This window comes from Protomyctophum bolini (genome assembly GCF_963924005.1).
Source record: "Protomyctophum bolini genome assembly, chromosome: 8".
Lineage (NCBI taxonomy): Eukaryota > Metazoa > Chordata > Actinopteri > Myctophiformes > Myctophidae > Protomyctophum > Protomyctophum bolini.
The window spans coordinates 20,637,433-20,899,932 of NC_137869.1; the positions used below are offsets into that span (position 1 = coordinate 20,637,433).

The 262,500-nt window shown below is 43.5% G+C and overlaps 10 protein-coding genes across 31 annotated transcripts in view; 3 read left to right on the top strand and 7 right to left on the bottom strand.

Moving 5' to 3' along the window:
• Window positions 1–15,807: 15,807 nt before the first annotated feature.
• On the top strand, window positions 15,808–38,946 carry usp46 (ubiquitin specific peptidase 46). 4 transcript variants are annotated; one of them, XR_013964469.1, is made up of 11 exons: window positions 15,808–16,157; window positions 18,266–18,346; window positions 18,924–19,137; window positions 20,584–20,834; window positions 21,681–21,757; window positions 22,375–22,458; window positions 23,419–23,616; window positions 31,318–31,396; window positions 36,754–36,812; window positions 38,657–38,697; window positions 38,817–38,946. XR_013964469.1 is itself a non-coding variant. In XM_080769516.1 (9 exons), exons 1-9 carry the CDS (start codon window positions 16,122–16,124, stop codon window positions 31,618–31,620), a joined length of 1,089 nt encoding a protein of 362 aa, XP_080625642.1. In that variant the 5' UTR covers window positions 15,808–16,121; the 3' UTR covers window positions 31,621–36,704. The 4 variants fall into 4 exon arrangements, 2 of the variants coding, with proteins under 2 accessions (XP_080625642.1, XP_080625641.1); XR_013964470.1 differs by having other exon boundaries at window positions 38,657–38,938; XM_080769516.1 differs by lacking the exons at window positions 36,754–36,812; window positions 38,657–38,697; window positions 38,817–38,946 and adding an exon at window positions 31,552–36,704.
• Window positions 38,947–51,380: 12,434 nt separating this feature from the next.
• On the bottom strand, window positions 51,381–58,650 carry spata18 (spermatogenesis associated 18). Its single transcript, XM_080769842.1, has 12 exons — window positions 58,383–58,650; window positions 56,703–56,808; window positions 56,369–56,484; window positions 55,656–55,774; window positions 55,432–55,527; window positions 55,155–55,289; window positions 54,778–55,009; window positions 54,330–54,488; window positions 53,934–54,109; window positions 53,550–53,673; window positions 53,089–53,160; window positions 51,381–52,841 (listed from the first exon to the last, which is right to left on the bottom strand). Exons 1-12 carry the CDS (start codon window positions 58,467–58,469, stop codon window positions 52,785–52,787), a joined length of 1,479 nt encoding a protein of 492 aa, XP_080625968.1. The 5' UTR covers window positions 58,470–58,650; the 3' UTR covers window positions 51,381–52,784.
• Window positions 58,651–60,108: 1,458 nt separating this feature from the next.
• On the top strand, window positions 60,109–65,743 carry sgcb (sarcoglycan, beta (dystrophin-associated glycoprotein)). 3 transcript variants are annotated; one of them, XR_013964478.1, is made up of 7 exons: window positions 60,109–60,200; window positions 61,026–61,235; window positions 61,593–61,778; window positions 62,144–62,335; window positions 63,131–63,262; window positions 63,415–64,817; window positions 64,851–65,743. XR_013964478.1 is itself a non-coding variant. In XM_080769843.1 (6 exons), the coding sequence occupies exons 1-6, from the start codon at window positions 60,186–60,188 to the stop codon at window positions 63,616–63,618; spliced, it is 939 nt and encodes a 312-aa protein (XP_080625969.1). In that variant the 5' UTR covers window positions 60,109–60,185; the 3' UTR covers window positions 63,619–65,743. The 3 variants fall into 3 exon arrangements, 1 of the variants encoding a protein (XP_080625969.1); XR_013964479.1 differs by having other exon boundaries at window positions 63,415–64,614; window positions 64,652–65,743; XM_080769843.1 differs by having other exon boundaries at window positions 63,415–65,743.
• Window positions 65,744–82,925: 17,182 nt separating this feature from the next.
• On the bottom strand, window positions 82,926–91,636 carry dcun1d4 (DCN1, defective in cullin neddylation 1, domain containing 4). Of its 5 annotated transcripts, none has more exons than XM_080770712.1 (11): window positions 91,573–91,636; window positions 90,095–90,165; window positions 89,961–90,000; window positions 89,215–89,299; window positions 88,741–88,829; window positions 88,504–88,574; window positions 88,146–88,237; window positions 87,882–87,990; window positions 87,186–87,290; window positions 86,977–87,076; window positions 82,926–85,811 (listed from the first exon to the last, which is right to left on the bottom strand). In XM_080770712.1, the coding sequence occupies exons 1-11, from the start codon at window positions 91,589–91,591 to the stop codon at window positions 85,756–85,758; spliced, it is 837 nt and encodes a 278-aa protein (XP_080626838.1). In that variant the 5' UTR covers window positions 91,592–91,636; the 3' UTR covers window positions 82,926–85,755. The 5 variants fall into 5 exon arrangements, with proteins under 5 accessions (XP_080626838.1, XP_080626837.1, XP_080626841.1 ...); XM_080770711.1 differs by having other exon boundaries at window positions 86,977–87,079; XM_080770715.1 differs by lacking the exon at window positions 91,573–91,636 and adding an exon at window positions 91,020–91,213 and having other exon boundaries at window positions 86,977–87,079.
• A 4,421-nt stretch (window positions 91,637–96,057) lies between these two features.
• On the bottom strand, window positions 96,058–98,302 carry LOC308320520 (E3 ubiquitin-protein ligase TRIM39-like). The gene is made up of 2 exons (XM_080771001.1): window positions 98,216–98,302; window positions 96,058–97,971 (listed from the first exon to the last, which is right to left on the bottom strand). The coding sequence occupies exon 2, from the start codon at window positions 97,968–97,970 to the stop codon at window positions 96,324–96,326; it is 1,647 nt and encodes a 548-aa protein (XP_080627127.1). The 5' UTR covers window position 97,971; window positions 98,216–98,302; the 3' UTR covers window positions 96,058–96,323.
• Window positions 98,303–100,383: 2,081 nt separating this feature from the next.
• fryl (furry homolog, like) lies at window positions 100,384–207,648 on the top strand. Of its 13 annotated transcripts, XM_080769814.1 has the most exons (65): window positions 100,384–100,523; window positions 109,158–109,226; window positions 118,040–118,108; window positions 137,803–138,011; window positions 138,884–138,937; window positions 140,968–141,107; window positions 141,351–141,447; window positions 142,549–142,628; window positions 144,185–144,265; window positions 144,371–144,539; window positions 147,045–147,137; window positions 147,408–147,506; window positions 148,874–148,975; window positions 153,531–153,575; window positions 156,245–156,348; window positions 156,589–156,697; window positions 156,840–156,926; window positions 157,270–157,441; window positions 158,180–158,312; window positions 158,400–158,507; window positions 159,545–159,767; window positions 160,166–160,354; window positions 160,909–160,995; window positions 161,434–161,702; window positions 164,280–164,493; window positions 164,846–164,970; window positions 165,423–165,480; window positions 165,590–165,681; window positions 165,830–166,002; window positions 166,927–167,087; window positions 167,204–167,314; window positions 168,136–168,290; window positions 168,416–168,515; window positions 168,734–168,902; window positions 171,976–172,238; window positions 172,781–172,921; window positions 173,557–173,725; window positions 174,838–174,925; window positions 175,489–175,601; window positions 175,859–176,009; window positions 176,885–176,988; window positions 177,536–177,718; window positions 178,096–178,294; window positions 178,920–179,041; window positions 179,158–179,345; window positions 179,552–179,646; window positions 180,016–180,293; window positions 180,580–180,930; window positions 181,330–181,598; window positions 181,708–181,848; window positions 182,635–182,835; window positions 183,328–183,489; window positions 183,717–183,791; window positions 184,847–185,023; window positions 186,651–186,851; window positions 188,387–188,569; window positions 192,465–192,820; window positions 194,835–195,042; window positions 195,334–195,483; window positions 196,238–196,336; window positions 197,763–197,834; window positions 199,323–199,340; window positions 202,535–202,645; window positions 203,816–204,009; window positions 205,258–207,648. In XM_080769814.1, the coding sequence occupies exons 4-65, from the start codon at window positions 137,892–137,894 to the stop codon at window positions 205,505–205,507; spliced, it is 9,231 nt and encodes a 3,076-aa protein (XP_080625940.1). In that variant the 5' UTR covers window positions 100,384–100,523; window positions 109,158–109,226; window positions 118,040–118,108; window positions 137,803–137,891; the 3' UTR covers window positions 205,508–207,648. The 13 variants fall into 13 exon arrangements, with proteins under 13 accessions (XP_080625940.1, XP_080625939.1, XP_080625945.1 ...); XM_080769813.1 differs by lacking the exon at window positions 118,040–118,108; XM_080769819.1 differs by lacking the exons at window positions 100,384–100,523; window positions 109,158–109,226 and adding an exon at window positions 116,622–117,072 and having other exon boundaries at window positions 186,651–186,812.
• Window positions 207,649–209,381: 1,733 nt separating this feature from the next.
• zar1 (zygote arrest 1) lies at window positions 209,382–212,383 on the bottom strand (the record flags this gene model as incomplete). Its single annotated transcript, XM_080770460.1, has 5 exons — window positions 209,382–209,525; window positions 209,780–209,854; window positions 209,930–210,022; window positions 210,301–210,550; window positions 211,959–212,383. 5 exons carry the CDS (start codon window positions 212,381–212,383, stop codon window positions 209,382–209,384), a joined length of 987 nt encoding a protein of 328 aa, XP_080626586.1.
• Window positions 212,384–213,734: 1,351 nt separating this feature from the next.
• On the bottom strand, window positions 213,735–215,823 carry slc10a4 (solute carrier family 10 member 4; the record flags this gene model as incomplete). Its single annotated transcript, XM_080769469.1, has 3 exons — window positions 215,468–215,823; window positions 214,931–215,141; window positions 213,735–214,268 (listed from the first exon to the last, which is right to left on the bottom strand). The coding sequence occupies exons 1-3, from the start codon at window positions 215,815–215,817 to the stop codon at window positions 213,735–213,737; spliced, it is 1,095 nt and encodes a 364-aa protein (XP_080625595.1). The 5' UTR covers window positions 215,818–215,823.
• A 3,807-nt stretch (window positions 215,824–219,630) lies between these two features.
• LOC308320144 (myosin-7-like) lies at window positions 219,631–237,536 on the bottom strand (the record flags this gene model as incomplete). Its single annotated transcript, XM_080770462.1, has 38 exons — window positions 237,345–237,536; window positions 236,762–236,905; window positions 236,168–236,324; window positions 235,860–235,887; window positions 235,657–235,762; window positions 234,911–235,003; window positions 234,564–234,627; window positions 234,382–234,480; window positions 233,501–233,604; window positions 232,940–233,078; window positions 232,464–232,582; window positions 232,213–232,362; window positions 231,748–231,918; window positions 231,289–231,601; window positions 231,012–231,079; window positions 230,704–230,909; window positions 230,374–230,497; window positions 230,070–230,206; window positions 229,451–229,706; window positions 229,101–229,343; window positions 228,309–228,485; window positions 227,196–227,341; window positions 227,009–227,099; window positions 226,120–226,509; window positions 225,915–226,041; window positions 225,698–225,816; window positions 225,064–225,169; window positions 224,727–224,817; window positions 224,316–224,499; window positions 223,824–223,989; window positions 223,432–223,556; window positions 222,686–222,994; window positions 222,058–222,261; window positions 221,368–221,664; window positions 221,029–221,133; window positions 220,829–220,924; window positions 220,101–220,232; window positions 219,631–219,654 (listed from the first exon to the last, which is right to left on the bottom strand). Exons 1-38 carry the CDS (start codon window positions 237,528–237,530, stop codon window positions 219,631–219,633), a joined length of 5,796 nt encoding a protein of 1,931 aa, XP_080626588.1. The 5' UTR covers window positions 237,531–237,536.
• Window positions 237,537–244,508: 6,972 nt separating this feature from the next.
• Window positions 244,509–262,500, bottom strand: part of shc2 (SHC (Src homology 2 domain containing) transforming protein 2) — a 28,511-nt gene continuing 10,519 nt past the window's right edge. Inside the window, exons 2-13 of the mRNA XM_080769959.1 lie at window positions 262,452–262,500; window positions 253,283–253,343; window positions 252,485–252,604; window positions 252,241–252,294; window positions 251,993–252,044; window positions 250,357–250,483; window positions 249,032–249,200; window positions 247,627–247,714; window positions 247,310–247,495; window positions 246,409–246,761; window positions 245,899–246,077; window positions 244,509–245,810 (exon numbers count right to left, since the gene is read on the bottom strand). The exon at window positions 262,452–262,500 is cut by the window's right edge and continues 22 nt beyond it. Coding sequence (XP_080626085.1) covers window positions 245,949–246,077; window positions 246,409–246,761; window positions 247,310–247,495; window positions 247,627–247,714; window positions 249,032–249,200; window positions 250,357–250,483; window positions 251,993–252,044; window positions 252,241–252,294; window positions 252,485–252,604; window positions 253,283–253,343; window positions 262,452–262,500 — 1,388 coding nt within the window. The 3' untranslated portion in view covers window positions 244,509–245,810; window positions 245,899–245,948. The remainder of the gene's footprint in view (window positions 245,811–245,898; window positions 246,078–246,408; window positions 246,762–247,309; window positions 247,496–247,626; window positions 247,715–249,031; window positions 249,201–250,356; window positions 250,484–251,992; window positions 252,045–252,240; window positions 252,295–252,484; window positions 252,605–253,282; window positions 253,344–262,451) is intronic.

A 262,500-nucleotide genomic window follows, 5' to 3' on the forward strand; every position in this document is an offset into this window, starting at 1 on the left:
TCAAATAATAATAATAATTAAACTTTATTTGTATAGAACCTTTCATGACATGAAATGCAGCTCAAAGTGCTTTACAGAGCACTTGGAGAAAAAAAATATGTACTGTATAAGTAGGTCTTGAGCTGTGCTTTAAAAATGTCTACAGAGGCTGCCTGTCAAAGGTACAGTGGGAGTTTGTTCACACGCCGTCGGCCCGTAGAAGCAGAAAGCTGCTTCACCGTGTTTTTTTGTTTTTAGGCAGGCAGTCATGTAGGTAGGAAGGTGCGAGACCATTGCGAGCTTTATAAACAAGTAAAATATATTTAAAACAACCGGAAGCCCATGCAGTGAAGCTAAAACTGGAGTAGTATGTTCTCTCATCTTAGTTTTAGTTCAAACTCTGGCTGCCGCATTTTGTCAGTTGTTTTCTTTGCCAGTCCAGAAAAAAGTGCATTGAAGTAATCAAGCCGAGAAAAAACAAAGACATGGATCAGCGTTTTTGCATCGTCCAATGACAAATTGGCTCTGATTCGTGCAATACTTCTATGGTGAAAAAAGGCAACCTTGGTAACATGATTAATGTGTGAATTAAAATTCATTCTTTCAGACCCGGAATCTAAATAAATCTTATTTGATTGTATTATTTATTAATTTATAGTTTTATTTTTATTTTTATCTGTCTTGGTTTGGTTCTTAACTTAACTTAATTTAACTCCCTTGTTTCACCCTGTTGCTGCTACTACGACACCTGAATCCCCCCCAGGGATCAATAACGGTCTATTTTATCTTGTTTGCTTTGCGTGTTCCTCCCTTTGTAACCTTTTCATTATTAGAAATTGAAGTTACGCCTACTTGTTAGTGACCAGATTATCTTGCTACATCACCCACAAAGACTTTCTCAACATGGTAACTAGATGCCCAGCCGCTGGGCCACGTGTTTTAAATACTAAAGGTTTTCATAGAATCCGACAGACAGGACCTGTCACTGCCTGTCACTTGGACAATGCACTTGAAGTCACGAGGGATTAGGCACCTGAGAATACAAATCTTATCACATAAATATATGTTGACAGCAGCACCTAAGCAAATGCACAAATGCATTCAGAACCTCTGCCGCAAAAACGAGGTTCTCACACGGCTGTCTGCCTGTCTTTCTGTCTGCCTCCTCAGTTTGTGTCTAGCCAGTGCCTCAAGGACTGCACTTGAAAGTGCTCCTCCATCAGCACACTGAGACCCAGTGATGAGTGGGCCAGGTTTGAAGACACAACACCAAGGTGTGCTGTGATCTGAGTCATCTGACACTTTCTTTTTCAAGGCTAAACAAGGTGAGAACATGACACACAGAAACACCGTTGGTCAGATTATTCCACACCACAGACGAATAGCCATGAAGCCTGACATTGTGAGCTTATATATCAGCTATTTTCCATCTGTGACATTGAGCAAAACGTTAGGCATCACTACGACTACTGCTATCTTCTTGTATACAGCAGTGGTTCCCCAACGTTTTAGCTCATGACCCAAAAGAGAAGTTATACGTTTGTCTGGGGCCCAAACTAGTGAAAATGGCAGATCTTCAAGCTTTGCGTCACTACTTATAACATTATTTATGAACAACCATGTCGCAATTCATTAAATTCTTTTAATGGGAAGACAGATATTTACTCATGACCCATAAAAATTGGTCCCCGACCCAAACATGAGTCCCGAACTACTGTTTGGGAAACAGTGTTGCACAGAATGTACTGTAAGCCATTTGTCTTTTTTCGGCCCATGTCGTATGCATACATTTGGCATTACAGTAACTACAGGTGCCGTGTACAGAATGTGCACATGCAGAGATGTGACGGCACAGGGGCGAAAGCACAGCCTCTTTCGATGAATTACTCCTAGGTTGCAGAGCTCTCTGACACAGTGGGGCCTCTGAATTATAGCAATCACACCAGAGTGGCGGGCGCAGGGAGGCAATCACCTGTCCTGGTTTGAGAGCAGAGTGTCTTCTATCTGGGCAGCCCCTGTTCCTGAGGTTTACATTATATCACCCATGATACCGGTATAAGGTTGACACTGATTCACTGGTGAGAAAGGACAGTCTGTCACCCAATGTCCCAATGTGGCCACGACAATGGGGCTGATGATGTCATGTGGAGTGTAGCCTCGGAAACCCAGACGTTTTGACATGGGTTTATTTCAAGCCGTAGCCAGAGGCTTTATGTTCAGGTCGTCCGTCCGTCCATCCATCGTCTATCCTTCCGTCGGTGAATGCGATATCTCAGGATGGAACGCCTTAAGCGAACTTGTATTTCGACACAAATGTAGAAGTAGGTGACCAAAGGTCAAGGTCACTGTGTCCTCACAAAAACATGTCTCACACACACACACACACACACACACACACACACACACACACACAGCGGCCAGTGAGGCATCTATTGTTTTTCAATATCTATGGCTTTACTGAGTGCTTCCAAAGTCTGACACAAAAAAAGTCATCTGCAAGGAATGTCTTGACAGGAAGTAGCTCATAACATGTCTACGGTGGATTGGATTTTTATGAAACAAACACTTATACAAACACGATAATTCAAGCTTTCCGTACAGCTGCCGTTACGTTATTTAATACAATTATATAGGACTTTTCTGTTTGGATGAATGGGCTGTCTATGGGAAGTTGCACCTAGATAGCACCTTGCTGGCACGATGGCAGCTGTGTGCATATCGTCAATAGACCACCCACGCGTACCGTGCAGACTTGTGATTCATATCCGTAGTTTGGAATTGATGACGCAAGAGACTACACTAATACTAATCAAATCCACAGTGATCGATCAGACCTGGTGACGATGACGAAGCTCACCCACCCACCGTCCCTATAATCCTGTTGTATATTTAATTTACATACAATATACCAAAGGCTCAGTGAGAGCTCTGCTGCGTGCAGCATCATTCCAGTTTGAGGTCATTTCAGATTGAGCACATTAGCAGCAACTTTTCTGCTTTCCTGTAAGTGTGGGTGGACATAATTCTGCAGGCTTGTGTTTACAGTAATTTCACCACGCACACACGCACACTTACTTTGCATGCTTGCTTGCTTATGGCAGTCCATCGATGTCGATGATGACGTTGCTCCAAATATAGTTTATGAGATGATTATTGTTGTGCCTGTCGTCTGTGCATAGCCAGGTGGCTGTTCAGACCGATGCGTGATCCGCAGACTTTGTCACAGGAGGGGCAGAGGAAGGCAGCAGTGGTGGTCGGTGGACCTTTGGCACGTTGGTGCCTCTGTGCAAGCCGCTGTACTCTCCTCTCTGTGAGCTTCTCCTGAAGACGAGTGATTCCCTGGTGACAGGTAGAGCTCCAGGTGTGGCGATCAACAGCCAGAGACTCTAGTGCTGGTGGTTTGATGTCACACTTCTTCAAGAGGGTTTTGATGTGGTCCTTGTACCTTGTATACCTTTTGGACCCCCAGCAGCCCTTTGACCGGCTTGAAGCTGGCCATACAGGATCTGTCGGGGTAGGCGGTGGGCTGGCATACGGATCACATGCCCGACCCATCTGAGGTGTTTTTGGCCAAGGAGTGCTGTAATGCTGGGTGTGTTGGTCCGGTCGTATATTTCGATGTACGGCACCCTGACGGCCCAGGTCAGACCCAGGATCCTTAGGAGGCAGAAGATGTGGAAAGCCTCTATAGACAGTTTATGTGCCTCTGGGTGTCCAGGTTTCCGAGCTGTAGAGCAGTGTGGAGAGAGGCAGACTGCCTTGTACACAGCTGCCATAGTGGAGATGGCACACACGCAAACACACGCACACACATGCACACACACACACACACACACACACACACACACACACACACACACACACACACACACACACACACACACACACACTACTCTATACGCTCTACACGCTCAAAGTGCCGGAAATGGGTGCTTGCATTTCTGGGAAAGATGAAGGTCACTCTCTCTCTCTCTCTTTCTCTCTCTCTCTCTCTCTCTCTCTCTCTCTCGCTGTCTCACACCAATACTGTAAGTGTTGAAGAGGATGTATGGAGGAGTTAGAGACAGTGAGACACGTGTGTGTTTGAACTCATAAGAGTGTTTCGGCGGAAGTGCCAAGCTCGCACTGATGGCCTTTGTGTCCCTGTCTCATTTAATTCTCTCACTTTGCATGCAGCCACTTTGCCTGTCAAGATGCAACACTGAAGGCATTACATTCCTATAGTGGAGGAGTTAATGCAGGAATGTAATGACGTTTATGGACAAAGAATGAAATAGGTCTTGAATTGGCAATGAAATGAAGAAATATGTGTTTTGCCAAAGAGCGGTAACCGTGGGGCCTCTACAGCGGTGGGCTCTGGCCTACTTGGAACGATGCAAGTTGGAAATGCATGACCCACCCAGATATTATGTCTTTGTCCCTTTTATGCCCATATATAGAGTTCTTTGTCAGGCATGCCCAAATATGGAGTCTATGCAGACGTCAGCGTGTGTGTGTGTGTGTGTGTGTGTGTGTGTGTGTGTGTGTGTGTGTGTGTGTGTGTGTGTGTGTGTGTGTGTGCGTGTGCGTGATTAGGCTGCTCAACAGTGCCACTTTAGGTCACATATATTATTATATAATTATAGACATAGGGACATATAGAGACATACGCGGCCAGTCATTGGAGCGGTGTGCTCAAAAAGGCCACCTGTGTGACTCCCATATCCTCACACCTGATTTTCATTAGGGAGATATACTCTCGTTTAAAACTTAAAGAGTACATTAAAACACATAAACATTTGAGGTGAGAAATAAGCAATGCAGTACATAAACGTTGAGCCTGTGCAATGGTGCTCTTTCCTCGCTGTGAGTGAGGGCCGTCTGTGTTCCCTCATCAGCCTGTTGTTTAACCCCCCACACAGATGGTAAATGGACCATGGTGAGAAGCGGGCTACACACACAACAATCACCCACATTCTCATCAAGTAGCAATTACGTTCCGCTGCCGGAAAAGAGACACGACGCCGCCGCCGCTGCATCATGGTCCTATTAGAACACCATGGAGCTCGAAGGAGAGGAACAGCACATGCGGATAAGTGCCTCCAGGTAATGATGTTCTCTAAGGATACACACTGTACTCATGGGCGGAATATTGGCACGTATAAACGCCGGTGAAAACAGAAGACATTTGCCTCAGATGACTTGCAGGCAGGATTGATTGCAGTGCCATGTGAGGCATGTTGCTTGACCTGTGAAGGCACGGTTGACAATATACACATTTGGTCCTATAGTTTAATCATATGAACCTCATTTCTGCTGTTGTGAACATTGAGCGAAGGTATCCAATCTACAAGTTCATAACGCACGCGTGACAACATGACGTGTTGTGAGCGTGTACATTTTATAACTAGAGATTAGGGGCCATGTGGCCCTATCTTGGGCGTGCCTTACGCTTTATCCTTTATCCCTAAACTTCTTTGTCTTTTTTTACTATTTAAAAAAAACATTTTCAAATAGTTTAATTAGCCAATATACAAGCTCAAAGCTTAAATGAAATGACTAGTACACTTCATCTTGAGAGAATAAGGTATTTCCTGAGAAACAGGGAGAGACAGATTTGGCTGCCCTTTGTCCATTACCTGAGTAGAAATGTTTTCCATGAGCTTTCTATCATCTTATTATATAGTATGCAATGTCACTGAGCAGTATGGGTGGGAGGGTTAAGGGATTTCTTTATCTTTTTTGTCCTCCAATTCTGCACTATGAGTACTACTTTGGTACTTTAAGTACATTTTGATGCCAATACATTTGTACTTGAACTTGAATTCTGGACTTTTACTTGTAACAGGGTATTTCTGCATATCAGTATTGATACTTTTGCTTAAGTAAAAACAATTGAGTACTTTTCCCACCACTGCATTCACATGCAGCCCACGTCTCCGTGTATCTGTTGGAGCGAGGGCTAATGCACTCCACGCCATGGGACTGGAAGTGGGTCGCGCTTTAGTGCTCTCTGCTGCTCATACGCGACCATCACTTACAGTTGAAACCTCCCATTTTTCACGTGTTTATCTCCTTTTATGTTTTTGTGTTTCAATATTTTTATTAAACAGAAAAGGACATGGACAGTAGGCTACATGAACACGCAACACATTCTGTAACATGGTTTTTCTATTAAGCACTTCAGGTTCTCAGAAAACAGAAAGGCATTTCTAAGATCAACCAAGTGCCAAATGGGTTAACAGTAGTTAACAGTAGTAATGTTTACACCTATCAGTGATGAATCTGATATACAATCCCATATATTGTTATCGTCCATAATCAGGGATGGCCTCTCGTGAGTCAGCATTGATTTATAATAATAACCGCACGTCACAAAATTGGCCTAATAGAATTGCGTGCGACACAGTGACACAGTAACCTAATGGCAGCTCATTAAAAAAGGCTTCAATGCCACTGTCTCTGTCTGGGTTTCTGAGGCCACTGTCTCTGAGGAAATGGAACACAGTGACACAGTAACCTGATGGCAGCTCATTAAAAAAGGCTTCAATGCCACTGTCTCTGAGGAAATGGTCAGATCAAATAGGCCAGTCCTGCTGTTTAGTCTGACCTCCCAGTGCAACGTTCGTACAGGTATATAGCCTTGTTTTGACCCACTTCAGGACCCAACTGGTCTCCGGTTCCAACTCCAATGTTGCGGATTTTCCCCCTGGACCCCCCTGGGGTTAAGAGGTAACCTTATGTACTGGGGTACATAAGGGGGACAGATCTGGGGGACAGATCTGCCAAAAATATCTGCAAAATAGAAAACGAAATTACACGCACGTGCGTGAGTACACACACACACACACGAACACAGTCGCACACACACACACACACACACACACACACACACACACACACACACACACACACACACACACACCCTGCACAATCTCTGTGGAGATCCTTGTCATATGAACTCTTCACAGCGGTGTCATGAGCACAACAGTGTGTCTATTCTTCTGCTGTGTTGCCGCGGCAACAGCGTATATGCTGCCATGGTGTCTGAGTGGGATCATACAATGTGTGTCCTCATACATTGTGGCACTACAGGTGCATATCATGGGATGGAACTGAGTCAGTCCGACACCCGGGGCTTCTGTGAAGGTGGGCAGCGAGTGTGCTCCGCCCTCTAGGATGTGTGTGGGCGTACTATATATCTGGAATACATGTTGTGTTATCGTCCATGTTGCTGAAGTATGTTAGCCGCCCCGACCCCCATATCCGGACTAAAGCGAAAACAGAAACAGACACATTTCTCACAGCCCTTGCACTGGACTAGAGAGTTAGGCCCTTATTTATCAACGCGGTGTACACCCAAAATTGGGTGTACACCCGGTGTACACCATGTGTACACCCAATTTTGGGTGTACACCGCGTTGATAAATAAGGGCCTTAGCGTGCACTCCCTTCCCACAGACTCCACATGGCCATGCTCCTTGCATGCACTGGACTAGAGAGTTAGCGGGTACTTCCTTCCCACAGACTCCACATGGCCATGCTCCTTGCACTGGAATAGAGAGTTAGCGTGTAATTCCTTCCCACAGACTCCACATGGCCATGCTCCTTGCACTGGAATAGAGAGTTAGCGTGCACTCCCTTCCCACAGACTGGCATGTCTTCCAGGCCGCTATAGCCTCCTTGCTAGGTCTTCTCATGGTACTGTGAGTCATCACCAGGCTGAACTGTATTATATTATGAAAATTGTGTTGCAGACTTTTTCATAGATTTCATAGCTTCGTAAACTTATAACTTAACAGCACTATCATCAGCATTGTCTAAATTAATATTACTTAGTTGTTGTTTTTTCTTTTTTGTATTACATTATATTAGTATGTTGAATTCAGGTTATTTACCAATTTATATCTTCAACCCTCCTTTATACTTTTGGATCTGTTTTGGTCTGACTGCTCTTTTCCCCCAAATCTCTTCACCCAAAATAGGATTATAGTTATTCCAGGTGGAGCTGCTCTTCGGAACAGTGTGTACTGGTGGAAATATGTGTGTACAGACTAGAGTTAGTTTGGAACACATACCTACCGCCCCGCAGCCCCCCCCCCCCACTGTCTGTCTGTCTGTCTGTCTGTCTGTCTGTCTGTCTGTCTGTCTGTCTGTCTGTCTGTCTGTCTGTCTGTCTGTCTGTCTGTCTGTCTGTCTGTCTGTCTGTCTGTCTGTCTGTCTGCCTGCCTGCCTGCCTGCCTGCCTGCCTGCCTGCCTGCCTGCCTGCCTGCCTGCCTGCTTGCCTGCCTGCTTGCCTGCCTGCCCTTCTCTGGCCAGTATCCTCTGTCTCACTGCCAAGCATAATTGTTTTGCTCCTCAGCTTTCTAACAGACAAATAGCTTTTTCATTTAGTTATAACATTCCTGTAATGTGACCAAGACAATCAACTCTTAATAGGATGTCTCCTTTGGCTGGATAACTTAATGGCATCGGTTCAAGATACTCTTACAATACAATCTAATTTAATTAATGTGACTACCCATGTGCTTTAGGTATGTGCATGGGAATCTGGCTCCGCTGCTCTGATCCGAAGGTCAGAACTTCTCCGGGATAACTTTGACAGACGAGAGCCTCCGTGAGACATACGATGAAGACCAGGTGCAAGCTCTCGCTAGGAATTGGGCAGGGGTTCTCAAAGTGGGGTCCGGGGACCCCCAGGGGTCCTTGAGGGCGTTCCAGGGGGTCCTCCGGCACAAGTTCGGCATAATGAGTACTTTTACTTTTGGTACTGTACTGTAGTATATTTTCATGGCAATACTTTTGTACTTTTAATCAAGTTTAGTTTTTAATACTTTTAATAAGACTTTTACTTGTAACAGTATTATTGTAGTATTGCTACTTTCATATTGACTCAATTGTCCGTGAGTCATGGTATACATAGAGTTACCAGTGGTAGCTTTATGGGTGCTATCATACAATTTATTTTATAACACTCAGACACTGGTGTGTCTTGGTTGTTAAAGATTGGGGTGTATCCATTCCTCACCCACCCCACCCAAAGATCATCTCTATATTCCCCCACTCTGTTGTGAATACTGTAAATAATAATGTCCTTTACCCACATGAGGTCATCATGAAGACTTGAAGAGTAAGAACCTTAAGCAGAAGCTGTTGAACCTGTTGAAGGTCATGATGAGTCAGACGTCACCATATTATTTCCTATGTCCCTGATGAAGCCATCTCTGGAAACGTCAGAGATGGGATGTCGATACACCCCAATCTTTAACAACCAAGACACACCAGTGCTTCAACCCCCTCTACTGTTTCTGCACATTTTGGGGAAGTTTCAAGAGATGGCTGGAACTTTTCGGAAAAAACATTAGTCTGAGCTTTAGCCTTACCATATTTAAAAGACAGAGCGGCTGTCAATACTAAGAGAGAACCAGAGAATCAGAAGCTCTGGTGAAGGCTCATAGCCGAAACATGCAAGCGTTTAAGCGTTTAATTCCTATTTCTTGAACTATCTATTGCGTACTTTGGCCACTACTGAGCCATCATGAGGTGAGGTCTTTAACGTCAGCTGTGAGAACGAGGCGGTTTCCGGACGTGGGTTTCTGCAGGGATCACTCACAACAAGCACATGAGAATCTGTGCACGTCAGCACAGCTTACTGCACCCTGGGGCACTGAACAAAGACAGACCATTATCACTTCATAGACCGCAGAGACAGAGATAAAGTCATATAGATGAAGAGAGAAAGACCCCGAAGGCGATATGACTAAACAACGAGTCGCATCCATTTCTCTCAGCACAAGAAGTTTCTCTTTTTCCAGACATTGAGAGTCATAATGATCATTCTGATCAGTCCGTTAGTTCGTCCATCCATACACCCATCTGTCCGTGACACCGTCCATCCACATCCGTCTTTACTAACAGCCTGCAGGAAAGGACAGCTCACTAACAGTAAGATGGTTTCTCTGATGAGTTGTGCGTAGGAAGTGTAAACAGGCTGCAGTGGCTCACAGAGTATAAATTGGAGGTTTATTTTCTTTATTGTTGTGTGACACATTTCCTTTCCCCTTTGTAGCAGCTGAACAACAGGAAGATCCTCTGGCCTCTATATTGCAGGCCTCATTAATTAACTCTATTCGATTTATACAAGAAAATCATTCTATAACGTGTGTGTGTGTGTGTGTGTGTGTGTGTGTGTGTGTGTGTGTGTGTGTGTGTGTGTGTGTGTGTGTGTGTGTGTGTGTGTGTGTGTGTGTGTGTGTGTGTGTGTGTGTGTGTGTGTGTGTGTGTGTGTGTGTGTGTCAGTGCATGCATGCATTCATGTGTTCGTGCGTGCGCTTCCCCTCAGCACAAAAAGACGCAAACAGACAAGGTCCCATGAGGTCCACTGGTCAGAAGAGGGTTCCACGTATGCAAAAGGCAAGGTGAGGTGAGGTAAGGCAATAAGCAAGTTTATTTGTATAGCACATTTCTAGGAAAAATCTAGAAAATTCTAGAAAGATGCTTTACAAACACATCCAAACGCGAGAAAACATCTGAAAGAGATTACTGACGTGTGTCTTACCCCCCATCTCTATTCAGTTTCAGTTTCAGTTTATTTTTAGTGCAACATCACCCCAAGGGGTCTCTGTGCACTTCACAACAATACACAGCAAAAAACAGCAATAAAAAACCCAATAGCGAAGAAATACAGACAGTAAAGCATAATACAGTGTGTCAATACACATGGCTGACATACAGTAAGTACCACGATAGGACACATGCTATAGATCATCACAGATAGGTGTAAAAATGCGTTCAATGCTTTATTTATCTCTACTTTCAACCTATCAATAAAAAATAAAAAAGGCCCTACTAATATCAGATGCACAAGCTTGTAGTGTGGCACGAAGTGAGCTATAGCACTCTGCTTTTCTTAGTCTAAAGCATTAATTTGGCATAATTCATACATCATTTATAGATAATAATTCATATAGATATGATTCATACATAGCCTATTGTTAATGAGGGCCCAGACAGACTGAGCCAAGTTCAAGGGGCTATAAAAGTGCTTTATAGATGTGTTTTGTGTGGAAAAAAATACTTTGACGGGCATTATTGATCAAGCATTTATATTTCTCTGACCAAGTTTGGATGTGTGAAACTGTGAACTGCAACTTAAACTGATTGATGCTATATTAACACATTTTACTGGGGACCCACTGTAACCTCCCCAAGGACCCCTGGGGGTCTCCGGACCCCACGTTGAGAACCAATGCCTTAGTATGCCGCGATGTCATGGAGACCTAGACATCTGAGGAAAGGACTAAGGCAGCCGTGCGTACACTGGTCCTTGGTGCTATAGCAACTCTCACTGGACTGGAATAGATTCTGTGTACGCAGCTACCAGGCCAGCACTACGTTCCCCCTGTCAATCAGAGGCATTCATGAATAAACTTGGTATAGAATATGTCAATCACAAATATAAAGCATTGCTGCATTCCACTCAGACCTAGAACACCATCTCAGGTCAGATATATATACACTACTACGTACTGTAGTGACTACAGTACGTACAACTTAATTGAGGGCCTTGCACACCGTGTCCGATGCAATTCTTTATTTATTGGTCATTCAGTTATGGCAAAGTGTTGTAATGTAACAAGAGGCAGATGAAATGTACTTTGCAGATTTAGATTAAAATATGAATAACTCTGTGTGCCAGTAATATGATGGCATTGTGATCACTCCGCCCTCCGTACCACAAACTGACAACTCTCATCATGCTTTCTGTCATTTCCTTTATTTCTCTCTCCCCCATTTCCCTTGAAGTCTGTTAGTCATTGGTATTTGTTCTTTTTCCTTTCTGTTGTGTTCAGATGTAAATGCTAAGGAGATAATTATTGGCGGAGTGTTGTGAAAGCACACACAGACCCTATGCTGAATTCAGAGGGGCCTGGGGCCCCACAGGCCCCTGCTGGGCCCCTGAGAGAAACCTCAGTCTTTTCTCCCTTCCCTCTTCGTTGTGACCACCTAATTGGTTTTAGAATGTGAGGTTTATAGTGACAGTGACAGGGGGAGATTGACAATCTAGTCTTATTCACCCAGGCTTCAAAGTCCACTTTAGATTCTATCTCAGAGGATTTCTACGCAGGCCTGGACTCTGCCCCCCAGAGAGCATCCCTGTCATACCCGCTATGAATATTCCTTTCAGTGCGTCTCTGTCTTATCCTAAGATAAGAGTAAGACCTTTCAATAGTTCTCATCGTGCTCTAGCAAAAGGGATGACCATGACCATGTTAATACATGAGTGTCCAGGTGTGCTTATTAAAACAGTTTTGATTAAATAATAGTCACCAGTCCTCCACAACCTCCACTGGCTGCCAGAATCCATTTGAACATGCTCCTTACCACCTATAATAAGTCACTCCATAACCTGGCTCCCTCTACCTCTCTGCCCTCCTCGAGCCACATAGTCCCTCAGGTCGAGTGATGCTGGCCTTCTGGTGTCGAACCTGGGGCGACAGGGCCTTCTCTGTGGCTGCCCCCCCCTCCGGAATGCACTCCCCAAATGCATCAGAGATAATTCTCCCTCCTACCTTCAAAACTGTAGTGTAAACTTACTAATGGACTCCATGATTACACAAAAAAATATAATCTTGACATTTAGAATCTTGTCGTTCTAAATGTCAGATGTCCTTAGTATTGTTTTCATACTCTGTTCTTTGCTTGTTTTTACAATTTTTAATTTGTATTATCCTGCTATTCTTATTATCTCCACCAGGGCATGGGGAGAGAGAGTAGCCTATTGTTTTCAATATTATTACACTGTTGTACTATGCCTTTTGTAATCTTGGCATCATTGAAAATGATGGCTCTGCCCTCAATGTATTGCTAAACTAGAACTGCACTCTGCCGAGTGCATACTTGCTTGTTGCACACTAGTAGGCCATAAATGGCCTACTAGTGCGCAAGCAGAGCGCGCAAGTACTTTCGACCGCTGGAAAGTATCACATCTCAGTATCTCTGTGAAGGAACGTTTGAAATGTATAATCATTACGTGTAACTATTTGCTACCTAACTACTTTTTTACAGAAAAATGAATCATTGATATGTGATGAAAAAAAAAGGTATATAATAATAAAATATATTATACAGTATAATTATTTTATTACTTATTGTAAATTGTCAATTGTTTTAAATGTATTTCATTTTTGTAATTTATTTTTGTACTATAGTGATATTAATACTAAATCATGATCAGAGTAATATGTGTCTCTAACTTCAATTTCTGTAATAATACTTTCAAATTTGTTGAAATATACATGATCTAAAATACTTAAAGAGATATGGTCATCTGTGTAGTCTGGTCCCAGCAGACCAGGCACAGATTTACAAATTACAAATCACATTACAACTACATACAGAGTATGTAGTTGTAATTTGATTAGCAGTATACTGTGGTTACTTGGTTCCAAAAAGTGAAGCCAAGTTTTTTTCAACCGTAGGTTTGTGCCTGGTTTGCTGGGACCAGTTACAACATTACGTCATCGTTGTGAACTGGGACCAGAGTACATGGTGTGTATATGACGTAATGTTGTAACTTGTAACTTGTAACTAGTCCCAGCAAACCAGGCACAGACTGTATGTAGTTGTTCTAGTTACAACTACATACAGAGTATGTAGTTGTAATTTGATTAGCAGTATACTGTGGTTACTTGGTTCCAAAAAGTGAAGACAAGTTTTCTTCAACGGTAAATCTGTGCCTGGTTTGCTGGGACTAGTTACAACATTACGTCATCCTTGAGAGAGTACATGGTGTGTATATGACGTAATGTTGTAACTTGTAACTTGTAACTTGTAACATTACGTCATATACACACCATGTACTCTCTCAAGGATGACGTAATGTTGTAACTAGTCCCAGCAAACCAGGCACAGATTTACCGTTGAAGAAAACTTGGCTTCACTTCGAAGAGACCAAGCGAAACGATTACTTGCGCGCTCTGCTTGCGCAAGTAATAAGCGTTATATGGTCTATAAGGGCTATATACTGTGATATTGTGCCTCATTTTTTGTAATTATTTTGAGCATGCACTTTATAAATATTTGATATTGTTGTCCTTTATCTGACTTTTTGTTTTCTATTCTTATGACTATATTTCGTAACCGAAAGTTGTAGTTTGTACAGGGAATAATTTCACCCACTCTTTTACAGCCCTAAACGTGTGATGCAACAATGCCACAATTTTGGAGCCTTATGTTTTTCAGTCATCGGATCTTGTGCGGAGGTTTCACAGCTTTCATCCATACATCTAGATTATATACGTAGTAGTGGATTACGTATACATATCCCCACCCCTAGTGTGGAAGGCACACCCACACTTTTCACACAAGGACATTCTCCTGAGTCCTGCACCTATGGGTGCTTGCTTGGACTGACATGCACATGCACTATAGGACAGTGGTTCCAAAACCTTTCAGTTCGAAAAGAGAGATTAGAGACGTTTCCCTGGGATCAATCTTGTAGATCAGCTATTTTCACTATACTTCTTAATTATTATTTGTATTTATTTATGGGATTTCTTAGATTTGTTTGTTTGTTTCAAAATGTATATGTATATTTATTTATTCATTATATTGTTTAACTTTTAAATGGGATTTTTACTCGAGTCATTACGACCCATATAAATTTGTCCATGACCCACAGATGGGTCCCAACCCACTGTTTTGGCTCCTATGTTGCATGGACTTATTAATGCAATTACACACATGGACATTACATCATGCAACACCAACAACATAATCTGTACATACAGTACATATGATATGAAAGGACCCCAATGGCTTTTTTGTGTTTATCCTTTTGATAATGGTGTGACAATGTATTATGTTTTATCAATTTAGATTAAAGTCCTCAAGTAGCCTACAATTTTAAGGGCTTTTTTCTTTTTTCCATTTTATACTGGACATTTTAGTTCACTGCAAAAGTACAATTTCACAACTTTAGTTGCAGTACTTCTTCCACTACTCACATTGTACTAGGCCTGCTTCTCAAACTCAGGTCCATGCAGGGACCACAAGTTGTGCTTCAGATAGGTTTAATATTTAATTGACATTGGTACAGCGGCAGAAAGTAAGCTTTATATGACAGACAAATTAAGTTGCAATATATAGCCTACTAGGCATCAGCACCTACAGTATAGACAGAGTTCTATTAAAAATCATGTAAACAATTATGATTGTTCCCCAGAACAAAAATAGTTATTATAGCCTATTTGCAAATTGCAGAATTGTGGCAGAACTACAGGTAGGCCTATACACATTTTCACTTCCACTGAACCAGGGGAAACAAATCTTCACTGGATTAATTTCAGAAAGAGGGGACAAAACTAAATGTATTTGTGAATTCATAAATTGTGTAACAATAATGGTGTAACGTTTTTGATTGATTGCATTACACTCGTTTACTATAGGGACGTTAGCACATCTTGAGTCTTTTCCCCCTTCTTTTTGTCATGTCTTCTAGTAATAAATTCAAACCAACCCTATCCCACACTAGAATAGTAGAATGATTAACTTCACTAAACTGCCCACTGCTTACACCCGGAAAAACACATACTACCGGTAGATATGTCTGTGGGAAAAACCATTGGGGAAAACAAACCCAAACTCCCATAAACCACCACGTCATACAAATGTCGGTGATTGGTTGCGCCTCAACCGGGCATTAACTCTAAAGCTTCCGTATGGCCTTTTTATCTTGTCAATCAAATATGGAAGCAACTCGACCAATCAGTTATAGACGTTTCTTCAAGGTGGGCGGGACTATACCATATTCTCGCCCAGCATGTTTGTGTGCTCTAATTTCTGCAATCAACCTGCTGCAACTTCGTCTATTTACTCCTCAGCAGAATGCATTTATTGTGTTCTGTTTCGTTATATTTGATAATATGTCCAGTACAATGAAGACGTCTGGGTGCTGAGGGCTGTTTTATTTTAATTCATGGTCTCATATACTCCAGACATTGCTGTGTTTTAGCGTTGGAGGGCTTTCTTGCAGTCAGTGTGGCCTCCAGGCAGCCAGCCGCGGCTGCGAATTCACTCCATCTTCAAGCATTGTTGCCCTGCTCCGCTAAAAAGCATGTTTATTTCATAAAGATGACGGCGAGGTGGACACTGTAAACTAAATGACTGTCAGAAATATCGCCTCCATTTGTAATATGGTAAGTAAACTAGCCATTTCCCCCCTCTATCGATCGCCTGCAGGCTGCTGCTGCCACTGTCATGATGCACCTTAGCCTAGCCCTAGTACTCTATGTTTTGCCCCCTGAGAGTCCTTGCAGAGAGGATGCAAGAGGAGGCATGATATTTAAATCTAAGGGTCTACAAATGGAACCAAAAGGACACTTTTAATTTGTACACAGAGTTTAAATGCATTAGAACACAGAGGGTTTTGACAGTGTAGCTGTCCCTATAGTGACTGTCTTGGCAGGAGGTGACATGCCTGGGCTGGCTCTGATTGTATAATCTGTTTCTGTTGGTGTCACACATGTAATCCTAAAGGGATGATGGTGGTAATATCATTCTGATTGCTCTGCTTGGGCTCCAGCTGTTCTGTGTTGTTTACAGTTAACACCTGTAGTTGTGAAAAGCGCTGGTTGAAGGCAGCCCTGCCTTGCTGCTCTGGTTTATAATACCAAGTTATTATTTTTATTTTTTACTTGACGTGGTGTTATATTGCTAAAGTACCCATGTTTTACCATGATCATCATCATCAGTGTCATCACAGTGTCTCAGCCTTCTGGAAACCCAGGGCCACTTTTACACAGTGAAGACATACTCACATGTTTTACTTGAGTAAAGTATCAATACTGCAATGTAGATAATAATACTCTGTTATAATATAAGTAACGTATTTAAGAAAATAATAAAAATATACGAGTGCTCAAAAGTATCAGGATCAAAATATTCTTGTAAAGGTACTCATTGTACAGCATGTCCCATTTGACAATTCACAATCTTTTGAAAATAGCAGATGATGTGGCACATTGTGAGCTTGCATATACAGTGGTTACTGGTTAGTGTGTTTTGTAATAATAAACAACTACAAAGTAACTAACATTTTGCTTCTGAGATGTAGTGGGGTCAAAGTATTAAATACTGAAGAAAGTAAAAAGTTCCTAAACATTTTACTTAAGTATAGTACTTGAGTATTGTTACTTCCACCACACGTTTAAACCAGTGCTTTTATTTACATCACCTATAACAGTCTGGATTGATTGGAGTTTGAGCATCTCCCCTCAGACTATCAGTGGCCAGAGACTGGAAGTCAGAGACTTTAGGTTATTTCATGTGCCTTAAGCTGACTGACTGTTACTTACTCCTATCATGTCAACTCAATACTGTCATCATTGTCATGCATGTTTTTGTGTAGCGGCTCGAGTGGATAATGAAAGTAACTTTATTTTAAGTCTGTGGTTACTGGTTACCCAATTAAGTTTTTTTAAATCATGATCTTAACTACCGTAAGTTGAAATGATGTGTGTATTTGTGCATTTGTGTGTACTTGTGAATGTGATGTGTGCATGCCAGATCCAGACATAAGTGTACACGTGCAATGCATGCATGCATGCATGCATAACCTTGGGTTCAAAGTGTACTGTAAACGGAACAAAGAGGTATTCAGGGGTTTGTTTCGACTCAGAGAAATAACGGTCATTGGCTGTCAAAGCCGTCTAAGTGTCTCTTGTGTTCCTCAACAAAGCAGTGCCTCACAAGATTGACAAAGCTAAGAGGCTTTGAATTCTGAAATGTAAAAAGGGTCTGTCAAGAGATAAGTGGTGTGTGCCACATTCATGTTAAATACTCTTGAAATGTTGCAGTGTAATGACCCCTTTTCTAACTTGACAGACAGCCCCCGGACTCATTTAAACAAAGTATTCATGACTTTGTATGCTTTGTACTGGCACATTGAATGGTTCATGAAACCTGATAGACGGGAATGTAGTTGTCATAGGACAACACAGGAACTGTCACAGGAATAGAGTAATCAATGGCACTGAATGAGACGGGCTTATAAACTGTCTGGGTTCATCTCTTCAGCAGAGCTTTGAAGCCTCCGGTTCCAGTAATCTGTTGCCGATAGGTTGGACAATATTTCCATAATTATGCATTCGTTTTGCAGCTTCCTGGAAGCGGCGGAGGCCTTAGCGCCATCTTAGTAAACATTAACATAAGGCGTAGGCTGGAAGAGGATCTATATTTGCATACTGTACTTATTTAATATTCAACGCATAAGAGTTGATGTTTATTATTTTACCTTGTCTTTCAGGGCACCAATGCCTCTGCTCTGGAGAAAGACATTGGTCCGGAGCAGTTCCCAATCAATGAACACTACTTCGGATTGGTCAACGTAAGTGCCGCTAAAATAGCCCCATGATTCTCATCCATTATAACAGAGGTCATTGTCCAGAGCACCAGGCTGTTGTTTCAAAACAAATACCAGCACACAGAGTGTGAGTCACGTCCTCTATTGCTGTCTCTATTGAAGCAAACAGCTTGTGGTGGGTGGTGGTGATGTTGTGGATGTGCCAGTAAGTCTCTTAATCTGAAGCCTCCCAGGCACCTGCCAGATGCACTGAGAGCAAAGTATTGATGAGTAAGGATCATATTCACTTGCTTACCTGATGGATGAAGTTTTGCCTTCAGGCTACGACCACAAACACAGCAACATATGGAATGGAGGTCCTTTTTCATTCGTTAACTTTAGCCGGTACTATTTGAAGGCTTTTGTAGAACACTTGTATTCTGTTCCTCTAACGGGAAGATGTCCCCCCCCCCCTCTCTCTGTTTTTTGTTTGTGTCATTCCCTCCTAAACTATCCCCCCTCTCACACTCTCTCTCTCACACACACACACACGCACACACACACACACACACACACACACACACACACACACACACACACGCACACACATGCACACACACAGTTTGGAAACACATGTTACTGTAACTCGGTGCTGCAGGCCCTCTACTTCTGCCGACCCTTCCGGGAGAATGTGTTGGCCTACAAGGCTCAGCAGAAGAAGAAGGAGAACCTGCTCACGTGCCTGGCCGACCTCTTCCACAGCATCGCCACGCAGAAAAAGAAGGTGGGCGTCATCCCGCCCAAGAAGTTCATCTCGCGGCTACGCAAGGAGAACGGTGAGCGTGTATTTCCACTCTGTTGCGTGACACCGGCCTGCAACCATGTATACAATATGCTTATTCTGCTCCTACTGGGGTCAGTGCCACCAAACAGAGAGCAAAGTTGGAATCAAGAGCAAGGGCAGGAGTCAGTGGTGGTTGAATACAAGGATTCTTTTTTTCCACGTGAAGCTGTGTGAGCTTTGTTTCATCGGCAGATAGCCGAGTCGCGGTGCACCGGTAGCAGGTGAGTTTGTTGGGGTGAAGGTCAGGTTTGTGCTGGCGGTAAGGTCGTCCAGAGCGGAGAAGTGGAATAGAGGCAGATTGTTCTCCCGTCGTCCCAACTTAGAGGAAGCTCTTTCTGTGAATGAACAATGCCCATCTCTGTTCAGACTGGGCTTTGGTCAGCTCTCTCTCTCTCTCTCTCTCTCTCTCTCTCTCTCTCCCCCAACTCTCACATTTCACCCATATTTCTGGCACAGGAGTGGAGTGTGATTGGACCTCTGTATTATCATCCGAGGCTGATGATTTGATGTGCAGTCGGCATCTTACTTGAGTGTTAATCAACAAACAATAACATTAGACGATTGAGGGTAAAACGTACAAGTCTGAAACAGGAGTGTGATCAGACCTCTGTATTATTGATAAAACAACGGTTTGTTTCAATTTCTGCGATCACCGTAAATGGGCTGTCACGATTACACATTTAAGTTGACGATTGATTGTCACACAAATAATTGCGAGTTTATTGTGTTTTTGACATTGGAAATTTGAACATCATGAATAGAAATTACATTTCTGTTTGGCTTCGTAATAAAAAGGTGCACTGGGCAAATATGACAAATAACTAAAATCTACCTAGAAATTACTGGCATTTTTCTAAATTTTAGATCTGCTATTTCTGCATTATTTTTGTATGCATTTCTGCTTCTTTCAACATGGAAACGATTATGACAAAATAATTGTGATTATCTCAAATAATTGTGATTTAATTTTAGACGATTATGTAATAATTGTGACAACCCAAACCATCTACCGGTACCTTGGTGTAACAGTGGATCAGGGGTAGAGTGGCCGGTAGAGAGGCCAGCCTCTCCCATAGTTGGTGTCAAATTGTCCTTGAGCAAGACACTGAAAACCCTAATTGCTTCCGATGTGCAGTTTGGTACCTCTTGGTACCTCTTTTCTCTTATTGAATTTTTCAATAACAGAGTTCTCAAGAGACCTCTGGCATGCAAATAATGAAAAGACTTTGTTGCTGAGCAACAAATCTCCCCTTCACGTCCCAATTTTTGTAAATAAGTCAATTCCCCGGCCTCGCATGTTGATACCTTGCATGGTTTCCTCCGCCGTATGTCCTCCGGTGTATGAATGGGTGAATGTAATGCATAATAGTACTTTGGATAAAAGCGCTATATAAATGCACCATTTACCATCTTAACCGTGCGTTCAATCCCCCCCCAGACCTGTTCGACAACTACATGCAACAGGACGCCCACGAGTTCCTCAACTACCTCCTGAACACGGTGGCCGACATCCTGCAGGAGGAGAAGAAGCAGGAGAAGCAAAACGGACGCCTGAAGAACAACGGCGGCCCCGTCGCCGCCGACACGGAGCCGGAGAACAAGACCACGACGGCGACAGAACCCACCTGGGTGCACGACATCTTCCAAGGCACGCTGACCAACGAGACGCGCTGCCTCAACTGTGAGACGGTAAGCGAGCGTTGGGTTTGCCTCGTTCTGAATGCCGTGGAGTCGGGAGCCGAACAGTGGAGACGCCACAAAGAGTCTTTACAATTGAAGAACAGACTGATTTCCTGACAAATTCAAGCTCATGCTGTATTACTGACCATCCAGTAGTAGTTTAACGATTCGGCACTTCATGAGTTTGTCAAATAACACGGCTCAATTCCTTTCTACCAGTGTGCTTCTTGAACGTCATCTAGTTTCTGCATGGCCTTGAGCGAGACATGGGTCCTAAATACACTTACAAACTGCCGCCGTTCAGTGTCTGTGCTAAGAATCACTGCCGTGCAGGCATAACTGCATAGTGCATAGCACATGATTAGACACAATCAGTTGTTGATGGTTCTTGATCTCTGCACAAACCCTTCTGACGATGGTCACTCTGAACGCCGGACTCCACTGGACACGGCAGCGCTGTGTATCCGTCACCTTCAGGGATTGTTCCCTTTTTAATCAATGAAGGGTGGCTCCCCTGCCTGCGATGCGTTGCGTTCGGTGACTGCTTTAAAATTGCCCCGGTTCGTTTTTTGACACGCGTCACACGTGCCCGGTGGAGCCTCGCCGTAAACGTTCAATAGAGTAATTACTGTGCACTTAGAGTAGCTCTGACATAACGACAGTCCATTACAACACGGACAGTATCAGACATGGTTATTGAGGGTGTATATTGTTGTATATTTTGGCCATTATTGATGGTGTTTCTTTTGAGTGTGACATCTTTTACCCTGCTGTGTTTACAGTACCTTTCTTGCTCTCAGCTGCCTTAATTTCCCTCGCGGGATCAATAAAGGTCTCATCTTCTCCCTTCAACAGGTGAGCAGCAAAGATGAGGACTTTCTGGACCTGTCTGTGGATGTGGAGCAGAACACATCAATTACACACTGTCTCAGGTAGGCCATGACCCACTATTTATCCACACTGTCTCAGGTAGGCCATGACCCACTATTTATCCACACTGTCCTCCCTTTTTTCTATGATGCTGAAGCCTGAATTATACTTATTACACGTCTGTTCCGGGGGTAACACCCGGTGTCCAAATGGACCCTTATTGGGCTGTAACTCTGAGAGTGTAAAAATGGAACCTGGATTTAGGTAATTTTGATCAAAACGGCAATGTTCTGTCCTCAATTCTGACTTAATCAAGCATCTCGTTTGGAATATAAATGATAATATAAATGATAAATATAGAGAGATCAGATGTGACAGCGTGAGGTAGTAACGGAATAATATTATGCCTCCTGGTTTTGGGGGTAATGGAAGGTGGGGCTTTTCAGAGTAAACTGGGCACTCTAGCACCTTTTTTAATTATAATTATTATTTAATTGTGTAATATCCTAGATTTGTTTTAAAAGTTTGTAGAATTATATTTTTTTATTTAAAGAAAAACCTATTGATATATAAGTCACTGTTTGAGAAACACTGGCCTAACGTATATCAAACTTGGGGTTGAAATGAGGAAGGTTGAATCACTGCTCTATCCTAACCGAGGCTTTGTTCTCCTCCACAGGGACTTCAGCAACACAGAGACCTTGTGCAGCGAATACAAATACTACTGTGAGACGTGCTGCAGCAAGCAGGAAGCACAGAAACGGTCAGTCACACACACACCCACGCCGAGTCGGAATAATAGTTCTTGCCGATTTTTTGGAGAGTTCAAAATGCTTGTCATGACTAGGGATGGGTATCGTTTGGATTTTTGCGAATCCGGTTCCGGTTCTGCTTATCGATTCCGGTTCTTAACGGTTCCCTATTTCGGTTCCAAAATTGTATAAAATAACCTAAATAAGAGGTCAAACGTTTATTTAACAAAAAAGTTCAATGTCAATTTAAGACATGTATAATGAATAGTATATTATTGAGCCATTTGTGGATAATATAGTGATTATTTTAAATATAATATCTATATAATATCTATTCTGTATTTCCACAGGGCAATAGTGTTGTTGTAGGCTACTTCTCCTATTACCAATAACAAATAAAAGCATATCTGAGATCTGAGAGCAACACACACGATTGACTGGGCAAATTAGCATCGCTAAAGAAGGGGGGGGGGGGGGGGAGTCTCTAGACTCCTCGACAACTAAGAGAAGAAAGAGATAGCTCCGCCTCTGCAAGCCACAAGCCCACAACTCGTCGCTGATGCAACACGATGTAGGCTTGTAGATCAGCTCTGTTCCCTGCGCGTCTATTAAGAGAAGAAAATAAATAAATATTGTGTGACTGCGTGTCCGTGGGAACCAATAGAGAGAACCTAAATTGAATTATTGTAATGGGTACCCGGTACCCAGGCACGTTCCAAAGCGCCAGCGCTCGCCCAGCAGTCTACTGTCACCCAGACAGATATGTTGATCTGACCCCCCATTCCAAAGCGCCAGCAGTCTGCTGTCACCCAGACAGATATGTTGATCCGACCCCCCATTCCAAAGCGCCAGCAGTCTGCTGTCACCCAGGCGGATGCGTGCATGCGACCTCAGGCGTCTTACTGGTATAGTAGTACAAAGGTGTGTGTGTGTGTGTGTGTGTGTGTGTGTGCATGTGCGTGCATGTGTAGAATGCGTGTGAAGAAGCTGCCGATGATCCTGGCGCTGCACCTGAAGAGGTTTAAGTACATGGAGCAGCTGCATCGCTACACCAAGCTGTCGTACCGTGTGGTCTTCCCTCTGGAGCTGCGTCTGTTCAACACATCTGCTGACGCCGTCAACCTGGACCGCATGTACGACCTGGTGGCCGTGGTGGTCCACTGTGGCAGGTACGCTCACCACCAGACCCCTCAACGTGGGGGTGCTGTTTTTTGTTACCCCATCGTCATCCCCGATTCTGAATCGGTGGTTGTCTTGCCCATACCCATTTCATACCCATATATGAGTCAAACTGCTGGGCTCATTTGTTTGTTTTTGGAACACAGTTCTTATGTGCCGTGATACTAAACTTGTCTATGGGCGGAGGGGGGGAGGGGTGCCTGTACTATTGTGCTGGGACTGAGTGAAGAAGATATTCCAAAGATGTTACATAACTCGTCAATAGCGCAGAGGTATTCACAAGTTAATTGAACCACTCTCCTTTCATTGAAAGGAGAGTGGTTCATTGATAACTCTCGTCTTGTTGTCCCTGCACTCTGACATGTTGGTAGTGAGAATGTGTTGGTGAATGTGACGCACAGAGCTCCTGACTCACTGTTAAGCGTGCACTCTGACCACCAACAAAGCGTTCTTGCACTTGATGCGTTTGATTTTGTGCTCCTCTGACTTTCAGTCCGTCGGGGCCTTTCAACATCTCTTCATATAATTGGTCCTCACTAATGTTCTTCATAAAACACCACCATTTTTTCCTACTCAGTCTGTGTCTCATAGGAGGGCTTTGGGCAGTTCGGACACACCCGTCCACCAGTGACATCATTTGGCAGATTTGTTTTTAAACAAGATTTGTTTTAAAATATATTTTGATTTTCTATTATCGTGAGAACGATGGCTTCAACTTATGCATTGCAACTTTTCAGGAAAAGTTAGCTTGGATAGCTTGGATTCACCATCGATGATGTCACTGGTGGACAGGTTTCTGAACTGCCCACAGCCTTCCTATGAGACACAGACTGAATAGGAAAAAATTGTGGTATTTTATCATGAACATTAGTTGGGACCAATTATAGGAAGAGAAGTTGAAAAGTGGTGAAGTGGTCCTTTAAATCAGGCGCACTGACCATGCAGCCTCGAGGCTTGTGAGCTGCGCCCCAAGCGAGCTGCCAGGTGTGCGAGTGCCCGCGTTGAACAGTTGACAGTTGACAAGCTCGCGATCTCCGATGTCGAGGCCGTAATCGTTTTATCACGTGAAGCTAAACGTGGTCCTCTCTCAGCCAATCATAGCCGAGTCTTCCCCATCCATCCTGGAGGAAACGCTATCGCCAGGGGGAAGACGCTGGCCGTCTGATTTGTCCAGCTGTCAATAACAGGGTCTGTGTGTCTGTCTCTGTCTGACTGACTCTGGAGCTACTCTAGCAAACCGATGGCTGATCATTGCCAAATTCAATTTGCACTCTCCTATGTCCAGTTTTGAGTGTTTGTGTAAACGCAAACATAGTTTTGCTACCATTTCCTATGACTAGTTTTGACATTGATGACAGAAGTGAAGACGCAAATTGAAATTGGCCAGAGTGAGATGTTGATGTATGATGATATGAGCGCCCCTCACTTCACACAGGTGTGATTTTATAGTCCTTGATTGATTGATATTTTATAATGAAATATTTCACTTTAATCTTATAATGGATGGAAGTGTGAATGGGGTTCGGATCGGGCTGAAACCTTCTCCAAATGTTACATCATATAGATATGTCGTAGACAGTCTGGCCACATGGAGCTGGAGTGATTACATCACTGCTTCTGGCTGTACTGCTGCTTGGTGACGCCACACATGATGAATTCTTTGCGGTAGAGCATGTCTGTCATGTTTGTTGCTGTTGGGCAAAAACCTCTTATCTCTATATTCTAAGCTTTTGTGGGGTTTTTTTTTTGTGTGAACAGAATTATTGCATAATATGTGCACACACACACACACACACACACACACACACACACACACGCACTGTACCATATTGAATGGATCTCCCCTGCACTAATGCTGCACCAGCCATAGTTGACTGGTAATTATTGATTGTTATACATTAGTGCATTGGATCTGAAAGACCCCCAGGGGTCCTTAGCAAAATGTGTTAACTCCATCCCAACCAAGGGCGACATTGGACGAGATAAATAATATGCTCGTAGATCGCCCTAGGACGACATCGTCGCCGAGATAAGGTTTTATAGTGATTTTTACCGGCTCTTGGTGTCAACATCATCGATTCTTTTTCATTATCGGGTCCCGGGCTAGCGGCGATCCAAAAAACATGTATTGGAATTGAGCTCAGATTGAGGTGATCATACAAAACATCCATGTTGTTGGAGGTCGGTAAAAAAGCATCGCGACCTCACGGGACCGTTTCCGAACACTTATGATGAAAATAACAGTATCTGCCCTCTGCCCCGGAAATGATTCCATGTTCCCGGTGGTGGTGTTGCTTGTGTGGCCTGAAAACCGTGGCTCTCTGAGCCAATAGCGCCATCTAGTGGTCGGTGGGGAAAGTGGAAAGTGGTTATCATCACTATCATTTTTATCCCACGATTTTTGTAACTCATTTTACACCCCTGTGTCAATTATCTAATGCATCACTATCATTTTAACTACTTAGTGTTTATTGTCCATTTAGTGCGGCTGCTTAGCTCCTGAATACATAACAATCGTTCAGTTTGTGATAAAAGCATGAAATGTGGTACACTTATAGCCAAAGGCATTACCAAAAGATTTAGATGTGGAGGCATCTTGAATTTTCATCATGGCGCCCATGGCAGCCATTTTTCAAAATGGCCGCCAGCAACAACTGTTTTCTAATGGGTGATGGATATAAAATGATATTGCTGAAAAAAATAGTTGAATTTACTTACAATATGTACTTGGTAATGTGTTTTTTTGATAATTGAACATTTTCATTGAAAATTCAAAATGGCCGCCATTTTTTAGATATGGATGATCTCTGTGTTGAACTATGCATTATACTTGATGCAGAATCTGAATTAGAAACTTTAGAATTTCTAAGATGTTGCCTTCTATCTCACAAGACTCATTTAGTGAGGCCAAACATAGGGTATATAGCAGGGAACACTATTCACACTCGCCTTCACAGAAACAGAGGGCTGTGCACTGTAACTGAGCTTTTTTGCACTTGCACTTTCGAACACAACCCTTCTTACATTTGCAAGAGACAAGTTCAGGACAGGAGTGGACTGGCCTGCATCTGGTAGACATGTCCAGAAGGGTTCATAGTCCCCCTCAGATGTCTTTGACCAGCCCCATTTACATGGTGAAGGTAGTTCTGGTGTTGACACCAGCACTTGACCCCACACGTGGCCTCCTTGGTATACTGCTCTCTTGACATGCTCTTCTAGGGCAGCCTTGGTCGGAGGGATTGATTGTACATTGTGCCACTTTGCAAATAACTTCCTCCTTGCCGTATCTATTTCTGTATATGTGCTGGTTCGGTCATAGAGTAAGATAGTAAACCTCTCAATTGTGGTCATTACCTCCTGTGGTTTGTCATTTGGGGCTGAAGACAGTTTCAACAGGGCATGTGTAAGCTCAGGAAACACAGCCCATACAGCCCACGCAGTCTTTTTCCCGTGGCCAGCAAAGCTTGACACAGTGTCACAACCTGTCAATGCATGGAACACTGGTAGTGCAAGCGCTTTCTCAGGCCCTAGCCCTGCTGCAATTCCATGGGCTGATAAGTATCGGAAATTCTTTTCAGTTCCAAAAGCCAACCAAAGCTCATCTTCTGGCTGTAGGGTTTGAGCTACTGCCACAGCTAGCACCACAACATCAGTATCAACCGTTTGAATCATCATTTTATCACAGAGTCCTCTTTGCATTGTTCAGGAAAACCATTAAATGGTTTTGCCTCACCAAATATGTGACGGCGGACAATCTGTGCAGCACGTGCAATGTGCATAGCATCGTTGTTGATATCGTGCTCACAGGCTTTGGCAAGAGCAGTGCCAATGTCGTCTTTAAAGGCCATCAGGACATCTCTTCCCTTAGTGTAAGCTCGCAAATCAGGGAACTCGGCAAGAAGTCTCTCTTTCAGACGTGTAGAGTTAACTCTGTTATCAACCTCTACTCCGAGCTGCTCCATTCGTGACTTGTAGAGCTGGGAAAGTTCTGCTAGTTTGAATACAGGTGCTGACCCATCATGTTGTCTGGCCTCTTCTATGTAAAGCACCAACTCGGCAAACACAACACCAGAGTTTGATGCTGCATGTCCCTGGCCATGATCTTCAAGACCTTCTAAGTTAGCCTTTCTGGCACGATTATAGAGACCTACTAGGCATCTGGCATGATACTTGGCTTCAATGGCCATCATGTCCCCAGCGCTAAGTCGCCCAAGTAATTCTGTGTCTTGTAGTAGGGTTGCAGCAGCGCGCACCCGTTTGTCTACTCGAAACATTTCAGCACTATGAAGGCCTTCATTGCCAGCAGGCTGTCTGCAGAATAAACAGATGTCCTGTATCGTTTCAGGAGTCCGACTTGGTTGGGACCTTCTGAGTTTACATTCTGACTGTTGATCAGGACTTTCACTGTATGCTCGCTTGTCTGCCCTTTTCAACATGGTTTCATTGTACTTCAACCTGCATGTATGATGGAATTGAGCTTTGTTCGCCACCATGGCTGCTTCAATACCATGACCCTCATCCAGTCTTCCAATTGGAAATGTTGAAGGGAGCTGGCCAAGTTCATTAAACTGGATTAAATGCTCTGCAAGTGAAGTGTATCCACTCCCCTTGTCTGCTCGCGTGTTCTGCCTAGGACATCTCAATGCCTCTGACGTGTGTTCTTGGCATATAATACAGAGCTTCCAGTCAGTCTTGACTGTGCAAGAAGTTGATGGTCCTTGACCATCAAAATTCACACGTTGGAATTTCTTTGCTGTTTTCGAACGTTTGCAATAAAGGCCGAGGGGCTATCCTTTTACCACCTTTTACTACAGGAAAACACATTCAAGTATGGGATACAACTAGGTTCGGATAAGAACATTACCCTACACCTAGCCCGATCGTTCATCCAGTACCATTCAATTCCTGTGCGATCTGTACACCATCCGGGTAACTATATGAAAGTCATATAAAGCCCTGTTACCCTTGGCTCGGCTCTCCCGCGCTGGCACATCCTGTCCATTCAGGTGCGGCTATCTAACTACATCTAAATATATAAACTATTAAGTAGATGGGGCTAACATTAGATAGCATTTAGGAAACTAAACTACACTACCACTAAACTATCACCACAACCAGCACATTAATTACAGAAGAAATATGGCATAATTAAGTTTAGTGTATTTAGCTGGCTCTGAACCCCATGCTGAGTTTCACAGCAGTGGTGTCACCAGTGTGCCCTGGTTGTGCTTCAAGATCCACTCTATTAAGATTCCATTCATCAAATGGTTCAGTTGTTTATTTTCTTGTTTATTAGACCAACATTTTAAGTACAACAAAATAGATAATAGCTCTATTTTCTTTCAATTAAAATTAAGTTTTTGGCCATATGGCTGCCATCTTAAAATAAACAGTGGTCTTATTCAGTTGTGAGGTAGAAGCAAGCTTCTGGCCAATTCCAAAGTTCCAAATTTGAATTCTGCATCATAAAAAATGACTCGTATCAGACCGTCATATAAGTGACGGCTGCCATCATGAAAAACGGCGGCCATCTTGAATATTCAAAGACAATTAAAAAAAATCCTAAATACATTTACCAAGTACTAGGTATAGTAAATAAGTCTGAAATATCATATTATATCCATCACTCATGAGAAAACAGTTGTTGTTGGCGGCCATTTTGAAAAATGGCTGCCATGGGCGCCGTGATGAAAATTCAAGATGCCTCCACATCTAAATCTTTTTTAAATATCTTTAGCTACAAGTGTACCAAATTTCATGCTTTTATCACAAACTGAACGATTGTTATGGCTATTTGCTGCACTAATTATAAACCCTAACCCTATATCCATTTTTATGTTTGCCATTAAAAATATTGTTGAATAATTTTGATTATTTTCTTTTACATAAAACTTGTCCTCTCGCACAAAACATATTTTGTCCGCGGCAAAATATCTTATCAAATTTGGGGGTTTGATAACTATTGCATTAGTGAGTATTGCAGGGCTCAAGATTAACGGCGTCCCGACGTCCCGGGGACTGTAAAATATCTATTTGGGACGTAAATGTATCTCATCCGGGACGGTTTCGGGACGAGAGGAGTTTTTACACTGAAAATGCGCATTTCGTGTGCAGCCATGAGCAGCATGAGAATTTGCCGTGCCGTCAACCAATGCTCTGTCCTCCCGTTGACAACAACAACAACGCACACACTACATTCACCCAACGGAATCATAGGAATTATATTGCTTTTGCCCCGTGGATGAGACATTTAGATTGAAAAACTATCGGTTGGAAGCGTGGATAAGACCATGGTTGTGTGCCACAGAAAGGTCCCATGGGGACATGGGACCAACGTTTAACGTTAGCTTCCATGCTAGGCTTGCTAGCTGGCGTCGACATTAAATAATATGTTGGTATATATAATCATCTGAAGCAACAGATGTTTTCTAATGCTCAGATTGTTCTGGAATTGCTGCCCCAACACTGTGGAATGCACACCCCAAAACCAAAACGCTCTCATTCCACAGTTTTTATTGATTGTATTTATTATTATTATTTATTGATCCTTCGTCTTAGTATTCCCCCTAATAAAGTTGTTTTTATTTGTTTTCTCATGCCAACCATGTAATAGACATTTGAGTATTCATATACCTGCATTGCTGCACGTTATCTGTTGGTCTTGTTAAGTAGCCTACACCAAAATAACAAAATCCATTTGAAAATAAAAATCACTGTTCTCAGGTCGAATATTGATATGCGATTAAAATGTGATTAATTTAGATAATTAATTACAAAGCCTCTGATTCATTCGATTAACATTTTTAACCAAGCCCTATTTTTGACTAAATCAGTGTATCTACAGAAGAAACATGAAGCCAAACAATTAATGTACTGCATGTATTCAATACATGCAGTACATTATTTGTTTGGCTTAATTGTATTTCTATTACAATAGGAATACTGTAACTGCCGGGGACACTTGTTGGTTTTAACTTCAATTATTTAGTTTGAAGTTGATTTGTTTTATTTACTTTGCTTTGGTATATACTTATTTTTGACACTTGTATGTTTGGTTTACCTTTATTTTATTAATTTCACAATTTGAGTGGTGCTTTTTGTAAAAAAAATCCCGGGACGGTATACATTTACTTCGGGACGGTTCAAATTGCATTTTGGGACGGTTCCGGGACGGTGGTGAAAAAAGTTAGTCTTGAGCCCTGGAGTATTGTATTGACTGCAGCAAGCCCATGTGGTTATTTTGTCTGTGAAGCTAAGAGAAATCTGTCTGGATTTCTTAATGGCTCTTTTCAAGTTCCTAATGACTTTCGACATGAACTACCGGTAAGTGAACCGCGCAGTGCCATGTTGTTGTTTGTTGAACTGTGCGGTGCCATGTAACATATTCCACAGGTTCTGGATTTGTTTCCCTAATATGCTGTGGCTCGGTTTCAGATACGTTTCTCAGAGCTTATTGGGCTAATTTAAACCCTGTTCAGGAGGCCACAAACCCTGAGTTCTGACAGCTCAGAACTTGTGCTTTCACTATAATAATTTTACCCCAAAAGTGAAAATAACAAGACAAGCTCACAACATGTCATTTCCTTTGCCTTTTATAACGAGTTTAAAATTCAAAGTGCTACAATGAGCAAATGCAAAAAATAAATACATAAGAAGCATCACACCTTCACTTGTGTCTTGTGTTCCCTCAGCGGACCCAACAGGGGACATTACATCACTATCGTGAAGAGTCACGGCTTCTGGCTGCTGTTTGATGATGACATTGTAGAGGTATGTGTCTGTCTGTTTCTCTCTCTGTCTCTCTCTCTATCTCTGTGTTTCTCTCTCTGTCTGTCTGTCTGTCTGTCTCTCTCTCTGTCTCTCTCCCCCCTGTTGTGGTCTCTTCAGTAGAAGCCATGCTATTAGCTGGTTTCATTGACATTTAGCGCCTCTCCCTTGTCTCCTCCTGTTGCAGAAAATCGATGCCCAGGCTATCGAGGAGTTTTACGGTCTGACCTCGGACATCTCCAAGAACTCTGAGTCTGGATACATCCTCTTCTACCAGTCCAGGGAGTGACCTTTCTATCCCAAACCCACACCTCTCTGAGTCTGGATACATCCTCTTCTACCAGTCCAGGGAGTGACCTTTCTATCCCAAACCCACACCTCTCTGAGTCTGGATACATCCTCTTCTACCAGTCCAGGGAGTGACCTTTCTATCCCAAACCCACACCTCTTTGCCGCTGCCACGAGACACAGTGCCAATAACATTCTCCCCAAAGCCTGCCTCCCGGGTGTAACATGCACTTCATTTCCTCCATCCCCCCCTCCCCCTCTGTCTTTCCTCCCGGCGCCGCTCGGCTTGCTGGGAAGACCATAAAGTCACTCTTCTTGAAACCCCAACCCCCTTCCATCACCTGCATTTTGACTGCACTTTAGAAAAGCAAAAGCAACAAGTGCTCTCTCTCTCACCGACAACGGAGACGAGGAGCAGAAGGGAGCGGAGTATCCCTCCTTCTGTTTTCCCTCAACAGCCCACCAGGGGTCACTCTACCTGTGGCTATCGAGAGAGAGCCATGCTTGGGCTGAAGGAACTTGGCTGCTGTCAGGTGTCGGTTCTCGTCATCTCTTATGCCTAAAACTGCCGATTTACAAGCCCTCCGACGCGTTCCGAACTTGTATATCTGTTATTTTAGGTTTGTGACGCTGGCGTGCAACTAAGTCTAAATCGGGCTTTTATGTAGATAAAGATCTCACTTCCACACCTGCCACCTCTCCTCTCATTAGGGCTATCCTCGACCCCGTCTCGTGTCTCGTCTGTGCCCCGCTGTAGAACTACGCGCCAGGATATGAAAGGTTTGGCGCGTCTTGCCATTTCTGCGTGTTTTGTTTTTGTTTTTTTTAACATTAAGCCATCTCAAGTTTCAACCGGGCCTCGTTTCTTATTCGGAACTACTACGATAGCTGTCTGGTGAGCGGCGCGCGGGTGGGAAATGGTAGAAGACCCGGAGAGAATATCTTTGTTACATTGTCAAAGTTGTCGTCTGTCCTCTCAAATAGGTGTCGTTTTCCTTCTTAGCGTACAGACTGTGTTCATTTAACAATGAGAGTGTATAAAATGGTCCTGGACCAATCCAATTCCATCCAGGTATGAGGATAACATGCAGAATTCATCCTCCTTCCCATTTATAATGGGGTTGGTTGGTGCCACTTGTACACAGTTACAAATAGGTAAAGGTCCATTTGGTTACACTTAAATAAACTCTGGGGATTTTACTGTGTGTGTAGGAAGCCCTCACCAGTGTCCCCTGGAAACACCTTTTACCCCAAAGTTATAAATGCCCTATTTATTTATCTTATTTATTAACGTTTGGTAGATGTAATGTTGACTGCTTGTTAGTGTGTGTGTGTGTGTGTGTGTGTGTGTGTGTGTGTGTGTGTGTGTGAGAGAGATGAAAGACGAGGTGTATTTAATACACCCTTTTATAGGACAGATTTGTCTATGGCTGGACATGTTTGATGTGGATGGGTGGGTGTGAGAGAGTGGATGCTGTGGATCCATTTGTGTGTGTGCAGCAAAATAGTGATCAATAATGGAATCTTTTGGCGTATGGAATATATGCCGTAAGGACGCTTTTGAGGTGATTGTGTCAAGATAATGGAGAATTACACAGAAGTTAATGAGGTACTTTCCCCCACATTATAAGATCCCGCATCAGAACAATGGGATTTAGGTTAAACATTTACAAACATTCTCTTCAATTTAACCCTGGTGAGTGTTAAAAAGGGTCCATTCATTAGTGCATTAATAGAACATTAAGTGTCACTGTTCTAGTGTTTGTGGTAGAGGTAGATAATGTGGTGTCGTCCTCCCTAGTGCCAGCTGGTCTTATTCTGAAAGTAGCCAATCTACAAGCTTGTGTTCTTGTAGATCGTCTATTTCCGGCTCGCGAAATAAATGAAGTACTGTACATGCACAAGGAGACTGTCACCCTTCATGTGCAAACGAGCCCTACTGTAGTGTCAGCACCGCAGCATACGCTGGTCGCATGTCGCTCTTAACATTCCATTTCCTTTCCTCTCTTTTTTTTTAAATAATATTTTACGTCAATGTATGTCAATGCCACTGTTTTGACCATTGCAATTTAAAAAATTCCATTCCAATGTCCGAGTGCTTTGTATGCGGAAAAGATCTTCATCGCTTTGTAAGCCCTCATTAGACACCTGATTCTATGGGAAGACGCAAACCGTGTGTCCCAGTTTTTTAGTGTTCAGTGTTGCGTCAGTGTCTGTGTGAAATGTGCACAGTCTGTGAGTCTGCACACACAAACGACCTCCAGTTAGATTCTCCCGTGAAGCCGCAAGCATGTGTTACTGTCCCCCAATCCACCCTCCCTCTGCGGTGTAACTGGGCCACATTAAACAACTGCTTCTCGTTTTTTAGGGACATTCTGCTTGTCCCAGAAATAAACGTCCCATCTCAAACAGAGTAAGTTGTAGAGGTAGGATTTAGTTGTTTTGTGGTCGTGTCTCCACGTGTTTGTAGATGAGACAGAATTTGGGGTGGGGGCAAAATGTGAGTCATGGGGCGGGGTTGCACCACCTGTAAATGGCTTTTAAGTCAAGACTTGAACATTACTAAAAGTAAAAGTGCACCACAGAAAATGGCTATAACGTATCTCTAAAATGGACTACTAAGCAGTAAGCATGTATGTAAGCGTCTCCTTGCAATGGCAGACTGATTTGAATTCATCAATGAATTCATTTTAATATAATTTAATATTGTATAATGAACGACTTATCCTTATCAGTGCATCCATTGAATGTTTGTTTATATTTATGCTTACATTTAACATTAATTCAACATCGTCGATGTTTTGGTATAAAATGTTAACCTGATAAATTATAATTCAACATAAGTTAATAGCATGCCTGCCTTTGAAGAAGACAATGGGAATAATAATGCTGGGTTATTGTTGTCCATTGAGTGAGTTAATGTCTGACTTGTCTGTACAATTTAGGCATTTGGCAGTTGTTCTTAACAACGACCAGAGTGACGTACAGTAAGCAAGGACAACACAAGGTAATACATCTCTCTGTATCTGTGTTTACAGATGGAGTCACTGTTGACTGGATCAGATGATATGTCATTTTGACGATTTTTTTGTGGCTTTTATGCCAGATAGGACAATACGGATACAGATGCAATGATACGCAGCCTAGCTGCCTGGACAGCTACGCCAGCCGTCCGGGCCAGAAATGATCTACAGAATATAGATTCATATTAACTTAGGACTTAAGTTCTGTTCATTGGATGCAACCTTGCCCAGTCACTTGCCTACTTAATCCAGGGGTCTATACATGGTGGTCTCCTTTTTCCCCGTCCACACAAAATATTGTAGTAAAAAATAGCCCATCTAGGTTGCGAGCTTGTAGATCGGCTATCTGCAGAACATTTGCCTATAATGATATGATATTGATATGCCTGAATATGGGCGCTAGGGTTTATGTTCCTAAGGATATTCATGTATGCTGTCTTATCGCGTTGTCTCAGTCACTGGTTTAAGTCGAGAAGAATACGTGCCAAACTGGAGAAGCCGCTAATGACCTGGAGTTAACACAAACACTGTCTTTGTAAATTCACGCGCGTGTACATATATATACGTAGACGTAGAAAAGACTCCTGAAAATACAATGCTATTTTTCTAAAATCGGGAGCGTGAAATACTAAAGAGAGAAGGTGTTTGTCTACCAAGGTTTTAGCTTAAATCTTGACAAAAAATTATCCATGTAAAGAAGTACTGTGCTATTTTACAATCAGCTAAATACATAATCAATGGCATCATCATCATCAAGCAATTAACAATCCATGGCGTCAGGGATGCTGTTTGGTGTCGGGTTGAACCAAGCCATGGGAGAGAAGAGTAAACCGCAACAGAACTTTTTGTTTTTCTCGTCTTTTCTTCTTTGTTAACGGGGTGGGAACGGAGACATGCTGTCTGTGTCTACATAATATACGCTATGATCTTCCATTAACACTTATGCACACGCACTCACCGGGACCCCCAGTCATTGCACTTCTGAAGTGGTCTATATACACTAATAAATTAATGCCATACTTGATCATTCTATAGCATAACACAAAAGCTTCAAAAGTAGCTGATCTACAAGCTGGTAGATCTGATACTTTTGCTATATTTGAATTTTGGACATTTCCACCCGACAGACGATTTCGTTGCCTTGGGGCAGAAACCTTGTATGTCCAATACTGTTAAACTTTTCAGGAAATTTCATTTAGCCAAAAATAAAATATTGAAAATATGGCGATATAAGGTTACCGCCCGATGGCAATGATATGCTCTTTATATGTCTCAATATACAAAGACCTACATAACAGTGTATATCTCAATGTGATGTCGCTGTACCTAGGCTACCCAGTCTCACAGAAACATGGTAAAATAGCACAGAATTGCAATTTCGTACATACGCGCCTAGAAAACCCCAAAATCCGTCCATATGACACTGAAATCCTCCCCATAGACGATGACGGAGGGGCGCCGTCTCTACCAAACTTGAGCCACGGGAGACACTACGGAGCGGCCCTAAAAGGCAGAGAGTTTCCGTGTCGAGCGTTGTGAAGTTCGGTAGAGTTGAGACCCGATATGGACAGAATAGTAAATAATGTCAAAGGGATTCATCCCAGTCACGATGAAATAGCACTTCCATACTAGTGAAAGCCTTGTCTCCGTCGGGGTCAAAACGGTAGTCGTGCAATATGTATGGATTTTGGGGATTATTAGGGGTGTATGCACGGAATTGCAATTCTGTGCCATTTCGGCGTATTTCTGTGAGATGGGGTTGATCTAGGAGACCTCGGGTGCAATGCATTGTGGGGGACCGCAGCAGGTTGTGTTCTGCTGCGAGAGGTGAGGAGAGAATAGGAGGGGCGATGGAGAGCCCTTCCTTCTCCGCTGAGCCGGGTCAACTGAAAGTGCACTTTATCAGTTGAGCGTCAATGCTTTAACATGAAGAACCACATTCTAACACTACCTTTTGGGGGAATTTTCATTTTCATTCTGTTCAATAAAATGGACTTTATCAAAACAACTTGACGGATTTGGTTCTTCATTCTTTCTCTTGTCGTACAGATGTAGACTAAAGGCCGGTGGTGAGGTGACCACCGGAGCTGAAATAACATTGAGCGGTGGTGAGTAAAAACAGAGAGAAGGGCTGGGGCGGTGGTGGTGGTGGTGGTTTGCTCTTCACCGTGGCTCGTGACGTAATGTTGTAGTTCGGTGGTCACCTAACCACCGAAAATCCAGACTATGTATGAGCCTTTAGACGTAGTTGAATATATTTGATGTACTGTGCTGATTTATCAGGCCGCTGTTTCTGTTTTGTGCCATATTGTTACCAGATCAGTGGTTAAAAGACCACTTCACCCATTTCCAACCTATATCTTCATATAGTATACCAGTGACATCATCATTTAATAGGCAGGTTTTTTAAACTTTTCTTATTAACGTGAGAACCAATAGCTTTGTTATACAGTAGCATGCTAATTTGGTTTTCTGAACTGTCCACAGCCTGAACAGAAATGAATGGCACCATTATTATGGGCCAGTTTGACCCGATCAAGACTAAGCCTTTGCTCGAAACGTTGTCATTCAATTACATTGGAGCATATGAGTGTGCAGGTTTATTATTTTATTCGTATACTTTTCAAACCAGCACTTCAACCAAGTGATTTGCATATTTAATTTGTTTTCAAAGAGCTAGTTTGCTCACATTTCGGAAGCTCTGAGTTTAGTTGCTCTTGTTTTTTCTTCTCATTGTTACTTTGCCACAAAATTATCTGTCGAACTCAAAATCCTCTCCTTTTGTCATTTCAACAATTGCCTCCAAGGCTGTTCTCTTTTCACCCTTTCTGTGTTGCTTCACAGTATTCTTCTGAGAAGAGGAAATGAGTGCAAGAAGACATTAAATTAGCAGCAGCCCTAACGTAATCACACATTTCATTTGGCCTCAAACCACCTCGCATGTCGTCCGGTTCATACAAATTAGTAACAGTTTTAAGATGAGACCATCGAACCATGTCTTCGTCATCGCCTCAATGGGAAATTAGTTTTGAACATACAGGCTGCCACAAAGTGGAAACAAATTAAACAATGTATAGGTGTGGTACAATTCAAGTACCTAGGTGTGGTACAATTGAGGTATTTTTTAAAACTTATATTGTACTGAGTTAATAGTTACTTTTTAAATTATTATTTAAATATAGCCCCATTTAAACTTTGGCTATCTACAAGCACACATCTTGTAGATCTGCTATCTACTATTTTTAATAAATTTTAAATTTTGTGAAATGGGACATTCTGCATAATGAGTACTTTTGGTATTTTAAGTATATTTTGATGCCAATACTTTGTACTTTTACTCAAGTACATTTTGATTACAGGACTTGATACTTAAGTAAATAATGTGAGTACTTTTCCACCACTGGAAATGCAACATGCTGTAGTGTGCTCTGCATTGTTGTATACTAGACCTTACCCGTTCTGAATATATGAACACCAAATGATGTACAGTGTGTGTGATGCGATGTAATAGATCACATTACTGATTGGGAGGGAATTGTCCTGTGACTCCTGTCTCGCTATAGCGCATGTAGGCTACACTTATCGCAAACAGCGGATTTATCCCCCAAAAAGCATGGCCACACGCAACAAAAAGTAATATCCCGCATTTGCGGCACCTCCTATGGATGCAAATGGAATTGCTTTGGGCTCTCCATTGATTAAACCACCGACGTGAATAAAATTTGGGGTAGATTCGACATTCCGTTCGTTATTTGTGTCATTTGGTGTGAAACGGGCCCCTCCCACTAACTTTGGAACCCGATCAAAGTGCTGCCTGTGGTGTTTTAATGGGTAGGTTTTGTGAGATTTGCACAAAAGGTGGAAGAGCAAAAAGTGTGAATTATAGTATGATGATGATTTGCATAAGAAAACATACATAAGTAACATGACTTATTTTATTTTGCATAATAAGTCACAGTGAAGAGATGCTTCACACTTGAGCCCCGGCAGCAGGTAAGTTCTATTTTACCATTCTTTGTCATTGTAATTGTTATCATAAAATAGCATGCAGTGTTACCACAACCAACTCACATACTATACTACAAAACTATCTCTTATTGTGCAAACTACAGGTTTCACGGAAAAGAAACGGGTCTGACTGAGGAGCTGGTCTGTGGTTCGAGCCTCATCGGTGACGCCACCCATCACATCCTGAGCTAGATGAAGCTAAAGTCTGTAATCTGATCTCCAAGTCAACTACCGGTACACAGGTATTCATACAAGCCCACCTCACCCTCTATTGTCTTATCTTTGACCCATTATTAATCACTAGTTCTCGCACTTTCAAGATGTTTCACAAAATTAATGTTCAAATATAGCTGTACAAGTGTGTCACAAAGTGACACGCTGGGAGCTTGTAGATCTACTATTTTTGAATAGCCAACGCAGAAGAAAAGAAAATGACACTTTCCTAGTATCACTTTTTTCTCAACAAGAAATGGAACCCAATAACTTCTGGTTTATTCATTTTATATTGCACACATGGTTCAATTTCATGTGACCTAATTCTAAACGACCTGGTCAGTCCATGAAATAGTTAAATAGACCATGGAAAGTGAAAACTAATGTCTCATTAATTGCCGTCATACCTTTTGTTCACAAAGAGGAGCAGATGATATACAGAAATGTTAATACCCACTGAATTCATAATGGTGAGATTATGAAAAAATATTTTCTCAGTTTTATCCTCCATGCACGTTAACACCATCGGGGTCCATGACGTAAATCACCGTCAAGTTCAAGTGCACGGTAATGTTCAAGTGCACGGTCATGTTCAAGTGCACGGTCATGTTCAAGTGCTATGAAAACTGATCCATCGTCAGCAAGCCTAGAGGTGCCTGCTGACGATGGGCACATTGTATTAATGCATTAAATAGGCCCTCAAGGTGTTAACGGTGAGATTGTGATCGTCACTGCACAGAGTTGTCCATCTCTGACCAATCAGGCTCAAATATCCAGGAATAATTAAGAGCTATCGGACATATTAAATATCCAGGATTAATGAAGAGCTATCAGACATATTAAATATCAATGAATAATGACGAGTTATCAGACATCTCAGACTCCCTGCATGTTTCAGTGTGTGTGATGCATTTTATTTTTGTATTTTTACTTTCTTCAGTATTTACTTCTATTGCACTTTTACTTCTACCACACTACATTTCAGAGGAAAATATTGTACTTTTAGGACATCTATTTGTAACAGAGTATTTCTATGTATGTATGTATATGTATGTATTGATACTTTCACTTATGTAAAACATGAGTAGGCGTCTTCCATCACTGCTGGTAAGGGTCTGTTTTCATTGTTAGAAGTGCACATTTACAACTGACAGCTTCCCGAAACACAACTTGTGATTGGTAGCATCGTGTCCCACGTTAAGCAATTTATGGGTCAGTGTTCCATAATACTGTATCTGTCAGTGAGTGTGTATATTGAAAGTGTCATCTGGTGTGTCACAGAGCAGTGCAACACACTGGCTGTCAAAAGACTCATGCATTAGAGGAATTACTGTAATTACCCATAATGGTTATAATTACGGGCATAATTGCCTCTAGTCTAGAGCATTAACAGCATGCTGGTGGTGACTCTGTGCAGATTGTGTGCTATCGCTCACCCAATGACACAGATTTTAATTTGTGTGGACGAACAGTATCTCCATTTGGGTCAGACTTCCGTGGGCCATTAAACCAGAGTTATATACTTGGTTGTGCATCGTGTCGTGCACTGAAAATTATCTACAAGCTCCACAGCTAAGTGTAAATCTCCACGGCCAAGTGTCCCACCCCCACGTACAATTTTAGGGGAAGGGGACGAGTGGACCATGGTTTCTTGTGTTCTAACAGCTCCTTCCTGAGATACAGCAGGACTCCTGCTGTAAGGAGTATAGGGTTCATGACGGACAGACACTGGTCATCATGTGCCGTCACAATTAAGAGCATCCAACACGCTGTGGAATCCACAGGTGGTCTCGGAAATTACGCCCCCGGCTGTCTCTTTCCCTGAAAAGATCCCAATGCACACGCTGGACTTCTATCAGACACATTTTACCCCCCACAAAGAGCTTTATGAAACCAAATGTACACGCAGAGATGACACACACACACACACACACACACACACAAACAGTACACGCATGATGCATGCAGGCCATCCTGGAGAACCTTTACCAGCATCGACAGGCGTTGTGATGATAAATGTGATTGCAGTGAAAGCAGAAAAGGACAATAATGAAGCGATATGCGTCATTGTGATGAATGCCAGTCTCTCTGTTGTGGCAACGAACTAATGTTTTAGGGGCTCAGTGTCTTGCTCAAGGAAGGACACTAACCCAGGGGGAGCGGGGATTGAACCGATAACCTTCTGATTCCCAGGTGGCCAGCTCTACCACCTAATCGGTAATTGTCGGATAGATGAGTTTATGCTCATGTTTGAAATGTAGTGATTTTTTAAAAGAAGACATTTTCTCATTATTTGAGGTATTAAGTTGTTTTGAGAACGTCCATGATCTGTGCCAGTAAACAGAACTCATCTCTGTAGGCAGACTCATCATTGTTGATAAACCTATCTATCACTGTCGTGTACATCAGCATACTTCAGGATGATGTTGGAGTTGCGTGTGTGGCCGCACAGTCATGCGTGTACAGGGAGTAGAGGAGAGGGCTCAGCACACATCCTTGGGGTGCTCCAGTGCATCTGGGATGTTGTGTGTGTGTGCAGGAAGTGTGATGTAATGCGGTTGTGCAGTGGTTTAAATGCCGAAGCAGAGATGTGTGTTCATTCCACAGTCTCAACCAGGACACTTACCCGAGCCCATCACAACTGTTCCTCATGCCCTCCTTTTGTCTATACACACTCAAAGGCATGCCTGCATGGTGCCTGCGTGGTGCCTGCGTGGTGCCTGCGTGGTGCCTGTGTGGTGCCTGCGTGGCATATCAAACCATATGTGTGTCACAATGTTGGTAATGGTATCACACCGTGATCTGACTGCCATGTCTCTGTGTGACTGTGACACCCCAGCAGCGTGTGGAGCAGGTTGTGTAACAGGAGGTAATACTGGATGATTCACAGCATGCATTATTATCGGTGAGTCTCAATCCTTTGAATTGCCTTATGTAAATGGTAAATGGTGCATTTATATAGCACTTATATCCAAAGCGCTTTACCTAGATTGACACTGCATTACTATTCATGCATTCTTACACATATTCATACACCAATGGCGGTGGAAACCATGCAAGGCACCAACCTGCACATCGGCAGCAATCAGGGGTTCAGTGTCTTGACACTTCGATACTAACTTGGGGAGCCCGGGATCGAACTGCGAACCTTGGTCGCTGCTATTCCGGCTGCTCTACCGGCCACTCTACCCCTGATCCACTGCCCCTGGCCTGGCCCCTGAGCCAGGCCATGGACTCCTTTTGGTATGACCTTTTATAGATTGTGGGGACCACAATCTATACTGTAAAATCCTTGCAGTGTTAACTTAATGCTCTCTGTCCATTTGGGTGAATATGGTTATACTTGTACAATGTACACTCTCTGAGTTAAAGACCTGTAAGGTTAATTTGGTCCCTGTCAGTGCTTTAGCCAGTTACCCTCTGGACCCCTCTGAGCTGGGGTCCCCACACTAACAAATGTCCCCACCAAATCCAGCTTGTATCCATAGGTACTACAATATAGACCGCATTGATCAGCTGAACAGCACCATCCATTCGTCATACTGTGAGACATAAATTAACGCTCTGTTCGCGCTGCTAGCTTTTGTAAATGTTGCATTTGGCCACACGCAGTTTTCCTGAATTAAAAATGACAGCCATGTACAGTGCTGTGGATGTGTGGAGGACCACCAGGCTGTAGAATGATGCCAAGTCTTCCCATGAATCTTATTTTCTAGGATTGACTGCCCTCTGTAGGACAGATATATTCATGACACCCTGTCGGAGGGCTTCAGTCAAGCCTATTCTACTGAAGTTAGCCATTTACAGAGCCTCTGTCTGTATGCCAGGGATGGTGCTTTTAATAGAGATATAAAAGTCCATAAGACTCTCTGATGACCCCATTGGCCTGAAACCCCAAAAGGTTATATCCAACCATGCTTCTAATGGCATTTTAACTTCGAAATGATTCATTAGACATGGCGATGTTCACCATGCTAGATCTGACAGTATAAATTATTATTATTAATAGTTACACTGCAACAACACCGCGCGGCTGAGTCGGCCATCTTTCATCAGCAGGAAATGGATGTGGTCTCTGAGGTGGTGTCAGCACAATATATGAGCGGCAGTTAAATATTCTAAGGTGTTTTAAAGAGAGACTTGCATATTATGAATACAGTCGTCCATTACGTGGTGCTGTGACTGGAGAGTGTCCGAGAACGCCGATGTTTAAATCAAGCATTCCACAGTGATGTCTGGGGTGGGAAAGGATTTACTGGAACGTGAAGCGGAGTTTCATTGTCATATATGGGTCATTCTCAAACTTTTTCATTTCAAGGACCCCAGTTTGGTATACGATAGGATAGGGCCACGTACTCCCATAACTCTGAGAGTGTACAACAAATGGAACACACAGATTTCACATTAGTACACTCTGAGTTACAGACCGTTAAGGGTCCATTTGGTTTCTAACTATCAATTGTTTAGCATGGGGAACCCCTTCAAGGACCCCTGGGGGTTCCCGGACGGCCGGACCCCATTTTGATAACCACTGTCCTACATTCACATGCAGTTGAGCAGTGCAATCGTTTGCATCACTCTATCCATTGCAAGTTTGTTATAGTTTTGCTAAAAAATGGTAATAAAAACAGCATGCCACTTAAGAAGAATATTCATAGTTAAAACTGACATATCAAACTGAGATATATCCACCCCAGATGATGAATTATACGTTTTTGCAAAGCCAAATAAAAAATATAGCTGCAACCAGTGGTAACAATGACTAGATTTCTCATCATGACGTGTTTTCAGTGGTTTACGATAGAGGGCGCTCTACCGCAGCCTGTGAATGATCCCAGGATCAATGAAGAAGAGTACACCCAGAGATCACTTGATCAAAAGAATTCAGCTGGTTTAGGATCATTCTAAAAGATTTATATAAAAAAACTTTCTCTTACTAGGATCAAGTGCTATATTGACCCATTGTGTTGCATAGTCATACCATTTATATTTGAACAAATAAGCAGAAGTACAAAAACAGGCCCATGCTGTCACATATCTGCAAACACGATATTTCGCAGCTGGGAAAGTAGAGTCCATTCATCTTGTAGACACGCCTGCGGCAAAATGTCTCTTATAATGTCAGGCTTCATCTTAGGTGAAAGTTGATCAGTGTCTCAATCTAATGTTCTTTCTTGTGTCTCATCCTGCCAGGACCTTGTCTCCTGTCTCTCCAGACTCTCCACTACTGTGGGCGTCTCCCTCTCAGATTTCCTACTGTCTGAGTAGTCTCACGTAGCCAGATGATCGTAAATCTCCATCTGGGGAAATCTAAATTCAGTGTATGGGCTAGAACAGCATACCAGCTTTATTATTTTTGAGGTGCGCTAGCCCCTCCCATGCCCAACTTTGTGTGTACCACATAGTGATGATTTGATGGGCTGAGCACGGAATGTGTACCACATTTGAGATGATTTGATTGGCTGAGCACGGAATGTGATGTATGATGATAAGAGCGCACCTCACTTCACACGAGTGTGATTTTCTTTATTAAAAATGAATACCAAGGGACGTGACGTTTGATGCCAAACTATTATGTTTCCTCTTTCGGGCCACTCCCTAAACTGACTTCCTCACCCAGAGGAAGAAGGATGAAAACCCTCTAAATGTTTGCCTCCTCTACACGCCTCCTGCTCAGGTTGCCCCCAAGACCATGAGGCCAGCTCTCTCTCTGGTCAACAGAGCAGTTATTGATAGTCGTGACCAGTGACCATGACATTTTGACTGGGTCAGTGGAAGCCTCCCTCCCCTCTACCTCCCTCAGGTTTTATCCCTCCACCCCAGAAGAAATGTTTATCTTCCTGTCCCTACTGGGGACAGACTGAAGGGCAAGAGGTGAGGCTGACTGGCAGGACATTCGTCCTTGATGTTCCCTAGACAGTTGTGTGTTGACTCCAGGGCCCCCAGGGGCCCCCAGAACGTCCCCAGGCAAAGGATATGAGCTAGAATGCTCCAGTCACAGTAGCCTATTGCCGCAATCAAGTTGAAGTTCATTTGGGGGGGGGGGGTGGGGGGGACTAATTACATTGCTCTCGTTACTGTAAGTATAGGGTTTGTGTTCTTGTGTACACAAAGTCTGCCAGATTCAGGCTTAGTGGAGTTACATTACAGTTTTACATTTTGAAAGAGAAATGTCACAAAGACAACTAGAGAGCTGCACTTTGTGCACTTCCAGATAACCTCATGTCATCAATATGCTGTCATATTAATATACTGTATGTATGAGAGACTTATTGGATAAAAATGATCTGCACTGATCTGCCCAGTTGTAAGATTAGCAGGCACGCACCACTTCCCTCAAGTTGCCTTTGGCCTGGGAGATAAGGAGCTGAAAGGATGACAATATTGGGTTAGAGTGCCATCTGGTGGCTTATTGAGTAATGTAATGTTTTGTGGGGCAGGCAGGTCACAGCCACAGTCTCTCAGGGCTCATGTGGATTGTGTAATCATTTGTTTTTCCAATCACTCAAATTAGTTGCATGTTGCATGTTAAACTACTGGATTTTTAGTTTTCCCCCCCTTCATTTATTTTTATGTGTTTGTGTGTGTGAGAGAGAGAGAGAGGTAGGCACCAGGCAGGTAGACAGTATGGTAGTAGGTTACTATGTCTGAGTCAGTATAACAGATTTAGCAGCTGTTCGATAGAACCTAAAAGACTCAGGAGGTCAGGTTTTGAAAGAGTTATTCTATTTATTCAGTATGACATGGGCTGTTACACTTGCCCCCTCCTCCCAGCCCCCAGTGAACCCACTGTTACTACAACTTTCAGAACCACAAAGGCAGCCAATAGCAAACAGTTAGACCCCCCCCCCTCCCCGTTTATGTGCTTTCTCTCTATAAATCTGCCCCCTCTCACCCCTACCCTCCTTCTCCTCTACATCTCTTTTTTCATTCTTTCTATATATATATATATTCTCTGTAGGGTGGGAGGGTGTTTAGCACTGACTGGGGCCAATCGGACGCTGAAGCCTGGCGCCGGTCTCGATCGCCTGTTTCCGTGAGAGTATCGAATCATGCTAAGTGTAACAAGTCCCTGCGGTGCCGTAACCCTGGCCAAACTCACACCTGCATAAACGGCACATGCACGCATTAGGCCTACGCTGCCAGCCCTGCGCTGTAATGTAATGGATGGCCGCTATTCTCATTAAACAAATCACCCCAGATGTTGGTTTATATATATATATATATATATATATATATATATATATATTGAACCGACTGAAAAATGGACAGACTGCTCGGTTCTTTGCTGTAGGCCCACAGACAGAGCAAATTAGAGAGACATCAAAGTAGAGCACGCTTAAGTCGTTGTTCGTTAGATTTACGTTGCAGCTGTGCAGATACTTAAAGCTACAATCTATAGTTATGTCCGTTGTCTGCTTGACTCCCTCTCCTGATGGAGAGAGGTAAATGCAACCATGTCTCTGAAGTCTGAACTACAGTAAAGATGGTGGCACACCGTCTGATTCTGGTGCCCGCCTTGAGCGGACACCAGGGTGTGATGTGATTTTAGTGTCACTGACGAGAGAGTGTTTATGTAAACGAGCAATGGGCCCGGGTCCACTCCAGACAGCTCGCTGGGAACTGGCTACGCTGATTTCATTATGAAAATATTACTGTTCACAATGCTCTCTGTATGCGGTTCACATTCATAGCAACTGACATATACCACTGGTGTGCCCAGATGCTACTAACCAGTGATGCGTTAAAACTGATGATGACGTACTGCAGCACGGAATCTGACGTTTCTTAACCACTTAAGTGCACTTTTATATTTGCGATGCATTGTGAGCTTGTAGTACATTTCTGCCTAATGACAATGTAGGGATGCCAGGTTGAAGGTGGCAAAAAAGAAACGGCATACACCGATCTCTGCAAGTAACAACCTTCCTACAGAGGAAAGGTCAGGGTCAAATAATTTGACCTCTAAAAACACCTAACCGGCCTTTGGCCTGTGAGAATCCAGATGTGCAATCGATGTGAGAACAAGCGGGGAAATGACCTCCACAAATCGGCGTATTGGGAACCGGTTTGGCCAAAAGATGGAGTAGTATCTATGAGACGTGATGTGCATCAGAGAGCGAGGGAGGAAGGAAGTGTTTAGCCATGCTGTCTCTCTGGCAGAGCGGAGACACTTGCTCCCTGACCCTTGCTGGAATCGAGGTGATGTGCTGTTCCGCCTGTTTGGACTTTCCTCCATAGGGCCCACCGGGGCCCATCGGGGCCCTCTCAGGCAGGCCAACAGGGCCCCGCCCCTGCAATGACCTCACATGCTCAGCAGTGCCAACTTAAGGCAGGGCCCTTGGGCAGTGCACCACAGCGGATGGAGAGGGCGGGGTTGTCAGTGTGATGTACTGTACAGTATTCTTGTTTGGTGATATTCACAACGAATGAAGTCATGGTCTGCTGTTTTCTGTCTTTCTCCTGCTCTCTCTTCCTCTATCTCCTCCTCCCCGCGTGGTCCCTCCTGTCATAAACTGTTGCCTCCTGTGCGGCAGTCACTGTGCATCCTGCTCTGTTCCAGATGTGTTTAACGGCCCTTCAGGGCCACAAAAAAGCCTAGCTCTCTTAGAGGTGAAGGGAGCTGAAATGCAGCAACTGCATTCGACTATTCGACCCCCCCACACACACACACACACACACACATACACACACTCCGCCCCGAGAGAGTGGCTCCATCGGGAATAGAACGGAGCATCCTCAACAGCCACATCTCTTCCCTTGTTCGTTTGGCATAACCAGTTATCACCACAGCGCCAAACAACCCCATGCTTTCCCATGCAGCAAGATGGATGGAAGTGATTTATTGATAAATGGGTGTAACAACTCAAATTCACAAATCATTCTTCCTGGTTTTGTTTGCAAAAGAACAAGCTAGGCTATTCTGCTGTAACTCCTCTCTTGCACTTTCGTATCTCTCATCCCAGTGCATCCCTCCCCCTTCCCACTGTCCGTTATCATATTTTCTCTGATTTATGCACAGTGTCTTCCGCTCAACTGTAACTGTGTCATCATGTGGTGATATACAGCCCCATTACCCCGTTCCCCTGTTCTGGTGGTGCGGGGGTGGCGGGAGGTGGGTGGGTGGAGCCAAAGAACCTCAAGGCCAGTCGGAGCTGAGCGAGTCCAAGAAGTTTTCCAAGCGTTTAAGAGAAAACATCACACAGTCCAGCGGCGTGGAAGCATGTCCCCGATACTGAACCAGAGGCCTCTCTGGGCCAATCAAAGGGGCTCTGAAGGACCTACAGACCCAGCTGGAAAATTGCAGATCTACAAGCTCACAGCGCATAACTGTGAGGCTTGTAGATAGGCTATTCCCGGTATGCAACACCATCACGCAACTTAAGTATAAATCAGTCTTGAGTCAGTATGGGGGGAAAAGGCGCCAACTACAACAGAGGCTTTCCAAGTGAAGTCGGGTCATGGATTAATATCTCAATCGTTAGCAGCTGCTGAGTTGTTGTCACCTTTATACAGGAAACTGTTGTTTCTCCGTTTGCTACCAGAGCACGTCTCTATCCAGCTATATGGAACATTGAACTGATGGAAGGATCTGTCTGTCTCTCGCTGTGGTGTGTGTGTGCATACATTCATACATGTGTGATACATAACGCGTGCGTGTGCACTAACACATTCACACATAACAGGCCCATATGTGCAGGCACATATGGGAGTGCCTGTGCTTATTCATGTTGGCTTGTGGGATCGACCGTGTAATGAATGCTTGGACACATGGTCTGTGTCCCGCCGTTTCTTTTCGTGAGAAATATGGAGCCTTTAAAGTCAGCAGGTCTTTTCAGACTGTGATTTGAGGAGCCCGTAAAAAGGGAAAACGCGGATCTGAGGAATACTTTGATGGTTTTAATGCAGGCGGAGAGTCTGCAGGCTCCGATGGCTTTGTCACATGTGAGGGCAGCCTGGGGGCTAAGGTCCCCTCCTGGTTTGCTTTATACGTTGATAGTCCCCGTCTGCCCACAGGGTACTTCAACATGAACTCAGTCTTACCCCTGCCCTCTGTTGGCCTGTTCCCAAACACTACTTTACCACAACTTTAAGCAAACGGCCACAGTTTTCAGTTTTATGCCAGATTATACTTATACTTATATAAAAGAAGATCTGCTATTTTCAGCATGTGACCATCGTACGTAGTATAAATCAGCCTTTAAAGTGTGTGAGTGCTGAACTTGCACAGGCTTTTTTTATTTGAATGAGGAATGCTGGTGATAAGCGCAGCGGGTTCAGTTCTTCATTTGTTTTTAAAGGAGCTTTCGAACCACGTTTGTGCTTTGTCACTCTTACTTTGATATGTTTTTTTTTTAAATATGCTATACAGTTATTGAGATATCTCAAATTGCTCAAAATCCCACAAAATAGTATATGTCCATTATACCATAAGCAATGAGTAATGCTTTTTAACCTTAAACCCTACTTCGTTATCATGGGTACCTCAGGTGTCTGTACTTGGCCCCCTCCTTTTTTCCCTTCCACATCAAATGTATTTGAAATGGCTCATCTACAAGTTCACAAGCACTTAGTGACCTTGTACATCAGCTACAACAAATGTTTGTCATTTTCGGATGGTGGGGTTCATGTGGTCAGTTATTGTCCCCACTAGATGCCAAGCAAAGCCTCCTTTTAACCTATTAGTATTTGAAATATTTTTGAATAGACTATTCAGATGGGGGTCTGTCCCAACCACGTCTGTCCCTCCCAACCACAGTAAACATCCCGCCAGCTCCGGCTCAGAGAGGGACAACAGGGCCATGACAGGCCCAGTCCCATTAAGTTCGTAGTTTTAGACCAAGATCTGGTCCCCGGGACCTTCCTGAACCACAGTGGGGACCAGATGGGACACTCCTGGTGTGGAAATGTGGTGACAAAGGCATGGTGGAAGTTCCCATGACATGGATTTCTAAGCGTTCAGCTTCTTTTTTTTCAAGCATATTCCAGAAATATATCTCCTTGGCCCTTGCATTGACTGGTTTACATTATGTGTTACAGGGATATCCAAAATAATTATATTATATTTTTTCCAGCTTAGGATGTTTACATCGTAGTCACGATGCAAAAGAATACTTTTTTTGGGGGTTACCAACGTTTCGGCAAACAAAATGCCTTCTTCAACGTTCGGACACCAATAACAGTGTTTGCTCTGATCTGTGATTCTCGAGTCGGAATCCCGACCTAGCAGAACAAAGCCTCCATCTAATCTCAAATCTATCTTCGCTCTCTCAACAGGGAAAACCACCTGAATAATTATAATCACTGCTAGACGAAAGAGGCTTTCATCAACAAAACACAAAGAGGCTCTACTCTTCTAATCAACATATCCAGGATGCCGTCATATAATGAGATGATGGATGCCATCTCATCCACAAACAAACAGTGAGTTAGCCCATGTGTTGTTCATTAATTAATCACACAGTCATCCAGGGGGCCTGGCTGGAGGTTGTGAGGCATGTTTCTGCTCCGCCAAGCAGATTCTTCACTTGGGCCATTGGAGAGGGCTCAGGGGCCAACAGTTAGCAACAGTCATTAGCTGGCCTGCTGAGGAGAACTGACAATTAGACAGTGCTGCTACTTATTGACTGAGAATTCAACCTGGCTCCAGGGATGGTTACCAGCTCATTCATTCAAGCATCAAGCGACACTCAATCCAATTCCAAACATAGTACAGCATCACGCACACACTCACACATACACAAATGCATGTGTGTGCATGCCAGTATAGGCCAAGTTAAGACCTCCATACATATATATATTTTTTTAATTTAACTTCATGATAATAGATGATTTATTTAACTGTCATCAATATGATGACTTTGTTATGACGGAACAAAATATAAAGGCTCAAGTGTGGTTCCTTCAGTGTCTGTTATTTCAGCCATTTGGCCGTCGCTTTGTGACCAAAAATAAATAATCCCCAACTAAGGTCACTTAGGTCAGAACCCTCCACAGCAGAGCAGATTGGGACTTTGTTCTGGGAATACATTTCAGGTTGAGTTGTGCGATGGACCAACAGTGCCATCTACTGTTTAACACGGGGCCAAACGGTGCAGTCCATTAGCACACAACTCTCCCAGCTGACAGACACCTCCTCTTCTGACAGACATCTCGGGTCCACCACATGCTGTTTGTTAGGAAATCTAATTTGAAAGGGAATTGGGCCTTGCATTCAATCTTCAGAAACGATGTATTCAGCAGAGACCAAAGAATGCAATTCAGGACCCAAACATGCTATGCAGTGTTGTAGGAATATTCTAAATATGTCGATGCAATAACTGGAACTTGTCCAATCTTTTATTCTTAAAAAAAGGTATATAAGGCACAGTCAGAAATATATGTTCTGCGCTCAATAACACAAAATACAGTTCAGAACTATCTTCACTAAATTGAGTATAAAGTCATCCCTAAATTACACGCATAGACGTTATACCACAAAGTACATCATTAGGAACAAACATTTAAAATTACACAAATTTGACAAACTTGTGATAACATTGATAGCACCCATTCTGCAAAATCAGTAGATGTTGGTATTTATCGCCACTATTTTTGGGGAAAAATTATTAAGTAAAAGAATAATCACCTTGTCCAATATACCATTTCATGAACATCCTTGTTTTAGCAATACAATTTTAGATTTTTGAGCACTCGAGCAGTCGATTCTCAAAATTATTCTCAAAACATAACACAGCACCAAAGACTCAATAAACACACACACAGTGTAGTAACGTAACGGATCCCATGAAGAGCTTCTGTGATCAATATCATTAAGGCCCTATTGGCACGGGACTAGTATTACCTCAGGTAATATGGAATAATCACGGAGGACGTCTGTGTTTTTAATCCCGTGTGAATCGACCATGTCTGTGATTTGGTGTGATTTGGGCTGTAATAATTACAGGCCAAATTACCTACCATAATTCAGCAAACACCGGGGTCCCAGAGTAATACTGGGTCCCGGGGTAATACTAATCCCATGCGAATAGATCTTAAGTCAAGTATTGGTTGAGTTTATCACTCGTTAGCACCGTTCTTTTATTTCCACCTGACGGAAATCACACACACACGTGAAGTGTCATAGAGAAAAATAACTACAGTATATGGAATAGATGAGACATATCTGCAAATAACCAGCTACACTACAGTGAATCTTGACCAAGAAAGTGCAACTGTGCAGGTGTGACTTTCCCCACAATTGATATTTCTTCAATTTGTGAAATATTGTGTAGCTATCACTATCACCATCAAATCGATAGGGCTGGAATAATAATATGTTTCAGCCCTATCGGTTATAATCTAGGTTGAGATTGCAAATAGTAGCCTACTTGAATATTGATGTGAAACATAATTCTCGGTTTAGAAACCTCATTGACCTTCAACATAGTAAGCTCAGCTTGACAAGCCGAGATCCAATGTGAGATGTCAGACAACACTGCAACACAGGCAGGCCCGGGACGAAACACCTGGTTTTTAGGGAGTCCCAAAAACTCATGGATGAAATCTAAATACAGTAAACTACAGTAAAATAACTGTTTAAGTTTACTTAGCTGCCAGACAGCATCCCCAAAAGCAACCTTGTGTATAACAATCAATGTATTGTCACCTGGCTACTGCCCTGAAGCACCAAAATGATCCGTCTTATAATGTAAACTCTGTCGATGGGACCTTGCTACAAACTCCTTCACTTCAAGTTACGACCAACAGACAACAAAACACAAGGAGCCTTCAGATTAAAGCTGCAAGTCAATAAGAAATAGATGAGTATGGAGGCTGTTCTTTCGGTCTTTCGGTGCCCCGGTTGAAGAGCTCGTAGTTTACAACCAGCTGGCTGAGAGTCGGCCGGGTGAAGATATTTTGGGGCTGCTAAACGCCTGGAAACATCCAAGCAAGACAGGAGAGCAAAGAAAGAGAGAGTGTTATTACCCCACGTCATTTATTATTAAAGAATACGGAATTTGGGTGAAAAGCAAGTCGGGGTATTGCATTGTACTTACCCTAAAGACCAGCGGGTGTGGTTGCATGTAGTTTGAAAGAGGCATATGATCTTAAATCTACATTACATGAGTGTTACCGTAAATGTGAGGTTTGTTCACACCAAGAGCAGTTATGGAAACGTACCAGGTGGCGAGTGGGGCTGACAGAGCGAGAACGCACAGGGCTGGCACTCCTGCTCCGACTTCTGCTTCTCCACTGGAAGAACACACACATTCATCCTTTTACTGAACATCTGCAGTTTTCTGAAAAAGCTATGTTTCTATTTCAGTGGCTTTTCGATTTTTCAAAAATAGCAGACCTACAAGCTCGTGACGCGCGCTATGAGCTTGAAGATCTGCTATTTTTCAATAGCTAAAGTATAAAATAATGCCAACACCAAAAGGGGTTCCCGCCCAAAATGGGTTAGTCTAAAAAATGACTAGTGCTCTCTTCGACTAATAAAGAAATAGCTAGCTGACTAATATAGGAATTTATTATCGAGTTTTGTTCGACTGAGACTAAACTGATCGATTAATCAATTATTATTATTATTATCATCATTATAAGACAGCCGTAATAAATAACACGAGTGTTTGTGTTTGTACCAGAGCGCCTCTTCGGGTCAAAGCCTCTCCCTTCACGATCACCACATCCTCTTCCATGAGGACAGGCCACACATGGTACGCCACAAGAGGAGCGGAGAACTCTGAATCGTAGCTACGCCGATACCTGGAGCACAGAACAAATACAGGATGGAGAGGAGAGGAGAGGAGAGAACTGTAGATCTAGGTACTCAATGTGTGTTGAGAGAATGCAATACTGTACATGTGTTGAGGGAGACATCTAGAGGTGGAGACAGTAAATGAACAGTTAAAGCTGTTGGGGTGATTGTGTCTTATCGTTCAGCCCACTGTGTGTGGTGCTGAATGTTTGGTGGTGGCCCTAGCTAATCAATGTGTGTGTTCAGAACATGCCACAGAGTCACTGACTTAATGTCGCTGTACAGTTCTCCATCGCTGGCGAAGGCCAGGTCCAGAGCTGGCTCCAGTGTCTGCATGGCGAACGCCGCCCTGCAGGTCTCTCTGATCACGGTGCTGATGAGGACGAAGTCCACCTCCGGAGGGAAGGAGATGCGCGGGTTCACGTTCATGGCGTTGATCACATCCTGTGCATTAGGAAATATGCCTATGACCCAAAAACCAAACTGGACGCCTAATCTGGCCGTGTCATAATAGGTGAACATAATTGTGAACATCTCTGTTAAGAACTAGTAGTTCGACTATTCATGTTTAAGAGATTTGGGACCCTCTCTAATCTTACATTACCCCCTTCTTGTTTTTTGTGATGTCATGCAGCAGACATGGCAGAAAAGAAAGGTTTCCTACATTGACGCTGGACTGAACGTCATAGAGGTCCAGGTTTCGGACGATGTAGTCCACCGCTGCTTCCTCCAGGCTCTCAGGACCCAGGTGAGAGGGCGACAACGTCTTCCTCACGCGCAGCTTGAACTGACGGTAAGCTAGCTTGCCGACCTGGAAGGATTCCTGTGAAATGCAAACAAAAGAGCTTAAACTACAATCAGATACTCACCTACTGCTCGTTTTCTATTTGTCCAGCGAGATAAATGGCTCTGAACCATGATATAGGCCTATATATATATATATAGGCCCTGGGGTGTATCATCTTTTATGTAGGAAACAAAAAAGATATTTACTACTTGCGACCCATATAAATTGGTCCGTGACCCAAACATGGGTCCTACTCCCGAGTCCGACCCATACTGTTTGAGGCTCTATACGACTGTATAGTCGAGCGGTTCCCAGTGTTTCTCACCATGACAGCGATGAAAATGATCCTCTGGACCATCTCCAAGTCATCAATGTAGCGTCTCAGCAGGCTCTGGGCCTCCAGGCGCTCCACTGCGTACAGGTCGCTGAAGCGCGACACCAGGCGGGCGTGTCGTGACGAGTTGGTGAGCTGGGCCCTGGTGGGGGACTGACCCCTCAGTGGGCTGGAGGGACGACTGCGTCTGGGCAAGGGGCTGGGAGAGCGACTCCTCACCAACCTGAGAGAAAACGATTCAGTGCACTATTGATTATCTTCTTATACAGTAGATTCTTTCTTTTTATATTGTACTAGATCACCCCGCTATGCGAGTTGTTGTTGCAGCCTTAAGAGCAATATAAACCAAACTACGTGTGTGCGCTCACCTCTGCTGCAGTAAAGCCTTCTCTGTGGTCAGGTAAGACACTTCATCTCTGAGCAGGCGAATCTGACGCTCATAGTCATCCAGCGCGTCCAACTTCCTCTTATAAATCTCCACCTGCTCATGTGCAGCACGCAAGCTGATGCACACACACACACACACACACACACACACACACACACACACACACACACACACACACACAGATACATTATGAAATAGAGCATTAAATGCATGTCAATGGGAGTGTGTATTGTGTATGTATGTAGGCTATCTCTCACTCTGCTCTCAGTTGCAGTATCTCATCTTCTGTGGCCAGCAGAGTGGTTGCTGACTTATTCTTTGTGTCATCCAGTTCCAGATGAGTGTCTGATAGCCTGGTAGGACAAAATAAATGAATCGGGTGACATATTCTTTTCCACCTCTAACTGCTTAACCACTTAAGAACTGAGGCTAATTCTACAAAGTGCTCTATATTATTATTATTATTATTATTATGACTCACTCTGCTTTGACAGAGTCTAGCTGCAGACGGGTGGAGCAGAGCTGGGTCTCCATCATCTGGATGTCACTGTCGTGAGACTGATTCAGCTCCCTGATCTTCCTGTCCTTCTGCACTGAGTCCTGCAAAATCACAATAACACCATGTTGTCAGGAGAAGAGAATAGCAGCTGGATAACATTTTATTGAACAGGATTACATTTAACTGAACCTAATTGAAATTAATTTGGCTCATCATTTCATAATTAAATTGACTCTGTGTTCAACATCAGAGATGCTATATAAACCAAGGGTGCCTCAAACTGTTTGGGCACTTCAACATTTAGCCTGTTTCCAAGGCAGGCATGATCACCCAGTGCCAGACAGTGAAACCCACAATTGATTTTATGTTAGGCTGCTAATTAGAATTATGTAAGCATAGGTCAACCATTTTTAAATAAAATATAACAAAGAATCAATCATTGAATATGATTAATATCCTCTGACTATCTGAGGAGAAACGTTTTTTTTTTTTCATTAAATAATGGGTAATTGTTGTTTTCAATAGCCCAAACTGATCACCTGGTAGTTTTTTTTGTGTTTACCCATCCCCGCTTTTGCCTTTAATCAGAAGATATGATGTACAGTTTAGATACGTTTCTTTCCAGGACTTAACCATGTTCAAGACTAAAATGGGTTTCCAACGAGAAGAACATGAATTCAGACAGAGCAGGTCACCTGGATGAGACTCAGACTGGTGTCATTAGTCACTGAGGGGCTTGCCATGGAGAAGCAGGTCCCCAGCCATGGCAGCAAGCGGCTTTTGAGGGTGTCCACGCCAGCATAGTGACCACCTGGACCACAAAGGAGAGTTCACGTGAGTAATGTGTAAAAGAGCTCATTCTTCTAATGAATTGAAAATGGTGGACACTGTTGTAAACAAGTGTAATGCTTAATCATGGATTAACAGTTTTTCTATTGCTTTTATTTGAAATGTACCCATTCTGCATACTGTGAAATAGAAATTTCAATCAATCAATCAATTCTTTGCAGAGTGATGTGTGACCTGTACCTTCAGTAGCAGTGTGATTCAGAATGGTAAAGAGTTGGCCCTGGATCTTGGCAGTGAGTTCGATCAGCTCACAACATCTGCTCAGATTCTGGTCACAGGAAAACACCTGAAGAGGGTGAATGTGGGTGAGTGAATAAATAAACTTTTAACCACAAACATTTTCTAAATTATTTTTGAAAAGATTGCAACGCATTGCAGTGAAATACGTTGTGTGAGCTTGCTGTTTCGGAAGAAAAATTGTATTTTATTTTGCCCTATATTAATGACATTCTTAAAATTGTGATACCAGGGTTAAGTTGGTTGATGCCTTTAAATCAGTATTTCTCAAACTATTTTGTAATTCTAAATCTTTCAACCTTTTTCGAACACTAAGGATTTTTAAAAACTTTGAGATCTGAAGAAGAAAAGTTTGGTCAAAAAACATTTCTGAGGGTTTAGTTGTCTTGAACGGGTTAATGTCATGTTTATTGCCATGCAATGTTAACTAAACATTTTAATTCAGACAGCTATAAATGTGAGAATAGTTATGAACTAATTATAGCCTATACATGTAGGCCTATCTTGAGCCATGCAGTTTTTCTTGTCTCTCCACTCTCCATCTTGTGTGTGTTCTGAAGGGGTTCCAGTTTGTCCCCAGCAAAATCCATACGTTTAACCACTAAACCAAATTTATACTTCAGCTAGTTTTGAAACATTTGTAAAATATTGAATAATAGCCTATTGGACTGATTGTGGGGGTTAGCAGAGATGGAGTACTTGTAGAGAGGCTGGGGAATTGGGAATTGGCTATACTAAATTGGGACTTGAAGGGGAGAAAAAGTTTTTTTTTCTTTTTCTTTTGTCTTGAAGGGGCATGTTTTGCACAATAACATTAGTCTTTTCATTATGTCTGCCCACGATCTTTGTGATGCATACAGTACGTTTGTTTACCTCAGTCACTGATACTAAATTCTGATATTTATTTTTTATTTTTTCTATGAATCTGTGACCTGACACCCATACTGTTACAAAACGAAAATAAAAAGATTTTTAAAAGAAAGAATAATAGCCTATTGAAACATTTGGAATAATTTTGAAAGCATAGCCTATCTTCTCTACGTTCTCTTATGGGGGTCCCTGGCACTAAATATTTTATGGAGGTCCATAGCCAAATACAAATTTGGGGTCCTTGGCAATGGGCATGAAAAAGTTTGAGTAGTCTGCCCTAAAGAATACTCATGCTACACCACCACTGTCCAGTAGAGGCAGTAGTCTAGACGGGAGAAATGGTCTTACGGTAACCATAGCAACGGGCTTCCATAGCAACCAAACTTTGTCCAGAAATCAACGTCATTAAAACAAGCATACATTCCTTTACTGAAAACGTTACACTTGATTTAATTTGTTTAATTGTTTACATCGGTGTGTTGCAATGCATTACTCACATCACATGCATAGACTCCCGAATAACGTGTCTAATGATTCTGAAGAATGGCATGCATAACATTCTCCCCCTCACATTTTTTAAAGCAGACTGAAATGAACAATTGGGAGAAATGTCTGCAGAACCAAACTCGAATCCTTAAATTGCAGCGAAAATCTCATGCAGAGAATATAGCCCACAGTCTTGTAAAAGTACACCAGTAAAAGTGGTGTGGTCAGATTTAGGTCAATGATGGTTTATTAATGAGACAGACTTACATGATAATCTTTGTACCAGCTCTCAACCTTGTCCTGCAAAACGCTGAAGGAAGATGTATTCACCAGTCTCCTCAAAGTGTCGGCCATGTCCCTTTAATCTGTCAGTGCTTTAGAAAAAAGAAAAGAGAAATGCTCCCAGACAACCGTGGTGGGTGGGTTTTTAATCCGCACCACCGACAGTGCTGATGGGCGGGCACGCGCACCCGTTTTTATTGACAGTTGTAAAAAATGCCAAGCTGCTGCTCGATTCCTCCACCTTCGCTTTCAACACGCCCCATCAGCAGTGGCAACGACGTTGATGAACTGAGTGACAACCGAGGAGTCACGTTACTTTGAGATCAAAACAAACTAATGTATTTCTGTCCAGCTTGTCTTGTTGTCTGGTCAGGGTGCAGACTTCTCCTGGACTATGTAAAGAAGAGGACCATTGTAATGCACACTGTGTCAAGCTGTCAAACGACACCACGTGGCGCCATTGCGCCAAGATCGCGTTTACTTGTTGTTTCCGATAGTAAACAAACACCAAAGTGTGTGCGTGTGTGTGTGTGTGTGTGTGTGTGTGTGTGTGTGCGCGCGCGTGCGTGCGTAAAAACCTTGTATGCAGAAAATGGGTAACATAATTTACATTTGAGCAGCTGAATTGCTTTACATGTTGATCAGATTGACTGAAATGTATCCCTTTATTAGTTGCAATTCAAATAGACGTTGGTCATTAAAGCAAACCTACATACCAGGCATTACAAGAACCATGAAACAGAATAGGACCCCGCCTGTGAGTTTAACTATGGAACATATGAACGGACATGAACCGTATCCTATTTTGGGACGCTTCTGCTGCTTTCCATTGGATAGTCGAATCTGACTGGAACAGACCATCATAGTCGTCACACAGTCAGACATACACGTACAGAAAAACATCGTTTTTTAGTTAGCTCGCAGTCGAAAAAAATACAAACTTAACATGTAGACTATATCTTCTAATTCTACTGTGTGCTTTTAACAGGATGTTGTGTTGGCATAATGAGTACTGATTCACGCAGCTCACCAACACATAACGGCACTACAGTAAAGTGGTTTATCCCACTGCCTAACTGTAGTCCCATAGTCCAGAGGGACGTTCGCACTGCGATTGCCTCTTTGGTTACCAAGCAACCGCTGCGGCTGAACTGAGCTTGATATTTGAGTTTACAATTTACATAAACTTATTGAGCTAGAATAACGTTGTAGCCTACTGACCAAATAAGCACATTATCTCCCACAGAATTAAGACTATTTTTACACAAACAAACACAACTAGCTGTCACAACAGCTGCTGTGTCCAGTTGTCCACGATTATTATTAGGCCACATTGTTGGACAATGTCTCTTCGAATTTATCATTGCCAATTATTGGTGGACAAAGTAGGCTATGGTCCAAAAATAAGTACAATTAAAATGAAAGCAAATTGACATTTTGATTGCACATTTCACAAACCAAAGTTGCAAACATTGTGAAAACAGCACATATGCAAGTGCACAACACCATGCAGCGGCGCAACGTGCAACAAAAGACCAAATAAACAAAACAAAAAATGTATTCAACTAATTCAAGTAAATATACGCGTTCGGAAATAGCGCACTGTGCAATGCAAACTAATAGGCGAGTGCGCTCCCGGTGCGCATTTCGGAACGCACGCATTCTTGCTGTTTACCAGTTGCCTTACAACCGATTAGCCAATCACAGCGGAACAGTCCCTCCGGCTGATGGGATCAAGAGTACTGTAGTAGGCTACGTCGTTAAAGCAGAGACGGAGGGTCTGTCAACATGGCGTCTGAACAGGTCTGATTTTTGTTATTACATTATTATTAGAAGCTGCTCTGATACAACGTTGTCTTGTTCGTAAAACAACATAGTGTATTATCTAGTTTAAGAACTTAGTAAACGTAATAAAGTAAGGGTATGCGTATGTGTATGTATTATTATGGCATGGCAAATAACGGTATTCTGGCCTACGCTCTCTTCAGATTAAGATCATTGCAGTCTGATCTGTTGACTGTTGATCATCATAATAAACATTTATGAGCATACATTAATTTAAAAGGAAATACAACAATAGACGCCGTCTTTGTTTGCGTTAAATATAGGCCTGCCATAAACCCATTTAGCGGCCACTACCATAGCATGACAGAAATTTATTTTTAGTCATGATGGGATGGTCACACACAGACATGTAGACGCGCATACCTCTGCACACAAGCAGCGCAGCAAAGTGCGCTTTACAAGCTGCTGCAACCCGATTTATTTTGCTGATTGTACCAATCATGAGGTTATAGACAAGTCAAGATCATAATAGGTCTTTTTATGATCTTGTAGTCATACAGTATATCCTTATCATATGGATATGTAGGCCTACTGTATACTGTATCATGATCAATGTCTATCGACTGTTGAGTGATTTTAGACTATCTTGGAAGTACTCCACAGGTTTTTGAGGGGCGCCAGTCCCTCCTATATACAGGTTCACTGTGCATGAGAATGCTACGCATGCCAAAGTCCTTGTAGTGGTGCCGGTCCACATAAGAAATGAGAATAAACCAAATAGCAGTCTTCAAGGGACAAGAATGTGTATTTTCAGACATTTGATCTGTAAAATTTGCATTGCAGGAGAGCTCGAATGGGCCAATGAAGAGGTCCATGAGAGAGAAGGCCATAGAGCGACGCACCGTCAACAAGGAGCATAACAGTAACTTCAAAGCAGGTTATGTGCCCATAGAAGAGGAGCGTCTCCACAAGACAGGCCTGAGGGGACGCAAGGGGAACATCGCTGTGTGTGTCATCGTCCTGCTGTTCCTGCTCGCTCTAATCAACCTCATAGTGAGTACATGCTGTTAAATGTCACCTGTTGTTAACGATAAAATAGAATATGGCCGCACACTGGCGAACTGTACGGTACAGGAGCAGCTCCAGGAGCATTTGTTTATTATTCAAAGAAGCAACAATTCGGTCACTGGTGACCTTCTTCAGGCATGTCTGAAGAAGGTGACTGAAATGTTGCTGCTTTGAATAACGTGAGCTTGTATATCTGCTATTTTTGAATAACAAAGTATAATATCATGCTTTTTAGCTCAAATAAAAAACGACAGATACTTTCCCAGTTAGTGCCTACAGATTGTAACTTTAAAAGTTGTGAATTGGACTCAAATCGGCAACGCCATTCTTTACGTGTCCCAGATCACTTTAGTGATATGGACGGTGATCCGGATCGGTCCCAGCGGCTGTGACAGCATGGAGTTCCTTGAGAGCGGACTGCTGCGTTTCAAGCAGAAGGCAGACATGGGCATCGTCCACCCGCTGCATAAGAGCGCCGTAGGGGGTCGCAAGGACCAGGACCTGATCATCACTGGCAACAACCACCCGGTGAGAGTCTTTGTTGTGTGGCGAAAATAGAGTCCTCAACTTTTGCCCGAACCCTACCATACCCGAACCAACATTTTTAGACCATGTTTTATAGTGTTCCAGTTCAATCCAATTTTGTCCAATTGTGTTGTTTCATCACTTACAATTTCACTTTTACTATATGTAACTGTATCCTGATTGGATCAAATTGATAAAAACAAACAAACATATGTTCTGTTTTCTAAAGAGCTGAAGAGATGGCTATCAATGTCACTGAACAAACACTCTGAATATACACTGCTATAGTATAGCAATGATAATTATCGGAATACAGAGTAATGTCTGTTAAGTTAACCTTCTATTTGTTCATGTATGTGTCATCCCAGGTGGTGTTCCAGCAGGGTACCACTAAGCTGAGTGTGGAGAAAGACAAGACGTCCATCGTCAGTGATTTTGGCATATCTTTCACAGACCCTCGCACCCAGAAAACATATTTCAGCACAGACTTTGAAAACCATGAGTTCCACCTGCCCAAAGGAGTCAAAACACTTAGTGTACAGAAGGCCTCCACAGAAAGGGTATATATACCACAGTAATAACTAATAATAAATGTATGAGTACTGAAACAATTATGATAGCATTAGTAAAGGGTAGGTCCTGTCATTTCATGTATCACAGATGATGGCATTGATCCCAACCGGATCAGCCATTTTCTCGCACCAACTCTGTTGAACCAAATCAAATGCAGGGCAACTCTGATCAATTGTATTACCATCCTAATTGAAAGATGTTTGATTTAACAGATGTTTCTTGTGGCAAATATGTTTGACTGCTATCGAACACCTAGAGCATTTGGATATTAGCCAGTCCCACTTCCATAATATTGAAAAGAAACTACAGAGATTCTAATCCCAGCCAAATGGTTCCATGAAATAAGAACATATATAAAACCTTTATTGATTGAGGGGAATTCAGGTGTAGCACTAGCAGCAACAACTGCAACAGCAACAACACAGGAGAGGTACAGGTAAACCAACAAAAGAAAAAGACTTAAGTCATAGTCCAGTTTTCGTTGAAGAGGTGACTACCGAAAACTGCCAGCGTCACGCTGCAGTTCTCACCGCTCACACAACACATGTCTCTGTTTTTACTAACCACCAAGAGGTAGTCACCTCTTCACCGATAACTGGACTATGAATAGGCCTTTAGATTCAGCTTAGATCTCTCAGACGTCCAGTGAAATCAGATCTCTGGTGTTGTTTGGGAAGCTGTAACTTTAACTCTATGCTTGTGCAAATAGGGCTAAAGTTCTACTCACATATTTGATGTTTAGCAGTGGGTAAATCTCTGACGCAGCTTTTGTCTGTTTTCAGATCACAAGTAATCTCACCAGTGATCTTCTCATCAAAGGGGACGGCAGCGCCATTATCCGTGGCAACGAGGGGGTCAACATCATGGGCAAGGATGTGGAGTTCAGAATGGGGGGAAACCTGGAATTTAGGGCAGTAAGTGGACAAATACTTCACAATCTGACTTGATGTACTGTACTATTATGATCTTTGTCTCTCTGTTGTTAAAGGAGCACTTCACCCAATTTCAACCATATCTATTTAACACAAAGTCACATCACCTTTAAAGCGGAGTTTTCTCTCTGCAGGAGAACAGTATTGTCCTGAACGGCTCCATCATGATCAACACCACTCGAATCCCGCACTCGTCTGGCGACAGGTATGCCCCCGACGATGGCAAGGAGAGGTACAAGCTGTGCATGTGTGCTGATGGGACTCTGTTCCGTGTGAAGGTGAAGCATCACAACATGGGCTGCCTGACATCGGACAACCCCTGCGGAAATCTTCACTAAAAGCCTGATTTATTCTCGAGCTTGTAGGTCGGATATTTTGTGAAACGAGCCGTCACTGAAGTGCTGAACTACCCTGGGACTCCCCTCGCCACACCTCTCTAATACGGCACTAAGGATGTGCGCAGCTACTAGTCAACTAGTCTATTAAACGGTGCTGCCACTAATTGTTTACTAAACACTAGTCGTTTAAACCTTTATTTATTATATTATCATAATATTGTGTTACTTTTATTCTAGGAAAAGACATTGTTTGACACAGCACTGCAGTCACGGCTCTCTGTCAGCTTCCTCAAGGTATCTTACTCGTACTATCGTACTTTACTGCCTTTTCTTTAAGGCAGTGGCTGCCTCACGGGTACATTTATCAATCAATTAATCAATCAATCTTTATTTCAGACTCCCATAGGTCTGTATAAATGACAATACAACATAACCAAGTTAGAAATATATATATTTTGGAGACACCCTCTCCGATGTCTCCAATAGCAAGAAGAGTACCTAATGCTGCTCTTCTTGGGCATGGTTAAAGCCATTTTTGAGTCCTTCAACCTCATAAAACTGTACATAAGAAAAAACTCCCTTCCCCAAACAAAAAATCACCAGCATGGATGATGGCCATCAGAATGTTCACTGGAGCATACTTTTCATGGAGAGAATTGAACTATTATGTTCTTTTAATTTTCCTTTTAATTTTCATTTGAGAAAGAATTTCCTAATTGTTGGAAAAAGGCAGTACTGTTGTAAAACAATTAGGAACAATTTTGCTGAATCAACATACAACATTTTGTGCAAGATAACCAGCATGGTTGCAAACTGAACTACTTTTCTGCAGCATTTAAAATGGATTGTATTATTATAAAGCATTTCCAAATGGCTTTTATATGGCACAATCATTTTTCCTATATGTTGTCTGGCCTTATTGAACAAATCGTGCCTAATTTTGGCTGTTTTCCCTTAATTTTTAGACTGGTCATTTAGTCAGTTAAAAAAACCCTTGTTAGTCAGTTAAAAAAAAACATTGTTTTAACATCAGTGAAATTAGTCGCTGCGCACATCTCTAAACTGCACAATGTCTTTGTTTTTTTACTTTCTTTGTATGCCATTTGTTTGTCAAAAAGGGATCGTATATGAATCATTTCAACATGGCCAAAGATCTATTATAGAACATATTTGTATACCGGTCCGTAAACCGTGCTCATGTTTTCCCATTGTTCTATAGGTGTTGCCGACAGTGTTTGAGGTACAGTACCATAGCGGAATATGATTCTCCTATATCTCTTATTTTACTGTGCTTTAACACTGCCCATTAGAAATTAATGGCAGCACAAGTTTTTTTTTTACCTTACAGTATTATTAATACGCCAGCCTTCGAGGAGAAATTGTGTCAATCTTTATTTGCAATTCATTATTTCGGGCAGCTGTGCAATGCCTATTTCTTCTCCCCATTATAGAAGTCAGGTACTTGTAATGGAGTGGGTCACTATGGTGATTGTTCTTTATAGTCACCGAATTGCACAGGATTATGAGTCTAGGATTAATTGTAATCGATAGGAAACAGTTTAAGCCGTCCGCTATTACTAAAGGTGGATCAAGAGGAGATCTTCGGTTCTGTCTAGAACTATGGATGTGCTAATGGATTTATGAGGGATACATACAACTGTAATAATATTCAAATTTTGTTTCATTTTTTATTGTAGTATTATTGCATTGTTTGTCAAAGAAACTGGAGGTTGCTTGCACTAAGTTACACTACAGATATAAATGCAAATCTCCTTTTAAACCCTAATGTTCATGAAGGTGTTTGTTTGCCTCATATATTTAACTTGGTTTGAAACCAATATTGAGTGGTATTTTGTGCAATATAGCATAGCTCTGTTTCAGTGCTAGAAGTTTGATTCTTGATTTATATTTAGTCTTGGAGTGTTTTGTCTTCTATCTATAACATGCAGAACTTGCTGCCAACGTCCATAAAGAAATGAAGTAATCATTCTCCAGTTATGAAGGAAAATCAAAGTTTGTTTCATCAACTGTTTCTCAAAAAGGTAAAATGTCAGTGGGCCTTATTTAAATACCCATATCATGACATTGCAATGTTTGTGTGAATAAAGAGGTATATATGTTTGAATGTCTGTTATGATCTTTTTGTTTCAGACCGATTTTGTCAAATTTATTATGACATTTATTTAGCCATACTGTACATTTCTACATGGCAGTTTTATCATAGGCCTATAATAAAAACTCAGGGCTTGGCTCCCTTCGTCACTCACAATCCCTGGTTATCTGTAAGGCATGTAGAGAACTATTGACAGTAAGACATTAACTATTTGTGTGAATGATTGAAGGAGTGTCCATAAGATTTTATGTCATCTTTGTGTATGTGCATGAGTGAGTAGATGGTCATACACACTCCAGACTTTGATCGGAGTCGAAAGTCGATATACTGTTAGTGCACTGGAGGTGGGAAGGAGTGACAGTCACAAGTTTTCTTTTTCGGACCATAAAGTGTGGACACGGGTAAGTTTGACATTTTTAACTAATTGCCTCTTTGTATTAGGCTATTGTACATAATGCAGTAGCTCCCTTTTTACTTTGTTTTTATTTCACTTTGGGCAACTTCACAGAATTATAAGCATACATATTTCTTACAACAGAGCGTCAACAACAATGGGAAGTGAACAATACTGAGAACAGACATGACATGCATAGTAGCTCCCTTTTGACTAGTGATTCAGTGTGATGTCTGCTATTTCATAGATCATGTATAATGCTGAATGTCTAGATGGAGGTTTTGATATTTTACAGTACATGGCTAACATTCATTTTACTGCAGTTTGTTCAAATCAAAACAGACACTTATAACTCTGATTACTTATTCTATCCCAAGCTCTGCTGGGCTGGTTGTGATGGCAGTGCCACACTGGCCCTTCGTGGCAACAGTTGTGCTTTTTCTTCACCCCCACGGGCTCCCTGCCCACCCCGCGGCCTGCCTCGGTCACAGGGCTCCTGTGTTGAACTGCTCCTCCTCTGGCCTTTCCCTCGCGCCGCAACACATCCAGGCCACTGTCTCCGAGCTTGATTTGTCCCATAACCTCCTGGACTTGATCTCACTGCGCCAGCCTTATCCCAATCTCAAGAACATATGGCTGGGAAACAACAGCATAAGACACCTGTCCCTGTGTGTGGAGAGGACCGTCAGAGGCCCACGTCGGTCCCGATCACAGCGCATGCAGGGATGTGTATCTTGGGCACCCTCCCTGCAGCTGTTATCTGTTGAGAGGAATCAGCTGGTGCAATTTCCTGAGGGTGAGTACCATGCACTCACAAATAAAACATTGTCTCAGCACCTAAACATGTCCTACAGTGTTGAGAAACATAGCTACTTTCAAAACCTAACACATACTGTACTGTGGCATACTGTACTTATGTCACAAGATTACTTTCTATGCAAGTAAATCTGTTAATGGCTATATTATGTTTGTGATGCTTTTGCTTTATACTTTCATACACACTTGCAAATGCAAAACATTAAATGTGAAAGGATAAGCTAAATACTAATAGAGGATTGCCTATAGTGTGTGGCAGTGTTAAAATGCTTTTCAGCACCCCAAAGTTCAATGCCATGATGAAACAAAATAAATGCAGATGCTGTAGCACCCTCTATTGGTGTAGAATGCACAGTTAAACGTGATAATAGTGTACATATATTATGCATTGCACATTGCAATTACTGTGCATGAATTAATGCAAATACTGTAACAGAGTTGACATGGTAACTATACCCTAATTATGAAAGTACCATCTGAGCTTATAGCCTTATTGGCTTGAGACTGGGAGGTCAGGGGTTAAATCCCAGGCCAGGTCATACCTCAGCATCAAGGGGTGGATTGAGGCAAATCTCTGTGACATACATACATATATACCTTTTGTCTGGTGTTGCGCTATACATCTTCACAACAACAACACGCCACATCACTTGAAGATGTGCTATATTTGGCACACGACACGACGTATAATAGTGTCTTGAACAAAAGTACAGGGTGGCAATGTAGCATCTTCACTGGTGATATACTATATTCCATTCACAATCCACCACTTCATTGATGGTCTGCTGTTGTTGTTCGTTCCATCACAATCAGAAACTATAATCCAAAATGATCAGAAACCTATAATTTATAGGCCATATGAGGAGTTAGTCATTGCCATCAGTGGTGGAAAAAGTAGCCACATTGTTAAGTAAATGTATCAATAGGCTACTGCAATGGACAAACACTCTGTTACAAGTAATTCTAAATTGACTTGAGTAAAAGTACAAAAGTATTGGTTATAGAGGAGTAAACTTGTGTCACCAGGCTTTCCACCTCGGAGGAAATACCCAAAATAATGCGACCATAATTTTAGGTAGCCTGGTAAAACAACTCCCCCTGCTGGACAACATTTGCATTTGGCCAGAAGGGAGAGTCTGATGTCTCTCGGGCAAAGACGATGTACTCCGGACCAAATCAGACCGAAGTGATATGCAGCCGTATGCGGCCGCAAGAGGCGGGATCAACGCAAGACTGATGCTGTGGCATCAAATGTAAACACAACCTAACAAGACTACAACTCGAAATTATTATGGAGGTATCAGATTGTTGTCCTGCTGCTTCCGGTTCATCGTTTCTGCTTGAGAGAGCCCAGATGCAGGCAGGAGGAGGGAACTTGTGAACTCAAGGGAACTTGTGAACTCAATACTGCCACAATCTGGCAGAGTAGGGTTACATTTTAGGGCCTATCCAATAAAATTTAATTTCCCCGTGGGATAACAAAGGTATAGACGATAAATAGTCTGGAAAATACAATCACATTTATATTTTAAAAATCAGCAAAACTACGCTGCATCAATCCTTTTATTGGGTAGGCCCTAAAATTATGATCGTGGGAATAGAGGGTATGCGCGTGACATGATCAAGTACCCGGAAGTTTTGCAGGAACGCCTACTGAGTGCAAACAATACTTTTTGACCTTGACAGCCCATACATCCAAACAGAAAAGTCCTATCTGACCTAACTCACTTTGACACTCGAATTCTGCCCAGGCTAATAGAGGAGTAGTTAAGTAAAAGTACTGTGTTAATAAAAATACATGTAACAGATAACAGCAGGCTAGAATCAGAGTGGTCTCTTCGTTGGGTCCAGTGCACACTTGTTAGTTAGTGAAAGTAGGGAAAAACAGAAGTTTCTAGCTTTCAGCCAAAGCTGTGTCCTTTGTCAGGGCAGAGTCCTGATCCTCTATTGTTTCACACTGGGACCCAAATGTGTACATCATGGACATGCATGTTCTGCAACGCCCAATATGTTTACATTTATCTGTAAACCTGTCAGAACATCTTGTGACCCACTTTGTTGTTCCAAAGTATATTTGCTGAGAAACCCAACAGGAAATTAATGTTTTTGGTCTGTGAACTCTACAGTATGCACTGTATGATAGCACTGCACAACCATTCGATGAACCACATATAGACACATTGTACTGTAGCTATGGTACATGTGTATTGTCAGTAGCCGAAGTAAACAAATACAGAGGGAATCATTGTTATCCATCATCTGTGGTACTTTGCTCTATTTATAAATGATTAATCATCTCTGCACAACCTCCAACCAGTCACAGCACATGTCTACCTGCATTCCAATGGCCGAGGCGATAACGGGCTGTAAATGTGCAATGATTATGCTTTTAAGCAGAGGTGGGAGGAAAAAAGAAAACACCCTAATCATCAGTTTTATATAGTGAGTCAGAAGCGGCGTGCTGCTTCCTGTGAGTGGGTTAACTTAGGTTCTGTCAGATGAGTCTGCGAGGACAGCCTGGCCCATTCCGAAGCCAGACGCTGAGCACTCTGTTGACAGTCACAGACTGGTGTCCTGCTTGGTATTCTGCTCACAGACGCGTCAGGGCCTCTCTAATGAGGCACAGACCCACAGAGGCTTACTGGAGTCCAGCAGGCTCCCTGAGACTGAGACTGACTCGCTCCACTGAAAATGGGGGACTTAAGGCAGCGGAGATGGAGGCGCGAGCAGCTGGGAGAAATTCTTGGCCATTAATTAGCCCTACTTTAAAAGCACACGCTAATGCATATTGCGAAATAACCCCGGAGGAAATCCATATTGACATTCCAGAGGCGAAGTGTTCTTTCGCATTGGAAAATCGAAATATATTATGTTCATCACCTCATGAGCTGTGCAATACACATGCAGAGGGCCGTAATGTTAATTATTCTCCTTGTGAACAAATAACGGCAGTGTTTTGTATAAGGTTCTCTCACATCGTTCACATTTAGGAAGAGGTTGGAAGCTACAGGTGTACAAAACCAATTAAGTCAAAAGTCAATAAAGTATAGCCATCCCATAATCTTTGCTGTGAATTCACTTATTTCAGAACTGGATCCAATTACGATGTGACTTGTGGATCTCAGACTTCATGTGGCCCGTCATCTATATGACGCATCATACGACATACAGTAGATCCGGACAGACGATAGATCTTGTAGAACACTGTAACAATGGACCCATAAGGATTCAAATGAATTAACACTCAGTATTTTGCGGTGCAGACTGAAGTAACCAGAGAACCTCTCATACTACTCTGTTGTTGTGTCAAGCAGGGCTGGGAGGCAGCGAGTCCCTACAGGTGCTGCAGCTTGCCTACAACAGGATCTCCACACTGCAGCCTGCTGACTTGAATGCTCTGCGACAGCTGAGAGAGCTCCACCTGCAGCACAACCGCATCACCAGCCTCCATCCACAAGCACTCACCCCTCTGTCCCAGCTCAGGGTAACACTGCTACTATCCTTATCCCAGGATACAGAGTATATCTCCGTAGGCCCTGTCTGACATGTAGATTATGATTTCATTATAAACTCACTGATGAAAGCCAGCGTGGAATGGATATCTATATTACTTGCAGGCCATGAGCACTTTCTATACAATAACATCCGCATTTAATTGAACTCTGAATGAATGTACAAATGGAAAGTGCATGTGGACTCTCTTAGAATCAACATTGGAACTAGAACCCGTCCTGTGAAAGATGATAGATCATCAACTTGGTGTGATATCTGGAGGAAGCAAAGCATTGGGTGTTTTGCATTTGTTGAATGTCCAATAGACAAATAAAAAAATCACACCCGTGCGAAGTGAGGGGATGCTCGTTGTACATCATGACGTAACTTGATGTCGTATTTGCTCAGACACATCTTATGAGTTAAATTCTCCTTTCATTGTCAATGGGAAAAAAAAAAGAAAAAGAAAAGTTTGTGTAAGACGAAAATCTACACTAATAGCTGAATATAGGAGGGGCTAGCGCCCTCAAAAACAGATCACTTATTGTATACCTGGTATAATATTTCAACAACCTCAGTCATTTGTAGAAAATTATTTAGTTTAATAGTCGCACTCACAATATGCAAGCATATCATGATGCTGCCGGCAAGGTGTTCAGACATTTTGCATTCCGCAAAGACCTGCAATGTTGTAGATCCCCAGTAGGCATCATGAATGCCGAAACCAGATTGCAGACACTCAAAATGTGGCGCATGTTCACATGTGACACCAAAATAAAATATGCCGATACACAATCTTGTATATCTGAACGGGGTTCAAGACAGAATAAGCAATCGGGTGACATATTTCGACACCCTCCCAGGTCCTGGATCTGAGCTTCAACCTGCTGAGCACCATCACCCCGCTGACCTACCTGTCGCTACGCACTGTCAGGGTTGGGGTGGATCTCAGGGGGAACAGGTGGAGGTGTGACTGCAGCATGCAGAGTGTCAGAAGATGGATGGGATACGATACAGCCCGAGGCCACCATGCTTGGAGGATGGTGTGCGCTTCCCCCTCTGCTCTCTCAGGTAGGCGGTCACGATCTTTGAAAGTTTAGTTGCCGTTGAATCGTTGCATAGATATGTCAAATAACTTACATATACAAATAGATTACTGACAGTGACTGGTAGCCTACTAATAATCCAAATAATGTACTGTAATGTTCTGTAGATTGGCTATTTTCACAAACTTTCATGAATGGAAACAGTTTTGACGATTACAGCATGAAAAATAATTGCAATTATCTCAAATATTATGTGTAATAATTGTAACTGGCCTACTCTCAGGTAGGGACCTGCTCCAGCTGGACGAAGACCACTTGACCTGTTCTACGGCCGACAGCTCGCCAGGTCAGCACCACCACCAGGACATCACGGTGGACGAAGGCTCGGAGATACTGCTGCCCTGTGGCCCCACACACCAAGGTAACTTTAATAATCACAGTACACATACTGCTGCCCTGTGGCCCCACACACCAAGGTAACTTTAATAATCACAGTACACATACTGCTGCTCTGTGGCCCCACACACCAAGGTAACTTTAATAATCACAGTACACATACTGCTGCCCTGTGGCCCCACACACCAAGGTAACTTTAATAATCACAGTACACATACTGCTGCCCTGTAGCACCACAAACACCAAGGTAACTTTAATAATCACAGTACACATACTGCTGCCCTGTGGCCCCACACACCAAGGTAACTTTAATAATCACAGTACACATACTGCTGCCCTGTAGCCCCACACACACCAAGGTAACTTTAATAATCACAGTACACATACTGCTGCCCTGTAGCACCACACACACCAAGGTAACTTTAATAATCACAGTACACATACTGCTGCCCTGTAGCCCCACACACACCAAGGTAACTTTAATAATCACAGTACACATACTGCTGCCCTGTAGCACCACACACACCAAGGTAACTTTAATAATCACAGTACACATACTGCTGCCCTGTAGCACCACACACCAAGGTAACTTTAATAATCACAGTACACATACTGCTGCCCTGTAGCACCACACACCAAGGTAACTTTAATAATCACAGTACACATACTGCTGCCCTGTGGCCCCACACACCAAGGTAACTTTAATAATCACAGTACACATACTGCTGCCCTGTAGCCCCACACACACCAAGGTAACTTTAAAAATCACAGTACACATACTGCTGCCCTGTGGCCCCACACACCAAGGTAACTTTAATAATCACAGTACACATACTGCTGCCCTGTGGCCCCACACACCAAGGTAACTTTAATAATCACAGTACACATACTGCTGCCCTGTGGCCCCACACACCAAGGTAACTTTAATAATCACAGTACACATACTGCTGCCCTGTAGCCCCACACACCAAGGTAACTTTAATAATCACAGTAACAGTACACATACTGCTGCCCTGTGACACCACACACCAAGGTAACTTTAATAATCACAGTACACATACTGCTGCCCTGTAGCCCCACACACACCAAGGTAACTTTAATAATCACAGTACACACAAGTACTGCTGCCCTGTGGCCCCACACACCAAGGTAACTTTAATCACAGTATACAGTGATACTCAGTGTTCATCTAAAGCTGCAATCTGTACGTTTTATGTGCTATTTGATTAATTCGAACCCAGATTTCTCTTACATGGGAGATCAGACATCTACCATGGAATGTTAAAGGGATATTTCACTTTCAAAACTCTTTTGGTAATTTAATCGTCTACTCATCGTCTGCTTATGTGAACTCCCAGATTTTTTTTTAGTTATTTAATTGATTCAGTATTTAGATATTTGATATTCATTTTAGCTGCTCTGCCCCCTCCCTATACAAACACATTGTAACTTCAAACTCCATTTTAACCATGATAGATTCATCAAAGACACCAGTCCTTTTTTTCTGGTGATTGATTTTGTCCTTCTAATACGTGAGGGGCTGTGGTTTTTCATTTATCGTTTTCATTTATTTTTAAATATTGTTTTTGCTGCTGCTGCAGGACCGAAGAGACTAAAGAATCCAAACAATATTTAAAAATGAATGAAAACAGCAAATGAAAAACAATGCCCCCTTTGTATATTATCACTATCAGTCACAAGAAAAAAGGACAGGTTTAAAAAGCTTGTAGATCTGCTATTTTTGAAAAATCGAAGAACGACTGACATAGAAACATAGCTTTTTCAGTAAACTGTCAGGATGTAGAAGACATTTTTTTAATCTGATCTCAGGTCAGAATGGGTTAATCTATCATGGTTAAAATGGAGTTAGAAGTTACAATGGGTTTGTATAGGGAGGGGCAGCTAAAATGAATATAAAATATCTAAATACTGAATCAAGCAACTTAAATACTGTCTGTGGTGTTCACATAAGCCTGTGTAGACGATGAAATGAACAAATGTTTTTTTTAAAGTGAAATATCCCTTGAATAAAATGTAACTACTGGTTACATTGTATTAATCTACCATACATTGGTTACCATTGCGTTTACAACATTCCAGATTGCAGTTGTAACTCCAAAAGAGTGTATATGCAACTATGCACTCTCTTGAGAGTTAAATGAACACTAAGAATTGTACTGTGTATAGTTTCTCCAACAATAAGTATTGATCTCAAAGCCTTGATATAATCAAGAGATAAATTCAAAGTTATCAAATTTATAGGTACTGCTTTCTCAGTACTTTATTTTAGGTTTTATCTCTAGGATTGTCTTGCTGATTGTTTTAAGATGTTGTCTTGTTTTTGTTAACACTTTGTAACTGTTTTTAAAAAGTATCACCATATACTACTTTGCACGGCAAATAGCGAAAATACAAGATCTACAAACTCAGCTTGTAGAACTGCCTTTTCTTTTTTAATTGGGAAATATTTTTCCTGACATGCCCAAAACAGGGATGCCAGGGTGAAGGTTGTTGATAATGATGATGATTTATTATATTTCCACGTATTGTTTTTATTGTAGTTTCAACATGGTGGACGCCACAAGGTGAAGTGCCTCTGAAGCAATCTCAGCCTGGCTTGCTGATCAGTAACATCACAAAGACAGACACAGGACTGTATGTATGTGTGACTGAATCACAGCAGGGTTCACTGTCTGTATTCAACCTGCAAATCAGGAAGACTGAGAGCAAATCCAGAAGCCCTAGGAGTGTGCCCAGGGGTTTAATAATAATCCCACAAGACATCATTCATAGGGTGGCCAACGAAACGTACCCTACGCAATCCGACCTGGCTCTTGCCGTGAGTCTGTCTGTTATCATCACCTTCCTGGTAGCATTCATCATCGGAGTTCTGGTCAGACCTTGCATTGACATTCTCTGGAGAAGGATGTGCACAAAGAAAGAGTCCTCAGCAACTTACGATGTATCTGCTGCGGCACAAAGACCTTATGACAATGAGGCCTACTCTGATGGAGAGGAGTCGGTGGAAACCGAGAGGCACAGGGAAAGGAGGGTCACATTTAGCACTGTGGACACAGCAACTGTGGAACACAGCAACGTGCCATACTATGACACCGTTGCCAACCTGCAGGAAAACACCAGCAAAGACTTAGTGATAGGAGGTGGAATGATCATGACTAAGGACCAGTCTGAGGAAGCAGGCAGTGATGGCAGCTCGCAGCAGGGCAGTCCAGAGATGACCGGGAGAAGAGGTAGAGACCTGCAAGATGACCCTCACCAGGGTCCCGCCCATAGAATGGAGTTTGAGCACATCCCAGATCCAAGTGACCAGGGAGAGAGGGGAAGCCTGTCCTCACACTCAGATAGTTCACACCCTGACAAAGAGCAAAAAGAGAAACTATTGATGCAGAAAGATCCCCATGCACCTCAGTTCCCTCAACAGGCAGAGGATGCCTTTCAGCAGAGGTCCGAGTCCACTACGACCAGACCAGTAGAAGTGTCTCAGACTTCCATCGAAGGCACAGGATTTACCTGTGAGCCCTTTGCTGAGTGGCCACCGAACATGAATGACCAGAACCTGAGGGACCCTGACCTGTGGAATGACAGCGGAGAAAAGTTTGATTTCAGTGACTCCATTCGAAGTGGTTCAGCAAGATCCAGCAGTCTCTTTAGCTCTTTCAACCGGTCAAATCAGAATGTGTTGTCTTCCTCGGATAAGTGGAAGCATGCCGATAATTCCAGCTCCAGTATGAGTGGGGATGAACCCACACAGTACACGGTCAATTCAGAGGGAGAGGGGCATGTTGAGGCGATCCAACTCACTCATGACACTAAAGTAGATATTGTGAACCCTTGCCTTAAACAGGATGCTAGTTCAAAGCAGCAGGGCCATGGTGAAGATCCTTTCAAAGCTTATGATGAGGAATTCATCCAGGCAGTGTGTAGAAATGACACGCAAAGTCCTTCAGTAGGCCTGGAACACTCTGATTCATCCCATTCCAGTGACGGGGACGGTGGGCACACACGGCACACAGTGAAACAAGACAGGAAAGAGGAAAACAAAATGGAATGGATGCTCAGTGAGTTTGATAAGCAAGAGAGCAGGCTGCCTGAAGCAGAACAACCGGGCCTTGGTGTGGGTGACCCCCACCCCGGGAAGCATCTGAAAACCAGAGCGCCATTACCACCAGCAGCTCAATTACCCTCTTCCAGCAGTGAGTGTGAAGCTGAAACGGCAGACCGTGTAGAAGTAAGGAGAGACCAAATGGAGCTGGAGATGACAAGTCATGAGCCAGACACAAGCCTGCCTGCCTTGGATCTCCAGAACATCCCCAAAGTCAAAAGACATCTCGATATCAAAGTACGCTCATCAAGTAGTGAGAATGAAGATCAGATTACAGGACACACAGTAAAGCTAAATGTTCCCCAAACCAAGAGGAATGCACCATTGCCACCCAACTTATCTTCTAGTAGTAAAAGTGAGGAGGAGACGGTAGACCTTACAGTGAAGCTTGTAGGAGCCAAAGCCTTTGAATCGGAAATAACATCTGGCTCTTCCCATCCGAGTCCTGTCTCTAACAAAGCTGTCAGAACCAATCCCAGTGACTCAGAAAGCAGCTCAGATGAAACAGAGTCTGGCATAGCCACACCCAAACTGGAACCGAAACCTGAGTCAAGGTGGCCTATTTTGGATCTCAGCAGTGTCCCCCATGTCAAGAGACGTTTGGACATCAAAGTTCTTTCACCAACACCACTCTGTGATGGAACTGCTGGCCACAAAGTGAAACAGGAATGGGACAGAGCTGATATGGAGATATCACATCGTGAGCCACAGACAAAGTGGCCTGACACAGATCTCAGTGCTGTGTCGCCAGGTCCTATACCAGCTGAATCAAGTTCTTCCAGCAGTGAGAGTGAGGATGAAATGAGATACACTGCATCTAAACCAGAGAGGGAGGTAGTTACCATCGAAAGGGAGGCTGTTCCACATCCAAAAGAGACATTGGAGGTTTCTCTGACTCCCAAAAGAGCTCTCAATATCACCCTGCAAAACAGTGCTGACATCGCAGAGGACAGAACCACAGCTGATATCAGCCCAGCCCAAAGAGTAACCCCAGAGCTTGAGTCATCCTCTTCAAGCAGTGAAGGTGTGGATGAACATCAAGACCACGGAGTGAAACAGACAAACACTGGGACAGAAAACACAGGAGATGTGCTGGCTGCTCTGGGTGTTCCCCGTCTTAAAAGGCGCATGGATATAAAATCCCCTGAGAAGCCTCCGCCACCGTCACAAAGAGCACAAGTTTCCTCATCCAGCAGTGAGAGTGAAGATGAGATGGGTAAAGTACAGAGAGAAACGTCTGAGTTACACTTTAAAAGCCAATCATCAAAGGTGGAAAAAGAGTCAAAGCAGACAGAATCGGATCTCAGCAGTGTCCTCCATATCAAGAGGCGCCTGGATATCAAGGCAGCTTCACCACTACAGAGTGAATCCTCTTCCAGCAGTGAGGATGAAACGAGCCATCAAAAAAAGGAACATGATGGAGACGGGCTTGATTTAGGGAGCAAAGGACCTAAGCCAGAGACAAAGTGGCCTAACCTGGATTTCAGCACAATCCCTGTACTGAAGAGGCGTCTGGATATCAAAGCACCATTACCAGATGACTCTTTTTCTTTCAGAAGTAAAGACGAGGGTACAGACCAAACCATAAAACTAGGGGAAAGAGATGCTGGAAACTTAACCAGCGAACCAGGAATAAATGTTTTACTTGCCCAACCGAAAGCGCCATTGGTAGAGGTTTCTCTCACTCCGAAGAGAGCTCTCAATATCACCCTAAAAAACAGTGCTGACATCACAGATGAGGCAGAGGACAGAACCACAGCTGATATCAGCTCAGCCCAAAGAGTAACCCCAGAGCTTGAGTCAAGGTGGGCCGGAATGACTCTGGGGGTCTCTCATCTGAGAAAAGATACAGGCAGTGCATCACCCAAAGTACCATCAGCACCTCTGCCTGAGTCATCCTCTTCAAGCAGTGAAAGTGAGCATCAACATCAAGACCACGGAGTGAAACAGACAAACACTGGGACAGAAAACACAGGAGATGTGCTGGCTGCTCTGGGTGTTCCCCGTCTTAAAAGGCGCATGGATATAAAATCCCCTGAGAAGCCTCCGCCTGCACCACCGTCACAAAGAGCACACGTTTCCTCATCCAGCAGTGAGAGTGAAGATGAGATGGGTAAAGGACAGGGAGAAACACCTGCGTTACACTTTAAAAGCCAATCATCAAAGGTGGAAAAAGAGTCAAAGCAGACAGAATCGGATCTCAGCAGTGTCCTCCATATCAAGAGGCGCCTGGATATCAAAGCAGTTTCACCACTACAGAGTGAATCCTCTTCCAGCAGTGAGGATGAAACGAGCAATCAAAAAAAGGAACATGATGGAGACGGGCTTTATTTAGGGAGCAAAGGACCTAAGCCAGAGACAAAGTGGCCTAACCTGGATTTCAACACAATCCCTGTACTGAAGAGGCGTCTGGATATCAAAGCACCATTACCAGACGATTCTTTTTCTTTCAGAAGTAAAGATGAGGGTGCAGACCACACCATAAAACAAGGGGAAAGAGATGCTGGAAACTTAACCAGCGAACCAGGAATAAATGTTTCACTTGCCCAACCGAAAGCTCCATTAGTAGAGGTTTCTCTCACTCCCAAGAGAGCTCTCAATATCACCCTGAAAAAGAGTGCTGAGGACAGAACCACAGCTGATATCAGCTCAGCCCAAAGAGTAACCCCAGAGCTGGAGTCAAGGTGGGCCGGGATGACTCTGGGGGTCTCTCGTCTGAGAAAACATAAAGGTAGTGCATCACCCAAAGTACCATCAGCACCTCTGCCTGAGTCATCCTCTTCAAGCAGTGAAAGTGAGCATGAACATCAAGACCACGGAGTGAAACAGACAAACACTGGGACAGAAAACACAGGAGATGTGCTGGCTGCTCTGGGTGTTCCCCGTCTTAAAAGGCGCTTGGATATAAAATCCCCTGAGAAGCCTCCGCCTGCACCACCGTCACAAAGAGCACACGTTTCCTCATCCAGCAGTGAGAGTGAAGAGGAGATGGGTAAAGGACAGAGACTAACGCCTGAGTTACACTTTAAAAGCCAATCATCAAAGGTGGAAAAAGAGTCAAAGCAGACAGAATCAGGTCTCAGCAGTGTCCTCCATATCAAGAGTCACCTAGATATCAAAGCAGTTTCACCACTACAGAGTGAATCCTCTTCCAGCAGTGAGGATGAAACGAGCCATCAAACTAAGCAACATGATGGAGACAGGCTTAATTTAGGGAGCAAAGGACCTAAGCCAGAGACAAAGTGGCCTAACCTGGATTTCAGCACAAATCCTGTTCCTGTATCAGCTGATATCAGCCCAGCTCAAAGAGTACCCCAAGCCAAGCCAGAGATAAACTGGCCTCTATTGGATTTAAACAGAATCCCTGGTATGAAGAGGAGTCTGGATATCAAAGCACCAGGTGAGTCTTCCGCTTTCAGCAGTAAAGATGAGAGTGCAGACTACGCCATAATACTAGGGGAAAGAGAGGCTGGAAACACAGAAAAAGATTCACATCTAAATGTGGGAGGAATAAATGTTTCACTTCGGAACATCAGCTTTGATGAGATGGTGAGGAAAAAGATTGAGCATATAAGACCCGATCCACGTGCAGACTTGCATCCTGAGTCGAAGTGGACTGGCTTTGTTCATCACTCAAACAGTGCAATCAGTGTATCAGAAGAGAGACATGTGGTGAAGTCAGACCTACCCGCCTCCAACTCTTGGAGACCTGTGAATGTTCAGCCACAACAACAAGCTCCACCTGCAGTCCCGGGAAAGCATCCACCTTTCACTTCTTCCTCAAGCAGCGACAGCGAGGATGACAAAAAACAAGAGAGAGAGAAACACGAAATCACACCATCAAACTCATACTCATCCGTTGGACCCATGAGTACTTCTCTGCAACCCAGAGGAGCTCTTAATCTTGACATCAAGTTTGACAACACCTCTAGCAGCACAGATGGAATAGATGGGAGTGTCTGGTCAGAGGACCGGAGGGAGAGGAAGGGCCTGGGTGCTCTGAAAGCCATGTCATCTAACAGAGAGAACTGGGATACAGTACATGAGGAACTTGAAAGAAGCTCTAGTCAACACACTGACCAGTATACAGCTTACCATGGGCACACCACTTTTAAGTATCAAGCCACTAGGGACATCAAGCCATTATATTCCTCAACAGATGGAACAAAAGCTGCAGGGATGCAGCATGGAATCTCCCAGCTCAGTAGCCATACTGTTGTAGATACCCAGCCACCTCCTGTCCCAGGATCACCACCACCAGAGGAGGACGGGGTGGCAGTGCCTAAGTGGAGATCTCTAAAGATCAGTGAAAAGCAAGACGGGTCCTACACGGGTTCAACGTCTTTCACATCTGGAAGTAGTGATGTAGAAAGGAGCCCCAGTCTCATAGGGCTGGGAGTGGCGACACCATACCACGCGACACGGGGCTATCGGAGCATAACCTCCACAACAACACAGCTCCTCCGGACTGACCAGCATAAGAGCAATGTGACCAACACCAGCTCAAAAACCTCCACACTCCATTTTGACCAGTCAAACATTACAGAAGTTTAACGTTGCAAGCAAGCACCATAAAAAGATGATTGACATTGCTGATTATTAACTCACTCACTGAATTATACTCTGTGGTTTTGAAAAATGTTTAAATTGTAAACTTGGAAATATGTATAACAATAACATAAGTATATATTTTATATTTGATATACACCAACACTAAGGTACTATGTTGTAAGTACTCATCTTTGACATCATTTTGTATTGTTATAACTTACCAATTAATTTATGAATCATTGATCCATGTCTACTGAATGCATTTTTGAAGACACATTTCCTTTTGTCTATATCATGTGCCATTACGTACTCTCAACTTTTTCTAAATTATTTTCACATCTGGATGACAATAGCATACTGATGAGCAATAGCAATGATAACGTGAGGCAGGGATACTCAAATAAATTTACCTGTGGGCCACATTACAAAAATTACGACATTAATGATACTTGATAACTTCTCTCTTTCAATTGCTTTATTTTCGCAAAATGTATCAAAGTACAATGTGCATGCACACAATATGTAAATAAATAAATGTGTTACATTTTCTTGCATAAACACAAAGAGCTGTTTCCATAACTGCACAAATTATTGCACATAACATGAGTAGCTGTTATAATAACATAATAACATAACATGAGTAGCTCTTTGCCTGCCTGCCTGCCTGCCTGTCTGTCTGTCTGTCTGTCTGTCCATGAGTAGTTATTTGTCTGTCTGTCAATGAGTAGCTGTCTTACTGTCTGCCTGTCTATGAGTAGCTGTCTGCCTGCCTGTCTATGAGTAGCTGTCTGTCTGCCTGCCTGTCCAATTGTCCATGAGTAGCTGTCTGTCTGAGTAGCTGTCTGCCTGCCTGCCTAATTGTCCATGAGTAGCTGTCTGTCTGCCTGTCTATGAGTAGCTGTCTGCCTGCCTGCCTAATTGTCCATGAGTAGCTGTCTGTCTGCCTGTCTATGAGTAGCTGTCTGCCTTCCTGCCTGTCCAATTGTCCATGAGTAGCTGTCTGTCTGTCTATGAGTAGCTGTCTGCCTGCCTGCCCAATTGTCTATGAGTAGCTGTCTGTCTGTCTATGAGTAGCTGTCTGCCTTCCTGCCTGTCCAATTGTCCATGAGTAGTTGTCTGTATGTCTATGAGTAGCTGTCTGCCTTCCTGCCTGTCCAATTGTCCATGAGTAGCTGTCTGTCTGAGTAGCTGTCTGCCTGCCTGCCTAATTGTCCATGAGTAGCTGTCTGTCTGCCTGTCTATGAGTAGCTGTCTGCCTGCCTGCCTAATTGTCCATGAGTAGCTGTCTGTCTGCCTGTCTATGAGTAGCTGTCTGCCTTCCTGCCTGTCCAATTGTCCATGAGTAGCTGTCTGTCTGTCTATGAGTAGCTGTCTGCCTGCCTGCCCAATTGTCTATGAGTAGCTGTCTGTCTGTCTATGAGTAGCTGTCTGCCTTCCTGCCTGTCCAATTGTCCATGAGTAGTTGTCTGTATGTCTATGAGTAGCTGTCTGCCTTCCTGCCTGTCCAATTGTCCATGAGTAGCTGTCTGCCTGCCTGTCCAATTCTCCATGAGTAGCTGTCTGTCTGCCTGTCTATGAGTAGCTGTCTGACTGCCTGCCTGTCCAATTCTCCATGAGTAGCTGTCTGTCTGTCTATGAGTAGCTGTCTGCCTGCCTGCCAGCCAGTAAGTTGGTTAACAGAAAATAAATTGTTATGGCTGAGTAAAATAAAATACAATAAACACAATTTGCCTGAAAATAGATTACCCAGCTATGACCTTTTTCATGAAAAAAAATGAGTAGTGATATGGTTGACTGAGTAAAATAAAACAATCTACCTGAAAATAGATAGCTATAACTGAAGAGCAATTTCCGCAATTTCCGCAATTACCATTTCCAAAATTTCTGCAATTTCAGCAATTTCCATTTCCGCAATTTCCTCAATTTCCATTTCCGCAATTTCCATTTCCACCATTTCTGCAATTTCCGCAATTACAATTTCCGCAATTTCCATTTCCAACTATTAATGGCAGCTGGGTTTCATCATTCAAATAAAATAGAATTCTGTCCGTTTAGCTATAAAATTATGTCAGGGAATAGGGATACACAATATATGTCTTTCATTTGCATTGCATCTCCCCCCCCCAAGCTTTTATTTTCGTTCGAGTAATAGTACAACTCTAATAGTATTACTTATAATAATGTAATTAAAGATAACTTCATTCAGATTTATTTATTTTTATTTCATTTTCCAGATTTTTTTTTTAGATTTTCATTGGTGGGCCAGTCATAATGGTCCCGCGGGCCTGATGTGGCCCGCGGGCCTGAGGTTGAGTATCACTGACGTGAGGAATACTTATCTGTAGTTGTGGGAAAAACAATCACCTGTATCGAGCATTAAGTTAATAAACCCCTTTATTTTTGTATAGACATAGGTTATAGTGAAAACTGACATATACACACATACATAGTTTACATACATATATACAGCCAGGACAAGGTGGTCCATCCTCCTGCATTAACATGAAAGAATACTATCTCAATTACTTTGTATACAAGTATTTAGTAAGCAGTCTACAAGAACTACAAGTCCATCATTTAACAAATTCTCATACGCTGATGAATGAAATGCATTCTGACATTATATAACCAAAGCTCTTACAAGGTTTAGAAAGCAAAAGGGTTGCATTTACATACGGGCTGGTATTAAAACTCATTCAGTATTACCTTCAAAGTAAATTCTGAGAGGTACTACAATAGTAGTGTGATGGAAAGGTCCCAGCACCGACTACTTGCCTTTGAGCAAGGTATTAAGTGATCCCCTTTGCTCTAAGAGGCACCTTCCTATAAACAGAGAACGTTTGGTGGAGGTTAAATGCAGGAGGGAACTCCTCTTCCACGGTGAGGTTACAGGTGTGTTCCAGGTCTGAATAAGACGCAATCATGGTGTTCAGAACAGAGTGAAGGTATCATGATCGCCAATATCAAATTAAGCACAAAAGAAAGGTACTTGCACAAAATTCCTGTACAATAAATGAAGTAATTTTACATTAAAGGAAAAATAAAAACATTTTAAATCATCCATTCACAGAAAAGCTCTGATGGAGCATGCATGCAAATATTAATTAAGTCTTGGATGATTTCAGCATCACATCACAGCCAGAGACAAAAGGTTTATACATTTGTTACAAGAACATTATACTAGGCAGAAATAACAGCATAGCGTCATTACACAGTTCCAAACTGTCAATGTCCATTTTGATTAGACCCTAGGGGGAAGATTCTAAAGTAATGCATTCACCAAAGCTACCTAGCTAAGCTAGGTCTAGATAAGCCTAAATAAAACCTTGTCCCGCCTGAGAGGGTCACCTCGTCTTCCCCCCATCGATCTACTAACACTGTCAGTGCTGGGGGAGAGATGCTACTACCAAGACCTGAAACGAACAGTCAGTGAACTAAGGAAGACACAATGGATGCCACATTATCAAGACAAATTTAACAGCACCTGGCTCTATTTCAACTCAAAACACCGGCCCGACAGTCTGAATTCATCCTGAATAATCCCTGACCACTATTTATGTTGTGTGTGTGTTTGTGTGTGTGTGTATGCATACATTTTATGCATTTAGATGTGAGACACAAAGTGACTTCTGACTTCCACATGTTGAGGCACAGGTATATTCTCACCAACACATCGTGCATACAGTATATAAACTTGCCACAGGACCAACAAATTGTTGATGTCGGACAGAAACCTTGTATCGCCTAAAAGAAAATAGGGAACACAATGTATGGCCTATTTTAGAATTAATTCTAAAATAAGCAAATATAGCAGATCTACAACTCACAATGCGACGTGTCGAGCTTATAGACCTCCCATTTCTGAAATTCTTGACATGCACAAGAGGGATGCCGGGTTTAAGATTTAGACCAGAGAACCATTCTAAACACGCCTTCTAATTCCTGACCTAGATTTTCTGAAAAACGTTGCTATAATAGTAACAACTAAAATTACCGGCTTGAAAGGTATACCAACGTATAGCTGTAACGGGTCTAAATGGGTTGAAGTGGTTAAGTCGGTCTTTGTCTGTCTTATAAAATAACTATGGCAAAAAAAAAACTAAATTGGATGCATTGGAACACAGGTGTCGTCCCCCTGGCCCCACCCTCATTTCCTGAAAAGTAACGGTTTTGGACATGCAAGGTTTCCGGCCGACCGTGACGATATACTGGTCAAAACGTTTGAGTGTTGCAAGTTATAAAGTAATAAATAGCAGTGCTGATAGTAGAGTGGGCATGATGTTTGAAACCATCACAGGGGGGGGGGGGCTTTGCAAACTGGAACACAATCTGGGGCTACGGGGGGGGGGGGGCAGGCACCGTAAGAAAAATAATAGCACTGGTACAAATAAAAAGAAAACACGCAGGCGTCGCCAGCCTGCCGCAACCATTTGACACAGTGTGTGCTTCTTTAAGAATTCAGTTCATGTCTGATGCACCAGGTATAAAAATGTCCAATGCGCCATCACTTGTCTTAAACCCTATATACTTAGTTGATGGGAGTCCTCCAGGCCTTTACGCCTCTCCTCTTTGTCGAAAATAGCCCATCTACAAGCACACGACACATGCGTTGGGAGCTTGTACATCGACTATTTACACTGAATGTTCGCCCCCAGAATAGGGCCGCTAGGGTTCATGTGGTTTAAGACTTTCTCACAGGGTCACTGTTGGTTTCTTTGTGCTGGAGGCAAAGGGCTGAGGAGTGGCGTTCTCTTGTCACAGCATGTCGCCTTACCGCCCATCCACCTATGGCCGCATGTTATCCTAACACAGACAGCGATATGACACATCACAGTGAGGGCGAGAGGGAATGCCACCGGGCGGGGCTTTGCCACAAGCTGATAAAACTATGGAACATTGGAAGGGAATATCAGTCCACAGTCACAGTCCAGGACCTGCTCTCTCTCTGGACAGCATGCAGCCAGGCTGGATTATAACCCCTTGACCTTTGACCTATAACACCCCCAACCCCACCCAACAGGAAAACACCCGATGCCATTGCCGACATACAACTTTCCCCATTTTTCATTGTATTGTATACTTATTAGTTGTTGATTCTCATAGCTGTCGTCATGGTCGTGATTCTCTCAGTTCTTTATTCTCTATCTTTTTCTTATTTTTTTCCCTTCAAAACAAGTCTTCATGTTGGCAGTTTTGGGATCTCTGGCTATGACATCTCTCTCTCCTTGTACCATTCTACAAATTCGTCCAACAAAACTGGCCCTAGGAAAAATGAAAAGAGAGATAGATGTAAATAATGCAAAACGTTCATGTGCGTGTACAAAAAATCGTGTCAATTTAACATAAAGTGTAGAAATGGAAGTAAATGGACCCGTTCACGCTAATTAATATAACCTTAACTATATTTGTATGTCTGTATTTGTATCTATTTGTATGGTCACTGTACCATCTGCATCAGTTCACAGCTCATCACACCGATCACTCACTCACTCACTCAGTCATACCAGTTTCAATCAGCAATCATCACCACACCCTAGTATAAAGCACAGCACTTTTGTCTCAGTCAGTGAGGTGCACATCACTTTACTTACAATTCATGATATTAACACTGATGATTGGTTTTAGACCTCCAAATACACTGATGAACTGAACTGATGAGCTGGAGCACTTGAACTGAATTGGTGAGTGTTTGGATTGTTGCTTTTAGTTCATGTTTGAATCTTAAGTTTACATTGCTTGTTTGTAGTAAACTATTGATGTGCTTTTATTTTTGATATACTAGTATTAGTACTGAACTCTTATTCTGAAATGTTAGTGTGTTAGCAGTGCATTATGGGAAGAAGAAGCTCCATAACAGAGTACTCCATTAGTCAACAAGCAGACAAGCCCATGGTGAATGTGTTTTTTGTATCTTGACCTTTTTTCACACCCTCGAAAAGCAATGGCTGTTTGAACATGATTCACTTTCTATGCAGAGTTTTGATTATTTGCAAATTCATATGGATAATAATTCATATTGAACAATGACAATTTTACATACATACGCTATATTAGCACTTATTTGCCAGCTTCTATAAAAGCTAAGATTTCTATGTCTTTTTGTTTTTCTGTTTGCTAAAGTCTTCAGTGATAGGAGCAAATTACATGTAAAAGGAGCAAGGCGCTCGCCTTCTGGCTTGTGAAAACCGAGTATGGCTGTGTCTTTAACTTCGTTAACATACTGGATGTATACAACACGTGGGAGCAGAACAATATTGTTCACCATCGCTGTTTTGTGGATTCAGCCTTCCACTTGACTAACTTGGAGCAATTTATTTTTATAAAACTTTTTATTGTGCTGGGTGTACAGCCCTTCAGGGGTCTGTAACATTGAGGATTTTACTGTACTGTGTGTGCTGGAATATTGTGGATCTTCATATTTACTCACAGGCACCATCTTCATCATAGTTACTGAGGTCCAGGCTGATTGTCCTGCTGAACTCTAAAACATTACACCACTGGTCTTTGTTGATGACTTTATACTTGGACTGCTGGAGGAAGCATAGAGGCTTTGGTTTATACAACCGCAAATAATAAAAGAAATAAACACAGCTGTGCGACATGCTCAGATTTGGATTCCGTTCAGGCCCTCCTCACCTCTAAAAACTGGTTAAATACGGGAAACAGAGGCCAGGTCTTTCCCAGGAGAAGTCCCAACATGCACTTGGCTGTGTTCAAGTCCAAACTCCTCTGATCCTTTTCCTGTCCAAATCCAAAACAAAACAAAACAACCAGGTCAGTGTGAGACGTCCATCCAGCAGAGATCACACACACAGGGACAAACACAGTGAGCTCATTAGTATCTGCAACACAATGCCTGCCCATAATGCAACACATGAATCCATCAGATCTGATGATCTTTAAATATGACAGCACTGTCACAGTCAATGTTGCGCGCTTATGGCGCATTAAGAGATTGTGGCTCTACAAGCTTGTGACATGTCGCACTGCAACGTGTTGTGTGCTTGTAGACCGCCTATTTTTGATTGATTTTTGACGAGACATGCTCAACCAAGTATAAATCTGGAGTCATTGTGTTACTCTCCTGAAAGTATGCTTACATCAGCCCAAGGCAGGCTGTGTAAATACAGGAGGTGGAACACTTGATAAGACCTCTCACTTTTTACAAAAACAATGACGTGGACCACTCCTTTCTGAGAAATGGTCACCGGGTCGTCATCTTAGGAAAAGGAATGGGTGTCATGTTATCTGCTTTTTGAGCCTCTACTAGTATATATATCCAGTCAAACGCCACTTTTTCTACACACAAGTCAGATGCTTAGTTTGACTTACGCGGGCGAAATCAAAGGCGTATCTGTAGATGAGCTTAAAGCTGGTGGCGTCATTGAGGACAGATCTCAGGTAGTCGAGGGAGTTGCGCAGTCTCTCCGTGGAGTCGCACCTGACAACGGAACAAAGCCACTTTAGACAGACACACACTCTGCTCTCATGCAGCTGAACACCGGAGAGCACGGTTATGACTCAATAACACAGAGACTCAAGAGCCTGTCTCATCCAGGGTGATTAAAAATATCACAGCTTGATTGTAGGACTTACTGTAATGAGCCCATGCCTCTCAGCCACTCCTGGAGAGTGAAATAACCCATACTCTGTGCATCCAGCTTCCAGGCAAGCACCAGCATCACCACCTGGACAGGACACAAGAAGCATCCCTTACAACCACGCACATCTCCCTCGGCTTGGCGTGACATGAATTCATCCACTGAAGTGAATTGGCAAAGCCTGTTAAACACCCAACTGAGAACACAGCTGCCCAAACATCCAACCGAGAACACGGCTGCCCACTGTCCTCAAAAACAAACAAACAAACAAAAAATGAATAATCTTGAAATTGAAACAATAAGGATGCAAGGCACTAAGGCAGACTAAAGAGGCATTGAATTGAACTCCTTACGTTCTCTGGTTCCACACCGATGTCCTCGCAAAACTTCTCCATGCCCTCTGGCCCCACGACATCGTCACAGCCTGTTGTATACAGATCAATGTGACATCATCATCCATGTGTAACACCTGAGGTGTAACACCCACCCACTGAGCAGGCATTTCTGGCTTTATAGGTCACTCACAGACAGTCAGTCAACATGGAGCTGATTGTGAATGTCATGAAATACACCGTCACTGACATCCTCACCTGCATACTCGTAGAACCACTCTATGCATCTCTTACTGGAGAATGTCTCCTCTTCACAGATCTGCAACGTGTCGTGTTTTCTGAAAACACTGCAGATGAAGAAATGGTCAGTCAACTCAACACAGCATCATAGCAATGGCAATCTATCCCGTGACTTTTCAAATTCTCACCCTTAAATTACCATTTCAACCACTTTCAACCTGACAGCCATGTTGGGCATGTTGACAGAATTATCAAAATGTTTCCAAAATTGATAACTCACAACGTCATGTTGTGAGCTTGTATATTGTCTATTTTAGCTACAAGGGATTATTAAGTGTTAACTACACATGATTTAAAACGGGGCCTCCAAAACATTCTAGATATGGGTGAGCATTCTATAGTCATGCCAGAGCAATGAGAAAGTCTTAGCTCTGCTGGTACAGTATGACTGGTGCCATTTGACTCCTGAGCAATAATGCTATCATACAGTACCTCTCTTGGCGGCTTTTCTTGGCTGACAAGTCGTCTCCTGCGGACGGTCTCCTCTTTTTCCTGGGAGGCATGGCTCTGGAACAAGCTGGGCCAATGTGAAGACAGACGGACAGGTCAAATTATATTGAAACCAATATTTAGCATCACTCGTAGTTTCAGAGATAACAGCCAAAGAAGATTCTACTTTTAATGGGACCCTATGGAAATATGGAATGTGCGCGCGCACCTCTCCTGGTGCTGGGGGTGACGAAGGCATTGCCTAGCAACTCAGTCAGTTTTAAAAGTAGATTTTCAGTGAGACAGTTTCATATCGATAAAGTTAATTAATTGACGGAGAATTCCGTCAAAAGCAGTTTGACAAATGATGGAATATTCAGCCAATTTGTTAATAGTTCTCATTTAGGTTAACCGAGAAGCAGACTTTTTTGTATATCAAAACAACACCATTTTTTATAATAAACTAAATGTATTAGTCTGATTAACCACTTAACCCTAAGCAGGAACTGGGGGTGGCAATGAAGGACCGGGAAGTCTGGCGTGGCACTGAAATCCATGACCTCGACCGCGGTCGGAAAATGATGATGATGTAGCATACTTCATTGTACATTAGTGGCGTCCAAAAATAGAGAAAATAGCAGTAATCCTAATCGAGAGAGACGGTGTACAAATGGGTCCATTTGGTTCCAGAGTTATGGGGCCTTATACCTAACTTTGATGAGAACCTGCTATAGAAGATGGATTATTACCTGAGGGGTGGCTGTCCTGTCCAACGTCCTCTGTCAGGTTCTGTCATGAGGAATGCAGAAATGTTAGCTACATTCTAGTGGGAGGACACACACACACACACACACACACACACACTGACATAAAACATATTTACCAGCCTGTGCAGGGTGTGGTAGATCTTGTGAATGCTGGCCAGTGTAGACAAATGGGAGTTCAGCTGAAAATCTATAATGTCCACAAATGAAAGACAAACTTTTATCAGAACTGGTCCTACATGCATAACCTTCAAATATTCTTCGGAAAAACACATGGATCCAAATCCAACAACAGACCACAGCTGACAATCTCCTGTATATATTGACAGAGCCATAACAGCCATTCATTTCTAACGGTATCAATGCAGTTGTGATGAATGGTCTGTGACATCATTATAGCACTAGTATATCCGTTTCTATAATCAGATTCCCAACTGTTTTTTACCTGAACAATATGACTATGTTATGATTTAGGGCTTAAAAGATACGTTTTAAAAAAGACTGAATAGTGATCACACGCATGACAGGCTGGATCTGCTCCACACGTAATGCTTGCAAAGTCTAAATGACTTGGATTACATGCATGCTACCTTTTAGCCAAATATGTCATCTAGCCATTTGCTTTCAGAATATGTCGTCCAATATAGTCGTGTTTAATTCGTTTCCAAAAGGCCGAAAAACCAGACAAATCAACGGACGTGCGACTAGATAGCACTAGCTGCATACCTAAAATAGCAGTGCACACACGCACAACTTGCACACAGAGTTTACAAAGTATCTGGAGAGTTGGCTACATGGGCGTTGTAGTCCATTTCCCTAATAAACGCCATAGGAACCAGAACTGTAGTTGCTAAATCAAACTACAATTCCCAGGCTTACAAAAATAATTATTTCAACCCTCTCCCCCAACATTTACCTCAACTGATGAATGCATTTTCACATTGTTACAAAAAAGCAAAATAGTATCGTGATTATAACATATCTACTGCATATATAAATATGTTATTACCATATGTAAATGGCGCACAGACAGACAGCACTTACTGCAGCAGGCAATGAAAGATGTTTTACAGAACTGCGTCACAATTTTTCATTCTCTGTATTTTTCCGCAGCTGACTGCACATTTGACCGATTTAACAACATCATCACACTGTCACCAAGTTGAAGTTTACATTCCTAGGCAACCTCGACTGTAATCAACGGGCAAAAAATCACAACAGATCAATTTTTTTTAACCGAAAACCATGGCATGTCGATTTGGACTCGGAAACACAATTGAACACCACCAACGTTACGCTGAAACATCTCCAGCCCCACCAGGAAAACTGCAGAGTCAAAAGCATCCCCATTGCACATCCACATCACATGGAATTATTATTGCAACTATTCTCCCTTTGTTGTCGCCCCAAGACAACTGGAAAATACAACAGCACACAATCCATGCATGATCTTCTGCACAATACAGAAGTAGATGCAATGCATATGACTCGTCTGTAAAAGCTTTGTCTCCGATTAATCGATTAATCCCCACTCTGCTGAATGATTTGCATATTCAAAAATATGGTTAAAAACAAAGCCATGTAAAAGGATACTTACTTGCCGCATCAGAGTGCATTTTTATGAAACACACAACTGTCTGTGTGAAACCAGCCGCAGACCGGCCAATGGGCGGGACATGTCAGCACAAACCACGCCCATTGGCGATTTAGGCGTAAGATCGGCCATTGTGGCCACGCCCTTGGTTACTGCGGATTGGCCGATTCGGGTGTCATGTAACTGGATGGTAGACAAAGAAATAAAGCCCTCCCATGCGCCGATGAGATAGGGCAGAATTCCAAAACAGGCTGTCCTGTCGCGGCTCTTCACTGGCTGGAGAGCTGACCCGCACACGTCAGTCATCAGAATTTCCTCGTGCTAGAGTAAAGACCGGCCCACGAAGGCATTTGATTGGCCAAGTCCATGGGTTTGTTAGTAAAGTCACACACACACACGCACACACGCACGCACACACACACACACACACACACACACACACATGGAGTTGGGTCCTCAAGTCAAAAGGTGAGTGTCCAGCTCTAGCCCTGGTCCAGTGCTTACAGTCAGTGAGTATCAGAGAGAGACTCGCTGTAAGCACTGGACCAGCTGCTCCATAGCACGTTTCCAACCCTATATATAGGCTATGGCTATCCCAGATCCAGATGTGATGGAGTTTTCCTGAGAGAAATCTCTTGAATTCTGAAAACCTTCTTTGCAACCTAGCTTCTGTAGCCTTGGAGACCACAGACGTTTTAGTGGTTCTCAAACGACCAGAAAGTAGATATGGATTTGGCTGTGGACTCCCATCTGTTTTCTTTCTTTTTTCGTGCGTGCGTGCGTGTGACCCAGAGGTGAGGTTGTTATCTGGCTAGTCTACTACTAGTCAGACTGCTAGTCTGAACTAGATGAACAGAACAGATGACTACAATGCACACACGTATGTACGCACGTATGTACGCACGCTGCACACACACACACACACACACACACACGCACGCACGCACGCACACACACACACACACACACACTCTCTCACATACATGTCTACTCTCATTTGTTTGCTAACTTTGTGTGCGTGTGCGTGCGTGCGTGTGCGTGCGTGTGTCATCTCCAGAATTCTCTGTCCAGCACTCAGGTAAACATTTACATTGACTGTCCTCATCTTCACGTCTTAATTGGCAGGCAGGAGTAATAATAAATTGATGGTGCCAAGACTGTCTACACTCTCACACTGTATTCTCAGTACAGACGCAGCCAATCGAAAGCACCACAGAGTGTCCATCCATCCATGCAGTGATGTAGTCACAAGGAACATCAAAAATTGCAGCCATTATCCCCATGGTCACTAGGGGCAACGGGTAGAATGGCTCGAGAAGATCTCCGGAGCCAAGGCGTTTGCACTTGATTCTGGGAATAGTGGGGTCAGATAGCAGAAGCGTCATGTTCTGAATGGGACTGGGTATATTGTGTGTATGCAGAATATTGTAATGTTTTTGCGTCGACCAACACAGTTAATGTTAACAATTGGCTAAACATCCACTAATGTGACAGTGGGGAATTCATTCAACCAGCACTTTCTACTACGGAAGAACCTACACTTACACCACCATGTCATAACCATGTTTATTGAAATTATAGCTGCCATACATTTACACCGATTGCTCCATCACCGTTCTTATGCTGTGTAATGTGTTGGCATGCTCTGAATGAAGAAATAACACTAATACCATATGTCACATTAACCATGTTTATTAAAACGGTTTTAGAATAACACAAATTGCTCCAGCACCATCCTCTTTCCACTGCTGATCATGTCCAGTGCATGTAAGAATTAAGCAATATCGGCAAGTTAGCAACGGTGTGTTTTTAAAAAAAGTGTTCATGTTTGACACACGCTGCATAGACCGTCACCATGGGAACCAATGTCGCCATCGGCGACGGATTTTGCTTAATGATTTTGACAGCTACGGCGATGGCGTCCTGAAAACCGTCGTTGTTTAAAGTCCCTAATGTCCACGCTGCACCCTTAGATCTCCATATATGGAGCTGACCTGTTCTGACATTCCATATGTTGGTCTGACCTCATCAAACCCTGTACACTCAAGACATGCTCCTTATATGGCTAGTACAGAATTCATTCCATGTTGATCTGACCCCCCATGCCAAAGCGCCAGCGCTCGTCCAGCAGTCCTCCCGTCAACGAGACTAATGCCCTTTAGGGCGAGGTCGCTTCTCGCCCTCAGGGGTCTTACTGGTTCTGGTGTGCGTGTGTGGGCGTGCATGTGTGTTTTGGGAAGAGGTAGCAGATCTGGCATGTGTTCTACTGTTGGACATAGTGACTCAAATCAACAATGTTTAGTAGGCTATTGTTGCGACTGCAGGTCGCATTCACTATGAAAACGTGCAGTTCCCGTCAGTTAGTTGGTTGGTGGTTGGTCACCCCAGGCATATCCACATAAATTTGGCCATATCCACTTCCTTAATGTCCCAAATGGGCTGACCTCATCACATTTGTGATGACGGCTTTAGCTGTTTTTAGGCCATGGAGTATTTTTCGTGCAAAACTAATGCTTGGAATGGATTCAGAATCATGAAAACCCCCTAGTTTGACATGTCACATGCTAAAGCATGATGCAATTTTGCCTTATATTGGTTGTCTATGGTGGGGTATACAAAAATGGCCATTTTTTCGCAATATTTCCGGCAGAGCAGACCTCTCATTCTGTGGACCTGACCAAGTGAATAGAAAAAACACAAATATAAAGTAGGCTATGTCATGACATCACAGGTCCTCTCAAATTTCTTGATTATTCATTTTATTTCTTTATTCTTCTTTAGATGCTCTTCAAGACACATTTTGTATTTGGTATTATGATTGTTGTTTTAAATGAAGTCAGCTGATTGCACAAGCAGCTTACAGGATGTTGACAGGAGGTTTCAGTTTCACATGTCTTTAAAATGACACATAGCAGAAGCGGAAGCTGCTCCTTTCAGTCCTTCTCCAGCTGATATTGTATCCATATTGAGGATGTGGCTCCAAAGCAGCTGTTCAGACATTAGTCAATGTTTTGTCAATGTTTCCACGTTTGTCATCATGATCTCTTGGTCTCTTCTCTCTTGAAGCCAGCCAGCAGAGGGCAATAGAACCTTAGGACAGCTGCAGTGTAACATATTCATATTCTGTTGAATATTTGACTCTTTCTGACAGAAATGTGTAAAATGTGTCTAGTTTGAATGTATTTTCTCCTTGTGTGAATCATGGTTATTATACTAAAACTAAAATTGGTAAACACAGTCCACACAGTCCACTAAAATAAAAATGAGGATTTGCACAAAAAGGACTAAAACTAACTGATTGTCTTTATTTATTCTGTCTTCTATAGGTCTTCTGCTCTGAAGGAGCCTGGCTGTGTAGAACAGGGTTTGTCTAGCTGTCTCAATCTCTATCTCTATGTAACCTATCTCCGGATCTCTGAGTGCTTCTGTATCAGTGTGTCTCTGTGTCTCTGTCCCCGCAAAGGTATACACTGCTACCTGCCTACTGTGAACCAGAAGGCCAAGCTCCGTAAGGCGACGTTGTCAACATCAGCACACAAATATTATGCATGTTAGCACATCATTGTTGCTGACCAGATGTCCCTCAGACCTCTTTGCGTGGGACGGTCCCTCATGACTTTTCAGGCGTCCCACAAATTGAGACCCTGTTCCACATTGTGACTGGCAGACAATTGCATCTAGTGTTCAAATGCCCTAATAGTTACTAGTCCCCTAATAGTTGGCCTTCTGTTGTAAAGCTCTCTCATTGTCTCTTCCTGCAAGATGTGTTTTCAAGCCTGTTAAAATAGCATGAAAATAAAAATAAAGCATGATTTTAAAACAAAACGTGAGACACCAGAGGAGTTTATAAATGATAGCCAATAGGCCTATGGTCGAATATGACATCAAGGCAGCAACTCAAGTAGTAAGTTGCTAACCCGGTACTCCAGTATCGCTTGTGTGGGACAAGTGGGATGTCATTGTCCCTGGTTGGACAATGACAAGTGCTATGAAATAACGCTGATGTGTGTGCAATACCACAGTCACTCGCAAGATGGCACTCTTTCCTTGGAGTGTGGTAATGTGCAATCCATTTGTCTCATTGCTCCATGATCAAAACTGGATCATGGAATGTCCTGGTGGGGTTTATGGAGCATTAAGAATATTGTGTGAAAGAATACATTGGGCTCTGATTTCTCAGACAACACCAATTATGTGTCGCAAAGTTAAATGATCTTAGAACCACATTTTCTGGTTTCCAGATTCCATTCGCATGTTTCCATTTCATTGTGATAACAGTTTCAACATCAAGGCAATTCAAAGTGCTGTACGTACAAAAAGCAATGTCAAACGTACAAAAAGCGTTAAGCATTTGTCTAATATAACAATTTACTGCAGGCATGCTTACCAGACGGAGTCTGTGAAGGATCAAGCATGTACAGTGTATATGACAGTCACAGGGATTATGAAAGAATGACACAATGTTAAAACCAGTTCTAACTTCTAAGTGTATGTAGAATGTAAAATTATATTATATGAATTAACCAACAATAATCTCTTTTGTCATATTTTATGTTAAAGTTGTTAAGGCTTCATAACATTTACAATATATTTTCAATAGTTGTTGCAGAATAGTTCCACTGTGAACACATTGATATTTTCATATTTGATTCATTCAACAATTTAAAGCATTTACAACTTGCTGGCAGAAATATGAATGTTTATGGTTCATGAGTCTTCATGTCTTGCTGTAGCAAATAGCAAATAGGATTAGTCTAATCTCTGTGATTGACAGGAGAGATTATCAGAGGAGCAGAGTTTTTACCACCAATATTAAAACCAGGACTGAAGAATGGATAGAGTTTCTCAGTGAATCTGCAGCCAGTGAAAGAGTAGATATGAACTCTGGACTCCACATCATAAAAGGAGACCAGACCCCCCTCATAATCCACAAACACTCCCACTTTCTGGAGCTTCTCTTTTACATGGAGGACAACATCAGCCCCCGTAAGAGCATGGTACTCATTTCCATTCCTCAACCTTATAGACCAGTAACCGTTGTTGGGGTTCAGTGTAATTTCTCTTTTCCTGTTGATGGACCCTCTGGCCACTCCTAAATTCCAATGAGTCTTCCCTTTAACCTCAACCTCATAGTAAAATCTTCCTGAGGAGAAGCTTTGTTTTCCTAAGACATCAAGAGTTTTAGAGAACCTCTCTGTGTTGTCTAGAAGATTCGTCTTTATGTCTGCATGATTTACTTGTTTTCCATTCTCGGACAGGATGAGTTTGCGGTGTGCTGTATCAGGGTCCAGAGTTACACCCACTTCATGTTGCTGGATGCTCCTCAGTTCAGCATCACACAGCTTCTTCATCTCTTTACTGAGTGTCTTCTCCAGCTGGGCCACAGCCGTCCTTGCAGTCCCCACATATGAAGACTGATGGACATTGGCCTGTGTCCAGTCCTTGGTGGGTGGAGGGTTGTTAATGGTAGGGAATGGGAACTTCTCAAGGAGTTGAAGATGGGCTTCAGTGTGTGAGAGCTGCTTCAGCTCAGAGCTTTTCTTCTTTAACTCAGTGATTTCCTTTTCCAGCTCTTTGATGAAGCCTTCAGCCTGTTTCTCTGTTGATTTTTGCTTCTCTTCAATCACATCAATCAGCTCAGCCTGGCTTCTCTCAATACAGCTGATCAGAGCTGTGAAGACCTGCACACTGTCTTCTATCTCTCTGTCTGCATCTTTCTTGCTGAGCTCTACTGAATGTTTGACCTCCTGAATCTTAAGTTGTTTCTCCTGGATCATCTGCTGAACTTCAGCCTCTGCCTTTCCCAGCTCAGCCTTCTTTCTTTCATATTCCTCTTTTAAAGGTACAATTTGATGGAACTTGTGGTCTAACTCAGTGCAGAACTGACAAACACACTTGTGGTCAGTCTTACAGAACAGCTCCAGAGGTCTGTCATGTTTCTTACATATAATGTCTTCCAGGTTCTTTACAGGGTCGATTAGTTTGTGTCGTTTTAGCGCTGTTACTCTCTGATGAGGCTCCAAGTGAGTCTCACAGTAGGAGGCCAAACACACCAGGCAGGACTTCAGGGCTGTGAGCTTTGTCTCAGTACAGAAGTCACATGAGATTTCATCTGTTTTAGCAGGTTTTTGGTTTATGTTGGAATTTCTTCCCACTTGCTGTGTCTTCCTAAACTGATCAGCCATCTCAGAAATGAAAATATTGACAAAGACTTCTGGTCTCTTATAGAATACCTTTTTACATAGTGGACACAGACACACATCATTAGTGTCCCAGTAATGTGTGATACAGGTTTTGCAGTAGTTGTGCCCACACGGAGTGGCGATTGGATCAGTGAACACATCCAGACAGATAGAACACAGGAACTGCTCTTCAGACAGGAGACTGCTTGCAGATGCCATTCTACACAATAAAAGATGAAGTGTCAGATGTAGTTCTTGAATGATATAGGCTACTTCTCACAGCTTAATTATTATAGGGTTGCTGGATTGTATTGGAATAGAGCACAGTCATGTTGACAGATGTAGCCTACGGCACTTCATCACGTCATCTTTATTAAAATGTCAAGGCATGTGAAAATAACTGCTGCATAGGCTATCATGTCTGTATATATGCATGTTAATGCATAATAAGTCATTCTACTCACCTGTCTTTAAGTTCTCAGTATTTCTTTAAACGTCATGTTGAATGTGGGTGCGCTGCAACCAAACTACTGTCTCTGCTACTGTATACACTTTCACTTCAGATTTACGAGAAACTCCTCCTCCCTGTACTGTGGCTGTTAACCCCTCACAACCTCCACTCTACTGTCCTTTAGACAAGGGGTAGACAACCTTAGGCCCGGGTGCCAACATCGGCACAGGGGAGGGTTGGTCACTGGTCACTGGCACACTGGCCTAAGTGTGAGACAGAGAAGTTTTTTCTTTAAAAATTAAATATTCCAAAAAGTCAGTTCAATTAAGTCCACTCACATCTTCAAATTAAATCCTGCCATAATTTTGTACATTCATTCAAACTGAGCTAACTCATGACCGGGGAGGGATTCTGGGACATAGGTGGTCTACATGGTCTGAGTTTAATAATCATTACATCCTGATGTGAAAGGAAATATTTCTAAGCTGGTTACCGGTATGTGTATCCTATGGACAATCAAAATCAGTTGGGAATATTACATTTTGATGTGGTGTCATAATTATATATGGCACACTGACTATCACGAAAATGAAAACATGGCACATAATGTTGCAGACCCCTGCTTTAGCCCACTGTTTACCAAACACTGGGTCAGGACCCATTTGTGGGCTGCGGAGAGTAAGAAAGGAAAACCTTTTAATTTAATTTTGTTATCTACCGATATTATATGATAGTGTGAAACACGTTGCTATAGAAGTGACATGTTCACATTAATCGTTCTGGCTTACTTGTATATGTGTACTTTCTCTATCTGTGCTAAGGCCTTTGAGGTCACCTATGAAATTCTAATAAAAGTATGTGGGGATTAATCTGAATCCCCCACCCACCCCCTTTCCCCCTCACTGTATAGGTTTTCTTTTCCATTTTTACCTTCTTTATGATGATGATTTCCTGTTTTTTCACTATATAGAAGTGTATATTTGTATGTCTCTAAAATGTTATGATGAATTGAACAAGGTGGACCCTCTTGTAAACAAGTCTAGTGCTTTATTGGTCGTCCACTCACAGTTAACAGTTTTTTGTATTGAGTTGTGCATGCTTGAAATGTACTGTACTTCTGCAAACTGTTAATAAATACTTAAACCAATCAATCGAAGTGTGAACCTGAATTGTTTTAATAAGGAATGAATGAATGTCTCCGAATAACAATCTTTTGGTTAAATTAATTATAATAGTGATGATAGTCATGACTATTATGACTATAAGACATGATACAAATAGCAAATTATGGTGAATAGATTTTTTTTTCATGCATTCAAGATAGTAGGAGCACAGATGCAAAAAAACAACAACAATCTACTAGCCTAATAGCCTACATGAGACCACACATTTCATATTTACAATGAAGTCTGGATTTCATTTTTACAATATTGCACTTTTCCCCTTTATTACATAAACCAACTTATTTGGACACCCATTCCATTTATTTAAAAGTTTTAGGTTAAAAATGTCTGAGGTTTGAAGCCTTCTATACTGTATGTACCTTTAGAGTAGGCCTATATAATTTTATTGAAGCGTTTCAAATAGTTTTCAGAACAATATGACATTTTGATGCAGTTATTTCTCATTTTTTTATTAAAACATATAAACAAATAATATTATAGCCTACCCCGATTTCATCCCCAAAATGTTACAGTTTATGATTGACAGGCGTTTCATCCAATATGCTGCATAGTGTGGTAGGCGTCTTACCAGCACAGCCAATCAGGAAAGACGTCACACCGAAACTGGCGCACTATTGAATTTTGTTTGTTCGGTCATTTATTTCTCATCGAATTATATTATATACGGTAGACATTAAAACAACAAAACCCAGAAACAAATACATATTTTAGTATATTATTATCTTAATATCCTATTGAATGAAATTACATATTCAAATATTTAGGCCTACTTTAATTTAAAATGTTTTCATCAAATATCTAGCCTGCACAAATTATTTAATATTTGCCAATATTAAATGAAAATATTGTAATAATATAAAATATGATTCATATTTTTCATACTTTTGCCCTGCAGAAATGATTGAACGGTCGGTCACATACTTACTAGGTCACAGTTGTGTGTGTACCACTCCGGAGGTGGGACCAGCGTGTCGTGTTGACAGTGGCGCTCTTCTACCACAAAACCTAGTTAGAGGAAAAAAAGAAAGCTCAGAGCTTCAGTCCCTTCATGGAGGAGGAACCTTGCCTTGTTGGTCAAAATGACTGCGAGTCACACAACTACGTCTAGCTAAAGTAAAACAACAGGACACGGAAGCTGTGAGTAACATTAGATAAAGTATCGAGGTGAACAGACACCAATTTAATGTGATGTTGAGGTGTAAAACTGCGTTAGCAAAAACAGGCTAAACGTAGCCTAGCATGATGCTATTCTATGGTACAGACAGATGGGAGTTTTGCACTCAGATTTAGCATTAGCTTTAGCTTCAAGCAGGGGCAGGCAGCAGTGTCAGCTCCTCCACTCCTCACTTTTTCTGTGACTGCTTTAGTTTGGCTGTGTTTGAGAAATTGAAAGGCTTTCATTCGTCTTTATTATTGTTATTAAACATTGACGTGGAGTTGTCAACCAGCTGGTTGGATAAAATACATGTTTTATTTACTGCTAGTAAGCTTTTAGTGCAACTTGTACAGAACACATACTCTACTCCCGATGTCAAGCTAAATAAAAGCTAGCTGACGTTAGCTAACTCATGTTTTGCAGTGTTTTGTTTGTGGTACATACTGTTGTAACCATTGCTTTTTTGTTTTGGTTATTTAATTATGAGTGTACGAATGGAATTTGTTCAATTTGCACACTCAGTTACGATAAAATAACCGTTAATGTGTACGTAGCCTTTTGTCACCACTGAAGTCTAAATTCAAGGTGCAAATATCAAATAATCAACAACGCCTCCTCTGCTAACTGAAATAACCATACACTACTAAGTCACAATCTATTTAAAGTGTGTTGCAGTGATTTATTTTTAATGTCTTTCCTGGGGAAATGAAAGAGAAATCTGCCATGGGATCTGCTAAGTGTTAGTCTTTGTCTCTATGAAGATTGCAATATAGTTTGGTTGCTATATATATGGTCACTCAGCCTAGAAGGCAAGCTGTCCCTGTGCTGTGTTTTTGACAAGTAAACAAAAACACGCATACAGCATGACATCTCTCTTGCTTGTCGCACCTCCTGCATGACACTGGGAGAATTGTCAGCGTTGCATCTCGCATGCTTCAGAGAACTTCATTTTCTCTAGAGAGTGCATGACAGACACACAATGGAGGATTTGTTCTTGTGCTGTGCAAGAGCTGAGCTGCGAGACTGGAACACAGACAGAGAGCGAGACAGAGAAAGAGAGAGGGAGGAACTGGTCAGTTTGTTGCGAGGCTGGAGGTGGAGATGGCCAAACTATTTCAGACGTAGGCACATTGGCACAATACACATTGATGGGGTGAAGTCAGTTTCACTCATAGGAGCCCACATAGAAGTTGGTCATGCTCTTGGCTGTGTGGGTCCTCTTGTATAGTTGCGTGAATACTTATATCTCAGTAGTTCTGCAGAGAAATGCAATTATTATTCTCATGTCAGTGGACTATGATGCAACCACTTTGTTTAATTTCAGTTGACATTATTAGCTTTTTTGCTCCAAGCACTTAGTTAGTGGTTAGTTAACCACTCCCTATTCGGGTGGTGAACATTCACCTAAAATAGGCGAAGCATTGTGCGTTTGTAGATCATCTATTTTTGGTGTAGAGGGAAATGCTAGCAGACTAGTACAGAACCTTGGGGAACCCCTGTCATCAGATAGACATTATAAATGGCCCGCTGGCCCGGAAGTACTATTTCTACCCTCCATGAGTCCATGCCACTAGAACACACCTTCCACTTGCTCACTTGGGCCAGTAAAATTAATGCAATTTAAAAAAAAAGGCCCTAACCCTAAATTTACATTAGTTTCCTGTGGTACTAGTGTTTTGTAAGGATTTTGTGGAAGGAAATTGTCGGGTTAATTACAACATAGCGTTCTGTGTGCAGCGGCCCCGTCATTATGAGGGTAAATTCTTGACTGTTATTTGTTGATAAAAAAATTAGGTTCCTGGGCCAGTAGCTACAATGGTGATCTTGAGAAGTCACTGGCCCAGAGGACCAGTGGCAAATTTCCCTTAATGTCTACTTCTGGGTTTGCCATGGAGTTGAGTCGACATTAGTGCCTGCCATGGCCAGTCGTTAGCAACCACGGGTCAGTAGAACCGACTATCTCCCTCCCCTCTGTCCTGCTGGGATATAAGACCCTGATGGGAATGCAGATGTGTAGGCTGTTGTGTTGATGCGCATACACACACGCTCAGCATCGCAGACTGCTGGGAATCCCTCTATATTACAGGAAACGCATCTATTTGCGATGATCTGGGGCATAATTCAAGCCAAGGGATTGTTTTTTGTTTAATCTGGTATCATTGATGAGTATGGTGATAGAATAGCTGGCTTGGTAAAAAGAAAAGCAACCCCCTCCCCCTCCCTGGCCCCTCACTAAGCTGTTCCCCTGCTAGGATTAACTGTTAACTCAGCATTTCACTGCTGGTCACGATAATGTTATGTAATGCACAACAACTAATGGGAAATGGGCACAAGTATCATCTTTTTGCCCCTCTTAGTTGTCCTTTTTGTTTTTATCACGTAATACTTTTGTTTTTTTCCAAAACTCACTTGTACTTCCCCTGGATATGACTCAATAGATCCGTTCAACACCACTCTGGTCAGTCAGGTGATGAAGCTTTTTCCTCCTGGCGCAATGCTCGTCTGTCTCACCTATCAGCACTGCAGAATGTTTAACAAGATCAGAAACTATTTGTATCCATATTTGTTGTTTGTCTACACTCCGGACTAGGGGTGCATGGTTAAATCGATGTAGAAGCTATGCATTTGTCCTACATTTTGACTGGTAGAGCTTCTTTCTTTCTTTTTTATTCTGCTATACCTGAAGCCAGTAGCTTGATTTTATTGCATTTCATCATTATCATGCAGTAGATTTCAGAGAAAAGGTTTTGTGTGTTTCTTTATTATAGCAGTTTTGCACAATTTATATAGGACATTTAAATATGTCCTTGTATTACTTTTAAGTGTATTATATAGTAGCTGCTATGCAGTTGCAATACTAGTGCTTTACCCTTTCAGAAGCATTTAATTTGATTAATTTAGCTGTCCAAAGCGGGAAATATCTCCCTCCCCTGAAAGTCTATGGTGTTGGGCAGGGTGGGCAGGTACTTTACCCCTGTACCCTTCAGAAGCATTTACCGGTATATAGAAATTTTAAGGAAATGAAATGATCGTCATATACAGTTGCCATCGGTGCTCAGGGTACTGTGATATAAATATTAATCCAGCCCTAGTGGACTTTTTTGAGGCTACAGTATATATGCCTCTTATGATTAAACACATGAGTTCACTGCAGCGTAGATAATATCTCAGATGGTTGACTCTGTAAGAGCTGGTTCTCTGAGCACTTGACAGCCCACCGGCACCCTTCTCAGAGACACTGGTGTGCAGAGTTAAATGAACAGTTAACACTGTGCCTCGCAGCTGTCCAAGATACTGAAAGTGAATGATGATGTTGGTGTTTTACAGCCAAGATCAGTGATTCTCAAACGTTTTATATGCATTAGGCCCTTTAAAAAGAAATCTGGGACCCCAAGCTATACTGTAAAACCATCAGCGTTAATTTGACTCTGAGAGTGTACACATGAACACATTTATACAGACCTGTAACTGTAAGGGTACATTTGGTTCCTGCCTAATTATAAATCATGTTGTAGCTGACGGGACCTCCTCCAGCCATCTGTCCCTCGGGAGTCCCTCGACCCAGCGTTGAGAACCAGTGGCCTAGAATGACAGCTTTCATTTGTTTGGCCTGTGTGCCAGTGCCACAGATGAGCCCTTATCTCCACTTAGATTGAGGAGGTTGTGTCGAGGTGTCTGTTTGTGTGTATTTGCAGTTTGGATAAATGATTAACCTGAGTATGTTAAGAAGCCACAGACTGCAAGTGAATCTGAATGATTGGGGCTTCATTGCCTGTCTGTTTTCTTTAGACCAGCACCTTAGTTCATGGTGAAATGTATGATGCCATCATTTTCCTGGCGGCCACTGATAAGAATAAAATCCAATTTGGAGGACACATTCTCAAGAGTCTGAAACCAGAACACCCACCTTTTTAAAGCTCAATTTAAATGTATGGACAGTATGCCCCATTGCACGCCGGTGTGGCTTGTTGACAAGTGCTGCATTGTGACACGTTGTTAGCTAGCAAATGAGTTCCTTTGAGTGAGCCACAACGTCATGCAATTGTATATAAATTAGGCTTAAAAGCTTCTCATGTTGCCTTCCTATGGACATGTGGGAATTAGTGCACATTCATTTTACCCACAGTTTAAGATAAATTGCTTGATACTAGATGTGGGTCATTGATCCCAGAAAAAGAAGATTTTTCTCATTGAGTGCATTGAAAGGCTCCGTGTACTGTAACGCTCAGTGTGGAATGAGTTGAGCTAGAAATAGCCTATAATTGAGCCCTGCCGAGGCAGATTATTCTTGGCTTTGGGAGAAAGGGTTTGGAAGTTGGAACATAATTGATGTTTGGGTCCGACTTTACCAAAGAAACCACCCCGCTTTTGCCCTAAGGCCAGATTTATTCTCAGTTGCTGGTGTCGTGCACGATAAATTGTTGATCTGCAAGCTCTCAATGTGTCACAGTTGTGAGCTTGTAGATTAACTATTAGTATTTACCGTGCGCAAACACTGCTCGCAACAAAGTATTATCAAGCCCTGACGGGAGACGCTCGCTCCAAGCCTGGCCTGGGTCCTAACTCCTCACTGGGTCCTGACTCCTCACTGGGTCCTGACTCCTCACTGGGTCCTGACTCCTCACTCCTCAGTAAGTCTCAAGCAGAGCAAGTGGATCTCCAATATATTGGGCCATTAGATGTGAGCCGGTCAGGTCAGGTGCAAAGGGAAATCTGTTGAGAGTTGAGACATGCAAATAGGTGGTTGTCTCTGGGCGGCAGCATGAAAGTCCTCTGTCAAATGAAGCCAGTGATATTTCCGCTCTTTACAAAGGTAGTGATTACAGTAGGGGCCCTGGCCTGTCATTTAGCATTGGAGCGAGCCAGATGTAGGCTATTTAGTTTGCCGTTTGTGATACAGCGCCCTGGTTGCTGACTAAAGGATCACACAGGCTGTTACAAATAACAAGTCCAGCCCATATATTATTGTTTTTGAAAGTTAGGCTTCCTTGTGTGTGACCCATTTGTCTGACTCTGACTCTAACGGTACTAACTATCACTGGAGGGACCCCCTGGAACCTCCTGGAGGTGCCCACTGCCCGGTCCATGTTGAGAACCAGTGCTCTAAGCCTCTAAGGTACAGTTCAATTCATGCTGACTGGCTTCTCGCATGCAGCTGTGTTGCATTATACATTGAAGATGAAAATGAGGAAGAAGATGCACAAAAAGATATGGGCCTCTACATCATCATTACTAAATTCACCGATCGCTGTGTGTCTGTCCTAATTTCCGGGTCACCAGTGAAATGCATGTTGGGACGGCTTCCGGGTCACCAGTGAAAATAAATGCATGTTGGGACGGACACAGATTAATACTGGGACACACTTTTCTGCGTAAAAGACCCTCACAGGGTAAACGACTCGGACCCTGATACTACTAGCTAGTAGCTACTCTTGCGTCAGTCGACATAACATCTTCTTTGGGGAAGCATCGCGGCCAACGCGGGGGTTGCGTGGCACAGGCACCTGAAAGCCAGCTCTGACAGTTGGACGGGGCATGTTAACGTGAACACACGCGCTGTTTCGACACCACACTGAACATAATTTGCTGTTCATATATTCAGAACGGGTAAGGACTAGTAGTATATAAATGTCTGATTGTAGCATCATTCCCGTCTGAAAAACCTCAAGGGTGAAGTCCAAGTTAACCATTGCTCACGTCGACACTCTGTTCTGTTGATCTTTTACGTTCCTTACAGTATGTCTTGCTGCTTACAGCAACGTGCCCCTGTCTCCTCCCGCACATCCAAATTCCATAAAAGGCCTGATTCGTTAGTATTTTGTAATGCCAGCTAAATGAGACTATCTCTACCCTCCAGTCTTTATAGCGCAGAGGATTCTTTTAGTGTGTCTTGTTTGCTTCAACCTCCAAGGAGGTACACAAAGTTGGCCTTGCTCTGTTTCTGTGGTCACGTCACACGTTTTGTTTTTCTTCTTTTGGGGAGTGTTTGGAGCTGCTGAGCTGGAACAGGAAGCCAGATATATTCACTCAGGTCTGTCAGCGTGAGAAACTGGTTGATTTTAAGTGTCTTATCAGTTATCACGTTGTCTTGCAGCAGGCGGAGCTGCATGTGTCCACAAGCCGTGTACTGTGGCTTTTAAGTGTGTCAATGTTTTTTCCTTTTCTTCTTCTTTTTCGTGACCTTTTCAACGTCTCATAAGTTGTCCACATCAGTGGGGAGTGGAAGTTCTTCTTCACACAGCTGAACTTCTCTGTATGGCCGGAGTGTTTTGTGTCTTGACTCACTGCTGCATGCCTAATGTATGCTTCACCGTACAACAGCGACACAGACCAAAAATAACCAGCTAAGGCCTACCACGAGCTTGTGAGCTTGTAGATTGGCTATTTTTGGTGCATGGCACTGTAAGCATTGCTTCACTCTTCCTCTCTTTGTTTGATCACAGATGTATCTGTGGAGAGTGGCCAAAAAAGTGTTTTGTTGGTCTGTCCAGTGGCACTATATTTGCACCACTAAAGGTGTACAGTAGCAGTAATACATGTCACTCTATACTAAGTAACTAGCTAAGCTTAGTAGTGCCAGCATGTTGAGTTTGTATCGCTGTGGTCATCAAGCACTGTGTCATGCGGAATACAACAACCGTGAATAGTATAATGCAGTATATTGGAGACGTACTGTTACTGGAGGTTTGGGGCTAATATTGTTAAAATGGTTAGCGGAAAAAAGACGAACTTCTGAGTTCTAATATTGAATATTCGTATGTAGTGTGTGTGTGTGTGTGTGTGTGTGTGACGTGTATATATATATATATATATATATATATATTTGTTTCCTCTTTTTTTGCGACGGTCCCTAAAATGTGGTTATCAAACACAACATATACCATAGTCTAACTCTACATACTGATACCAATATCTGTCATAGCCAATATTGGCTGATCGTTATAAGGTAAGTATGTCGGAGAGGCTTAATGTTGGTAGCGTATTGGAACGCCACACCTACCATCAGCTCCAATACAGTAGTTACATTGCATGACTTGCCGCACACAAGCTGTAGCATTGCTACTCGTACACTGAGTTGGCAATGCCCAGGATCGAACCCATGACCTTGCGATCCAGAATTCAGCTCTACAGTCTAGAGCAACCCAGACACATTATAGTGCCGGGCTCTATATTATTACATAATATACAGAGGGGGAGCTGAGGAAAGGGGGGAGGGCCGCCCTCCACAGCCATCGTAATAGGAGGGATGGTATTTTTGTAGGCTCTGTGATCACTTATGAAACTGCCTCTTGGATGCAGTGGGACATCTGGGATTATTCAACTCCGGAGGAGTTTGTAATCCTCCTGACCCGGAATGTGGAATGGAGCCAACAGTAGGCTGTCCCTAGTACACCTGCTGCTCTGGGACCAGATTGGAAAGCAGCTAGAGGGTAGCTCTAGGCAATATGTGTAATCCTTTAATATATAGATGTGTTTTTGAACCACTTTGAAACTGCATGGTATCTCCTGTTTAGGAATGACATTATTGGAAAAAAGTTGACTTTATGTGACATTTTGGCACATTGTGAGTTTGTATTAAAAGGCATTTTTTAATATGAAATAATCATGATAGTGGAGGAGGAGGAGCATAGGGACTCGGGAGAGATAAGGGTGATCTTTTGCACGGATGTAGCCCACAGAATGCTCAAATTATTTAGCTAGGGCGCCTGAACCATTCGCCATAGCCACTGTGTGTGCTGACCTCGTCACATTTGTGATGACAGCTACGTATGGCCGTTTTTAGCCCAACGAGTGTTGTTTTTGTGCAAAACTAATGCTTGGAATGGATAGAGTATCATGAAAAGCCCCTAGTTTGACACGTCACATGCTACTAAAAGCATAATGAAATTTAGAAATGTTTGCCTTTTACGGTAGAGAAATGAGAGACTTACCATGTGGGGGTCTCAGGACCCCCAGGAACGTGCCCTGGGCGCCGGTCCGATTCTGGCGAGCCGCCCCACGTCCGAAGCGGTTGAGAAATGACAGAGCTACCGTGTGTGGGTCCCTCTATACTGTACCCTCTACTGTACTGTACTGTACTGGCACACCCAAAATCATCATATATACAGTTAATATGTGCATGTGTGTGTTGCACACAAGTGGTGAAAACCATGCTATGTTCGTGCTCAGACCCAGGCGTCCAGCCACACATAGCTCCGTATGGGAGTGGTTGCACCACTCAAGGAAATACCAAGAATACAATAAAAATAAAGTGCAAGGAGGAGGCTAGAAGCCCTATGGGCTTATGTGAGGCCTCAACCTGAGTGATGTGACATCACTCCAGCTTGTCATACAACATCTATTATGTAACTTTAACATGGCCATCTCCCACATCATTGTATAATAGTAATAATTGTTAAAATAAAAATCTCTCTCAACCTTTGTCAGACTTAAGAAGGATAAAAGGTTTAAGGAAAAAAGGTTGTGAACCACTGAACTCTACCGTTCAAAGATGTAATTGTTCTTCTGTACTTTGCACATCCAAGATTACACTGTACTATATGCCAAGACAAGCTGTTGATAAATATCACTATGGTGCACTGTGACTGACCCTGTGTGTTCTCTGTGTTTTTCAGTTACTTGTGTAGTGACATCGTTGGGCGTCCATCTTTGCCTGTCGCAGTCCATCACTCTATGGCCTTAAGGTAAGGTCACATAGGCTTCTACTGTGTACTGTGGACTGTGGAGCACTTGAAGGTTTTGACGAGGGCTGCTAATCAGTGTGGGAAAGAATATGCTGGGTTAATCTGTTTTTGAGCTGCAATCTGAAAAGTAGCACAGTGGAAGTTTTCAGAGCTTTATTTCTTTTCTTTTTGTTTTGTAGCCATTTTAAGTTCTTCCTGGGCTTAGGTAACTCGACTAGCCTGTAAACGAGTTGATGTCCAGCTTGACAGCTGTTAGCTCAGGAATGCCTCACGCCGCTTAGTCACAACACACACACACACACACACACACACACACACACACACACACACACACACACACACACACAGGGGTAGAGCGGCCGCTTGGGGACCGGAAGGTTCCCACCCAGTATGAACCCGGGCTCCCCCAGAGTTACTGTCGAAGTGTCCTTGAGCAAGACGCTGAACCCCAATTTGCCGTTGATGAGCAGGTTGGTGAGCCTTGCATGGTTTCCTTCGCCATGGATGTGTGAATAGGTGAATGTGCTAATCTAAGTGCCCCCCCCCATTGTGTGTTTCCAATTCACAACATCGCAATTGATATATTGGATTTCTGTTGTAAAGCCTGATTTATACTATAGTTGCGTCACAGCATGACCGGCTGTGAGCTTGTAGATCTGCTGTCTTCGTTATGCAACACGTGCAGTCCTGCACGCTGCTAAACGTAACTCTGGTTTAAGCTGGCAATCAATAATATGGGTGTGCAGACACGGCAAGGTATGTAGCAGGTCTCTGCAGCAGCACGCTGAAACACAGTGCTTTATCAATAGCAGTCTGACCTACATCCAGGGGAGGCTTCTGCCTCTGTTTGCAGTGTACACGCCGGTAAAATCCTCAGTGGTACCCTTACAGCCAGGTCCATTTGGTTACATGCTGTCAGACTTGTTATATAATTGATGTGCTGAGTTGTAAAATCCTCAGTGGTACCCTTACAGCCAGGTCCATTTGGTTACATGCTGTCAGACTAGTTATATAATTGGATACATTGCCACTTAACATTTTTGCCCTGCAAAGTTCTCATGCTAACTGCTCCTGACTAAAATGTTGTTTGTTTGCCTCAACTGCTATCTATGGTATTAAGCAGGGCTTAACCACATAACCTTGGTGGTGTCCCTATTTTGGGCAATATAGGCAAACTAACCAAAAAAAATGTTATAGGGAAAATAGCAGATCTACCAACTCACAACACGTTGTGAACTTTTTTGCTGCATTTCGCCATCGTATGACGAAATATCTAACATGATGACATCATCATGCTCAATGGTTTAGGTGAGAAGGAAACTGTGGCTTGCAGCTTCCCAGGTCACACACCAGATCATCCATGTTGTCTTGGTCAACTTCCTCCCCTAGCATTTGAAGGGTTAAAAGAAGATGAGCTCATGTTCTGTTGAGCAAGCAGCAGTAAATGTTTCGACGCCAAAGCTAGAGCTGGTTCATTCCCGTCATTTCAGGTTTTTACAGTGTACGAAGTATGGTTGTAGTGTAACTGAAGGCCTTGTGGCGTCTCAGAGCGGTGATTGGCTCTGACTCAAACAGAGTGATCGTGACCCTGAGGCCAGTCAGATCACATTCTCACATTCCTCTGCTCCGACAACCCAGTTCTCGGAGGGTTGCCTCACAACTGTCATTCACCACAACACACAATCAGCCTGATCTCTTTGTCCGACACTCACACAGTCACACACACACACACACACACACACACACAGACACACACACACACACACACACACACACACACACATGCATAAACACACACTGTTTTCCTGTTCACATCATGGATGATTGTAATTTGGCTGAAGCACCATCTTACAGCACTGTTCAGATGTCTGAACAACCTGTTATGCAAAAATGACAAAGAAACTGACTAATTGGAGGGGTTGTACAGAAAGCTTGTGTGAACGAGCATGCAGGGCGAATGTGTATCTCCAGCAACACTTGCATCTATGATGTAGTGTCTGTTTGTGCCATGGGAGGGCGATGCAGCGTGGCTTAATCTTCGGAGGTTTTCTGGTATGGGAGGGAGGCGGAAGGGGGATGTTGTTATTGATGCCTTTACAGATCAACTACACTAGCCTAACCTGAGTGTCAAACAATATGGCGGCAGTGCAGAACCAGAAAGTGACAGTGTGCGGACCAGTGGGGAACCAGCTGATTGGGCCCTGCAGTCCGCCGGCTTTCCTGTTTTCTCAGGGCTGGACTGCAAGAGCAGGCCAGCGGCAGGCGGGCGGGGTACCCTGGAATGGCATAAGGGAACGCTGCGCATTGTTCACGAGTGCTTCCTCTTCCACATTCCTGGGCTGATTGGGATCTGGGCCTCCTGCGCCGGGGTATTGTTCTAACCAGTCAGCACCGTCGACCTGGCCCCCACAGCAGCACAGCTGCCTCCACCGGCCCATTGTGCTGATCAGACCCGGCGATGACTATCTCCCCCCAACCCTCATCACTCGGCTCTCTCTCTTCTTGCTCTCCCCTCTGACTCTGATTCTTACCAGGTCGTGCCAGGCTTCAGCCTCTCCTCATCTATTGTGTCTGCTTTGGCAGAGCCTGATAGTTGTCTGGAGTAACAGTGGTGTTTACTTGTATCTAAATTCTCTGTTGGGGGGGGCAGGGGGGTGTAGTGGGGTAGGTTATTAACACGGACGTGCTTACGAGCTGCACATTTCTGTAAACAAAATGTAATTGGTAGCTTAATTGTTTTAGTCACTGATTGTTGCCAAAATGACAAATTATCTCTGGGTTTAATAACTAACATTGTTTTTCTGTTTGTCAAATTGAATGTGGAAAATGTATCTGTGTGAGCTATAGCATCCCTATTCGGTGGGAAGGCAAACATAGCAGATCTATGTGACAACTTGTGATCTTGTAGATCGGCTATTTTCGGCCAATTTGGTGTAGAGGTGAAGTACAGAGCATTCCAAGTACAGAGTAATCGAGTTTGTAACTGGTTAACTTAAAGGAGCATTCAGTGATTTGGAAACCCCCCCCCCCCCCCCCCCCCCGGTCTGATTGGATGAAGGCTTGGTCACCTAGCCAAAAACGAAACCTACGTTTTCTTTTTTTACCCCAGGTATATATGGTTAGCACACTCTATAGTAGGGTTGATTATCACAACAAAACAAAAAAAAGAAGTGATATCTGAATTTAGTGAAATCACTGAATATACCTTTAAGGCCAGCTGTGGTGCAAACCTAAAGATGGGCCTCTTCATCTCCAGGGCTCACTGCTCGGGTTTGTACTCTGCCATCTGGCCTCTAGAGGGCAGACCACTCTACTGGCCACTGCTGCCCTTTCATTTGGCTGGCTGTGCCTGTATTCATCCCCTGCTCTGCCACTTTGTGCTTACTCTGCACACTAGCTTTGGTGCTGGCTAGATGTAATGCTACAATGCCCTTTGTACATACTTTTCACAATATTGTGTGTGTGTGTGTGTGTGTGTGTGTCAGACAGTCGTGCACAGCTTTTGTACTGGCAGGCTGTTTAGTGGAGTTTTGAAACGTTTACATCATCTCACTGACATTTTCACACGCTGCAGCCGAGGGTGTGAGCACTCTGTACTTCCTGTACAGAGTTTCTCTGACCACACACACACACACACACACACACACACACACACACACACACACACACAAGAATAATGCGCAGCTCAACAGAAGCATACTGAACAGGCACCCCAAATGACTTAACTGTAAAACATCTAAGCTTGAGGCATTTTAATGTAATCAATGATGGCTCTATCTACACACTTAGCTTTTTATATCACTATATCGTTTTGACATTTATCTTTCATCTTTACCTTTTTAAATTTCAGACCTGGTAATTTGAGTGAAACAAACTATTGAGAACATTGTATAGAGCCAATTAAATGATGAATTGAAAAAAAAAACCATCAGTTACTGGCTGTCTGGAATACTCAATCTTAATTTTATACCAAATAATATAGATTGAGCTGAGTAGTTCCTCGAAGCGCAGTATCACAGTGGGAGACACACTGATGGCTGCCAACACTGTGTTAATTTCCTGGGGCAGATCCCTGATTGGAGAGATTATGGGACAAAGGGTTCACGAAGGTGAATCAGAAAATTACAGCCGTGTAGGCCCAATGTCTGGATAAGGAAACCATACAAATGTTGGCCTCTGCTTTAATACGGCCTGATGTTGACTACACCTGTACTACATGGTACAGTAAGGGGATTAACTAAAGCTCTACCAGATCTAAATAAACTATTCAGGGTGGTATTGAACCTTAGCCCCATGTCTAACCTTGCCAGTTGGAAATTGGGAGTTCACAACTTCACATATTTAATTGGATCTTGTAATGGGCCATGGTATTTTAAGAATTATTCTTGCTAGTTAAGGAGTAGGGACTTGCTATTGGCGATCAACCGTTTTTTGGTCCAGACAGTTATCAGATCCAATATTCATGATTGTTTCATTGTTGGAATCTGCCTTTTGACTGCTTGACAATATCTTTTTTTTTGGCTTTCGCCTTTATTTTATATATTTTAATTTTATGGAGGGACAGACAGTAGGCTGACAGGAAATGGGGAGAGAGATGGGGGGAAGACATGCATCGGGAGTCGAACCCGCGGGACACTGCAAGACTGTATTGCCAGCCAAGGTGCCTGGACCACTGAGCCATGGCCCAGGCTGTGGGGCTGGACCACTGAGCCATGGCCCAGGCTGTGGGGTGGCCTTTTAATCATTTCAGTTCAGTTCATAAGAAATTCTGCTAGGCTGTGTTTATTTTTTTATTAAATGCATGTTATATTTAAAGGAAGTTTTGTGTTACCGTAACTTTTGACAATGTGAAAATGTATGCTATAAATGTATGATATTGATTATTAGTCTCCCTGATCACTAATTATCGGTATTGGCCATGGAATAAAGACATAGCTAACGTTCTGTACTTGGCTGCAGTAGACTGGAATAAACTTCCAGTATAGGTAAAATTGAACTAGTCCTTCCTTAAACATTCATGTGGGCAATGGCAATTTGTCCAAAATTAAAGAATGACCTACAAAGGTGTAAGTTTGTAGGTACCGTATGTGTGATAGTGTGTGTGTGTGTAATCCACGGTATGCTTGTAGATAGGTGTAGGTAGGACACTTGGGTGTGCCTAATGAATTGCGACAAACAAACTGCTGACCAACAATACTTACCCTCCTGCTCGCACAGATCAGCCAACAGAGGGAAGCTGGAAGTACCTTCACTAAATACGCCGGGTTGGCGCTCCATACATCCCAAACTCTTCTCCCTTCTGGCTCCAAAACTATGGAATGCACTTCCCATTGCAATCAGAACTGCAGACCCACTCCCAATCTTCCGCCGTAGTCTGAAAACCCACCTCTTCAGACTCCATCTTAGCCCGTTGCACTTGCCGTAGCACTTGCCCTAGCCTCAACCTCCTACAGGCATATGCAAAGACTCAACTTATGTAATTTAGATAGCATTTTATGTAGACATAGGATAGCACTATAAAGTATATATGCATAGTTTCATTATATAGATATTCCACTGTTAGGTTCTTAGCTTACGTTTTTTTATGTATGTGATGTATTACCATGTTTTTTGTTCTTGCTTATTGTAAATCGCTCTGGATTAAGAGCGTCTGCTAAATGCCTAAATTGTAGACATTTATTGTATTTGGTATCCAGGAAAGAGAACGGAAGTTCATTCATATGAGTTTGATGTTGGTTATTGTTGTTCGTGTATAACTGGCTGACCTGGCTGTAGGTTTAGGTTGTGTCTATAATTGTAGCAACAAGACGAACCTGGGTGGTGTGTCGGCTAGGAAGATGGTCCTAGAGGGGTGGTGGTTATACACTGTACTGATTGGATTCTTTGATGCTATAGCTGATGTCATCATTGTCATGTGTACTTGAGCAAGACACAAACCCAGAGAAGTCCAACAGTTGAAATGAAATCGCAATAGTAAGAAACTGTAACCTAGATTGATAATTATGTGTGGCATTTGTACTACATTATATTTTAAGTAATAACACATAGCTGGTTAATAAAGCAGTTTGCACCATTTAACTATGGGATTTCTACTTAATAACAGGTCATACCACCCGGTTATTATACACACCAAGCTGACTAACTTTGTCTTTGTGTTATTACAGGATCGCCTCACCCATTCATTTCTATAAACGGTGATTGTCCTGCCACTGAAGCTGTGCAGGGCTACCAAACTGAATTGTAATCTAAAAGACAACAACGTACTAGTAGACTTGAAATACTTGTACTTTTAGCATTATAGTGGTCCAACAGCTTCACTGTGGTTTGTTTTATACTTGAACATAGCTGATATACAAGCTGCAGCATAACCTTTTTTTAGATCGCCAATTTCAGTGCACACGCAATTATACCGTAAATCGAGCATAATGGTGAGTCAGCAGAAATGGCCAGTCATGAAGGTGTTGTATGGTTTATTGGACACTGCTAGAACTATTAATGTGTCTTTTGTGGAATATTTTCATTTAGTGTCGATATTGAGAACTGCATACATTTGTGCTTGGATGGGCTTTTATTTTTAAATTTTATTTATTTTGTGCATGCTTTTAGGAAATGGCTTAATTGATTATTTCCTTAGGCTCTGAGCCTTTGTGAGAGTCAGCACAGCATACTCCTTCTCTCCCTATCCTCTTTCTCCTTCTCTCTCTCCCTCCCTCCCATCAGCTGGGAGGATTTTTGGAGGAGTTTGGGGTTTGCTGCAGGTACGAGCTGTGCAGCCAAGCACAGCACAGCAGTCTGTCATCAGGCTGTTTCACAGAGGCTTTCAGCTCACTCTGCTTCTTGTCATCATACTTCCAATGCCGTACAGTACAGTGGTGGAAATGAGAGGCAGAGGAGTGCTGCTGTTTGCTGTTTTATTAACCCTGGCAATCCTATTTTTGGCAAATTCGTTTTTGGCCAAAATCTTCAAAGTATTTATGTAGGGCTTAAGCAAGCAAACATGGCAGCATTCAGATGTGGTGTTTTGTCTGCGTGTCCATGTGTGTATATATATGAGTGTGGGAACATATGACACAGTTCCGTGCATGATAAGGGCTATCAGTAAACACAGGCAGGCCGGCAGAGCTGGATACAAGCATGCTTGCTGGTTTTACCAGAGTGTGCTGGTGTGTGTCAGTCTCTCCTCCTTCCCCTGGTGAGGGGAGACAGGTCTGCAGGGCGTGGCTGCTGGCTCTTCTGTTGTGATTGGCTGGAAGCCCGGGCGTGTGTTATCTCCTGTGGAACATATTATAGCCCCGCCCCTGATATCGCTTGGCCCCGCCCACTCCTAATTACATCACGGTCGGAGAAGAGTTCCATGTCTGTTTGCTTTCTGCCTCCTCTGTGTGCACACAGGTAGTTTCTCACTCTTTGACAATAAGCAGTTAATACACTGTCAGAGAGGCAGAGAAGAAACAACGTTCCTGCTATTGGATACGTGCAGAGAGGTGTCTGTTCATCTTAAGGTCAGTCTGAGGGTCCCGCACATACAGGCCTCAGTAGCTGCCATCTGAGGGACCACCCATCCCCTGCTCCTCTGCGAGTGGAGATGAAGCAGCTGGGTAGCAGGCCGTACGTTACTGGACCACGCAAAACATGGATTTCCTCAGGAGCCTGGTCCCCAACGTCATGTCAGGGGAAGGTCCCACAGAACATGGGGGAGCGCTGCCTCGGGAGACGGGCCCCCGGCTGCTCCGCATGAAGCGGCTGGGCCTGCTGGCCATGGGGCAAACCATCCACGAGGATCCCAGAGAGGCGGCGGCGGCTGGCACCGCGGCGCTCCCTCGCTCCAACCGCAGCCGCCTCAAAGGTACTGCTTACCCAACAGCACAGGCATGTAGGAGTCATCCATGTTCGCCTTTATCTCTGCTTGTTAAATGGACTCTCGCCGCCCGCCTGCCCACCCGCCTGCTCGTCTGCTTCCCTGCCTCAAACTCTACTTTGCATTTGCGGTTAACCCTCCCAAGTTCCATTCAGTGCAGTGGGTGTTCATGGACACCCAGCTACTCCTTTAGTGATAAGCATAGACCAGCTGAACAATCATGAAGCCCTGAGTGTAATGTAGAAGGCAGCCATGCTGTCCGCAGCATTCTGAGGGGTGGTACTGCACACATTTGGGGTTTGCTCTTGAACAATCATGTCTTGTATACATTATGCTCACGCAGTCACAATTCAGCCATTACTTGGGCACTTTATTAAAAAGCAGCCTAAATATAATATACCAGCACCTGTTTATTTTAGAGCTGAAGTACTGTGATCAGATGACTGAGAACAATATTTGTTCTGCAGTAGATCTACAGTACCTGTACTTGGGGCCTTGGGATCGTGTGTGTGTGTGTGTGTGTGTGTGCGCATCATGATCATGCAGGATGATGAATTGTCATTCTCTCAGCGTGGCTTTGTGTGCGTTGCTTTCCTGTCAGAACATGCCTGTTCTCCTGTTTACTCACGGCTAAAACATGGCTGAGCCTGAGCGCTTCTTACTCATCTAGGGCTTTTTACGGCGAGCCAGGCTGACTGCTTGTCCAGTTAACCCAGTTAGCCACGGCCCACGTCGTCAACCGGGACGGGCCGGTTTGTGTATGTGTGTAAAGGTTGTTGACTGAGTCCCAACATAACTGGGTAACCTCTGCCCTCTGTTGCCCCTCTTTATTAATGTATCCACTATCCATATTAAGTAACACACCTTTACACCCTTTGAGAATTGACGGAGAATTAAACATTCTCTCTTCCAACCTCCCCCTCCCCCCTTTCTGTTTTTTCCCTTTTTCAACTAGGACACCGCCGCCACTTTAGAAAAGTCTCCTTTGCACATCCTGCTACTACTGATGTTAGGGGTTCTGTTGGTGAGTTCAAAGTAACAAAGGAAAGCTTTTTTGCACACAGTGATTGACTGCGGCATGCAGGACAGGTCTGGTTTGTCGCATCTTAGGGGACTCAAATCACTCATGCAGCGTTTATTAGCACCACTCCCTTGTGTTCTGGGACTGGCACATGGCCTGAGTCAGTTGGCTTTTCAGGTGGAGCTGCTCTAGTCTTTCTGTCGTTTGTCATGTTCACCTGAATACACTACACAATGACATCAGTTCATAGCTAGATGTACCGTGGAGCGTGATTAGGACCAGTATTTGGTTAAAGGGTGCTGCAGGTTTGCAGTTTATAATTAGGGTGTGTTATGTGCGTGTGACTGAACGTGGATGTGGGCCAATGGGGCGTACTTCTTTAGTAATGAAGGATGTTGCATGTGACTTTTTTTTTCTTGGCCTGTGAATAGCTCACAGGGTGTATGTTCCAGACAGCCGTGGACCAAATTATTCACTGGCCGCCTTAAATAGTTAGTACTGCACATTGAAACGCCAGTGAAAGAAGCCCTTTTAATGGCGCAGCCTGGCACAGACAGTGCACTTAGTGGGAGAACAGTATGATAGCTGGTGGAGACACGTGCTATGAATCATCCCTGATGCTCACACCATCACACTGACTCCACACACAGTGAACAACCCTGCAGTCAGTCGCTGCGGCCTGGGCCTGGCTCTCTCCTGGGCCTGGCTCTCTCTGTCTACCTGAGGTTTAATCCTCATTTGGCTGTACTGTGGTTCCATAGAGATGATGATGCTGTTGCTGCTGACCTCACAATGACTCTCCTGAAACGACGCAACACTCAGCATTTGGAAGGCAAATCTTTGCAAAGTGGGTTCACGCCTTGTGTCTGATAGATATACAGCATTTGTGTCTGTGTGTGTGTGTGTGTGTGTGTATCTCAGCACGTTTAATTGTGGGGCGGATAGTTCCTCGTGTAATGTAGTCCTTAGTGAAGCCAACTGTGATTGTTCAATAAAAAACAAAGAGTCTCAATATAGGACAAATGTTTCAGTTTGGCAATTGTTCTTTTCCCCCTGAAAGTGAAATGCCAACAAGCCACTGTGACACCCATGGCTAAGAAAATGTTTTGTTAATTAGTGTTAATGTATCCACAATCAATGAGATAGTAATGTATGTTCATTTTTTGTATCTTCTCTATTCGTACTGTGCAAAGTATACACACACCTAGCCCCCCCACCACACACACACACACACACACACACACACACACACACACACGTATAGATCATATGTGTGTACTTTGTACAGTGACAGTGCAAAATGTGGTAAAGATGACATGCTGTATACTGTTACATACTCAGTGTAGTTTGTTAAACTTTCGGACGGGAAGCTTAACGATGCTTAATAGACTACAGGTGTTGTTGGATAGAGTGAGAGAGTCGTCACTCGTCAGCTGGGCCGAGTGGATGTTTTCTTCTTTCTTTTCTTTTTTTTAATTTCACACATGATCACAACTTCAGTAGTGTCTTGTGTTGTTGTTGTTGTTGCTGGAAGCTGTTGCTAAATTAAGGACTTTTCAGATGGAACAATTTGACCCAACATGAAACCTGCATTCATAACCGTGGGCTGGTTACTTTAGTGTTACCCTGCTCTGAACCTCGTCCCCTATCCTCTCCCTTCATGTTTGTTATGAAATAGCAGCATAGATTAGCAGCGTGTCTGGGCGCTCGCCGCTGTGGTGTAAAATACTGCCGTAGCGCTTGTTTTGCGACACAACGATATAAACGATGGAGCTCATTTTAAACGATAGATATTTTCTATCGTGGATGAGATATATATCGTCATATCACACGGCACAAAAGTGCCACAGCACACAGGTTGTGAAACACTACTGTACTACTTGTACTGTACTACTCATACTGTACTATCCTGTCCTGTCCTGCTTGTACTGTTCCGTACTCAAGTGGACATGGAGACATATAGGGACCCACATTGCTGCTCCTTGGAGTGACTAGCACCACGCACATACTGTAATATGTACTGTACTCGTTCTGCACGGGTGCTGTACGCTGTACTGTACTGTAGTAGTCTTACTGTATAACTCATACTGTACTGTACTATACTACTCCATACTGTACTGTACTAATCATATTGTACTGTACTGTACTGTACTAATCATACTGTACTACACTGTACTGTACTAATCGTATCGTACTGTGCTGTAGTCCTCATACTGTACGTATCGTACTGTACTGTGCTGTACAAATCTTACTGTACTCATACTGTGCTGTACTAATCGCATTGTACTGTACTCCTCATACTGTGCTGTGCTGTACTAATCGCATTGTACTGTACTCCTCATACTGTACTGTGCTGTACTGTACTAATCGTACTGTACTGTCTGTACTCCTCATACTGTACTGTGCTGTACTAATCGCATTGTACTGTACTCCTCATACTGTACTGTGCTGTACTAATCGTATTGTACTGTACTCCTCATACTGTACTGTGCTGTACTAATCGTATTGTACTGTACTCCTCATACTGTACTGTACTAATCGCATTGTACTGTACTCCTCATACTGTACTGTGCTGTACTAATCGTATTGTACTGTACTCCTCATACTGTACTGTACTAATCGCATTGTACTGTACTCCTCATACTGTACTGTGCTGTACTAATCGCATTGTACTGTACTCCTCATACTGTACTGTGCTGTACTAATCGCATTGTACTGTACTCCTCATACTGTACTGTGCTGTACTAATCGTATTGTACTGTACTCCTCATACTGTACTGTACTAATCGCATTGTACTGTACTCCTCATACTGTGCTGTACTAATCGTATTGTACTGTACTCCTCATACTGTACTGTGCTGTACTAATCGTATTGTACTGTACTCCTCATACTGTACTGTGCTGTACTAATCGCATTGTACTGTACTCATACTGTACTGTGCTGTACTAATCGTATTGTACTGTACTCCTCATACTGTACTGTACTAATCGTATTGTACTGTACTCCTCATACTGTACTGTGCTGTACTAATCGTATTGTACTGTACTCCTCATACTGTACTGTGCTGTACTAATCGTATTGTACTGTACTCCTCATACTGTACTGTGCTGTACTAATCGCATTGTACTGTACTCCTCATACTGTACTGTACTAATCGTATTGTACTGTACTCCTCATACTGTACTGTGCTGTACTAATCGTATTGTACTGTACTCCTCATACTGTACTGTGCTGTACTAATCGTATTGTACTGTACTCCTCATACTGTACTGTGCTGTACTAATCGCATTGTACTGTACTCCTCATACTGTACTGTGCTGTACTAATCGCATTGTACTGTACTCCTCATACTGTACTGTGCTGTACTAATCGTATTGTACTGTACTCCTCATACTGTACTGTACTAATCGCATTGTACTGTACTCCTCATACTGTACTGTGCTGTACTAATCGTATTGTACTGTACTCCTCATACTGTGCTGTACTAATCGTATTGTACTGTACTCCTCATACTGTACTGTGCTGTACTGTACTAATCGTACTGTACTGTCTGTACTCCTCATACTGTACTGTGCTGTACTAATCGCATTGTACTGTACTCCTCATACTGTACTGTGCTGTACTAATCGTATTGTACTGTACTCCTCATACTGTACTGTACTAATCGCATTGTACTGTACTCCTCATACTGTACTGTGCTGTACTAATCGTATTGTACTGTACTCCTCATACTGTGCTGTACTAATCGTATTGTACTGTACTCCTCATACTGTACTGTGCTGTACTGTACTAATCGTACTGTACTGTCTGTACTCCTCATACTGTACTGTATTACCCGTACTGTACTACTCCGTGCTGTACTGTTCTGTACTACTCCGTACTGTACTGTACTTGTGTGTGTGTGACGCTGCTCAACGGTGCCATCCAGTGGTTTTGCTGAGGCGTTTCAGCTGTCCGTGCTCAGATACTGTATACATACATCGGGACACACATATATTGTAGCAGAAGCACCGCTCAAAAAGTGTCCTCTACGGTCGCTACTAGAGGTAGTAGCAAATGGAGTCCAGGCGCTTTTCAAGCACCTGGCAAAAAGTCTCACTTCCAAAGACATTTTGGCACAGACTAAGATTGGCAAAGGCTGTGGATATTGCAGGCCAATAGTATGTGCAAGAGGACGTCAGTAAGCAGCGAAATGCTCACCACTCTCTCACTGGTTGTAGTGACTAGTGACAATTAAACCACCCTCTTGACTTTTCTATGCCATTTTGCTATGCTGTAAGTACACATCATCTTACAATAAATGTGTGTGTACGTACGTCTGTAATCCACGTAACTTGGAAACCGTTCGCCCCACTGACAAATTTGACACACGTTCCAGACCAGGCAGTGCCCGCTGTCAAGTCTGTCGGATTGCAGGTTGTCCAGAACCAGCACAAAAGCCTCTGCCCGGCTCCAGACAGGGCCCAAATCCAGATCACCCCTAGATCTCCATATATGGAGCTGGCCTGTTCTGACATCACAATGTGTTCTGACATCACAATGATGTGCAACCTCGCCCCTTATTAGCCAATTGATCGCACCTGATCACCCCCCAATGGGCACTGATCACCCCTATATCTCCATATATGGAGCTGGCCTGTTCTTACATCACAATTATGTTCTGACATCTGCATGAACTCCATATTTGTGCATGCCTGAAAAGAACTCCATATATGGGCATAAAAGGTACATTATAACTGGGTGGGGCATTCATTTCCAACTTGCATCGTTCCAACTTAAGTAGTCCAGTGCCCAACGGGCACCGCTCTAGTACACATAATAAACAGATTTGTTGTTCACTGTTGTCTGTTCCAATCTGATATCTATTGTACCTGGTGTAGAACTGTACACTTCATGCGACAAGACTAAAGATAATAAAAATGTTTGATTTGATTCAAACCGTCAAGATGAGAAAAAGACTGACTCCGTGCAGACGGCCACTATCAAGAGCACGGGAGCACATTTCGACCCGACTCGAACATTTGGGAATTTCATCTGTAACAGTTTAACTGTTGAAAAGGCTGGTATAAATAAATCCAGCTTATAGTACAGTATGTGCGTTAGACCTGTACAGGTTGTGTGATGTATCTGATGCTGTGTCCTCTGCAGCCCAGGCAGTGCGAGGGAGGTCAGGGATTGAATTACAGCTGCTATCGATTGTTGCCCCCACCACCACCCCCCTCCCACTTTGTGCAGAGAGGCCAGGACAGGAAATGCATATATGCTCCACTCTGTGGGCTCCTGGGAGGAGCAGCCTCCCCCAGTAATGTCTGTAGTCAGGATGGCTCTGTGTCCATCACGCCTCCCACTTTGTGAATGGAGCTACCGCCAGTAGACTGGCCTCGGCTATGAGCTTATTTGATCATTGGGTGGGAGGGCTCTTGTTTCCTGGAGGTCGAGGTTTTAATGATGTTTAGTTGGAAGTCTCGGGGCCTGGGCTGGGCTTCACTGTCGGACAGTCGCTCTATAATATCTGTCCGGCGTTACGTTCCCATGATGCTGTCGGGAGCTTATTCCTCACACATTCCTTGAGGATTGAAGCCGGTTTACACAAAACAGTGTCCTCAGAGCTCTCTGTGTGTTTGTATGTGAACAGGTGTGTTTATGCTGCAGATACTGTGTGATCTCTCTCCCTCTGTTTCTCGCTTTCTGTTTTTCCCGTAGTTGCTTTGAGTGCAAAACTGCGAATTAGGCTATGGTCCAATTCCGCTTTTCTGTTTCATTTATTAATAAATATACCTGAACTCTCAGCCTGTATCAGTGACAGTGTGAGCCGACATCAGAGTTGGTGCCGGGGCCTTGTTTTGACAAAGCGCACATTTGTATGGTGTTTGTTTGCTGCAAGCTCTGAGCGGGTTTTGCATAACTTGTGTGTTGTGAGGGCGCGTCATGTGACAGGGGAGCGGTCGAGGGAGAGAACTGAAGGGATGAAGACAAAGAGGGTTTGTTACAGCGACAGTCTGCTGCTATCTCTTCTTCTCTGAATATTTTGTTAACAAAGTTAATCCTGCTCTTGACCAAGAATTAGTCCATGTCATGTGGATATGTTTAAAGTCTGTACGCAGAGGAGAGAGAGTATAGTCAACACAGGTTAAATAAATGCCAGTTAAAACACATACAGCCACAGTGCATTTGGTTTTTCATTGATGGAGCATGGGTAATTGTGTCTAGTGACTTTTATAATGTATTATGTAATGAATATGACTCCGCTGGGTGTGTTTGTTTTGTTTAGTCCGACAGAGTAGCTACCATCCCTGTCGTGCCCTTCTGCAGGGCTGACGCACAGAAGGATCAGCTGTCCTAACGTAGCCTAGATTCTCCTGTTTGGACTGGACCTAGAACTCTGAGATGTGTGATTTTCATTTTTGCGGACAGATAATTTATTTATTTTGTTATTGGGAGAGTGGTCTCCTGTTTGAGTTGTAAAAGTGCTGATTTGGAATAGCAGTATTACTTGTTCTGCTTGGCAGCCTGGGCTGTGTTTATGCCTGCTTTCCTTCCTCTTCTCTCTCTCTCTCTCTCTTTCTTCCCATTCTCATTTATTTCGCTCACACTGCAGTTGGAGGATGACGCATCAGTATTGCTGTGGGTAGCTTACAGGAAGTGTAGTTTTGATAGGCCAGCGCAGAGGCAGCACAGTAGCGGCTCTGACATGCGTTTGCATCGCTGAACCGCAGCCAGGCAACACTGGCAGCATTTTGATGACATCACCCCCCCCACCCCTCTTTCTGCTGTTGAAACGAGCTTTCTCTCTCCCTCTGAGAGAAAAGGCATTGGTAAAGAACAAGAGCTAGTTAGAAAGGGGAGGGGATGTCAGTGAGCGAATGGCGAGGCAGAGAGCTTGACTGAGTGAGAGAGTAGCTGACAGCGCTAGCGGGGCTAGAACTCGACACTCAAAAACAGGAAGAAGGAGAGGAGAGGGAATATCGCCACGCATTGCCAGGAGTTGTATGCGCGTGGGGAGCTCCGCTACTGTGCCTCTCCCACTAGGAGAAAAGTTTCCCTGGCTATTACCCCCCCGCCAGTCCCCCTGCAGCACAGTGCTGGATGGATCTCTGCACTGGGATGGGGATGAGGGACTCAGTGGACTAGCAAAACGGCAGCAGCAGGCAGCGGGACAGAATTGTCCTGTGAAATAGCTGGGACAGTGTTCTTTCTCTGCGGAGTGCTGGACCAGGCAGAACCCTGGACGTCCTCTCCGGGGCTCCATCAACACTGAGCTGTCCCAACTCCCAACATCGCCATGCCACCCTGCGGAGGCTAGAACTTGGCTCCGGGTTGTTTTGGGGTTTTTCTGTACCAGGACATAACGTGCGTGTTTCTCCCGAGGGGGAATTGCGTGTCTTTCGCTGAGTCTTCGTGTTTCTGCGGAACTGCCGGTGGGGGATTTTGTCCCGGTACATTTTTTAGTGCCATTTGGGTGTCTTGCGTATGTGTGTGTGAGAAGCTCAAACGGCGAGTGGCGTCATGCTGAGCCTACAGGATTCAGTCTTCTTTGAGATCAGCATCAAGTCCCTGCTCAAGTCGTGGAGTGGCAGCTGTGAGTAAACCCCCAGCAGGCTATGGCATACAGTACACGCATACAATGTTTACATACCTCGCTCAGAGTCAGCGCACTTATCTAGCGCACGCAGCCAGCAGGCCTGCGCGCCGTCCTGCCCGCTTCCTCGCATGCCATCCATGCATGGAGATTGCTTATCGCCTCCGAGGGGGAACAATGAAGTGCCTATTAATGGCCTTGACGGCTTGATTGATCATGTTTGGTCCAGCTGTTTGATCAGTATGCAGGTAGTTGTGAAGTTAACTTCCCTTGTTTGGCTGGCTGCCGCTGTGTCCCCTGAGGCACTATGCCTTGATGAGCATCTGCAGATGCAGACAGTGATTACATATAGACACACACACACGCACACACGCACACACACACACACACAGACACAGACACAGACGAACACCCTCACGTTTTTTCCTGAAAGCAACTGCCGCACTAGTCATTCTCTCTCATCTTCACTTTTTTTTACTCCTAACTCATTCCTTCCAAATGCACAGAAAATAGCTCTTCAAATCACATTTTCTCAGCCTTTATTTCCCTTTCATACCCCCCATCCTTATCTATATCTCTCTCTCTCTCTCTCTCTCTCTCTCTCTCTCTCTCTCTCTCTCTCTCTCTCTCTCTCTCTCTCTCTCTCTCTCTCTCTCTTATCCTTTGGGACAGCTAATGTTTCTCTTATTGATCCATCTTCTGGTTGACTCCTGTTATTATGTCCCCATACAGGCAGCTCATATTCTGACAGATATAAGAAAGGATTTGCCTCTATTATCCTGTTGACCTTATAGTCTGTGTTATACCTGGTTGCGCATCGTACGGCGTAATGAAAATAGACGACCTACAAGCTCAGGGTTTGTAGATCGGCTACTTTCGATGGGCGACACGACACCTGCGTGCAACTAAGAATAAATCAGGCTGCAAGTTATTTCACAGAAATGGAGATGCGTATGGATTCGGAAGGCCTACCACTTTCTATATCTCTGCTGCGTAGCGTCACTCTGTTGTCCCTGTTTCAGGATCCTTTATATTGTGTCAGTGTATTGTCACATGGTGGCTGCCACCAGCTATAGTGACATACTGTAAGTTGTTGTGTGTCGTAAAGCACGTTATTTTTTGGATCAAAGGATCAACATATGGAATGTCAGAACAGGTCAGCTCCATATATGGAGATGTAAGGGTTTGAGGTCAGATGTAGAGTTGCTGGCCGGCTCGATATGTGCAGATCTAGGTGATGATCCAGTCTTCTCCATGTATGGCTATCCAGGGTTTGATGAGATCAGTGTTATGATCTTCATGTATGGAGACGGCCATATATGGAGCGTGTCACAAGGCGTGATGGACTGACGCCCATACAGTATATGGAGGTGTGACCTGACTGACGGACGGGTTTTGCAGCTTTTCATAGTAATCTGCGACCTATGGTCGCTAATGATAATAATCATCTTTATTTTCCGAAGGATATTAGTCTGCACAGTTCTGTTCAAACACCCACATCAAAACACCAAGACAATACAAAAACATGAGGTCCCCACTGTATACAGCACCATCCTATCGGCGGGGCAGTTTTTTTTAATGCCGCGATGGGGACAAAACCCCCTCTAAAACGGACCTTTTTCCACGCCATAGTTCTGTATCTTTGTCCAGATGGCATGAGGTTAAAAAAGCGATACAGAGGATTGGTGTCATTTGATATTGAAAGTGCTAACCTTGTGATGGCCTTATTGTTCATATGTTCATATATATGAAGTAATTAGACGCATTTTCTAATTTGTTAACCGCTTAGTGTATGTATATTTTTTTTAAATGGAAAATAAATGTTTTGTTCTTGTTGTCTGTCCGCTAAGAGATTGTTTTGTTTTGAAGCTCTGCCCATGTGACCCTTCCACTTTTCATGCAATCACCTTAACAAAATACTCACTGGTTTGTAATGCAAAGTCTAATAGCAACCCATCACTGCCAAGTTAATTAGACCAAGCCCAGGCAAAGCACATAATCATCATATACGTGTATCATTCTTTGAGACAAACATTTTATCAGAAATTAAATGCGGGTGATTGATTGATCATTGACAGACGACCAAACAATTTGAACAGTCTTATTGCAATAGCAAAGTTTTACCATCCATTATTACAGATTTGGAAGAATTCCATGCCCACACATACTGTATTTGTGCACAAATATGTGGACAACTGGCACACAACTTTGTGCGCCAGTTCAGGTGGCCAAGTCATACACCGTATGTGTTGTATGTGGAAGTGCCGTTCACGCCTGTGCTTTGTCGCGTGATACGTCACTGTCTTTACCTCTGCATCTTCAACCCAGCGTTGTGGGGTCTGCGACTACTGGCCAATCACAGCACGGCTTTCCTACACCCAGCTTTTGCAGTTCTCTCGCTCGGTGAAAGTGTGAAAGCTTAAGATCTAACCTTAGATTAGATCTTACCTAAGATCTAAGGGTTACAATCTTTGGACAAAATGTACTGTGTGTGTGTCTCACTCAGACACACAATATTCACAGAGAAACGACAACAACACGGACTGCGCGGCATTAGATGTGAGCGTGCCGCAGGCGTGTGAGATTTTAGTTACTAAAAGAGTACAATTGCAGAATGATCTGTCCCTGATACTAACACTGAGGCTATGCCAGTCTGCCAACACTGCTGACAGAAAGCTTATCAATGAAGGATTTTCATTGATGATATTCCCACCTCACCTCAAGAGGCCGATTCTTAAAAAATGGCTTCTGAATCCTAAAAGTTTTCTGAAAAACCTATGTTTCTATGTCAGTGGTGCTCAACCTTTTTCATGTCAAGGATCCCCAGAATTATCTGTAATTGGCCGCGGACCCTCATCTTAAAAGATGGTGTTCCAGGGATCCCCCAGAGGCAAACATTGGACTTAAAAACGTTTGCTCTGAAAGAATATATATTCAAAGATTTGGGCCGCTATTTTTCAAAACTAGCACAGCTACAAGCTCGTAGCACGGCACAGTGTGCCGTGCTATGAGTTTGTAGATCTGCTATTTTTCACAACATAATGCTTAAAACACCAAAGAAGGTTCCCGTCCAGAATGGGTTGTCATCTTTTAGTGCACTGAAACTCTGTTGACATGGCAATAAAGTCTTTAATCTTGAACAGCTGGGATGGCATTATTTAACACTTGCTTGATGTGAACTCCTATGATGTGAAAGCTGAAAGGCTGTACACCCATCCTTAGAATATTGTGAAATTATAAGAAAATAACCACTTTGTTGTAGAGAATCACCTCATAATGGGATTTCCATAGGAGTATATGAACGACGTCGTTGCTGAGGTACAATTACCTAATAGGCACTATTTAATTAAACGATAACTAAAGGCCTATAATTGCAAAATACTTTGCATCAGCGTTCAATAAGATTACACTCAAATGGGATAACTCCCCTAAGTGGATCTCTAGTCTAAACCAGTATTCAGACTGAGAGTAAACCTGGAATCGGCTACTAACACTCTTGTATTGTTCTGTCACAAATGGTTATTTCATCCATATATATTTCTTTACTTTGGCAAACTACCGACGACCGTTTCTAACCCCAACATACAGTTCTCCCTAAAACATTTGTGCTTTCTCTTTACATTTTTGAGTGGTGCAACAAGGAACAGCAATGTCTGTGTTCACCTATCTATGTGACGTTAATGAGCACCTGAGTGGTGACCACTCGGTTCACACGGGTGTGATTTTTTTTGTGTGCCTAGAATGACTTGACAAAATAGGCCAGCGTTGCAGTGGTTAATCTAAAAACGTCATGGATGCAGCGAGCAGTGAACCATTTGCATATCTCTTGAATTCAATTTCATTTGAAAATATACCACTGTGGTTAATAGTGTTTTTGTTTGTTCTATATTTATTTGCAATGGCATTGACATTCCCAGTGTCTGTTCATTTTGTGGTGCTGTAAAGTTGGCTACTTGCTGTTGCAGTAGAACAAGCAACCGTTGGGTAAACAGCTTATTTTTTTGCCCCCTTTTCTCTAATTAATGGCCCCTTAGCCCCCCGCCCCTATCCTGTGCTGGTTGCCAGTTCCTCTGCTTTAGGCCTCTCAAACAAAGGGCTAAGGCCTAGTTTCAGCGACTGTCTCTATGCCGTGAAATCAAGAGGGTTTTATTTAACTCTTTGAGTGTAAGAACAGTTCACTTCTTACACTTTCTTGAGTTAAATGAACACTCCGGATTGAGGATTCTGCTGTGTATCCTGGCTTGCCACAACTTTCCTCCACCCGTTGTCTCAGCATCACGCTCTTTCATTTTGCTTGGCACATTTTTAGATGTTCGAGAATCCGCCTAAATGCCTGTGCAAAAGCACATCAATTACACTTTTTTGACTTGTTTTGCACAAGAAGTGTCACAGTATAATCACACGCACGTTATGCATGAAGGTCCTGGGGCTGAAGCCTGTGTTTTCATGTGGGCTTGTTGCTCGGAGCCTGTGTTGTCGGCTTCATTTGTCAGTTTTGTTTCACCTTGTATCTCCTGGGCTTGGCACATTAACCTGGAAGTGTCGAGTCGACCAGTAGTAACTCGTTGAAGTGTTCACATGTTAAGACACTGACAGAATTGGCATTGCCACACAGTGCACTCTAGCCGTCTAACCTTTACTCACTTTAAAGCACTAGAAGTGAATGAAAATGCATGCATCCAACTCTGCATACCAACTGTTTGTGTGCGTGTGTACACCATTGTTGCTGGTTGTTCTGAGAGCGGAAGTTAGCAGGCCTTGGGGAGGGCTCTATTTTTACTGTGACGAGGTGGAGCCACTGCTCTACGAGTTGTGTAATCCGACTGGGTTCTGTGTTTCTGGATGGGTGGTGTCTCCGAGTCTGGGGGGTCTCACATGCTTGGCTGCATGATAAGCCTGTACCTTTACATTAGAAGAGATCAGTAATGCTTTACAACCCCTAGACTCCTTGTGTCACTGTCAAAAATACAATCTACATGCGTTGAGAGCTTGGATCAGCTAAGTCTTTTTATTTTCTTTGCAGCAAATGGTCCAGAATTCCAGGAATCAAACCGAAGGCTCGCTGTCAGGCAGTCGAGCCCATGTATTTTGCGCCCTAACCACTCTAGCTATGAGGTAGCCCCTTTGAGGATAAATGAAGCCATAGAAATGCCAGTGTTCTCATATGCAGTATGTTTCAATGCAGAGATGGGCATTCAGTTTGGAAGGCCTGCAAAGGTTACAGCTGTACTCTTCGAGTGCTCACCTGCAGTACCTGATGTTTGTGTACTTCCCCAAACCACTCTTTTTTTGTTCCGTTCTGTGTGCTATATATTTGAGCCGTGGATTGATAATTCTTTGCATGCTGTATTTTCTGTGCTGTACTCTGCAGTTGCCAAATATTCAGGACAGACTTGCCCCTTGGGAAATTATGTTTTGAGAACTATGGGTGCCCGCTAGCCAAGTGGTCCGGGCGCATGCCCCATTAGGCTTTGTCCTGACAGCACGTCGTGTGATCGAGTCCCGTTCATGTCATGACGACCGTTGCTGCATGTCTCTCCCCTTCTCTCTCTCTCCCTCTTTCCTGTCCATCTTCACTAGATACTATCAATAAAGGCAGAAAAGCCAAAAACAAATCTTTAGACAAATCTGGAGAACTATCACCCCTAATCCATTCAATCCAGGAAAGCATCTGTCATTTTAGATTATATTAGCTATAATGTAGCCTCTTTTGGGTGGAAACCTCATATGTCCAAAACAATTACTTTTCAGGGTTCAAAACGACAAGCTCAAACTGCGTTGCTTTGCGCCGCAAATCGAGCTGGAAGAACTGCAGCATGCTTTTGTGATGCTGTAGTATGGTAGGGTGGTAATTTATGAAAAAAATATGAATATATGGTTTCTACCTGCAGCTATCATATATAGGAACATAACATTTTTCAGAAGATTTAGAAGGCATTTTTAGAATCACCCTCGGGTGTAAATGGGTTAAGCTATTGATTGATTGAATACTTTATTGGCCGAAATGTAAACGGTACAGAGTACAGTCAAATCACGTAGTCCAAAAGGATATCACGGTCAACGACAAAGTCCTTGCGGTCTATAATAAATGTGTACTCCTAGTGCTTCATTGTTTTGAAGCGAAGACATATGTAGCAAGCACTCTTGTTTGAGACCCTGTGTGGTGAGTAAGCATGCCTAGTCATTGCACCGCTGGCAGCAGTCAGTCACACAGCTACTGGATGTCACTTTTCATGTTCCTATTTCATGCCACAAAGCTACTTCCTGGTGCGTCGGGTTGCCGATGATGGGCCTGCAGCTTTTCCTGAAAATCCCCAGGGAGAGAAATTCAGCTATGGGTTAAAAAGCCTGTTTAGCTGACGTCAGTCCCAGAAAGGGGTTGGGACATTATTTCTGCTTTTGCATTGCGAATGAGGAATGAAGCATGAGCTGTGAGTGTGTCCCCCAGCCAGCCGGCCACCCAGTATGAGGGTTGTCTCTATAGCCTCCAAGGTTTTTAGACCAGTTGCTCAGATTTGTGCAACGAGGTCAGTTTAGGGAGGGAAGGGTCGGTTTTTGGCACGTCACAAATGACTCCCCATTGAGAGAGAGCAAGATAGAGAGAAAGGCAGAGCAATGCAGGGACTTGGCCAGGGAAAAGATGCCTTGCATTTTTTCCCCCTCGCTGTGTTGTTGAGTGGAAAAATACAAACAATGTTCCTTTCCTGCGACCCGCTCTTGTCCGTCTGTCTGTCGGTCTGTCTGTCTGTCTGTCTGGCTTTCTGTCTCACTCCTGTCTCTCTACTTCTGTACCCACGGCCCTAGACAGGAGTGAGAGAGACAGCCGGAGAGGGAGAGAAGGAAGAAGGGTGGTGGGGGTAGAGCAGGGCATCACGGAGTAGTGATTGGCCGTGGCGAGCTGGCTATGTGACATAGCTATGTGACATCACTGGGTGGGCAGCTGGGGCGTGTTGAGGGGGTGTTTGGGGCGAGGGGGGGTGTTGGTGAAACACAGTAAACAAAGAGGCAAATGTCTGAAAGGCTCACTGTGCATCTGAACAGCGTTTTCCACTACGCAATAACAGTCACTCCCCATTAGTCTGCCCCCTGACCACTCCACACCCCTCACCCCTCTTACTATATTCTGTAACACTCACACTGTGTGCCCCCTGCCGCCCCCCCCTTTTATTTTTTTACTATAAAACATTTTCCTTGTTTGATTAATTGCTCAAATTTTTTTTTGTGTTTGTGTCATGACTTTACTTCAGTAGTACATACCGGTAACTGTGGCGATAAACCGGAACAAGAAAAAAGATTGTGCTTCCGCACCGCAAATAAAGACATGAGCCAGTATGAATGAGGCATAAATTAATTGGATACTTTGGTACAAAATATTAGTATTCACATCTTTTATTATTATTTATTGGTCACTGTGCCAGTATGTGAAGGCCTAAAACACTGTCTGTTTTAGGTGTACGACATGACATCATGACATCAAAGTATATCAGGTTTAGCACTCACACAGGGATGCCAATTAATGCAAGTCCACACCACACTCGGAGGATCGGTAGGCCCCGTTCATGACGTCAAAATTGTAATAATTAACTATTTTTCCTTTTTTTGTTATTGTGTATTATCGGACTTCAAAGCATGAACAGCATACAGCACATCCAAGTAGAAAAATACACAACAATTTTTTTACTTTGTCTTGAAATGACTGTAGTGTAAGGTATAACGGGGAGGCAGCATAGGATATACTGTACAATGATGCAATCGCAACTCTCAGTGCTGCTAGTGCAGAGAGTGCACACATACGGGAAGTGGGAACAATTACAAACAAACAACGCAGGTGACATGACATGACATGACATGACGGGTCAAGTACCTGCAGTGATTATTAGCTGCTACCAACTAGTGGTACAGTAAGTGGATGTACAGGATGAGGCTGAATAATTGACGAGGCTGATTGGAAGGCTGCGATGCAATTCAATATTACTACAACTACAACAACTACAACAACAACATAAAAATCAATTGAAACACATGTATAAGACTGCCACTGACCACACTTTATCTTTAACTTCTCACTTCCTGCTTAGCTTCGTTATATATATACTGTAGGTTGTACAGTGAAATCCTGCATAACTTGCTTTCAAGTTTAAAAACGTGGTTCCACTTTTAAATGTGGCTTAGTTTGCATATTTCCAGACACATCTTTATTCACCTCCACAGTTATGTAACCATAATCATTGTTAGACCCTTGGTGTTTTGCTCAAAGTCGGTTGCTGGGTGTGAACAGCTTTCCTCATTATTTCTTTTATTTTTTTTATACTGTGGTTCAGCTGCAGCACCTCGCTATTTTCTGGAGCATGCAGAGGTGTTGCTCTTGACAACCAGGAAGCAACAGAATCAGGGTTGTTACTGGGGAGAGCTGAGGCCAAGGGTCGTTTTGGGCTGACTGAGAACAGACCAAGCCCCCAGTGAGGCTCTCCAGCATTGAAGCACTCGGCCCTAGTGGTTGGAGCGTGAACTGCAGGCGGACCCGTGGATTTATGACGAGGAAACCGTGTGCAGCTGGGGTTTAACATTGAGCGCTCGGTTGCACTTCCGCATTTGACCACCAAAATTTGGTGGTCAAATGCGGAAGTAGACGGTTCTTCTGGGTGCTTCAAAACGCCACTGAGCAACTTCCACTGAAATGAATAGCGGCGGGCCGGGGCTAAGGCTCAGGTTCAGTCTATCCTTTTATTACTCTGTGGAACAGACATACTGAACTGGTGCAGAATGCTTTCCTCCTGCTCTCTTATGGTTCTGTAAACCCAGAACCTTCCAGAACACAGTGACACTTTGACTTTACAGAAGATATTCTGTTTACATTTGTATTATATTAATATATTATTATTATAATAGTCATGTCTCTCAGCTAAGAGGTCCCAGTGGGGGCCCCTGCTCTCTCAGCTAAGAGGTCCTAGTGGGGCCCCTGCTCTCTCAGCTAAGAGGTCCTAGTGGGGGCCCCTGCTCTCTCAGCTAAGAGGTCCTAGTGGGGGCCCCTGCTCTCTCAGCTAAGAGGTCCTAGTGGGGGCCTCTCTCAGCTAAGAGGTCTTTGGCCTGAAAGACCCTGTTCTAAACTGAATGTGTGGTCCAGAGACCTGCAGGGTCCTCAGCCTAATGGCATTTAATGTTTGTGTTGGCACCATTTGTTTACATCGCCATTACATCACCTAATCTAGATTAGGTAATTTCTACGCTAGATGTAGCAACTAGCAAGCTATATATTTGCTACACTATCAGAGTTAAATTACCTCTGAGTTCTTTCCTGTGTAGATTAGGGACCCGGAGAAAAACATAGAATCTAATGCATATCGAACGGGGGGTTAAGAATCACATATTTGAAGAAATATCGGTGGGTTCTCCTGGTGACCCCTGCAAGAATGTGTTACAGGAAGCCTGTGTCAATATTGAGAGGTGCTGCTGTGCACATATACAGCTCTCGCCTCCAGCTGTGCGTGTGCGATTGTGTATGTTTGTGTGTGTGTGTGCGTGCGTGCAACTGCGTGTGCGTGCATGCGCCTGTCCCTCCCACTGGTGGGACTGGGGGTCACCTGTTCCCAATCTTGGGAACTTTTACATAACTGTGGAAGCGAGTCAGAGGGGGGCCTTTTGTTGATCACGTGGAGGCAGTGTTCCATCAGTGTTTTCAGGACAACCCCCAGCTCCAACAACACATTTCAAATTCCATGATTTCGGAATGTTCAAAAGTGAGACGACACGTTTTTGCTCCGAAACTTAATTTGTTGTTGGGGTGGGGGGGGGGGGGGAGGGGGGAGGAGGCTGACTGATGGCCGCCCTACTATTAGATTATGGTGTAATACATTCACCCCCACGGTGTGTTATCGCTGTATTGCAATATTGCAGTAACCGCCCTGCCCATGTTGGAGGAATGGACTCTTGAGTATGCAATATACTGGAACCAGAGGCATTTGTTTACATTTGTATCATGCAAATAAATAAATGTGAATCAGAGTTGAGCAACCAAAATGGAGAGGTAAAGTGGTAGCTCAGTAGTCTTGTGGTTAGTGTCCGCCTTGAGACTGGGAGGTTGTGGTTCGATCCCCGGACGGGTCATACCAAAGACTAAAAATGAGACCCAGTGCCTCCCTGCTTGGCACTTGGATTGGGGTAAGTCCCTGCGACATACTAGCGTCATGTCCAGGATTGCGCCCTTATGCTAAGGAAAATAGGCTCCTGCCCCTATGGTCCTCATGGCTCTGCAAGGCTTAATACCTAAAGGGGGACCGTTGCACACTGGGTGGTGACTTTCACTTTTATTGATTGACTTATCTTATCAAAACTATGCCAGCCAGCCAAGGTCACCTAATGATATTTATTACCTTCATCAAGGAAGTGGGACGGTTGTGGTGTTTTGGGTCAAGTTTGGGTCAGAGTCACAATCAAGGTCAAGGTTCGTCTGATTGGTGAAATTATTCGAGAACGAATTGATGGGTTTTCATGAAGCTTGGAAACCGAAGAGATGATTAACTTAATCAAAAAGGTCCTAATCAACGGAAAGGTCAGAACTACATATCATATCTCAGGTTGAATGTAATACCTTCCTTGACAATTAGCCTAGCATGCAACAATCTTACTAGTTTGTTTTGTGTTACTAGATCCTTATGTCAGATTTATTATAATGAATTATTATAAATTATTATATGTGATGTATTTATGTGATGCGTTTTTGGCTTGTAGATCTGCTATTTTCAAACATTTTAGCATAAAGTCTACAACACCAAACTGTTGAGCTGGGAACAGCAGAGGCTCTGATTGTCTCGTTGATACGTAGGTATTTTTCAGCTGTAGTCTCAACATCAGTCCAAAAATGTCAATTTCAAGGCGTACATTTGTAGGCAGCTAGGCTATATGAAGAAGAGAGGCTGGATTGTCCACAACACAGTACACAGATATCATCTGTTGTTGTTAATATAGTCATGGCCTTTTGTAATGAAGGAATTTAGATGCACTGTCTCTGATTTGAGGACTGACTCTTTAATATTTCAGAAGGGCAACCATGTGGCAAAATTCATTTTTACTGCTTCCAAAATGATGATATATTTTGCTGAAGTCAAAGTTATGGTCAGTGAATGATGTTGGTGGTCTGGCAAGGGAAGTACCGCGTTGAAAGTTTCTGTACTGGTTTTTGTTAAAATAAGTGACATTTAGCTGATTATCCAGGCAACTGGGAGGACACATTTACTTGGACTGCAAACACATTTCAAAGCATTTGGGATTTTTTTGTGGCACATTGTGGTGTTATTGTTGGCTAGTCCGTCAACCACATAATGGCGATGTCTCCTGTTTGATTGCAACTAGAGACCTGTGAGACCTTTCTCTATACCGTCCTGAATCTGAATAAACCATTTAATCACGGGAATCCTAGTGTCCATTCTGGCCATGCCATGCCATAGCTGAGAATTCAGAGAAAATAACACTTTGTGGGCTCTATTTTAGGTATAGAGGGAGAGGAACAAGTACAGACCCCTGGGGGAGTATATAGGGTTTAAGAGGATGATCGATGGAAACCTTTGTATCCAGAAAAGGTTTTATTTTTTTTATATATAATAAGACACTTTGTCTTCCTGAAAATTTGGCAGCCTCTGTTGAATGGATATGTGGTCAGGGTGGCCCCTCCAGTGCTTGAGTATACAGTATGGGTTACGCATACTGTGTGTATAATATGTTGGACCAACAAGCGTATCGCCCATGCTGTCATGCATGCATGCGCTCTTGCCTCTTCATTGTATCTTATTTACTGTCAGATTTTGGGTCGTTGGGTGGGAGGGTTTGTGTTTGTCTTGTAAATTTGTTTTTTTCCCCCCAGAGAACTAGAAGGGTTCCTTTCTATCACGGACTATCTTATCCTGTGACAGTCACATTCCTTCAATAAAATAAAATTATGTTAAAATAGAAAGAGCCACGTTGTGAGCTTGTAGATCTGCAATATTATATTTCAAAAAATTTGATTAACACCCCTACTCCACACCTATACATTTAGTACTAAACATCCTTTGGGCTGATCACTCGTATCCTCTCTGATCTCCTTTAATATCTATCTATCTCTCTCTCTTTCCCCCCCCACAGCCTCGGCACCAGTGAGCACCAGCGTGAGTAGACGCCGAGCCCCCTCCTCCGTCACTCCCCTCTCGTGGGAGAAGCGAAACGCCGCCATCATGTCCAGCATCATCATCGACCCTGAGCTGAAGCCTGGGGAGTTCGTCATCAAAAGCCTTTTCGCCGAGTTTGCTGTGCTGGCCGAGAAGAAGATCGAGGTGGTGATGGCCGAACCGCTGGTGAGTAGAGAGAGACACACACACACACACACACACACACTTTTCCCTGTGTATCCACTTTAGTCTACTGTACACGTTGGTAGTAGAGTTGCTCAGAGCCTCTGCCTGAAGACCAAAAGCTTTATCTCCCCCAGCCAAAAGGGAATTCTCTCTTAGGCTAGCGGTTTATTGATTGAATAGTTTATTGAACATAAAGGTAAAAAACAGCAACAGAGTACAGTCAAGTCTCAGTCCCAAAGGGATAGCACCAAAAAAAGTCCTTGTGGTCTTGTTTCAATTTAGGCCCTATATAGCTTAAGTCAAGATGTTTGGCTTTAGTGCTTCTTCCCACGTGGGAGACCTGAGTTTGAATCGTCGGTGCTTCAGAATGACTTTCGCCAGAATTTGCACTTCGGGTTCATGGCTTACTGTAGTGACACAATGAACATGTCAGTGTCATTTTAATTGTGCGTGAATGTTACGTTGGGGGGGTATTATAACATCTGCTGGAAGCTGTGACACATCCTCACTTTTTTAGGCGGCTCTCCCTCCATTCAGTCATCTTTAGAGTTCTGGTCGGTTCTCTCATTCCACATCTACCTTTCTTTCCCTCCTTAATTTCCGTTTTAGCTGGGCTGCTGTGTTTGTCCAGCGGGGTGAGGTGTTGGCTGGATGTTGACGGAGGGGCCTATCTCACTGTCATATTCTGCGACATCGTCACCGCCAGCACTGTTCTCCCATTTCTCCTTGCCCTCCAGGCCGCCCGACACCACCGACATCACTGTGCTGTTATGAGAGGAATCCATTCTGCCCCATGACTAGCAACTGACCCTCTCCTCTCTCTGTCTGTCTGTCTATGTCTCCCTCTACCCACCCCACCCATTCACACATAGGAAAAGCCCCTGTCCCGATCCCTTCAGAGAGGGGAAGACGCACAATTTGATCAGGTGAGTCCAGCAGTAATAATTTAATGGAAAACTTCTTGTTTGTATCTTCTGACTTATACTTGCGTTGCATGCCAGAGTCACATGCTGAAAATTCCCGATCTACAAGCTCACAACGCATCGTGACGCGTTGTGAGATTGTACACGTTGCAGGTTTGGATAATTCCTCTATTCCTACTGTACCTCAAGTGTATGAACCCACCACAACCCCCATCCCCCCCCCCCCCCCCCCACACACACACACACACACACACACACACACCCCACCACCCCAACAACACCCAATCAATCCCCTACTCAATGGTCCATCTGTCTCTCATCTCTGACTGGTGCAGAACAATGGGGCCGCCCTGTCGCAGCAGTGCTTTGTTCAGCACAAACAAAAAAAAAAAAAAAAAAAAAGCCAACGAGGGTAGCGAGCTATAGATCCAGCTGCCTCCATTGTGAGCGAACGAGGCAGAAACAAGAGAGAGAGTGTGGGCAGAGAGAGAGAGAGAGAGAGAGAATGTGGAATCGCTGTGTCATCCTCAGCAGTAAATCAGCACCGGGTGCTGGAGTGTGTCGTCCTGGCGCCGTGAGGTCAGAGGGAGCACTTGCGTAACTCTAACTCACGCAGCATCCATCACCCTGCACCCACCAGAGCACTGTGCCGGCCCCTAAACACACACACAGTACGTACACACAGACCGCATGTTGGAGGTCGGTTCACCTCACATCGCCTGCAATGTGTGACCGGATGTCGGTGTCGCCATCTAAAGCCGATACGATGCTCGTTTCCTGTGTTCTCCTTTCGACCCTTTAGTCACATTCCATCAATTCCACATATGCTATAGCGTTTTATTGTCTATGTCGGGTGGAAACCTTTTCAGGAATCAAATAAAATGAATATATACTGTAGCAAAAGTATCTAAACACAAAAAACCCACAAAATGTTAGAATATGTAGTTTCTGCCCAACAGCAACGATCTATTTCACGGCTACTGTATATCATTCCTTAACTGCTTTTTATTGCTCCGCTTATCCCAGTACAAGTTAAAGCTGATTTATAATCGGGCCTCATCATGGATGCTATGAAAAGTGCTGATGAGATGTTTGGAGCGCCAGAAAAGCCCGGCAAGCGGGTGGTGCAGCGAGCGCCATTCAATAGGATATCAGGAGCACGCTGTGCTCGACATGTCATCCAACACCACACACACACACACACACACCCCAGGCCCAATCAATAGCTCCAGTATGTCACCCACTGGCCGGGGTCACCTCTGCTCTGCACCCTTTGGCTCTGCACCTTTCATGAACATCACAGCTGGGGAACATTCACACCGTGCTTGTGTTTCATATCATTCTTTGCTTAATGTTGTATATTTAATAACTGATATATAAGACCTGTTTATAACCGTGTCTGAAGGGAAAGCTTCGATGTTTTTTAGATGGCATGCCGTTCTTGACAGATGCTCGGTCTTTTGTTGACATGGTATCCTAGTTACTCCGAAGCACTAAATTGATCGTCTTTGCAGTCTACTGACCATTTATCCCATTATTTGTTGACTAGGGTCTAAATACCCCTGAAATAATAATATTCTAAATACCTAAGTTGTAATTGTAAGCAACATTGTTGCAAGATGTAATTAAAATATGATACATAATTCATTGTAACGCATACAGGGCCCTATTTGTTGTTTTGAGTGGCAGAACAGTTTTGGCCACACCTCCAGGTCTTACGTTATGTCATAAGACCTGGTACTTAAGACACACAAAATAGGGCCCACTGTATCATATTGGATAATTCGATATATTGCTCTGCCCATCCCGTTAGCTGGTGCTCATTTATATATAAAATCTGATAAAAAAACAAAACAAAATCTTAGCTTTTAAAAGTGCATCACAATCATGCTGCAACTCTACTACGATACTAGTGTTTGCTCTAACTTACTGGAAGTATTGACAAGGCTCCATGATCTGCCATTGTAAAAACAATCAAATAAATCGGTCCGTTGGTGTGAATGGAGTTAACACTTGCGATGTTTGTTTTCCAGTTAATAAGCTCTATGAGCTCAATAGCGGAACACTGTTTGCCCTCCCTGCTGCGCACGCTGTTCGACTGGTACCGCCGGCAGAGCGGCACTGAGGACGAGTCTTACGAATACAGGCCTCGCTCCAGCACCAAGTCCAAAGGGTAAGGCTTGATTCTATAGTTAAGCATGGGCGTCGCATATAAAAAATAGCCAATCTACAAGCTGTGAGCTTGTTGATTGTCTATTTCAGGTGTGCGACAACCTGCATGCAACTAATTATACATCAGGCATGATGCTGTCCTCGTCTAGAAATCACCTCAGTGATTTTGGATCTCAGCATTATCGTGTTGTTGATAATCTGTCTTTTCTTCCTCTCTCTCTCTCTCTCTCTCTCCTCTCTACAGAGACGAACAGCACCGGGATAAAGACTACCTTTTGGAGCGGAGAGACTTGGCCATAGATTTCATTTTTTGTTTAGTTTCAGTGGAAGTTTTAAAACAGGTGAGCAGCTCGCTGCATGTCTCTGGTCTTGTAGCAGCTCTGTGCCAACGCAGTAAGGCACTACATTATCACTGGTACAAACCAAAACAAGTGGTGGTGGTGTTTCTCAACGTGACGGGGGCCGTTAAACTTCACCTTTTCAAACCGTGCTGACGCATGAGGTGGAGAAGTTCTCCAGTTTTGGGGAGGTTTGAGACCGCCCTTGGCAGCCAGATGCCAGCTTATCAAAAAATGTTTGTAAAGCCTCCACATTCAGGCCCTTCCTCTCTGGGGGCCTGTCCTGTCTCTCTGAAATGTTTTAATGTTAATTAACTAATTGACTAATTGATTATCAAAACATAATCAAAACATAGTCAAATAACCAATCAATAATCCTTATTTTGGCCATGGCAAAAAGCTCTTAAACAGTTAAATACTAAATACTATAAGGTTTAAGGTGCTTTATTGTCAAATGCGCATAAGATACTGTACGTAGCGACATTGCAGACAGTAACATTTTTCTAATATTATACAGTATATACAGTACACATAATAAGGTACATGGTCATAATAGAAATATAACAAGACAGAATTAGAGAAACATTTCAACAGATAAAATACCATATTGCAGTGGTTCTCAAACATTTTCATGTCATGGACCCCCACTATAAGCTCACACTTAGTGAGCTTGTAGATGAAATAGGTCTTAAGTGTTTACGCAATTCGTCATTTTGCTGGGGACCCACTCTAACTTAATCAAACCCACAGAACCCACCGTATAGCGCTGAGAACCAGTGCCATAGCATTATACTGTACAGTGCTCTTCTTTTTCCACTTCTCATTGTGAGCATGCAGGCAGAATGGTAAATAGTCAGGAGCACACACCCTCCTGCAGGGCTGTCTTCTGAATGTGTTCCCCGGTCCAGGCTCTCTGGCCGTGTCCCCACAGCACACACACTTCATTCCAAAGCACACAGCAGCCCTGGAGACCGGAGCTCCGCTTGTCCTTGGCACAGCTTGTGTAGGGAGGAGGAGGAGAATGAATGGTAGCGAAGAGGGAAGCATGAAGGGGGAGTATCAGTGCTGCAAAATAAGACTAATGATTTAATGCCTGTGTCACAGATTCCTCTTCATCCAGTGCCAGATGGTTTAGTACACGAAGTTCTCAACCTGGCGTTCAAGCACTTTAAGCATAAAGAGGGGTGAGTGTGAACACACACACACACACACACACACACACACACACACACACACACACACACACCACTTACAGTATTATTTGTCATACGACAGTGTTGTGTGGCAAAAATTGCAGATATACAAGCTCACACCATTGTGAGCTTGTAAATATTGCACTTTTGAAAAGATTTCGAGTAAAAAAATGAAATGAAAGGTATTTGTGACTAGGCCGGTCATTGATGAACGTATCAAACATCACTTAATCATTCACTCACTCCATTGTGGGCGTGGCTTTGTGACAGGGGATGTGCATTCGCTTTATGGCTGTTTGGATAGAGTGCTTTTTATGGCCCATGTGTGACTTCATGATCCGTCCACATCATTAATGCCTCTTAAAGAAAACACATTGGCTCTTTATTAACATGTTCACCACACTGCAGCACTCAGCCAATAGGTTCCTCTGGTTAGCTAGGGTTGGTCCAATCATAACGGCTCTAACTGTTTAAGGTATTTTTAAGTTGGTTGTGCCTCCAAGCTCATAATATTTATGTAGCAAAAATTGTCCTCGATTAATTCACTGTTAATGTGGCATGTAAATAAGGAAAGGACAGGTATGTGTCACTTAATTGCTCTGGCAATTCCAGCTGGCAGATTTGTCAGACACTGGGAGGCATACTGGAGTTGGCAGTTTGATGGAATGCATTGACGTCAATGAGAACCAAGCTAACAAGCGTAATGCATAAACTACATTTGAATCAGTGTGACCTTTGTTAGATAATTGGTTCAGGAGAATAAAAGACATTTCACACGTTATCTTCCAATCTTGTTTTATCGACATGCACATTGTTACTGTCGGATAGTCTTGTCAGAGTGAATACTGAGGCAGAAACTTGGGGAGCTATTTCCCTTTGATTCTTTTTTTTTTATATTTTGAAAGATATTTAAAAATTGTTCAACTAGCCGATCAATAAACATGTTGTGATCTTGTAGATCGGCTATTTGAACTATTCCAATTTTATTTTCACAATAGTAAAAAAGGCAAAGCAGTTTAGGGATACAGGGTAAGTAAGGCACTGACAAATAGGGCCCTTAGTCTGTGCTCTTTGGATACCTCCATAAAATTATATTGTGTGCCGTGCACATTGTCGATCGATAAACAAGAGATTAACGCTTGATATGTCATCTCAAATTCTACTGACCCGATCTGATAAGGGTCTCAATCATTAAAGATGATGTTTATTCTAAGCTGGTCCAGCCGACTCCCATTTACTTGAATGCATTTCCTATAACTTACAGAGTTCCACTTAGCAAATCCAAACTAACCGTGACTTAAAAGGGATGTAGTTGGGAGATGGAAAGATGAATGGTGAATAATTTTCCCTTCCACATGGATATTTCAATGTGAAGAATTTTATATGACTAGCAGCCCTACATCCAGGCCAGCCAGTATTAGAAACAGACTATAGCCAATGGTAGAAATTGTATGATGTTGAGGAAGGGGGGTGGTGGCATTGCAAAGATATTGAACATTCCTCTACTAGTTCATAACGTGATAACAACATTCTTCTTGATCTACCAGGTACTCTGGCCCCAACACGGGAAATGTGCACATCATCGCAGACCTGTATGCCGAGGTCATCGGCGTCCTCACGCAATCCAAGTAATCTTTTCTTCTGTATACCCACCATATGAGGCCATATATGAATAGCCTTCTGCGACATGTTTAAAACGTAAGTGTATCACATTCACTGAGTGTCTTCTTCAGGTTTCAGGCGGTAAGGAAGAAGTTCATCACAGAACTGAAGGAGCTCAGGCAGAAGGAACAGAGCCCCTACGTGGTCCAGAGTGTCATCACTCTCGTCATGGGCATGAAGTTCTTCCGGGTCAAAATGTACCCTGTGGAGGACTTTGAGGCCTCCTTTCAATTCATGCAGGTAAAAACTCTAGCGACATCCATAGCGTGTGCTCCAAAAAGCATGCGCTAGCTTACGCCGAACTCACACCAGCAGCACCTCGCCTCTTTCTCACTTAACGTCTGACTCAAAGCTTGGCTTTATTGCCGAAAACGGCAGAAGCTCACAGCTTCATAACCTGAAGCTCTATAAATCGGGATTCAATCAGGTAGATGACTGTTGGCTAATCACCTCCACGTATTTGCTCTCAACCACGCTGTAGCAGGGAACTTTTACTGCTGCTGCCCCCTTTTGTTGAAGCTCAGCAAGCTCGCCGTTGCGCTGCCTCATAAAGCCAGATGAATAACGATCACACGCCCACCATACATTGCCAAGAAGTGCGTGTTTGTCTGTGTGTGTCTGTAACTGTGTGCGTGTGTGTTGCGGACTTGGCCAAGAGCTGTGAACGGAGCAGTGGCTCAATACAGCAGTAAAAACGCTGGCTCGATGCGCTGCTCATCTCAACATGACGCTGATTTGACCACCTTGTTAATGGAAGATGTCTGGTAATATGCAGTAGTTTACGATCACCTCTTCTATTCCCTATACATCGCTGGTTAGCGGCCATATGTGACAGGTGCCAGCAAAAAGTGCCTCAACTCGATTTTTACAGATTACATATTATTACAGATTATTAAAGTACAGAATGTAAGCTTTCATATGATGTATCATTCAATGAAATTGGACAATAATTGAAGGAGATATAACCATTTTAAAATGATTGGGGCCTTTCACCCAAAGCTGAGAAAAGTCCCTTTCAATATTCACAACATTTTTAACACCTTAGAGCTGGATAGAAGTGGGTGTGACAATGGGAGGGACAATAGGTACTTAACTCCACCCACAATGACCACCTTAGAACGTTTTAGCTGTCAACAGTGCAATATAGAAACCATAAAACACTGACATGTTTAAACAAACAATGCAATTTGTAAGGTGCCCCAATAAACCCTTTTGAAAGTACTAAGTATTAAATACTAAGTATAAGTATTCAAGTATTAAATACTAATTTAAGTGTTCAATTTCACTTATACACTACCTGGTTGTAAATAGCTGCAGTAGGCTACACCATTTCTATTTAGTGTACATTTAGTGGATGTGGCTTACATCCGGTCTAAAGCCCACCCACTGTATGCGCTGATTTCCATACACAATCCGTATCCTCCCCTCACCGGATGTTGAATTAACAGTACTAACGGCCATATATTTGACGATCTTTTACACAAAACGACATTTCCTTTTCACTTGATACCGTTTCGTAGAGACGGCCTACACAAACGATCTATATACAAAATGAAAGCCCGAATTTCGTAGTTTATATAGTATTTTGAATTTTTTTAAATGAGCAAAAAATGAGCGAGTTATGATTTAAAGAAAAGACGAGTTATTTTGGCTCTTTGCGGCTGGAGGAAAAGAACAATAATAAGCAGCAACACTCTTCCATGGATGAAGCAATATAGCACTAACGGGCAACGTTTCACATGTATTATTAGTTTTATACATTTTAGGAGTGAAAACATGTGTTTAGATGCTTATGACAACATCTCAGCAGTTAAGACAATGTCCCTCTGTTAACACACGACACACAGACAGCTAGCTAACTAGGCTAGCTAGCTTTTAGCCTGTTGTTGTGTGATGGTGGAAGTCTATTCTCCAGGCTGGGAAGCGTATTTGAGCGTGTAGCTACGTGGTTTTGTTTATTTTCCTGTAAAGTATAACCCAAAAGCTCCTCCATACTATAGCCATGTAGAATAATTCTGTGTTTATAAACACACAAGCACGCTAATGGGCGGTGACCAGAGCGTGAAACCTCAGAACAAAGAGATCTCAGGACCAATCGAAAACAACATGCAAATCTCAGAACTCCGCTTCTCCGGCCCCAAAACATTGTTAAAAAACGAGCCTACTTTGACATATAAATGTATACGTTTAATTTGCCCAAATGAACAATCTGTTGGAATAAAAACCTTCTTCAACATTCAAACAGTCTTAATATGAAAAAAAAAGAAAATCACATTAAAAAAAAAACGGTTTTATTTTGACCATTTAGACCATTTCATTCTGGCGAGTTGAGGCACTTTCAGCTGGCACCTGTCACATATGTTATCTATCTATACGACCTGCAGAACAAATTCATGTACCGTCGACAGTCTCCCAACATACAGCAGACTGTAACTGCTGTTAAAACTAAAATTGTCACTTGTCACTAAGACTTTGAGGAAAAACAAATCCCTAGATTTCTGTTCATTTTAAGAACAAATTGTGTTCTCCTGTTTCATGGCTCATTTCATGGCATCATAGATATATTAATGCACTGTAAGTGTTAATTTCACTGTGAGAGTCTACAAATGAAACCAAATGGCGTCATTATTAGTCAGACTTGCCTATACAGTACGTGTGACCACTTTGATGAATTTGACCAGGAGATTGTAAAATGTTCCACTCATGTGTGTGTTCCTGTGTGACCACCTCTCCTCCCCCCTCCAGGAATGTGCCCAGTACTTTCTGGAGGTCAAGGATAAGGACATCAAGCACGCTCTGGCAGGTCTGTTCGTGGAGATCCTCATCCCTGTTGCTGCTGTGAGTTCCAGTGCACCTCCACCACCCGCTGTGTTGATTGATTGAATACTTTATTAACATGATTATTAACAGTACAGGTAGTACAGTCAAATGTTATGCTAAAAGGATGACACAAATTCCCCAGGGGGCTTGTTTCCATTGTGGTCCATTATACTCATTGCCCATTGTACTGTCCATTTGGACGTGTTCAGTCAATGTGAGTTAATCCCATCCAGTCAATGTGTAACATGTTGAGTTAAACCCATCCCCTCCCCTCCCCGCTCTCTTCAGGCGGTGAAGAATGAAGTCAATGTGCCGTGCCTGAAGAACTTTGTGGAGATGCTATACCAGACCACCTTTGACCTTAGCTCCAGGAAGAAGCACTCTTTGGTAACCCCCATCTCACTTTTCTCTCCGTTTCCTTTTAAGCCAACCTAATCTCACATAGACGATCATAGATCTCCGCCGTCATCCATTGACATCTAAAGTTATAGGGGCTAATACTGGCTGGAAGCTATTTGGAGATTACAAATAATATCTATCTATAAATGCACCATGTCTCTGTCTGTCTGTACTTACGTGTGTACGTCTGTAATGCACCTAACTCGAGAACCATTCCCCCCACCCACTTCAAATTTGACACACACGTTCCACACCCCCACAGGGAGTGCAGTGCCCGGTGTCGAGTTAGTCGGACCCACGGTTGCCCAGAACCGCCAAAAAAGGCCTCTGCCTATATGGAGCTGGCCTGTTCTGACATCACAACACTCAATACTGTATTTGGGAATGCCAGACACAGAACTCCATATATAGGAATAAAGGGACACAGAGAGACAGATACAGAAATCTCCATATATGGGTATAAAAGGGACACAGACAGATGGATGGAATGGGTACTCTGACAGGTACAATAGGCATTGCATAGCCGGGTGGGGCATGGATCTCCAACTTCCATCATTACCGACTCGGTGCTCTACAGCCGGGCACTATATCTACGTATATCTATAAAATGCACCATGTCTGTATGTGTACGTCTGTAATCCACGTAACTGGAGAACCGTTCGCTCCACTGACCTCAAATTCGACACACATGTTCCACACCACCACAGGGAGTGCAGTGCCCGGCCTTGAGTCGGTCGGACCTATGGTTGTCCAGAACCGCCACAAAATGCCTCTGCCATGGCGCTTGTCGGGGTCCAAATTAGCCAATTGATCACCCCTAGATCTCCATAATGGAACTGGCCTGTTCTGACATCACAATGATGTTCTTACATCTGCATAGACTCCATATTTTGGAATGCTTGACAAAGAACTCTATATATGTGCATTAAAGGGACACAGACATAACTGGGTTCCAACTTGCATTGTTCCAAGTAGCCGTAGCCCCAGTGCCTACATTAACTCTTTGCATTAAAAATAATGCAAAGAGTTCATGTTGGGATGTTTAGTTCTCAAAGCAGTGGTTTTAGCTTTATCAGCATGTTTTCTCCACTGTTCTATTGTAGTATTATCTTCGTCTTCATCTCGTTGAATGTAGATGTATTGTAGACATATTGGTGGGCGGAGATCTCTGATAGGAATGTGATCCTTGAGGAATTTAATGATTCCGGTTGCTCAATGTTGGATCCGCTTCCGGATCCCAACCCTACTCGTTGATCACACGGCCATGTGGGACTAAATCCAGTCTCCCTCTCTTGGTGATCTCTACTTGCCCTTTTGGTTGGTTTACGCTAACGGCATTGCTCTCCCTCCCCCAGGCTCTGTATCCTCTGGTGACGTGCCTACTGTGTGTCAGTCAGAAGCAGTTCTTCCTCAACAACTGGCACATCTTCCTCCAGAACTGCCTCTCACACCTCAAGGTACAGTAGCAGAGTCTCATCTCGCAAGTGGGGTCCGGTGACCCCCTCAAGGGTCCCCAGACCCCCCCAAGGGTCCCCAGCATAAATGATTTCACTAGCTAGAAGAGAAAACATTTTAAGAATGACTTTGACAGATCATAGGATTCACTTTCTCCACTGTTATCCCCTCACCCCCCAAGTATGGGTTTTAAATCTAATCTAACGAAAAAATTTAATTATCTACAGGTATATATTTTTTTTCAAATGGCTGTCTGCAGCCTCATGCTTATCAGTTTAGGGGCCCTTGACGTGAAAGTGTTTGAGAACCACTGGTTTATCTTCTAAATCAGTCATTCTACACCTTTCTATTTCGAAGGACACACAGTTTGATATGCGTTAGGTCTCTGTTAATTCAACTCTGACCTTGTCCTGTACAAATTGAACTAAATGTGTCCATTTGGTTCCATTTTACAGTCAGGGTTGCAGTCCATTTTGGTTCTTGATTATCAGTCATTTAGCTGTGGTGACCCACTGGAATCTCCTTCAAGGACCCCTATTGGTCCCCAACCCCTTTGTTGAAAACCAGTGTGTGGTACTTTACTGTACCACACACGCACTAGCCTCGAGGCCAACGGATATTGTTAGAGGACACTGTATACACTATTTATTGACAATGAGTTCCTTTTAAAGTGTCTTCACTTCAAGAATTACATTTTCAGATTTAAATTAACTACATTTTTCCAATGCATTTTGGAAACACTGAACCTCAGAGGTCTTATGACTCATGATATGAAACCCTTTTATAGAACTTCCTTTTATCCGCAGGCAGCGTAAGCAACACGCGCCCGCTTAAAATAGAACCCTAGTAAACACCTACACTCCTACACTGTTTCAAGTGCCCTAGTTAAAGCATAAAAATGCACCAGTGAGATGATGGTATTCCAGGTAAGTTGATACAGTATTATGCTCAATACCGCTTACAGCACAAATAATTTTGATGTCTTTTTTAGCGGGTGCTCCAGTGTTGATTTCGTCGACTAAAACTATGACGAAAAATATTTGTCAAATACCTTTTTTTCACTGACAAACTTTATAAACACTAAGTTATGACTAAAAGCAAGACTAAATATATTGGCAATTAAGTAAACTAATAAAAACTTTGACTAAAATGTTTAGGAGGGACTAGTGGAGAAGAAGTTGTTTCATGTTTGGTTGCATGCAGGTGTCTCGTTCTGAAAATGGTTATCTACAAGCTCACAACATGTCACAGCATGACGCGTTGTGTACTTGTAGATCTGCTATTTTCGGCATGCGGCCAAGTATAAACCAGGCATTACAACGCCATCACGGCCCGCTAAGATACATTTTAGTCGACTAAATGAACTGTATATTTAGTCGACTAAAATCTTATGATATTTAGTAAACTAAAACTAGACTTAACACTAAAACATTTCAGAAGACAAACATTTTGACGGAATGGAATTTCATTCAAAATACTATGACTAAAACGAAATTTTCTGTCAAAATCAACACTGGTGTGCTGAGTGCTCTGTGGTTCTGGCTCAAGATCACAATGTGCTTTCCCTTCCTCTGGTCACCGGCAGCCAGACCTGGACAGGAATAGCTCATGACCTGTTAATAACCACGGGCAATTTGAAGTCAACTCATGCAGAATTTGCTCTAAACTAGGAAGCCCATTCTATTTCCATCCCTGCTGACCGCTTGAGAAAACACCACCTCTGGCGGTCATTTGGGATTCATAGAACCATAGCTACATTCGGAACTTTCGCTTTATACTTGAGTTGCGTACAGGTGTCATGCACCAGAAATGGCAGATCTACCAGCTCACACAACACGTCACATTGCAAAGTGGTGCGAGCTTGTAGATCAGCTGCTGTTGTTGCACGACACTGGCCTGCAATGAAAGTATGAAGCTATATGGTCAAATGAACTGTGAAGATGACCATTAGTGCCACAGCGGCTGGAAGCTGCTTCTAATCATTATGCCCCCTGTACTCTGCTCCTGATGGGTGACTGACCAGTGGAATTGTTCCCTGTCAGAGCATTTTCTTGCAGAACACTTTTCAAGACCTCCCCCAAACATTGTATTTAGTTCACTTGGAACAAAACAAACAAAGTGGATGATATGGTTTTACAATGCTGATTGTCAAATTATATCCAACACTAGAATACCGGAATTCCAGTATTCTGCTAATTCCACAACGATATATACTGTAGGTGAAATGAATCCTACAACTTTTATATCGTATCAAGAGGTTCCTTGTCCTCCAGATGAAGGGTATCTCACGTGTCACATGTGATGTCAAGAGCTATTTTTGACCCAGGCCTGCTAATGACTCCTTGTAAACCAATCATCACGAACTGATCAAACCGATCCCTCCCCTTGTGCTCTACCAATCACAAACGGATCAAACCGATCCCTCCCCTTTTGTACTACCAATAAAAAACCAATCAAGCCGATACCTCCTCTCGTCCTCTACCAATCATATACTGATCCCTCATCCTCTAGTGGAGCACTGTGTGTGTGGAGTCTCTTGTGGTGTCTCTCAGTGGTGGAAGAAGTACTCAGATTCTTTACTTAGCACAATATAGAAGAAAAGTAAATGTTCTGTATTCTGAATTGTACTTGTCTGTGACAAGTGCAAAAGTACAAATGGTCAAATTTGAAAATATCCGATGCAAGCTATGCGATGAGTTGTTTGTTTGCTTGTAGAAGTACAAGATACTTACAAGTGGTTAATGCACGTTTTGTAATAATAATTTAAATCTGCAAAATGGCTAGTAACTAAACCTGTCAAATAATTATAGTGGAGTACAAATTACAATATTTGCCTCTGAGATGTAATGGAGTAGAAGTATAAAGTAAATACTCAAGTAAACTACCTCCGAATTGTACAGTAATTGAGTAAATGTACTTTGTTACTTTCCACCACTGGTCTCTGGTATGGATTGACCCTTGGATGACTTGGAGTGTGTGTTGTTGTTGTTGTTGGACATTGTGTAATTCTCTCTGTAAGCTCCTTGTGTTGGGGATTCCCTATGGTGTTGTGAATGGTCCCTCTGTGATCTCGGGACAGTGATTTCGTCACATTGTTCTCCTCTACACCCCCCACCCCCTCCACTGTGATTGACACGGATTCCTCCCTTATTGATCACTGTGATCAGTGCCTCCTGTTGTGGTGATTGATTTGTTGTCTTGTGATTCGCTTCCGATCGTTGTGGGATTTCCAGGTTTTAGCAGGTTTAGCCATTCGATTTTTAACCCTGTGAGGGCTCTCGCAAACGTCAAAGCGAAAGGTCTTTGACACTTTTTAATTCAGCAGATTAAGTATATCCACACGGGGTTAAAAATAATGCCAACATGGACCAGGAGATTGATTGGACTGATGATTGAACTCTGGCCCTACACTGTGAAACCCTGAGTGTTTATTTAACTCTGAGAGTTATCAACTCTCAGAGTTGGATGTAGGGCTTCTTGTCTTCAAACTCCTGCATGCACACATTCCATCATGTCGTTCTCTTCGTCCTGTCTGCATCCTGTGCTTTGTGTTCTGTCTGTCTGTGTCTGTCTGTCAATCAATTCACTTGCCCCATAATTAATGCACTTTTTTTTTAATGATTTGCTTTCACACGTTTAGAAATGTTGCCATTTATCTGTGTTCAAATGCAGTTTTTCCATGTGTTTTTTTTTGTAGTGTAGCAAAATCGGCATCGTAACTGTAAACAGTTGCAGTTAAATCCACACAATTCATCTCACTGAGTGACGGTGGCTGATTGACGTGCTGTTAAAGGAAAAGTTTATTGATTATATGGGTGCAGCAGTTATTCTGATCAATCAATTTAACCAATTATACAATAAATAATGTATTTGAATTAAATAATTTATCCCCCCCCCCCTTTATTTTAAATACAAATAGCAAACATGTACCGTGAAGGCTGCAATAACTAATTTCATCCTGTTGTCGCTGTTATAGGCAATTAGTAGATTTACAAGCTTGTTGATCTGCTATTTCTACCACACACCGCTGTATTAGGACAAGTATAATATAGAGCATAAATGGTTAACCAGACAAATGGATTTAGTCGATTATATAAATCTATTCAAATGTCTTCACGTCGATTCATGGAAAAAAACACAAAAATATCAAATAACCGTGCGAAAATAATGGATGACTGCAGCCCTAGCTGATTTTCAATCTAAATCCCATTGTTTTTATGCGAAGCGCTCAATAATACGTTTGATAAAAAATGGCAATTTCATGTCGTGATATCGAGTGTGCATTCCGTACGCTCGATATCATGAAACAACACTATATTATTGATCCTCACATCAGAAAAATGACTCTTAGGTTGAAAATCTGTGGTTTTCCTTTAACACTGACAAGAGTTGCGACTGCTCTCGTCATGTTTGTTTTGTTTCTATTGTGTTCTGTCTCTCTGTTCTCCCTGTAACCTGCACGTCTCTCCCTCCCTACACCTCCCCACTATGTCTCCTCCTGTCCTCCTTTTATTTTGTGTTTTTCGTTTGCCCCTCTCTGACGTTCACTGGCTCCAGATGCCATCTAACAACAGCATCCGAAAGCAGATTGAGACGTTGCAGGTGAGTGTGGGGCCGATGGCAGTGATGAAGGGGCCTGGGTGGGTCACCTAGCCGATGGCAGTGATGAAGGGGCCTGGGTGGGTCACCTAGCTTGCCTGGCTAGAAGTAGGCCAGTGACGGGCCACCTCCTCGGGGTGACATAATGACATCTCAGAAAGAGTCACTTCATTATGGAGAGAGAATAGAGGAAGATGCTTCCTAGTTGCAAATGTTTTCCAGATTGCAACGTGGCTTTGTTCTTTTTCCTCTCAGCCACTCTGCTTTTGTGTCTCTGCATCAATAGCTTTGCTGACCTGTGTGTTGTCGCAAAGTAGAGCACAGTGCTGTTGTTTCTGTCAGTAGAGTGGACACACACACACACACACACACACACACACACACACACACACACCCACCCACCCACACCATCTCCCTGTTCCTAGAGAGGTTCCTTGATCAGAGATCACAGGTTCATTTGGATATCAAGGTGTTTGGTGTTTTTGCAGTCTGCTCTCTCAGCTGTGCGTGTGTGTGTGTGTGTGTGTGTGTGTGTGTGTGTGTGTGTGTCTGCGCGCGAGTGCACATGCGTGCCTGTGTGTTTATGTGTTTTAGAGGTAGTACAGTCGAAGACCGTTCCGTCCTGATCTGTTATCGAGTTTCCCCTCTCGCCGCCCCGCGTCTCCGCATTCACGTCTCCCGCTGCCGGCGGGGAAGGGCACAGCGGCAGCTTTTTCAAAGATTCCATTGTGTCCTCTGCAGTGTGTTTACACTGGACTGTACACTGTGTCTGTTTGTGTTGCACTGGGGCTGCTTGCCTCCTCTCTGCGGTTCGGTCCAGACGTGGACCGCTCTCCAGACATATAGCACGGTGCTTAGCTGTCCGGTCCAGCGTAGAATGCCGTCTAAATCAGTACTCAAGATTTGAAATGGCAGATGTACAAGCTCGCAGTGCGGCACGAAGTGACACGCTGGGAGCTTGTAGATCTGCTATTTTTGAATAGCCAACACCAGAGCCATAGAGTAAGACAGAGTTACGACAACTCTGTTCACTTCATGGAGCCAGTCCAATTGCGGCCCTTCTCCATAGACTAGCATTGCGAAGAGTGACAATGTCCTGGACCGGAAGTTGGCAGAATGCACTGGACTCAGGCAACAGCCCAGCTTTAATGGTCTTAAATCTTAGATTGTTTTTAGTAATAGTACAACATAAACATTACAGAGACTTTAGTTATCACTGTATAATTCTTTAGAACAGTTGTCATGTTGCACACATGACTAAAAGCGCTCGAGGGGACACGGTGGCACAGTTGGTAGTGCTGTCGTCTCACAGCTAGAAGATCCTGGGTTCGATTCCCGCTCGGGACGCTGTGGGTGCTGGCGGCGTGTTTCCTCCTCCGTGTCCTCAGTGCCCATACCCGAGGCGGGTTGGCGAAAGGGCCTTTCTGTGTGGAGTTTGCATGTTCTCCCAGTGTCCCCTAGGGTAGGTACCCTCACAAAAAACATGCAGTAATCCTGGTCTCTAAACTGCCTCCCCCTGGCCAGCCGGGGTGCCTGATGGAGGGGAAAGGAACTGGTTGGAATAACGTGTTCCTTCCACTCGCTACGTCCAACCAGGGAAACTCGCCCCTGTCAGGTGTAAAGGAGCAACTTGGACACTCGAAGGAATGAAGGAAGGCATGAAGGAAGCATGAGTTCAAGTCTGTTGCTCTCCCCATGTCCCCCATATATGGGGACTAGGTTGGCGGAGGGTGTGTAGAGCCCAGGATCACATTAGATAATTCACACAGGTGAAAAATGGTTTACAAACTTGTGGGATGTCGTAAGGTAACTCTGTCTTACTCTATGGCTCTGGCCAACACAAAATCTAAAATGACACAGATGCTTTCCCGGGTTTAATGGGAGATGCTAAAGCCTGGTTTCTGCTTGGTTGCACACCTTGTCCCACACACACCGTGCGAGCCGCTACACCAGTGCACAACCAAGTACAAGACAATCTTAACTTGTACATGAAATGCCTGTAAGCTACACCATTACCTCATTTCAGCTTGTATGCACCCTTCCTTTTAGACTAGAGTCAAATCGAACAATACCCCTGAAATCCAGAACAAAAAATGGAGAACAAAAAATCCCCACAATAGTTTCTGCTGGAATTAATAGGCTAATATGTTATTAAATTACACTTTCAGGGCCAGTTTCTGGCTTACAAAAATGCCACCCACTCTCACACACGCACAGAATCATTTGAATATTTTGCCCCCAGGTTTTTACACAGAATGCACCCTTCTATAATTTCTTAACATTCCTACACTACCCCTAAGGTCATGAGAATCATGCATTTCAATAAACCAGAAGTTTTGTTATGAACAGAATTGTGGCTCATATGTCTCCTCCACTGCGGCTGAAAAATAGGTTTTGCGTTGTCCATGATCAGCTGCTCAGAAAGACATTTAACTACATCAGACCTCTTTAACCCATGTATCCCAAATGTTAACATAAATAGCAGATGTACAAGCTCGCAGTGTGGCACGAAGGGACACACTGTGAGCTTGTATATCTGCGTTTTGAATAGCCAATGTAAAAATCTAAAACTACACAGGTGTTTTTCCGGTTTCAATGGTTGTCATCTTACAGGTGAGTAATGACCAGCTGTAATATGTCGAGGTTCTTAATCTCGTGTCTCCCATCGGCAGAACAAAGATCCCAAGATGTCCCGCGTGGCGCTGGAGTCGCTCTACAGACTGCTGTGGGTCTACATTATCAGAATCAAGTGTGAGAGCAACACGGTCACGCAGAGGTCAGTGCTTACTAACGCAACGCATCCTCGTGCTTCATCCATGCACCGCCATGCGACATTGTCACACACTAGAAAATAACCAAGCCACAAGCTCACAACGCATTGTGAGCTTGTAGTTTGGCTATTTTTGCCACACGACACCATCATATGATGTAGAAATCGGGCTTCATGTATCAGATGCTGTGGAAAGGATGTGATTGTTCACCATGGAACACGTCCTCTCTCTCCCTGTTCCCCCAGTCGACTACTCAGCATCGTTTCAGCACTTTTCCCCAAAGGTTCTCGCAGCGTGGTTCCCCGGGACACGCCGCTCAATATCTTCGTCAAGATCATCCAGTTCATAGCTCAGGTACAGTAGGAAGCCCATTAAGATCATCCAGTTCATAGCTCAGGTACAGTAGGACGCCCATTGTCTGGTTGCTTGGATTGTGAACAGCTGAGCTTAAAACTGAGGATGAACTAAAACAATTGCCGGTCTGTTCCTCGCACAGGAGCGGCTGGACTTTGCTATGAAGGAGATTATCTACGACCTGCTGTGCGTGGGAAAATCTCACAAGACCTTCACCATCAACCCAGAGGTAAAAAGTGGAAAGATTGAATGTATGGATATGTATCCATATCTCTCTTGCTCTCTCTCTCTCTCTGTCTTCTTTTTGTTGAAACTAGAAAACGATAATGGAATAAAGATTCAGTGAAATTAGCGCTGCTCTTGGCTTTTGGGTGGCGCAGGGGTAAACGAGCTGTGAAACTCTTCTCTGCCGGATGAAAAGAAGCAGCTGGCGACGTCATGTGTATTGGGGATACAAACAGTAGTATATAACAGAGACTACATGGGAGATTTAGCATAACGACCAAACAGGGACTGTTCTCTCACCAAGAGGTCTTGTCTGAGTCTATTTGCCCGTGTGTGTGTCTCCTCAGCGGATGAACATCGGCCTGCGAGCCTTCCTGGTGATTGCAGACAGCCTGCAGCAGAAGGATGGCGAGCCCCCCATGCCGACCACGGGGGTCATTATGCCATCTGGGAACACCCTGCGCGTCAAAAAGATCTTCCTCAACACCACGCTGACTGACGAAGAGGCCAAGGTCATAGGTAGGCCTTAGTGCTTTCAAGACACCTGTCTTGTGTCTGTCCTGTGTCTGTGTTTAATGGCCGATGCATTTCTGATGGAAGCCCATATGGTTTGACCAAAACATTTTTTATGGGGGGGAGGGGGGCAGAATACATCCATCAAAGCTGTGTTCAGACACAACTCAGGTGTCAGACACAAGGCAAGTGTCTTGAATACAGCTTAGTAAGGGCATATGTCGACCCCGCCCGCTCACCTCCACCCCACCCCCTCCTGGTGCTGCGGCCATCTTGGAAACTAAACTCAATATAAACAGTGGGAGAGGGGTGGGGCAGAGAAAGGCCCTTATTCCCAACAGATCCGGGGCGCAACACTTTTGCACGGCTGGGTATAATTTAGGTTTGAGGGGCTACAGCTGTGCGATCAAGCAGCCGTGATCATCATAGGAACCCCATCTGCGACTGGAGATGGGGTTTGGGGGGACAAATGCTTTGAGAATCGCTATAATTTTTTACACAGAAGAAGACACAACATAAACCAAGGTATATATTTTAAGAGCAAGAGATCACAGTAAACATCCACCCTAAACCACCTTCCACACTGGGAGGAGGAAAACACCATCTGAAAGTTGCATCTAATGAGCGATCAGTTTCGTTTGCCCGCAACCTGTGCGGTGCGCGCACATACAGGTTCTTATCAGTGACATTTTTCGGCTTTTGCTGTGTGAATTGTAATGACATGTATTTAATAAATGTTTGCAGGCATGTCGCTGTACTACCCACAAGTGAGGAAAGCCTTGGATAACATCCTTCGTCATTTGGACAAGGAGGTGGGTCGCTCCATGAGCATGACCAACGTGCAGATGTCCAACAAGGAGCCAGAGGACATGATCACGTATGTTAACCCTCTACCATGCTTGAACTGTCTAGTTCCCAGGGCTCGTAATCCAGAATAATGCATAATCCATTTGTCGTGTTCCAGGGGTGAGAGGAAGCCGAAGATCGATCTGTTCCGGACGTGCGTGGCGGCCATCCCCAGACTGATCCCGGACGGCATGAGCAGACAAGACCTCATAGAGCTTCTGGCCAAGTAAGAACCACTCCCCCCTTCCTTCTGTGTTTTCAGCTCCAGACCCAACAGAGGAATTTGCTGTCTCGCTCTCCCTCTTCTTACATTTATTTCAAAAAATCTTCATGAATGCATTGCTGCCGACTGTACCACTGTCTGTCTGCGGTTAGATCCTCACACACTCCTGGACCACTGGCTCTATTAACTCTGCATGTGTCCAATATGATGCGATTTCGTCTCTTACGGGTGGAAACCTGCCATGACCAAAAGCATTACTTTTGAGTAAATGGAAAAAATAACCTGTGTTCTACTGGATCCAGTGTAGTTATTTAGTCACAAGCTCTTTTTAATACTTTTCATTGGTTCAATATTTATAAAATCCCACAGAATAGATCTACAAGATCACATGTCACATCATCACAATGCGCTGTGAGCTTGTAGATAAGCTATTTTTTCTATTTGTGACATTGGTAATTTGTACTAGTATTGCAAAGTACGGCATTCATTTACGATAAAATATAAAATAAATATGGAAATCTTTCTGCCCAACAGCAATGATTTGTCATCTGTGCTAAAATGCATAAATCCAGGATTAGAGTCAAGTTTAGTCAAGTATTCAAACAAACTGCAAAAGAAGCACATTATAAAGGTACATTTGAATACGATTAAAGTTATTTAAAATAGTTTATAGAGTGTGGCGTTACAGTGCAGCACAACATGAATGAGGAATCTCAATAAAAGGTAGTTAAACCAGAACAGAGTTGTAGCAGAGTAAGCAGACCTGCTCTTTTCTGCCACTTTGTTCCAGATATTTGGTACATAAAGGCTGAATGCTGCTTAAGAAGGTGGTCACAGACACGTTTATCTCTACGTGGCAGGCAACTTGGATTGTAATTTAAACTAGCACGGAATGTTTGTAATGGCAATGTATGAACCACTTAAATCCTATTCATCTTGGGTCTATACTCTACCAAGGGGACTATGCATGGTCCCATAGCGATGCTATGGTTCATGTGGCCAGCGGCAGGTGTAAACAGGCCGCTCTCTCTCTCTCCCAGGCTGACCATCCACATGGACGAGGAGCTGCGTGGCCTGGCCTTCACCACCCTGCAGGCCCTGATGGTGGACTTCCCGGAGTGGCGCGAGGACGTCCTGTCGGGCTTCGTCTACTTCATCGTGCGCGAGGTGACGGACGTCCATCCCACGTTGCTGGACAACGCCGTCAAGATGCTGCTGCAGCTCATCAGCCAGTGGCGCCAGGCGGTCCAGAGCAGCAACAAGGTGGGTCCACAACCTAGGCTCTGTGTTTTAGACTCAATTAGACCTGGAACACATCTGTTTCACTTTAGTGCTTAACCACATTAACCTTTATTTGATACTTTAGCTATTGAAAAATAGCTGTTTTTTTATCGTGAGTGTGCAAATCTTTGAATATATATTCTTTCTCAGCAAACGTTAACTCATATCTTTGCTTCTGGGGGGTCCCTAGAACAACATATTTCCAGATGGAGTTCGGCGGCCAATTAAATTACATATAATTGTTTGGGTTATCGAACATGAAATAGTGTGAGCACCACTAACATACAGTAGAACCGTAGGTTTTTCAGTAAACTCTCGTGATTTAGAAGACATTTTGTCTCGTGGGTCTCCATGTGTTAAGTCTATGCTCTGATGTCCAGCAGGCGCCTGCAGGCAGCGGCCCGTCTCCGTCTCTGTCCCTGGAGCGAACCCCTCTGCTCAACGTGCTGCACGTGGTGGAAGGCCTGGCACTGGTGGTGCTGTGCAGCTGCCGGCCCGCCACCCGCAGGCTGGCCGTCAACGTGCTCAAAGAGGTCCGCGCCCTGCACACAGCGCTGGGCCTCGCCAAGGTAAACACAACCACATCTACATCCTCTATTTCTCTCTCTCTCTTTTTTTATAGCGCTGTCAGGTTTAATTGTGAATATATACTGTACATTATATCTTTTTTTTTTCATGGTAACATTGTTGTATTTGTAACAGTACTTTTTCTGACCTTTTTCAATCTCACCCCTGATGACAGAAATGTAGGGTAAGTCTTGTTGTTGTTGGTGTTAAAAATACGTGTTCAATTGTTTCATATTCTGTTTGTTCGTCAGCTCTTGATTAAACAGAAAATGCATTTTTGGTCGGGATACCACTTTTAGTGAAACTGGAAGTGATTACATTATAAAATGTAATGTGTTGAAGATTGACCACCCACCTGAAAATGTATGTTCTGTTTATTAAATGGCTGGAGAGACGGGGAGACCCCTGGTACTGAACAAACACTATACAGCAATGATTACTATCAGAAGTGCATTAACCTTTTAGAAAAAAACATATCACTTACCCTAACACTTTTAAATCACCTCTGTGTAGTCTCTTGTAATGTGTACTTAATGCCTGTCTGTCCGTCTTCCAGGGGGATGAGGAGTTGGCCATTGACGTCATGGACAGATTAAGTGCATCGGTGCTGGAGAGCTTCATTCATCTCACAGGAGCTGATCAGGTAAAAGTACACGCTCACTCTCTCTCTCTCTCACGCACGCACGCGCGCACACACACACACACACACACACACACACACACACACACACACACACACACACACACACAGTGAGCGGATTACAGAAGTGGTTCTCAAAGTGGAGTCCGCAGACTCCGAGGGGTCTTTGAGGAGGTTCCAGAGGATCCCTAGCATAATGAGGAACAGTTTAAACAGTTAGGCCCTATTACACTCTTTGGCTATTTAGATATTAAAATAGCTGATCACGTTAGATCTGCTATTATTGTTTACACATTAATGGTCCCCGGCTCAAAAATCTTTTCCAATGGTGCTCGGCCACTAATGTGTATCAACTTGGGGGTCCTTGACGTGAAACTGTTTGAGAACCATGCAGACAACATGGGCCTCACTCCTCTCCCCTCTAACCCCACACCCCCATAGACCAACCTGCTGTACTGCCCCGGCGGAATCGACCTGCAGACCCTGGCGGAGTGGAGCTCGTCTCCCATCAGCCACCAGTTCGACGTGGTGAGCCCCTCGCACATCTGGGTGTTCGCCCACGTCACGCAGGGCCAGGACCCCTGGGTCATCAGCCTGTCCAGCTTCCTGCGCCAGGAGCACCTGCCCAAGCACTGCCCCACCGCCCTCAACTACGCCTGGATGTTCGCCTACACCCGCCTGCAGCTGCTGTCGCCACAAGTTGACATCAAGTATGTCTTCTCTGCGTGCGAGCGCGCGTGTGTGTTTGTTACACCAGTGCTTTTGTATATGTTTTAGGGGCTCAGGAAATGTCGCCTAGTGTCTTTAAGACGTTCCTTAACAGAGCTTTTAGATCCTGTTTGCCAATTGCTCTGCCCTTAAAATAGGTCACCTGACACAGAGGTGACAGGTTGCCGCAGCCCTTTAAATGTTTCAACAACTTCACTCCATTTTTAAAGCTGCAATCCTTACGTTTTATGTCTGTCGTCTCCCTCTCCCGATGGAAAGAGGTAACTGCAACGATGTGCTACAACACTAGCGGTGAGTCTAGTGCAGAGGTCTTCAACAGGAATCCTTATAATAATTGGTAAACATTCGGCTAAAATAGCAAATCTGCAAGCAATGCATTGTGAGCTTGTAGATCTTGTAGATGTTCAGTGAAGAGATTTGGTTTAGAAAACAGGATTGGGCCAAATACACGTCATGTCATGCACTATGACGCGTGAGGAAATCTTAAATGTGTATGTTAGCCTGAATTAGGGTGGAATACAGCAGTAAACGACACCACACACTTTAGTAATCCATAATGTACAGTACTCTGTGTACAACGATGTCTTGTTGTAGAACAGATCCCTTCAGTACCGCCGATACAAAACATTTAGCATCATTTGGCATGACATTGTGCTCCTCGTTTTCCTTCAGATTGACCAACACTTGGTCATAAACATCTAGGAGCTGCTGCTCCTGAAATATGAGCCAGCTGGGAGATGTTGCTTTATGTGTAGACTCTTTGTGCCAGAGGTTTAGAAGCAGATCTTTGGCCCGTGCACTTAGCTGGAATGACTGTGGTTGCAGACTGTGGGTGATGTCATCCTATCTGTCTGTCTGAATGTGCCCACACGCTGTTAATGCCACCATCTTGTGGATTATGTCACTGCAGCCCACGTCCATTGACTAGACTTGACTCAACTGTGCTTCCTTCATATTTTTGAGAGGATAAATTGCAGGATGCCTGCAGGTTACACTTTCAACCTGGTGTCCCTATTCTAGTCCCTATCCTAGTCCATTATAGGCAATACATTTTCAAAACGGTGACATGAAACAGATCTACTAACTCATAGCGTGTCACAATGCGTTGTGAGCTTGGCTAAGTGGTATTTGTTTTCCATTGGTTCCACCGATGTAATTGATACATAGTTAAAAGTCACTTTATAACTGCTATTGTATGAAGACCTTTAAAACAAATCTACCTGGGGTGCAAACCAAGATGTCTTGCTCTTGTTATTTATCTCTTCACACCTCATATATGACAGATTATGTCATTTTGACCCTGACTTTTCAACTTTGAGGTTGATGAAAAAATGGCCAGCAGGTGTGAATTTTTATTAATATGCAGACTATGACGCAGGAGTGATTACATTGATGGGGAAATATTATGTTGCATGTACTGCAGAATAAAGTAACGGACTACTCACACAAGTTTCACTATGCCTAATACACAGTGATGCTACTCTGACTACATACTTCCATGTGTTGCACCAATGCTTTTTCAGTCCTTATAAAGCATTGTTACCCTAGTGTCTGCAGCCATGCCTAGCAGGGAATTGTAATTGGTCTCTGTCTGTGTGTGTCTGAGAGAGCGGATCGTCAGATTCTCAAGAAATATGGAGGGAATGATCAGTAGGCTGCCCTGAAGACATGATTACGTTTTGGCTTGTAAACGTCAAAGGCCAACCTTTATATAGCCTACGCGCGCGCACGCGCACACACACACACACACACACACACACACACACACACACACACACACACACACCATATCTTAGGATAATAGGAGAGGCCTTCTGGTAATCTTCTGGTTTGCCCACTGGTCTGCCCAGCCTATGTGTGGAAGTGTCCCTGAGCAAGGCACTTAACCCCTAACTGGGTGCTGTATTAATGACATCCACTGCTCCTAATAGTTAGGGATGGGTTAAATACAGAAGACAAATTTCATGTATATGCAAATTAACTTTGACAATAATTGTCCCAAAGGAGTTTATTATTACTACTACCATTATGACAAAGAACAAGGGATGATTTTGCCAATGATCGATTACTTCGGTTGTCACTTATTTTTCGTTGGCTTTCGCCTTTATTTTCTTTTTTTTTTAATAGAGTGACAGGGACAGTATGCTGACAGGAAATGGGGAGAGAGATGGGGGGGTGACATGCAGTAAAGGCCGTCGGGATCGGGAGTTGAGCAAACTGCCAGACTGGATTACCAGCCACGGTGCCTGGACCGCTGAGCCACGGCCCAGGCCTTATTTAGTCATTTTTCGAGGGAATGTTTATGCCTGTATTCACAGATATATACTGTCTGTAGTAGAGAGACAGGAAATGTGGAGAGAGATTAGGCAGATGACATTCAGCAAATGGTCCCTCTGGCCCGGAATCCAAACCGGGGACTCACTGATCACGGTGTGTCGAAACCCAATCACTTGCCTATCGTATCGCCATTAACATATACATTCCAGGAAATGTGGTAACCACTTGAGTCTCATTTTCTGCTTCCGACATGTCATTAACCTCTCCATTCCTCCCCGCAGCAGCCCCATCAACGCCAAGAAGCTGAACAGCCTGAGCAGCAACAGTGACTCCTATGTGGGTCTGTGGAGGAATTACCTGATCCTCTGCTGCAGCTCCGCCACCTCCTCCAACTCCCCCTCCTCCTCCTCCTCCTCCACCTCGGGCTCCGTCCGCTGCTCCCCGCCTGAGACGCTGGCGTCCACGCCGGACAGCGGCTACTGTTACGACTCGAAGGTCAGTGCCGTGTGTGGCAGCAAACGACAGCATCAACCTTAAGGTTTTATCACTTTGTTGTTAAGTAGGCTTTAAGAATGAATTATATTTTAACATGATATATACACACATATTTCTCCAGTGTAAAGGCCCTGGCATACTCAAAAGTGTCGAGTCTGCCTGTTCACATAGTCTATTTTATTTAAAAACAGACTTGTGTGAATAGAATGGTCAAATAAATGAAAACGAACGTCCTCTTTAGCCGTGGAAAAACAATGGCTGCTTTCAGTGTGTCGAGACCTTAAGGAAAATAATCTAATGAACATTTTGACTTTTGAGTTATATCCACCTTCTGGATGTGTGTTGTATGTAGATTGTTGGCACTCCGTCCCCCTCATCCCTGTTCAAACACGTGGTTCCCATGATGCGCTCTGAGAGCATGGACATCACAGAGTCTCTAGTCCTGGGGCTTGGCAGGACCAACCCCGTGGCCTTCAGGTAAACACTGCTACAAGACTAACTAAACACATGCTGGATTTTAACTTGTAGATCAGGTATTTTTGTCACGCAACCATACATCAATTTCTCACTCTGTGAAGTTTTGAATTCTTTATTTTTGTTCAATTCCTTCATGGTGAATGAAGGGTCCAAAAAGTAAAAAAATATATAAATGCATGTTTTTGTGTTATTTGTAAAAACTCCAAATAAAGTACTGATCATAAAATATATATATATTTATATATATATATATATATTTGCTGAAACAACTATTTAAAACACTTGCAAGATCCTGCCCAAAATAATGAGGAGTGCATGTCTGCTCTTCTATTTCATGCATGAGACTGTTTACACCCAATGTATTTTATGAGTAATTCATAGACATTTCTTTTTAATATGAACTAAAATGTAGAGGTCATGACAGTGGGACATGTTGTTAATTTGTCTTCCAGAGAGTTGATCGAGGAGCTGAACCCCATCATAAAAGAAGCTTTGGAGAGAAGACCTGAGGTGAGGACCGCTTCAATCATCTCTCAGGTTCTAGTCTTGCTGTTCTGCATGTTGGCATGTTGGTCAGTTTGTGTCCTAAAACAAGCACCCAACCATGGTCCGTTTGCAGAACATGAAGCGACGCAGGCGACGTGACATCCTCAGGGTCCAGCTGGTCCGGATATTTGAGCTACTGGCCGACGCTGGAGTCGTCAGCCAGATGTACGTGGTGAAACCAGCACAAAATTACCATTCTTTGATTGATTTATACCTCTTTCCGGTGTGCAATGTCAGTGTACGGAGGTGTATAAATAGAATTAAGCTGCCGTTCTTGACCGTGTTGTTTGTCTGTGGTGGTGTGTGGATGCAGAGCCAGTGGAGGTCTGGATGGGGAGAGCCACTCCCTGAACAGTAGCCTCTTGGAGTACGTTGATCTGACCCGACAGCTGCTGGAGGCCGAGAACGACAAGGACTCTGACACGCTGAGGGACATCCGCTGTCACTTCAGTGCCCTGGTGGCCAATATCATTCAGAATGTTCCAGGTACATCTGTCTCATCCATCCATGTCTGTTTGTCTCACTCCATTCTTGTACAGTGAGCTGTGTTGGATGCTAGCTCTTTTCTTTGGCCAAGATTTGTAGTTCATAGTCGTTACACCCCATCTGTGTCATTTATAGGCCTCTGTCCTTTATAGGCCTCTGTCCTCTGTAGGCCTCTGTCCTCTGTAGCCAAGCATATACTGTAGTGTTCATTGTTGTGATTAATATTGTTTATGTGATTAATCTCAGTCTATGAAATGCACCACATTTTTCTGTGGCACTACATATTTATCCTTTCTCACTTATCTGTTCCTATTTGTATGTAAAATATTGCCCGCACAGAGTACACAACACTGATGTTGGTCTACAAAGCACCCAAAGGTATAGCACCCCCAAAGTATGATCCCCCCCACCCTGCTCGCTCAGCTAACACAGGGAGGCTGGCAGAACCCTCACTGGCTCCACACGTCCCAGACTCTTCTCCCTTCTGACTCCCAAACTATGGAATGAACTCCCCATTGCAATCAGAACTGCAGACTCACTCCCAAACCTCCGCCGTAGTCTGAAAACCCACCTCTTCAGGCTCCACCTTAGCCTGCAGCACTTGCCGTAGCACTTGCCCTAGCCACGACGACCTTGCAGGCGTATGCAACGGCTAAAATATGTAATAGTAGATTATGTAGACATAGCATTCTATAGTGTATACTTATAGTTTCATTGTACAGATATTCTCCTGTTCTTAGCTTGCTTATGATCCTGTGACTATTTTTATGCATTTGATGATTACCATGTGGTGCTGTTGCTTACTCTATTATTACATTGTGGTATTCTTGCTTACTGTGAGTTGCTCTGGTTTAATGGCGTCTGCTAAATGCCTAAATAGAAAAGTGACTCTCTCATGTCCTGTATGTGATGGTTTTGTTTCAGTGCATCAGCGGAGGACCATCTTCCCCCAACAGTCCCTGAGACACAGTCTGTTCATGTTGTTCAGCCACTGGGCCGGACCCTTCAGCATCATGTTCACCCCCCTGGACCGCTACAGCGACCGCAACATGCAGATCAACCGCCACCAATACTGTGCACTCAAGGTACCGGTTTTTTAACTACCCCTATTGTGGGCACGTCATTATAGCCGACAATTGTCAAAAATTGCCTCTTCTAGGCCATGTCTGCAGTGTTAACTAACTGACTGTGTCTCTTCCAGGCCATGTCTGCAGTGTTGTGTTGTGGACCGGTGGCGGACAACGTGGGCCTCTCCTCTGACGGCTACCTCTACAAGTGGCTGGACAACATCCTGGACTCCCAGGACAGGAAGGTAAGAGGCCTTTGCTTGGAGGTACTCTACTATCTGCCCTACAGTAGCACTCTGGAGCGTGATGTGTAAATGCTACTTCCTGGTGCCTAGAATTAGTGAGTGGATGATGGCACAAAAGAGTTTGTCGTCCATAAGCCTACCAGGAATGCACTGCCTGTGTATTGAATACAGGGCCAGCCCCCGGTCTAAAATAGGCTATGTTGTCCTTAAAATCCTGAGGGTCAATTTACCTCTGACTGATAGTAGATAGGAGAAGACAGATTGGAGATTGGAGTAAATGGAAAACAATGACAGCACAACATGTTGAAAGTAACCTGTCAGTGAATGTTACAGGAGGTAACGTTTGTTGTGCTGTAGTGTACAGTGAATGTTACAGGAGGTAATGTTTGTTGTGCTGTAGTGTACAGTGAATGTTACAGGAGGTAATGTTTGTTGTGCTGTAGTGTACAGTGAATGTTACAGGAGGTAACGTTTGTTGTGCTGTAGTGTACAGTGAATGTTACAGGAGGTAACGTTTGTTGTGCTGTAGTGTACAGTGAATGTTACAGGAGGTAACGTTTGTTGTGCTGTAGTGTACAGTGAATGTTACAGGAGGTAACGTCTGTTGTACTGTAGTGTACAGTATGTGCGGTACTGATTAGCAGCACCGGATCCTGTTTGTTGTCTTGTGGTGTATTGTGTGTTACTGATTAGCAGCAGCGGATCATGCTGGTTGTCTTGTGGTGTATTGTGTGTTACTGATTAGCAGCAGCGGATCATGCTGGTTGTCTTGTGGTGTATTGTGTTTTACCAACACGCTCCTGTGCGGTCCTGTCCTCTAGGTGCACCAGCTGGGCTGTGAGGCCGTGATGCTGCTGTTGGAGCTGAACCCAGACCAGAGCAACCTCATGTTCTGGGCCGTGGACCGCTGCTACACGGGCTCCCGGCGCGTGGCCTCCGGCTGCTTCAAGGCCATCGCCAACGTCTTTCACAACAGGTACTGGAGATGAGATTGGGATTACAATTAATCCACTCCTGTGTCAGTCTCTAGTGCGTGCATCACACTGGGACCTACTGCGACATCTTGGCATTTGACTGGCTGTGATCTGTCCTCCTCTCCAGGGATTACCAGTTTGACACTGTGGTGCTGCTGAACCTCATCCTGTTCAAGGCGGCCGACTCATCCAGGGATATCTATGAAGTTGCCATGCAGCTGCTGCAGGTCAGTCGTATTGTGTCCACCACAGCGTGTCGTTCATTGGGCAGAGTGTAACTGCGTTGCACTGTATGTTTACACACATCCGTGTGTAGGTGTTTATATTGGAATAGTCACATCAATGCAACACATTTTAACACTCTATCACATAACATAACAATGAAATGCAGAAGGTTGCCGTTTTTAGATCTCTTATTCACATTGTGTTGCTGTGTGTAATCTAGATCTTGGAGCCCAAGCTCTTCCGTTATGCCCACAAACTGGAGATCCAGAGGACAGATGGGATTCTGACACCACCCTCACCCCTGCCACACCTCTACTCTGTGTCCTACTACCAACTGTCTGAGGAACTGGCCAGGACATACCCCGAACTCACCCTGCCCATCTTCTCAGGTCTCACACACAACTATACACTCGTCTAAAACAGTCCTGGATTTCATCTTTAAAAAGATACGCAAAGAGAAGATGTAGAAATTAGAATAGAATCTTTCAATACATAATACTACATTTGAAAATGACATGCGTATATTGCTACCATTAATGTAATAATGGTCATGTGGTCACATGGCCCTGTACTGAGATGGAAACCTCATTTGCTCTCCGGCCCTGCTACAAAAAATATATATATTAACACTTTAACTGCTACAGGTTCTAGCGGACCATGGCTTACTGGTGCTGAAGGCTTAACATGGGCTTTTTGAACTTTTTGGGGGGCCCACAGCGAGGGGCCTCTTATAGCGAGAATCACAATCGCATAAATAAAAAGAAAGCCCAACTTGTCCACTTCAATTTAAAAAAAAAATTATGATTCTACCATCTTCCATTCTGGAGATATTGACCTTTTTCTAACACCTGCTTTTGCCTGCACGCTGCTTGTGAAAAAAAACAACAGAGATATGGAGGCCTGAAGTTGACAGACATTTCAGTTCAGTTTTTTTAGTTCAAAAGACCGATATAAAATTGAGCACAAATAATATCCTATACAAACCATATACCGAATGAAAGCCCTGAATGTCTACTTTTAGGAGGAAAACAGTACACATTGTACACATATACAGTTTGTCACTAATTGGCTATTGAATGCAGCTTGCGCCCACCAGAGAACTTTAGAGAAGGCATGGACCCGAAGAACTATTATTCACAAAATAAGGCCTATAGCGACATGTACATACTATATACCGTATGAAACAGTAGACTCTCTGCTTTCATAAGAAAAATACCACCCAGAAAAATCACACCCCTGTGAAGTGAGCAGTGCAATTGCACTGCTCACTTCACAGGGGTGTGATTTTTATTATTATTACAGTATTAGTATTTTTCTTATGAAAGCAGAGAGTCGACTGTTTCATACGGTATATAGTATGTACATGTCGCTATAGGCCTTATTTTGTGAATAATAGTTATTCAGGCCCATGCCATCTCTAAAGTTCTCTGAAAAAGATAATTTTAGAGAGCATGGACCTAACAACTAAATATTCACAAAATAAGGCCTATAGCGACATGTACATACTATATACCGTATGAAACAGAATACTCTCTGCTTTCATAAGAAAAATACTAATACTGTAATAATAATAGAAATCACACCCCAGTGAAGTGAGCAGTGCAATGTTGCACTGCTCACTTCACAACATTGCACTGCTCACTTCACAGGGGTGTGATTTTTATTAATACGAGTAAGACGCGCGAACGCGGAAGGCGAGCGCAGATCGTAAATTGCAATAACAATTAGAATAAATTACAGACATGATCTGCAGGGTGTCATAGTTAGTGCTTGGACCACGCCAGCTCCATATATGGTCACAAAAGACGCCATCACACTCATGTCACCATGACTGAGCCATAACCATATAAGGAGTCCCCAAAGCAGGACCACGCCATCACACTCATGTCACCATGACTCACAAATCACTCAGCTCCATATATGGGCACAAAAGGGCCAGGTCCACATATACAGTAAGCGGGACAGACACACACACACACACACACACACAGACACACACAGACAGACAGACAGACAGACAGACAGACAGACAGACGTGATCTGCTAGGTCTCATAGTAAGTGCTCATTGCATTCGCAATTACAGTATTAGTTTTTTTCTTATGAAAGCAGAGAGTCTTGATGCACATTATCTGATCATAAAACGGACTTGGAAACTTTCTTCAATCGTAGCCCCATATGTGCCCTCTCCCTACGCTCATTGAACTCATTCTGTGATTCGAGCTACAAACAATCGCAGTAACGGGGGGGGGGGGGGGCAACTAGGCTTTGAGGAAATGATCTTGCATAATCAACATTATTGTCGATTGTCGTGTGCCGCTCCAAACATGTCCAGACATACCACTAACCTCATCGATCCAGTCTCGCGTATCTATAAGGTGAGACGCGAGACTGGATCGGATTGTGTCTGGACATGTTTGGGAAAAAAAACAACAAGAAAAACAACGAGATGGATGCGGCAGCAGCAGAAGCAGCACGTCAACGTATTTGGAAGAAAAAAAACGAGAAAGCACCACCTGTCGTTGCAAGACAAACACCCGTATGTTGCTGATAGACAGATAATAATCGATCCGATTTTGTCCTGCCGTTCATTTTATCACATTAGGTGCAGGGCAGGCTGCTCGACGGTGAGTTTATAATAGCCTGTTGTAACGAGAAAGGGGGATGGATTGGATGGTTGGATGCGAGCAGCGCAGCAGCAGTACGGCTTGCGATCAGCGACCAACGTATCATGGCGGGCCCTCGATAATGATGTGCAATCTGTCCATGACTAACTCCACATGTGTCTGGCAAACGTTACGTTATGAAATCAAATGCCGATCGTTGCAGGTTTATATACGGGCAGAGAGCAAATCGCGTTGTATCTTGTTCCGAGAATGAGAGCGCAAGCCTTGCAGTTGAAAGCAGTGGGGACTCGGGAGTGGGGGGGGAACTGCCAATGCGATCCAAGAGGAAGAGACCCCCCCCCCCACCATTCTCCCTCGGGAGAAACCATGTAGAAACAGGAGGGGAGGGGGAATCGAGTGTATTCACACAAACAAGAGCATTGTCCCATCCATTTTAGATCCCCTGACATCTGCGTTGGTCTATGCCGGACGGCCGTATCCATTACGTCGTACGTCCTCGCATAGACCAACCAATAGGCGGTGCCAGACGCTTCTCAGACCAACACCTCTTTTCAGCAGGGGGGGGTTTTAACTCTTTTTAGAGCCGATCGGTGTTACATTATGAGTTGTCCGGGCGCAAATATAGTTGAACTATAGTAATCAATAAAAAAACGTTTTTTGGACCATAAAACGTATAAAAACGTTATGCGCTTCTTAGGGGTGGCTATAATAAAACGTTTAAAAACGCTTTCAGCATTCTATGAGTTAAGAAAACATGGGCAGTCGAGCTGAAATTGGGTGTTCAAATTTGGCCATGGCCCTGACTTGCTTCCTTCCTGGTTTGTCATTGCACCACAGAGGTGAGCCAGCGCATCCAGACGGCTCACCCTGGTGGTCGGCAGGTGATGCTGCACTACCTCCTGCCCTGGATGAACAACGTGGAGCTGGTGGACTTCAAGCCGCCACCAAAGCGCGGCGAGGAGTCGGCGGGTGACGAGGAGGACGCACATGAGCGCGACATGATGATGATGAACAGTCGACGGTGGCTTCGCGGCGAGGGCTGGGGCTCGCCACATGCCACCACCATGGTGCTCAACAACCTCATGTTCATGACCGCCAAGGTGAATAACTGGGAGAAAAGCTTTAACAATAACCTTTGCACTTTATTGATCTACAGAATAAATACACTTTAAATCATTACCATTTTTGATTTACTGTATTGAGAGGGGGGGGGGGGACTAATGAAAACATGATGCATTGCCTGCCTTCTCAATGTGAGAGTGAATCATCCATACTCACAATGAAAGTGTGTTGCGTGCCTAGATTGGTCCAGGTAGACGACTGCTGGCTACAATGTGTCATTATATCATTTCTTACTGTACCTACTCAAATAAAGTGCCGACTCAACCTGAGAGGGTATACCACACGTGTTTGGATGCGTGTGAAAAGCAGGTCCTAGAGATTTAGGAGAAACTTATGCATTGAAGCAGGTGGATCCAGGATCCAACACTTTGCCAGTCAGTACTATTGGTAACAGTTGTGGTGTGTGTCCGTGCCTGCATGCGAGTGGTTGATAGGGTTGAGGGTTTAGAGAAAAAGGGGGGAAAAAAGGAAATGTAAATATGCATGACCTTAAATGTGCGCTGTGTGTTTCCCCTACTAGTACGGGGATGAGTTTGCCTGGTCGGAGATAGAGAACGTGTGGACCACGTTGGCAGACAGCTGGCCAAAGAACCTCAAGATCATCTTGCACTTTCTCATCAGCATGTCTGGCGTCAACAGTGACCCCAGCCTTCTGCCCTATGTAAGTTACAGTGTGTTTACAGCCATTGCCCCAAATATACAGTGACTTTAATTTACATGCATAGGTTATGGAAATAAGTCAGTTAAAAGTTTGTATTGTTGTTATGGTATTAGGACTATTCTAAATAGACAGTGAGACATGCACATTATGGATAGTAATGGAATACAGAAACTCAGCTCTTTAAATTGAGCTGCACTCAAGGGAAATTTTGTCCAAACTCGACATGGATCTAATTCTTACTTATCTTTACCAACAATAGCAAATGTGACTAACAAAGATCTAATTAAGCGTTTCAGTTTAGAGTGCCAACATTGTGCCTATTACATATTTGGCAGCATCCAATGCGTTCCCCTGCCACCAAAGATAATCAGCAAAATATGTTATTTTCCAGTTTTCTCAGTTTATTCCAAAGCAAACCAAGGAAGAGAAGTCTTCTGCAAGTGGCTGCAAAGCTTGCAAGGCAGTGATGTCTTGGAAGTATTTTAATTGCAGACATGTAGCAATGCAGAACCAGCAACACCCATTTGTCGGTGTATCACCTTGATCGGGGCATGTAAATAGGCCTATATATACGGTATGATCACTAACAGTTCCATATCACCCTATTATAACCAGTGTGTTTTGTTGATCGTCAGATAAAGCGAGTGGTGGTGTACCTGGGCAGAGATAAGACTATGCAGCTGTTGGAGGAGTTGATGTGTGAGCTGGAGCTGACGGACCCTGTGAGCTCAGCCGTCACTCACATGGACAACCCTCCCTACTACCGCATCACCTCCAGCTATAAGATCCCCACAGTCTCCTCAGGTACTGACCATGCTGACACATTAATTTATTCAGCCTGATTTTCCCATATCTCCACCTTTTCTGCTTCTTACACTGGCAACTTTCATACTTTTGAGGCATGATCCAACATTACGTCTGTACGTCTCGAGACTTCCATAAAACACTCCACATATCCTCCTAGACTAGTGGTTCCCAAACGTTTTAGCCTGTGACCCAAAAGAGAAATCTCCGCGGTAGTAGGTACCCAAACTAGTGAAAATAGCAGATTGGCTATTTTCACTACTACTACTACAAAACTAGAAAATTTGCAATTTAAAAAGAGTGTGGTTGCCGCAGTGTCTTACATATGCCCCTCCCACTAATATTGCCAGCCAATTACAATTTCAAGTCACACGTTAGATCATGTGTAAGTAATTCGGAGGGGATTTAACCCCCAAAAATCATGTTTTTGCGACAAACGGTAAAGGGCCCCAGCAAGAAAAGCTACTATACAGCCTGTTTTGAAGCCGAATATACATCCCTCCTGGCTCCCAAACTGTGGACTATCCTTCCCATTGCAGTCAGAACTGCCGACTCACTTGCAGTTTTTCCTGAGCAGCTACAGTACTGTCAGCTACTGGAGCCTGACTTGTGAGACTGAATTCTTCAGACTCACTTCCTCAACTCCTAGCACTGCACTCTCCCTATACCCCTTCTGGACACCCCTTGACGCTAGTCCACTATGCAGACACATCTTGTTCACTTGTTTTTGTTTCATAGATTTGTTTGTCTCTATACCACAAATGTTAAGAACGATTTATATAGCATGTTGTTGAGACAGATGCTTGGTTTGTTGTTTACCTGGTATCCTAGTTTCTCTGAGACACTACACTGTTATCTCTGTGATTATTTACATTGTTTACTGATAAGAGCTCATGCTTATGCCACTTATTCCGATTTTGCACTTTCGATAAGAGTGCCTGCTAAATGCCTGAATTATATTATTTTTGTAATGTCATTCTTTACTTACAAGTCATTTACACTGGCTGTGTTTCAACTTAGTATGAGATGGTGCAACCTTGCACGCTGTCAGAAATGATGCACAATGATTCCTGGGTGGTGGTGACAGAGCATTTTCTCATCTGTCCTCTCAGGAACAACCTCCAGCACCAATACCATGGTGCCAGGAAATGACGGTCATCACGACCACAGCAAGATCAAAGACCCGAATATGGAGGACAGGTACAAAAAAAAACACTCTTCAAGGCTGGTGCCAGCTTGCCTTTTATCTGCCATAAAAATGTGCTGTTCACATGCAGTTACTTTGTTGGTGTTCTGATGCTCTGATGCTCTTACAGTGGAGTCCAAATGACCTTGAATAAAAGTGGCTTTTAAATTATTATGGTGGTGATAATTCCACTAGAGCGACATTTTACTCACTGAGTTAATTTGCAGCCATAACTCACGCAGCTGACATTACATGAAAAATATATTTCGAAGGAGTCATGAGGTCACTTTAAATTCAAGTTACTGTAAATTGTTTCTTGTTTCTCAGTATTCCATTCCATATTTCACACTACAGTCGGTGTCACATGATAGTAGCAAAATAAAAATGTTGCTACTATTGCGACTTTAAAAATGTTGTTACTAATTTGCTATTATATTGTGTCTGTGGGTTTAATAAATATCGAACCAATGAAAAGTATTAAAAAGAGCTTATGACTAAATTACTACATTGGATCCATTGGAACACCATTTTTTCCCCCCTCATATCCTGAAAAGTAACGGATGATATCCATTTACAGTTACACCCACCTGGACATCTACAGCGGTCTGAACAGCAACCTGAACCGACAGCACCACCGTCTGGAGTCCAGATACAGCAGCAGCTCTGGAGGCTCCTATGAAGAGGAGAAGAGTACGAACACACACTTTAAACACTTTAAACCCTGTCTTTATTGATATATCCTATATCTCATCTCATCAGTATAATGGGTATTATACTTTATATACAAGATGAGATGTAACTTTGCATGATAATCACAATAAAATATCTGTTTTGCCTGTACAGCCCATTATATATATATATATATATATATATATATATATATATATATATATACCTACACACACACAAGTGATAATAACCTGTGTGTGTGTGTGTGTGTTTTCCAGGTGACTCCATGCCTCTGTACGCCAACTGGCGTCTGAAGGTGATGGACCACAACCGGCCCGAGCCTCTTCCCTTCCCTCCTACTGGAGGCTGCTGGGCTCCTCTGGTGGACTACCTGCCTGAAACCAACACCCCTGCTGTGTCCCTGCACAGGTACCCCCCACACGCACACACAGGCACGCACACACTCCAACACCCTGCTGTGTCCCTGCACAGGTACCCCCCACACGCACGCACACACAGGCACGCACGCACTCCAACACCCTGCTGTGTCCCTGCACAGGTACTCCCCACACGCACACTCCAACACCCTGCTGTGTCCCTGCACAGGTACCCCCCACACGCACACACAGGCACGCACACACTCCAACACCCTGCTGTGTCCCTGCACAGGTACCCCCCACACGCACACACAGGCACGCACACACTCCAACACCCTGCTGTGTCCCTGCACAGGTACTCCCCACACGCACACTCCAACACCCTGCTGTGTCCCTGCACAGGTACTCTCCACACGCACACTCCAACACCCTGCTGTGTCCCTGCACAGGTACCCCCCACACGCACACACAGGCACGCACACACTCCAACACCCTGCTGTGTCCCTGCACAGGTACCCCCCACACACGCACACAGGCACACACGCACGCACAGTCACACACGCACAGGCACACACGCACAGTCACACACGCACAGGCACGCACGCACAGTCACGCACACGCTTTTACCCTCCACAGGTACGAAACAAACACACACAAACATTGTCTCCAATCCATTACAAAATTACTTTCAAAAAATATATTAACCCATTTTGACCTGAGATCAGATTCTAAAAATGTCTTCTACATCCTGACAGTTTTCTGAAAAAGCTATGTTTCTATGTCAGTCGTTCTTCGATTTTTCAAAAATAGCAGACTTACAAGCTCGTACCACGCCACTCGGTGGCACGCTATGAGCTTGTACACATCTCACTGTCCCATAACTGCAGCATCCTGCTGTCAATTCATGCTTTGTTCTCTGTTTTCCAGATGTAACATCGCTGTCATCCTTCTGACGGACCTCATTGTGGATCACGGGGTCAAAGTGGAGTGGAGCGCCTACCTGCACCTCCTGCTGCACGCCATATTTATAGGTAAACGCCTCCTGTTGCACGCCATTTTTATAGGTAAACACAAACACCACTCTCTGCATAGTCATGATGAGTTCTGCTCCCTGCAATGAGTTCCCATACCACCAAGCTAAGTAAATAGTGCCCGCGTAAATTAACTAAATGGTAATCACTACCAATGGCGATTCTCATTGGCTGCGTCCAAATACTCGCCTCGCATCAGTGTGACCCCGCCAACATTTTGCTTACAATATTTACCTATATGTCCATAGATATATTATTATATCTATATAACTTTTAAGGAGAGCGGTCCTGTTGGGGATTTAAAAATCAAGGCAGATACTGAAAAGGCGTATCTTCTTCCATGCATTTTCTTGTAGTGAGATTGTAACTTTAAAAAAGAAGAGATGATTAATTTTGATTGAATTTCATGTTGGCAGTTTGGTAACTGTTTTAGCTAAAATCCATGGTGAACCATGGCCTCTTGTGGTTTAATTCCTTAGTACGTAAGCAACACGTTGGAGTTGTATTGGACCGGTCATGGTGACTGATCTGTGTGTTCTCCCTCCAGGGTTTGATCACCAGCATCCAGAGGTCTATGAGCACTGCAAACGCCTGCTGCTCCACCTGCTGGTCGTTCAGGGAGCAAACAGCAGCGTTCAGTCCCTGGCTACGGTGCTGCTCCGCAACAGGGAGTACAACGACCCCCGAGTCCTGACCGTGAAGCCCATCACCCCCGAGTTCAACCTCACAGGTCAGGCTCCAGTAGCTGCTGAGGAATTTCAAGTTTACTGTTTTTGTAATTGCATCGCCAGACCACTAGGTGGCAGCAGAAGTCAGCTCTCTCGCTGAGTGCACATATTAGGCCCTGGTTTTGGGCATGTCATTATAGGGAAACATTTTCAAACATTTTAGAATTTATTTAATTGCAAGAATTGCAGTTCTACAAGCTCAAAACACGTTGTGAGTTGTATTTTTGCTATTTGTCATACAACAAAGTACTTTATACTGGGCGTAAGTGGTTAATGGCAAGATATAATCCATGCATACTATTTCTCTGTATGAAGTCCTGAGTGTTAATTATACGGTTGGTGTGCAGGTGTGACCCATGTGTTTTCCTCCCCCATACAGGAGTGCAGGACTTCATGCCACATCACGAGCATCAGCCATCGCCCATGACGGACTCGGGTCTGAGCTCCAGCTCCACCTCCTCCAGCATCAGCCTGGGGACGGGGGCTACGGCCCTGTCCCACCTCAGCCCCACCCTCCTCAGCGAGGTGGACATCACCGATGAGAAGGTCAAAGCCCTCATCAAGTTTGTCACCTCCAGGTGAGAGAGAGAACGTGGCACACAACACCACTCAAAGCAGTTGACTTCAGTTTAGCTCGTTTTACAAGTGTATGATATGAGAAGGTTTAGTTTTGGTTTTAGGAATTGGCTAGTTCTGGTTTTTCAGAGATTATGGTGAAAGTCTTGTTTTACAGAAGCTAAAAGGGTAGAATGAAAGAAAAGAATGCATGACATCAGATATGATGGGGGTGGAAATGAAGATGATTTTTTTCCAATGCTTTTTTGTTTGCCTTAGTTTGTTTTGCATTATTTGGATTTAGTTTTAAGATTTTTTTTTGTTTCAGTTTCCTATAATAACCATACCTGGAACTAACATATTGGTGTGTCAGTGTTCATCATCATCCTTGTTACTATGACTAATTTCTTCATCCCATCTTCATGTGTTTGCTTTCATGCTCACAGCTATGTCTGAACGGATCGGGTATTGTCATATCGCATGGCTTTGTTTTGTGTGGTTTGACTTTTGACATGTTAACACACACATGGTTTTGATTTGACTGCCGTGATGAAGTCATATGGAGGTGGTGGTGGTGACGTGTGTCTGGCAGTCTCTCTTCCTAACACGGGTTGTGTGTGTGTGTGTGTGTGTGTTCGTCTGGTGTAGGAAGCGTGGCCCGCTGTGGAACCACGAGGACGTCTCTCCCAAGAACCCCAACATCAAGAGCGCCGATCAGCTCAGTGTCTTCCTCCGACATGTAACGACTGTGTTTAAACAGTCACCGGCAGGTCAGTACGGAAATCTCTCATCAGGCCAACTAATATCTACCTAACAGCCGGTGAAACAATGGTGAAATGAAACTGTTATCAGTCACACTAACGGATGTATGCTCCCTTCCCGTCAGGCTTCCAGCTAGAGTCCCTGCTGAGTGAAGTAGCCCTCCAGACAGCTCTGTCGTGCTCGTCTCGCCACTACGCCGGCCGCTCCTTCCAGATCTTCAGGGCTCTCAAGCAGCCCCTGACAGCCGCCACGCTGTCTGACGTCCTCTCACGCCTGGTGGAGACCGTAGGAGACCCCGGAGAGGAGGCTCAGGTCAGAAGAACATTACACCCTAGTGCTACTTGTGTGTCTATGAAAGCTTTCTGTTCAGAGAGTAGACGGGTGCCTCTTTGACCTGGATGGAGAGTAAAGCAATGCATCAGTTGTGTTAGGAGCCTTGTGAGGGTCTGTGTGTGTGTGTGTGTGTGTGTGTGTGTGTGTGTGTGTGTCTGATAACATGACTCTCTCTCTCTCCTCAGGGTTTTGTTATTGAACTGTTGTTGACCCTGGAGTCGGGCATCGACACACTGGCAGACACAGTCAAGAACTATGACCTCCTCACTGCCTTAGCACAGTAAGTCTCCTCATAAGCCACAGCTATAGCCAATTCTCCAGCGTGAGAGACATATTTTAAAATCTTCCATTTTTGAGCAGCTACTAACTGCTGAGCTGTGCTTATAGCTGCAATCCAGAACTTATTTTGAAGAATAAAATGTTAGGTTAAACAGTCTGTATGGGAGAGTGTGTTAACTGGAGGTGGTCTGCATGGAGACATTTTAACCCTGGTGTCAGTTAGGACACCAAGGACACACAAGTAGTACTGCCTTATAGAGTTTTTACAGATATTTAGATATCATGTGGGAAAATAAAGGTTAACAAAGGTTTTGTGCAGTTTAAACCTATTTTTCACAAAAAAAAACCTAATAAAACGTTTATATTGCAGGACCCCTAGCCACGACATATTGGCCGCTAAGTTTGCAGCCAACAGGAAAAGCACGGGACAGCTAAACCTGAGCAGCGGAGGTCTGTTCAACTATGCCCAATACGGCCACGCCCGCAGCAACTCGCTCCGCGCCAGCCTGATGGGCGAGCGGAAGGCCGACCGGAGACGGAGCAACACCCTGGATGTCGCCGACCGCCTGGGAGGCAGCCACGGAAACCTGGCGCGCACGCGGAGCCTATCGTCGCTACGGGAGGGTGGGGGAGGAGGCCGAGGCCCAGGTAGGCCGAGGCACAATCGCCTGGATTCTTTTAGATAATTAATCGCAATTGTTTTTGTGCTATCGCCAGAATCGTCTCCAATCAACTGTATACATGTTATGTTCATACTATGTTCCAATCATTTTCAAAAATAGTGGAAATAGCTTTGCGATACGTTTTGAGTTTGTAGATTTCAACTATTTTGAAATGATCAAAGATATGGCCCTAAAGGGCAAACAGAACGTTATTTCATACGTGTCGTTTATTACAAAAGTTACTAAAGTATCCTCATGGTTCCAAACCGTAGGTCCGGGCACGGGCGGGGAGGCCACGCCACCCCCCGTGGACCCCACCAACCTGATGGCCACGGTGTTCTGGATCGCCGCCTCGCTGCTGGAGTCGGACTACGAGTTCGAGTACCTGCTGGCGCTGCGGCTGCTAAACAAGCTGCTGGGCCAGCTGCCCCTGGAGAAGGCGGACAGCCGCGAGCGTCTGGAGCGCGTCCAGGCCAAGCTGAAGTGGTACAGTTTCCCCGGCCTGCTGCAGCTCTTCCTCAAAGGCTTCACCTCGGCCTCCACCCAGGAGCTCACCATCCACCTGCTCAGCAAGCTAATCAGCGTATCCCGACACACGCTGGTGGACCCCTCGCAGTTGGCGGGTAAGAGACACATAGACACCAGTGTTTTGACCGACATTTTGTGCAAAATCTTGAAATCAATTTAAAAGTATATTGTTGCTGTCGGGGCTCGGGAGGAAACATATGTCCAATATTTAAACTTTTGGTGTTTTTTGGTAAATTAATGCCCTGTGTGATTATACTACAGCATAAAAATTTTAAGTTGATCTATAAGATCGAAGCACAACGTATTTTGGGCTGCTAATTTTGCAAATGTTTTTGTTGGAATCCTGAATGTAACAGTTTTGGACCCGACAGACACGATATATCATGATTGCAGGCCTTTTGCTGCCTTATTAACACAGGTGTAAAAGTTGCAAATCTGGTGGCTGAACGTTTGTCTTGTGCCCCTTTTCTTTTTTAACGCCGCTCCTTCCTCAGGTTTCCCGCTCAACATCCTGTGCCTCCTGCCGCACCTCATCCAACACTTTGACAGCCCCACGCCCTTCTGCAAGGAGACGGCCGACAAGATCGCCAAGGTGTGTGCCGAGGAGAAGTCTCCTACGCTGTCCAACCTGGCCCACATGATGAGCCTGTACAGCACACACAGCTACTCACGCGACTGCACCAACTGGATCAACGTGGTGTGTCGCTACGTGCACGACGCCTTCGCCGACATCACCTTCAACCTGGTCACCTACCTGGCCGAGGTAAGCTCCAATACATCCTAAAGGAGAGCTTGACATGCCATCCCAGTCAATAATTCCAAACGCAACAATGGATGTACCACTGGTAACCTGTGATCTGTCCCTCCATCAGCTGCTGGAGAAGGGCCTTCCCGGCATGCAGCAGTCCCTGCTTCAGATCATTTACAGCCTCCTGAGTCACATCGACCTGTCGGCAGCCCCCGTCAAACAGTTCAACCTGGAGATCATGAAGATCATCGGCAAATATGTTCAGGTGAGCCCTCAAACCGCCCCCCGTCCCACCCCTCCTCATCCCCAGTGGACACAGCTGAGCATTGCTGTCAGGTCAACCTTGTAGTCCAAAACAGTTACTTTTCAGGAAATGGAAGAAAAAATAACCTGTGTTCAAATGGACCTTTTTTGTAGCATGCACGCTCTTACATTAACAACCCTCTTTTAATACGAAAAGAAAAATATGATGTACTCAGTTACAGTGGTGTAACTGAGTGAGTGACAACTGACAACCCCCACACTGGCATGAATAGACATGCTTTCTGTGAAAGCATGCTCTTCTTTGACTGTCTGTCTTTCAATAGACTCTGACTCATTGTGTGTACATTTGCTAGAAGGCGTTCCCAATCTGTACAGCAGGGAAAATATGCCTAACTGGTCACAGCAGGGTTTTCAGGCCTTTTCTTGATCCAAACCATCAGCTCTTTATGTGAGCCTTTTACCAGCCTTCTGCCTCGGGGCAATTCCTTATGCAATCATTGTCACCCATGCCTGTGTGGTCTTTTGTTGGGAGTCCATTTGTGTGTGTGGCATGCTGGCGCCCTCTGTGAGTCGCCTTTGTTTAGAGTGCTTTCGAGGTTTGCGTGAAAGTGTCTTGGGTCTCTTACAGTTTCAAAATGGCTCTCTACATGCCATCTCAGCTTGTGCGTAGGAGCTAGTTACTGTGGTTAATGGGCCACTCCTACTCGCACATTATCCCTGTCTGACCACCTACACATCACATCGTTGACAATGGAGCCACTATATACGTATGTGTTTGTGTGTGCAGAGCCCATACTGGAAGGAGGCCCAGAACATTCTGAAGCTGGTGGTGTCTCGCTCTGCCAGCCTAGTGGTCCCAGACGAGGTTCAGCGCTCCTACAGCACGGAGTCGTCCGGCTCCCCAGAGATCGCCTTCACGCGCATCTTCAACAACTCCTCCAAGGAGCTTCCCGGGAAGACGCTGGACTTCCACTTTGACATTTCTGAGGTCAGCGCTGCAGCTCTTTTTAGTGGCTTCTTCTGCAAGCAACTCGAGGCCAAGTGTGAATTTGAATTTACGCACATGAACACTAACGTTCTGGGCATGTCATAATAGATGACCATTGTGCGAGAATAGCACATCTACAAGCTCACAGTGCATCGAAAAGTGACGTGTTGTGAGCTTGTAGATTGCCTATTTTCACTGTTTGGCCTTCATCAAAGTATATAGTTTCCAAGTGGTTAACGAAATAACAATTTTTTAAAGCTGCACATTTTCATTTGAGTCACTATCTTTTCCACTATTCACTTGTCTTTCCAAGCCTTTACTTTTAGCGTATATATATATGCACAGTATCATTAAAAACGTGAAAACATCTGTGTCATGGCAATTAAAAAAATAACAGATATACAAGCTCACAGAAGTCTTGCGAGAACTACTGATTTGTAGAATGGGCCTCAGGTCTTAATGCGTTGTGGTATCTGTATGTGACCTCCACAGACCCCCATCATAGGGCATAAGTACGGTGACCAGCGCACCGCAGCGGGGCGCAACGGGAAGCCTCAGGTGATCGCTGTCACCAGGAGCACCTCTTCTACCTCCTCTGGATCCAACTCCAACGGCCTGGTGCCCGTCAGCTGGAAGAGGCCTCAGCTCTCTCAGGTACACGCACACACGCACACACGCGCACACACACACACACGCACACACACACACACACACACACACACACACACACACACACACACACACACACACACACACACACACACACACACACACACACACACACACACACACACACACACACACACTTGTGTCCAGTGATGTAGTGCCAGAAGATGTTGTCATATCAATCACCTAAATGTCTTATGTTGTCGTCATTACAGAGGAGAACCAGAGAGAAGCTGATGAACGTCCTGTCTTTATGTGGCCCAGAGTCTGGCATTCCCAAAAATCCTTCCGTAAGTTTCTTCTACTCACATTTCACTGTTCTTTGTGCTGATACTTATAGATTATGGGTCAAATGAGTAATCAATCGAGAATGTATGCAATTCAATTCCGATAATTTCTTTAGTGGTGCATTACAGTATATGAAATGCAGCAATAAATTGAATTGTGTTATTTGCAACGTCAGCAAAACATGAATGTTTTTTACCTGTCAACATATTGAGCGATTTCAAGATTGTGTTTGGGTTCAGCTCAACTTTTGATGAACATTTTCCATCATGTTGTGCTTTATTACCTCATTTTATAATACTGTAGGGTGTAGATTAATGGAATAATTGAAAAACTGACATAGATCCTTGTGGATAGTTTTGTGAACAAAGCATTATCTACAGTACTCTCCTGCAGTGGTGTGCATGGATTAAAGTTCTCCTCAGTAGCCAAGACTGTCATTTGGATTCCATAGAGAAGCCAGAAAGTCTTCTTGTATTCTAATGTTAATAGTTATTTTTAAAGAGTAGAGCATTTTAAGTGGTCAACCTAAGGGTCTGGGATAATTCATTAAAATGCAAAGCCTCAATGTGTGATTTGTTCACCTGGTTGGCCAAAGGTAGGAACAGCATGAACAATGGTACTAAAACATCACAATTTTACATATTGTGTTAATTGGGAACAGTGTGGGGTCACAGTCCTGTCGCACAGTCTCACAAATAGGGCTGCCACGATTTAATTGTGATTTTGGCCTTTTGGAAATTGGGACATTATGAATAGAAATTACATTTCTGTTGGGCTTTTAGGCTTTGTAATAAAAAAAAGTGCACAGGGCAAAAATAACTTACTGGCATTTTTATAAATGTTATACTTTATAAAATAACGGAAATAGCTGATCTACAAGCTTGTGATGCCTTGTAGGCTTGTAGATCTGCTATTTCAATTTTTTCCGATTTATCTCAAATAATTGTGATTAGACGATCATGTAATAATTGTGACAACCCTACTCGCAAAGTAAATGAATAATAATTCAGTGGTGAGACGTATTTTATTTCTGCTTTGATCCATGATGCGTGTGCAGGTGGTGTTCTCCTCCAACGAGGACCTGGACGTTGGCGACCAGCAGACCATCCTGATCCCCACGGTGGAGGAGGCGGTGCGCGAGGAGGACGCTCTGGGAGACGACGCCGGCAGTGAGCAGCAGTTCGGCGTCTTCAAGGACTTCGACTTCCTGGACGTGGAGCTGGAGGACGCCGAGGTGGGGCGAACAACCCGCACTACGCACACGTTCTTCATATACACACGCGCAGGCGTGCGCATCCCTCAACTTTTACCTTCCGTCACAAGCTACTCGAGTTTTGTTCTCCGGTGCTCATGTTGTTGTCGGACGGCGGCTACAATGCACGATTTGTGTTGTAAAGATGTCTGGTGTTCATGTACAAATGTTCTCCTAAAGTATGTGAATGTTCTGTGAGTGTCCTTCGTCTTCTAACACTCGTGTTCCCTTTCTTCTTTTGCCACAAGGAGTCACAGGTAAGTCTTTGGGCCGGTCAACTCCATATGCCAGATTTATACCTCGTCGCATGGCCATGTTGTGTGCCGGCACATGACACCGTCGTATGGCGGTGTATACATTAAGCATTAGAGCTGCCATTGTCCCGCGGCACCCTCCTGTCTGTCCGGTATTCTGTGTCACCCTTTCACAATCACCCGTTTTGTTGATGTTCTTTTAAGTTTTATCGATGATGGAGTTAGATAATCGTTGCTGCCTTGCCTCCTCATCAGCCCCTTACTTTGGTAGTTTTTCTTTTCTTTTTCACATTCCTTACATCCCAGAATGTCGACGTGTGGGATGGGGTGATGGCCAATTTATCCTGCGTGCATCGATTAAACTCTGTCCAATCAGTTTGATTCAGGCCAGGTGTGACTGCTAAAATCAGCCATCCCCCCCATCCCACATCATGTTTACAAAATGGTAACATGGCAGAAGAAACGAGCTCCTCCCATTCAGGTCCATACTGTGTTTGTGATCATGAACTGTTTTCCATCCAAGTGCACCTCTTACGCAAATGAAGGATATTATTCTTATTTTGGGGCTGATAAAAAGGTTTTTCAGTAAGTGTTATCACACAAGTAATTGCTTTTCAACAAAGAATGCTACTGACTAGTTATTAATGCTTACATGACAAATGTTGTCAGAAATAAATGTTTAATGGTCAATGATGCATTTAATAATTGGCACAGCAAACTTGTATGGAAACATGGATAGTGATATATCCAAGTTATTATTATTTTTTTAAGTAAGTGGTCATGTGTACATGTATGTGGTGTGCTGCCTTGAACCTTGATCATGTCCTGTTGAGAGTCCTGCACGGTTACTTTTTCCACAACGGTCACATTTATTCTGAAAGCAAATCAGTGCTCATCATCTGGACAGATTCTGCCCTGCAAGCTGTTCCTGAATAGATTGTTCCGACAACTGAGCCGATATGCTTTAAATCAAATGTTCTGTAGATGCTGCCAACTTGAGTGATATTCAATTCACACAGTGCAGCAGCCTAATTCAGTGTGTTATGTCAGGTCAGTGTCTTCTGTGTTATCTCGTTGAATGCAGGACACATAATAATTGACAGCTTATCTGAAGTGAGCATATAGAATTCTGACTATAAAGCTTTAATTGATGCTACAGGCCCAGTGGTTGCCTCTAATGCCCAATTTATTATGCTCCGTCATAGGACACACGGCCCATCGATTTATTTTATTTTATTGTTTCGTTCACTTCATGAGTCATGCCCCGAGCTCTATGCAGGACTTCTCCAGAACCATACTGTCCACTGTGTATATCCATCCGTGTATATGTGTAAATCTGAACCCGCTGTCCGCAGGGTGAGAGCATGGACAACTTCAACTGGGGTGTGCGGCGGCGCTCGCTGGACAGCATGGACAAGGGGGACACGCCAACCCTGCTGGAGTGCCAGTACACGGGCAGCACGCCCAGCCTCAACCTCACCAACCACGAGGACACGGACGAGTCGTCTGAGGAGGAGGTACTGAGCGCTAGCCAGATTCTCACCCGCTCCGGCCTCGTAAGTCTCACCCCACCAGTCAGGGTAGCCCCCCACGAACCCCACCCTGTTATCCCACCACACCACGCTCCCCACACAGCCCGCTGGCATGGTGTGTGTGTGTGCGTGCGCTGCGCTGCGCTGAACCTGCTGCCAGTAAATGGGCGAGGGAAGGCTATAGACGCTTGCTTCTTCGCTGGTGATAGACCCCCCCCCTCTCTCCTCTCACCCTTGAATCTTAAAACACCTGCGGCCTCACTGCAAAATTAGTGCTGTTGTCCTGTTTCCTTCCTGTAGGTAAGTCAAGGTCAAGGTAAACTTTATTGTCCACAAGGGAAATTTGTCTTGGGCTTTCACCCCAGCTACAGCCACACAGTCCAGCAATTAAATTTCAAATGAGACACGTTTAAGACCCACTCATGTCTATTTACAGACGATAAACGAGAGTGCTTTTCTCGCAGTTGGATAGAAACTACCGTAGATCTTAATTGACGTTCTATATATATATTTGAGGACAAGTCTCAGAATAACAGCATGTTCCTGTGTGAACACAAACTACTTAACCTTTCTTTCCTGAATTCCTGATTTTCTGTTGTTTTTTTTTCTCTCTCTTCACTTCACAAGTGTCACTTGCTAAAAAAAAGTAATTTTGGTTATTTTTGGCAAGTGACAACTGTGACCCCATGGTACTACAGAGTATAAATACTGGCTTAATGGATGCTTTTGCCACCCTTTCTCTTACTTTTGCTGTAGTGCGATGTGCGAATGAGCTTCTCCTACTGATGGCCTTTTGACCCCAAATCTGTTCCTTCCTGTCATTTAGTATTACAACCATTTGACAATGAGCATGATGCAGCACTTTTTACACCTGATTCACACAGTGATGTTTGGAATGTATAATACTGTGACTTTAAAATGGCATGTATCCTTGATTATACGTTTTGCCTGCTATAGTGGACTAAAACCACTAAACATTATGTTGTACTTCTTTTTAGTATTTCTCTAATTGTTTTTATTAATATACAGTAAATATCTATAGACACATTGGAAAGGCGAATATTGTTTCAGCATCTCAGTTAACCAGCTACTAGACTGAAAGTTCTCTCAAAAATGGTGTTCCGATTTTAAAATGAAAAAGAAGTCACATTTTAATAGCTATTCCCCTCAAAAACAGACGTCAACCCATTATCACATGAATGTTCCTGCATGGATTTTCACATGATCACAAATAAGGTGATCAGATGTGTCTCTCAGCCTATATCCTCCACCACTGTGATGAGTCATTAGACTTTTAGAAACGACTGTCCATAATAAATTGCAACATGTTCAATGTCCCAGCTTGCCAGAGCCAGCTTGCCAGAGCCAGTCTGTTATTTTAGATTTCTTTTTATGAATCTTGAAAGTATAAAAAAATGACATTTTCAGATGGGGGAGTCTATACATTTGGGGGTCCTTGCCATGAAAACGTTTCAGAACCACTGCTTCACCAACCACCATCTGTCCCGTGTGATGATGCAGTGTCTATTATCTAACCACTCCAATGCTCTCTCTCCCAGGTGAACAGTGACTGTGCCACGGACGACAACCACGTAGACTCGTTGCAGCAGTCCCAGGACTCATCCAGCAGTGCTCTGACGGAGGAGATCACCGTCCTGCCCTCTCTGCCCTCGCTCCCTCGCCTGGACAGCCCTGGTCTGGAGCTGGCCCACTCGGACAGTGCCAGCAGTCAGCTGCCTGAGGTGCGATCAATCGGGAAATGCAATAAACTGTGGTGCTCGGGTGCTTTCTGACCGCCTCCCTTCCCCCCACCCATTTCTCTCCATCATAGTTCGTATTCTTCACTGTGCTTCTCTCACTCCGCTGTCGTTTTAGACGGAGGGTTTCGGCCGTGTGGTCTCCCGGCCCCCGTCTCCCTGACGGGGGACAGTGTTTTTCAGGCACCATCCCGGTTGCCTCCTAACCCCCCTGTCCGCTCAGAGAGCATGTTGTGCTACTTTTCTGCAGTCTTCTGTCTTTAATTCCACCCCTCTCTGTCTCTATCTGGCTCTGCTTCGTTTAACTCTGGGTGCTGGGTGCTAGCTCTCAGTTGTCTCGCTTGTTGTTTTGACGGGTGCTTGCTCATTTGATTTGGGGAAGAGATCGTGGTGTTGGAAAAACAAACAGGCTCACCTCAGGTCAGCTGTTACTGCTCACTGCTCCAAACTAACCTTGCCACTAAAACACCTGAGCAAATGGACAGAAGCTCCTTTTATGTGTGAGTATATGTTGGTTAAAAGTGGTGCTTTCTTTTAATTTGAAAATACAGTTACGGTCAAGTTGGAATACTCTGAGAAAACACTGGATGATTGAAAAGGAAAAAAAAATCTGGTTTATTCTTGTATTAACGATTTTTATTTTTTCATTAACTAACAGCTTTGCCATTGATTCTTACTAACATTTATCACTTGCACTATTATCACCTTTACTTTTCAGGAAATGGGAAAAATATCCTGTAATACGTGAAGCGGCGGTATTTTTTCAATTACTTATCTAAATCCTGAATCGGAAACTGTCTGGGGTGCTCACAAAGGCCTGAGTAGACGATACAATGACCCAAATTATTTTACTACTATTACTACTCCCTATTTTTGGGCATGTCATTATAGGTGGAATTGTTCTTCATAAAAGGTTTTTAAAAATTAGCATAATGTTGTAGATTGGCTGTTATTGCTACTTTTGTGTGACTGTCATACAACAAACTGAACTAAGTAAGTAAAAAACCATGAACATATGGAGATAAGAGGTCGCCTGCCCATAAATATACTGTTACAGTATACAGGTATATTGTATTATACACACACACGCAGAGTATTTCATGTTTTATTACCCTGTAAAGTGTGCGGTAAACACAGGAAGCAAAGTGTTCACGAGGCTTTGACTCCATGCCTCATACATGCATACAAATGTGCGCAGAGGGGGGGTGGCCCGTGGGAACCATATTTAGGCAGGGCATCCCCCTCCTCTTCCAACGGGGACCCCATTCAGTGGGTGGTCGTGACCCTCACGGCCCGTGTGGCGTTAACTACACCGGGAGGTGAACGGAAGCTTCCCCGCCAGCTCACTCACTCTCAAGATCAGCCCAAGGACATCTCTTCCCTCTCAGCCCCACCTCACCTCCCCTCCCCCATCGGGCTCTTAGCGTAATGAGCCCCCAGATAAAACCATCAATACTGTTAGTCATCTGCTACCGGTACGGGCCGCCGTCCTAACCTCCTAAAAGCTTTCTGCAATATCGCCAAGGCTGCGCCAGTGACGCGCTTGGCCCCTTGCCACACGCTGCCATCTCCTAATGCATTTCTCTTAAAATAAGAGAACGCCATGGACCTGGGGTGGGGGGGACGGGACAAAACAAGTGCATTCAATTAGAACCTTTCACTGTGTCATCACCGGGCATGTACCATCCTGCCCTGCTGCCACAGATGGATGTGCTCAGCATGTCACTTTACACCAAGCGGCTCCCAACTTTTTTTAGACCCAAAAGGGAAGACCCAAACTAGTTCACAACGTATGAAGAAAAAAGAAACGATCCAGCACTCAAGGTTAAAATGAGGAGGATAGCCTTTCATTAAATTAAAAAGGTCAACTGCCAACATGATTAGACCTAACCAGTCTTCATCAGGGCAAGAATGTGTTGATGCATTGTGAGCTTGTAGATGTGCTATTTTCACAACTGCTTTACATGATGCATCGTTAAGCTGTGACTCGGTCACTCCCGGCCGCCCTGCTGCCATGGATGGGCGTGCTTTGCATGAGGAAAATGTTTCCGGTGACTGACTCATCCCTGTAACTTCTTTGTCACTAAAACGGAGTGATCCTCTTACCTCCATCTGTAACGACTGTGTTGTGCATTTGCAGTTTTCAAGAAAGGGGAAAAGTTTAGAAAACGAGTACATTGTTAAAAGAAAACAATGGCAGTAGATATAGTGTAGCAACATGGTCCTTTATGCGTCTCACATGCAGTTGAAACATCATTTGGCAGAGAGAGAGAGAGACTAAATTGAGGCTAAATAATGAAATCGACAAACTGCTACATTTCAGGATTCAGATTCTTTTTTAATGGTACCAAGTAGCTTGTAGATCTGCTACTTTTGTGTGACGCTGTAGTATGATGAAGTATGAAATGAATGTACTGGACAATAAGTTGGAGAGAAGAGGTTTCTGCCCGACAGCAACAATATATACTAGCTAGCTACTACCGGTATATCGCTTTCACTTAGTGATTCACAATTACAGTATGAGGCTCTAAGTCTAAGCCATAAATGTTCAGGTTATGGTCCAAACAGATGGGATGACATCACAACAGCGCACGCATATCAATCACGTGCCGTCGTCTCACTGTGACGCTCATGCTTTATCAGCCCTGAGGGTCACGCCCATAACGCCACCTCAGTGACGGATGGATATTAGCCTCTTTAATTTATTGACTTATCTGAGACGCCAATATGTGAAGTGATGTGAACCGACCAATGGCCGATCTTAAAATGAAGCCAATGTGTGGAATAATGCTGAGTGGAATTCCCTGTAGTGTAATAAGCGGAGGCTACTAGCTGTTCTATTTGACACAGATAAAGCCTTTTTGGAAAGGGTAAGTGGCGATATTCCCCATAGCCTGTGTTGGAAAGAGTAACCGTTGTCATGGTAACCAAGCCGTCCCACCCTTCTAAATATAGAGAAATATGGTCTAATAGCGAGGTGGCCTCCCTGTCCGACCTTTAGCAATCAATAGTTACTAGTATGTGTGCAGTTGGATCTCAGTGTTCAGCCACAATGTGCAGCCTTCATGGTTGTGTTCATGTGTTAGTGTGGGTTCGTATAGGAAGGGGGCGTGTCCAAATGGAAGTGGTGATTTTCGTAAAGGGTGATTTATACTTGCCAGTGTTGTGCACCCAAAAATAGCAGATATGCAGATATGCTATTTTTGGAATGGACTAGTTTGCTCATAACAAGGTAAGAAAACAAACCCTCTTTATGAGGTCCACACATGCTACAGGAAATATATTTATTGACACTGCTTAACTATTTTGACCAGCATTGAAAGCTTGACCAGGATCCTTACTTAGTAACCGTCACTAACGTGGTATTGGCCAAGAACGGGCTTGGGTGGGACTTTGGGAACGGCTAATCAGTTCCTCATATTTTAAACAGTTTCTAGCTAAAATGGAACTAATTCAGCAGCAGTAACATTAGCGTTTTCTCTCAGTCAGTTGATTCTTCATATCCATGAGTTTGCCGGGATGATTTGCTTATTTTTCAATCACAGTTCTTATATGAGGCGTACATGAACCCGTGGACTTAGCGCCCTCTACCGATGTTGAAGTCAGACTTCGCTGCTCTAGTGTATATCATTCTAGACAAGTAGCCGATCCACATGCTCAGTCATGCTGTGTCAGTTAATGGCCATTTTTTAATAGGGCTTAAGTGGCTAACATTACTGTAGCTATGGTTGGCCAATAGATTAACATACAGGCATAAAGTTGAACAATGTTTCACAAGAATTGACCTTCAGCCACACTAACAACGGTATGTATCACTTCCCGATCTGCACGGTGGCTCCTGCTAAACAGCCCCCCCTGCTGGCTCTGTGTGTGTCAACAGGACGGGGCATGCACGACGGCGGGCGACGAGCTGAGCAGCAGCGTGAGCGAAGACACAGGCTTCTGCAGCGCCACGCCGCTGCCCTCCGACCCGCAGGACATGCTGTGTGACTCCTCCCAGGACTCCCAGGAGCCTCAGGACGAGCTGGACCCGGCCCACCCTCCCCCGCCGGCCATAGACACCCCGCCGGGGTCCCTCTGTGAGGAGGAGGAGGACGTCCTGGCGGCGCTTCCCCCGCCGCAGGAGCCGCCCGACAGCCCCTGTGGCTCGGTGTGCGAGGAGGACGTGACGCTGGCCCTGAAGGAGCTGGACGAGCGCTGTGAGGAGGAGGAGGCTGACTTCTCTGGCATGTCCAGGTAGGAGTTCAGCCTCTCACACACACACACACACACACACACACACACACACACACACACACTATCACTTCTCTGGCATGTCCAGGTAGGAGTTCAGCCTCTCACACACACACACACACACACACACACACACACACACTATCACTTCTCTGGTATGTCCAGGTAGGAGTTCAGCCTCTCACACACACACACACACACACACACACACACACACACACTATCACTTCTCTGGCATGTCCAGGTAGGAGGCTTCAGCCTCACACACACACTATCACTTCTCTGGGGGTTCTTGGCAGCTCAAAAACTATCATGCATTGGGCAACCAAATGGTCAGCAGTGGTCCTGGCCAAGATATATTGTCTTTTTCGGTAGCAATGACCAGAAAGTTTCATTTAAACTTAACTAGTTTTGTCTAGTTAACTTGCTGGATGAAAGGGCCGTGGCAAGAGGAGAACAGACTTTTTCTACTGGCCTATGGTTTTGTGTAGTGTATGTGGAGAAACCAGAAACCATTCGAGGTCCCTGTCCATTGTGTATGGTATCACTGCAGTGCTCCTCCTTATACCAGTGACAGTGGACAGTGTTGCATGGCAAAATGTGCTGATCTGCAAGCTCACCACGGGTCACAGATTCAGCGCCTTGTGAACTTGCAGAACGGCTATTTTCAGCAAATGACACTTTTGTAAATCTGCCTTTGATTTGCTAGTTTCACTTCAAACATCCATCAGTTCCCTTATATTTGTTGTCCTGCGTTACAAAGCCAGTGGTGATATCTTTAGTGTACAGTTGGCAGGGTTGTTCCGGTGTTATATTAGGCATTGTGTGGCCTCGGTGAGATTAAGTAGATTTGATGGGTGTGTCCAGACCACGCCTTGCACAGGTCCCACACAGCAAGACCGAACACTCCTCTGTTGAAGGTGGACCAGCTGTTAGACATACCCTCCTCAAGGTGGTCCAAGCCTGGCTAGAGGACACTAGTCGCAACACCAGCCAGGATTTAAGATATTCTTGCATAAAGAAGCAATCAAGCAACCCTCTCGCTGGCAAACAGCCATACCATGCACCGGAGCTCTTTAACATGTTGCATAGAATGATTGATGAAGTATGGAGTGTATGAAACCCTCCTAAGAGATTGACTCTAAACAGTGGGGCTCTACTATATGTTCTGCCTGCGTGCATGTGCATGCGTGCGAGGAGCGATGCCAGCGAGAACCTGAAAAGAGCAACTCAGCAGCCGTGCGCTGCCTCGAGGATGGGCCTTGCTCAGTTTTTTATGTATATGTGTGTGTGTGTGTGTGTGTGTGTGTGTGTGTGAATGTGCGAGTGTGTCGATGCTGGTCTCAGATAGAGCTTCCCGCAGTCCTGTGTGGGACAGCTGAGTAGTGCGCTAGCAGAGTTAGCAGTCGTATGCAACACTGCTGTGTGCTGCAGACGGTTAGGGGAAGAGGGGAGGCGAGGAGACAAATAAAGTCAGAGAGAGAGAGAGGCGTGCAAATTAAGGTGAGGATGAGGACAGAGGCTGTGTCCGCCCCAGCGCTCGGCAGCGCAAGCTTCAAATACTTCTATTCTGTCTGCTTCTTCAGGCTCTTTCGTCCCACGGGCCTGTAAGTATATTTGTGTGTGTGTCTGTGTATGTCTGTGTGCACGAGAGAGAGGGAGAGAAGGTGTTTTGCAGGAGGCTAACACGCTAACAGTTTCCCCTTTGTTGTTTTGGTGCTAGTGCACTGCAGTAGGTTAGAGCTGAAAATAGACTGCAGCAAAAGAAAAAAACAGAAAGAAAGCTCCGCAGTGAAAGAGAGTGAGAGAGAGAGAGAGCAGGAACGACGGTTCAGAACAGGTCTGCCTGTTTCCTCGCAGTCAGAGGGAAGAGAGCGCTTGAGAGCATGTGCCTGTGTTTACATCCCACCACTCGCTGACAGAACGAGGAGACTGCAGTGTGTATTAGCTAACCGGCTGCGTGTGTGTGTGTGTGTGTGTGACTGTTTGTGTGTGTGCGCGCGTGTGTGTGTTCCAGTAATGATGAAGGCGACGCAGACTGTTTCCCGGAGATCCAGGCTTCTCCGCCCCCTTCGCCCTTCCTCTCTGCCATCCTGGCAGCGTTCCAGCCCGTCGCCTACGACAACGAGGAGGACGCCTGGCGTTGCCATGTCAACCAGATGCTGTCGGACACAGACGGCTCCTCTGCTGTTTACACTTTCCATGTGTTCTCCAGACTATTCCAGGTCAGTGTTTCCATGTGTTCTCCAGACTATTCCAGGTCAGTGTTTCCATGTGTTCTCCAGACTATTCCAGGTCAGTGTTTCCATGTGTTCTCCAGACTATTCCAGGTCAGTGTCGCACACCTAAAATAGCTACAAACGCAGGTGCAATGCGACGTGAGATTGTACATTGCCTATTTTCGGTGCACAACACCCACGCGCAACTAACTATAACTCCAGCTTCTGTCTCCTGTTCCTTTTATTTACAACCTTGTTTACTACAACGTTCTCTTATTTATTTTGTGTTTACCACAGAGCATGCAGAGGAAGTTTGGTTCCATCACTCATTCCTCTGTGCGCTTCCTGGGCGAACGGCTACAGCGGATGGGCAACCAGTTCCTCAGCTCCCTAGAGGTCATGACCTCACACTCCCAGTGTCCTACAGTGCTGCTGGACGCAGAGACGGTAAGAGCGCCTGTGACCACGGGGGCGGCCCATAGATCCGTAGTCCCGTTAGTCCGAACATGCATTAAGGTTGGCGAACATGCACTGCTCCCGTGCTTGCGGTTATGTTTAGGTTAGGGTTAGAGATAGGGATAGTAATTTCGGAACAATGAACCTTCTGACTAATGACACGGCACCGTGACCGCTCCCTCATGACAACCGTTTTGTTTTTAAACAGGAATTCTCTGCATCACATTAACATTTAAGCCTGCTTTGACAAACACATCTATGAGCAGTGAGTTTGTAGACCAGCTATTTTTGTTGCTTGACTTGATAGAAATGAGGCACCAGGAAGGTACAATATGTGTTGCATACCGTTGTGAGTTATAGTATACCTTTGACTCGTGTTGGTGTGTGCGTGGGTACAGCACAGTGGTGTAAAAAGGAACAGTACTTGTGATTTTGAGGTACATTTACTTTACTGGACCACTACATCTACATCTCAAAGGCAAATATTGTAGTTTTATACATTTGAAAACATGACAATGGGACATTCATTCTGCATAATGAGTACAAAAGTACATTTTGATACTAATAACGTTTGTACTTTTACTCAAGTAAATTGAATTCAGGCCTTTTACTTGTAACAGGCAGCGCATTTCTATATTGCAGTGTTGATAGTTTTACTTAAGTAAAACAAATGTGAGTACCGGTACTCTTTCCATCACTGCTAGTCTGCTACAGCGTGTGGGTCTAATGTGTGTGTCTGTCCTAGTTGGTGTCGTGTGGACTGCTGGAGACGCTGAAGTTCAGCGTGTTGGAGTTACAGGAACACCTGGACACATACAACGGCAAGAGGGAGGCAGCCGAGCAGGTGAGCCTCCTCCAAACTGACCCCAGTTCTGTTAGAGGGAGATTAAAAGGTCTTTTTAATCGCTCTGAAGAAGGCTTCTACCGAAACGCATCAGCTTTCTCAATAAAATATGAGAAATTGCATCTGACCCCTTTTATTTTGGAGTGCCGCTTTTTCCACTTTGTTGGTTTCTGAGTTAAGTTATATTTAAAGCTGAGCACCCACTGCCTCAACCAAGGGCAGTTTCCAGAGGAAGTGCACCTGCTTTTCTTTCTTAACCCCTCGTCTCCCTGCCTTCTTCACAAAGGGTTCACAAACAGTGGGTCGGGAACCATGTTTGGGTCTCGGACCAATTTTTTTTGAGTACATTTTTTCCTCCTACATTAATTATATTGTTCCATTTGTGCACTCACAGTTAAACGAAAACAGAACATTTTGAAGTATAGACTGTGAGCGTTTTGGGGAGTGAGTATATCAGTAGAAGGATGTTGAGGTTGGAACTGCCAGGCTTGGAGGTCTAGAGGAAGAGACAAAAGAGAAGATCTATGGATGTTAGTGAAGTTAGTTGGTGTGAGAGAAGAGGAGGCAGTAAGGAGGACAGGGTAAGATGATCCGCTGTGGCGACCCTTGAAGGGAAAAGCCGAAAGGAAAAGAAGACCCAAACACACACACACACACACACACACACACACACAGCTAAAAATAGCTCCCAGTGGCGGTCCTTAAATCAGTTACAGACGCCCAGGCAGCAGCAGGAGAACAGATGAGATTGTGTAAAGAGGGGGAGGAGGGTTCTGGCATGCAGGGGCGCTAATTGAATGAGACAGCTCCACCAATGAGACAGCTCCACCAGCGCTCCCCGGAGAGAGAGCTGGATGCCAACCGCCTCCCCTCCCCTCCACCCCACCCCCGATTTGAAAACAGGCCTACTTTAATTCGCAAAGTACAACACAGTTATTAAATCTACCCCCACCACCACCAAACCGGACCCTCATTATATGTACACAAAACACACATAGCATCATTATCTCCATGCGCCTCCCTCCCTCTGTCTCCAGCCCGCAACACCCACACCCGCGTTGAATAAATCCTGTGAGCTTGTCGTTCTGCTCTTTTGGAAAAATGTTTGATTGAGTTTTGAACATTTTCGCAACCTATAATGAGGTGCCCAATGATGCCAGGGAGAAAGTGGTTCACTGTGACTGGTCTTCTCTTTCGTTTTGTTTGGTTGTCGTCTCTCCTCCTTGAGGATGCAGCTATCAATTATTAGTGATTTGTGATTTTTCTACTTCGTTTAATCGAGAAGTGTTGTGCAATAATACTGATAATAGACTTTTTTTTGTATCTTCTCTAGAAAATGACATGCCCACAATAGTTTTAATAATTGATTAAATGGATTAGTTTGATGAACTGTTCCACCCATACTCTCTCCTCTGGCTCTCTGCAGTGGCTGGAGAACTGCAGGAAGACGTTTGGTGACAAAGACGACAACCAAAGGCCCAACAACACTCAAGCCCAGGTAGGACCCTCAGCGCTGGGGCTGGCTGCCCCCACACGCCACCCCCCCCCCCCCCCAGCATGTGGCTTCAGTGTGCACGCCAGTCAAAAGGTCCTTTTGGAACGAAAGAAATATCCTCATCTTGGATCTGAACCGGACAAACCGGGATTTTTTTGAACCTATAAATTAATCATATATTCATGCTTAATTATAAATCTGTGTGGTCCGGGGACCCGTAAGGCTCCTTCAGAGGGTTCTAGGGGTCCCCATCTAAATGATTGATAGTTGGGAACCAATTGGACCCTTGCAGGCTGTGTGTGCAAATGGCAGCAATTGGGCACTTACTGTACGTGTCCATTTGGTTCCAATTGTACACTCTCAGGTTTATGGGGGTCTGTGATCTAAGGTATACCATACTGGGGGTCCTTGAAATTAAAAGGTTTGAGAACCACTGTTCTAAACGATAGTTGATGGAAAAGCTATTTGGAAAAGGCATACCACCACACAAACATTTTATGTCTCCAAAATACAGCAAACAGTTTTGATCCTGGGGCTGCCCATATTTGTATTGTTTCACTGAGGGGTATTTTAATTAAATTAAGGACCAAGTGTTTTGGATGCTGGTCATATAATGGATTTGAAATGATCCAGGAGGATTTTTTTAAACTCCAGTTGGTTATCCTTTTTGTGCCGTGTGTGTGAATCTTAAAATGCTTTTTGACTGGAACCAAAGTCTGTCACCTTAACACAGTCCTCTTCAACAAGCACCACGATCATCCGGTCGTTTCCAGGAAACCACTGGACTGAATGATACTACATAATCGAATTCAAATGGCTGGAAGAAACATGACCCACACAAGCCAGAGACTAATGGCCTTTTGTTAGATGAGCTCGTCTCACATTCGCTCAGCTGCTCTGCAAGCATGGCCGCTGGCTGCACACTCAAATCCGGGTTGTTAATTTAACTCTGAAAGTGAGTGTGAGAGTCAAATTAATAGTCCAGATTTTGCTGTGCATCTTTTCTCTCAGTCTCTCTCTCTCTCTCTGGCTTTCTTTCTTTCTTTCATGACCTCTTCCTCTCTCTCTCTCTCTGTCTCTCCATGCTGTTCTCTAGCATGTCTCTTATTGCTGAGCTTGTCATGTGTTAAGCCGTATTCAAAATTCGTCGCACGACGGTGTCGCATTTTCCGAAAATAGACTATCTACAAGCTTGCAAAGCGCCACACGCATGTTGTGTGCTTGTAGATCTGCCATTTCCGGTACGCGACACCGACGTACGACAGAGTACATATTCAGTATTATTATTGGTCCGGAGCGCCCATCCCCCTCGGCCTGTGTGAAGGACAGATTGCTCGTGCGTGACTCTTCTGCCATGTCGAAAGCACACTAATTCTTGGTCTTTCTCTCTTCCTGTTTTTTGTTTTGTTTTTATTTTAATTTCTTCTTGTTTGTTTGTTGTTGTCGTTCTGTTTATTTATTATTTTGTGACCTGCTCACCTTCTTGCTTAGCAAATGGAGAATCTAGCAGTAAGTGGTTCTCGTATTCTTAGCCGTAATAATAATAATAGTAATAATAATAAGCATAACCTCCAAAAACAACTCACTGACCCATTTCATTTCTTTTCTGTAACGTGACCCCCACGCCGCTGTTTCACCTGAGGGTTGGGACCCCCCACTCCCCACTCTCTCTTTCTCTCTCCTTCTCTTGAGTAACCCAGCTCAACCGACCTGTAATGAATCATATACTCCTATATCTACCATGTAGCTGCTTTACTGTTGGTTGGATAGTCGACCTATTAACAGCATTGTACTCCATACTTACTGTGACTGCAGTGCAGGCCGACTTCTTGACTCCTGCTATTAACAACAGTGGTATCTTCTGATTCTAAAGGGTATGAAACCTAGGCCCATTTTGTCTTCTGTTTTCTTGTACAGGTTAAAGGGTCAAAATGATGGCAGGCTGACCTTTTATAGTACACCCAGAGCCACAGAGTAAGACAGAGTTCCGACAACTCCGTTCACTTCATGGGGCCAGCAGGCTCTTCTACATAGACTTATATTGAATGGGGACAACCGGAAGTTTACAGAATGCATTGGAGTCTATGGCCTGGTGCGAGTACATGAACCACAATGATCGGGCTGTTTTCTGCCCCCTCAATGTCGCAACTCTGTCTTACTCTATGGCTCTGAGTACACCATAGTAAGCAGCTCGAATGCAGTTAATCAAAATAATAATATAGGTGTATTAGATTTAGGTGTGTCTGTGTGCAAGCAATCACTCAACAGTATTTCAATGCTTGGCATATTGGCATGTATAAATCTAACACGCCCATTGATACATCATGGTACACTGTGTACTATATAATGTCAGTCTTCCATGCTGTTATGCTGCATTCACATGGAATCAGGCAAGCGGTAGATGGCAAACCGGAAGTCATTTTAGTGGACTAGAGCAGGACGGTAAACGGAACAGGACGGCACGGCAGCCAGAACCGGCGACGGTAACGACAGCATCAATGTTAAAAATATTTAATCTTTTTACCGTTCCAAGCTATAAATTAATCTGGTTTAATCCAGGTTTTGCCCGTGTTTGCCGTCTACGGCTTGCCTGATTCCATGTGAATGCAACATTACCCATATAGTTGCTAACCTGCACAGGAGAACAGACAGATCATCCAAGATGTTGTCCTGGGTTATCAATAGGAGAGAATGGATGGAGAGATCATATTGTCACCATGTTCAAACCACTCTTTCTGGCTCCATCCCCAACACATTCATATTGCATTTGTTTTTTATTTCTCAATCAGGTTTTTTTCTGTAATCAGTTGAATTAAGCATTTTTTTCCTACTTAGTCGGAAACAACTTGTGGATGTTTTTTTAATGTCTCTGTTTGCAGCTTTAAGGTTTGTTGAATGATGATCTTAGCTTTGCCTAGCTCAATTCAGGACACTATGGGATCATTTAGCAGCTCCTTTCAATGATAAATACATTATTATAAATGGCTGCTCTAACAAAACACAATTTATTCATTCATAAACAATAATGTCCCCTATTCACGAAGTAAATAGGGTAAAAAAACGGTAGGAATACAAATATTCAGAAAATGTATACTATTGAAGATGTCATTGTTAGGATTAGATGCACGTGTGAAAGAGTTTGTTAAAGAAATGTTGACAGCACACTTAATGAGTACAAAGTTTAAACCCTTTGCTTTAGTGAAGGTCTTCTCTACCTGTGAAAGAAGCTGTTATTTGATCCCATAGACATTGGGCAGTTGAGCTAAACTACTGCAGGTTAAACTCACTGTTCCACAAACCTTCACATTGCACACAGACATGAAACATTAATCCATTTGATAAATAAATGGCTTTAACGAACAATGAACCATTTTGAAGGTGAATCCTATTCTGTAGCGTTCTAAGCCGTGAAAGCTTCTCACAGCACTTCCTAAATTCTGTCTGCGTTTTTAGAGAGCTCCATCTGTAGATGCCAACAAAAAATAACTTCCCACTTAAAGGACCACTTCACCACTTTTCAACATCTCTTCATATAATTGGTCCTCACTAATGTTCATGATAAAACACCACCATTTTTTCCTACTCAGTCTGTGTCTCATAGGAGGGCTTTGGGCAGTTCGGACACCCGTCCACCAGTGACATCATCATTTGGCATATTTCTTTTTAAATATATTTAGATTTTTATTATCGTGAGAATGATGGCTTCAACTTTTGCATTGCAACTTTTCAGGAAAATAAATCCTGACGTTATTAGCTTGGATTCACCATTGATGATGTCACTGGTGGACGGGTTTCTGAACTGCCCACAGCCTTCCTATGAGACACAGACTGAGTAGGAAAGAATGGTGGTATTTTATCATGAACATTAGTTAGGACCAATTATAGGAAGAGAAGTTGAAAAGTGGTGAAGTGGTCCTTTAACGTTTGGCAGAGTGATAATGTGGACGCACAGAAAGCATTGGAGAGTGTTTACATCATCAGATATGTGTTAATGTCCTGCTCTCACAACACTATGATTCAGAGGTGCCCTTTAACTCAACCCAATCATTCAAGCATCTATTTGATGTGATCATTGGGGCCCCCAGGGGCCCAGCGAGGTGCTGAAGGACGTGTCTGTGATGATTCTGAGACGGACCCTCATCACCTCCCACTCCATTGAATCCTGGGCTGCTGCTTGGGTACACATTAACCACTTAACAACCCCACCAGTCCCTCAGGGCTATATACTAGTGTATTTTCTGTTTGCTTTCATTGTGGGGAAAGCTTTCCCTGAAAACAGCAGATGGACAAGCTCACAGCCTTTCGACCTGCTGCTTTCAGTGAAAGCGTTCCCCACAGTACGGACGCTGGGGTTGAAGTGGTTAAACCCTGTATAATGAATCGACCGCTGTCCTCCCAGGGCTCTATACTTATTCTCATCCCTTTTCTCCCTCTACACCAAATCTCCTCTCCGGGGAAAAGAATAGCCGATCTACAAGCGTTTCGTTCTGAGATTGTAGATCGGTTATTTTTTGGGGTGAAATGTTCGCCTATTATACCTTGCCCAGAATAGGGGTGCTAGGGTTCATGTGTTTAACCCTTTCATCTCCACTGTCATCGCTCTAACCCAGGATTCATGACTGTACTCCTTGTGATTGATGCCGGTTGTGACTCTGTGTTCTCTCTCTGTCTCTCTCTCTCTCTCTGTCTCTCTCATTGTGAAGGAGCTAGAACTGTGTCGCAGGCTCTATAAGTTGCACTTCCAGCTGCTGCTGCTGTTCCAGGCCTACTGTAAGCTCATTAGCAGAGTGGACACCATGAAGAGAGAGGCCGAGGTGAGACTAAAACCACTGAATTGGGACAAGTTTACAATCTTAGCCTGGCTGCCTTTATGCAAAACTCAAAAAAGAATGCAAAACAAATTACTCATTACACATTATAGAATATATAAAGTCGATGCTATGGAATGGATACATAGTCTTTTGCGCTTGTTATTTTGGGCCTCAAAGCACTCAGACAGACCTCTTATCTAACCATGGCTAATCTCACTGGGTTGGCCGTTGTCTGCTCTATGCTGCCACGCTGTAGCACTGCAGCCTTTATAGCTCTTTGGGGGATCTTTAATCAGATTAAAGCACTGCATTAGATTGAATCATTGCTCACACGAAGCGATAGGGTCACTTTTTCCAGTTAATCACTGGTCGATACTAACCCATTTTCTTTAGCGACCTCCCTATATGCAGACTTAGAACACTCATGCTTGTGGGCTTATCTGTGCAATAATGCTTAATTTATAGTCGACCGCAGTAGTGGAAAGTACTGTACTTAGGGGACAATTTTCTATACTTTTACTTCCACTCCACCACATCTCAGAGGCAAATATTGTACTTTTACTCCACTACAATTGTCACCCTAACTTTAGTTACTAGTTACTTTGTAGATTTTATTCATTACAAAACATAGATTAATACGGAGCCCCTGAGTGGCCATGGTAAGAAAAATAAATGATCTTGTTTGCACGAGATATTCATCCTCGTTCAATTTATTTTAAAGCACAGCCTCAAGATCTCGTTCGAACAAGATGGATCATTTATTTTTCTTACCATGGCCACTCAGGGGTTCCGTAGATTAATCACTTCAGCCCCATTTTATAATAGCTGATATACAAGAGACACTGTCGTACGACGGATCATAAATCAGGCTTAAAGTACCTACAGACTGAATGACAGCACATCATAAGGTTCCTTTCCTTATCATGACAACCTTCATTTCCACGTATACAAGGCCCACTTTTATTCCCTTTAAAAGCTCTGTCGACACTCAGCCTGAATTTTCATTTAGTTTCACTACATTATGAACCTAAATTTGTAATGTGGCTAGCGATTCAGGGGCTGGAGCCAGGCTACTGTCGACCCATAATTATCTTTTTTTCATTTGTGGATGAATGGATGAATAAAAACAATATGACATTTAAGTGTGAACGGCATAACATTGGTGTGTCTCAGGTGACCAACATGTCTGAGGAGCTGGCTATCCTGGAGGGCTGCCTGAAGGAAGCAGAGACGGGCAGTGACGACCAGGAGGATGTGTGTATATCGGACGCCGCTCAGACCACCACTGAGACGGCCATCCAGTCACTGATTGAAGCTTTGAGGTCTAGAGACTTCAGTTCAGCTCTCACACAGGTCAAGATCTTCAGGTAGGTCCAGACGAGTCCAGTGCGTGAGTCTGACGTTTATCGGTTGAACATGCATGCTTTTGTAAACTTTATATTTTTCTGGTGTGGCCACAAGTTGTAGTCACACATAATTCTGAGAAATGCACTGTAGCTGTAGGCAGTGTTTGAAAGAGAAAAGTGGATACAGTAGATGGATAATAATATTAATAATAAAAGAAAAGCTTTATTTGTATAGCACCTTTCAAGGCTTTCATGTACTTTATATAGCAAAAAATAAAAGCAATGAATAAGGCAATACAGTGAGGACATGAATAACAACAAGGATTTTAAAAGCTCAACTAGAAGTGAGTGAATAAGTAGGTCTTGAGCTGTGCTTTAAAGGGATAGTTCCGAATTTTAAGTTGTATGAAATACTTGCCCTTATAGTGGTTGCAACTGTATTCATTGATTGCCCGAGTCCCGTGGTGGGAGTTCTGCTCTAGTTTTGGTGAAAATGTACTAGTTCCGGTCATTTTATGGGGGGCACTGGGGCCACGCATTAAAAATAAATGAATCCACAAAACTAGCGTCCGTTGTATTGTTGACCTATTTCTAAAATATTAGTGCAACTTTCGTTCAACTTTGACCCCTCTATCACAACAATTTTTTGGACGTAGTGAATTAGACACAAAAAACATAGTTCCGTGTGATAGAGGGGTAAAAAATGAACGAAAGTTGCGCTAATATTTGCGCTATAATTTTGGTAAAATGTGTTGTTTTTTCCTTATTACTGTGTGAGAGTACTTACTTACTCCTCTTCGTCCCCAATGGGACATAAGGCTTCAATGAGCACTCTCCATTTAATTCGATCCCTGGCAGCATGTTGCACCTCTCCCTAGGACAGGTTCATCTGTTCCAGCTCCTGTGTCACAGTTCTGCGCCAGGTGGTCTTGGGCCTCCCAGGTTTTCTTTTTCCTGGTGGTGTCCATCTTAAAGCCACCTTTGTGATGCAGTCCTGCTCCATTCTCAGTACATGCCCTAGCCATCTCAGGCGTCTGTGTGTAATGTCCTTGGTAATGCTCCGGCTCCCTGTTTGTTTGTACAGTTCATTGTTTGATATTTTGTTCGGCCAAAAGATCTGTGTGAGAGTGCAATCATCCAATCCACTAAGCAACTCGAAGCAAGGGTTGAATACCAACCATTTGCCGAAGCGCTTTGAGCCCTTGGAAAAGCACTGTAAAAATGCAAATCATCATTCATTAAGAAACGTCCTCCCCTCCCCTCCACCAGGTCTTTGTGGCCTAACGACATCTTCGGCAACGAGACGGACGACGCTGTCCAGACGCTGCTGCACATCTACTTCCGTCACCAGACCCTGGGCCAGACGGGCTGCCTGGCGGTGGTGGGCCCCAGCAGGGACCTGTCGCAGGCCAGCGCCCGCCTCATGGAGCTCAACCTGCAGATTCGCCAGGCTCTGAGCCAGGCCCAGTCCACCCAGAACGCCAACACCACCACCACAATGTTCAGCACTGGACTGTAAGGGCAAGCCTGGACTGGACCGCACGGCACCGGACGGGACGATCACAGACCCCCCTCCCTTCTCCCACCCAGACCCCACCGAGGCTGGGGAGCAGGGGAGGGGGGGGGCTTCACAGGAGGACGAGAGAGACTCCACCTATAAGGGCTAAAGGATGTGTGGGCATAACTGTGACTGTGATTAATATATATATATATATATATATTATTACATCTATGAATACTCAAAGCTAATATTTGATTTTTTTTTGTTTTCCCAGACTAAGCCAACTAGTAAGAATTCAGCTGCAATAAGTCATGTATGATTGGTAAATGAGGCTGGCCCAGGATGGTGGGATGATGATGATGATGCAAAAACGAATGTTTCTTTTGGTTTTTGGTTTATTTCTTTGATCGCATAAAAACGGCCTATCTGGGCCTCCGGTTCCTGACTGGCGGCCTTGTTAGCCCTGGAGAAGAGAGAGAACAGGGTTGAAGCATGCGAGTCGATCCGAAAGGAACGTCCAGATGCGTGTGTGTGTGTGTGTGTGTGTGTGTGTGTGTGTGTGTGTGTGTGTGTGTGTGATAGAGAGAGAGAGAGAGAGAGAGAGAGAGAGAGCGAGAGCGAGCGAGAGAGTGTGAGAAAGAGAGTGAACATATTCATAAGCAAAGTCACGTACACAGTATAAAAAAACAAAAAAATCTAATAGGAAAAAAAAAACAGAGTTTTCAAAAGCATGCTTGAAAGAGAATAAGCACTGCAAGAATATTTTTTTGAGAAATGTATTTTTTATTAGAGCTAACATCCTAGGTTGTAAATGTTGGGGGTATTTAACATGGAATTGTAACCCCAGGGGAGCTGTTTTCCCCCACCGGGGAATGTAAAAAGAGAAATATATATATATCTGTTTATCGACCTGCTTTGCGAGGAGCGTTGCCTTCGACAGATCTCATGAAACTCACTCTGTTAACCAAATAAGTAGCTGCCTTTAGAGACTTTACGACCGTGTGGCAATTATATACCAGACACTCCGGTATGCGCTCACACACACAATGCATAGAGTTACCCACGAGTGCAGACTGGCTACAAACCCATTATGGAATACATCAATAACTTATTTTACTCTGTATATATTTTAGAAAGAAAAACAATGTATAGTGTAAAACCAGTATTTTTTCCCCTTGTACTTTTTTGTGTAATGCACTGTTAATCCGAACAGGATGGTTTAAAAGCTAACGTGAGAAGAGACGACGCAAAACCAGATTTGAGTCACTAACCACCATCGTAATCCTCAAATCGCACACAAAACTTCAACATTTCCCAAAGACTGGCTTGGTTTTGGACAGCTGCTGTTTGCAATGGAGTCTGGGGTCTTGGCGGGTTCGGACACTTCACCAACAATCACATATGTTGATGGGGGGGGGGGGGGGGGGCTGCAATAAGAGGTTTCTTCTCTCCTGTTGGTTCGCTGCAGCCTGGCTTGATTTTATACTTGTTCGCGTGGTGGTTGTCAGTGTGCCTAAAATAGCCAATCTACATGCTCACACATCGCAGTGCGACACGTGAGCTTATAGATCGGCCATTTCCGGCATGCGACACCGCACTGCGACAAAGTATCTCAATCGGGCTAACCAAGCCCGGTCATATGCATTCCTTCTCTCACTGTGATTTTATTTTATTTTTCTGTTGGCCCTGCTCTCCAATCTCAAGGCCCTTGACGCCTTCCGATTGGGGACAGAGGTTTGTGTTTGTCCATGTTGGCTGCTCCCATCATACAGCTGTACTCTTTGCCTGACCTACACAACTCACCGGGGTCTGAAATGGCTGCCATTGAGACTTCCGCCATGCTTGGTGAAAAACACCGCTTCTTCGCTGGCCAAAAACAGCAGGATACAAACCGATAACCTGAAATGCGTCGTGGAATCATGTCATGGCACATTGTATTAATCACTGTAGTCATTCCTCACAGAGAGCTTTCTTTTTCTGCTTGTCTGGTACAATTGAATGCTGTTCTTAATTATTTAATGGATATATTATTTACCTGGAACATATTGTTTTAATGTAGAGGAGCATTATACATTTTTCTTTTTCGTTTTTTTCGTTTTTTTTCCTCGTTCACTCACATACCAGCCTTCTCTCTGGATAAATAAAGAGCTGATCCTACAGTAAGGCTGTCTTCATAATGTTAAAGGGGTACTGGGGACCAGTGATTATAACTTTACATCTCTCAAACGTCTGGGAGGATTGCCTTGGAATGCACATTCATGTACAGTACTGCAGGGGATGAACCCTTATGATTTTGGTGACCCTGTGGTCATTAGCTACGGCAGGCCAATTAGTGTCCACTCCCTATTGGGTGCATTGCTATGACCTGCTGAGCACATTCATGTTCCATCGTTTATTGTGGCAGTTGTAGTGGTTTCCCAGCCAAATGGATGGGTCCATTTGCTTCCGTAAGGGTCAGTTATGGGGGGGGGGGGGGGGGGGAATCTGTAGCCTAATGCATACCTTAATTGCTTTGAATTAAAAAGCTTGACAACCACCCAAGAGGATGGAACCTGACCCCTTGTGCTGGCCTGAGGGCAAGTGTAAACTTGGTGGGTGTGACCACATGGCCTTTCCGCTACAGTTGTAGCTTGTAAGACTCGAATTTTGGGCAGGTTAATTTGGTTTGGGTGAGGAGCAGCACAGCCTGGTTGCTAGTGTAGCACACTACAGCGCCTAGATAAGGATCAACAAGTCAAGTTGAGTCTCTGTAGCTGATGGGTGCAGATTCTTGAAGATCAATGGAAAAAGGGGAACTCTTAAAGTTTGAGTTACTTTATTTTATGAAATCACATGCAGCAGTCCACCTAGAGAAACGAACATGTTTCGGCAAGGCCTTCCAAACTACTGGTGCACCACTGCAGTTATCTACACCTGCAGTATAGCCCTACCAAACATTTTAATTGATTCATAAGCTCATATAGACCTTGGAAATTGGAATCTCTCTGAAGCAATAGCTCACAGGTGTGATGTATTTTTGCTTATCGCATTTCAATTCCTCAAACCCTTTATCCTGTTAGTTGACCAAGGTTCACATGGATTAGAATTCAGTAATTTGGATTCTTGAGGTGCCAGTGTTTCAGCATAGGCGAATAAACCAAAGTAGCCTATTCTACAAGCTCTCAATAAGATCTTGTAGAATAGGCTAACTTTGCTCCTTTTAAGAGTATTCCAAGGTCAAACTAGCATTTGCAGAACATCTTTCACATAACAAGTGTTAAAGCCTCAGATTTCACCAGATTGGCAGTATGTAACGGCAGGAACAATATCACATCAACATTAATTTCATAGTGTCGTTTAGGAAACTGCACTAGTGTGGAGGCACACCGTTCAGTCATGAGATTTTATTTTACCATGGGTTCATAAATTTACCCCAGTCTCGCACTTTTAAGCTCATCTGCCAAATATTAAGTTAATGCAGCCTCAGTTACAAATCTAGTGTAGTTACCCATTATGGGCGGGAACCTCTTTTGGTGTTAGCATAGTTATGCTTTAGCTATTGAAAAATAGCAGACCTACAAGCTTGTAGCGAGCCACTCGGTGGCGCGCTATGAGCTTGTAGATCTGCTCTCTTCGATTTTTGAAAAATCGAACGACTGACATAGAAACATAGCATTTTTAGAATCTCAGATCAAAATGGGCACACACACAAAATCCTAGTGCTAGGTTGTCCTTTATTGCACATTTACAAGTGGTGAATACTTTAAATTTCAAAACGCAAAATTAAAGTAATGTAAGTCCCTGCATGGCCTTCGCCCCAGGGGCCCTCGTGTGCATCGGAGGGTCTCACTGAGCGAAGGACAGTGGCACTAACGCAGGTGTGAACGGGCAAAGTCCAGTGGATCCATCAGATTCAAATGATGTACTTGAAGCTGAAGGTACTGTCACAGGAGAGCCGTTTGCCCTTGCACCTGCCGCACAGATCCTGTCTGTGGGGCCGTTTAGGGTCCACGTGGCGCGGCGTCACCTCACAGGAACACCGCGCCTTGTTGCAGGTCTGGAGAGAAGGGACAATAACCCATTTAGACCCGAGTTAAAAACATTCACTTTGAGCCACATTTTTACGATTGTTTGAAAATAGCAGACCTACAAGCTCGTAGCGGTGGCGTGCTATGAGCTTGTACATCTGCTATTTTTCAATAGCTAAAGTATAACAATGCTTAAAACACCAAAAGGGGTTCCCGTTCAGAAAAAACCTCGACCTTTTCAATGTGCTACTTGTCATTTTGCATTGTACAAAACATTACTTACATGACATGTGATATCTTCGACACGATAAGGATTGAAGTCCTTTTGGCATTTTCTACAGAACTGCTTGAAATACACCTGGAATGACATACATCGATTAGACTCATTCAACAGAAACGGATTGAATCTGGACCATGGTACTCATTCCATTACCTTATTGGTGCCATGGACGCACCACACATAGGCACTCTCCCATCGCAGGTTGCAGTCTTTGCAGTGATAATATCCGTATTTCTGTTCTAGAAACTAGGGGATAACAAGTAAAACACAAGTCACAATCTCCTCTAGCTCTCAAGTCGGTTACTATTAAAATCCTCCAATTTATCTGCCTGCAACTCCAAGAGTGTACAAATGGAACATTGGACCCATTTAGTCCGGCAACCGGCAGTTTGTTTAAACTGGGAAATTTGGTATATAGTATTTTTTTATATTTTAGGCCAATAGAAAAAAGACTATAGGCCTATACACCAAATTTCCCACTCGGCTGCCGGACTACATCCATTTGGACACAGAGTGAAATTCACCTGAAATCTTACGCGGCCCTTGGCGGTTGCCTCCACCTCAACAGATTTGATGTCTTCAACCTTATTGGACTTTTTGCGTTGCCCAGCAGGTTTGGATGTTTTCGCCTCCTTGTTGACCCCTCCTTGGTCCTCACTTTTCACAACAGCTTCAGGAGGATGAGGTGGGTCGTCGGGAGGATCTCCAGTCTGCACCTCACTGTCCGCTTCACCCGTCTTCAGGTGGTCCTCTGTCACGAAGGAGGTGACGCTTCTGTTAAGTAGGTCACAATTTTTCAGTGCAATTAATTTCCATGATAGTTCCCATGTTGAAACATGTTTAGTTTAAAAGTGAGTGGCGGATTTATCATGATGGCTTGGATGTGGTCCAAGTGTTTTTTTTTTTTACATTTTTCAATGACAGTAATTCAGAAATTAGTCATCTTCCCTGTGCATTTGAGCGGTGGCCACACCGTCTCCATCATGTAGCTTTGTGTCCCTATGTCTGTTTGTCTAGGGTACCAACAGGTGAGAAAGTGGCTTCACACTGTACTCTGTCTAGGTACCAAACAGGTGAGAAAGTGGTGCTGTTGAGCTTCACACTGCATGATGGGAAGCTGAGTTTTTCATGCATGAGTGTCTGTCGCCTAAGTGTTGCTGTTGAGCTTCACACCTACAGTACCACTAGCCGCAATTTGCAACTCTAGATTTTTTTTACAATTGGTTGAATCTAGAGTTGCAATAACCTCCATCGACTTCCTATGCATGGTTTTGGTTTTGCATTGGTTTGTGATCTCCTGGTCTTAAATTACGTTAAACTCACCAACATTGCAGCTGTAGTCCAAGCTTGAATTATCCTCTTTCAATCTGGTGTCGCTTGTTTATCATAAAAGTCCCCCGTAAAGATGTTATGAGCTACTTTCTGTCCAAAATATTCCAAGAGTGACAATATCGAGCCGCCATTTTGATTTTTGCAACGTGCCATAAAACAAGATGTGAGGGGGAGCGCTTGTTTAATAGAATCTTACCTGCGCAGGTAAGACACCCAAAGAAGAGGCCGACGCCCTAGGGAGGGAGGGACGCTATTAAACAAGCACTCCCCCTCACATCTTGTTTTATGGCACGTTGCAAAAATCAAAATGGCGGCTCGATATTGTCACTCTTGGAATATTTTGGACAGAAAGTAGCTCATAACATCTTTACGGGGGACTTTTATGATAAACAAGCGACACCAGATTGAAAGAGGATAATTCAAGCTTGGACTACAGCTACAATGTTGGTGAGTTTAACGTAATTTAAGACCAGGAGATCACAAACCAATGCAAAACCAAAACCATGCATAGGAAGTCGATGGAGGTTATTGCAACTCTAGATTCAACCAATTGTAAAAAAATCTAGAGTTGCAAATTGCGGCTACAGTACCACTAGTACATCAGTACAGTATAACATTTACAGTATAGTTCCACCGCTCACTTCACACAGGTGTGATTTGTTGCAATAGCCAATGCCGAAAACGATTAAATTGTTCAAGGGACAATCAAGTAAAATGTCATTAAAGTAACAATTTAGACTTGATCAAACCAACAACAGGTATTTTATCAATAATAAAAGTCAAGACTCGACAAAAATGCATGATAGTGTTGATCCAAGCCGCTTAGTGACAACCTGTCACTACGCCATACCTGTAGGCGATGGGGGAATAAACCGCCAGGGTGCGGGGATAGAGCACGCCGCACACCGCGGTGTTGTTGTTGGGGGGCGTCTGAGGGCCCTCGCCTTTCTTTTTACGCAGCGTGTCGCGCTTCAGGGCCGAGAGGGTCCGCGGCCCGATGGAGCACTGGACTGAAGCCTCGGTCTTGGGGTTCACCTGCACGGACACATCTTTGGTGTTGGCCTTCCTGAGCCTCGGGGTCAGCTTCGGGTTGATCTGCGACAAGATGGACTTGAGCTGGGCACGCTGCTGGTTGTTAAAGGCCTCCGCGTCCGCATAGTGGGAAACGTAGTTCTTGTACTTCCAGGCCGCGGCCTTGTGTTTGGGGTAAGACCTGTAAGGGTTGTACGATGAATAAAGGTAGCTGTCCATCGACTCGTCTTCGTACGTAGCCATTGTTTAGTTCAGCTAACCCGGCCATTTCGGTGGAACAGGTTAAGTACACCACCTGGTCGCCATCAAACCTGATTGTGCTCAGGTGCGGGGAATGCCTCACAGTCAAATCATCCGTGTTAATTTAACTCCCACAGGGTGTACAAAATGGAACCAAATGTACCCGTAGGGGTTCATTTGGTTCCACATGTACGCCCTCGGAGTTAAATTAACAGATTAATTTGTGTTTACAGTGTTGTGTTCCTTCCTGCTTCTCTCTGTGCGTAAAACGCGCAAAGTACCAGCATGCTGCAAGAGAGCCACGAGAAAACTTTACATATATTTAGAACTTTTATTTGGTCGATATATTTTCTCGATATACATGATTATATTATACACGTTTGTACATTGTCTTCAGACAAGTTAGTCCCATGGTCATTTATTAGTAGAGTCCTATAAATTCATCATGAGAGTGGTTGATGGATTGGCACAGCGTGATTCGAAGTGATTCTCACACACACGCACGCGTGCACACAAGCACGCACAAGCGCAGTGATGTATAGGAACAGTCTATGATAGGAACAGACCAGTGTACACAAGACATGGGGTAAACTTTGGTGACGTGTGTCCTGTGATGTGTAGGCCTACAGCATGTTGACAAGTGCCCCGTGAATCAATGTAAAAAAAAATGTTGACAAATGCCACTTTCCCATAGCAGTCATGATGGAAAGTGATGTAGTGCTTATAGTTCATTATAATATTTGAACCTGTTGAATTCATTGGCAGCGTTTCTTTAGAAACATTGAAAGCTTATAGCCTATGGAAACATGGGGGACTAATTGGCAGTTCAAATGAAAATGAATGTAATTCCACAAGATCATTATCATTTTCCACATATATTATGTGATTTTTTGTTTTAAATGAAAAAATGACATTTCATTTTCTGTAGCACGGTATATTTGAATGTTAAAACAAGATTTAAGATTAAGATTAACAATGTAACCTTAAATCAAAGGCTATTTGAAAATTAACAGCTTTTCCATTTCCATTATAATATGGGTATGTGAAAGTGAAATCTGAATTATTGCATTTCCATTTGAATGTGTGTAAAATGATAATGCTACTGTGGCATTATTATACATATTTTAAGTTGCCTATAGTCCCTATAGGCTTCCATATTATGACGTATGAAACACAGCTTTTAATTTGTGTAGAGTAATAGGTACTGAAGTCGTTCTCCTGGTATCTCTCTCTCTGGTTTTTATGACAATGAACAGAAGGATGATTCATCACCATGTCGGTCCATGTGATGTGATAACACGACCTAACGAGCGTAAACGACGTCACAGCCAGCCCAGCCAGACCTGGAGGGACACTAAACAGGAGTGGACCCCGGAGGACAGGGATCCAACGAGATGGTGTTTCCGTCGCTCACTGTCACCGCCCCGTAAGACGACTCAAAGTCCCCGTCGTCCTCCTCAAACCTCTGATAGGGCATGTCCCCTCCGCCCTCGCCCAGCACCGCTATGTCGGCCTTGTGCAGGACCTCCTTCCTGTAAAACCTGTAGCCCAGGATGAAGATGCCGGCCTCGGCCGCCTGGAACAGCGCGTAGAGCAGCGGGAACATGTACATGCCGCCCATCAGCTGCGGTGGGAAGGCCAACTTGAGGATGGCCGTGCACAGCTGCACGTTCTGGCAGCCCGTCTCCATGGAGACGGCCCTGCGGCTGCTGGGGGGCAGGTCGAAGGCCGTGGCCAGGCCGTAGCCGGCGGCGTAGCCGCACGCCGGCATCAAAATGGCCACCACGTAGACGGAGGGAGGGATGGTGGACAGCAGGTCCGGACCCAGCAGGGCTCCGGTCAGGATGAACAGCAGCACCAGGGTGACCAGCAGAGACCACAGGGACACCTGCATGGAGATGGGGAGGGGGAGAGCTGTTCATCAAACTTAAACTCCATGGTTGAGCGGAGTCCCTCAGGGCTCTGTTGTCTTTTCTGTTATTGTGGGGAAAGCTTTAGTTGAAAATAGCTGATCGACAAGCTCACAATGTGACGCGTGTTGTGAGCTTGTAAATTTTCAACAAAAGCTATCCCCCACAAGGCCACAACATGATTTTTTGCATGGATTCGTATAGCCTATTAAAAACAACGTGATTCTCGATATTTCCGAAGTGTCCGAAATTCCGAATAACCGCTCATGCAAGAATAATCGATAGTAGCAGCCCTACACGCACGCACGCATGCAAATGAGAGCCTGGAATGCATCATCAGCGCCCTGCACTGCGCCCCTCCCCTCTCCCTCATAAGAGCTTCTATTATCATGATCAGAGGGAGGAGCGTTACATGACAAAGTGCTTCTGATGTCACCGTGCCTGCTGTCAGTCTGAGGGGAATTACGCAATGCGCCGCCCGTTGCGCACAAGTGTGACGATCATAATAAAGCATCCAAGAAGTTCTGAATTTTGTTTCTTCCTCAAAACGGAGGCAACTGGTGTGCATATAGACTATTAGGCCAACAGTATACAGTACGCGTCTCTTTAATCAACCAACCAATCAATCAATCAAACTCACCTTTAAAACAATGTCGGCTGCCCGTGAGTAGCGGTACCTCAGCGCGACCCCCAGGCCTATCGGGATGAGAGTGCTGCACAGGGTCAGGATGATGGCCCCGAAGGGCATCAGGTTGACCACGGGGGTGTTGATCCACGCCCGGCTGTAGATCCACAGACACAGCGGCATGAGCACCAGAGCCAGCAGCGTGGACGATATGGTCATGATGATGCTGAGACAAGGGGACAAATCATATGATCACCACCGACAATAAAACATAGCGTTTGATATTATATTGATGTGATTAACTTTAATCACGTTTAATCAAAGTTGGTTGTTCGGAAAATGCAATTTTGGTCAACTTAGGAGCCGTGCGTTGCGGTGCGTAATTTTGCGTAAAAGCTATATGACACTTGTGCGCAATTGCTAATAAATAGTTACAATAAAATACTATATACTATAGGAGGACATATTATGTGATTTTGGCCTATAGATGAATACATTTGCTTTGTGTAAAATATAATTATTTTCAAAGTTTGAGTTATGTGCGTTGGTTACCTCAGATTCATCTCTCCGTGCACCAGCAATGACATAATGTTTGACAGGTTCCCTCCTGGACAGCATCCACACAGCAGCACGGCCATGGCCGCCACGTCGTCCAGAGAGAAGGCCAGGGCCAGCAGAAAGGCCACTAAGGGCATGATGACGAACTGACACACTAGCGCCAGCAGAACGCCGATGGGTCTCCTGATCTGCTCGCCCAGCTGGCTCAGATCCACCGTGCAGCCCAGACCCAGCATGGTGAAGCACAGCACCAGGCCCACGAACACGTTGATGCCGTGACTCAACGGGGAGTCCCAGAAGGCAGGCATCTGCAGGTGCGTGGCCGCCGACGGCGGAGCTGCCATGAGCGCAGTCCTGACAGTGTTGGCGACGGCGTCCATGAACGAGGGCTCGCCACCGGTTGCCAACTCCCGAAGTGTGTCCATGATCACAAAGTCCTCCGCGGAGTTATTATCCATATTAACATGTCCATGGAAAGTGTCGTTAATGTAAAATGCCATTAAGCCAGCGTTCGGAACGTCCGCACCGGAGTTCTCCATGGCGCAAACGGAGGATAGAGTCTCCTCGCGGGCGGCTTCTCTCTCCGGAGGTGTCCGTGCATGAAATGAGAGGAGAGGAGAGGTTCCCCTGGTGACGCACGCACGGTCTCTGCGACTGTCACGACTGATGGTCAGGGCAGAGGAGGCTGCAGCGATGCTTGGTGGTTCGCCATAGACAGTCTGGTGCCATGGATTGGCTCCCTGGCTGCTGTGACACACGCACACACTGCTGGAGGGGGGAAGTCCACCGCCCCCACGGTCGTTCTGTGTTTTATTGTGCTCCGTTCCATTCCATAATTAATTTAGGGGGAGAACAAATGTTGTAGGCTAATAATATAATATTGGTCATATACGTTAGTTTAACCCAGAGGGTGGCAATTACAAAATGTAGACACACAAATGGGTACATTTACAATGCGTATTTATGTATAGCCAATTAGCCAAATAGACTCTTCCACCAATTGGAAACATTTTCCATTCGAGATTACTAGATTAGGCCTACCAGGCTACCACATAAATTTAACTTTTCAATAGCCTAATCTAATTGCTGTTTCGCGGCAGGCCTACTGTTTGTGCTAACCTGCAGAAAGGCATGGTTCACAAACAGCTGCGCGCTCTTCCGTGCGTCGAGGACCTCCATAAAGTATTGACGGAGGACGGAGCTGTTCTTTATATCGTCCATCGACTGCGATAATGTAGTGGTTTCTTTTGTGCTGCTATTTCTGTCTGTCATCAATCAGTTTGCGGCTGAAAGACTTCTTCATCAGTGTGTCTCTCTCTCTCTCTCTCTCTCTCTCTCTCTCTCTCTCTCTCTCTCTCTCTCTGTGTGTGTGTGTGTGTGTGTGTGTGTGTGTGTGTGTTCTATAGAAATAAATAAGTGAATAATCTCCTCCAGGTGCTTCGTTTGGGGTCCCAGCTATGGGGTGGTATTTGCCGCCCCCTAGCGTTCGCATTTAACGATACAATCTGTAGCCTAATTTTCACCTGTAAAACATCTTGTAAACCAAGGCCCAACATTGTCTGGTTTACAACACTGCTATTGAAGGACAAGCTAAAGAGAAGTCTGAAGCTGTGATGCTGGATGTGCAGTGTGAGTTCATGATTTTATGTGAGGTCTTTCTCTCTCTCTGTCTGAATCTTATCTCTCTGTTTCATTCCATTAATGCAACCACACATTCTGACACAACTCCATTTTGCTCCTGCAGACGGTCCAAAGAATGTTGCTTTGTTTATGTCCATCATATGTTCTTGAAGAAGGTTCAGTCACTTTCACCTGCGACAGTGATGCCAACCCCAAAGTAAGACCAGAACAATACAAAATGTACAGAGAACAGAGGATTGTGACAACAGCACAGACTCACACCATCTCTCACATCCAAAAAGAGCACAGGGGACAGTAGCCTATACAGCTGTGAGGCTCGCAATGACATTAACACAACCACGTCTGCTCCAGTAGGCCTACCACTTGAAGTTCAATGTGAGTTGTGGTTTTGATGTCTCAAATCTTAGAATTGTGAAGAACGCATTAAATTGATACATTTTGTTTGTTTCCAGTGTTGTGTGATGACCCATCCTGTTGGTGTGATGTTGCTGCTACATCCAGTATTATTTTAGGCCTATTCATTTATTCATAAATCCTGCTGCTGCTTCTTTATCACTCTGTGACTTATTGTGCAAAATCTGGAGTTACAATCGTTTAAAAGCCTATAATCCATGTATTTCTCTTAGTCCATGCTAAATCCATAGTGTAGTTTTGTTGAATCATGACCATATTTCTGTGCAGCATGGAAGTTCATTACATTAAGCATGTCAAAAGGCTCAGTGTTATAACTATTTGGAATATATAGTTATTCATATTTCACATTTCATTTCATAATGTTTATAAAGATGTTTATTTCATAGTATTATTGTTTACAGTTTAAAAAGAACCAGTTGGGAGTTAAAAAGATTGAATTCAGTTAGAATAACTGTTTCTACTGTGATGGACATTGTGAATCTGTTTGTTTAACTGTATGTAATGTGTTTTATTTTCGTTTTTCGTTTTATTTTTCGTTTTGTCATTATTTATTTATTTTTGTTTTGTATTTATTATTGTCAATTCATTTCGTGATAAGATTTTGTTTGTATTTGTGCTGCCAGAGGGATGTGGGGGGGGGAAATATATGTCAATTGTTGAAAATACTTATGTGTAATATAAAGAAAATGAATAAACATATGTTTAAAAAAAAAAAGAATAACTGTTTCTGTTGCTATATACAATTTAACGGGGTTTTGCTAGAACTGCATTTCCCATGATGCTTTATGTTAGCGCCGGATATCCGGCCCAGGAGCAGCTCATTCTTTAGTTTTGGGTTTGTTGTTACATGTGAGTCAGATACGAGCTAACCACAGACTAGCCGAGAGAAACCACGTATGCAGTGATACTACGATTCAGTCAATATTGTGCCTTTTCTTGTAACGCTTTTTTTCATTATATAAACTTGGAACTGAAACTTCATCCACAACATCCTGTCAAGTCACTGACACCCAATCAAGCCTGAGTGAGTGGCAGCTTGTTCATTGGCCATGCACAGGTGTGGGATGCTAGCTATGTAAGTAGAACTAGCTGCACTCATTCCCTGATGCATGCTAGATCACCACACCAGCTTCTTGTCCACCACCCTCCAGAATACCATCTCTCTCCACCCTCGGAACTGTGTGCGTCCAAGAGCAAACCCCCCCCCCCCCCCCCCCCCACACACACACACACAAACCACAATTGCCAAGTAAATTGCCACACCATGGCCAAAGAGAATCCTCTGCCTCCTTTCATTCCCTATGGTCAGCCTGGCTGGTGGCCTTGCCTGCTCACCTCTGTCAGACAAAGCATTTCATTTGTAACAACTCATGATAAGTGCCATATTTCCTTATTGATGCTTATTATACCACTGCTATACCACTTGTTGGAAATAGTAATAATTTATTGCAGAATTATAGCGCTATTCCAAGTGCTCAAAGCACTTTTCAATGGGTCATTCATTCATACATTGGGAGGTGAAGCCAGTGTCCTCACTTCCCACATTTACACACCAATGGTGGCAAGCTCACACTGACAACTCATTGGAGGCAATGAGTTCAGTGTCTTGCCCAAGGACACTTGGACATGTGGACAGGAGGAGCCGGGATTCGAACCGCCGACCCAGGGATCGTTGGACGACCTGCTCTACCTCCTGAGCCACAGTAAGGAATGTAAGGAAAAAGACAAACTCACTTTTAACAAGGATTTACGTTGAATACATGAACGACACATTTAAAAACAAACACGATGCTTTTAAGATTGCTTTATTCTTTTTTCAGCTGTAAACATGGTGAAAAAAGGCTTTCTTTTGAATGGCTTGTCCTTTCTGTAATCTTACATTGCTTGCTTATACTGCTTAGCATTACTCAAAAGCTCACAAAATCCATGTATATTGCTAGACAAATACAGTGTCTTTTGGGAACAATAGTGTAAGGCCAGGTAGACTCAATTGTAGAAGTAATGGTTTACTCTCTCCACACTTAAAACAAAAAGCTTTTAGATTGCTTAATTATTTCTGCTATGTTGCATAGAGAAAAATGGTTTCATTCAGAGAGACAGCTTCACTCTTCTTCACCTTTACCTTTCTGCATGGGGAAAGAAGAAGAATATTATGAAAATAGTGATTTTTTAAATCTGTCAGTATATGCATATATGCATGCTAGTATTTACTCAAGTATACTGTAGGCCTACTGTATTTAAAGTGCAAGATCACTTTGGTAGAGGTTTGGGTTGTGTAGTTGCCTTGCCATGATGTAACTCCAGATGTGGACAATAAAATAAATCTCCAGTGAATGACAATTAAAATATGCTCCTCATTGATTTTTAAATTTTCTTTACTATTTGAAGATATGGATTTTTTTTCTTGTCCACATTTGGAGTTACATCATGTAGTTACACAACCCAAACCTCTACCAAAGTGGTCTTGCACTTTAAGTGTTTGAAAGTAGAGTATTTCTACATTCATTGCAGTATTAATACTTTTACTTAATAATGTGAGTAATGTTTCCACCACTGGTATGTAGGAGCTTACCTTGCCCGTATCACGACCCTTGGCTCTGAGTTTGTTGACCTGGGACTCGGCCGTGTCAGCCCTTTCTTCTGCCTCGTCCAGTTCATGCTGCTGCTTACGGAACCTCCCAAGATTGGAGCTGGCTTGTTCCTCCTATAATATTATATGGAGAATTATTCAAGGTGAGTTATTTCTTGTCAGGACTAAGAATCCAGTTTGGCCTTGCCTTCACAGGTTTTTGTTAAGCCACTGAACCATTACTCCTGTCATGACTTGAGTAGCTTATATGGAAATAATGTATTTTTGAGGCTCCCACAGCGCACGGCAAAGAAATCACTGCGCTTTATTTTAAGGGTCAATCTGAAGTTTTAGACCTTCATCAAAAGAAACCCCTGCGCAAAATTATAGTGTGTACACAGGCACTGTAACTTTTCTCTCCTACCGTGGATTTGAACCTGGTTTCCTGCGCAAGTCCTATGAGTTTTACCATTGAGCTAATAGAGCCTGTCATCTTGCTCAGAGGATGCATTTAATCGTGATCAGGTCAAATTTGCCGGCATTCTTGTGTCTAGGTGACCTGTGACACGATTTAAATGGCTCAATAAAAGACGAGGGAGACAAAATACATCAACGCCAAGTTATATTGTACAGAATGAACAAAATAAAATGTTATTCTTTAAAGAAAAGTTACATAGTGCCGCTTTAAGTCTGTAGATAGTTCCTATTATTCTCATAGCTTAAATACTCACAGACTCTTCTGCACTTCTCTTGTAGGATTTGACTTTAAGCTGCAATTTATCCACCAGGTCCTGGAGGCGGCTCACATTTTTACGATCCTCCTCTGTCTGCATTAATTAAGAATAATTAAATATAATTCCAATTTTAATGCAGATACGCATACGTAAGACCAAAGGTGTATTTTAGTCAGCTGAAGATATGAGGATGGTACCTGATAGGTGAGCTCCTTGATGCGTCTTTCATATTTGTGAACTCCTTTTACCAAATCGGAAGCCTTTCTTTGCTCCATGTCCAATTCAGCTTCCAGCTCCCTTACCTTAAAAGGAAGGCATAATGTAAGTACGAGTATAGGAAAAACGGAGAGAGAAAAACATGGCTGTCTCTGACTGTAGGTGTGCAAAAGGACCCTTTTCTTCTAGGGAAAACAGAGTAAAATATTGAAAATTTTGAATAGTTTTGCATTTTTTGAACACATCTTCGTCCTGACTCAAAACATTTTCACGCAGCACATTAACGTATAGTTTCAGGAATCAAGTTTATCGTCGCTCACCCTGGCCTCCAGTTTCTGGACCTGCTTCTTGCCACCTTTGATGGCAATCTGCTCGGCCTGGTCCAGACGCTGCTGCAGGTCCTTAATGGTCTGCTCCATGTTCCTCTTCATGTGCTCCAGGTGAGCGCTGGTGTCCTGCTCCTTCTTCAGCTCCTCCGCCATCATGGCGGCGTCCGTGATGGCCTTCCTGGCCTTCTCCTCAGCACTCCTACACTCCTGCATGGCCTCTTCCACCTCGTTCTGGAGCTGGGACGTGTCTGCCTCCAGCTTCTTCTTCTGGTTCAGTAGACTGGTGTTCTGAAATCAGAACCCAAAAATAAAATATCACAAATTTAGATATACATTAAGATGTTTAATCCATTTTAACCAATTGAAACCGGGAAAACATGTGTCATTTTAGATTTGAGCTATTTTTGGCTGTTAAAAATCCGTGTGGGGGTCCCCGGAAGTCCCCGGAAGTTCCAGACCCACAGGAACGCGGCCAGGGTGCCAGCCCGGTTTCGGCGAGCCGCCCCACGTCCGAAACGTTACCCTGTGGGGGTCCCCAGGGGGTCCCTCTACTGTACTGTAGTGTCACTATACTGTACTGTAAAGTTTGAGAACCACCGACATACGTTTTCCAGAAAACAAAAGAAGATATTCTTTTGTAGAATCGGCCTCAGGTCTTAATGGGCTAATTGGCTTTAATACCTGAGAGTGCAGCAGCTGCACTCTTTCAGAGACGTCGCGCAGTTCCTGCTCTGCCAGCTTGCGGCCTCTGTCAGTCTGCTCCACCACACACCTCAGCTCATCAAGCTCAGCCTGCAGCAGGTTGTTGCGTCTGTCCACGATGGCCATGTTGTCCTTCAGGTCATCATTGTCACGGTGAGCATCGTCCAACTGCAGCTGGGAGTCCTGTTGAAAATAGGAATAACCATTTAACGAAATGTCATCTTTTTGTTTCTCGCTTGTCAGTCAGTTAAATAATGAAAGCTATTGACTTGTTTTATAATGCAACGATATTTCTGTTTTCTCCAGTGATAGAAGAAGTACAGTATTTAGTATCAATACTGCAATGTTCCATTTTCAAATGGCTGAAATATACCTGTGTACAGTATAGGGCTGAAGTGGTTAATGTCTTTTGTAATAATCAAAATCTACAAAGTAACTAACTAAATTCATTGAATTGTGGTGTAGTACAAAATCTGGTTCTAACATGTAGTGGAGTAGAAGTAAAAGTATGGAAAAATAACTCAACAGTAGTGCTTGAGTACATACAGTAGTACTTAGTTACTTTAAAGTTTAAACCACTTTTCTCTCAGCGGTTACGGTACTATACCTTCAGATGGGACTGGAGTCCTCTGAGCTGTTTCTGAGCCTCCGCCGCCTGCCTGTTGGCATGGCTGAGCTGGAGCTCCATCTCGTTGAGGTCTCCCTCCATCTTCTTCTTCAGCCTGAGAGCCTCGTTCCTGCTGCGAGCCTCAGCCTCCAGGGAGCCCTGCAGGGTCTCTAGCACCCTCTGCTGGTTCCTCTTGGCCGCCTCCATCTCCTCCTCCTTCACGGCCAGCCTGCGCTCCATCTCGGCCTTCACCTGGTTGAACTCCAGCTGAGACCGGAGGATCTTGCTTTCCTCGTACTCAAGGGAGCCCTGTTTGACATGTTGCGTCAGAGGTGGGAAAAGGTACGCACACTTCTTTTTCTAGAGTAAAAGTATCATCATTATAGTATCATCACTACATTCTGCAATGTAGAAATACCAGTACCAAACGTAGAAAGCACTCATTGTGCAGAATGTCCCATTTCACAAGTTTTCAAATATAAAATAGTTCCTAAATGTAGCTTGGCTATTTTCAAATGACAGAAATGTATATGCTGACATGTAATGGGTAATGTATGTTTTGTAATAATAGTCAAAATCTACAAAGTAACTATATAACCAATTATAACCAAGTATAGGAAATACTCCAGCAAAGTAAAAAAATACCTCAAAATTGCACTTAATTTAAGTACCACTGCACATCATGAGAAATGTACTATCATGTGACATATAAACTGTGATATGTTCACAGCTTATTCCAGCCTCACCTCGGCTTCCTCCAGAGCAGCCTTCGTCTCCACCTTCTCCTGCTCCAGTTGTTTCCGTATCTTCTCCAACTCATGGATGTGCTTTCCTCCCTCACCAAGTTGATCAATCAGGTCAGACATTTCCTCTGTTTTAATAGCATTGAAATTATTTTAAATTGGTCGCGGCCATGCAAAGATTAGCCTTAATATCCATTTGATTAACCCATTAAAACCGGTCATATTAGATTTTTAGAAAAATGTCAGATATACAAGAAGAGAGCCTTGAAATCTTTGTGTATTCTGTATATTTGTGTTACTTTCCAAAGAGCACCTTGCAACATACTCTCTGTATTTTAGTCCAGTACTTCATTCCAAACATTTTTAGATATTAAAGGTTAATGAAACCATAGTACCTTGAAGGTTCTTGTTCTCTCTCTTCATGGTGTCCAGATGTTCCAGACACTCTTCATACGAGTTCTTCAGTTTGAAGAGCTCGCTGCTGAGAGACCTGCCCTCTTTCCGGGCGCTCTCCAGCTCCGTCTGAGATTCTTCATACTTCTGCTTGTACTCAGCCAGGACCTGGTTAATTAATGTGTCGCGTTAGATCAGAAAATTCAACATATTAAGAAGTAACTACTGGTCAGCCGGGCGCCTGATGCAGAGGAAAGGAACGTGTTCCTTCCACGCGCTACATCCAACCAGGGAAACACCTCCCTGTCAGAGAAGCGGTTTGGACTCCTCATGCATTGAAGGAAACATGAGGTCAGTCCGTTGCTCTCTCCAGGTTGGCAGAGGGAGTGTAGCGCCCAGGATTACACTAGAAGTGACACAGGTTGAGAAAAATGCTTTACAAAAATCGTGGGATAAACAAAAGTAACTACATTTTTCTTGTGTTTTATTATTACCTTGTCAAAGTTTCTTTGCTTCTTGTCCAGAGCTGCAGCAGTAGCATTGGATCTCTCCACATCTGCCATGAGATCTTCAATCTCATTCTCCAGCCTCTGTTTGGTTTTCCCCAGAGATGAGCATTTAGCATTAACACCCTCCACAGATTCCTCTGTATCCTGCAGACGCTGGGCTAACTTCTTCCTACATTTACATGGACCAGAAGCAATAGATGAGATACGGCAAACAAAGAATCCCAAACTATATTTCAGATGGCATATTTTTCATGTACAACCTCAGGATTACATTTCCAATTTTTCAGTACTTTCACTTCACTACAAAACATACTTTCTGTTGAACCAATCGCCAAAGAATCCCACTTTGGCCACGCTACCATTTTTAAAAAAAACGGCAAAGAAAACGTTACTTACTTTGCGTCCTCCAGCTCCTCAGTCCTCTGGATGGCATCAGTCTCGTACTTGGCTCTCCACTGAGACACCTCAGAGTTAGCCTTGGACATACCTAGGGATGGACAATATGAATACGAGTACAACCGTCAACATTATTGTGGCAAAAATAATCGCTTATTAACAAAAATATACTTAAAACTTGTTCCCCCTATTCTGGGGGGAACAAGCTCACAACGCATAAGAGTATACAAGTGGTACTGAATTTGCAGCTCAACAAAAGCTAATTCATTTGAGCATTTTTCATCACGATAAATGATAATAAGGATTATGTCCCTAGTCTAGATTGTAGAAGACATACCCCGTTGCAGCTCGGCCCTGGCCTCCTGTTCCCCCTCATACTGCTCTCTCAGCAGATCACAGTCATGGCGAGCAGACTGCACTGCATGGGAAAGAGCATTCTTGGCCTGTTGGGGAAAAAATATGGTTTATGAATACGCGTAGCCGCCAAAGGGATAGATGTAGAATCCACAAATAGAATAAGGAAAATCCATATCGCCATTGTCAGGTGGAAACCTGAGCATTACTTTTCAGGAAATGGAACCTGTATTCCTATGGATCCAATGTCATTATTTAGTTACAACAACCTGTTGTTAATACTTTGCATTGGTCAATATGTATAAAACCCACAGACACACCTAAAATACATAGCAGCCTTTCTTCTAGGGAAAACAGAGTAAAATTGAATAATTTATTTAACACAAATCTCCTCTGGGGGTCCTGACTCAAAACATTTTCAGATGGGGGTCCGTAGCCAAATCAATTTGGCATTCTGCTGTGAGCTTGTGGACCGGCAAATGTTGTGTGAGAGTGTAATATGGAGAAGTAGAGCATAATTTTTTGGCCCACAATCCTTTTATGAATGTGTTTGTGGTAGTTACATCCACATGACATTTCTAACTAAATACCATTTAATTGAATCATAATTATTGTACCTTGACTTCCTCCTCCAGTAGTCTCTTGAGGTCTTCATTCTGCTGTGTGTATGACTGCTTCCCTCTGCTCAGCTGGGAGATGAGAGTGTCCTTCTCCTCCGTCTGCCTGGTGAGCTCACCTGTAGCCAAACGCCTTTCAATTTTCTGTGCAACATTTTAATGTGGCTGAAATCAAACTAAGAATTATTTGTTTTGACCCCATTTAGCAGTGTCATACCATTCTCAGTTTGAAGCTTTGCTTTCTGCATGGTGATTTCAGTAATGGAGCGTTGACCTTCCTCTGCTTTTGTTCGGTATTCAGCCATCTGATCCTCCAGTGTTCGGCACATTTTTTCCAAGGTTGTCTGTAAAACAACATTTACACAAATTTCACGGGAAATTGAACGTGCAACGATTCAACACGATTAGGAACTCAGACTCACTTTGGCGTTCACGAATTGCTCCATGTTGGAGACCACGTCGTCCAGCTCCAGCCGTAGCTCGCTCTTGTCTTTCTCCAGCTTCTGCTTGACTCTCTGGAGGCTGTCAATCTGTTCTCCCAGGTCGGCCACGCTGTCTGCGTTCTTCTTCCTCAGCGCGGCAGCCGTGGCCTCGTGCTGCAGAGTGGACTCTTCCAGGTCTCTGCGCACCTTCTGGAACTCGGCCTCTCTCTTCTTGTTCATCTCGATCTGGGCGGAGGTGGCTCCTCCAGCCTCCTGCAGCCTGTCGCTGACCTCCTCCAGATCTCTGGACAGGTCTGCCCTCTGCCTGGCCACCGTGGCTCTGGCAGCTCGCTCTGCCTCCAGTTCCTCCTCCAACTCCTCAATACGGGCCTGAACATACAATGTACATCATAGAGCTGTCACCGTTATGCATTCTAAGCTGACGATGAATTGTCATATATTGTGATTAACGATTTAATTGTGTTTTTGACATTGAACATTGGAACATAATATGAATCAAATTAGAATTTCCGTTTGCCTTTAGGCTTTGTAATCAAAACCTATATGACAAATAACTTACAGTAAATATACAAAGACATTACTGACTATTTTAGATCAGCAATTAAATGTACACTATAAGCTTAGTGTAATCTTTAGTGTAAAGTAAATATATATAATCGATTAGACTATTATGTAATTGTGACAGGCCTATGTATATTTATCCCAAAACTTTGTTTTTCACAGCTGTTTCAGAAGGATTTGCACAAAACTTGGTGCTGGGCCAAGGAGGGCCTGATGCACATTTGTGCTTCACTGGGCATTTGTTATTTCCTAGTTGTAACTTGTACTGTAAGTTGTGCAATCATAGCATTTTATATTGCATTCATACCTGCAACTCCTTAAGTTTCTTCTGAAGTTGAGCTCCCAAAGTCTTTTCATCCTCAATCTTACTGTTTGACTGGGTAATCTCAAGGTCCTTCCTATTAAAATAGGAAAATGTGTACATTGCGTTTTGTAAAAACGATTGTAGATTAGATTTATAATGTTTTGCGCATTTGTCATATAAAATCATTTACTTCTTCAGCCTCTCCTCAAGTTGCTGTTTGTCATTCTCCAGGTCCATTCGGTTCTCCTGGGTCACCTTCAGGTCTCCTTCCAGCTTTCGCTTTGCTCTCTCAAGATCTATCCTGGACTTTTTCTCTTGTTCCAGTGATCCTTCCAGCTAATAAAAGATATAAATAAATGAAACGTCAGTGTTTTTCTAAGAACCCAAAGTTACTTTACATGTGTGTGAGGGCTCCAGGGAGAGAGGGTTAAATAATATCAACAACTTTATTAGGAAAGAAAAAACGAATACGCAAGATAAGAAATAAAAGCAGTAACGCACTAAAAGCAAAACGAGATGATACAAACAAAGTCATCTCGGAAAGGCAATGGTGACAACAGGTGGGTTTTCAGGGAACTTTTGAGGGTAGGGAGGGATCTCTGGGAAGTGCATTCCAGAGGGATTCTTTATACTATGCTCAGCATTCTAGTAAGTCTATTGCTTTGACAATGTGTTATTATTGACAATAAGTAGAAAAAGTGCTCCTCTGAGCACAGATCTCTGCTGTTGTGTTGGTATAGGCCACATACAGTAATGTGTTGTGGATGTGTTTAGTTGTAATTGTACATGATAAATCAGCTGTAGGTGAAGTTTGACCTTGTGTATAAAGTATGATAAATGAATGTGAGGTGAATGTTGATGAAGGCAAGAGTGAAATGCAAGAGTATTGCAAAAGTCGGCCTCTTGGTGGCGCTATATAAAGCAGATGTGAAAAATACAGGACAGAGGTTATTCCTTGTGCCTTCACACAGGTGCAGCTATAGGTAAAACCACGAAACGGCCTGTTAATAGCGCCGCCATGAGGCTGATTTCAAGTGGCATTTTGTTTTTCTGCACAGTGGTAATGTGGTGCAAAATAATGTGCGTTCAAATAATGAACTTGTGAAATCGCAAGTTCATGATTTGAGGCACTTTATTAGAAATGGACCAATCCGGCAAATTTTGGAAGGCAATATAGCCAATCAGGAGGGAATATGGAAAATTGGACACATTGATCACATGACTATAGAGATCTGTGTACTGATACTGGTGTATGGATAAAATCTGTAGGGCTTCGGCGTGGCGGGACAATAATGCTACTCACATCATCAGCCTGCTGCTCCAGCTTGGTCTTGAACTTGGTCAGAGTGTTGACCTTGTCCTCCTCACTCTGCAGGTCGTCCAGTGTCTGCTGGTGAGCCTCCTGCAGAGCCTTCTTCTCCTTGGTCAGCTTGATGATGGTTTCATCCAACGCCGACCCCTCTTCAGTCATGCATTTAACCTAGAATGTAGTTGGTGTTGTATTTAGTTTCAGTATATATTTCAGTTGCTTGAGTAAAATTCTTTATTATTATGAGTTACTGTAAGACATTTTTTTTCAGAGTGGTATTTTGTTCTATTGTTACTACAGCCCAATTCTGGGGAAAGGCACGCTCAACTCGAGTAGCCAGTCTGTGAGGGTTCAGGCGTGTGCTGTGTGCAGATTCATGGAAAACATGTAGAAAGCAGTGTTGCTGCTCTGGATCTTCAACATTATTAAACAAGACTCCTACGTCCTACTATTACTGAGAGTGCAGATGTTTTTCTCTTTCTATACTACCTTGGCCCGGCACCTGGTTTTAAGTGAGTGGATGTGCGTGCTGTATTGTACTTTTCTGGGTCCGGGGACCCCCAGGGGTTCCAGAGTCACTGGCAAAAATTACAATAACAACTTTATCTATGGCTATTCAAAAATAGTAGATCTACAAGCTTATACAGCTGCTATTTTAGTTTTTACATAAATCTTCTCTTCTGGGAGGTCTCTCATGGTACAAACTCTTTCCAGATGGGGGGTCCGCGGCCAAATACATATCAAGGTGGAGGTCCTTGACATGAAAACTGTCTTCCATTTGCCTACCTTGTTCTCAGTAACTTGCTTCTCCCGTTCCACTTTAGCCAGAGTGAGCTCCAGATCATCGATGTCTTTCTTGAGTTCTGAGCATTCGTCCTCCAGCTTCCTCTTCTTGGTGGTGATCTCTGCGTTCACCTCCTCCTCGTCCTCCAGTCTCTCTGACAGCTCTTTGCTCTTGGCCTCCAGCTGGACCTGGGTCTTGATCAGACGCTCACAGCGCTCTTCAGCATCTGCAAGATTGTCTTGTTCCTGTTTGGTTTTTTTAAGGTGCATTTACATATTTTATTTTTGGAAATGTTTTTGTAAACACTAATTTATTTAATATTGATGTGATCTGTGTGTTATTTGTAACTCACAGACTGGGCGTGGAGCAGCAGGTCATTCTTCTCCTGGAGAAGAGTGACCATTTTCTCTTCCAGTTCCTTCTTTCGGGCGTCTGTTTTAGCGGAGCTCTCCTTTAGCTTGGTGAAGTCTTCCTTCATGTTGGCCATCTGCTTCTCGGTCTCGGCTGTTTTCAGCAGAGGCTTGATCTTGAAGTACATCATCATCCAGGGCCAGTTCTTCACACCCAGGAAGGAACGCACATTCCACTTGATCACCGTTAAGGCATCCCTGTTGAAAATAACTTTGGTTTAATCCCTGTCTATTATGGCCAGTTATGTAAAGTAACTACGTAAATACATTTACTCAAGTACTGTACTGTATACTGTATTTCCACATTTCAATACTCTTCTATTCCACTACATCTAGAGACACATATTGTACTTTTTACTCCACTATTATTTGCTAATTATACTGTAGTTACTACTTTGAAGATTTTGAATATTATTACAAAACCTACATTAACCACAGTGCGTCACTTTTGCGACACTTTGTGAGCTTGTAGATCGGCTATTTTCAAATTATTTTCATACATTTGGAAATGGCAAAATTTGTACTTTTAATGGTATAAGCTGTTTGCTTTTTGTACCGTACCTTCTTTCTACAAGTGTCTTGTATTCCAACCTGGCGAGTACTCCTCTGGCTCTGGCCTGAATTCCAGTGATGATGAGAGCGAGACGGTCGTCTCTCATCTCCTCAAGAACACCCAGGAGACCAGCTTTGAAGAACACCTTACACATTATGGACAGAGGACCATTTGTAAACGTAAAAGATCTACTAAAAAATATATTTCCAGTGTAAATATCAGTACATGTACAGTATTTCAAATATGATTATTTTGGGGGTCGTAGCCTGAAATGGTTGAGAACGACTGATCTACAGTATTTACAACACAAACCTTGGTGTGTCCAAATTTATACTGCAGATGATCAATATCCAAGGAGGCCAGAAGTTTCTCTGACGCCTTCTTGTTGTCCATGAACTGCCCCTCAGGGACAGCGCTTGGATTGAGAACACGGTATCTGAATCACACACGGTAAAACACAGATTTAGAATCAATCCATTTTACAAACAGTTTGTGACAATTTAAGAACGTAATCAACAAATAAAAACTATAAAAACTGGTCAAACATTGGCCAAATTGTCAAATACTATATAAAAAAAAACAGGCAGAAATTGTCAGAATATCCAAACTACAGGCGTTGTGAGCTTGTAGCTCATGTTGGACCTTTGCTTGAAGTCTGCATACTGGACCCTATTGGGGAAACCCTTCCTGCAGATCCTGATGCCTTCCAGCACACCGTTGCAGCGTAGCTGGTGCATCACCAGAGGATTCTCCATGATCCCGGGAGTCTTGGACTCGTTGGGGATCAGGCAGCGCACAAAGTGGGGATGGGTGGACCTCAAGTTGTTCATGAGTTTATTCAGGTTCTCCTGTGAGTTATAACAAAGCATCAACGGGTTATACTATCTTATTGATATTATTCTGTAGTGTAGAGGTTCAAAGGTCAAAGAGTTTGTCCTGCAAATGTTCACCCTGTGCAAGGCAGACACCGTCTGGAACGAGGAGCCCTTCTTCTTTTTTCCAACAGAGCTCTTGTCTTCTATAGATGATGGAAAGACCATAATTACCAGTAACATCTTGAATATAGACAACATGAAACATAATATGAATACATAGACAAACCAACAAAATACTGCCTCTTTAATTGGTATGGTGACTTTATACACTGTCAGACTTTATACACTGTCAGAAAAGGAGATTCTGCCCGACAGCGATGACTTACTGAACTCCATCTAGTATATCCCATACCTGCAGCATCTGAACCAGCATAGCCAGCAAACAGCACACCGAGCAGCTTGAGACTTGACTTTTGGAAGAGGCCGACCACCGTCTCGTTGAGAGGGTCCTTGTTCTTCACCAGCCAGTTGGAGATGTTGTAGTCCACGGTGCCGGCGTAGTGGACCAGGGAGAAATGGGACTCCGGTCTGCCCTTCACAGGCTTGGGCTTCTGGAAGTTGGGATGCTTGCCCAGGTGGTTGTCGTACAGCTTGGCCTTGAACGTTTCGTCACTAGCCTTGGGGAACATGCACTCCTCTTCGAGGATTGACATGATACCCATGGGCTGGAGAAAATGTGGGAAAGAGACGCCAATATTATTTATAAGAAAACTGAGCTTATTAAAGACCTGTGGACAAGGACCCCCAAATTGGTACCCCCATCTGAAAATGGAGTTCAATGCAGGCTGCCAAGTCCATGTACAGTACCTACCTTCTCAATGAGTTCAATGCAGGCGGCCAAGTCCATGCCAAAGTCAATGAACACCCACACGATGCCCTCTTTCTTGTACTCTTCTTGTTCCAACACAAACATGTGGTGGTTGAAGAACTGCTGCAGCTTCTCATTAGTGAAGTTGATGCACAGCTGTTCAAAGGTGTTGAACTGAAAGGGAACACAATTACAGATTAGACACATTAACTAAACAGATGTTTGTAGGAGGTATGCAATGTATACATTTGAATTGCAGCAAATTGGTCCATTGGATCAAATCAAATATTGGTTAAAATTGATATTCTTTTGACATTGTTTTTTTTTTGCATTTTGCATAGTGATACGATGTGCATCCCTAAATACATCCTATAAATTCCCCATAATTGGCCAGAATAGAATAGAATACAATATTATTCTATTCTCAAAATGTACAACCATACCTACCTAATTGTTACAAATACTCACATCAAAGATCTCAAAGCCAGCGATGTCCAGCACACCGATGTAGAACTGGCGAGCATTCTTGGTGTCCAAGGATTGGTTGATTCTCACCACCATCCACAGGAACATCTTCTCATACACTGACTTGGCCAGCGCACCAATAGAGTAGTAGACCTGACAAAAGTTGAATTAAGGCATATCACAAAGTGAATTTACCTTCATTAACACATACAGTATATTGCTGTGTTACTGTAAATACAATAACTGACACTCACTTGATTGACAGCCTGACCTTTGGTGACCCATTCATTTCCTACTTTGACCCTTGGGTGGCACAGGCCCTTGATGAGGTCAGCGGCGTTCAAACCCATCAAATATGCCACTTTGTCAGCATCTGGAGCAGCAAAATGTTGAGACATTTCAATCACAAATGCACAATATCTTTACCCATTAAGACCTAATTAAGGCCAATTCTACAAAACAGTTTTCTGGTGCTCAAACTTTTTCATGTTGGAAAAAGGATCCCAAGATATGTATTTGTCAGAGTATTTTGTTCCAGGGACCACCATATATATATATATATATATTTGTTTTTTAACTATCATTTGTTTTTTCAAAGATTGTGACACGCTATGAACTTGTATATCTGCTATTTTTGAATAGCCAAAGTGATAAAATGACACAGATGCTTTCCCGGTGGTTTGACTGTGTTAAACTAAGACTACATACATATTTAAGTATGACATCTTACCCTCAGTGCCATCAGGCTCCGCCTGTTCCTCTCTGGGTCTGGTCTTGAACTTCATGTTGCCATAGTGCATGATGGCACCAGTCATCTTATAGATGCCATTCTTCTCCTCCTGGGTGAAGCCCAGCACATCGAAAGCTTCCTAAAACGGGAGATTATTGTTCTTGGTTATTGGAATTCATTTCCCCATTGACATCCCTCATTGATTTATTACATATTATTATAGTACTTGTCAATTTATCCATTCATTTTGTATTACCTTTGCTTACGTTTTCTATATACTAGGATGAAGAGTAGTTTAGAACAATAGTTGTTGTTTTGCATTTGGATATTGCCCGCTATCGCACACCTGTCTTCCCAGGAAGCGGGTCCCCCTCTTTACTTTTCCTATTTTCTGAGAGATTATAAAATCTAACAGACCTTTCGTCTCTTTTTGTTAAATTGGCCTATGAAGCTCTTTGAGATCATTCATGTCATTGTGATTTAGGGCTATACAAATCAAGGACTTGTGAAAAGATAGTGGTAAATGTTATTAATAATATTTGTATCCACAAAGTCGCGCACATCAGTACTCATGAGCTCATCAGCATCGTTGATTGAAGTCACAGTTAGCACTCCTTGGGAGATGTAGCCATAGTCATAGGGATTGGAGGTGACGAGGAGCATCTCTGTGGAGCATTCAGAATAGTACAGGAGCATGGTTAATGTTTCTCCTATAGTGAGTAGTACAGGAGCATGGTTAATGTTTCTCCTATAGTGAGTAGTACAGGAGCATGGTTAATGTTTCTCCTATAGTGAGTAGTACAGGAGCATGGTTAATGTTTCTCCTATAGTGAGTAGTACAGGAGCATGGTTAATGTTTCTCCTATAGTGAGTAGTACAGGAGCATGGTTAATGTTTCTCCTATAGTGAGTAGTACAGGAGCATGGTTAATGTTTCTCCTATAGTGAGTAGTACAGGAGCATGGTTAATGTTTCTCCGATAGAGAGTACTGAGTAGGTATTAGAACAAGTAAGACGCGCAAACGCGGGAAGCGAACGCAGCTCGTACATATTTGAGTTTTGGACGTATAGCTGCTTTGGGGACTCCTTATATGGTTATGGCTGAGTCATGGTGACGTAACAGCGGGACAGACAGACAGACAGACAGACAGACAGACATGATCTGCTAGGTCTCATAGTTAGTGCTCACTGCGTTCGCAATCACTGCGTTCGCAACAATGTTGTACAGGAGCATGGTTAATGTTTCTCCTATAGTGAGTAGTACAGGAGCATGGTTAATGTTTCTCCTATAGTGAGTAGTACAGGAGCATGGTTAATGTTTCTCCAATAGTGAGTACTGAGTAGGTATTGGAACAATGTTGTACAGGAGCATGGTTAATGTTTCTCCTACAGTGAGTACTGAGTAGGTATTAGAACAATGTGGTTGTATGCTTCAGTATTCACCTAGCAGCTCTGGTTTCCTTTGGGACAGAATCTGGTAGAAGATGTGGTAGTCTCTCTCAGCTTTGAGCTGATAAGTGACACGGGACTTCTCCAGCAGGTCTGAAAGACATGGAAGTTTTAACATGATTCTTGTGTTTACTGTCTAAATGCATCAACATGATATAAATGGCATTCATACTTACAAGTCTCAATATCGGCAGATGACAACTTGCCACTAACGCCAAAGTGAATTCTGATGAATTTACCCTAAGAAATACAGACTGTTTGTTTAGGACTTTTTGAGGACAGAAAATCTGGACTGTGAATTTGTTACTATTTATTTTTATTGACACGAGCTGTGTGTGTGTGTGTGTGTGTGTGTGTGTGTGTGTGTGTGTGTGTGTGTGTGTGTGTGTGTGTGTGTGTGTGTGTGTGTGTGTGTGTGTGTGTGTGTGTGTGTGTGTGTGTGTGTGTGTGTGTGTGTGTGTGTGTGTGTGTGTGTGTGTGTGTGTGTGTGTGTGTGTGTGTGTGTGTGTTTGTGCACGCGTACAAATCTGGAAGAGTTGTCATTCCTGAGGGTCTTGGCGTTTCCAAAAGCCTCCAGAGCAGGGTTAGCCTGAATGATTTGATCTTCAAGGGTTCCCTAGAGAAATACAGAAGAGCACATTTCTTATCAAAAGCTGTTTTCATAAGTATCTCCTACACGTCTCTCATACGGCTACATTGCATCGCTGATCCAACCTGATATGCCCCTATATGGAGATCTCTGTATCTGTCAGTCCTTGTCCCTGTTATGCCCGTAGGAGATCCCTGATGTCGTCAAAATTAACATAGCTGACAGTTCTTTCCCTCCACACCAAATTCCTTTTACCAAAAATGATGATGATCTACAAACTCACAACGTGTCACAAAGTGATGTGTGGTGAGCTTGTAGATCTGCTATTTTAATGTTTCCCCCAGAATAGGAATCATGCTAGGATGTAAAAAATAAAATAAATAAAACGTTCCTCTCACACAAAGATGTTAAGTATTAACTCTGAGGACCTCCTATGGGGGCCCCTGTTGAAGTCCCATTGTGTTAGATCTTGTATTAACTACTTAAACCCCACCATTGGCATTGCGTCGTGTTGTGAGCTTGTCGATTGGCTATTTTCAGTTAAATCTTTCCCCACAAGAACAGAAAATTGAAAGGACCCTAGTATTGAGCCCTGAGGGACTCCAGCCATTTGGGGTTTAAGCGGTTAACTGTTCAACCGCCCTGTTGAAGAGCCATGCACTAGATTTGACAAAAGAGACCTTCTTCTCCTGAGCAGCGTCCTTCTTTCCAGAAACGGCTGCGATGCTGGCAAAATACTGGATGACTCTCTTGGTGTTCACAGTCTTCCCTGCTCCTGATTCCCCACTGGAGATAGAAGAACACCTTGTTTTGTTAACGAGATGAAACTTTGTTTGTGTGTTCTAGCAGATCATGGTATATGAGTAAAGAATGCTTTACTCACGTGATCAAGACGGATTGATTCTCCCTGTCTGCAAAGGTTAAAGAGAAGGTTCATGTGATGTGTGTGTGGTACTCATATTCAGGCAGTCACATTAATACATCGACAGTGTTTTGTTGTCCAGTGATTCTCAACCTGTGGCCTGTGTGAGGACATGGAATTTGGGCCCCCAAATAATTGTCAAAACACTGAAAGCGCATTTGGTTGACATGGTCAGATGGGTGGATCGACCGTGAACGCTTTCGAGATGTTCAAGTGGGTCTTTCTGTTTTGGGTCTCGAGCTAAAACAATACAACAATACAGTGCATACCTTTCAGCATGTACTGGTAGGCATTGTCTGAGATGGAGAAGACGTGGGGAGGAGCTTCACTCCTCTTCTTGCCTCTGTAGGCGTTGACCACCGACTGGTCGTACACCGGCAGCCACTTGTAGGGGTTGACAGTCACCAGGAACAGCCCCGAGTAGGTCTGTGGACCAAGGAGGGGTCACATTATAATGACATTCAGTAGGTCTGTGGACCAAGGAGGGGTCACATTAAATGACATTCAGTAGGTCTGTGGACCAAGGAGGGGTCACATTATAATGACATTCAGTAGGTCTGTGGACCAAGGAGGGGTCACATTATAATGACATTCAGATGCTTGTAAATGGCTATTTTCTTAATATTGTAATCACAGCGTAACGCTCTTTGAGGTTAAACATTCAGGGCTGTATTTTGTGTGTCTTAAGTACCAGGTCTTATTCCCTAACTTGAGTAAACTAAAGACCTGGAGGCGTGATCAATGCTCTTTGGCCACTCAGAATAGCCAAATGGCATTGATCACGCCTCCAGGTCTTTAGTTTACTCAAGTTAGGGAATAAGACCTGGTACTTAAGACATGCAAAATACATCCCTCAGACTCACATAGATCATCCAGGCTGCGTAACGCTCTTTGAGGTTAAACAGCACAGCAGGCTCATGGAGGAATGTGAACATCGCCATGTCTTCAATCTTATCATACTTTGGCGGGTTCTGGGGATGGACGTTCTCCAACTTATGGGTAGCTATCTGTGGGGAAAAAATACATTATGGTATATTGACATTTCTTATATGGTCATACTTTCACTCCACCCATTAGTCCTAGTTGTTTTAACCCCACGTTTTTTGCATTGGTTATTCAAAAAGAGCAGATCTACAAGCTCACAGCGTGTTACTTCATGCCGCACTGCAAGTGTTTTTTTTTTACGTACCAAGGACCCCCAATATCATATCATTGTGGGGTTCCTTGGCATGAAAAGGTTTGAGAACTGCTGGTTTATAAGTAATTTGTAAATCGGCCTCGGTTCTTAATGGCTTAAAATATGTATAGATATTATAGTAACTTCTTATTGGCAGCTTATTGGCAGCTGTCTGCATGGGAAACCTTAGCAATGACCTCCCACTATGGGCAGCTGCCCATCATTAAACTCTATACCGTACACGTATCATGGATTCATGGCACACTTACTTTTCCAAACTCTGTTTCCACTATGGCTTTGTCTATGAGTCTGGTGGTGATGGTAGCCTTGCAATACTCCACATCCGTGTCGGGAACAAAACACTGCTTCTTCATGTCGAACAGGCGAGTCTGGGCCTCCAGGCGCTCCCTGTCAGTCTTTCGCAGAAACGGAGCCGCAGCCCCAAACTCTAGCATGAGAGCGTCCCCCTGCATCTCTGGGTTCTTCAATGGTTTCCAAAGAGTAAAAGTAGTCATTATGCAGTTTCACAAGTTCAATATGTATACATCTTTTGAAAATAGAAGATCTACAAGCCCACAACGCACATTGTGAGCTTGTAGATTGGCTATTTTCAAATAGCCAAATGCAGTAACTAAAGCTGTCAAATAATTGTAGTGAAGTAAAAGTGCAATATTTGTCCCTGATGTACTGTAGTGAGGTGAAATCAATCACTCTAAAAATACCTCAATTGTACTTAAAGGACCACTTCACCACTTTTCAACCTATCTTCAAATAATAGGTCCTCACTAATAATCATGATAAAATGATAGTCTTTTTCTACTCAGTCTGTGTCTCATAGGAGGGCTGTGGGCAGTTCAGAAACCCGTCCACCAGTGACAGCATCGATAGGGAATTCAAGCTAATAGAAACTGCAGGCTTTCTAGTCCTGAAAAGTTGTAATACGAAAATGGATGCCATCATTCTCCCGATAATCGAAACATTTTTGTAAAGAAATCTTGTTTAAAAAAAATAACTGCCTAACGATGATGTCACTGGTGGACAGGTTTCTGAACTCCCCACAGCCCTCCTATGAGACACAGACTGAGTAGAAAGAAATTGTGCAATTTTAGCATGATTATTAGTGAGGACCTATTATATGAAGATAGGTTGAAAAGTGGTGACGTGGTCCTTTAAGTAGTCTACAGCACTTCAGTAAATGCATCATTACTTTCCACCACTGCCTAAACAATACATCCTAAATGGCTTCTCCATTACTTGATCTAGACATTTTTTAAATGGGCAAATGATAAATCGGTTAGGAAATCAGACATTAAAATGAACAAGTTCATTAGAATGGAGATGATGAGAACTAGTGTAACAGAACTAGCATTTCAAATTTGTATTATTACTACAGTCTACACATTGCCCCAGTGTGTCATTTACTTAAAATACACTGGATACATTATTCTGTATAACCGGATTGGTATCACTCTCACACTGCTCAACATATTTGCAGCCTCACAGGGTGGTTCCAACACCCCCTAGCCTTGTTACAGTTAAATCTCTGAACACAGATGTAGCACACAGTATCAAGGATTCTCCGAAAGCTTTGTTTCAATAAATCACCCAGAAGATAAGTACCAAAGGCAGCTGAACAAAAATGTCACACAAAAAGTGACTTGCCTTGTTTTATATCCCCAGTTGGATTACTTGGAATGCTGCGTTCTCTCTGGAAAAACTAGGAACATGGATATAAAAAAAATGAAGTAGAACAATGCAATGCATTAACTATTCACAATTGGTCAACTTGTCTCTCCAGTCTAACTACTTGTTCTCTCTTACCTTCAGGTGTCCTGGTGTACTGTGCCCCCCAGCTCTGCTGCTGGCTGTATATAAAGGCTAGCATTGGACCATATTTGGAGAGAGGTCGTAAATCCTTTTGCAGTTCTGTTTTGGATGGTGGAGGTGAGTGTGCATCTTGGACCGGTATGGCTAGATACAATGACCTATGATTAAGGACAGGAGGGGAGCAAGTGGAGAACATCACAGGGTCATCCCTATGTTCCCCAGGTTTTATGTTCCCCAGGTTCTATGTTCCCCAGGTTCTATGTTTAGGGTTAGCGTTACAGGTTTCAGAACAAAGAATGTTTGTTTTTGCCATCTTAGTTGAAGAGTCTGAGCAATTATGTTTTAGTTTATTTTATGCCAGTGTTAATTTTTTGTTGGCTAAGACTAGATAGTTTAAGTAGCCTAGGCAGGCCTAAAGTTCAATAGATTGTTCAAAGACTGAGCTTAAATCAGAATTTTCTACTAAAAGTAACACTAAAGAATAAGTTGCTAAAATACTTTTAGTCTTACTAGAATTACTAAAATTACTATGTTAGGTTTCTGGTTTAGGTTTAGGTTTATTCTAAGTGGGGAACAAAGAACCTTTTTTCCATGGTGGGGAACATAGAACATATAGGTATACGCTCCAAACATCACCCTTGGTTCTGCTTCCTATTATATCTCTCCTATGTATGAGATGGTTTTGTGATGCAAGAAAATTCAGAGCACTACCTTTGCTCCAAATCTCAGATAGTTCCATTGCAAAATTCTTACAAAATATGAATACCTTAGCATATAAATGTCCTTCTCAAATCCCACCTCACTATGTATAATATAGGCCTATATAGCTCAGGATTCATTGAGGGACTTCTTTTTATGTATTTTATGTATTATATATACAAATCCCCTTGTTAAAGATAATTAATGCCTATAAAGATCGGTTACATACATTTAAAACAATAGAACGCCTACAGTATAGTGATTTTTTTTGTGATCTATCAAAACTGTCGTCACAAAGAATTGAAAAGCAAGCTTCCATGTACTGTATTACATATACATTTACTTATTTCATCCAGGGATTGTAGGGTTCCCTTTGTGCTCTTGGTCAAATGTGTGAATCAGTGGACATTCTAATGCTTTATGCTTCATACGATGAAGTATAAATATATTCTAATGCTTTATGCTTCATACGATGAAGTATAAATATATTCTAATGCTTTATGCTTCATACGATGAAATATAAATATATTCTAATGCTTTATGCTTCATACGATGAAGTATAAACGGTGCTTGGGTTCTTAAAGATGCGGACAGCAGCAGCTGTCTGATCCATTGTTCATCCCAGCCTAAAGTCACCACAGCTCAACACCCCATCAATGTGTTAGCGTGGTATTGTTTCCTTGTTTCCTCATCCTTGAGGACAAAGATAACATAATCCCTCTAGTGAAACAATCTTCAAAGTCTTCTCTGCCTTTCAACAATGAAGTTACAGTAATTGTCTGTGATTTCCTTTAGGCCCACGTATATCATGGAAAAAGGAATCAAGTTATTGATTGATTGATTGATCAATTGATTGATTGATCTTGAGTGCATGGATATTGATTGATGTATTTATTGATCATGAAATCAAATCATGATACATATTTTTTTTTATTCAGAGAAGATACTTTTTTTCAAGGACGCCCTGAGTACAACATGATCACAACATAGTATACACAACTTATAGTTCCCTATTTAAAAGCACTCTCTAGTCCTGTTGAACCACCTTTTAAGGAGGACTTAAAAGTGACACATGCACCAACTGACTTTAGGTAAGCAGGCACTGGTAGAACAGTGGTTTTAAACCAGTGGTCCGGGGACCACCAGTGGTCCTTGAAGCGGTTCCAGGTGGTCCTCAGCTACATGATGGAGAGTTGGTAACCAAATGTTAACCAACATGAAAAGTATTGTTAAACATCTGCATAACTCATTTACAAGAAGTCTACACAATTAGAGCAATGCATTTGAACTGTTTTGTACCTGCATGGCACTAGTCAGTGGAGCTCTCTCTGGTGGCATGACTGTGAACATCTGACCTTTGTGAAGTAATGTGACCTTAATCCCTTAAAATGTAAGGCTTAAATCATCAAGGTTTATTATAATTATATGAGGACAAAATATAATCTATGCCATCATTATTAGTAGATGGGGGGGGGGGGGATGTTCTTAATGCCTGGTTAAATAAAGGTTAAATAAAAAGACCAATAATAAAAGTTATCTGTACTTATTGGATAAAATTGTTATCCCAATCTGAAAATGTTTTTGTTTACTAAACAGCTTGATAGGTGGGACAACCTAGAATATCTCTATAGCAATGACTACTATGGGAATATAATATAGCTACGGTATTTAAGACTCATTTAACACTAAATGTGTGAACACTTTCAATTTATTGCGACCAAAGGTCGCAGTTAACTATGGAATCATGCGTTTTTCGTCACTCAAAAATCCCCATACATGGGGAAAGCCCCCATATATTGTGCCCAGGTCTCGTGACATCACTATGACATCATCATCCCATACATGGGGAAATCCCCATATATTGTGCCCAGGTCTCGTGACATCACTATGACATCATCATATACGGGAAGGGAATGTCCCCAAAACTCCCCATATATATCATCAAACCCTGTACACTCAAGACGCTGCCCCCGCTGCCACCCTTAGATCTCCATGGAGCTGACCTGTTCTGACATTCCATATGTTGATCTGACTTCATCACACCCTGTACACTCAAGACACGCTCCATATATGGCCAGTGCAAAGCGACCTCGCCCAGGTCTCTTCTCGCCCTCAGGCGTCTGACTGGTTTATATAGTGCCCGATGTACCCTGACAAGTACAATGTAACCAAGGTGAAGGGTCGATGTTGTGCACCAGGGAAAGTGTTGTCTTCAATGTCATCATATGGGCCACTGACAATTGGAGCAAGTATTAACTTAGACCTTGCCATTTACCAACAGAAAGAGGAAGAGAGGGAGGCCAAAGAAGACATGGAGAGTAGACGGGCAGCCAAGGAAGACCTAAGCGAGATGGATGTCAGCTGGCATGAGCAAGAAGTGTCGGCATGGGGACTGGAGCAAATGTTCCAATAGTATAGGAACGGGAGGAACGAAGTCGAAGTAAGTTAACTTAAATCGACCTTGCAATTACACACACACACACACACACACACACACACACACACACGGATATGTTGACATATACTGTATGACGTTTCATGGCCTTGTGTTGTGATATGAGTTATTGCTAGGCTACATACACAGACCACCATAGGACATCCTGTGTCCTCTGAGGACACACCCAAAATATTGTGGCATGCTGCACTGCTTTGCACAATTATTTTCCTGCATGTTTGTTGACAGACATGCATTTAAATGTTCTGTATCTGTATGTAAACATGCGTGGTGGTGCATGCATTTCCAACTTGCATCGCCGGTGCCGGTCTAGTTAACTGTATGTAATCTCAGATCCACAATCACGCTGATCCACCGAACTGTGGAACTCCATATTTGGGGAAGTCATAAAATATGTCTGCCATCTGAAGCCGTGTGTGGTACTCCGTATTTGGCCAAGATTTAGGTAGGCCATCATCCAGCCTGGATGCTCCTTTCCCCTGATACCTTTATCCAGGTAAATCCTGTTAATGTTGACGTTGAGAGTGAGCCCTGTCCAAGATAGCAACAATACAGGGTTAGCATAGCTTACTAATCTTTTTGTCGGCACATTTTCACCATGTACCTGCTGGGTAGCTTCACAGACACTAAATCTTCAGTGGCATGTAACATAAAATTGCTGACAGATGACTTTGAGCGCAGTTTGTCCATTACATCAAACTTGAAGATAATTGTCCATTTGTAGCTTTTACACAGTCATATGTTACAGAATAGTAGGACTTTTAGAAATGTTTGACGAGCTAGTTGTATATAGACTATTATGATTCTTTAATGACAGTATGATTATTTGACGATATTATGGTCAAACAATACTCAATACAATACTATTATAGTAGCTTCTATAGTTTTTTCTTTTAACAACATAGCCTACTGTGGTGTACAATAGTATAATGTTTTAGTTTTTTAACAAACGATGGATGTCCTGATGGATATGTTAAACAATTATGCATTTTAATGAAATATCTGTGGTAAAAAAAAAAGTAGTAGTGGAACAAATATCACACATACTGTATAACAATGTATGTGTGATAACAAATCATCTACAGTATACTGTAGTGTACTGTACAGGAGGTCTTGGCAGTATTCAAGGAAAGAATCCATGCTTTATATAGTGACCCCAGCGGGGGGTAGGTGGTGACCTTTTACTGTAGGTGTTTAAAGAGACAGTCATACTGTATATATGAGGTGTGTAAGAAAACAGGACTGTGGCAGCCACGCTCATGACTCAATGCTAATTTAGTAACCGATTATGTCACTGTGCAACATCTCACCACTATTCTGCTATAATATTGCTCACTTCTCTCAAATGTGCATGCTGTTCCAGGCTGTTGTGTATACGTACGTACTTATTTATTATTTGATGGACACTGTTGGGGAAAAAATAAACAAAGTAGCTTATTTACCTTGATTTAAATTCATTTTATTGATAAAAATGCATTACCTTTAGGTTAATCAAATAACAAAAGGTATACACTAAAGTCCTGAGAAAGCAAAGGGGGCAATTTGGGAAAATGTTGCATACAGGAAAAAAAGCCCTTTTCCTCTCTTCATTCTGTGCAACTAAAGATGTTTTCATCACACAACTGTGTCAGCCGATAAAAATAAAATAAAAACGCTTTCTCAGTTGAAAGTACAACATACATACATACAAGTACATTTTGTTAGCCGACACTGTTGACAGATGAGGAGAAAAACGCTTTCAGAGCTATATATTTATTCATTAATGGGATCTGATTGATTAGATACTGTATGTAGCCAGTGGGATGAGACAACAATACATTTGATATCACTTACCATGCCAACACAAACCCCTGCACACACCCAACCTCTTAGACTAGACTGACACACACCACCACACAAGGCTTCACTGCAGCCTGGGACAAGAAGAGTATGATGGCTCAATGACATGGAGCCTTTATTTATGCTCCATCGAATACCACTGTGTTGTGTGCTGAAAATATCGGTTATTGTCTGTGCGTGACATTGCCGTAACTGCCGTTACGTACGACAAAGCATAACACTTAAATGAGGCTTCAGAAGGTTATCTGCAACCGTCCGTAGCCATCTGGTGCCTCACAGGGATATGTGAGTGTTATGGCTGTATACAATATGGCCTACATTCGTAACATTCAAGCCTCTATTTCAACTTGAAAAGTCACTGAGGTTGCCCTCATTTCCAGCCATGTCAAAATGACTTCCTTTGCTTTCTTTCTTTCTTTCTTTCTTTTGCTTCTAAGAAAGAACAAATCAATCATAATACATCAGTCAGTCAATACATACGTCAGTATTTTAAATATTGTTTGCACATCAGCAGCTTACTTCAGAATCACAACGATAACAGTTTTAAATCAACCTGACATCTTGATCATCCATTCATTGGCAATGCAAAAAAACCAAGTCCTTTGCAGTTGGGACATTGATAGACCTTATATATACACACACACACACACACACACACACACACACACACACACACACACACACTCTTTGTTGTCCTCTCCGTGTGGGGAAAGCAGACAGAAATTCTTGTCTCTGTTGTTCTTAAGGCACTGAACATCGAGGGGTTGACAAAATACAGATCAGGATATACTGAGTTTGTATGCATCTTTAGCAATGGCTGTTTTTCATAACAGAAGACAGTAATAATTGAACTACAGAGTACAGTCTCTCTGAGCAGTAATCATCACAGGCTTACATACTGTAGCAGATGTAGCTGTACCAAGACATGATTTACCCATACCAGCACAACACAAACTGATGATAGTGTCAAATCTGAACTGCCCACATTCCAAGATGTATACAGTACATCCATAAACTGCCTACGTATAGACTGTCTACATGTAGGTATAATGTGAAAATTAAACGACCCGAGTTGACATCTTTTCTTCTGCAATGATCGGCCTCCTTCATTAGGACGCATTTCACAAAAGCATGGCTTAAAATTTGGACCTGAGATTATTGGGATGAAATAAAATAATGTCCTAGACCGAAATGGATGTAAAGCAATCGTAATATCGTGGCAAGTTACAGCACTGCATCGTTTCCCAGTTGTGCCATCTTCAAGCCATTTATGATAATGCCTACAAGCATGAGGAACTTAATATTTCAAACATGTCCTTTTTCTGCAAAACTGACATTGGGAGGAGGTGGTGGAGGTATCCCATTGTCTTAGTAAAATATGACCCAATACTTGCATTTGGTAGTGAAACCAGAACTATAAGGAATACTCTCTCAGGTTCCAAAAACAAAAGTTGTGTTAGCTCTATTCAGGTTTGCTGAATGACACAAAGCCCATGGTTCACGACTCTTATTGACCGGCCCTGCCACAGCAGCAGGGGACAAGAAGTGGAGCACTTCTGTGTGCTGCCAACCGACTGTATGTATTTTTGACCCAGTGGTCAACTCTCTCTTTGACCTCATTGGACCTCTTGTCATCAGCTGCCAAGTGTTCACGCCATGTCATTGGCTGGACTGCGTGCCCAGTGGGTGGGACCATGATTTACGTTCAGACAGAGCGGTTTGTAGCTTAATGACTACATGCTGAGGAGTTGAGCACGGGTGACAGGGCAGTTCCTTTGAGCCTGAAAGCCCACAGAGACAGAAAGTACTTGAGACATCATCAGACACCTTAAGTCCTTGGTAGCGATGTCCACTGGAATAGGCTAAATGTTTTAGCCGTTTTTTGCATGGACATGAGGGAGCTCACCTCTGGACCCTGGGAGAGAAGACAAAGAACTGTATTTGTGCAGTGGCAAATAATGTTTTATTATATACACATTCTCAGTACCCTGTAAGCATCCTACCTGCTTATCCATTCAGGCAGTGCACCCTCAACGAGGCAGCGCTGCGAGGGTCACTGTTTCCTCCTGACCACCTGTTTAAGGTGGAGTTCACTTTCGGCTGCCACAATAGGCAGCTCATTCTTAAGGTGGTAGGAGATCAGGTGGCTGATGCTCTCAAATAGCATGTCTTTGGTCCGCACCTGCATGCATGCAGCACAGACAGAGACAGAATAAGAGTACATGCCGTTCATGCCTCGGTTTCTCAATGTCAGGTCGGGGAACCACCAGGTGTCCAAGTGGACCTTTGCAGGTCTGTAACATGGAACCAAATGGACCCTCATGGCTTAATTTGGTTCCATTTGTACGCTCTACGAGTTATACTGTACTAACCCTGTGGGTGAAGATAGGGGCAGGGGTCCCAGAGATCTCTTACTGTACATACCCGTATGTAACTCTGAGAGTCAATTTGGATCACCTGGTGGTCAGCCCAAATTCAAGTTTTATTTCTTGAACTATTTCCATTTTACTCACCACTCCCTCGGGGTCGACCAGCAGCAGGTGTTTGGGCAGGCCACAGTGCATGCCCGTCAGGACGTACTGCCCAGGGTTGGTGGTGCTCTCCCTGACCAGGAAGTCTCCGTCTCGCACCAGGATCTTCTCGGCGTCCCGCCGGCTCATGCGGCCGTGGTACCAGGACTCCCTGCGGAGCTGCTCCTCGGTGGGCGCCACAGGGGCTCGGCGGCGCGGTGGGCTGGGCCACTGGTCCTCCAAGACCACCACGCCACCAGCCCCACCCTGAGCAGCACACGCCCCCCCGGCTGGGGCGGACATGACGGGGCCTCCTCTGGTGGTCTCGTGGAGCTTCAGAGCATCTTCAAAAGGCCCTGCAGGGGGCAAAGAGCCCATGCAGTGACACACTTAAAGATGGAGTGTCATGTATATTTCTCCACCCTAAAACATGATCATCAGGTATTATTGAGGGGCGCTAGCCCCTCCTATAAACAGCTATAGTGTGGATTCTGTCTTAACACAAACATTAAAATGCCATTGACAATGAATGGAGAATTTACTTCATATTTATCTGAGCAAATCGGCTGTCGGTATGTCGGTGGAAACCCTTGGCCAATAAGGGACCACCATTCTTGGTGACGTAACTAAGGTATGTTTCAAGGTTGGTATTAGGTCAATAATTGATTAGAGTGCCCCTCACTTCACATGGGTGTGATTTTTGAGGGGCACTAGCCCCTCCTATAGGTTTAATAGGTTTTTAGTTCAATGTTTGTTTTAAAAACACCATTGTTTTACATCACCTAATCATATCAACATGAGTTAGACTTTAATATTAGTGCCCCTTACTTCACATGTGTGATTTCTATTATATAAGGAGGATGATCTTTTTTCACTGCTCACAAAGTAAGCCTGCCTCACTTACTCATGTCAAAGATGTCTTTCTTTGGACTTTCAGGTCCCCTGGGTCCTCCCCTGTGTGCGTCTGACCCAGTCTGTGCCAGTGAGTCCAGAGCATCCAGTGTTGACGTGTTGACGTACAAGTGCTCCTCATAGTCTCTGCTGCTGGGAGGCTGACCATCTGCACGCAGGTACCCATCTGATGTCAGACCTGAGGACGAAGGCAAAATGATCATAATGTCTCATGGTACGACATAAATGAATCAATATCAATATGAATGATATCTATTCAGCTATCATTTTCTAATTGCAGTACTCTTGTTTTGCCACAGGAGGTCTTACCTGAGCCACTGCTGGTCTCTGTGTCCCAGTGAAGTTCATAGCACAGCTGACCAGAGGGGTAAGACATGGTTCTACATGGGGAACCCATCTGAAAACAACCACACGCGCACACATGCACACGCGCGCATGCACACACGCACACCATAAAGACACACTCAATGACTTGTAAACCTATTTGTTTCACTACATGATTCGTACAACGTATACATCTCTTGTCCCTGCATAATGTCATTTGGAGGCACTCAGTCTGAAACCTTAGCTACAGCACAGTGCGTGCCACTTGAACAAGCTGCTGGGAAAAGGGGATGATTTCTCTCACAGGGGCCTGCTGGGTTCAACCTGTAATCATATCTTTCTCCGGCAATTACGGTGCAGGCGCACAGAGAAGACATTTATGGAGTACACCCACCATGCTCACAGAGGCTTATGATACTATTCCATGCAAACAATAGCAGCAAAGAGCAGGACAGGCTCATTCGTCATTGGTTTATGGACTAGAGATGAAAGAGTGTAGCCTGGCCCTGCCTGTCAATTATGGGCTGAGGCTGGACACTGCTTGATTCTGAGCAGCTGCAGCCCCAATTACAGTGTCTTGAGATACATTTAGATCGGGTCGAAAATGACATGCAATATAGGCTTGACATTAATTCTTCTCAACATTATGCAAAGTAAATAGCAAACAGCAGTAGTACCAGAAAGCCTGGCAGAGCAGTGATTCTCAAAGTGGGGTCCGGATGGGGACCCCCAAGGGGGCCAGACTTTTGTCTGACATACCATAGGACCGACATGCGGAAAACGACCGGATTAAGGTTGGCGAACATGCGCTGTACCGTGCTTGTGGTTATGGTTAGGTTAGGGTTTGAGGTAATGTTGTCATTGTCGGACCAATATTATGTCGGACCTAAAGCCTGCACCCGACCCCCAGGGGTCCTTGAGGTATGTGGCTGTAACTCTGGCCCCTTTTACCCACCTAATTTTGAACCAAATGAATTGGTTCAGAATCAGATCCCTAAAAGTTGGAAGATGCAGATGTGATATAAGTAGATAAATGAAACAATCCACACACCATTTTCTGCTCCGAGATTTCTTTACTTAAAGTGGTAACGTTTCGAGCCGTAGCCCTTCTTCAGACCTTCACATGGAAGGAGTAGACAACAATACATATATATACACATGCCACACCCATCAACCATGTGAAAGAGATGTGAAAGATGTGATATAAACCATCATAAAAAAAGAAAACGGAACCAGTTCTAGTTATTTTGGTGGAAAGGGGGCCTGAGAGTGTACAAATGGAACCAAGTTTGTACAATCTCAGAAGTCTGTACACTCTCAGACCACAGTGCTAATGCCAGTTATGCCACTGATCTATAGAGTTGAATATGCATGCGTACGCTATATATACCTTGCTCTGCGGCTGTGTGTGGATGTGACCCAGCAGGGCCCCACTAGGCCTGAGCCTGGAGTCCACCACTCCCCCTACAGGAGGCTCCTTCCCTGGGATGCTGTTGTAGTAGTCATGCTCTGAGGAGGAGTCGTCGTCCCCCCATACTGGCTCCTCTGTCCTGAAAGTCCTGATAGAGGCGTAGAGTGAGAACATTGCTGCCCGAGGAAGAGTTATCATACTTTAAATGCATTGCTGAGTAGTCTGTATGGTTTAAAGCCAAGTTTGTTATTTTGCCTAAACAAAAAGTTGCTGTATGAAAATAGTTTTTTGTTTTTATTAGACAGTGTATGTGTGCAAGAGACTCGTATTGGACAGGATTTGTTTCTGTCACATGAGACCTGAGTAGATATCAGCTCTTTCAGCTCACGATCACTGAGCCCGGTCGCCATGTCAGTCTTGGAAACATAGGCCATCACATGCGCTATACTATGTGTACTGTATATGAATATGAATATTCTTGATCAGAATGGACCTTCAGATCAGATGACATCTCCATATCCGAAGTGTGTCTATATAAATCCACAGAAGGAGAATAGAAAAGCGAGTGTGTAGTTTTGCCCTGGCTGTGTCCCCAGTGGCCCCATGTCTGGTGACATGTCCGAGAGCGAGGCCCCCCCAAGTACTGAATAACGTTGATATGTGTGATGATCAAACCTGAAGGATGGACTTTGTGGGAATATGAGAGGAAAGTATCACATCTCCTTCTCATGCACCAGAAAGGAAGAGCTTTTGATATCAGGTTTTGTGTCTCTCTATAGAAAGGCACAACTCAGCACTTTGCGTGGGATGCCAGGCCCAGGGGCAGTGCCAAAGTGTGATAACCACACTGATTGATGCAGCCTGTGTCCATTGCATCATCCTCTTTTGTCAACTGGCAAGCTAGAGTACTGTATGCAAAATGTTGGAAGTCATGGTATTGGAAATTGGCGTGAGACAACACGCCTATCCCAAGTCCAGAGACTACACTGAAAGTGCACTTTGACGCACTGCTTCAGTATACGTGACGAAGGCTGGTTAGGCCGAAACGTTGTATTTTTTGTCCGCTCTGTTATGATTTTGGGAGCTTTTAAGACGGTGTGCGGATCTCTTCTTCTCTCTTTCTCTACCCGTCGAAATGTTTGGATGTGAGTGCACCTTGACCTCTATGGCCCACAAGTCCCAAACCATGTCGTCTTCCCCCCCCCTCCCCACACACACCTCCCCCCCATTCTCTGTGTTTTCTCTCTCCGTTCCTGTGCTCTCCAGTGAAGCAGGGAAGTAAATCCTCAGAATAGTGAGCTCACCTCTCCGTGGAGGCCATGGTCTTGGGCGGGCTGTGAAGGTACTGTTTGAACTGCAGCTCGAAGGCTTGGCCAATAGTACTGATGACACTCTGGGCTAAACCGTCTGAGCACTCCAGAATATGACACGCTGACAGAGACAGAGAGCCATGTTAGTAGTGAGCCCAGAGATGTAGGACGTACACTGTAAAACGTGTTAATTCAACTCAAGAGTGTAGCCAAATGTGGCCAATTCTGGTTACATTTTCTACACTCTCAGAGTTACAAAGGGATAAATTAACATTTTTTACTGTGTCCCCGAGGTTATTATCGTTAACTAAATCTAAGTTTAAAGCAGCACTATGTATTTGTGGGGTATCAGTGGCTTGCCACTTTGGACACAAATAACATGGCAGCCAACATCTTTGACTTCATTACCGGAGAGTCTCTGCAAGCATGTCCAGTGAGGAAGCTCTGTGATTATCCAGTCTTCGCTTTAACTGGCAGTTCTGCCTCAGTAGGGACCCCCCCGAATCTATACATTTATGGAAGGATGATTGTTATTGCTTAAACATGTAACTTTATAGTTTTGTGGGACATATGCTATATAGTTGTTAAAAAATGACATAGTGCTGCTTTAAAAATAAAACAAAAAGGGGATTTGTTTTCTTAATAATAAGGAACAATGCAAAACTAAAAACTAAACTAAAATATATACTAAATACTAAAATAAATAGATTTGTATGTTAAATCATCCTAGATTTCCCCTCAATTTGCACTGTGGTCACTGCTTGTGGAACTGAGTGGCCTTGCTCAATATTAATACAATATAATATAATAATATTCTAATACGTTTTGTAAATCGGATGTCATGCATTCTTTCACTCTATCTTTTTCACCGTCTACTGTATAAACGAGGCTTTCATAAGACTAAAACTAAATTAAAAGTAAATTAAGAATAGTCAATTTAGTCAAACCTAAAAATGTAAGAAGCTAATGAATATTTCCAAACTCTAATTCTGTATGCATGTATCAAAAAAAGTAATAGAAAAATTCATGGCCCAATCCTGAGATAGACATTTATAATCCCACGGGGGGGAATTCAGTTGCCATCTTGATCCTGCATCTTCTTTAACCAAATGAACCTTAGAGCATCCCTATTCTGGACAAGCAGGACGTGACATGATGGATCTATACAAGCTCCCAATGCATTGTATTGCAACGCGTTGTGAGCCTGTAGAAAAAACGAGGGGACCGAGTATAGACCCCTGGGGGTCAACGAAGTATCGGTAGTTTAAGTGGTCGAGAGAGCAAATTACATTTGTATTACACCACACAGAGCTGTATTTTCACCCCAGTAATGAGTTCAAAGGAGAAATCAAGGAGTAGGTGTCGTGTTTTCCAACCGGCAGATAACTCATTTTAGAATGAACTTCTTCATTTTGTCTTTGAAGAGAGTCAGAAGAATCGATAGCAGCATCTTGATAAACAAGTGGCAGTGAGTCATAATGCGCCTCCCTCTGGATGGAATCTAATCCATATTTAACGCACACACACACACACACGCACGCACACACACAGCACATTGCACACACAATGCTGCATGTATGTGTTGTGCACTCAAAAGGGAATGGAAAGAGAAGCTCCTTGGACTAGATACCTCTCTGATTAACTGGGTCTTTGGCCACATATGCAACGTAGTCGGGCGTGTCCTGCGAAAGATGGGAGGAAAAAACTCAATAAGACCAGATGAATTAGGGGTGGGATATAATTGAATTAAAGCCCTTATTGATTCTCGGGGCCGTGGGACTGGAACGCAGTCAAATGCAACCTGGTCAGACTTGCCGGCTGCCAAAAAGTCCATTCCCACCAAATAGAAGGCGGTGGGGGATAATGCATTGCACTCACAGTGTCTCCCCCGGAGGCGAAAGAGATGGACTGCATCGGATGGTGCGCTATCACCTGAGTGACGGATGGAGATGGGAAAAGTACAGTACAGCAACGTACAGAGTCACTGGGATACAACAATGCAAATGTGTATTGTGGATAGAATCAACTTCATCACCAGTGAACAAACTGAAAGGCCCAAAATATTGAACGAATGCATTTGGTCATAATATTATAGTTTGTGTCAGATGTAAATGTGTCTGACCTGTCGTGTGGTTGGGATGAGGAGGCTGAGGCCCTCTATGGAGATGTTGACAGCAATGCTCATGCCAGCGAAACGCAAGTTACTTTTACCCATGATGGACTGGAGAGCCTTGTTAAAGGCCTACAACACACAGACACACAATACATCTATTAACCACTTGAGCCCTATTTTAGACTTCCATTATTTGACAAATTGTTTGGGCCTTTTGCACTTTTTGAGCATGATGCAGTAATTGTCTTTTTCTATTACTTTCCTACAAAAAGTCCTTAAATGGGTGCCGACCCACATGTTGAGAACGACGGCTATACAGTATATCTATCTATAAATGCACCAAGTCTGTGTGTGTGTGTGTGTGTGTGTGTGTGTGTGTGGGGGGGGGGGTGTACTGTTGTAATCCACGTAACTCGAGAACCGTTTGTCCACCGACTTAAAATATCTGGGTCGGTTATGCATTTCCAACTTGCATCGTTCCAAGTAGGCCAGTGCCCAACAGCCACCGCTGTAGAGGCTCCAACGGGCACCGCTCTAGTGTAAATCACCCCAAAGAACCACTGAAGAACTGCAGAAGATCTCATTATGGTTGTATGTAAAACCCATTATGCCCCAAGTTCAAGGCCAGTTAAAACCATGTTTTTTGCACATGTCAATTATTTGCAGCTGCTCTTTGAACCATGTGTGATGCATGCACACAGCCACACGCATGCGCGCACGCTCACACACACGGACATGCACGCACGCACACACACACACACACACACACACACACACACACACACGGATTGCATCTTTACTACTGACCTTCTTCCGCCAGGCTCCCTTTCCCCCGGGCACCGCTTCACACAGCCTGTTGATGGCTTCCCTGGTTAGGATAGGAAGGGTCACACGTTAGATTTACACAATGGCACCACTGGCTATCGGTCAATAAGCTACTAAAATCGACAGTGTTCACTTAACGCTGGCAGTGTACAATACAAATGTCACCAAATGGACCCTTATGGGTCAAATTGGTTATAATTATGTAAACTGGGTTTCTCAAAACGTTTTCATGTCGAGAGCGAAGTACCCCTAAATCTTTGTTCATGGACCCCCATCTGATATGAGACATTAGCAAATCTAGCCGATGTAGGATGTATACATATAGAGTTAAAATGGTTAAAGTGGTTGTGATGCCATAGGGATCCCCTGATGTAGGATGTATACATAGAGTTAAAATGGTTAAAGTGGTTGTGATGCCATAGGGATCCCCTGATGTAGGATGTATACATATAGAGTTAAAATGGTTAAAGTGGTTGTGATGCCATAGGGATCCCCTGATGTAGGATGTATACATATAGAGTTAAAATGGTTAAAGTGGTTGTGATGCCATAGGGATCCCCTGATGTAGGATGTATACATATAGAGTTAAAATGGTTAAAGTGGTTGTGATGCCATAGGGATCCCCTGATGTAGGATGTATACATATAGAGTTAAATGGTTAAAGTGGTTGTGATGCCATAGGGATCCCCTGATGTAGGATGTATACATATAGAGTTAAAATGGTTAAAGTGGTTGTGATGCCATAGGGATCCCCTGATGTAGGATGTATACATATAGAGTTAAAATGGTTAAAGTGGTTGTGATGCCATAGGGATCCCCTGATGTAGGATGTATACATATAGAGTTAAATGGTTAAAGTGGTTGTGATGCCATAGGGATCCCCTGATGTATACATATAGAGTTAAAATGGTTAAAGTGGTTGTGATGCCATAGGGATCCCCTGATGTAGGATGTATACATATAGAGTTAAAATGGTTAAAGTGGTTGTGATGCCATAGGGATCCCCTGATGTAGGATGTATACATATAGAGTTAAATGGTTAAAGTGGTTGTGATGCCATAGGGATCCCCTGATGTAGGATGTATACATATAGAGTTAAATGGTTAAAGTGGTTGTGATGCCATAGGGATCCCCTGATGTAGGATGTATACATATAGAGTTAAATGGTTAAAGTGGTTGTGATGCCATAGGGATCCCCTGATGTAGGATGTATACATATAGAGTTAAAATGGTTAAAGTGGTTGTGATGCCATAGGGATCCCCTGATGTAGGATGTATACATATAGAGTTAAAATGGTTAAAGTGGTTGTGATGCCATAGGGATCCCCTGGAGCCACACTTTGAGAACCGCTGCTCTAATTACAAATGGACAAATGAACAGTGAGTGTGTTTTATTGATCAACAGCCTATACTAGGATCCATGGACCATGGAGAAATTATGCATTTATGGTGATTATGTCTGTATATTAAATGTATTTAACCCATTAAGACCTGAGGCAGATTCTACAAAATGCCTTCTAAATCCTAATGCTGCGTTCACTTCACACTGGCAGATAAAAAGACACTAAGCTACACAGCATATTTGTAGCTTTGTAGCTTTTTATCTGAAGTTGAAATCAGCTCAACTTATTTGTAGCTTTATACTGTAACTGTTTTGTAGCAGCTACAAATGTTGGATGTATCTTTGTCTCTGCACGTCGCTGGCTTCCATTGGAAATGAATGGTAGCCTATATCTTTGTAGCTGCCAGTGCAGTGAACACAGCTGAAAAACTAGATTTTTCATGGCTGCCGATCCCCATCTCATATTTTGTTCCAGGGACCCCCAGAAGCAAAGATTTGAGTTAAAAATAACACTTTCAAAATATAATATATATTCAAAGATTTTCTCAATTTTCTTTTCTTTTTTTTCCTTTCCTTTTTTCCCTTTTTTCATTATTATTAGCCTATTATTATTCTATATAGCAGATCTACAAGCTCGGCACGAAGTGACGCACTGTGAGCTTCTGCTATTTGCAATAGACTACGGCGTACGCTAAAATCTAAAATGACAGTCTTAAAAAACATATATATATACGACCACAATCACATTTGAACCAACCGATTAATTATGGGCGGGAACCCCTTTTGGTGTTAGCATTGTTATGCTTTAGCTATTGAAAAATAGCAGATATACAAGCTCATAGCGTGCCACCGAGTGGCGCGCTATGAGCTTGTAGGTCTGCTATTTTTGAAAAATCGAAGAACCACTGACATAGAAACATAGCTTTTTCAGAAAACTGTCAGGATGTAGAAGACATTTTTAGAATCTGATCTCAGGTCAAAATGGGTTAAGTCCTTGGGTCCTGCTGATTGAGGGGATAATCAATCACACCTGAATGGATTTAGGACCACCCAGTGGTCCACCCTGAGGATAAACGCGTTACACAACCCTGCGCTTCCTCCCTCCCATGTACAGTAAGGTCGCAGGTCACAGATCCTTCATAGTTCAAAGGTCAAGACATGGTTGCCATCAGGTCAACCTTTAACAGGCATGACTTTCTCTGGTTACAGCGAAGATATACATACCTGATATAACCATGACTGTACTGTCTGTAACTATGTAACTACGTATGTAATCAATATAACACTTAGTGGCTTCAAGAAATCATGTCTCTCATTAAACACTCCAACCCTACTTAGCTGGCTGGCTCGTCCCACAGGGGTCTATACTTGGTGCCCTTCTACAGTGTAGACTGTAGAGCAGGGGTTCCCAAACTTTTTTGGACCAGGTACCCCTTTTGGGGTAGATATTTTTCCAGGTACCCTCTCATCCTCGCAACACGGATAACAATATATTTACAACCACAAGCAGTGTTTCCTGCAGGAAAAAGCTTTGGCATGGTGCTGGGCACAGGCCGCAATTTTGATTAATTAATTAATTAATTAGATTCATTAATTAATAAGATTAATACATTAAGATTAATTTGTATTATTGCTCTTGTATTGCTATTGGAGACACTGGGGGCACACTGGGGAGGCACTGGGAAGGCACTCGGGAGGCACACTGGGGAGGCACTCAGGGGGTCTAAATGTAGACGTTTAAATGTATACGTCTAAATGTAGACGTCTACATTTAGCTTTAAACACTTTAGCACTTTATGAACATGAACAAAATGTAGACGTCTAAATGTAGACGTCTAAATGTAGACGTCTACATTTAGCTTTAAACACTTTAGCACTTTATGAACATGAACAAAATGTAGACGTCTAAATGTAGACGTCTACATTTAGCTTTAAACACTTTAGCACTTTATGAACATGAACAAAAAGTAGACGTCTAAATGTAGACGTCTAAATGTGTACGTCTAAATGTAGACGTCTAAATGTAGACGTCTTCTCTTATGGGGGTCCCTGGCATATCTTTTCAAATGGGGGTCCACGGGCTAATTAGTGTCAATTTGGGGGTCCTTGACATGAAAAAGTTTGGGAACCACTGCTTTAAACACTTTAGCACTTTATGAACATGAACAAAATCCCCGGACCCCACTTTGGGAACCACTGGTGTAGAGCAGTGGTTCTCAAACGTGGTGGCTTCAAGAACTCCCCCTTAACTTGACAGTGTACAAATGGAACCAAATGGACCTGTTAGGGTCCATTTAGTTACAGACTTGTAAGAGTCAATTTAGAACCCCCTTAAGAGTGTCCCATGGAGCGCACTTTGAGAACCACTGGTATAAAATGTTGCTATTTTTGGCAAAGAGATCTTAGTAGTCTTCATAAATATAGCTTATCTACAAGCTCACAACGTTTTTTTTTCCCCCCACATATACAACCTATCCTATAGTATTCCTCCTGCACAGTATGCAGTGCGGCCCCTAACCCATCTCTCTGTTTACTGAGAGCATCGTTCACAATAGCCCTCAAACCAATTCTCTCAGCTGCTAGAATGTACTGTGTTTCACAGCCTAATCAGTGCGATTAGGCTGCTTCAAACCCAGGGAGGAGATCGCTCGCTGAGTCGCTAATGGTGTTGATGGCTTTTGTCTGTATTGAGATATTCCAACATTGTATGTCTGTGTGAGCTGAAGAGCTAGTAGAGTGGGGCTGGAGTAGAATAGAGTTGTGCTCAGAGTCTACGTCATGACAAACAAAGTGGAAATGTAGTAATTAATTATCATGGTAAATGCACTGCATACTGTTGTGCCTTTCTAGTCTTTCCGGCCACTCAACGCGATGAGCAGTTTGGTGCATTACATGGTTTTCCCTCCGCCAAAGCCAATAGTGAATGAGTGTGTGTGCGACATGGTCAATATAATGCATTAATTCCATGCCGGCCACCAGAGGCAGTATCGTGTGGCCAGTGCCAGTGAAAAAACGAAAAATAGAGAGCCCCTTGGCTAACAAAGGACTAATAAATGAGGAAGCGAAGACCGTACGGCGGACTCCCTGTTGCTCCCTGGAAGGAAAGAAACATGTGCAATGGGCTATATGCAGCCAACACTTCCGCGTTCAGCTCAAGGAAGCTCTGAGAAGGAAGAGAAGTGGTCACGTGACTGGGCTGCGCCATGACACTTTCTTGGACACTTTCATGGGAGCCAAACAAACTACCCGGAAGTTTGGCAGAATGCACTGGAGTCAATGAGAGCTCAGTGACCAGCTCATGAACATTATTTATGAATGACTGAGATCTTTTGTAAAGTAATCACTTCTGGAAAATAACAGAAGACATGTAACACATTATTGTCTGTTGTGTTGCTTTTCGATGTGTACACTGTGTAATTTGTATAGAGGTATGGTATCTAAAGAGCACAAAGTACCTTTCTGAATGTACCAAGTATCGCGAGACTTCACACCGTTTCCTGTCTGTCAGCCAAATATCGCGATACTTGGAGCCAGAAACGATACCTGCTGCTGTTTAGATCCTCAGATAAATGTACTGTGCACTCTGTGCACATGGAAAATTAAGTGATTAGAAAACAACCTGTGAATTCTGTTATTTTCCAGAAGTGATTACTTTACAAAAGGTCTCAATTGTTCATAAATAATGTTTCTGAGCTGGTCCAGCCGGCTCCATTCACTGCCATGTATTCATTGCACTTCCGGTGTGAGTTTGGCTCCCATGAAAGTGTCCATGAAAGTGTCATGGCGCAGCCCAGTCACGTGACCACTTCTCTTCCTTCTCAGAGCTTCCTTGGTTCAGCTTCCTTGGTCTCAATTGCGCATGTTTCTTTCCTTCCAGGGAGCAACATGGAGTCCACCGTACGGTCTTCGTTTCTTATTTAATTAACCTTGTGGCTAACCAGGAAGATATGCAGCCCATATCTCTCAGGCACGCACGCATGCGCACACACACACGAACGCACGCACGCATGCACACACGCATTTGCTTGCGTAATTTTAGTAGCCTGGTTGACTTGGAGGAGAGATTTTGTTTATAGAAATGTCTATGGTTCACAGGATTGTAAGTGATGAGGCAGTAGGCACCAAGATATTTATGCAATTACTTTTCTAGGGTTTGTGATGTACTGTAGGCCTACATAGCTGCTCCACTAACTTTGTTCCATGCAGAGTAAAAAGCGGTAGGCCTATTGGAAATTCATATAGGATGGGTTGCCCTACAGTCACTATTTGGGACTATACTATCTTTAAGTCCTCCTTAAAGAGTTTTCTTAATACCACATGGTCCTAATTTTAAACGGAATTCTATGTATTTTATTGTTTATAATTGTATTTCTCCTCACAACAACAGATATAGGGGGACCGCAATGAAAATAAGCCTTCAGGCTTTGTTGTGTTATCCTTTTGACCAAAATGTGCAATCATTTGTTTTGTGCATATGCTAATCAAGCAATCAATCAATACTGTACTAATAAGGTACATATTCACACACCGATGGCAGAGGAAACCATGCTAGGCACTGACCTGCAGAACCGTCCTGCTCATTGGGAGCAGTTAGGGTTTCACAGTGTCTTGCTCATGGACACTTCAAGAGAGCAGGAGCCGGGGGAATCGAACCAGAAACCCTCCGGCTCCCAGACGGCTGCTCTACCTCCTGACTCACTGTCGCCCGCCTGCCCGCCACGGCTACTCATACTGAGAATATGGAGCTGTCACGTATAGTGTTGTTGTGAGACAATGATGACACATGCCCACAGGCACGAATGCCAGCATGCGTACATGCACGCACACGCACAAGCACGCACGCACACTGATGATGAGGCTGCATGGGGATGTTGTGTTCTAGACTGTCAGGGGACAGTGAGGAGGGGGGAGGAGGCCTGCCAGAGTGAAGAACCCTGCCCCTATCGGGTGGCTCGTAAATATTTAAAAAGCAGCGTCCCCATCTCGACTAAAGGTCTTCTCAGGGATTTTTGAAAAACGCCACAATGCTCATGGTGACGGGAGGACAGTGGGAGGAGCCAATTATGGTGTTGTTGTTGTTGATGATGATGATGATGTGCAGGCTTGGGCTCTCTCCTAGGACTAAATGCTGCCTGCCTGTTCTTATTGCTTAATGGCTTAATACTATGACACTGCTACATAGGCTCGTGTTGTTGAGGACACAGCTTGTGGAAATTAGATTTTCAGGTTGACTGGTATTTTTCTGACATTCAGGATGTGGATGTGTCTGCTGGCTGTGTTGTCCAGTTTATTGCATCCGTTTAGTTTTGGATCACATATGTCTCTTTCACCTAACACTAACTGGGATTGTATACTACTAGTAAAACCTGCAATACAGCACAATTGACTTAACCATATGAACCCTGGTGTCCCTATTCTGGCGTTGAACATATGGCAAAACTAGCAGATTTACAAGATCACAATGGGTTGCTTTGTTATAGTATACGTGGTATGAGTTTGGTAACAGTTCTTTTTTTAATTTGAGATTTGGTATAGATGGAAACATTTAAGGAGTGGACCAAGTATAGCCCTATGCGACCCCCGGTCACTATAGGGTTTAAGTACTTTCTGTTTTGCACATGCATATTATGTTAAGTGCTACAAATGAAGAGCGTTTGATTTATTGAACCGATCCGTCATCCTAACTGCCCAGTTGGACAGATGGGCTCTCGAGAGGATTTGGGTCCTGAGGTCGCATGCCCTCTGTGTCACCAGGGAATTCGGAGGTCTTTTATAAAGTAGCCACTGTGACAAAATGGCCTCTAAAGATCACAAAGAGAAGTCCAACAGGCTTCAGCCAAGTTGTGGGTAGACGGGCCTCTGTGTGTGCTCAACAGTGGAACTAAATGAATATTTAAAGAAAGAAAATTACCATGGGCAATTCAAAAGAGACTACAGGCTACCCAAATAAAATACAAGTATTATTTTATAGGTATCTCAAGGGCCACCTGTAAGCAGGGAGGGTTGGGCGGGAGGAGTAGGATGAAGGCTCCACGTCCACCTGGACCAGGTGAGTCAGTAGACGATTGTGGGCGGCTGTGGCTCAGGAGGTAGAGCAGGTCGTCCATGATCCCTGGGTCGGCGGTTCAAATCCCGGCTCCTCCTGTCCACATGTTGAAGTGTCCTTGGGCAAGACACTGAACCCTACATTGCCTCCAATGAGTCGGTCGGTGTGAGCTTGCCACCATTGGTGTATGAATGTGGGAAGTGAGGACGCTGGCGTCGACTGTTCGCCGCTTCACCTCCCAATGTTTGAATGAATGAACCATTGTAAAGCGCTTTGAGCACTTGGAAAAGCGCTATAAAAATGCAATTCATTACAACAGCTGTGACAATGAATGGTCATAATGACTACATTCGGGAGAAAAGGAGAATGGAAATAACTGGCTATAAGAAATAAAGAGCTTCACAAAGACAGCTCCACAGACGAACAACCATAAACAACTAAACGGATCATGCAATTAAGCATGTCATCAAAAAAACTAAACCCTAAAACCTTTTAGGAGTCCTCAAAAACAAGCACCGCCAGACTTGTTGTGTCATGAAATCAGTCACAGTGGAAACCTAAACTGATTTACGCAGCTAATACAAGACATCTCTCTGTCTGTTTCTTCTGTCCTTCCGTTGTTTTGTGTTGAACCCCCCCACAGACAGTCCGCCTGCCCGCCCCCCTGTCATCCAACTATATGAGTCACACCAGACATTATCCAGGGGGGTGCATTGAGGATCACTGCAGCTTTCCACAGTCATTAGCCAACATCATCAATAATAGATCTGTCTCTATTCCTCCCTCCATCTCTGTTGGCCCCCACCCCCCAACCCCTTGCACTTATACCTTGGGTGCACAGGGGGGCTCTGATTACTACCGATCGATTATGCAGGAGAGAGAGGAGGGTGAGAGACAGTGAGAGTGAGGTAAAGATAAAGATGGAGAGAGATTGGGAGGGAGCGAGAGAGAGAGCGAGAGAGATTGAGTGCTGGAGTGCTGCCTTCATAACAATAACATCACATGTGGAGCACAAAAACACAGACTTAAGGCACATATCTTACGCATACAGAAAACTGTAGTAGATACTGATACCTCTCAAATGACATGATAGATTTGTCACAGCTATTAATTGCTGCTTCACAGACAAATATAACACCAACTGTAACAGTACGTATTATTACTTGATTATTTTGATCTTCTTCTTTCGTGTAACGTTAGAGGTCCAACTCAGTGTCGCGGAGCCACGCTCGCATCTCTGGTCCCAGGTCAAAGATTATTTTACAACAAACTCCAAACATATTAGAGTGGACATGTTTTAGGAACTCTTTCAAAATGAGTTTTTTTAATTACCAGAGGTGAGATGCTAGTTCTAGAAAAAGCCACAAAAAGCCACAAAAAATATATAAAAACAAAAACAAATTCACACATTCATTATTATGGTGTGTACAGGAGAGATCAGGCAGAGGGCCCTATGTAGATCGACTATTTTCAAAAAAAATTGTACACATTTTGAACTTGTGAAATGGGACATTCTGCAACATGAATACTTTTACTTTTATTACATTTTAAGTACATTTTGATGCCGATACTCTTGTACTTTTACTTGAGTACATTTTGAATACGGAACTTCTGCTTGTAACGGAGTACATCTACATTGGAGTATTGATACTTTTATGTCATTTTTCCACCAGTGCCCTCTGCTAATCCCTGTACAGATGTACGATCAGATTCTCCCGACTCACCATTACTGTACCAGGAAAGAATTGTTAACCCCATCTTACCTCGTCACCTGAGTTCGCGTGTTGAAGTCCAGCGAGCGCATCGATTTCA

Bases quoted from the DNA above. Each gene is read 5' to 3' on its own strand.
- sgcb (XM_080769843.1), top strand. The intron at 61,779-62,143 runs GTGAGAGTCTTT...GTGTCATCCCAG, and splicing joins TCACTGGCAACAACCACCCG to GTGGTGTTCCAGCAGGGTAC. The intron at 62,336-63,130 runs GTATATATACCA...GTCTGTTTTCAG, and splicing joins AGAAGGCCTCCACAGAAAGG to ATCACAAGTAATCTCACCAG.
- fryl (XM_080769811.1), top strand. From the start codon at position 116,859: ATGGATTTCCTCAGGAGCCTGGTCCCCAACGTCATGTCAGGGGAAGGT. The intron at 160,355-160,908 runs GTAAACACAACC...TCCGTCTTCCAG, and splicing joins CAGCGCTGGGCCTCGCCAAG to GGGGATGAGGAGTTGGCCAT. The intron at 182,836-183,327 runs GTCAGCGCTGCA...TGACCTCCACAG, and splicing joins TCCACTTTGACATTTCTGAG to ACCCCCATCATAGGGCATAA.
- usp46 (XM_080769515.1), top strand. From the start codon at position 16,122: ATGACTGTCAGAAATATCGCCTCCATTTGTAATATG. The intron at 16,158-18,265 runs GTAAGTAAACTA...CTTGTCTTTCAG, and splicing joins TCGCCTCCATTTGTAATATG to GGCACCAATGCCTCTGCTCT. The intron at 21,758-22,374 runs GTAGGCCATGAC...TCTCCTCCACAG, and splicing joins TCAATTACACACTGTCTCAG to GGACTTCAGCAACACAGAGA.
- LOC308320520 (XM_080771001.1), bottom strand. From the start codon at position 97,970: ATGGCATCTGCAAGCAGTCTCCTGTCTGAAGAGCAGTTCCTGTGTTCT.
- dcun1d4 (XM_080770711.1), bottom strand. The intron at 87,291-87,881 runs GTAAGTCAAACT...GGATTTGGACAG, and splicing joins ACGCCTTTGATTTCGCCCGC to GAAAAGGATCAGAGGAGTTT. The intron at 85,812-86,976 runs GTGAGTAAATAT...CATTTTTCCTAG, and splicing joins CTATGATGAAGATGGTGCCT to GGCCAGTTTTGTTGGACGAA.
- spata18 (XM_080769842.1), bottom strand. From the start codon at position 58,469: ATGGCCGACACTTTGAGGAGACTGGTGAATACATCTTCCTTCAGCGTT. The intron at 54,489-54,777 runs GTGAGAAACACT...TGCATTTCACAG, and splicing joins TCATTTTCATCGCTGTCATG to GAATCCTTCCAGGTCGGCAA. The intron at 53,161-53,549 runs GTACAAACACAA...GTGTTCTTCCAG, and splicing joins TGACCCGAAGAGGCGCTCTG to TGGAGAAGCAGAAGTCGGAG.